The 288,358-nt window shown below is 42.7% G+C and overlaps 4 protein-coding genes across 14 annotated transcripts in view; 2 read left to right on the top strand and 2 right to left on the bottom strand.

Annotated features, from left to right (window-relative positions):
- The first annotated feature begins 15,663 nt into the window (after window positions 1–15,663).
- On the top strand, window positions 15,664–57,780 carry RRAS2 (RAS related 2). The gene is made up of 6 exons (XM_036384848.1): window positions 15,664–15,967; window positions 46,579–46,666; window positions 47,148–47,250; window positions 48,629–48,737; window positions 55,716–55,834; window positions 56,305–57,780. Exons 1-6 carry the CDS (start codon window positions 15,863–15,865, stop codon window positions 56,390–56,392), a joined length of 612 nt encoding a protein of 203 aa, XP_036240741.1. The 5' UTR covers window positions 15,664–15,862; the 3' UTR covers window positions 56,393–57,780.
- A 12,080-nt stretch (window positions 57,781–69,860) lies between these two features.
- On the top strand, window positions 69,861–215,053 carry TUB (TUB bipartite transcription factor). 7 transcript variants are annotated; one of them, XM_036384719.2, is made up of 13 exons: window positions 69,862–70,231; window positions 168,038–168,089; window positions 169,430–169,592; window positions 180,600–180,737; window positions 189,079–189,246; window positions 193,521–193,592; window positions 194,487–194,608; window positions 195,394–195,585; window positions 196,161–196,273; window positions 197,266–197,380; window positions 202,135–202,233; window positions 202,626–202,797; window positions 203,213–215,053. In XM_036384719.2, exons 1-13 carry the CDS (start codon window positions 70,176–70,178, stop codon window positions 203,344–203,346), a joined length of 1,596 nt encoding a protein of 531 aa, XP_036240612.1. In that variant the 5' UTR covers window positions 69,862–70,175; the 3' UTR covers window positions 203,347–215,053. The 7 variants fall into 7 exon arrangements, with proteins under 7 accessions (XP_036240608.1, XP_036240612.1, XP_036240609.1 ...); XM_036384713.2 differs by having other exon boundaries at window positions 69,863–70,231; window positions 180,603–180,737; XM_036384714.2 differs by lacking the exon at window positions 69,862–70,231 and adding an exon at window positions 139,308–139,709.
- Window positions 215,054–218,124: 3,071 nt separating this feature from the next.
- On the bottom strand, window positions 218,125–235,284 carry RIC3 (RIC3 acetylcholine receptor chaperone). Of its 2 annotated transcripts, none has more exons than XM_036384147.2 (6): window positions 235,146–235,284; window positions 229,192–229,415; window positions 228,547–228,625; window positions 226,962–227,055; window positions 222,269–222,417; window positions 218,125–221,151 (listed from the first exon to the last, which is right to left on the bottom strand). In XM_036384147.2, the coding sequence occupies exons 1-6, from the start codon at window positions 235,273–235,275 to the stop codon at window positions 220,664–220,666; spliced, it is 1,164 nt and encodes a 387-aa protein (XP_036240040.1). In that variant the 5' UTR covers window positions 235,276–235,284; the 3' UTR covers window positions 218,125–220,663. The 2 variants fall into 2 exon arrangements, with proteins under 2 accessions (XP_036240040.1, XP_036240041.1); XM_036384148.2 differs by having other exon boundaries at window positions 222,269–222,414.
- A 38,203-nt stretch (window positions 235,285–273,487) lies between these two features.
- The window catches only part of LMO1 (LIM domain only 1), a 63,657-nt gene continuing 48,786 nt past the window's right edge, over window positions 273,488–288,358 (bottom strand). For all 4 annotated transcript variants that reach the window (XM_054515035.1, XM_036383416.2, XM_036383418.2 and 1 more), the window contains 2 exons: window positions 278,302–278,427; window positions 273,488–273,937 (listed from right to left, as the gene is read on the bottom strand). In XM_054515035.1, the coding sequence (XP_054371010.1) occupies window positions 273,832–273,937; window positions 278,302–278,427 (232 nt within the window). In that variant the 3' untranslated portion in view covers window positions 273,488–273,831. The remainder of the gene's footprint in view (window positions 273,938–278,301; window positions 278,428–288,358) is intronic.

The raw sequence follows: 288,358 nt of genomic DNA, 5'->3' as shown, positions 1-288,358 counted from the left end.
GGTGTGCACTTAGAGATTGCTTGCAGATAAACACTAGGACACTTAAATAGCAGATCTATTTCCTGTTTGTTCATGTAGCCTCCAGAGTGGCTGCAGAGCCCTTTTTTTCTGTCATGTTTGACAGCTACAACTCTGCATAACTCTTAAAAACCTCACCAATTTCAGCTGTGTTGCATTAATCCCTTAGAAAGGGATAGATAAGATGGCACTCTTGGGGTGAATTGCTGAGTGCTTTGCTTACCTCACCATGGATACTTCAAGCTCAGGAACCCTGCAGTGAGATCAAATCAAATTCATCTTAATCTCAATCTAGTGGGTCAGGGAATTATACAAATACATCTTTATCATCCAGTGGGGAATAAACAGGGAAACTGTAGCCCCCTTACTCTGTTTCTACAACTGACTTCCTATATCTGTGTATTTTTCTCTCACTATGGTAGTTGCATGGTTAGAGGACCCAAGAGCTTTTTGATAGTCACACCTGTGCCCTCATATATTTCTCTGAAAAGCATTTCAGTATCCTGTGTTTTAATTGTCTAACTAGGCATTCAGTGCCTTAGTTTTTATTTCTGAGAAAGCCAGAGTGACATATAAAAGTACATGCTGAATACATCGAGATTTTACAAATGTTTTATGAACTTATTACAAACCTACTTTAAAATACTTACTAAGTCCCTAATATGTAAGTGCGAAACTAAAACTACTAAAACAAGAAGCCACTTCTGACATTTCTAGGGAAAAAAAAAAAAAAACCAAAACATTAACTGAAGAAATTACTAAATTCACAGAATCACAGAATGGATCTGTGAATGGACCACAGGGGGATCATCTCGTCCAACCTCTCTGCTCCAGCAGGGTCATGCCATGGCACAGGATTGTGTCCAGATGGTTCTGGAATATCTCCATTGAGGGACGCTCCCCACCCTCTCTGTGCAGCCTGGTAAGTGCTCGGTCACTGCTCAGTAAAGAGGTTCTTCCTCTGGGTCAGGTGGAAGTTCCTGAGCATCAGTTTCTGCTCAGGAGTGTGCAGTCTGCTGTACTTCCCACAGGGGTCTTGTTAGTCACTCAGGAAGAGTAAACTGCATTTGATGAAGTTCACCCTGGTGTTCCAAGGATGAGAGCTCCAGTCAAGCTCACTCTTACAGAAAGAATAAATGATCTGTTTAAACAATTAAACTGCAAAATGCCACGCCGTGCTATTTTGGCAGTGATCTGAATCATGACACACCTTCTTCCATTTGCGTGGGAGAGATCTCAAGTGGAATGCAAGATTAATTATTGTGTGATGGCTGGGTTTTCTTCCACCAGAGATTACCTCTTTGCATAGCTATGAGCTGCTGGTGGCAGTTGCTGTCCCTGTCCCCAGCAAAAGCTTGTCCTTGTGTCACAGAATAGACTCAGAGATCACTATACAGCTTCACCTGGGGCAGGAAACAGGGCTTGTTTCCATACATGCTGCACTTCTAAACTGTTCTTGTCTGACAGTCCCCATGTGACCTGCTGTGCTTGCACAGAGACCAATTTGATTTCAGAAAGGCTCTGTGCAGTCACTGCAGCCTGTCTTGATGTTATCAGCTGAGAGATGGGAGTCATAGATCTTAATTCTCACTGTTAAGGAGTGTCAAAAATACACAGCAGGAGTACTTATGTTATGTGTATATTACTTAGACCTGCCTGTTATCCCTAGGGCAGCTTTTTTATATATTGAGGCACAAAAATAATACAATCATGCTGCTTTGGATGTAATGTCTATAACTGTGGGCAATCCATTCCCACATGGCCAGAAAAGGTGGTCCTTGCACTATGCCTCTCATTAGTAAATACAGACTGACATGAAAGCAGGAAGTGGTGAGGATGAATCCATGCTCAGATATAATATCACAGTAAAAGGTCAAAACCAAAACTGAGGTTTTGTCAATATTAGACATTTTTTTTCTGGGGAAAAAAAAGGGCTATCTTACTTCCTACACCAAAAAGCATTTACACTTCATTGCCTGATTACCTATGAAGATTCTCCAATACTAAGGCAAGTGCCAAAAGAAGAATCAAAAAGCCCATAGGGCATGGATGAATGACAGGTTTGCTTTTGTGACTTCCTATAATGAAATGAGAAATTACTTTACTTTTCTGAGAGTGGGAATTGCAAAGAAATTTGGTCAAACATGTAGTGTGAAATCTTGCTTTCAACAAAGCAAGAAGCATTTTCAGCAAATTTGAAGGCATGGCTTAATGAAGTATTTGGAAGCCAAAGCCTTTTAATAATTTTGGCCCTAAGTGAAAAAAATCTTAATGCCAGTACTAATATGAATGTCTATAATTTCACTGGTATCAGGTAAATCCAAACAAAATGAAAATCTGAACAATGAACAGACTGCATCATCAAGCAGCTTCTGGTGATGGCATTCTTATAGCCCTGTTGAGGAGCAAGCTGGGTTTGCTTCCTCCTGCCTTGGGCCCTGTCCTGCCATGTAGGAGGCTCCTTGGCCACAGCCAGACAAGGATCCTCACTGCTGTGGGCTGTGGCTGAAGCCACACACTCATCTGCTCCCAGTGCCTGTGGGGACAGCTAACTTGGCAGTTCTTGGTTTGGCTGTGTTGTGATCTGGTGTGGTGCCAAGCTGTGATCAGGACTCTACTGCTCTCTCTGATCCCAGGGCTGTACCACCACCGTGTCCTTGGTCTGTAATTCCCTCACAGCAGCGCTGTGGAGCAATTGTCATGGGGTACAAATTGCATTTTCTTCCAGGATAGTTCCTTGCTCCACTGGTTGTCTTCCCAAGAAGTGCCAGGTGGGCCTGTTAAGGGAGCAAAAGGAAGGATGATAGATAATGTCTATTGTGTTCTCCTCTCTTCAGAGTCCTCTTTAGGTGTGGGCTGAAGGGCACAAAATGGCAGCAGGCTCTGTACCACATGGTGACCTTTTGGGAGTCTCCTCTCCACACCATGGAGAGGCTTAAAACCACCTGGGCTGCAGGTGGCCCTTTCTGAGGTTCAGCAGGCACAGGCACTCCATGAATAGAGTGGTTGGCCAAAAGCCTTGGTAAAAGGGGAAATGGCCAGTTTCTCTAGAGACAAAAAAGATAGAAAATGGGACAGGATTGAAGGTCTTGTGTCACTGTGGACAGGAGGGAGGAAGGATTTCCTTGGTGATGGGTGCTTTTTTTGTCCTGTGTGATCCAACCAGCTGGTTCCTTTCTTTGCCCTTCTAGCCCTCATCAGCTCTTCCTCCCCCATCCATACGAGCTGCTTGCACAGCCTTATTCCTTCTGCCACCCTCTCCACTGCCTCCCAGGAAGCAGACAGCAAGCAAATCTCTCCTCACCCTCCCCCCTTTCCTGAGCTGCATGGCACAGCCACTTGTCAGCCACGTTTTTCTCCAGCGAAACACGTAGCCCTCAGCCCGTGATGTTTCCTGAGGGTTGTGGAGGCAGCAGTCACAGCTGCATGCCAGAATGCTCAAAAGGTCAAAAAAGACACAGAGGGCCAAGACAGACACAGTCAGAGAAGCCATGCTTTCTCAGAAGCACAGATTGAGTTGGCCTGGGGAGGGAGGGTAAAGCAGGCACACCTAAACCTTTCCTCTGGAAAATGAATGGGATAGAAAAGTCATTGAACTCCACCCTACCCTGCTCAGCTGACCCTGCTAATGAAGGCATGGTCAGACACACAGGGGGTCCTCTGGCTTCTCCACCTACCCACAGACTGCAGAGGATGAGCATAAAGCTGCTGAAGAAACAGTCCTTGCTCGGTCCAGATGGAAAGGCTCATCCAGTTCCTTGCAGAAGCTGTGTAGGACACAACAGCCATCAGGGCTGCACTGTTTGTGCAGCCTGTGAAGTTTGCACATTTGTGTCTGGTCTGTCAATCAGGATCTGCCATATTGTAGTCAACGAAAAAAGCACATTCCATTTATTCACAGTATTTCATAGCATGTGGCTAAACTAGCCCTGTTCCCTCTGTTGTGCTAGTATGACTTCACCACCAACAGCACAGAGGGCTCTCAACCTCTTCCACTCCATGCTGTGAATCATCCTGCCTGGGAAGAAGGTTTGGACATCCCTTTTGAACCTGATGGTCAAGGAGAGGGAAACACAGATGTCACAAAGCCTCCTGGGGCAGCCTGCCAGGATATCTGCAAATGTGTGTTGGTTGGTCCATCAGCAGGCTCACCACTGACTGGCAGTGCTTGAGGGTTACGTGGTTGGAGCTGCCCTGGAGTGGGGTCTGAATGGGAGAATGGCATTGTTATAAAGGGCAATCTGTGGAGAGAAGTGTCTTGGCTGCTTCAGTGAGTCCTCTGACTCCTGTAGTCCAAACTGAGGTTGGGACAACAGCTGCAGGATTTAGAGGGTGACTGACAAGGGCCACAAAGAGCTTGAGAAACTCAATGCCTTTTTCTTCTTCCCCCAAGCAAAGGCTGTTGAGAAAGAGTCAGCTCACTCTGCCTTGGCCACCACATGAGCCTCTCATTCTGCCTCTGCCTGTGGCCCAGCTCAGCACTAGGAGAAGCCTGGACAGCAGGCCCATGGGGTCACTAGAATAGGACAAGGAATGTTAACAGGAACATGGTCAGAAGAAAAGGGTGTGCAAAAATTCTTGTCTCCCAATCCACTCCTGTTTCACCACATTCCTTGTTAGCTGGCAGTGCTCAGGCAAGAACTTCAGTGTTTTCATTTGCCGGGAGCCAAGTAGGCAAATGTTTCCTTGCATCTTCTGTGCTATTCTGAAGTGCAAATCTAACACACTAGACTTGATGCCAGACCCAGGAAAACTGCAGGTCACTTTCTGCACTTCCCCACCCGGCTCCTGCCAATGTGATAATGTGAGAAAAGGTTGCTGGTTTCCCTGTAGCCAGGGAAGACGTGCTGACCTTGGGGTTGGATATCTTGCCAGCTCTCTTGTCACCACTGAACGTGTTATTTAACATTGTCTCTGCTGATTTTCATTTTCACCACTTTCCTTTTTGTCCTTTGTGCTTTTTGGGATGTCGCTCGTTAAAATCAAGCCGCAGCCTTGAGAATGATTTTGGAGAATGTCCATGCAAAGGTTCTGCCTGGGGAGCCAAGAAATTATTTAGTTCGGTAAGAGTTAACTGGAATATTTCTCATTAGCATTCATTTACTACAAAGTAGTAAAGGCAAGTGGTGTTTTGAGAACATGAGTGAGTTTGGTGAGTGGTGAATTCCCACACTTCAGTGAGCTCACGAGTGTAAGCTCCTCAATGTGACTGTTTATTATATGTAATAGAAAGATGTATTTATATTTAATGGCAAATTATTATTATTATTATAGTTTTTTCCATTATGATTTTGTGTGACTACTACTATTTTTAAATATCTTTTAAATATACTTTCCATTAGTAGGAGATTTGACAGTGAGCCAAAGCATCTTAAAGATTTTGCTTTATTGCATTAAGACTTTTAAAGATGGGAGTTGGAGTTGCTAGGAACAGAAAATCCTAGCGATGTGTTTGTTCAATTTTTCTGAAAGAAATTATTTGGCAAGTAGTACATTTGTCTTGCACGATGCTTATCAGAGAAGACAGAATTTAAAAAAATTGTACATTGAAAAAATAGCGTCTGATTACATACAACATGTTCTGCCAGATATTCTGAGACAGCACCAGAAGGCACCACATTTCAAGTGGCAACAACATGTCATGGAAATATCTGAAAAGTCTCCTTCTCAGTGAAATGTCTGTTTACCATGCACTTCTTATCAAGCTGGCTTGTTTACTTTTACCTGAATTTCCCTATTTTTCCATCGTTAGATATATTTTCTGTTTTTCAGATAGATTCTTATTTTCAGTGAATAGGAGTATAAGAAAGCAGAATATCTGTATATTTAAAGGTAATTAATTCCTTTAATTATAAGTCAATAAGAATCAATGAGATATGTTGATCTCTTGAGATATGTTGATTCTTATTGACTTCAGTCTCTTGTTCTCATGTGCATAAATAAAGACAACAAAAATAAAATAGATTTCAACAGCTTCTTCACCTGTGGTGTTCCTGGTGATTAATTAATAGGCTGATTTAGGAGAAGATACAGAGTGTCTGGAGCAACAAAAAGTAAAGGGCTTGTGTTGTTCATACCCCAATATGGCTCACTTGCCTGATGTAGTCTTTCTGGGTGTCCTCAGGCATATTCCCTGGCATGTTTGTGCTTGAATGCCCTGTCTGTGATGGGATAATAATGTTTCTTCTGTCTAGATGGTAATTTCCTTGTGACAGAAACTGGATCTTACAACATGTTGGTGCAGAATCCATTGGTGTGATCCACTAGTACTGCTTCTTTAAATGAATGGTAAGTAACAACTTGGACAAATATGAAAATTAAATGTTAATTCCCCAGCTGATATCTCAGTACAACCTAACTTCACATATTTGAACAAGTGCTTTTTTCTGCTTGGCAACAGGCTCACAGGTCAAAATATGAGGGACTTGGCAAAATCTCCTAGTATCACCTTTGAACCAAAAGCTCAAGTGCCTCTGAAGCTGGACAGAAGATATTGTGAATGTAGGGTGTTTTGCTATGTGTGTAGGGTTTCCTTGAGGTAAGCAGATTGGGGCAGGAGGAAAAGGAGTGGAAGAGGAATTACTCCAACTCTGCAACAGGTTATTTCCTCTCTTCTAGCAATTATTCTTCCATTCCTGTGTCCCCATACCCAAACTGGGGCAAGCCAGAAGACAGCAATCTCACTTGTATAGTGTATGCCTGTTGAGTTTTGGAAAAAACACCCTTCCTGGTCCTTGAGCTGGCATTCAGCAGTGCCTCAAAATACCTTGTACCCTGAGAAAGGGCTCCCTGGCCTGTTGATAACATGAAGGACATGGAAAGGGTGTTGACTTCATTGTTCATCATGTGTTGAGATGTACAGGGGGTTTGATGAGCCCACTACACTCAGTGGCAGGACTCAGTGGCAGAATCTTAGAAAAAGACTGGCAGAGGAAATCAGTGGAGAGAGAGTGTGCCAACAAGGAATAGGAGGAAAATAGAGCAAGAATGGTAGACAGGAGAAAAAGATAGATTTTACTAGATTTTTACATCGCTATTTCAATTCTCATACCCAAATAAAATGAACTGCTGAACCTTTCCCTGTTCACCCACAGTAACCCTTACATGATGAAATGACAGTGCTGAGGGAAATTGTTGTAGGCTGAGAAAACAGTTTCCCTAAGCGATAGCTGTGATTTCAGCTAGCTGTGACATTTGAAAACACAGCCAGACTAACCTGTTCTTTATTCCCTAGCAGCAGAGATGCCCTGTTATGTTCCACAGGCTGCTATGATCACTAGCTCCCAAATAGTTGACCCAAATAATAAGGGCAGCCTCAACTGTTGGGGCATCTTGGAGGTACGAAGAAATGTGGCACTTTGGTGTTATGATGGATGAAAAAGGCAGTGGAGATGGAAAAAGTATTTCTTTTAAAGAAATTCATGTCCCCAAGCAGCTTTTAGTCCTAGAAAGAGTAATGCTTATGTATTTGTGAACCTCTCTCTAGACAGGACCTTGCTGTACAAACCCTCTGCTAACAACAGCGCTGCTTCAAGACATCTCTGGGTGCAGAATCCTTCCTGCCTATTTTTAGCACTGGAAATTTAAAAGATGATGTAATTGTTTTGAAGAGCAGCTCTTCTTGTGGGGCCTAGATGGTGATGCCACATTGCATGGATTTTTGGTAATTTCAGACACCACCAGGGAATCAGAACATGACAGCTTGAAGAGCCAAACATTGGACAACCAGCAGCAGAGGGGTTATCACCATCAGACCAGTGCTGATGGTTCAAGCATACCAATGAAGAGAGAGCCTTTCACTGAGCTCAGGATGTACATCCATTGCACAGGTAAGCGCACACTGGAGAGGCAGGGTTGGCAAACTGATCTGGGCACCACAGTCATGGATCCACACGTTGATGTACTTGTTTAAATATACTTGCAGTAGCTCTATCCTATCCAGTAATCTCAGTTTTTTTAAACCACTCTGAAGTACTGACTCTTTTAAATCTCATCATTTCCTAGCCTCAGACATCTGGTAAACTCCATCTGTGCTGTGGAACCATGCTATTTCAAGGTCATGCATTTCAGTAAATGATTCCTAGTGCATTTTGCTCCTCTGTGGATTTAGAGTTCTCAGAACTAACCAGACAGATCTCTGCATCCAGCTGAGGTACAGAAATACAACGAATTCTAGTAAAAACTGGGACAACGAATTCTAGAAAAACTGCATCCCAGCATTAATCAGTGGGAATGGGTCATGAAGGGTGAAGGGAAATAGAATCAAGGCTGGAAGTGAGTGGCCTTACAAAAAATGGGTTTATAGGAAATAGCAGAGTAGGCAGTTTGCTAAATAAATGCCATGAAGCACAAGCACACATCACCTCAGTGCAAAAGGAGGATGGAAATTTCAGTCAGACCAGTGCCTCAATCATTAGCTCTCCTTTGATCTCAGCATAAGGAGGAAATATGCAGAAAATGAAATGTAGGTCATCATACTAAAGAGTTATACTAAAATGGTAAAATACAAGCCTTTATGGTGGAAATTCCTCTGTAAGATAGCCAGAGAAATAAAATACAGGGAAGGAAATTTCTGAAAGTATATATGTAAAAGGAGGAGCTCAGGCTAAGGTGGTGTAAAATAACAAGACGCAAGGGAAAGCACCAAGAAAAGGGAAAGTATTTTTTCCCGTTTTTTTTCTTTTTCCTAACACATTTAGCTGCAATCAAATAACAAATTCTTGTCTACAGGCAGAACAATATGTGCATTGTTTCTGAATTGCATTCTCTTTTTTTAGAACTTTTCTTTAATTTTTGTGGTTATTCACAAATCTTGTTTTCTTCCCTAGCATGCAGCTTCTGAAAATGTAGGACATGTGCTTTCTTGTTTCATAATCTAGGTTATTACTAAAATATTTAATAATACTAGATTGTGTGACGTCTTCTGCATTGTTGTGTGCTGCTACCCTCAATTTTGTCAATGAACCACTGGAAATCACTGGGTCCAGCTATCCCACCTGTCCTGCTCCAGCTTTACTGCTGCCATCTAACATGACACAGGGGTTATGTAATAACCTAATTGTAAGCACAGAGGATCATAAAACCATAGAATAGCCTGGCTTGGAAGGAACCTTAAAGATCATCTTGTTCCAACCCCCTGCCATGGGCAGGGACAGCTTCTACTAGATCAGACTGCTCAGAGCCCCATCCAAACTGGCTTTGAACACTTCCAGGGATGGGACATCCACCACCTACCCTGGGCAACCTGTGCCAGGGCCCCCACCACCCTCACAGTAAAAAATTTCTTCCAAATATGTAATCCAAACCTGCTCTCATTCAGTTTGAAGCCATTCCCGCTGTCTGTCACTACATGCTTGTGTAAAAAGTCCCTCTCCATCTTTCTTGTCAGCTCCCTTTAGATATTAGAAGGTACAATTAGGTCACCCTGGAGCCTTCTCTTCTCCAGCCTGAACAAAGTGAATCATTAAAGACAGAATCAAGGTATGGGATGCATACTGCTTCCTCCTACTCAAATGCCTCTTAATGGACCACAGGAGAACAATATTTTGATTTGACACCATTTGTTCCTGGAGAAGGACATATTTGTTGTCAGTTGCCTCCTTGTTTTCTTAGAGGTATTTACAAATAGTTTCATTATTTCTTTTAACACTTTTTCTTCCAGAAAATGAGATTAGAGCAGACAATTTTCTACTCTTCATTTTCCACCTTTTTAACATTCTCCTCAACTTCTCACCCACTTTCTGTAAAGTTCTAAGGGTAACCACCAATGCCTGTGAGACTGCTAACCATGTACCTTAGAACAAATGTTGTCAGACTCAGATGATTTAGTCCAACCTATTCAATTTCTCATCCTTTCTTTCTCTAATCAATCTTAACTATCTCCTAAGTGGATCTAGAGCAGTACTGATGTGGGAGCTTTGGTGAGAAGTGGAAATGTGGCTTTCTTGGCTGCACTGTCTTGCCAACTCCAAAAAAGCAATAGAAGCCAACTAAGAGGTGCCCACAAACCTTCAGGTTTTTGCAAGGTGAGCAGCAGAGAAATCTTGGGACAGGTGATAACAGCTGCTTCTCCATTTTGGGGTAGCGGGATCATGAATGATGAAAAGGTCTATGAAAATCTGGCTGTTCCCAAGGTTGAGATTCAGAGGCAGGTTTGGATAGCTCTGTTTTTCCTACACAAGAACCATCTTTTTATTATGCTGCCTCATGTAGCTCTGTGGAATCATCATAAGTGTAAGAAAGCAAACAGGCTCATGAGCATAAGGGGATGAGAAGTTTCTTGTATCCTGCACGAGGGGAACAGAAACCAGCAGTGTTTAGCAGTTTTGGTGGTGAAGGAAAAAGCCCAGTTTCTGAGTCTGGTGGGGGCAGAGGTTCTGATCATACTGTGGTGGGACATGGAGTGGCTGTGTGCATTAATTAAGGTTGCCATGACCACGTGTTTGTGGTGTAAGGGATTGAAGGCACCACCTTCATGGTGCAACATGGACATGGCCACTCTGCTCCAGAGGGAATGCCACCTACTCTGAGCTTCCTTCTGTGTCACAGCTGGTGTTTGTACCCCTACTTAATGCCTTCATTTTGAAAGAGACCAGGAAAGGTACACACACCTTTCCAACAGGGTAAGGATCTTCTTTCAAGTAGTAATTTGCGAGTGATTTGTGGAGAAATTTCCTCTTGGGATCACTTTCTCATTTTTAAGGTCTATGGGGAAGGTCTAGAAGGTACTAATTTAGGTTTTCTCCCGCTTCTTTTTTATCTTAGTAACATAATTAAATAAATAGCTAAACCAATACATGTGTAAAAATAGATAAATACATATTATCTAAATATACCTGGAATCACATATATCAAATCAGTCAAGATTGGATTGCTTGGTTTGCTAGAGGATTGACTGAATGCCCAGGTGTGCAGAACCTGAGCTGCTCACATAAGAGATGATGCTGCTGCATTCTCTTTAAAAAACCCCCATATAATTCCCCTCATGTTAATTGCTCAAGGCAGTTATGTAAATGTTAGGAAAAACATATAGCATCACAAACTTTAAACAATTTGTCGAAAAATCCTATTCCTACACAGTTTATTTTACTCTTTTCTCATGGGATATTATTTCTCTGTAATTATTACTGGGTATAAACACATGTGAATTGCTAAAGTAATCATAATAACTAATAAAAATTGACAAGCCCGTCTTAAACATTACAGCAAAAAAAACCAAAACCAAACAACCAAACAAACAAAAAAAAAAATCAGGACTTTTGTCTGTAGATCAGTTTCCAGCCTCAAAGAAAATGACACATTTTGAAGTGTTTACTACAGACTACTTTACTGGAATAGGTAGATGTAAAAATAGATCAAGATTTATAAAAAGCTGTAGCTACTTGGCTGAAAATAGTTTTTACTTTTTGCTCAGATAGAAACTAATAAGTGTGTCTGAGGAGAAATGGCTTATTTTTCTCCCAGTTTCTGGGCACTCATTGCTCATTAAATGGCTCATGTTTTTTGTATAGACAAGAAAAATTATCACCTGTTTTATTCTGAGTTAGATCTTACTTTCCTATTCCAAGAAAAACCAAATTTTTAATATCTTTTTCCCCAAGCTTTTTGTTTTATGGCTCTGAGAAAGCCAGTTTTCTCAAATATTCTTGTGGCCAGCAGTGGAGTCCTTGGTGGGAATTGCAGCACATGGATGTCCTTTCCTTTGTGGAAACTATCCACACAATAGGAGGGGTGATATTTAAGGCCTGTTTGAGCAAGGTCAATAAACAAGTGATAGGTACATATATAATCCTAAATCAGTGGAATAACTCAGAGTTAAAGTTACCTGCCACTCTGACTCATGTCCCAAAGATTTTTGTAACATTTTTCTGTGCTAAGCCTGAGAAGAAGTTTTCTTCTAATTAAGCTTTTACGTTCTCACAGAGCACTTTTTAGCTTTCAATATGTCACTTACTGCATACACGTCTTCTAACCTTCCAAACCCACCTCTTTGCAAGGCTGCCAATGTAAAATAAAGTTCTGGATCTTTCCCTCAAGCACTTCCTGAAGTCTTTTTTTTTCCCTGTCATTATATAAAGCACTATGGTGATCTTTCTTTTAAGTCTGCCATCTGGATATCATTCCTGATTTTGTCTCTTTTTAAATATGCACATTCAGGCTAGACCTGAAATGACGCAGCTTCTTTCTATGCAACGCTTCTAAAAGCTGTACTTTCTTTCCCAGCTGCTTCATCAAAACTTTGGTCATGGCTCCATCATCTCAACTCTTGGTATTTCGAGTTCTTCCTCTCTGTTATGAAATCCCACATTTACTACCTCCCCAGGGATATGAAAACTGGTGCTGTGAAATTTATTTTCCTGGCTGTGTGGAGCATTCCAAACCCTTTTTGCATCATCTTGCCCTGCTGCCTCCTGTCAGTCCCAGGTTTCTTGTCTTCACCTGCTGGGTAAAGTGCATCACCACCAGCCAAGTCTTTCCCAGGTTAGTTATCTTGAAGTGGATCCTGGAGTGTGTCGTTCCCTCATCTCCCTATTTTTATTCACATGTATATGCCTTGTCTTCTGAAACCAGGGCTCACAGCTCCTGAGGGAAGACAAGGTGTAGAGACTGGCACTTCCAGAGCTGGATCTGCCCTGGCTGCCCTGGTTTTAGACTGTCTCTATACTGGATATTTTCTCCCTCTACCTGTGTTTATACAGCAAAGAGAAAACAATTCTTATTGACATCTTTGGGTGCAGTTACAAAACTACAAAGCCCACTGCTGCTCATCAATTGCAATCCATCTCCTGTTTTTCTGTGATCACTGCTTTGTGATTTGAAAATATAACTCTATTTATAAAACTAGATTTCAAAATTCACAAATACAAAGAGTATTTAACAGTATTGTTTTTGCAATAGAATCTTTTGATCCCAGTAGATGTTGTATTATTTTAACCCATTGTCATATCTGCCAGTTTTATTTAAAGAACAAGATTTCCTTGCAGTATTCACAAGATTGGATAGCTATATCAGTGACAATACTGATATTGTTTTCAGAATACTAAGTTTGTTTTAAATTATGTATAATGAAACTGAAACCTAAAAAATAAGGGATGATAAAAATGTTTGGCTTTCTATGTAACTTTGAACCAAGAACTCAGATATCCTATTCCAATAGTTTGCATAGAGATTAGCATGCTCTTAAAACTCACTAAAAATCTGCTTTTCATGTCATTGCCCTTCCTGGCAGTGGAGTTTAGTGATTACTGTACTAATGGCCAACTGTGAGATTGTAGCTGTATTTTGATTAAAAAACAGCCAATACTTGATAAATTAGCTGCAGCTTCACTTCCTCACAATCTGTACTTGTGATTTTTCTTAGTCTAGAGAATGTAATTAAGAATTAGGAGACTTGTCCTGCTGGATTAATACTCTCATGGGTCTCTGATCCTGGCAGTGGCCAGTAGTTGATTTGTAGGTGAGAGAACACCAGAACCAGCACATGTGAGAAGAAAGTGTGTTCTTTGTTCAGCAAACCTGCCTCCAGGCTGCCAGTGCTTTAGGGGCTTCCCGAATCAAAACTGAGTCCCTGGTCACTGTGCTTAGTGGCTGCTTTCTGCTGCTTTCTGCTCTGTGACTTTGTCTAACCTTTTGTCACTCGCAGGCAGTTTCATTTTCCACAGTCCCTTGTGGCAGAGATTTCCACAGTGCCATTGATTGTGTCTGTGGAAAACAGTGTCCTTTTTTGTCCTTTTTTGTTTGTTTAAACTTGTTTCTTCCTACTATCACTGAGTGTCCCTCAGTTCTCCTATTTTGAGGCTTTCTCTGTTCAACTTCCCTATGCTGCTTAGGAATTTACAGACTTCTGCTTTATCTCCCTCTCACTTATCTTTTTTCCAAACTGGAAAATATTAGGCTACGTATTCTTTCCTGTGTGAGTTGTTCCTTACTTTTGATTGGCATGGGCAATAAGGAAACGGATGTGAAAAAGCAGTTTATCACTACGGGAGAATACCGAGGCAACTGAGCCTGAGCGCTGGCATTCCTCTTCCGAAATACCGTTGTGAGTCCCGGGAACAAAGTATCTCCTTCTCACACAGTTACACCATTAACTCACAAAGTAGCAGTTTGTTTCCTGTGTGTCGGACACTCTTCTCCCCTGAGACAGAACGGATGTTGAAGGAGGCTGTTCTTGGTTTCAAAGTTTTGGGGTTTTAAGCAGAGGAATTCAGTTAAAGAATTGCAAAGCTCAGCATGACAAATTGGGTAATAGTGGAATTAAGATTAGGCTACAGCATGGATTTGCCCCCATGTGTATATATGATATCATGTTAGCTCCTAATTAACTCCACAAGCTGTAATTTCTCTGTGGATCTCTGTCAGGGCTGTCCTGGGTCTGTGGAGGGAAGGAGGCTCTTTCCTGCCTGTGGGATCCTCCCCTCCTTTGGTGCAGAGCTGAAATGTGTGTTGAACGTTGAAAGTCTGGGTTTCTTGGGTGAAAAAGCAGGAGGCTGCATGGATTGCTGTCCCTGCCTCCCCACACAGCTCCAGCGTTGAACAGGGCAGGTCCCTTCAGTGAGGATTCCATGCATGGCCACTACTTCTGGAGTTTTGTTTGTGGAGAGGAGGAGCGTGTTCAACTTGCTGATGTGATTATGCCATTCAGGAACATGATAACAGCTTTGTGTTGGCAAAAGGATGCACGTGTGTACAGGTGTACAAGATTAGATATTCATGGAGTTGTTGCTTTATATCTTCACAAAAAGGGGAGAGAGGAAGTGAAGAAGGAATTCCCTGAAAATTCCCTGAAAAGCAAAACTTCTGCTTTGTTGTATTATGACCATCTGCCGAGTTTTGGGTGTGCAGAAACACCCTGGGCAGTAAGATATTACCCAAAGGGGAGGACAGCACTGGAAGATCACAGCAGCCTGTCCCCAGCAGAGGCGGTGGAGATGCCCAGGGTGAATTCACCACGCACTGACCAAGTACAGAGAGGAATGAATATGGGGCTGTGACATCCAGCGGTGGGTGACACTCGGAGGAGAGGGTGGACTTGATCTGAATGGCTTAAATGAGTGAGAAACCCATTCACATGCATGCTCACAAGGAAACCTGATGAAGAGTGGCAAAGGGATTCAGTCACTATGACTTTTTCCCATTTTTCCCTCTTGGTAGGAAGCGACAGTAGCGACCCTCGGGCTTGAAACCTCCCCGCGCCTTGGCTCTGCATCTGTGCGCACGGTGACCAGCACGTCCCTCCCATCCCGTGGGCATCCAGAGCCTCATTAATGTTGATGAGCCACTCAGACGGGCGCCCCACCAAAGCCCACGGGGACATCGCTAATTACCTCCGCGGCGCGCTGTCTGCCAGGGGGGCGGAGGGGACACCCGGGGGCCGCCACCACCCGCGCCACACAAACACCGCGGCGTGCCGGGCAGCCCTCATGCATATGCAACAGCTCATTAGCATGGCGATGAGCTGGCCCCGCCCCCTGCGGCCGTTTGTACGGCGGCTCCCCGCTGGCCCCGCCCCCCGCGGATATACCACGCTCATTAGCATGCAGATAGGAGAAGCCCCGCCCCCTCATTAGCATGGCGGTGCGCGGGCCCCGCCCCCGGCGGCCATTAGTGCCGCGGCGCCCTGGCTGCGGGGGCGGGCGGTGCTGCGCGCTCCGCTCGGCTCCGTTCGGCGCTGCCGCACCGCACCGCACGGCGGGGCGGGCGCTGCTGCTGCCGGCAATCGGCGGGGCCTGCGGCTGCTCAGCCCCGGCGGCACGAGGAGGAGCGGGAGGAGAGCGCCGGAGAGAGAGAGGCAGGCGTCGGACCCCGCGGCGGCGCTGCCGCGATCGCCCCGCTCGGCTCCCCCATGGCCGCGGGCTGCAGGGACGGCCCGGGGCAGGAGAAGTACCGGCTGGTGGTGGTGGGCGGCGGCGGCGTGGGCAAGTCGGCGCTCACCATCCAGTTCATCCAGGTGAGGGGCCGCGGCGCCGGGGGGAAGCGCTCCTCTCGCCGGGGCCTGGGCGCTGCCCGGCGCGGGGGGGCCGGGGCCGGAGCCGGCGCGGCGGGCGGCAGCTCCCGGCGGCGCCGTGGGATGCTGCCGGCGGGACAGCGGGAAGCCCGGGGCGGGGAGCCGGCGGCGTGACCTTGAGGGGCTCGGGGCTGCTGCGAGCCCCCGGGAAGGTTCTGGAGGGCGGGCGGGAAGGGGCGGCCGCCGCCCCCGGCCCGCCGGGCGCCGCCGCCGGGTGGGGTCGGCTGGCCGGGCGCGCTGGGCTCCGGGGCGCCGCGGCGCTGGGGACCGGCGGCTCCGGTGTCGCGGGCGGGGTCCGGCCCCGCGCTCCGCCCGGGAAGCGGCAGGCGCGGCCGGGGAGCGGTGACACTCGGCGTCCGGCTCCGAAATAGCTGCCCCGGGCTGAGCATCTTGGGCTAGGCCGGCGAGGGGCCGGGAAGCTCCCGCCGCTCCCCCCGAGAGCAGGAGTGTTTGCGGCGGGGCACGCCGTGCGAGCCGGGACCGGCCAGCGCCCACCAAGCCTCGGAGCGCCTGCTGTTCAACTTGTAGACAATTGAACTTTCTCGTCTATTCGTTTTCAGTAAAAACCACGCCAGAATAGCGATACAAAGGGTGCGCGTCAGTGTTACGAGGAAGATCCCTTTTTAGTGTTTCGCCACGAATTCAGCCGTACCTCCTTTACTTATTTTCAGCCCCTGCCCTGTTGCTGTTAGCATTTCTCCCTCTGTTTATGGTGGTAGCAAGAGACAACTACTGGCGTTCTGCTTGCTGCTGTTGCTGACGGCAGAGCAGCAAATCTGGAGAGCATGGCTTCTTGTTTGTTTTCTTTTATTCCACTGTGGAGAGCCGGTCATGCTCTGCCTACCCCTAAGATGGGCTGCTTGACAGCGGGGCAGACCTGTCTTTTAATGCTTGGGGCAGTGATGTTCTCCACTAATATTTTGTTAGAGCAAAATAGGTGTTGGGTGGTCTGATAGGAAATAGACCATTTCTTTATTTCAGTCGGGTTTTTCATTCACGTATGCATCCATGTGTTCATTAGCTCAACTACTCTGTTAGGAATTTAACCACCAGCTCTGCAGCGCAGACTAACTAACTATATAGAAAACATTACTTTGAATTTTTGGGTGAGTACTGGATGCTGGAATGCTTACAAGATGTAGTATTATACGGAACATTAAAGGAGTGGACCCTTTGGGAGAATTAGTTCTTTGGAACTAGTTTAGTTTGACTGGTATTTTTTGAGATGTATTGTACAGGTGTCTTTTGTCAGATGTGTAGATGGCTGGTCAGCTCCTGGTAGAACACTGGCTGGTGGGTCTGTTTGGAGGTGAAGGGGCAGGAATAACTGCAGTGCTCCCAGTGTGTGGATTGAATTCCTCATTGCTTGTGTATGGAGATAATTAAACCCTGGGTTTTCTGCAGCTGGTTTAGGGTGCCGTTCACTGCTGCTCTAGATGGTGTTGCCTGTGTCTCGCTGTGGCAGTCATGTGTGCAGCTGGATATGGCTTCAGTCTTGGGAAATGTTGCTGAAGGGATTTCTGGATTGAGGCAGCTTTGAGGGCTTTGGGATAACTTTACCTTCTCAACAAAAAAGCTGTAATTTCTACTAAAGATGTAAGGAAAAAAAGGGAAGTTCATACTTGATGCCTTTGTATAGCCATCTTTTTAAATAGCAGTAAGGTTCTGCTGAGTACTGGATAGCTTCAATATTTGACTGCTTGTAGAAATTAATTCTTTAACCTAACAGTTTGAGCTTTTATTAAATATAGATATAAATGTTGGGCGAAGTGCTATGACTGACACTTGTCTTTTAGCAAATATCTGCAGAAGAGGTACCTGTGTCTGTTTTGCCACGTATAAGGATCTTTTCAAATTAACAGCAGAAAAATAAATAGTTCACTTTGAAGGAGTGTTGAGGAGCAGCACTGTAGTGTTAAGCTGACACATTGAGGGTGAATTCTTCAAAACAACTTATTGTCAGTTTGCATTAAGCTATCTCCATCTTCTTGCCCTCTCGGCAGCTTTATCCTGAGATAAAATCTTGCCACTGCAAAGTGAAGTTTAGCAGAAAATTCAGCCTTAAAAAAACCCCAAACAACCCAAATCAAAACCAAACAAAAATAGCTGGGAAATAAAGACCTGGACAGTACTTCAGGTACCTTAGAGAAGAGTTTTGTGTTCTTTCTGTGCTTGCTGTGTGGTTTTGGACAATAAAAGATGAGGCTTGCTGTACTATTTATATCCCACAGTGTCTTCCTGAGCTCTTAAAGCTGTGATGTTATCAAGTGTGTGCTTTGCCATGCAGGCACCTGGGTAGTTTCTGTACAGCAGTGTGTTGCCAAATACGTTGTTTGTCTTTTAAGGCTGCACAGAAACTGCTCCAAGTTGTTTTAAAATTGATTACAAGCAAGTCACGTGCTTCATTTTTGGAATTTCTTAGGATTAAGTGACAAACGTGTAGTGGCCTTCACTAAAACATGGATCAGTACTAGCTCTTGCTGCATGACAGATCCTGATGTCAGTGGAGGATTTAAATTCTTTTTTGCTTCTTTATTGCTTGTGTTTAAAACAAGGCTGTCACCAACTGAAGCTTAAAAAGGAAAGCTTTTTGCTTCTTACTACTAGCAAGTATTTCTATACTTGCTATTGCTTTCCTTTTTAATTTTCAGTAAGTCAGTACTCAAGTGCAGCTTTTACTTTGGTGCTGATTGTTTTCCAGTAAATCAGACTTTTGTGGTGATAGGATATCATGAGGAAGCATGTGCTGCAATTTACCTTGTATCTTTGAAAGACAACAGGGGATTCATACTTGAAAATGGGAAAACTCGTCCTTGATTTCAGATAAAACAAAGGGAAACATGAGAAAGTGAGGATATAAGAAGAACCAGTTAATCTTCTTTCTCTTGCCAGCTTTCTGGGATGTCTGTGCAGCTCATCCTTCCCTGCCTTGTTTAGATGATGGAGGGAAAGCAGAGAGCATTCATTCCTGCAGGAGCAGCAGTGGCTGAGGTTAGGGCAGTGCAGAGTGCTCCTGTGCTTGCTGTCCTGTGTGTGAGAGTACAATTCCTGCTGATTGTTGTGCCTCAGTCTGGCCTGAAACAGCAAGGTGTTTGTAAGGAGGCTGAGTGAGCAAACCCATCTCATACAAGGGAAACTCTCTGGTGTCCTGAGTTCAGCCTCACTGTGCTAATGAGGGCAGTGCAGGAGTAAGTGAGGTGTAACTGGTCACTTGTGTATAACTGCCTGGGCTCACCTCTCAGACATTCATCTGACACCTCGGAGTAACTTTAGAGTACAAATTAGCAGATCTAAGCTTTCAGTGATCAATGAGTAGTGTGTTCCTCAAAATTCTTCCTCTAGGGAGGTACACACAGCTCGATATTGCTGTTGGTGGGCCAGGATTTCATCCTGGAAATATCAGATCATTTCCTTTAAATCAGGATATGATAGATGAATTTACTGCTGTCGAGCCTGTGCACTGGTAAGACAGGAAGTGAAGATGTTTTAATTGTGGAGGAGAGTTAATGGGATGTTGCAGCTATAAACTCTAGGAAAGCAGCAGTGAATGATAGTTCAGCATTACACCACAGCATTTTGTAAAAGGCTAAGTGGTAAAACTAAGCATTCCTTCTGTTATTGAAAACATACACAAATAATCCATCATGCTCACATCCCAAGAGGCAGAAAACTTTTAAAATGCATTGCAGCCAGTTAACTGGCCTCTTAGCAGGCTGAGGTATTTGGGAGTATGAGCTGTGCAGAGCACACAGCTGTTGCCACAATAGCTTTTCTCCAGCTGTCATGCAGAGGTCTGTCACAAAATACCCCACATTCCCTTGTAACTCAGCCCTTTGTAATATTCAGATTTCCTTGCTCAAAGGGAATACAGCCTAGTAACTACCTAATCACCCTCTGATTTTTTTTTATCCTGCAGTTGCCATTTACTTTATGCTTTTTTTCTTTTTTTTTTTTTTTTGTGAAACTGAACAAATATAGCTAGTTTTAGCAGTATGCAGCAAGAAAGCCACTAATATTTTATTCTCTCAAGTCTTCTGTGCAAAATACTGTCTATTTTTTATCAGAATTGACAAATTTTTGTCCTGGTGCTTTTTCCTCTTTGTAAAATGATGGCTTTTGTTTTGTGACAATGACATGTATAGTTTTGCATACTGAGTAGGCTTTGGTGATTTGTATGAATGTATCAGCTAATAAATGTCACTTGATCCTTGAGATGATATTGAATGGCTGTAGTTCAGTGTGGCTGAGTTGAGCTTAGTTTGTCAGTCAGCTTAATGTTACCTGTGGAAGGCATGAACATGTTTGAAACTGCTAAAACACTTAACATGATACAAAATCTATGTAGGGCTTCAGTGTTTGGGCTTTTTTTATTTGTTTACTGATTTCATGCTGTATTTACAAGCTCAAATCTTGCTGCCAAGTTTGTAAAAGAAAATACTTTTCCTACTGCCCTTAAATTCTGATTGGAGCTGAGCTTACTGTTCCACTCGCTAGTGAGTAAAGTGAGTTGCATGTAGATTTTTGACTCCTGAATTTTAATACCAGACACTTTTTCTGAAAGTAGGCATATGACTTGCAGATGGATGGGTGAGCAGTTGTTCAGGCTTTTTTTCCCCTTTTTCTTTTCCAAGCTGCTACTTTCACAGGACTGTTCCCATTAACTAGCAATAAACCCAAAGGTGGGTTATCTCAAAGTGTCTTTTATCTCTGGAATAGCTGTTGGGCAACAAAACGGCTTGTTCTGAATTTTATGCTCTACAAATGAATTCCAAGCTCCAAAATAGAGTAGTAAAGTAGATTGAAAAGCAACAACTGAACGTGCAGCTGGTGTTGGAGCCAGTGCGCTGGGTGTTTGACAGACCCTGATGTCTTGGTGCCCCACTTCCCTGGGCTGGACTTGGGATGTGCAAATCCCTCCACAGTTTCTGGGTATTCTGACTAACCCTCGGTGACCGTCAGAAAATGCTCTTGGAGTAAGCACTCAGGCAAATTAAGGGAATAAGATGCCACGGATTCCAGACTGCAGATTCACGCAGGGCTACGCTGGGACTGGTATGCTCACACTGAGATAAAGCCTGGGGCCTCCTTGCACTAACTCAAGGTGACAAAATACGGTTCAGGAGCAACTGATTGTCGACATCTGTTGAGGTTAAAGGTGGGAAATAAAAATCCTAATCAAAACAAAGGATTTGTGATGCAGTCACCTGGAATAATAAGGGCTGCTCGTCACCCCTCTTGTGAAACTTGAACCACTCTGCTCCTTGCTTCCTGCTGCACTGCTACCAAGCCAAAGTCTGGGCTCGCTCTGGTTACAGATCTACAGCCTGGGAATGCAGTAGATGACTTCAGGCTTGCCTTGCAGGCAAGCAGGAAACCTCAGGCTGCATGTGAGTGTTGCAGTATGGCCAGCAGTGGCATAATGAATCCTGTTATCCGGCACTCGTGCCTCGTACTAGTGCACACACAGGGTAGAGCTGAGCTGCGTTCAAAGGCTGCCATAAATTCGGAGCAGTGCTGAAGTTCTGAGATACTCACCGTTCTGGTTTTGAGTGATTTACAGATTTTTTTCCAAAGTGACATTCCTTTGGGATAACCTAACCCATGTGGCAGTCCGAGAGCACCTTTCTGTGCGCTAGCTCCTAGCAGCGGTTGCTTGTATAGCAAGTAAATATTGACGTACCTTTTGGTTATCAGGTCGTCTTCTACTGCCACTTGCACAAGGAGTGCTGGCACAGTTTCCCAGCTCTCTGCCTGGCATGGCCTTTGCACTCCCAGGGATGAATAGGCAGCCGCTGGCCTCTCGCCCTGAGCCTCCTTCCCGTACTAGAGGGAGAGGCTCCTGCCTCTGGTTTTGGCTGGAGCTCTGAATTCCAGTGCTCAGTAGTGGTGGTGGAGGGTGGCTCTTATAAGTAGGGCCCTTATATTCCAAGAGTTTGGAAGGGCCTAAATGGCTGATGTTTGTATACCTTGTGCAACCTGTTCACACTTACCAAAAGCATTCCCGGCACTGCAAATGTTGTGACTGAACTCCTTGAAGTGTCCAAAGATAAATACCAGCTTCGTGAAGTGGAATGTAGCAGACTTCTGGCTGGCTGGTAGGAAGCTGGGTTTGCTGCAGACCTTCCCAAATTAGTCAGTCTGCAGGTCTAGACTGGTGTGACACAAGCAGAGAGCTTCTCCCTTTGTTCCAACAATTCAGGTGGCTTAACTGCACCGGTTTGGTAGTCTTGTCTTCAATTATGGTCAAAAAGCACTGTTAAAGGAAAATGGAACCAGAGAAATGCACCACTTCTTGTTCTAGTTCAAGAAGTATGTAAAACCAACATTAAAACAGAAGTCATGCTTGTAATTGGTACTTTTAATTTTTTTTTAAACTTGTTGCTGTGCATAGGACACGTCCAGAGGTTTCTGGGTGCAGCTTTGAACAACCAAGACAAACTTACTGTGAGGAGTAGGAGGGAACCAGATTGAAAAGTTTAATTGCAAATAATGCAATTAGGGGATGTTGGCCTCCAAGTACAAAGCTGTACAAAGTTGCTGGAGTTCTGTTTTGAAATTCTAAGAGAGCAGTGGTAGCCTGCTATTACAAATTTCTAGTTAGATCCCAACTAAGTTATTTCTGTCTGGACAGTGAGTGAGACCATTTCTGTTCACCTTGAACTGTATCCTTCTTTATGAAGACATGCTCTGACTGAACAATTTTTTTTCTTGTCTCTTTTTTGTCTTTTCTTTGCTATTTTGTGTGCTCTGTCTTATAGCTCAAGTGTGGTTGCAGCTTGGGTTTGGGATAGGGCATGAAATGGGAGCAGGTAACACAAAAGAAAATATTTCTTTCCTCTCTTATAACTTAATTACTTAAAGCAGATGGCAGACAAGGGATGTTTGCTTAATATGCTTGCTTTGTTTTTTCTTACTTTTTTTTTCACCATGCATATACTTAAGCTGGTCGCATCCCAGCGTGTGAAGCTCATGATACACAGGGGTGCTTCTGCATGGAGCTTTGGTGAGGTTGAAATTACTTCTTTGTAGATTGCTTGCTTTCACTGGGTTGTTTTTAAGAGGGTTGGCTGGGCTGCTGTGCCTGGACTGTTCTTGGTTAAGCTAAAGAAGGTCACATATTCACGTTTGAACTGCTTGATCTTGAGACTAATCAAGCATTGTGTGCAAGGGCTGTTGTTGCAGCGAGGTTGGGGATTCTGATCTGCTGCTGGAATGGGAAAGGCTGGAGAACTTGGACTTATGCAGAGCCTCAAACCTGACTGAGTGAGGGCTGCTGAGGAGGACTGTGTGCACTTCTCTAGTTGCATGGGGAAATGCCATAAACTCTGCTTACAGAGGGAGATCCTGTTGGATGATGGAGTTCATAGTGAATCTTTGTAACACACAAATGTGCTCATGCTAAATCTCACAAAGAACTAAAGAGGAGAAGGTGCCTCTGGAAGAGGCTTGTGTGGAGCTCTCCAGGAGTGCAGTTGGCAAGTGAGGGCTGCATATGTGACCATGAGGGCTGTGCTGGTGCAGATGGGATCTGGAGGGCCTTGAGAGCGAGGGCAAGTTGATTGTTTGCTTTTTAGAAGGGACTGGCAGAGGGGAGGCACAAGGCTGGGGAAATGTTTTTGTTCTTCAAGCCTGAAGAAACAGGGCTTTGCTGTAGCTGAAAGTTTAATTTGATAAGCTAGTACTACAAGTAAGGAAAAATGTTCAGAGGGTCCCCTTGCTGCCACAGCAGTTTGCCATTACAGCTATTTACTCCCTCCAGTGCACCGAAACTCTGCAAGCCATCGGAGTTAAAAATAACCAGGGAATGTTTTTACCCAGGATCAGTTACCCTGTCTGGTTCACTGTGCAGCTCTGCAAACAACTTCATCTGGCAGTCGAGCTCATTTAAGCAGGCCTGCACCACCTTCTCAGTTGTGAGCAGAAAGTGAAGTGTAGTTTTCGGTGAATCCAGATAGGAATGAGTTCAGGAGATAGGAATGTATGCAGAAGGGCACTATTAAAGATAGCATAAAGTGCTGGCTGTGGGACCAGCGTGCTTTAATAATTAACTAGATGTTAGCACTGACACGTAAAAATGGTGCAGTTGAAGAAAAAAATTAGTGTAACACTCACAAGCGAAGTGCTCCACAAAGATCTTTATTCAGGGGACCTCTGAGAAGTGTTATTTCTCAGCAGATTAGCTGTGGGTACACACATTAATAACTATCAAATGTGTCACTTTCCTCAAGTCTTCTAAGCCAGAAAATAAACTTGAGCTTCCACACAACTTAACAGCAAATTATTCTTCCAGTCCTGTTCAGAGTATTCTGTAACTGTAGTGATACACTGTTGAGTCACCAGTTATATTTGCTAGGAAAAGAAATTTTTAAATCACTCTTGTTACCATTTTGAGTTTTCCTGACAAAACTAACAACTTAGCTCATATTGCAGGCATCTTCAGTATTCCTCATTTAAGCAGACCTAAATCTATAAACCTGCAAGCAAATCTGAGTGTTTTGCTTCATATGTGGTAAGTAGACCATGAAATGGTAGGATGCCAGTGATAAATCTGTGTGAAAAATCTGGCATCTTTGGGTAGAAAAATGATCTACTAAATTTCTTCTGTTATTAGACTTGTTCTATGCAGGGAAAATAAGTGGGATTACAGTAATATGCACTGCTTGAGGTAGGGAGTTACTTAACTTTGTGTTCATAATATTTCTGTGTTTCTCCCTCCTTTTAAGAAGGTGCTTTATGATCATGTTAAAAGGTACCTGTCTATAATATACTTGTAGAAGTGCTGCCAGCTCTACTAAAGAAGCCTACAGTGCTTTCCTCTACTAGCTCACACTCACAAGCCTTCATTAGCAAAACCCAATAAAGTAATGGGGATGTATTTAACTGCATTCTGGCTTTGCATGATATATAGAATAGCAAAGCCAGAACAGAATGCAATATACGCATTATTGCATGACCCAGTATTACTGAGAATGCAAGAATGTGTGTATTTTAACTTTGCCTTGCAATTTCAGTTGCTGCTTAGGATTTTTTTCCCAGCAGCTTGTGTTTGAAGTCTTCCAGAAACAGAGCATCTTTGCCTTTGCGTCCTATTCTCCTGCCCCTTCTCAGACCCCAAACTATGTTACCTGAATCTTGGCCATGTCCTGAGAGGTTACCAAGGTGCACCCATATGTGCTGTATCACTTTGATTTCCCATACTTTGATTTTCCTTAAACTGATGTTCCCCCTCCTTGTGAAGCAGGTTTGCCTCCTGATGGGACTTCTCAAGGCATCATGGATGGAGGTGATATCCTCCTGTGCTCAGCAGCGCTCCTGCAGTGTTGCAGCAAATTCTGAAGCTTTTTTTTCTGATGGGTGTATGCCATGATAAGCATTTTCCAGACCCTCCAATTTAAAAGTGAACCTGTGAGGACAAGATCCTTCTTAGCACATCAGCAAAGTTAACCAACTGTGCCTTGTCTTACCATCTGAGAATATTTAAAGGAGAACTTTTTAACTGTGGAGATAATCTTCTTTCTGTCTCTTTAGGGGCTTTAAGAGGGATGTTTGTGGTGGGGATTTTCTTGTTTCTGGAAATAAATTGTTCTGTGGCACCCAGTGGACCAACCACTTTGAATGTCCTGCCTTGCTGCTTTTATTGATGGCTCTTAGCATGTTGTCACCAAGCCACAGTGCTGTTATCTACTTAAGCTTTGGTTTGGAGTCTTGTGCTTCCAGCTCTTTTGAGTCAGTTTAACTGCTTCTCTAGCTGTTGGGACAATATTATTTTATGTTGTACAAGTGATACTACCAACTGAAGGAGTGCTAAACCTTAAAGCTCTTGTCTGGTTTGATTGCTACAATAACTGCACGTTTAAGCTGCATGCCACACCTGGATTACAGGAGGTTTAATTCTCTGGGGGCACTCCAGAATCATCAAGAAATTATCAGAAGGGAGTCAGGCTGCTCACTGTAACTTCTTGAGCATGATTTTAGCATTAAATTTTACATGAAAACCAGACCTTCTGCTGTAATGTAATTTAAGATGCTCCTGCTTCTAGCAATTACGTGGTTTGTAATGTGCTCTGTCATACCATGTCAGCCCCGGGGTGATGCTGTAGAAAGGCTCACAAACATCCAGGTAGAACTGGGAGAATTCTCTGTAGCTCATGGGGACCAACAGAGCCATGGTGGGACCCTGGTGCAGGCAGGGTGGGTGGGACAGGCAGCTGCTTCTGCAGCAGATGAACCACAGGAGATGATGTGGCTGCAGCCTTGTGCAATGGGGGGAAGCTGAGCTGTTCTGGGGTGCAGGCTGACACTTATGGGGTGGCTCTTCCTCTTGCAGAGGGCACAAGGAAGGGTGGTGAAATGCCCCCTGTGTGAAATCCTGATGAGCAAGTCCTGCTCTCAGAAAAGAGGGTGTTCAGCTGAAGCCTCTCAGAGGTCAGATTGTGTCAGAGCAGCCAATGCAGCAAGAGGTTTGGCTTCCTTCAGGTTCAGCTTGTAATGTCAGGGCAGCTGTTCAGATTTTGAGGTGTGGTCTTCTGGCTGATGCAGCTGCTGTGGGAGCCTGCACATCTCTGAGACTGCCTGGCAGTGGGTTTGCTCTTTGATCTGTCCTGAGAACACTGCTTAGTGCTAGGAGATGTTTTAAACAGAGCGCTTCACTTTCATCAAGGATATTTAAAACCTGAGGCATTTCTGAATTCCTGTATCTGTGACCTAAATCTACTAACTATAGAAAATGTTTTGTCTCATGTGGAGTTTCTGCTTTGTTTCTATCTTGCTGGAGCAGTACACCCAAATCTATTGCTGCAGACACCTCAACTTCTTTGAATTTAAAAAAGACACTTGAAAGATCAGCTTTTGAAGTAGCTAAAGAACTGTTTTTCTTTAGCTGTCTAGAAGTTTTTGCACCCATTAGAATGGATGTAGTGTCTATCCGGTAACTGGCAGATTTGACAAATTATTTTTGTCAAACTATTTTTAGTCATGTATATCCTACAAAAGTTGACAAAATTCACTAGCATTTGTAAATTTGAAACTGCCCAGTGCCTCTGCTGGTGGGAAAAGAGCCTCAGATCTGAAGAAGTCAACTTCCTTGTCCCATTATCTGCCTTCTGCCCAGTAGGTTACATTCCACACATTTTTAATAGTGGCTTCCCCTCCTCCTTAGCTGCTTTGACTTGTTTTGTGGGAGGGCTTGAATATTTCAACTGACACACCAGAGATTTTCTCCCAAAAAAGGAAACTGATAATAAAATTGTTCACTTAGAGAAGATTTTGAAAATAATCGAGTCTGTCCTGATCTGGATGTCTGTTGAAATTGTGACCTGGGGTTTTGAAATCCAATTGAATTGAGGATTTTGCTCAAGATTTGAGGTTTTTGTTTGTTTGTTGGGGTTTTTTTTTGTTGTTCAAGAGCTAAAATTGCACTTTGAAATTCAATCTTCTGTGCATTTCTTCAGTTTACAAATACTCTGAAAAAAATAAACAAAAGCCCTGCATCTCTTGAGCTAATCTCCTGAAAAAGATACTGGATGCCTGCCTGCATGAGGGAAGGTGGTGATCTGGAAGAATTTGTTCAGGGTGATTTCAGAAGATGAATAATTTAAACTGCAGCCACTTGCTTCAGACTAGATAATTGAGGCTGGGTTTTCTAACAGCTTATGTTCAAACTTTAAAAATTCCCTGCAGCTCATATACTTTAGGTAGCTGTTTTGTACTTGAGTTAATCCCATGCCAGTTGAGTAGCGTGAGAAATTTAAAAGTATCTCAGCTTTTCCCCTGTGCTAGGACTTATGAGCTGTTGCTGTGACTGCCCAGCGTTATTCACCTGGTTATTTATCATCTCTTTGTAACTTCTTCCTTGAATGGATTGTCTCTCCTCAGTCCAGAAAACACATGATAGACACAGGGAAAGGACTCATGCTGCTTGATTCTCCTGGACAAAACCCCATGTTCTGTTCCTGCTGACTAAACATCTCCAAGTTGGAGCACTGACTTTTGTCAGCTTCCAGGCTGTGCTTTGAAGTGTGAGCTGCTGCAGGGGAACAGCTGCCACTGCCATTCTCAGGAAGATTTCCCCAGATTTGTTTTTATGTCTTCAGGATCTGACGGTCATTTCCTAAACCTGAAACATGTAGGCTGTCAGTGCCAAAACTTACTTGAAGAGGTCTTTGTTATAACTCTGCTTTCCTGGTTAAAAAAAAAAAAAAAACAACAAACAAAACCCCAAATATATATATATATATGTATGTATGTATGTATGAAAACCAGCAATGCATTAGTGGGCTTTGATTCTGTCCCACATGTTTGTAACACATACTGTCCCTCCAGACAGCTTTGAGTTTTGGTCATTATGAAAGGTTGAGTTTAACACATGCACAGGAAATGAGTCTTCTAAGACTTATGACTTAAATTAAAATACTTTCTAATGCTGGAAGAAAGCTCAAAAGAGAAACTACTTGCCTTTAATTGGTAGCATCCAGCCTGTCTTTGTAAATAACATCAGCTTTGCAGCCTGTTAAAGGCTGGCAGAGCTGTGTGGTGCTAATGCTGTGATCAGAGGGATGTTCACACTCTGCTACATCCAAGTTAAGCACCAAGTAGATAAGGTCTGCTGAAGGGTTCCTGGACTGCCTGTCCCAAGGCTTCACCTATGATTACTGGAAATCTAAATACTCCATTATTCTGAGTGTGATGAAGTTGAAAAACCTGTTTCTAATCTATAAAAATTGAGAGAAACTAATGTTGTGCTTTCCTGTGGTTTTTGGTGCAGAAGGCTGTCTGCCTGTGCATTCCACACTCTGTTTTCTCTTCACTGAATGCCTTAACCACAAGATCTCTACTTGGTAGAATATGGGAGCGGAAATGGCAGTAAGGTTTTTTTAAAACAAAAAAAAAAAGCCAAGAAAAAAAACCCCTCCGATCAAACCCAGTGCATTCTAAAGCTGCTTTGTGTAAGTAAACAAATTGAAGGTCTTTGCATACTGCTCACACAGTTTGAGATGGCATTTGCTGTACTGCTGCCTCTTTATACCTTTAAATGAAACATTTGCAGGAGTTCTTTGCTCAAGAAAGCAATCAAATAATGATGCTCTCTACTTATTTGACACGATACTTCATTATGTGTGCCTGTCAGGCCAGGAGAGAATGTTGCACGTTGCAATTTGCATTCAGATGTTGCTCTGTAGATCAATTTCCTAATGAAAACAAGTGGCTTTAGATGATGGAGTGTGTTCTTGCCTTCAGGGCAGGATGCTTTAAGCTGTCCTCCCTACTAGATGTATGGTAAAGTCACTTTTGCACGTGCTGTTAAGGTGTTTGTAGCAGGTTAGCAGAGGTTAGAGTTAGTAAAAGTACACATGTAGTGAGTCTGGTTGGTTTGCTATAGTCCCTTCTGTACATGTTCTGAACTGGGCTTGGGTAATTTATTTCTTGTTAGCTACTCTTTTGCTGTCATATGAACTTGCTTGCAGAGAGAACAACTTGAATTTTGTTTGTTTTTGTTTGTGGATTTTATATTTGCTACCATTTCATGTTACAGAAGCTCTTGGGTTGCCTTCTTTCTTTGCATGGGGTAGCAAGGCCTTTTTGTGCTGTCCCTTCTGCACTCTGGAATCAGCCTCTGCAGGCCTATTGGCTCCAGAAATAAAGTGAGGAATGGAGGGATTACTTTGGAGAGGACTAAAAAGCAAGTGAGAGCAGCAAAGAGTTACATTTCAGGAATACTGGCTCCCCTCCTGGAAAGTCTTATAGGTCCTGTCAAGCTGAAGGACTGTAAACTAGCATTGTGTGGCCCATTATGGCATGTAAGTATCATTTGTCATGTTGAGATGATTAACAAGAAGGATCTTCCTTGGAAGGTGGTCCTAGGCTGTGGAGAAATCTAATCCTTTCTGTGCTGTTTGTGGAATCCATAAAAGTGTCCTCTTTTCTGAGCTTGCTATATGCCTAAAGCATATTGGTCTAACATGGGTTTCAAAGGCAAAATATTTTAGTAATAAACAAACTAGAGTTACTTTTTGGCAGTGCCTGTTCACAGTGTCTATCCTGAAGAAGGTAGCTTGCTTCACTGAAGACTTGTTACAAGTTAGTAACATAAAATCAGAGGGGAGATAGCAGCTGCTAGTGGAACCCACTTGTCTGAAGTGGAGAAATACAACTAGCATGATTAAATTATTTTTCATCAGCCCTTGTCCTTCTTCCCTTTGATCATCCTTGTATGTGGCTTAGACAATGTGTTTACTAATTCTTTTTATGAGCTATATTCATCTGATGTGCACCTCTGTTTTCCAGATAATAATGCTTTTCTCCTCAACTGATATCTGTAAAAGAATAATGTATAGAGAAGTCAGCCTGTATCTTCTAATGCAAATGAAGTAAAAATCATGTGGTCTGGCTGCCCTGTGCAGGCTGGCTTGTAAGTTTAGAAAACAAGTTTATTTGAGAATTTATGTAAATTCTTTGTAAGAATGAGTGCACATGGGGCAGAAGGGAAATCACCTTGCTGGAAACCCCCGAAGCAGATCTTGACTATATGCTGTTACTGAACTGAAGTATCTGAATTTGAACCCTTAGTTTCTAAGCTCACACCTTCAACACTTTAAAAAATCCCAAAGTCTGCCAGTCTTCATGAGGTGGTGATGATAAACTGGTCAGTGTGAATATGCTGTAGGAGAAAAATAAATTCTTTGCATTTTTAGTGGTGTGCCTTCCTTATTTTCCCTTAAATCTTGAAAGCCTGCTAAAATACTAGATTGTTTTATTCAGAACAGGAGTAGCAGGAGAGGAAGAGAGGAATTTTTTCTATTCAAGTGCAATTTGTTTGAAGAGTTATTTTTGAAGGTTTATGTGGACGTACCTGGGTGACTCCAAAGATTTAGCTCTTAGGAAATGGTGACAGAAAACTGGGCTCAAATCTGTTTAAATAAGCACATAAAGTTACATTTTTGCAAAAGGATGAGAAAAATGGTTTGTTTACCTGAATGGAGCTGAGATGCGTTGTGTGTAGTCTGATGGTGCCACTAGTTGGAAGGGAGCAAAAGAAGCAAAGCATGTGCATAGAGCTATATCCCTCAGCCAAAGGTCTTTCCTTTCTGTTGATGGTTGGTCTGCTAAGCCTTGGGATTCCATACCATAGAGATACCATCTTGTCAGGATTTGTGTACCTGCAGCATAGATGGTGTCCCAGAGTTTTTTAATATGAGGTGAAGAGCAAGGAAAGGGTGCAGAAAGTTTCTGTATCCAGTGGGGGTTTGCATGTGCTTGATTGTCTCACCTTCTCTAGATGCATTTAGTATTTTTCACAGTTTGCTGCTGTACTGTAGGAAGAGCATTCTGATGTTAAAGCCCTGTTTGCTGTATTAATCTGCTTGCCCAATTACTTAAGGAAAGCTGTGTTTACAAGCTTTAGATGACAGAACCAAGAGTGGAGAATGACTGTCTGAGGGTCAGGTGTGGCTGGGTTGGTGTATGGAGCACTTGTGCTTCAAACAAGGAATTACAATACCATTGTCTCATGAGAAAGGTCTGGGTTCAGCCTGAGCATCCAGCTCTGGAAGGAAATCAGGCACTGTTTCCCTTCAGCAGTTTGTGTGCTTCTGAATGGGAAGTGTTTGCTCTTAATTTGATCTTTAATCTCCTCTTCCCCTTGGAGGAACTTCACTCACAAATGGGTAGAGAACTATTTTGGAACCCACTCTAATGTACTGCTAAGTAGGATGTTGGAGAAGAAAATGCTAAACAGATTTTCAGTCATCCTAAGATCTGTGTGAGTCTAGAAAATGCTTGTAGCTCAAGCTGTGAATTTCTGAAATAACTCTGGATTGCCTGTAGAGGTGGTGTTTGATACAAATCATGTTTTTTTATCTGTTACTTAGAATCAGCTCCACCATGGGGACTGATGGTGCTCAGTGTGAAATTGCTCCAATCTTTCATTTGCCTTCTTTACTGCTACCATAAATGGCCATAGTGTAAAAACATTAGTTGACTGTGTGTGGTGTTAGATTGTGTAGCACCTCAGCTGAATGTTTGCTTGCAGTTTCTTGATGTGGTTCATCATAGATGTGGCTTTTTGACGCGTGAAAGTAGGTGTTTGCAAGTAAAACTAGTTTGTGGCATGAAGTAGATCTTAACATCAGAACAGGTCTCCCAACATGCACCTTGAGTGTGCTGTGTCTCTGGGTTTTAGTGGAATAAGAATGCTCCCTTACAGCAGATGTTTGGCTTTTTTGCTTTAGTTGTGAAAGCATGTGGTTTAGGGTTAATTATATTCTCAATGGGGTGGAACAATCCTTGCTTTTAAGATATACATGCTCTAAAAGTGTGACAGCCAGGATTAGCATCCGGTGGGGTGGGTCCTCCAGCTCAAAAAGTCATGTGAAATATTCATCTAACAATCACAGAATCAGTTAGGCTGGAAAAGACCTCTGAGGTCATCAGGTCCAACCTTTGACTGATCACCACCACATTACCTAGGCCATGGCAGAAGGTGCCTCATCCAGTCTTTTCTTGAACATTCTTAACATCAATGCCACAGATATTAATTAATGTCAGTTATTTCCATCTTTTTCTATTCCATGCAGTATCTGTGATAATTTAAAGTGAAAAATAAACTCCCTCTGAGATTTCTACGTGTTTCCCTGCCCTGTGAGTGGGGTGGTGCTGACTAAGAGTGGTACTACACCTGCAGGTGCACAGGGGAAGGGGAAGAAACACTGTGGTTGGTTTTAGTACAACCACATGTTTTGCTGGTAAATAAGGTTTTTTTTAGATGGAAATCATTGCTTGCTGAAATTTGTAGACTGACTACTAAGGGAAAAAGCATTTTAAATCAAATTTAAGGACATAAATGTGTATCCATTTGACAGTCCTTTGACATCTGAAGTTGCTGAGGCTGAGAATTCTGGCACTGCTTAAGAGCATTTTAATTGTGCTTACTGGGACTTTAGGATCTCTTCCTTTTCCCTGTAGATCCACTAACAAGCTAATTTAGCAAGACAGTGCTTATAACCAGTTCTGTGCTATGAAATTGTACTCATGTCAGGATCAGCAATGGTAAAAGCACTCTGTAGTTTCTGGTTAGGGGAATTTGACGGTGTGCACATTTCCCTGTATGTGAGTTGTGACAGTATTGGTCACATTGTGCTTTTAAAGTCTCGACTAATTGGGAAGATAATGCTACTCAAGCACTTCCCTCTGTCAAGCTCCCTAGTGAATATTCCAGTTGTGAGTGATTTGGCTTCGTGTCTGCTGTGCTGCTGGGGTGGGCCTGTGTGTGGAGCTTGCTTGGTGGAACAAAAGGGTGGCCATCCATGCATCTTCTGCCAGGAAAGCATCCTCTGCCCAGACAGCATCTCCCTCTGGCTTTTCTGTGGTTCTGATGTTGCTGGGACTTCATGCACACTGTAAAATAATAGCTCAGGAAAAAGAGGTACTGCTCTGTTTGATACTCTTCAGCTGAGTATAAGCGAGTGTGGATTCTGAAGGAGGGGCACAGAAAATGTTAGGGCTGCACACAGGCTTCACGTGTCCCTGTGCAAATGTGTTGATTTAAAAGTGATCTCACTGGGTAACCTTGTGCCACCGAGGTGCAGGGTCGGGAGATGCTGCAGGACAGCATGTTTGGGTTGACTTGTGGGACACTGATGCAAAACATGGAGTGGAGCCATAAATTCTGTCTTCCCAACCATGAGTCTGGTGGTTTGGGTTTCCTTGTTGGTTTTATTTATATTTAGGATAAAACTCTCTTTTACCTCTTGTATTTCTTCGAAGAACTTAAGCTGTCTGCCTGTAATGTAGAAGTTCCAGTAGACATGGCTTTGCTTCTGAAGAGTCAGAAATGAAGTGCTACACAGCCTGTTGTAAACAATCCTCATGTGCTGTACTGTGCCTCAGCCACTTGATGAGAAAACCAGGCTGAGCTACGCTGTTGTCAGATGGGAAGGAGTAAAAACCTTTGATCTTGAAATCTGCTGCTGCTGGTAGTGAGAGAGACTATGAAGACATTCTTCAAGGACATTAAGATTAAACTTCTCTGTGAGCACTGATTAGGCTGGAAAGGAAAGCATTGTACTCCCCTGGTATCTGTGATGGAAAATACTCTGCATTGCTGTTTTCCAAAGTGGTTTGTCCAGCTGAAACTTTGTTTCAGTTACGCCGGTCTGCACTGCGGGCTCTTGCACACCTTGTATTTGATTTCTGAGCTTTTGTTCTTCCAGAAACCTGGAATTTTGAGGTTAGTGATATTAATTTGAACAATTATTTCTGAAACAGTAGTGTCCACATCTGTGAGACCAGCCTCTGTTTAATAAACTTGTGCTTTCTGACAGGCATCACACCTCATCCTGATCTCAGGTCAGCCTGCGTCACTGAAATATCTGTGCTGGGGATCTCCCTGCTCTCATGGGGTAGGATTTCTTCATCTTGCCCCAAAGGGGGAGTGACTTACCGCATTGCTTTGCTAAGTTCAGTGTACAATGGCTAAATCTGGGTTCTTTTTCTTCCCATCAGTCAGAATCAGACCTGTTGAGCGCTGAGCCCAAGCAGTGGGACAAAACAAAGGCTTTAGTGCCAGGAAGGTCTGAACACTCTGTCCCTAGTGAGAAAAGGCTTACGCAGCCTGCCCCACCTTGGAAGAGATCCCCTTCCTTCCTTTCCACTCTCACAATCAGGTGCATTAACCTGACATCTTAGGTTAGAGCCACCATAAAAACACCCTTAAGGTTTTTGTTGTTTGGCTCTAAATCCCAAACTGAGGTTGTGAGCGCTTCTCTTTGATGTGTCTGGGTTAAAAATCAGATGGTGAAATTTGAATCTCTTGAAAAACTTCACTTGGCAGAGGGGACATGAAGGTTGTGGAGCTTTTTGCTGGTTTGGGGAGTGAGTGGTGTGAAGTGCTTTGTTCTGCCTCCTGGTCCCCGTGGGAGCCTGTGTGCTGGCCTGGCTCAGAGCAGCCAAATCTGCAAGTACAGATCACATGGAAAAAAACACCTATTGACCAGTGCAAGTTCTCCTTCTTTCTGAGGTTTTGCTGCTTAGTCACAAACTTCTGAGAAATGCTTTCAGGTGGAGGAAAGCACGTTTTCATCTTAAAATACAGTGTGATTGACTGATATGGATGTGCAAAAAACCCCTGGCTACTGAGCTGCTGGGCCTGCAGCATGGGACCAGTGGGCCTTAGGTTCATCAGCCTGGCTTTCATGGCCTGCCACTGTGGTGTGTGGGAAACTTTAGAAATTGATGTGTTAAAATGTGTGTTGAGTATGGTTTTGCTGTTGGAGTTTTTAGCATGAATTTCTTGTTGATGGCTTGCCACCTGCAAGCTGTTCAGACACCCTTTTCTAAAGGAAAGTTACCCAGTGTGTTTTTATTTTAATTAATTTTGCAGCAGATCTTACCATTATAATATATGCACCATGCAGCCTCTGATGCTTGCACTCCTGAATGAGTAACACACTTTGAAGGAGTCCATTATTTCATGGGTAGGACACCAATTATTTAATTATCATTTAAAATTGTCATGCTCCAGAATAACTGCTATGTGTTTCACTGAGTTGGGTGAGGATCTGGGGGGAAGGTTAGTAATTATTAGCCTTGCTAATGAAAATAGATGGCTAAATAACACTTACACAGCTGTAATTTCAGCATTCCTGACACTTCTGGTTATGACACTTTCCAAACTTAAAGATAATAGTAATTGTCTGTAGTCTGCAAAATTAGTCTAGACTGTCTAATCTAAGGCCAAAAGGTTGGAGTTGAATAAATATGTAATTTGGGCAAATAAAGCTGTTAGAGCTGTGCTTATCTTGAAGCAATAGTTCTTATTAGATAGAAGTGCTATTTTATAGTTTTTTCCTAAATAATTAGCTTTTAATGATCAGTCAACAAATCTTTGAAAAATGAAGCACTCCAGATTTTGCTAATGAAATTGAGTGTTATTATGTTGGATATTGTCCAAGCTGGTGTTCAGAAATTCCATGGAATTTACTGGTAATAGAAAAAACCCTACAGGACAGGAACTAGTACATTGCTATCAATGTCTACAATCATCTGGCAGTGTAAATAAAATGTGTAACTGGGTCTGAAAGAGTCTCTTCAAGGTTTTTGTTTCCCAGCAGAACAAGCAGTATCATCAGAACTTCTGGAAGCTTTCATTCTTTGGGTTCAGTCCCTGTTTGGCATTTACATATTTGAGCAATTTGTGTATTAATAAAGTACTTGAATGTATTGAAGTTGGGTCAAAAGGTGTCTCTTGGTGATATTATGTGAACTTTATTAAGGTGCCTGGACATATAAATGTGGTTTGCATGGCTAGTATTTATTTGGATGAGGGATTGTTATAATTTTTATGTGGCAACTTTCTGATCTCTGGATCATCCTGAAGGCAGCAGGGAATTAGAGTGGAGTGTCAGGGCTGGGGATGATAAAACCTCCCTCTTACACTAGGAATTTGCTGTAGTTTATTTGTAGAATGAAATACTATTTTATAAATATTTAATCCTGGTTTGAGTCATTCTAGAAAACTGTAGGCTCTGGGATTAGTGGGTTAGTCAACCTGATTGTATCTCCATGTTAAACAAATGCTTTAAGAGGAAGATTGTGGAGAATTTACCTTCCTCAGGCTTCCTACCTGACTCTTTCTGATGAATGGAGTCAGAATAAGAAAGGTGTTCACTTCAGAAAGTTTTGATCTTAGTTTGCTATGGAGTCCCAGGGATCAAACATTTTCAGGTATTTAAAATTTGAAATAGGGGTTAGAGTTGCTGGAGTGCAGCTTTGTTTCACTGGCTTTTTGGGCTAGAAAAACTTCTTGCTTTAATTAATTTAATTAATGTAATTGTCTGGCTCCAAATGTCCATAACCTAAGCTAGACAATCTGAAAAGTCCAAGCTGATCAGAGTTATGAAGTGGCTTCTTTGTTAATAGACTGGAAATGCCCTAAACATGGGTCTCCTTGGAGCCATTGAACTGAAGTCTGTTTCTGACTGTGGTACTGTTACATCTAAATTACAGAAGTGAAGAGAGATTTTAATTGACTAAGACTTCTCCAGTTACTTAGTTTATAAACCAAAATCTCTTAATTACACCGAGGTTGATTTGATAATGATTTCTTGTGTATGAGGAAAAATTAATCTATGGCTTGCCTCACCTGGGGATTTTTGAAGCAACCTTACTTTATCTCTTACAGCTGTAGTCTGGTTAAACACAGTCCTAAAATCAGATATGTACTTTAAAAAAAAACCATCACTGCTTTCTTGAGAAAAACCTTGAGTTCACAGTGAAGAGCTTGTGTGAGCTGCTAGTTTGAAAGCTATCTAAACACGATAAAACTTTCTAGATGAAAAGATGGTGTGTCTTGAATGTTTTCAACATTCTTTGAATTGTGAGTGGTTAAGATGAGGAAGATGAAGCACCTGGTGGGTTCATAGTTCCTGCACATATTTACTTGAGAAACAAAAATGAAGTGAAATTAAATCAAGACTCAACTAAGCTTGCAGTATAGAATATGCTTTACAGTCAGACGTGTTTCAACTTGAGAAATTGCAGAGCTGCCTTCAAAGAACTCTGTAGGCCTTACTGGCATTAAAGGGCATTAACTGAAGGCATTACAAAGAAGTCTTCTCAGACAGTGAAAGTGCACCTTCTCTGATCTTGAGCAATGAAAACTGCACCACTAGGAAGTACCAGAGAGGCCAAAGTTTAGTGCACATATTGCCTAAACCAGGGTGTCTGAGTGAGTGTGTTTGGTGTGGCTTGGTTTTTATAAGAGAATTATAAATTGGAGGGAAATGCTCACAGGGTGGTGAGCTGTTAATACCAAGTTGCTGTCCCATGGGGAGAGCTGTAAGCTGGGAACTGAAAGGAGACCTAAGCCCAGTGCAGATTCAGTTTGAGTTTAAAAGGTGGAAGCTGTCTTTAAAAAGTATCAACTTGCTGGTTTTTAAGGAAGTTAGTATTTTAAAAGATGTTCACGTGCACTGCAAAACATATATGAAAAGTAAACCCACTCTCATCAGTATTCACGTGATATTCATGTAGCCAGCACCCATAATCTGAATCATAGAATCCTTTAGATTGGAAAAGGCATTTAAGGCCTTTTGAGTTGAGACTGTACTGGCATCTGATGGTGTGTTTAAGCTTGGCAGTGTGCTAGCAAAAGGGCACATAATTTTTCAGAAAAATAGTTTTAATGATTATTCTTGAATTGTTCATTCAAGAATGATTATTCTGGAATATTATTAATATTAATACTTTAATAATATATAATATATAATAATTATATATAACATAATTATAATTATTTATAATATAAAATATTATTATATTATAATAATATTATATTATTATTATTATTATTATTATTATTATTATTATTATTATTATTATTATTATTATTATTATTATTCTTTTTCAAGAAATTTTCTTGAAATTGAAATAATTCAATTCTATGCTTTGAACGTGCACTGAAAGGCTGTTTTGTCAAAGTGGCAAAGACACTTTCTTTTCCCCAAGCAAATCTACTGTAGCTGGGTTTATTTTTTTCCCCCCATTTGATCTTGTAATTATCTCTTTAGCAGTTACAGTCTCGAGATTTCTACCTGTAAAGCCAAGCTATTTTGCCAGCCATGCCTTAACTGCCAGGGAGAAAAGAAGGGTGGGGTTGGAGAAAGTAAAGTTGCTTTATTTTAAGTAGCAGTTAGGGGAAGGGCAAGAATTAGCAGACAGTTTTTTAGGTGTGTTGAAATGTGTAAGAGCTGATAGATGTTCCCTGTCAGTGCACAAAAGTTAGCTTGATTTCAGTCTTTCATATCCCTGAGTGTTGGTCCACTACTTGACTGCAGAATAAGCTGATGCTCAGAACCAATCTGGCTTTTAAATCTGTCACACAAGTCAGTCCTGCTTAACTGGGGATGAAATCTGAAATTTCCTAGCATACAGCTATCTGGAGAAATATCATTGGAAATGAGTGTGTTAATGGATACAAAATCCAAGTGTTCATTTTGGAAATGTAAAAGTTAATGGTGCATAGACAGATTTATGTGTTAACATTCAAACTGAAGATACTTTACCTTCCATACACCTTGCCCCCCATCCTAGCTCATCTTTCCCCACACCTGTGAGGGATGCCAAACCAGTTTTGTTATTAGGTATTCTGGGTAGTGAGCAGAACAAAGCCCATACAGAAGAGAGCCATATTATATTTAGCTATGTGCCTAAAATATGCCCATGCACTGAACAGAGTTTTCTTAGGAGTTTTCTTTTTCTGATGTGCTCACTCAGTGTCCATGGAGGGAGAGGGACAGAAGAGTCTGTGGTGTGTAATAGGACTGACACTTTAAGTGTTTCCAGGATAAGCACAGCTTTTGACAATTCTTGCATTGCACAAAAAATTTAAGGAGAAGACTTACCTCTACTTAACCAAGTCAGGTGTTTATTTCTGTATCCTACTCTCTTCTGTCTTCCAGTTGTATGTTGGGAGGGGAGTAATCTAATGAATGCACTCTGAGGCTGCCATGGCTTGTACAACAACTTTGCATTTTCCATTATTATTTTCTTCTTTAGTAGAACTGTTAATGTTTGATTAAGCATGTGTTGTTTGGTATTATCTATATGTGTGTTGTTATTTTTTCAGGAACAAATAAAAATTTTCAGCCTGTGTATAAATTTCCAAAGGGCTTAGCTTGTACATGTCTCATGTCATCTTTCTTTCACTATAGCTTCCTTCAGCTTAATCCTCTTCTGTCTTTGTGACTTCATGAAGTGTTTCACATCACAGGGTAATGGCAGTAATTGAAGTTACAAATGACATCTGTTTCCCTGGACAGCCATAACAATGCTGGCAGTACACATTAGGGCACTGGGAAGTTGTGCAAATTGAGGGAAGCATCATTGATTACTTGCAAGCACTGACTATCTTTTAATTTATATTTCTTGGAAGAAAGGAATGGGTGCTCTTACTGTTTGTATAATTAAAAGAAAGAACCTCTTAAAGATTTGTAGGAATATGGGATGATTGGATGATGACACACTTAGCCCTCTGTAGCATAAGGCAGTTTTCTAATCATTGTTTCTGTAGTCTGGCCTTTATCAGGATAATTCTAGACCTTTGGTCTCCTATTCTCCCAACATTCAACACCAAAATATTTGCCCTCATTCTGTAAATTATGCCAGCAAAGCCTGCTGAATGCAGTTTGTGTTTGAAGTGCTGCTGGGTTGCTGTGGGTACCTCCTGCAGTCCTTTTCTGGCACTGGTTTGGGCACTGCTCAAAACCTCTGCAGAGGTGGCAAACCTGTCATCAACCCCAACAGCATCCACCTCCTGCTTTTCCAGCACCAACCAATTAACCCTGTCTGGAAATACTGGGTCCTAGTGAAGCACCTGCTCCTGGGGAGGTGTGTGTTTGCTGTTGGAACAAGCTTGTCAGAGACTCTCTGATTAGTGGTGTGCTCTTAGTTTGTTTGGGTTTTTCTGTGACCCAAGTGCTTGGGGCTCTGTGAAATGCTAAATTTGTGTGTTTTGCTCTGTCTGTTCCTTTATTCTGGAATGCAGTCTGGGTTTATGTTTGCTTCTAGAAGTCAGGGTTTTTTTACTGCATGTTTTCCTTGTTTTCTAGCCAGCCAACTCATGTGCTCTGAAGGAATGACCTCTCCTTTGTGCTGTGAAAGGAGGTTCTTTTAATCCCTTGAGGTGCTGGGGCCCTGAGCTGCTGCTCTGCCTGATTGCCCCTGCTGCTGGGCAGGTTAGCTCTGGAGCGGGGCAGCACAGTGCTTGAGCAAGGTGACAGGTTACTGTCACCCATCCTCTAGCAACTTGCCTGTGGTGACATAGAACCTGTCTGCTTCCTCCTCCTCCAGAGACAGGAACATAGATTAGAACTCCTAGAAATGGTGTCTCACTTTCTTTGCAAGCTGGAGAAGGGCACAGTGTGTCACTGGGGTCACTTCAGTACAGACTTGGCTGCTCTGCCACTCTTAGGTAGAAGAGTTGATGGCACAGGCTATAAGATGTCATGGGTGGAAGGACAATGGAAGTTGCAAACTGGCTTATGCAGTCAGTCATTAAGTCTTAATTCATGGTCTGGGAAGGCTTTTATGGTGTAGCCAAGTACCTCAAAGAGAAAGGTGTCCACTTCTGGCCATGGCAGTGGAGCTCTGATCTTAACCTGTGACACTGGCTTTGTCTATGGCTTGGAATGCATGCTGGAAATACTCATTTAAATGAAGAGAGCTTAGGTGTCTGTCTTTCTGGGTTAAGTATTTCTGATGTGATCAGTGGGGTGTGTGGTAGGGCTGTGGCTGGTACTGCTACATACAACTGTATGTTGTATGCCCATAGTGAAGACCTGGCAGTGCAGGGGGTGAACTGGGCTTCACATTGGTTGAGTGGCTCAAGAGCAGGCATATTCTTGGTGAAGTGCAGGGGAAGTGAGGTAAAACCTAGAGAAAAGATGATAGTGTAAAAGGCAGGCAAAGGAGAGACTGCCAGAAGAAATTCTCTGTCAAGGAGCACGGCACAGGAATGTCTTGGGATCTTACATTTCAGGTATTTGGGAATGTATTCAAATCTAGAGTTGAAGCTTTGGTGTTGGTGGATGCTACACGTATTCATTTTAAGTTCTAGCATAAAAATTATAGCTAGGGAGGATTTTTGGGCTGTTTGCAATGCTCAAATTGCAGATGCTTATTTAAATCCAGAGCTGGTCTGTAACTGTAGCTGGAGGGTGGAAACCCTTCTATTTCCTTGCCTTGACTGGGTTTGAACCAAAAACTTAAAACATGTGGAAAGAATTTAAATAAGCAACCAGTGGCTCTTTGAAACATTATGTGTATGTTTAGTAAATACAGATGGAGATTATAGAGACAGCAAGGATGAATATATATTTTGGCATGTACCTCTCCTTTAACTTGCTCATAGTGGTGGTGTGCTCTCACTGAGCTGGGCTGCCTGCATGGCCTTCCAGCCTGGTGTAGAGGGAAAGGGAGGAATGTTCTGCAGGCAGCCTCTGGACTGCAGCTTCGAGAGGCAGCTTCCTGTCAACAGCATCCTACTCCTCTCCCACCCTAAAAGTGCAAAGGAAAGTTATCTCCTGATTTTTCATTTTGTGCACTGTTTATTACTTTATGAGAAGTGGCATAAGAGCCATGAATTGGCACTGAGGTTTTCCATCAAAGGTGTCTTTACTTGAGCCATTTTTATTAATTTATGGAGTGGGACTCAAGCTTGTCAGCTAATGGAGGAATTTCTCTACGTGTATTAAAGGCAACAAATAAATGGAGGAAGAGGAAAAACTTAAGAGCAGGTTTTCATATCTTACCAAAAGACTTGAGTGATTGAAACACTGATTTAGGGATTGCTATTGCCTTAAACAAAGACTGCTGGAGCAGTGTTCTGTATAGTGTCACTGTTTCCATGCACTGTGAGTAGAAACTCCTGTGAAGGTCAGAAGGTCATTTGAAATGCATTTTAAGATGATGAGTGTGTACATAAGAAGGGATTTTAGTGGTGGGTTCCCCAGCTCTAAGTGATGTAGGTAGTGTGGGATTGGAAATTTTTATGCTCTTTTGGTTTTTTTCCCCCTTTACAAAAGTCCTTGGCTGCAGGCTTTCCCATCTCTGGGCTCCATTACCTCAGCAGTCATAGAAAGAGAAAACCTAGAAAACCTGTTGCATAATATTCTGGGTGAATTGAATGGTTGATGAGAGTACTGGGCTCAGCTTCTTGCTTCCCTTCTAGGAGATGGGTGGAAAGAGCTTTGATTTTGCTGGTGATTAAGGGAGTGGTGTAACAGGAGAGCATGTTCAAGTTACTATCCCCTTAGAAGAAATTTAACTGCTTCTAATTATTTCCTGCAGGCAGTGGCCAGCTGCAGTGGAGCCAGCTGAATGAGTCGTGGCTCATTGGATTTGTCAAAGGAGTTCAAGAGCTCCTAGAGGAGCAGATCTGACACTCTGGGCTGTGTGGGGCCACCCTAGAGAGCCATGCCCTGTGTTCCATGCCAGCTCTCATCCCTGCTCCTGCTGTGCTTCCTGGGACTGCTGTAGCCTGGTAGGGTGGCTACAGCAGTCAGAGGTGTCAGGGCTTGCACTGACAGCTTTCCTAAAACACCCAGCACTAGGCAGGCCTGGGTGTTCCAGCACTCTGGGATGTGCTTGCTCCTCTGATTTGTCTGCACTTGGCATCAGTTTGAAAGCAGTAGGTTGTCAGTGGTTTGTGTCTGCTGCAATTGGGCTCCTGTTGGGCTTTTAAGCAGTTCTGCCACAAACTCCTTGGCCTCTACAAAGTTATTTGTGCTGGTGTAGGGTCTTGGGCTCGCTGGGTGAGCAGGCATCTTGCCCGGACAGCATTCAGGAGTGAAGGGATGGCCTCATGGAATGTTTCAGCATATCTGCCACGCTTTAATTCTATAAACACTGCCTGAACAGCAGCAGAAGGTCCATTTCTGCTCAAATTGATAAAGGTAGATGTGTCTGCTACATCTATCTTTTGTAAATCAGCCCAGACTGAATAAAGCCTGCGAGCTGTGGTTGTTGTGTGTCCTGCAGCACATAGTCCCAGTGCAATTTGGGAAGGAAGGCTCCTTCAAAACTAGCAGCTGTTTGAGGCACATAAGCCTTGCCCAGTGCCTGGAGCTAAACCACAGCACTAATTGCTTTGCAAAGCTCTCCTGTAGTGGCTGTGACAGCAGATTTGGCAGTGCCAGCTCCATGGGAGGGAAGAAAATACTTGTAAGAGCAATTGTTACAAGGGGGGATCTGTGGCATCTGCTCGTTCTTAATTTGACATGTGGCTGATGCTGGATCAGGATGACTTAATCTTGTTTCCCTTTTTGAGGGAGGAACGATGTTCCATGTCTCTGTACCTAGTCTTGCAGTCTTGCTTTGTGTATAGTTGGGGTTTTTTTTAATTAAATAAAAAAACAAACTAAAAAGGGTGGAGGGAATCTCAGAAATGCCCTGCAGATTACAGAACATGCTGTAGTTGTTGGCCCTTGGACAGATAATGAGGAAAATAAGAAGAATCCATCTGAGATAATTATGGCTTTCTTTTTCTGAACTCTCTTGGTGAAAAATACTGCCCTTGCTGGATATAAAGTTGCTGCTTTAGGTGTTCTGCTAACACTGATTCATGAGAGCAAAATAAATTGATTCCAAAATCTCCCTTTTATTTAAAAGCTGCTATCCTTTACCATTTTGTAGATGTGAAGGTTCAAACAGTAACTTTGAATTCTGCAGGATGGAGGAATGAAAGCTGAAGCTTTCATTTCAGAGTGCAGGCTTTGTCTTCCATGGTTTAGTCACCTAATGTTTTTTTTATAAATAGCACTTTTTGTTTCCTTAGTGGAGCATAGGACTTAAATTCCCTTCCTTGTGATCATCCCTTTAAAGTCAGATTCTGTAAATTATTTTATTTAAATATTTGTATGTTCACCTAAGTTTCTCATCCTTTAAGGTTTGTTAAAGGCCACTAAATAATTGAGAACTTATTTACAGTTTGTATAAATTCATTCCTCAAAGTCTCTTCTAAGCTCCTGGATAGAGGAGTTTTGAATCATAGATATAGGCAAAAGAAAAGATAGAGGACAGTTTTGAAGGCTAAATTTTTTCCTCTTTAAATCTTAAAGGGAAGCAAGGTAAAGGGATGAGTTGTAGTTGAAAGAACTGCTTGTTCTGAGGTGAGTGTTCTGCTGCCTCTGGCTAGGCACTTTGGCTGTGTCTTGCATTCAGGATCCCAGGCCTGTTGGTTGACTGGAATTTTTTTGTGGTACAGGGTGGGTTTGTTAGGGGTTTTTTTTTGGTTTGATTGGTGTGGGTGGGGTTGAAGCAGGGTGAGTGTTTAGCCTGGGTGCATCAATGCAGACAGGCTGTGACTGCTGTGTAGGTGTATCCTGAGAGGACACTGATGTCTGCTTGAAATGCAAAGGAGCTGCTCAGGGTCCCTGCTCTGGGGGCAGCAATTTTTTAGTGTGGTGCCAGCTCTAAATGAACAGATCAACAGCAACCTGTACAAACTCCTTCCAACTGCATGATGGCTGTGGTGTATGAGCACAGGTTATATACAGCACCCGCAGCTGGGGATGTGCTTCTCCTCCCAGCAAGGGAGCTGCAGCCCAGCCCGTGAGCTCTGCTGGGGAACCCCTGTCCTGAATGCTGCTGAGCCAGGAGCCTGGCATGGCCATGTCCCAGTGCTGGGCTCAGCTGGGTGCAGTCAGGACAGTGTCCTGCAAGCTGTCCTCATGAGCAGCTCCTCACCTGGACTGGACAAGGGCAAATACAGCCACGTAAATTATCTGCAAGGAACAGAGTGAACTGTGTTCTGCACTGACAGTAGGTGTGTCTGGAGAAGGTTAGTGGGCTAGTGCTGTGATTTCAGTTCTTTTTTTCCCCCCCCCCTTTGTTTTGTTTTCCCAACTGTGACATCTGTTAACTTGATTTTGGTAAGTTTACAGGAGCAGAGTGTTGTCTTGTAGGTATCTTTAAGTTTGTGTGATGGGAAAGGTGCTTCAGCAAAGCCCCCTTCTTTTTTTTTTCTTCCTAGGAGCCAATATGTATTTTCAAAACATTCCTAATTCCTTACTGGTTTACAGAACTGAATAATGTACACATGGTACACCTGCAGTTCTGCACAAATTGTGCACTGAGTGCCTGCTGGGAACATAGATGGGAAGGAATTTGATCAAGGTTCAGATTTGTTATGCTAATGTGATTCCTTCAGTGTTAGGTGAAGTTAACTTGACTATGACTGCATGCAAGCTAAAACTTCATCCTTTGAATTCTAAACTTGTCTTCTGATGCTGTTGTTAACCCAGTATTCAGTACCAGATCACCCAGTCTCTAGAGAAATGTACCAGAATGTGCTTTGCTCTACAGTCTGGGTGATAAGCAGTGTCTGGTGGAGCCTTGTGCTTAGACCATGGTGGCACAGGCACCTCATGGCTTATTCTGCTTTCAGGGGTTGTCTGTCTGGGGGCTGTGAGTGCTTAAAGTCATTAAAACCAGGAGAAAAATCCTGGTAACAAGGATGTTCCACCAAACTTCTTTCAGCTAACAAACTAAGTGCTACTTGTGTTGTGTGGAGCTGTTGCTAGACATTGTTCTAGAACTGCTGGGGAATTGTAGGAACAGCTGAGAAAGTCCTGGTACTTCCTGGAAATCTCTGGCTCTGGGATGGGGAGAGGAAGTCCTGTAAACTTGAGAATGTCAAAGAACTTCTAAGCCCTACCGGAAGTTCAGAGAAATTACAAGAGACCTTAGAAGTCCATAGAAACTGAAAATTGCTAAGGATTTCTGAGGAATTGTAGGAGTTACCAGTAATGTCTAAAAAATGTTGGAAAGGCTGTAGGAATCCAGTAAACTCAGTGACTCTGCTAGTAATCTCTACAATTTATGAGCATTTACTAGGAATAGGAAAACCATTACTGGATATCTTTGGATGAAGAACCAAATGGTTGTACATGGATAAACACTCTCTCTTTCCTTATGCTGCCAAGTGTCCAGTTTTAGCATCTCCCTCAGTGAGTGTCCTGTGTGTGCTTGTCTAAGACACAAACCTGTTTTTTTCTCTGCAGTCCTACTTTGTTACGGATTATGACCCAACCATTGAGGACTCCTACACCAAGCAATGCGTGATAGACGACAGAGCCGCGCGCTTGGACAGTAAGTAGCCCGTCCACAGTGCCCACAAAACTAGGATTAGGAATTGGTTTTATTCCCAGGAGTTACCTGGGTGGCATGAAAAACACACCTCTGTGCTGCCTAAGTGCAATAGAAATGCTTTGCTTTAAAAATTTCAGTTCTTGCGTGTTGGTGATTTCTTTATGAATAAACCAACAACCCTCATCCTCGCGTATGTCTGAGCATTATCCATCTCTTTCAGGTGGTCAGGAATTAGCAGAAGTGCTCAAGTGTTTTGTTGTTCCGTTTGTTTGGGAGGTCTTGAATTGTTCAGTCTGTGCAAGAACTTGTTGGGAATATTAGAAAAATATCCAGTAGTATCTGCCAAAAGTGGTTTCTGCTTGGCTATGATGCACAGGACAGACTCTCACAATATATTATCAGGAATATTTTTTTTCAGTCTATCAGAGAAAATGGTTTCAGACTACTAAATGTAGTAATTAATATTTTTGCTTGTGTTCAGTTCTGGATACAGCAGGACAAGAAGAATTCGGAGCTATGCGTGAGCAGTACATGAGGACAGGGGAGGGCTTTCTGCTTGTTTTCTCAGTCACAGATAGAGGAAGGTAAGCCTGAGGTCAAGTTATTAAAACAAACAAGTTTTAATTATTCTTAAATTGCACATGATCCTTAACTGAAATAATCTCAAACAAAACATTATGTGTTCACTCTTAGGTGCAAGGTGTGATGCTCTTTCAGCACTGAAGAACAAATTTGAACCAATCATTTTGTGAAAGTGTCTTATTTGTTTCAATAGATGACTTGAAAGCATACAAAAAAAGGACAGCTCTGTTCAAGAACTTTATTACAGTCCAGAATACCATTTTCCTGGGAGGGTCTAGTATTCAGTCAGTTCTTAGGAATATCCCTTTGCCATGTGCAGCATCAAGTAGCTGGCTCTGGGTTTCTGAGTGAGTTTAGGGTATGTGCCTGTACTCTATTGCAGGCAGAGGTCCCTCTACTTTCCCCTATGCATTGACTGAATGGCTGCAGAATGCAGATGAAACATCATCTTAGACGCTGATGAAGAGCTATGCTTAGTGATATACATCCCTTTGCATGAGGTGTCTGGCTACCTAGTTCTTTTCAATGTGACTTTTTTACTGGTGGTCATCTTGCTTTTAAACTTTAGCTGGCAAATTAGGTGTAAATACCTTCAGGCTATATGTCTGGAAGGCTACAAAGGGTATGTGATTATCTGCAAATGTCTGTGCTGAGGGTCCTTATGTAGTGGTTGGCTTTAACTGTGTTTACTTGAAAGCAGTGATTTATTTATTCATTCTCCAAAAATCCTTGCTTAGGCCAGAATTATCTTGTTTAGCATACCATCCTGGAAAAAGTTTTCTGCTCTGCTCACCTTTCCTTAAACACTGCTGGAATATTCCTTATGCTTGAAAAGCATCAGTACCTGGTTTAACTTAGTTGGTAACTGGAGAGCTTTCTGCTCATTTAGCCCTGCCATTTTTCTGTCCTTGACAAAACAAGGCTTTCCAGCTTTGATAGCTTCCCCCAAAATTCTTAGAAGTAGCTCTGGAGGTTGCCAGCTGAAATATTGATCACCAGGGTCTCTATGCTGTGGTTTGAATATTCTAGATAGAGTAGAACTCCGGGGTCAGTATTTGTAGAATGGGCTGTAGTTGCTTGATTCTCTGCAGCACATTGGCCCTGGGTCCCTGTGGATTGAGACACAGTCAGTGTTTTGCTCACCCTGCAGCCCCACCTCAGCCCAGTGCAGAGGACACTGCTCACTTGGGGATTTTTTTGGTTTGAGTGTTGGATGGTTCTCTAACTGGTCATGCTGTGACTCTGGAGTGCCTGCAGCTGTCTGTGCTTGTGTGTCATGGCAGGGCAAGTCCCAATATGTGACTCATAATTTCTGAACTTTTTCAGAACCTGAGAATCTGTGAATTAGTGCACTGATGCTCTGCTTGTGTTCTTTCACAGCTTTGAAGAAATCTATAAGTTTCAGCGACAGATTCTTAGAGTGAAAGATCGCGATGAGTTTCCAATGATTCTCGTTGGTAATAAAGCAGATCTGGACCACCAAAGACAGGTAATTCATTTGCTCTTAGTTACTGCTCACTTTCTTCCAGAAAATTCAGTTTTCCCCCAAAACGAAACTTCCTTCCAGAATGGCAACAAACAAATGGAAAAAGTCCTATCATGTAAATTAATTCCAATGCAAGAAACTCCACTCAGTTTCTGTACTTGAAGAACCTCAGGAGCATGATGGCATTCCATACCCAGCACATCTTCTGAGTCAGTGGGGTTATGTTGAGACCAAGTCTATTCACAGAGCTGAGAGCTTTCTGTCATGACTTGATTACTCAGGCATGAACGTGTCTAATTCCTCAGTTCTGTTACTCACACTGCACTGTGCCAGCAGAGTGCATTCCAACACTAACCCCAGCCATCCTTAGCCTTCAGTGCTCTTGCTTTTACCTTTCACTGCTGTTATGTATAAATTAGTGGTTAGTCACTGTTTTCTCTTTGTCCACTCATCTTCTGCATAACTGACTTAAAGCTTTAAAAGTTGGAAGTACAGCAACACAGTTATATTTATGTGACTTAAAGTTTTGAAACCAATAGTTCTCAACCTCATCTCTTAGTCACAAGACTACTTAAAATATTTAGTTTAGAATTATTTAAAGGACTTCCAAATATATTTTTCTTAGTTGCTGTTGATTTTTAATGAATCAAACTAATTTGGGCTGAAATGAAAATAACCTTACTATAGCAGCAGGAAAGGAACAGATGTCAAACTTGTATTTTCTTCAGTAACTAATTTGAGAAGCTTAATATTTTCTCTTGAGACAGTAAGAGGACATTGAAAGCTTGGTGGCAGCACATGATTTTCTGAGAATAAAGTAAAAATTGCTGTAATTGTTCTAAGAGTTTCACAAGGAAAAAACCCCATGGCTTAAAGAGGTCAGTGAGTTAGTTTGTGCAAAGCTGTATTACAATTACAGTACCAAAAAAGTTCCTGTTGAATACAGTCCCTTGACTGTCACAGCCTCTTCATCCCAGAAGCTGTGTAGAAAGATCATGACTAAATTAAAAGCTATGCTGAAAGATGCTGCATTGAAAGAAGTTTTCACAGAAGTAGCTCACAAATTCCTCTGAAATAACTTTGAGTACTCACACGTTCACAGAACACTCTGTCCCTGAGACAGGGACATTTCATTCCCTGTCATTCTTCACTTACCATCATGGCCCCATCAAAATCCCTAGATTTAACCTTGCAGGCCTGGAATATCTGTACTTCATCTCCTGCACAAATGTTGGCATTGAAATTATGGAGGTGAAGCTGAACTATTCTGCTAATTGTAATTGCTGAAGGAGAAACCCCCAGATGCTTTGGGAGGGAAATAACATCATGGCTGTCAGCCCCAGCTCTCAGGATACCTGCAATTGTAGCTGGTAACCCTGGACATCCATTTCTAGCAACAGCTGTGAACTTTGTTCTCTCTCCTCCACCCTCCTCATGTGATTACACTGCCTCTGTTTGTCCCTTAAAGGCAGAGAGGTGCCTGTCTCCTGTTCTGCTGGTCCCTCTGCCCTGTTCCAAGCTGCTTTTTCAGGTGGAGATGGGTTGGAACGCATTCAGGCTCAAAGAAGCTTTTTCTGAATTGCCTAACTTTGCAATTTTGCTGCCTATATCAATATATGGTTCCAAAATCTCCTTTTGCTTTTTATGGCTATATTAATCACCTTAATTGATTAGATGCTGATGGGCATTACTTTTTGTTGCTCTCACTCACCATTTATATACCAATTGGTGGACTTGTCACTGCCATCATAAGCAGGGGCTCAGGTAGATATAGCTGAGAAAACTTTTTCTGGGTTTGCTTAAACAGCTACTACATGTTCTTAACTCTTCCCTGCCCCTTCCCCATCACATGGTGAGTTTCACTTGGTCTTCAGTCAGCGTGAAGGAATGATTGTCAGATGCTGAGCTGACATAATTGGACCCCAAAAGGGAGAGGCTCATTCTTTCCCAGATCTCACTTGAAGCACTTTTAGAGTTGAATCATCTCTCTGGATGGGGAGGAGCAGGAATGGCTTCCTGGGACCTGTGTGAGCTAAATCAGCTTGCAGCAAGATTTGAGTGCCAGTGCTGGTAGCATGGGAAGGGGTGGGACTGTGGCTTGGAGCAGAGCAGGGAGGAGCTGGGCTGGGGAGAGCAGTGAGACCTCGCCCTTTGGCAGCAGCCAGCAGGGAGATGTTATCAGCTGGGTGTTACACTCTCTGAGGGGCACCAGCTTGTTCATCTGGCTGAGAACTTGTCAACTAGTCCTGCCACCAGCTAAACCAACTAGTCCAGAAGTGAGGAAAAACTTCAGCCTGACAAGCAAGGTCATCCTGCTCTGGCTGCAGGTTTCTTGGCAGGCAGCTGTGCTGGGAGCTGTGGGGTCAAAGGAGAGAGTGCTCCCTCACCTTGGCTGGGAGTGCTGGCTGGGTGGGGAGTCTGGGACAGCCCCAGGCTGTAACTTGTGGGCAGAAGTGTGATAAAGGCAAATCCTCTGCATTTTTACACTTTGCCTGCTGATGTGTCAGGCTGCACTAGGCATCACCAAAAACCTGCTAGGCCACGCTTATCTTTTACTTATCTGGTTCTTTCTCTCTTAACTTGTTTAATCCCAGCTGTACACTTTTCAGCCTCAGAATTAAGGTAGCATTTTTAGAATGTCAGGAAGAATGTCAGTATCAGTTTCTAGAGCAAAACTGCTTATACTGGGCATCTGCCTGCTTTTTCCTAAAGGCAGGAGGCAGACCAGTGAAACACATGCAATCTCTGAAAGACTGAAACCCTGTTAAAGTAATTTAGTGTGTCTTTGGATCAGCAGATGATGCTCAACAACAAATCTTCCCAGAACTCAAAGGAGTTAAACATGTGGAAGAGTTCTGGTTGTCTCAAGGGTCTGGCCACACCTTTATCCAAGTAAATATGTGTTGAGGTAGAGCAGAGTACAGAGTACTGTTGTAGTGACACCATAAATCTGGAGGCTAATTATGCATAACTAATCATCCTCGTGTGGTGGCAACTGTTTCTCAGGAAATACATGAACTGGGCTGTATAGCAGAAGTGCACAAACAATGGCATGATCTTGATGAATTGTTGGGGCTCACCAAAGGTGTGGTGTAAATTAGTGGGGCTTTATATACCAGAGACCAGCTCACAAGTGGTTTTGGGAGGGATGTGAAAGAGCAAGTTTGAAATAGCAATTTGTCATGGTAAGAACTGTATAGATAAATAGAGTTAAGCAGCTTTCTTGTGATTTTTGTCTCTCAATCTCCACGGGTTACATTGACAAAGAAAAGTGAGTCTCTAGAGGACAAGGAAGCATTAATCTTTAGAATGCATGATAAGCAACAAAGCTGCCAGTGTTTCCAAATTCCCCAGTCACAAATTGCTGACTCTGAAACCAGAATTGAAGCACCATCTCTTCATTGCTCTTTCCTAAAGTAAATGCTGTGCAGCAGTCTTCCTGTTAAATAGGTTAATTCCTTAGAACTCAACACTGGATGTTTCTACTGTAAGATAATTCAGTAGGGCACCAGATGTTTTAATAATAACCACTAGTGGTGGAGGAGTAGACTTGTCAGTGCAGGATATGTCTGACTTTCTGTAGATAACTGCTAGCTTAAACTGGGTCAAGTCTGATCATTCCCCAGATGGCAGGATTTCAAGGAAAATCCAAGTTGCAACAGGAAAGTGCTTAGGTTTCATTAAATGCTAGTTCTTGCTTTTGCATCATGACTGAACTAACACAATGACCTAGTGCTGAGATCACCTCTGTTACCTTTAAAGCAAGAAGAGCAAGAGAAGTCCATCTGACTTAACTCTTAACCATCTCTTTCTTGTATGAAAGTGTGACAATAACTTCTTGCAGTGGTAGATGTTGGGACTATGTCCAGGGGACATCTCTGTGCCCACAGACAGATTGTACCTTTGACTGGAGAGTGTGGACAAACTGGAGTTAGGGGACAGTGAATTATTATCCCTGTAGGACAGTTGGGATGACAGATGCACTCTTCAGGAGTGATGGAACTCTTGGCAGAAATGGACAATGTTTTTTTTACCTGTGTGATGTGTCCCTTAGGCTTGTGTAAGTGTCCAGGCAAAATACAGGTGCAGTGTTAAGTTAGGCAGCCTTGTAGAGTTGCTTTAGGTGGAGGAAAGCGTGGAAACTTGAGAAATTAATGTATTTCTGACAGATACCAGACAGACTAGTGAAGAGAGAAGGACCTGTGTTGGCAGGATTATGGTGCAGATACTCAAATGGAAACTGTTTCAGAAGAAGAATGTTAGCTTAGGGAGGTGGGGAATAAGCTTTTCCATGTTTGACTGGCTCACATCTTCTGTAATGAGTTTTCATTTGAGAAACTTTTACTAACTGTCAGAACAGGGAGAATGAGTGATATCCAGAAACAAACAGTAAAATATCCTATAGCAATAGGGTGAGCATTATGGGTGGTTCTCATTTGTATTCAGCCTTAAGCTCAGTAAAACTGCAGAACCAACACACACAGATGTACACACAATCACTACCATCAAATCTGTGCTTCTCTTTAGTTCTGTCAAAATAACATCCAGTCGTCTTTGAAGAAAAAGGATTTAGTTTTTATTTTGGTGGTGATGTTAAATAAGCTGTCCCATCACACTTCCTGGAAAACTTGACATGTTATAGGGTTGTTGTACTCAAGAAGGGACAACAAAAATATAAAAATTCCTGTTTTTATTTACAAGTATTTCTATGTTTGTACTTACATTTCCCTCAGCTTTGAAGATGGAACTGGTATGTTCTGGCCTCTAATTAACATCTTGGGCACTGCACATGTTTCCATACTGTTTCCAAACTAAATGTTGTTTTAAACTGACTTTTGAGGTCACCAAAATTTACCACAAGTAACTTGACAATATACTCTGTGAGACTGGAAAAAAATTATTTTGGAATTTAACAGTTACAGATATTCTAGTAAATACAACAAGAACTTCAGTGTGTTTATAGTGTTTTAAATGCAGGATATTGTGGAAGTGTAGCTCAACTTCATTACAGTGTTAGTTTGACTTGTACCTGTAAAGTTCCTTAGGTACAATACTGAAGAAATTCTTTGAACCTATGTTTAAGGATTGAGTTCAGCTTCTCCCCAGAATTATACATTCCTTGCCAATTATTTATTTTTGTTGACTTCAGCCTCTCACTTTCTGGGGCTGCAGTAAACTATGCAGGGATGAAGAAAAGTAAAAAAGAGTTAGTTTTGCTAGAACTGTTATAACTTACTAGTCTGAGGTAGAGATGTACAGAAGGTTCTGGAAGCATGAGTGCAAACTTTAGGAGATTCTACAGTCACTGAAGTGCTAGAAAATAGCTACAAATATTTGTCCAAGTGCAGCCTTCATAAGCTTTGCAATTGGAATATTTCAACATCTGAAGTCAGAGTGGAGAGTTGAAGTGGAGTTGTTCTAGCTGGGGGAGCAGGAGTTTTCAATATTTTTCAGTTTTCAAACAGCAGTAGAGGACTGAAGTTCCAGTTCTTCCAGTTCTCCTTGTGTGCCCTGCAGTTAAAAAGGCACCTCCAGTGGTTGATCTTGGGGTTGAGTTGATCCTGAGTGTTTCTTTTTTGGCTTCAGCTGGTGGTGATAACACTGCAATGAATGCAGAGTTGCTGTGAGTGTTTGAGATCAGCAGATGCATCCTGAATTACTCCAGCTAATGGCACAGGATGCTGGGAGCATTTTGTAGAGCTTCACAAGGGTTTAGTGGGAGCAGCCCTGATTTCAGCAGGAGGTGTATGCATATAGTGCCAGTGGGATGCTGAGGACAGAGAAATCAAACATGGAGATGCCATGCATGGAGGCTCTTAAACCACTGTGTAGCTGTTAAGAAACTGTTTTGCAAGCTGAAAAGTACTTCTAGACCGTGCACTGTGGTCATGCTGCCACTACTTTTCTATTCCATCTATTTCCATTTCTGTGTAGCTGCTCAATCTAATGAATAATCTGAGTTCCTTTTCAGAACTGATTTAAAAATAAACTCTCCTTATTTTTGTTCTTCTATCAGTCCTCTACGTGCTGGTTTCATGTTTTTCTCTGGAAGCAGTGTAATCTTTGACATTTCTTCATTAGGCATTGTCTTGGCAAGATCTGTTGTACTTCCTTTTGTCACTGAGAGCTGCCCTTTCCTCCCTGGGCCTGGGGGTGACCTTCCCTTTGGAGCCTTGCACCACTCAGGATGGCCTCTGTTCTCTGACCTCACTGCTTTCCACCTCATCCAAAAATACACTGTGGTCTCCTTTGGTTTTGCCTTGTGCCTGACTTACTCCTCCTTCCTAGAATGGTCCACTGGTTTCCTGTCTTCTGCCTCATCTCTTTAAATTTTGTACCAACTTTTCATGATGCTCATTGTTTCTTGTTCATCTCCTTTTCCACTGCTGTCTCAAGGAGTCAGGGTTTCTTTAATATTTCTGAATTGCCTGAAGGCCTTGTGGCTTTTTAGAACTCTGGTAATCTAAGCTATGTTTAAAACTGGCTGTGTTTTGCTATGCCATTAATAGATGGTTTTTAAATGTCTTTTTAAGACTTAGAAGCTAAGCAGCAGTTGTTTTAAGAGTAGTCTGATTTTTTTGTTTGTTTGTTTCTCTAGATTTAGCTGGGACAATGCAAAGGTGAATTTAGTAATAATATTCAGAATTCTGTTAGTAATCCAGCAGATGCTGACTGAAGCACTTGCTTTGAGGAGAGCAAGGGACTAATGTCTGCCTGGGAAGGAAAACTTGGCCTTATGCAGAACTGAAGGCACCTGGAGGGAGGGGAATTTCTTGGAAAGTCAGTCTTTGTCTATTGAAGAAACTTCCTTTACAAAAAGTCTGTTTCCCAGCTGTATAACATGGGCAAGGTGAAAGCTGTGCTGTGCCCAAATAACCATTATTTTTTGAGGGAGCTGGATCCTTAACATGCAGATGTAGAGTGTACTGGCACAAAGCTGCTTGCAGAACCCTTGAGCTTAATGACTGATGTCTGTTGCAGGTGACACACGAGGAAGGCCAGCAGCTGGCACGGCAACTTAAAGTAATGTACATGGAAGCCTCAGCAAAAATCAGAATGAATGTAGACCAAGCTTTTCATGAACTTGTCAGAGTCATAAGGTATGGTAATTGAGACCAGATAATTCATGTCCATGTATTAATGGATAGCTGCAGCAAAGGTGTTGAAATGCAGTGGGAAATTGCTGGGAAGATTCTGCCTGCTGTTACCTTTAAGCTTTAGCCAATAATCTCCATTATAAAACACTAAGGTCCATTAGGAAAAATGCATACATTAATTTAATATACATTTGAATGATAATTTTGTTGTCTTAATCTTTGGATTTTATTGGTCACCCAGTCATTAAATATGATAAACTGCATCTGAGACTGGCCTTCTGTAAAAAAATTTGGTTTCTTGAAAAAACAACCCCAAAAGGTGAACTCAAAAACTATCACTTACTTTATCAGTAATTTGAATGTAAAAAGGAAGTGCATTCCCTATGAAAGTATAAAAAGTGTGGGATACAGTAGTTGTGTTTATTTACCTGAAAATTATTCTATGAATTTTAATTTGAAATACCTGTTTCCAGGAAATTTCAGGAACAAGAGTGCCCTCCTTCACCAGAGCCAACACGGAAAGAAAAAGACAAGAAAGGCTGCCATTGTGTTATTTTCTGAGAATCCCAAGAACCAAGCTATCAACTGCCAGATCATATTTTTCTTTCCATCATTTTACATCACTTCTGGTATTGGTCTAGCCTTATATGTGCATGTCCTAAAAGTGGTCACCAGAATAGCCTTAGTCCAAGAAGCTGGCAGAATAGTTCTTGAAGAAGACTCGGTCATCCTGGGGCAGACTTCAAACCAAAACACTAAGGCTGCTTCTCTAATACCACAGTTCCTTCCTTCTGTCCCTTCAGAGCTTGCACCTTGTGGAGTTTTATTCGCAAAGGAGATGAAACAAAACCGTGTAGGACGAGGTGTTGAAGTCATGCATAAGTTGTCTCTTGTGAATTAATTTATTTTTACTTCTGACATTTCATTAGCTATTACAGAGACCTATATTGGGGTATAGAGAATACTTTTTAAAAAAGGGGTGGATTGGCTTTTTTTTGTTTGTTTCTGCCCTCAGTTAAATTAGACTTGAGTATTCAGCTAGCCTTAAGAAACCTACACTGAATTTCATTGTCAGCAAAAATTTTCATCTCTCATTTATGCTGCAGTTTTATTTCGGTGGCCAAAAGATTCTACTGTATTTATTTTTTGAATCCAGAACAGCTACAGGATGATTACTACTACTATTAGGATATGGCCAAATACCTGAGCTCCTTCTGGATTGAGGCATTTCAGCTTATTAAGAAATTTCACATTATGTTCGAAAACAAATTGTGTCTTCCTTTGTATTTCTGGGTAAGGGATTAAGGAAAACTAAAATTGTAGCTGTTTTTTGTTTCATGTGATATAAAAATGAATTTGATCTTTCCATTGTCAGAGATGATTAAATGTTTTTGCTATATACTTTTATACATTATTTTCTTATCAAACTAGTTAACAAGTATTTTTATATGTTTGTAAGCAAATATGCTTTCACAGCATAACTTGTGTATATGTAAAGATGAGTATTTAATTCTCACAGTTCACTTTTAACTGACAAAATGTGGGATTTGCCAAACTGTGGTAAATTTCTCCTTACTCTCCCGGTTATACCCAAGAATGGCCAATTATGTGCCTGCCCAGCACACCTATAGAGTAAAATCTAGTGTTGTGTTTTAATGAATTTCAGTATCCCTTACTAAAGACTGACCATTATGTGAATTATTAGACTGTAAGACTTTTACCTGATTGTTTAGTTAAACTGTGGATGGTTGTTTAATTTTGAGTTCTGTGGATTGTGTTTAAACAATTCAAGAGTATGGTCCCTGATATTGAAATACTGAGTGGTATTGCACAGTTGTCACCTTAACTGAATGTTTCCAACAGTTCTTTGAAACTTGATTATTAAGCAAACCCTTGTATAACTTCAGGTGCTAGAATTAAAGATGATCTAACCATTTTTGGGGGGTAAACACACTGCCTCTTTCTGAATCTCTTCCAAAACCTGCATTTTCTGGGGGGTAGGGGGGGAGAAGGGAGTGATGGAACCTGGCTGGGGAATAGCAACACATATCTGCAACAGCATTTTCCTCAAGCTTGGAAGTAATGAAACTTTACTTTCAAGAAACATTTCAGCTTAAGTCATGACAAAAGCTGACGCTTGCTTTGGCTTGAAATGTGTAGTCAGTGGTCCAATCAACAATCCTTGTGTTTTCAGGCTGTGCTCACTGTCAGGTGCTCTGCCATAAATCTGGAAGTGTCTCCTGAGAAAGCAGGGCTGAAACAAATTCCAGGTACCTTTACAGCAGCAAGACATTAAACCTTGGATTCAAGCTCCTGCCAGGCATTGCAGAGGAATTTGAGGTTTTTTTAATGTAATTTAGATTAGCTTGTGTAATGCAGTTTTGAGAGAGTGGGTAGCTTCCCCTCCCTGCTGGATTTATTGGTTGATGAAAGGCTTCTTAGGAGGAGTGTGGGGAAGATTCAAACAAGGAGTTACAGTGGAAACACATTTGGGAGATGCGTTGCATTTTTCAAGTCAAATGTAAGAAATTACAGCCTGTAGCAAACACCACGTGTTTTCTTAGCTATGTAGAGCTCTCTGGAGATAAATCACTGAATATGTGGCTTTAGAATGAGTTAAGACAACAGATTACAGCATGTGTGCTGAGACTGAACTTGTTCAGTGAGCATATCTTTAGATTTTATAAATTTTTTTCTTTATTTTTTAACCTTTCACTCATGGTAGAATGGCTTTAAATAGTGGAGTGTTACAAAAAGAAGTTTTTTTAACATGCAGCTCCTCATAGCTGATAGAGAAGGTGGCAGAGCTCCACCTGGAGAGATGGATAACTTTGAAGAGGTTGATGCTAAAGAACCTACACCTGCTAAGCCACGTTGTAAACATGGTGAACAAAATAAACAACCCTGGCACCACCAGCAGCTGCTGTGCAAAGTTTATTAACTAAGACATGTGCATGTGCTTTTTAAGACTTCTGTTGGAGAGAATGTGCAGAGAAATCTCTGTGGTGTTATCTCTTTTCAAGACTGTGGCACTTGAAGGAGATGTTAAATGTAGGCATTTGGATCCTACTCTTCAGACATGAAGTAAATCTTTAGAAAGGTAATTGAGATTTTTGGTCTGTAATGGTGATCTAGGTGGTTGTGAGTTCAAAACAGCTGAAGGTATTTCAATTATTTGCTTTTCTAATTGTTGTAGCTGAAAGTAATGGTGGAAAATGATGCTTCTGGCCCTGGTGTGGTGCTTGAAACAATAGAATAGGGATCTTGTCTTTTAAAAAGCAGTAGCCCTGATCCATAAGCCTTGCATTGGTTGTGAATTTACAGCATTGCCACCTTGCTGTAGGATAGTTTGGCTGACGGTCCAAGAGAGATTCTTACAACTTTTCCTGGCAGAAGAAATGCTTTAACATTTGTCACTTACTTCAGTTCAAGGCTGCATCCATAAATCTATTAAACTTGCAGTTCAGGAATCTAGAGACTTTGAAATGTACCCGAAGATTATCTCCTGTCCTTCCTAGAGCCCAGGGTAGGGTCTGGATCTGTGTTTCAAAGCACAAAGTAACAGCTCTTTCTGGCCTCTCACACTGCTGAACCTGCTGCTCCACTGGATGAGGAGTGGGGGTGATGTGCTCATAGGCAAAAGCCTTTTTATGCATGGGAGCATGAGATGAGCTGTTGTGAAAGGGTTAATAAAACAAAGTACATTTGGAAGGTGTTAACTCCCACTAATGCCAAGGAAAACTCTGACTTACATGCATGGCCTTGTGGTTAGTCATCATTGATAAAGTTCAAGTCTGGATTATAACAAAAATATTGGCTAAGGTTCCTCTGACATCATTTATGTGCCACGGTTTCACCCGTGGTGTTGTGTAGCTGCTGACTGGCTTTGCCACATCTTGTTACAAGACTGTGATGAACTCACTCCAAACAGGAGGCCTTTGAAGGCAGTTACCACAAACCCAGCATTGCACTTTATTCTTCAGAAGTTCATTGCTGGGAAAGGTCAGGCTGAACAGAATGCATTTGCACTTGATTTAGGTATAGATTTTGACGTTGGTTACCCTCACATACCAGAACCATGATAAAAGAAACACTCAAAGAGAATTAGGAAAACAACCAAGCTGGAAACAGGGGGACATGGGAGTGTTGCCTTCATTACTGCACTGACCACAGCAGGGCAGCAGCCTGCCAAAACATGAAGGCTTAAAATTGTCAAGATGGGCTTTTGCTCAGGGCATCATGAATGGTAAATGTGCAGTTCATCACTTTGTAAGTGTGGCTTTTTCTGCCCTCTTACCTGGGTCTGTTGTAATGTCAGGTTAAAATTTGAAGGCTTGAAGCAAATTCTGGATTTTACATGGTGGTAAGTAGAAATCTTAATTCCAATGTTGTGTACACATGGTCGAAGGCCAGAAAACTTCGGAAAATTCTTGATCCTTAAATATCCTCTTAGAGCTCTGACCATGGGAACACTTGCATGCAACAGGTCAGGTGCAGAAATGAGGATTGGGGTAGTTAGAGTAGCCTTTAGCTGGGAAAATAAAAAGCTTGAAGTGAGAAACCACACATGTGGAAAAGGCAAGGGGTTAAACCACAAGGAAAACTTAATACTCAGGAACAAGATTGTGAATATGTGCTGGGCTTGCTTTCTGTTCTAGACTTTTCTGTTTCTTGCTTGCTATTCTAGAATTTAAGACTTCGTTTCTTAAGGGTTTGAGAGACTCTTACTTATTTATAGTGACCTTAGCACTCTTAAATTACTACATTTAAAAAAAAATGCTTCTGACATTGTAGAGGGAGAAATTAGCAAGCGACGTGCAAACACCAAAAATGCAAGTAGAGGCAGTGATTAAACCCCATAATTCCCTATCTCTTAGTGCAAAACGTGGATTAGGGTGTGTGCTAAAGCCAGTTTTCACATCAGTGAAACCGAACAGAAGAGCAGTGGAGCACAGGGACTGCTCGGAACGCCCCGGGATCTCCTGCAGCCCACCACGAGATGGCAGCAGGGGCAGCCCTGCCTGCGTGCAGCTGGGAAGTGCTGCTCTCCCGGGATCCCGCACAGAGCTCGAGTGCCTGCACTTACAGGCAGGGTAGGAATGCAAAGCTGATGGCCTGTAATTAAAAGGGGCCGTGTGTCAGGGCTGTTTCAGAGTGATTATTTTCCATGGATTCCGTAAAATCCGGATGGTCAGTAGCTGGGGAAAAACAGTGGTTTTATAAATGGTGGTTCTGAAGAAATCAAGTTGAAAAGCAGGAAGGATGCTTGCAAGTCTAAAACATTGGATGTGTGTTAATTAAAACATTGTACAAACTCTTAATTTCTTCAGAGTTCGCCAGCTTTTATAGTTGCCAGCTGTGTGGGGAATATCAGAGACAAGGCAAAAATGAGTGATATTTGTGTATTGTTAGTAACAATAATAACAATGAACATATGATTTGCAGTCAGAAAGTTATCTACAAACACTTCATGTTCAGCTAAATAATGCATCCATGATTACTGAAACCAAATTTTGTTTGTAGGGTATCTGGAAGGCATCTGTCACTGCCTGGCTCTAAGGTTTGGGCTCTTCCATTGCTGCCAGGAGCTGCTTTGTGATGATTTCTTTCCAGCAGTATTACTTGTAAGGAATGGCCTTGAAGGGCTGTGGAGTGGAAATAGAAAATACACAACTGTTTCTCACTTTTAGCACCAGAGAAATCCCTTAGAACTCCTTTTTGACATCTTCATATTGCTAGGACCGAATGCGACATATTCCCCTCTGTTTGTCTTTCAGGAGTTAGGTGCTGGACAAGGAGATGGGGAGCTGTTGCTGGGTGATTTAGTGACAGTAGACACAGTACCCACAGTCTCCACTGCCTTGACCAAGCTGATTTCCAAGGTCTATGTGAGGAGGTAGAATGAGGAGAGAAGAGGCAGGAGCAGTGGGTAAGGATCAAGGCAGGGGTTGTTTTGGAGGACTTGATGCATACAAATGCACAGGTACCTGATGGAGCCCATCCAAGATGGAGAGAGAACTTGCTGATGCCCTCACAAGGCTGCTGGGACATCTTTCATGAGCATGTTTAATGGAAATTCCATTGGGAACTAATGGAAATTCCAGGGATATTCCTGGTGGCTGGAGGAAAGCAAGCCTTGCCCCCTTTCTCAAGCAAGGCCTGGGAAACAATGAAGGGCACTGCAGGGAGCCATCCTTGCTTCTGTGCATGGAAAGTCGTGCAATGAATCCTCCTGGAACACGTTTCTGAGCACATAAAAGAGAAGTGGTTGGGAATGGTCTGTATAAATGTATGGATTTCCTGGAGTCAGCCCCACCTGCCCACCAGGATTGCCCTCTGTGATGAAGTGACTGAACCTGTGGATGAGGAGAGAGCAGTGTATGCTTTTACCTCAGCTCAGCAATCCTTTCAGCACTGTTAGCCACCCTGTTTTGATATCAAGGTTCAGGGTGTTGTGGGCTGGGCTCAGCACTGACTGATGGCCTGGGCTCAGAGGGAGTGGTGGTCCTCAGTGGGTACCAGGCTGACTTCCAGGCAGAGTCTGGTGACAAGGGAAAGGCTGCAGGGTCTCACCTGGCATCCTGAATATTTTGCCAGTGACCTGAAGGAGCCAACTCAGTGTACCCTTAACATGTTTGCAAGTGCCATCATGCTGGGGAGAGCCAGCTGGTGAACTTGGGCATGGGGCTGCTGGAGGAACAGGTCAGTAGGGGCCCATGGAATTTTACAAGGACAAAGGCAAGGACCTTTTTGAAATCAGAAGTTTTCTTTAAAGCAGCTTAGAACTCCAGCAGAGCTCTGTGGCTTAACTGGGGGTCAGGTTTGCACTCATGCATGCCAGAAGGTTGCACTGGACCATGGTGGCTGCCCAGAGCATGCCAGGATTGCATTGCTGGCTCCAGCTCATCAGAGATCCAGAAACAGGAGCAATGGCTTGTGCAGCTGATGTGTTTTAGGGGGTTAATCAGACACCTCTTTTATATTTTAGAATGTGTGAAATGCTGCTTCCCATTTCAGAGGAGTTGATTGTTGAGTGGGATGTCAAGGAGACAAATGGTGAAGTCTTGCAGCTCAGGCTCAGATGTTTTAAGTGAACCATGAAATAGGTATTGTACCTTGTGTGCAGAAGGACAAGGGGCTTTGATCTTTAATTATGAGCTGCTGCCCATGAATGAGGAATAAATACATTACAAGGCTTTTGCAGTTTGGTTTCCAACTGATCACCTGCCAGAAGATTCTGCTACTTTAATATCCATACATGGATCCTGTGAAATAATGCCCTGCAGAAGAACAGACCTCTACCTTGGTTTTATGGTCTAGTGAAGGATTTTGTAATTCAAAACTCCTCTCAGCCTGAGCAGCATCAAGTGACTTTTTTTCCTTATCTGGCAATTACATTATTAATTTCAGAACAACATTAAAAGCCTGGCAAGCGTAAGTGTTGTGTTCCAGGGTGAAATCTGTCACTGTTTTTCACAAACCTGAGATGTGAAAGGGTTGACAGCTGCAGGAAGATTTGTTGATGCTTTTTTGCCTGCTCTACTGAAAATGACAGCGTTTTTTGCCCTTTCAAATGTGGTCACCACCTCATTTTTGGCTTGTGTCACTACACTGAGGTGACAAAGTTCCCACTTTCCAGTAGAGGGGACAGCCTGATGCATGTGGGCACGTGTCTGGATTTCAAATTCACTTTTTGATATTTTCATGTTCTGTTTACCCAAAGTAATCCAAACTTCTCTTGACATTTAAACAACAATCATGTATTTTGTAAGCTTTAAAAATTAATTTTTGAAAGAGTAAATGATTGGATTTTTAATTTGTTTCGCTATTTCTGCCCCCCACCCCTTCTTCCTGATTCTGATTTATAAAGCCTGAGAGCCTTTTTTAATGCTCCTGGTAGTGAATTCCTTCTCTAGCAAAATGCCTTATGGAAGAAGGTATAATTCTTTACTGTGAGGCTGTTGAGGCTCTAGAACAGGTTGCCCAGGTAAGTTGTGGATGCCTCTTCCCTGGAAGCGTTCAAAGCCAGGCTGGCCTTGAGCAGCCTGGTCTAGTGAGAGGTGTCACTGCCTATGGCAGGGGGTTGGAATGAGATGCTCTTTGATTTCCCTTCCAACCCAAACCATCCTATGGTTTAAAATCTCTGTATTAGAAGCCAGTCAGTGTCAGTCCTTGTTCAGGACAGGGCTGCCTGGCTGGATACCTAGCCACTGTCTGTGGTAGCTGCAGAAATCTAGGAATGTCAGTATGTGTTGGAGGACACAACCAAGCAAGGCATCAACAGTTTCCTTCAGAATGCTGGATCCAGCAGGAACCAGGGAGGAACAGGAATGGGAACAACACATGCAGTGCAGGGCAGGGATTTAAAACACCTTTGCTAACACCTGGGGCTGATGCCATTGCTCCTGGAGCATAAGTTGGAAAAAACCCAACTACTGTAGTTTTGTTGGACCTGAATTTTGGTTTGTGAAGCTCAGGACTTCTTTCATGGATAGGAGGATGCTAGGGACTGGAATTTCCCAAAGAGTGGCACTGCCAGCTGGCTCCTGAGGGGCTTCAGGGCTGACACAAGCTGCTGCAGCCTTGAGGGAAACACTGGGAGGCTGCTAGTGTCCCAGAGAAGGGGAACGTGGTGGGTTGGAGCATCCTTGTCCAGAGCTGCTTTGTGCCTTCTTTAACACAAGGCAAACTCCAAATTGTCAGTGCAATTTTTATATTTCAGCTTTTTAATTTTATTGATTAACAAAGCAATACCTGACAGAAGGCCACTATACTCCTCCATTGGCACAGTCTTATGTTTTATGTCCCACCATTTCTGTACATGTGAGAAATCAGGATATATTTCAGAGAGGAGTAGAGGATGAAAAGAGCTAATGAATTACCAAGAGATTGCCTTAGCAGTTCACACTGTACAGATGGATGAAACCACCACACTGTCCTTTCAGCAATATGGTCCATGAGGGAGACTGAGCCTGCTAAAAAAATACAGATCAGCACCCATGCTGCTGTGGACTTCCTCTGCTTTAGTAATTATAGTATTTTCTATAGAGCAAGTATAGCATACACACATCATATATATATATATATACATATATATATATATACATATATATATACATATATATATACATATATATATATATATATATATATATATATATATATATATATACATATAGTAAATATGGTAATTTCTTGCTCTTAAAAATAAGGAAGAAGTTGAGCTCTCATGAATACAGAGCCAGTTTCTTACACTTGTGAATACTGGGACTTTCAAACCGCCATGGGTGGCACGGCCAGGTTTCTAAACTCTTCCAGGCAGAAGATTACCAGAGGGTTGGGTCACCCTGTGGCTGTGTAGGAATAGGGGCATTGCAGTGTGGAGGCTGCAGGGCCAGTGTGGGTGTCTCCCAGGCTGTCTTGGTTGCTGCTAGGAAAGCTGTGCTGCTTCAGGTTCCTTTCTGCAAGATGTAAATTGTCATGCTGGCTTCTTTGCAAAATGCCTGGAGCCTGACGAATGAAGTTGTTTATTGTATCAGGAGCAGCATAAAATCATAATGGCTCTTGGAGGGAATTTTTAGAAGCTGCATTATCCTTTGAAAGGAAGATGAAATACAGAATTATGCCAGATGCTCTTAAGGATGTAAATACCCTCTTTTCAGGCAAAATCGTTAAGCCCAACTTTCATAAGCTTTACTTTGGCAGGGTAATGTGAGGGAAAGTGGAAAAGCAGACAGGCACGTTCCTCCTTCCTGAGTTCCCTGCATAAAGCATTATGTCATCAAAGGCACTGGTTTATGGAGTCCCCAGCAGGGATGCTGGGTGTCCTGGAGTCACCACTGCCTGTCCCATTGCTGCGTGTTTCTCCTCCTTTTAAGAAGCTGCTCCACAAGCCTTTTGTGCTGTTGTCTAATTTTTTTTAATTTTAAAATTGTGTAGTGCTTTTTTCACAGGCATCTCATGCTTCTTGTAAGGCAGCAGAGCTCCTGTGGGGATGCAGGCTCTGCAGTGCTGTTCCTGTGTCCATGGGCCCAAATCTCCTCCTAAGCAAGGTCCAGGTGTTTGTTCTGCAGGAGAGTGCACTGTCCAGGTGTGAGAAGGTTTGTAACTGGTTTTCCTGGAGGTTTTCCTGGAGCTGTCTCAGAATCCAGTCTGGTTACCAAATGAGAACTGGCCTGTTTTGTTCAAGCCAGCCTGACTCCTCTGGAGCTGCCATGCAGGCTGGGCTGCAGTTGTCTACTGGTGCCCCAGATGTCACCCTGGCACTGTCCCCAGCTGGAGGCAGGGGGTGTCTCACATCATGGGACAGTGGCATTCTGAAAAACCCTGTTACAATGGTGCTTAGGAGACCGAATCTCCCCTATCCATGCTCTCCTCCCACCTCCTCACCTGCAGAACGCCGTTTGAACCCGGGCAGCCCCTCGGGAGGACAGAGGGAGGAACTTTTTTGTCGAAGCAGCAGGGCAGGGATATTATCGGGCTACTCTATGGCAGGGCAGCGCCTGCAGACCCGGGAGCATCCTCACCTCCAGGCAGCAGCCCCGAGGGCTCGGAGAAATCCCTGCTTGCGTCAGCACTAATTAGCGCCGCTGAAGGACTCCTAATCTCATTGTGAGCAACTGTTTGGGGTGGTGGGGGCAGCGTCGGTCCTGTTGATACAATATATATATACATAATCGCAGAGTGGGCATGCCCAAAAAGCACGCTTAAAACCCAGAGTGTTTCTAGAATATCTAATCTGGAGTTTAGGTTGTGTTCTTACTTTGCACTGTTAAACCTGTTAGGCTTCATGCAGTGACTCAGCAGGTACTTTGCCATTTGTCTGCAGGGAAATGCAGCAACAGCCTGTTTGCTGCAGCCCTGCTGCTGGTTTAATTTCTGTGGTATTTCAACAGCTCAGGCCAGTATTCCAGATGACATTTATTTGGGTGATAAAGTCATTTGTCATTTGTTCATTATTCTGAACACCTGAAGCAAGGAAGATTTTGTATATTTTCAGTGCTCTGTTCCAGTCTTTCTCCCAGCTGGCACTGGGATGGAGTCTGTGGGGCAGCTCCTCAATGCTTTAAAGAAGAACTGAAATGTTATTACTGCTCCAGCATTCATATGCTGTAACCTAGAAGCTCAGCCCTTGCTCCCCCGGATTAAACATGCTTGCTTTGAGATGTCCCTGCATCTGCAGTGGTCAGAGGGAATCTCTGGAAGCAGGGAGCAGACGTGACTCATTTTGGATGTGTGTGGATGCAGCCGTGCTCAAACACATGGTGACACATGCCCTGAAGCACTGGGAGCAGAGCAAATGACAAGAAAACCATTTCTCTCTGACTGAATTCCAGCATGGATCTGAATGACAAGAAAACCATTTCTCTCTGACTGAATTCCAGGATGGATCTCATTTGTGTCGCTGCCCCTTGCACGGGCTCATGAGTGCCCCAGCTTCGCCATCCAAACCTTTCTGAAAAGTTCATCTTTGAAGTGCTATGGCCAGCAATGCAGGCTGTGGGGTCAGGGGCAGGAGCAGAGCTGGGACACTCACAGAGCAAAGTCACTGCCCAGCAGCAGGACCTGGAGCTGCTCACAATCCATCACAGGCAAAGGCTTCACTGTCAGTCACTAGCGTTTGTTTTGAGTAAGTGAAACAAGAAATTAACATACTCCTGAGCAGATGGGTTGGGAGACAGCATTCAGGGAGCTGTCACCCAGGAGCAGGAAGCAGGGAGACACCTGTGTCCCAGGAGGCTAAAGCTGCTGCCCAGAGTATTTTTCTGAGGACTCTCAAGCTGTTGTTTACCTGCAGCAGAGCAGTGGTGACCACACTGGGCTCTACTCTGGAGCATCTCTTCTGCAAGGATGTGTGTGAAGGGGTCCCCTGAGGCAGGCACAGGCAAGTTCTCCAAGCACTACTCTGCCAAAATTTGATTGGGGGGGGAGGGGGGTTGGTTTTGATGTGTTACCTGTCTATAGAGGCTGTGCTTGCCCTGAGGTTCAGCAGGGTCAGCCCCGAATCTTTGCATCCCACCTGCCTCAGCCTGCTGGGACAAGACAGCTCTGGCTGTATGGCTGTGTTTGCACTGTCAGGATGAACCACCGTGGCTGACATTCTCCTGCTCAGTGCTTTGGTCCAGGATGACTGAGAAGGAGCCTGAGGTGCCAGTGAGCTACACTTTAAATGAGACATGTGAAGAGGAGAGCAGACAACCTGTGCTCCTTGCTTTTATTGATGTGCCTTGAGAGGTTTGTTTCTGACAGAGGCTTCTCTGGGCTGCAGGGACTCATCAGGATGATTTTCAGCTGCTCCCATGTGGAAAATGTTGGCCCAAGTAATCCCACAGACAAGCAAATGGTTTCAGTTTGCCCATTTCCAAATGCCTCAGTTTGAGCAGAGCAGGTAGGTGAAGGAGATGGGCTGTGACTAACTCTGCTTTCCAGATGGTCCAATTCATCCAGGTCACTCCATGTGGATAATAAAAGAGATAAATGGGAATGCACTGTCTATACATCACATCAACAACAGGGTATATGCAGTTACAAGGAGCAGGGTTCAGGTCTGGGCACTTTAATTGCCATTCCAAGGAACCCTGTTTGATGTTTTCCCTGTTTGAAAGAAGTATGGCCAAATACCACCCATATTCAGGAAGGGTTTGATTTGGGTTAAAAATGGTACATGGAAAAAGCTCTTGGAGTTGTTCTGCCTGTCCTGATGCAAAGGGATTGAGGATTTGGTCTATTTACCCTTTGAAAATAAAGACTGGGAATTTAAAGAGTAATGGCAGATATTAATTTATTTGAACTAAAGGAACTGAACGGTGCAAGAACAATTGGCTGACTGATGTCCATGAATACCTTTGAGCTACGAATGGGAAGTCTCTGTCAGCAGGGAGGAACTCCAGGACTTTCAGCTGCTTTCTGGAGCTCTATGAGCTCTTCGCTAGCAGCCTCCGGACCTTCAGCATGAAACCCTCATCAGATACCAGTAGTGTGTGAGATGAGTGACTGGGCCTGATTCACTCAAGTCCCTTCCAGTCCTTATTTATGCATCCTTGGGATTCTTATACATTTCTTATGAGAGACCTTTCACATAAGAGCAGGGCTGGGCACCTGACTGCCAAGCAGTGATAGAAGGAGCCAGAAGATACTAGCACAGGCCAAAGAGCTGGGACTGTCTGGGAAAGGTTTGAGAGCAGTCCCCCAGCTGTCTGTGTGTCTGTAGCTATCCTGCATTGCCCTGGGTCTGACTATGGCACTGATTCTGGAAGCATCTCCCTTGGCCTAGGGGTGGTCATGCCCTCTGGGCAGCCCCATGTGCTGTGGTGTTGCAGGAGATGGGATCATGATCCTGCTGTCTCTGCCTGACACTGCAGCCAGGCCTCACAATTGTGGGACATTGGGCGGCAGTCCCGGTTCCCAACACTGGGCAGCTGTGGGCACCTGGGAGCACCACAGGCCCTGTGCTGCCATCAGCTGAGGGATGTGACCATCAGAGTGCTCGGCACAGGCCCTGCCACTGGACACTGCCGTCTCCACCAGGGATGTGTGTGCAGGAGCTGTGAAGGATGGTTCGGCTTTCGGTCCCAGCTCTGGTAGAGCCACGTCGAGGCTGGAGGGCTCTCACACCCCTGCCCTGGGTGAACTGGGACCATGCACTGTGGCAAGCCAGTGACTGAACATGGGAGTGCAAGGCGTTTTTCTGCACTCCGAGTGCCCCCTGCCCACCCCCTGCCAGCCGCAGGGGCCGCAGCGGGCGGCGAGGCCGCGGCCCTGAGGGGACGGGCGCTGCCGGCCCCATGGCGGGCAGCCATGGCAGCCGTGCGCCGCCCGGCACAGCACGCCGGCCAGACCCGGGCCCGGCGCTGGGTGGGAGGCGGCTGATGTCAGCGCAATGGATCCGTATCTGTGGCAACCGCGATAAATAAATAAATAAGGCGCGTGTGCCGGAGCAGGAGGCGCACAAGCCGCCGCGCTCCTCAGCACAGCCCCGCCGAATATCCCTTAAGCGGCTTTAGCAGCCGCGCTCCCGTTTGTTACCTGCGCGTCTGCCGCTGCCTCTGAGCGTCCGGCCCCTCGGCGGGAACCCCGGGAGCCTCCCCTTCTCTTCATCCCTCCCTCCTCCTCCTCGTCCTCCTCCCTCCCCGGCACCGGCAGTGGTTCGCTCCGAGCAGCAGAGCTCGATGCGAAGCCGCTGCGGGGCGGTGAATCCCGGCCGTGCCGCGCAGGGCCGGAGGCGGCTGCCCCCGGCGGCGGGGCGGGTCCGGCCGCAGGCAGGTGTGTGAGCGCCCGGCCCTGCCCTGCCCTGCCCTGCCCGCGGCAGCCGAGCCATGCCGGCAGCGCTGTAGCCGAGCCGGAGATGGATGGTGTCAGCAGCAACAGGAACATGTCTTACAGTAGATGGAGTTACAACAGGTATCGTCTGTCTTGTTCTGGTTTGTTGTTTTCTTTTTTTTTATTATTATTATTTTCTTTTCTTTTTTCCTTCCTCATATTGTAAAACCATCACGCTGTTTATATAAACCGAGATGGGGAGCCTTCTTCAGGGAAGCAAAACCCTTTACTGATGCTGCTTTTCCATTCTTGGGACACCCTGTGTTGCCAGTAACTCCAGCAGCGGTGTTTGATGATATTTAGCAGGTGTTTTTCTGGAAACCGGGGCGGGAGTTTCACCCTGGGGTGGGTGGCCAGGCTGGGGGTGCTCCCAGCCCTGAATGCAAATGTTCCCCAGGCTCTCTCCTCTGAGCAGGGTCTGAGGTGCACTGATCACCTCAGCAGTTGCCCAGACTTCTTAAAGGTGGTCTGTAGGAACTGCTGCTCAAAGATTTCAACAAATATAAACTAAAGCTTGGGAAATGGAGGTGGCAAGGAGCCAGGATGTGGCTAAAGAGTGATGTTTTCGAGTAAGCACTGTGTGCAGCCTGGGTACCACAGAGCTGAGCGGGCTGAATTTGGGAATATTTCAAATTCGAATTTGAAATATTCCCACTGTGTTTCAAACCAGCATGCATGCTTTTCCTCTTCCTGGAAACAGAAATTTATTGCAGCATTAGTTTTGTTTTATGTGAATCATGGTTGTGACTGACAGGTTCTTCAAGCCTGCATCAAGAAAAAAGAAAAAGGTACAAACTTCATACTATTTTCATGGTGTTTGTTTGTGTGTGTGGGGGGGGGGGGGTTCGTTGTTTTTTCTGTGTAAATGTTACACCTGAAATACTAAGTATAAGCAGTGTTAGCATCTCACTGAATCACCACCACAATATTCTGGAGAAATAGCCCTTGGAAGTGGTTTTCAGGGGTTAACCAGGTATTCAGCACTGCCCACGCTCCCTGGATGCGTGGGTATGTATGTTTTATATGTGCATCTAGAGAGTTTCACTCATTTTTGGTGCATTCCCACTGCCTTAGCAGTAAAAAATACAGATACGGTGGTGCCAATGGAACAATATTTTCTTTAAAAAGGAGGTGTATGTGTTTATGTGTATGTAAAACTGAGTTATACAACAAGCTGTGATTTTATGGTGCATTGTCCCATGCAAAGGATTCTTTCCATCTGATGGCACATGCTCAAAGAGCAGCAGTGAGACCCTGAAGAGCTCAGTCTGTCCCATGCAGCCCAAGTTTACAGCAGCTTCAATATTCTTACCCTACAGTAAACAACCCAAACATTTCACAGAAACTCCTCTTGGAGGTTTTCTCCTGGTGCTATCACATTGTGATCTAACCTTATGTATTACTTGCAATCTATCTCTCCAGTTTTCAGTCTTCCTGACCCTGACAGAGAAGTCACTGATGAGTGCTCATCAGCCTTCACCTGGGAACATTCTGCACTTGTGTGTTCACCCTGCTTGGCTCTCCTACATCATCTTGGGGCACAAATACAATATTGCAGTGCCCAGGCTGGTTTTTTGGTGGCCAGTTCTTGGATTTGGGGGTTTTTCCTTATAAATCTAACTATGTACTGTACATATATATACACACATATATTTCAGTGCTGTGAGGATGAGGAGTCCTTTGAGGAGTCACGGCTTTTACTCAGTCTTCTTCTGAAAATCAATGCAGAGTTGCTCTCTTAGGCTGAACCTGCGCTTCCACACCCATCTTGTGCCCTGGTTCCTGGCAGGAGAGGAGCTAACTCCCTTTTATCCCAAACCCTGGTGGCTTTTGGATCATGTCCCAGCTTTGGTCTCGCTCACCAGTGGCCACAGGAGTCCCAGTGGCTCTAGGGGTGGCAGCTCTGTGGCAGAGACATGTGGGACAGCCCTGTGAGCAGCCAAGCACTGTGTGAAGGCCAATGTCTTTTTCTTGTGAAAAAGAACACCCAGGTACTCCTCTTGTGTTGGCATCCATGAATCAGCATTGCAGGAATAGAGGGACGGGGCCAAAGGAGCAGGTGCTGCCTCCCATAAACACAATTACATCCATAATTAAAAAAGAAGCTAGGTATCATCTATTAAATTAAACTGATTAAACAAAGGGTTTGGCCTTTGGACTCCATAAGATGCAGGCAGGGATTTTTCCCCATGGAAATGAGGGGAGTTGCTGTGTCCCTTGTGTGTGCAGCTGGCAGGTATTTTTCTAATGGGATTTATTTGACATTTGTTGTGTATCTCAGCATTTGGCCTGTGATTGTGGTATTCCCTTAGGCTTGCTGCCCAGGATAGCCACAGGTTGTTCCTGCAGATAATTTGTGCAACCCAGAGCAAATCCAATCACTTGGAAACTCGGAGTGAGGGAGCCCTGTTGAGCACAGCTCCCCTCAGCTGCTCTCCTAACCAAGGGAGAGCTTTTCCCCACTCCCCACCCCAGCCTAGACCAGTGTGTGTGTGAGAAAGAAGCAGGTACAATTGGAAAAAGCTCTTAATGATCACATTGGCATTTCCACAGCTGGCTCCAAAAAGTTGGCCTTATCTTGTGCATATCTTTGCTGTCCTCCCATTTTAGTGCTGTTGTAATTCCCTGGTCATTCTGAACACTGCCAGCTGAAAGCACAGGACCAGCAGCAATTTAAACAACAACTGGGGATATTTTGATTGTCCTAGGAACACTCAGGAGCTCTGGGTTCAGATAGTTAACTTCTAGAGTAAAAAAATCTTCTCTTTCACCTTCTGCCCTTGGTGACAAGCTGTTTATTGGACAGTTTATATTCAGTTTCTGTTTGGCTTCTTTTCCTCTTGAGCATCACACTACGTGCTCATTGTGCCTGTGGTCCCTGGGTGTGCAGAAACACTCATCTTCCAGAGCAGAGTGGAACTTGTTCTCCTCCAGGCTTCCAGTGTTCAGTGCTGGTGCACGTTTTGGCAGCTGGGCTGGTGCCCATCAGCACTCTTGCTGCCTCCCCACAGCTTTCTTTGGGAACCATGCAGGCCTTTGCTCTTGGAGATGCTTGAAACCTCCTTGTGTTGGTGCTATCTGCTAGTGGAGGTTTTACCCAGTGCTTCTCAGGTGGAAATGAAAGCTCAGAGAGAAGAGTCATTAATATGATAGGAAGGTGAAAATGGGGAACAGTCTTTGGCTGGTATGAAGATCCATTCTCATGAGCTGGAACACCTGAGTCCTTCCTAGCACTCGCAGCAGCTGGTGACCAGATTGTCAAATGCTTAAACCTCAACAGCACAACCCAAATTTGACCACTGGAGGTCAAAATGGTGCTCATGAAGGCTTGAGGGAGCTCTGATAACATTCGTGTAGTTGAATTCAGTTGAAGGCACAGTTTAGGACAGTGTGCAGAATTCAGTCAATCCATGGGCACAGAAGACCTGTTTGAAATCAAATATATGGGCAAGTACTGCAGAATGGGAATCTGCAGTCCATATTTGGAAAAACTTCAAGGAATCAGTGGTTCTCCATGATTTTGCAAGGTTTTTTCATGAATCACTGGACTGTGCTTAGCTCTCATGGCTAGTCTAGAAGGATTTCTTCAGGAGCAGCAGAAGTTTTGCAGAAGGAACATGTAACCTTTGCATCATACCCATGCCTGAACAAAGATTTTTTTTTTTACCAAAAAAGCCAACAAGCCACAGCAAAATGCCAAATATGAAGTCATCCCTCCTTTCTCACATCTCTTCCTGACACCAACAAATCCATAGTTTTTCCACCCTTTTCTCTCTCTGTTTTGTCTCCAGACTTACTCTCTATTTCTTTCCTGGAGGGCTTCCGTGCAGCCATCCCAACCTCACTAATTACCACACTATGAGTGATGGAGGTTTTATCCACCAGCATTTGGAAGTATATTTTGGGAAACCTACTTTCAGGATGTTTCAACTGTTGGAGACAGCTTGAAACTTTTTTCCACTGATCTGTATCTTTGTTCTATTCTGGATATCAGTGTTGTTTTTTACTTCCTTTTGAAGCTGCTATTTCTGGTTTTGCCTTTTTTCAGCCTATGTTAAAAAGCTGTGACAGTGCATCTGGGTCATGGAGTTGGAGGGTTTCGATCTTAGATCTTTGTTTTTGAAGGTTTTTAAGACTCCTCTGTCTTGATTTTTCTGGGACGTGCTTTCATCAATGAGTAAATAGGGCTGTCCTCCAAACTTCATCCAAAAAAGTTCTTAGAGAAACTTAACTTTCTTTTTCCTTCTCTCCTTTGAAGTAGCATCTGTGAAATCCTGAAGCATGTACAGGTTTGCTGCAGTGAGTGCACTTTAACTACACCAAAGAGCAGCTCCTCTCTATTTGCAGCCAAGCCACCCTTCTCTCCTCTGCCTTCTTGTGTCTTCAGGTGTTTCCTCCTGGATGAGGTTCCTTTAAAGCTGTAATCACTGGACAAAGAATCTGGGAGGACAAGAAGAGAAAGTTGTTCTGCGGGTCAAAAGGAGAGATAGAATCAGCCAACCCTCAAGTGAAGCCAGAATAAAACATTCCTGTAACAGATACAGAAATCTTTATAAGTTTATCAGTGTTGTGCATTTAGTTTGCTGGAATTAAGTTCTTTATTTTTCTTTCATGATAAAGCATTTTAATTTCAATGACGTAGGAGAAGCTAGAGTTTGGGAGTGATGTTTCTTTCCTTAAACCAAGGCACTAGGAATGATCTGAGGTGAGTTCATGTGCATCCTCCTATGCTCAAGGGTGAATGTTTTGTGTTGGTTGGCAGCACATCCTTGGAGTGTGTGAATCCTCCAGAGACTTGTGACAGCCTTGCAGAGAGGTGTGAGAGAGAAAACTTCAGCTCCTGCTTCCCTGAAGAAGAAATTTTAAAGCTTCTTAAGCAAAAGTAGCCTGAGAATATAATTTAAACCTACTGGGCTCAAGTGTAGCATGACAATCCTAACAAATGTAAGAATTTCTTCACTGAAAGAGTTGCAAGCACTGGAACAGGCTGCCCAGGGAGCTGGCTGAGTCTCCATCCCTGGAGATATTTAAAAGCCATGTTGATGTGACACTTGGGGACATGGTTTAGTGGTGTACTTGCCAGTGCTGGTTTAATGTTTGGCTTTATCTCCATGGTTATTTCCAACATACATGATTCTGTGGTTGGTGCTTGGAGCAGTAAAGATCACAGCCAGCAGCTCAGTAGTGAGAGTGAAGGGTAAATTTTTAAAGGAAAGTCAGTGATACATCTGGTCTTTGGTTTATCTGTAGTGATGCTATATATCCAGGTAACATAAGCTGGGAATTTTCAGTAAGAAGGAGAAAATCACTTGAGTCTTAGCTTGCAATAGAAATTGACACAGAATATATACATCTTTTGTCAGTATGGTTGTAGACCTCTGTTAAAGTTCCAAGGTCTCTGCAAAGCTTTGTGCTTAAATCCTGCCTTCAGGTTGTCTCTTGAACCATAAAGATAACTCAAGCATTTCTTCAGGATAGAAGGAGGAATAGGAAAGCAACAAAACTGTCTGTGAAGAGTGATGTACCTCAAGAAATGGCATGTGATGTACCACAAGAAGTGCTGCTCTGGGTCTCTTATTAGCACTTTTCTCTTTCCGTGCTCTGTGGTCTCATCGCACGCTCCGTGCGAACGCCTTTTGTTACCAGTCTAAAAGACACGTTAAGTGCCTCATCCCTGGTGCTGGAGCATGGAATTGTCACTCTCTGCTGTGCCTGCATCCATGCACAGTGCAGGGAAGATAGAGCACTGCAGCTCTGAGCTATCAGATACTCTTTGTGCTCTCGTTGCAGCTCTCAGCGTTAGATTATATCTGAGAGAAAAACCAACCACATCGCTCATGATCTGCATTTTCATGAAAAGAAAACCTTTTCTCTCTCCAATATGTAATTTGTATGAATGCCACTACTAATGGAAATATGAGGAATAATGTTCATGGCTGAGCACCAACAGAGATGGTTTTTCCCTTCAGAAATGAGTCAGGACAGAAGAGCCATCCCAGCTGTTGACACAGTGGGATGTCCATTGAGATGACCAGGCTGAGTTCAGCCAGCAGCCACCTGTGTTTGTAGAAGAGGGATGTTAGCCAGTGCTTGGATATATCTGAAATGCTTGAATGCTGAGGTCAAGAGCAGGGGAAGATTCCAGGAGCTTGTATGAAAACAAAGATGCTCCCAGAGGAGTACAGGTCTTTGAAGAGCTAATTGTCAACAAATCAGCTCAAAATCAATTTCAAAAGTAATTCTTAAGTTGTAATTTGTCTCTAGAAGTATACTACATAGGTGATTAGGCAGGTAAGTCACCTTGCTTGAAAAAAACCAGCATTATTTCTTTATGAGCTTGCTGTGTTGTGTGTTTGATTCCTTTTATCCTGCTGGTGCTGTGGTGTGTTAGGGTCTCCTATTACTGTGACAAACTGCCACACTGTGTCAAACATCCAATTACTTACTTACCTGTCTAGTAAATGTGCCAGCTCAAATTCCTCCACCAATTTGTGGGTCCTTAGGGAGACAAGATCATGCCTAGATGTAATTCCAGAAGCAGTACTCTTCTGTTTTGGAAGCAGTCCAGTTTGTTTTGAAGTTTCACTGTTTCACACACCCCCAGCACCCTCCTCCTCCACGCTGTGCATTTCTGCTGCCTGGGAACACAAAGGGCTGTTTGGAGGGTGGAACAGTTCCTCATGGCTCCTCCAGGCACAGATGTCATTGATATTAATGTTGAACTATTGATCTGTTCTTGGGGAATAGTGTGCAAGCTCACCTAGATTCACTCTTGTTTTCACAGTTTGCTGGCAATCCTTTAAAACATATTTCTCAAAGTGAAACTTTTCCAACTTGAAAATCCTGCTTGAAAATCCTGCTCAAACATCTTCTGCTGGGACTTCTGGAATATCAAAGCCAGTTCCTTACTGTGGCTTTTCTAGATATACTCTCCCAGGTTGTTTTGCAGAGCTGTAACCTAAAATCCTGCTGGAAGCCAGGGAATTTGCTGATTGGTGAAAGATGCTCCCAGAGAGCTTTCTGAGGAAGGCTGTGTAAGGGAGAGGTCTGGAGGGATTTGGCAGGAGCTGTCAGTCAGAGAGTCAGTCCAGGAGAGGCTGGCCCCTCACAGACTGTTTTGCCTGTTTGCAGGATGCTGTGGTTTCTAAGAATATAGCTCCTTTTTTGCTTCATTCCTCGCTTGAATTTTGTTCTTTTTTAACACAGTACTATTGAAGTACAGCTGAATGGGCTTTCCCAAACTGAAGCTTCTGCTTAAAGTTAGTTTATCCCTCCATGATATTTATTTTCATCTTAGGTAGGAATAAATAAAAGTGCTCTGCTTTTTAGTATAATTTGGCTGGATTTAGGAAGAATAATGAAACTTGGGCTTCATAACAAGGTCTAGTGGAATGGAGTTAACATCTGGATTGTGAAACAGTGCACTCAGACTAGAAAAGATTTTTTTGGTAGGAAGGTGCAGATGAATCAGAAGCAAGAAATAAAGAGAGGGGCCAGTAGGGAAACTGGGAGCTGTTCATTATTAAACATTGTAGAGCAGGTGAGCTGATTTTTATGTACATGTGAGGCAGTGCTGTGACCAAGAATGACATTTGTGGTCAGTGGATTTGGTTGGGTTTATTTAGGTGGGTCGGAGTAAATCTCAGAGGAGCTCAGTTGCACAGAGCAGATTTCTGGAGGGGAGGAAAAAGAAGCTTTCTAAATAATGAATGGTTTATAGCCTTGTCTTACTAGCAACAAGTGAGTAAAGGGTAAATGCTGAGAGGGAGCTGGGAATCAGTGGGATTGGAGCTGGACTCCAGTGTGTTGTGTGAACAGAAGATTTGAAGGTCTTGGCAGTAACTTTCTTTCCATGGCATTCTGTGCTTCAGCAGGCCTAAAATCCAGACACTGATGGGTAAGTGTCCCCTTCTCTTGGAAGCTTGCTGTGGTTTTCTCCCCAGCTGTGTTCTATGTGCACACATACCCTGCCACATTTTCCCAGTAACTGCATCACCCACATCACCACCACTTCAAATTTCACTCTCTTTTCACCTTCACAATATGCTATGTACACTTTTGTTTCTCTCTGGCACACTTCATTTTTCTTCTCACCTTCCTAGAAATCCCTTGCATGTATTTACTTAGCAAGGATTTTGAAATTCAGCGTGGGTCACTCATGCAAGAAGCAGAGGAGCCAACCTGGGCTATGAACCCTGTCTGAGGCCAAAGCCCACTAAGTCCCTCCTTACAACCCTTCTGTTCTTCTGCTAATCACAGTAAGAGGATTACCTCCAGGAGTATGGGATGCTGGATACTACAGCCAAAGGTGTTCATATCAGAGTCTGGGCTATTTTCATTCATCCTTTTGCAAATGCAAAATTATTCCTGAAGCAATGCGTGCACTGAGATCCAAGGGAATTGTGCTTGGAATGCAGGTGTATGAATACAAGGGAAAGGAGCTTTGAACTAAAACATAAGAACTAGTTTAAAATCAGAGCTGAGAATGAATGTTCCAGACTTGTTGAAAACCAGAGATTTTGATTCCACTCTCCACTTGTAGTTGTATTACACAGATGTTGTTTGCTCTCTCTTAAGAAAAATAATGAGCAACCACAGAATAATGTACTGGGGTTTTTTTGATGTCTGAATTATAGTTCAGGTGAAGGTGCACTCCTCCCATCAGCTCTGGGTGCAGGTGAGCTGCTCTTTGCAAGAGAGCTGAGGCTAAGCCACAGCTATTTATGTTCATAATTTTCGGAGCTCCTGGGGCTGAGCTTCAGACTGACTACAGGGATTATTAAATATATCATCTCAAATATGGCATCATTAAGTGCAAATATATTGCTTTTTGCCTCTGAGACTGGGAAGGAAGGTGGTAATATTTTCCTGATATTTACTGTCTCCCCTGGGCATCAGGTCTTGGCTGCCAATAAGGCAAAAGGCCCTGCAGCCCCACTCTTTGCTCCTGGGCAAGTGAGGCCAGGATTTGTCCACCAGGCATCCTCCTGGCCAGGCTGGGACTGCAGGCATCTCAAATGTGCCTGGGAGGGAAACTGAAGCTCAGATGTGGTGATCTAACTCTGTTTTGTTCACTGTCATGTCTTTATGATACATTATATGCATTTGATTCATTCACTGGCAAATCTGCATGGACTAATAGGTTGTTTTAAAATGTAATTCAAGTGAAATACCTGCAAAAGTAGAAGCATTTGTTTTGCTTATCCCTTGCAGTGAGGTTTTCCTGTTGTCTTGGATGAGCTGTAGGTTTGTTAGCATAAAGCAAAGTGATGCTGAGCTAAGAGTCCAAAGAAACCTTGCTCTAAGTGTGGGAGACAAGGATCTGTTCCCATCTTGGTACACAAAAATGCACTTTTCTAGGTGCAAGTTTCATTGTTAATTAACAAGTGTGAGTGCTCTGCAGTGCTTCTCTGCCATCCTGTGTGGAGCATTCCCACCCAGCCTGGGGAATCTGTGCTGTGGAACAGCCCTGGATTGTGGGTGCAGGGTGAGGCTGAGTGCAGTTCCTGCTATGCTAAATTCTCTTGATAGAGGAAGGTATGCATATATCTTTGACTCAAATTGATTTTTTTGGCATTGATGATTATCTTCCTGCTAAAAATCTCTTTTTGCTTTCACCTTGCCCCTGTTGACCTGTGGGATCATATCCATGCTATGAAGTATGTCCCTAAATCCCTTTCCTGTGATTCTTATGAAAACAACAACATTGCAAAGAATATTGTTTTGCATCTTATCCTTTACCTTCCTGGCTGGTTATTTGGTCCAGACTTAGGCACAAAGAGAAGCTGCTGATATTTTTATGCATATATTCTTCTGATGTACTGTGCAGCATAAAAGTGCTTGTGCCTCCAGTAGCAGTGTGATGCTCCAGCATGGTGTGAGCCTCTGAGTGTATTTGAAATTCTGGCTTCTTTACCAACAACTGCTTTTTTCCTACAGTTGCAATGTCCAAGTTTACCTTTTTGGTGGTATCTCAGTCACAGTGCAGCTGTACAAAAATTCTGAATTCTATGTACAGTAAATGAAGTATGAATGTTTCAACGTCAATGCTGGAAATATAGAATCTTTTTTTTTTTAAATTAAGTTTCTCTTCACCACTCTTGTGTAGGTAGTTGGCAAGTCAGGGTAGATGACTTGGATAAGAATAGGTACGGAGAGAGGGAGTAATAAAACAGATTATTTAGCTGAGAACAATACTAGAGACCTTTAATGAGCCTCTTCTGAAATATCTCAGATTGAGTCTTTTAATATGGTGCAGAAATTATGCAAAAAGTTTTATAATGATACCTGAATTATGTCCACAAGTACTGTCAACTTTTTTTCATGCAAAAGTTACAGAGGTCTTTAAGAGGTCTTTAAGTTATAACTTGTGTACTTGTATTATGACTTAGGCACTGTCAAGTTTTTCTTGCATAAAATACAGCAGATTTATAACTTTTTTTTTTTTTGAGGGGGGACAGCTGAAAACCCCATCCTTGTGTAATGAACTATTCAAATATATGCTCGGATCCTGATGTCTGTGATATGGGGAGACTCTTCTTAAATGTTTGTTAGTCTGACTTAAAATTCACCTTTGCCTGGATGCTGTGCATGAGGCTTTGCTAAATGAAAGAAAAAGAGCACAGGTGTCAGGGAAAGGTCTCACTGTAGAGGTGCTGATTGTTTAAATTTGAGTTCAGCTTTGCTCTGGTTACAGCCTTGTGGGCTGACATTTAACTATAGCCTTGTGCTCTCTGCCCTGGCCCCAGATGGGCTTATGAGTACTCCAGTCTATGGATGTAAAAAAGAAAACTAACCTCTAATAGAAGACACAGAACATGGCTGAGGAAACAAAAAGTGTTACCCAGCATGTCTTAGGGAATTGGATTGCTGACATCAACCTGGCACCCTCCATCTTTTGCTCACCCATGTGTAGGAAGGATGTTCCTTTTTGGGTGTGGAAGGGGGAAAGTCTCTAGAATTAAATGTGAACTTCACTCCATGACACTCCCCGAGAGCTGCCAGGGTTCTCCTTGCTCTGCCATCTTGTTTGTTCTGTGACTGGGAACTTCACCTTTCTTTACTGCTTTTCAGACACCCTCTGGATATTCTAGGAGATTTTTAGGGCCACTAGATGAGGTTTTTATTAACCAAATCCATATTCTTGTCCCTCGGTCTGGAAAGCTGTTGGTGCAGGAAATACAGGAAGTTTAGAAAGGTGTTTTGTTTGCTTCCATCTCTTTCAAGTCCTCTCCTTTATATTCTTTTTTTCTGCTACTTTACTGTCTTGTCTCCTCTTTCCAGTTTTACTGCAGTTACATCCCTGGTGATGGACCATAACTAAAAAACCCAAATGGGTATTTTTTTGATTCACCTTAGCAGTGGACAAGGCTAGAGAAAATGAGGGAGGATCTTCACAGCTTTTCACTTCCCTTAGCTGTTTCATGAAGGATGCAACTGCCTGCTGTATTAAATCTGTGCTGTCCCGATAGTGCATTATCTGAGCATTGGCCAGAGAAATAGGAGCTGCTATTTTGAGGTATTTAATCACATTCTGAAATGTTATTACTGTGTGGTGGTTGTGCAGTGAGAGCACAGCTTTGCAGAGCTGGAAGCCTTGCATGTGCAGTGGTAGGTGAGCAGCCAGGCACCCCTGCAGCACAGGAAAGCCCAGCTGAGCAGATGGAGAGGAGCCCTGCCAAGAAGGACGTGGGAATAAGGGTAGATGAGAGGCTGGACATGACCCTGCAATGTGTACATGTGCACTTGCACCCCAGAAATTCCCCACATCCTGGGCTGCATCCAGAGCCCCGTGGGCAGCAGAGTGAGGGAGGGGGTTCTGTCCCTCTGGGGTCTCAACACAGGAAGGACGTGAAACTGTTGGGGTGGGTCCAGAGGAGGCCACCAAGATGATCAGAGGCATGGAGCACCTCTTCTGTCAGAAAAGGCTGAGAAAATTTGGATTGTTCAGTCTAGAAAAGAGAAGGCTTTGGGTGACCTCACTGTAGCCCTCCAGTGCCTGAAGGGAGCCTGTAATGGAGAGGGACATTCTCACAAGGCCATGTAGTGACAGGACACTGGGGATGGCTTCAGAATGAAAGAGTTGTCATAGATTGGATATTTGGAAAAACATTTTTACTGTGAGGGTGCTGAGGCACTGGCAAAGGTTGCTCAAAGAAGCTGTGGATGCCCCATCCCTGGAAGAGCTCAAGGTCAGGTTGATGGTCTAGAGTAAAGTGTTCCTGCCCATGGCAGGGGGGTCACAACAAGATGATCTTTAAGGTCCCTTCCAACCCAACCCATTCCATTTCTTCTGTGATTCCCCATATAGGAAATGATGTGGGTAGAGGTGCTGATGTCCTGCCTTTCCTCTCCCCACTCTCAAAATACCCCTACCCAAGAGGGGCAGAGGGAATGGGGAATCTTCCTCCCAAACGTGCATCCAATTCCTACTCGTGACTTCAGCTGTGCTAAGCTCACGTAGCTCCCCTGCCTGAAATCCTGCACTTGCATTCCTTTTTTCACTCTACCTGCCTAAATACATCATATTCACCTGCCTTGCTCAGTGTTGCAAGACATAATTCCTTCCTATCTTTAATTAAATCAATCCCAAAGCTCTAATTAATGGAATAAGCACACCTTTCTATTTGCTGACTTAAGACACTCATCAGAAACAATATTTTCATCTCAATGTGAGGTCTCTTCCCAGGAGTTTGCATCCTGAAACCCCCAAATTTCAGGTCTAGGATGCCCCAAATTCCCAAATTTGAGCTCTGGAACCCTGAATTTCAGGTTCTGACCCTTCAGATTTTGGGATTCTGACCCCTCCAGTCTCCTGAAATTTCTGCTCCCTCAGTTTGGTGTCCACACCCTCCCATGTCCTCAAATTTAGTGTCCTCAAATTTAAGGTCCAAAACTGGGTGATTTTATAGGGCCCTGGACCTCCCAAACCCCCCAAAATTTGAAGTCTTGACCCCAGATTTTGGGGTTCTGATCCCTCCAATTTTCTGCTATCCCCAGAGCCCCCCAGTTTGGTATCCTAGCTCCCCCCAACCCCCAATTTTGGGTTCAAACCCCTTCAAACCCCAAATTTGAGCTGTTGAACCATGAATTTTTGGATCCTGACATCCCAAATTTTGGGGTTCTGACAGTAGTGTTGGTGGGGAGGGCAGGCAGCTCCTGGGACATGTCACAGCCATCGCTGGGGCTGCTCAGCACTCTTTGAGGCAGAGCTGCCTGGAGATTTAGGAAACATCTCTACAAAAAAGGACTATCCTTCACCCTCCAGCTGCTGTGAAGCTGTGAGGAACCCAGTCTTGGGCAGTTTTCCTGCAGATTCCCCCCATTTTGGGTTTTTATGAGCAAGCCCCCGAGTGGCTGTTTGGTTACCAAGAATAAGTGTTACCAAGAAGTGTTACTCCAGAGTGCTCAGTCACTCAGCACTGAGCCCCTGTGGCAAAAAATAGCTTTATGTAGATTGCAGGAGGTACTGAGAGGAAGCTGAATCCCCTGGGGCTCTTGTAGGAGGGGGAATGAAAAGGCTTTTTTGTCCAACTATGTCATACTCATGCAGTCACGCCGAAGCGCAGAGGTGCACTGCTCCTTCTTCTCAGAGGCCTCCAGATGCATTGTTTGTCTCCAAAAAACAAGATAGCTGGAAATCATGGTGATAAATGACAGAGCAGTCTTTCCTCCCTCCCTGCAGGTCAAGCCTTTCCAAAGAAGAATAAGGAGGCTGCTAACATGGGGCTGGAATTTCTTCCTGAAACCTGCCAGATCCAGAAACTTTTTTTTTTTTTCCTCACTCAGTGCATTTTTTCCCAATAATAGAAACTGTCACCTGTAATTGAGACTATCACATTGAAAAGTGAGAATGGTGCAGAAGTGCACGTAATTTAACTTATTCTGAGCCTGCTCATCCCCCTTGCTAGAACAGACAACATTTTTAGTAACCCTATCCAGTCCTTTCCAGCCAGCTGTAGGTTTTCCTATAAAATAAAGGCAAATCTCCACCACTTAAACTGCAAGGCAAAGGGAGGGATGGTGGAGTCTGGGTTGCCTCCTTCAGTATGAGCTATGCCTGTTAGCCTTAATGGTCATGGAGATTTGCCTTTTTTTTTTTTTTTTTCTTTTTTCTTTTTTAAGCATGAGACAGCAAGAGTGCAGGTGGATGATGCTACATCTTAATGTGCCATAGTGGCCCCAGCACAAACCTCGATTTTTTAAACATGTTTTTGAAAATGTTGTTACATACCTTGGGGTTTGTGTCCAATGGATTGCAGGTGGGATTTGGATAAGCAATTTAATACACCTGTTACTGTGTGTAACTGCATCAGATTTGGCTGACTGATGTTGGTAAATTGCCATTCCTTTCCTACACCATGTACTAAAGAGCTGAACAGATAAAATAGCTAAAACAACAAATTTTCATGGGTTTATTACCACTCTGGTATCGATGACCCAATAGAGGTTTTTTACTATTCCTCCACAGTGTGCAGATTTAATAGAGTACCATTTTCTTTGTTGAGGTTTCAGTGTATTTCAGATTTCCAAGAAATGGCCCTTGAACTCCAGTTCAGCACTGGCTGCATTAAAGTTGTTTGTTAGTAAGTCATAGTTGTTTTTTACTAAGTCAAAGGGTGGAGGATAACACACATTCATCTTGTAAACCCTTTTGATTTTGCAAATGCAAAGGCAGAAAACTTGAAGCAGACAGAAGGAACATGGCATTTTATTCAAGGCTTGGTGGCATTAACAAAAATGCCACTTTTATCATCACAAAATCATTGAGATGCTTCTGAAATACTTTTTCAGCTCCTAGTTTCTCCTGTGTGGAATGTGAAATGGCTTCTGTTATTTTTATAATCTTTTATCATAAATATGTCTGTCAAGTCACCTGGAGCTGTTTGCCAGATATACACATTAATGCTTTCTTTGGTGTTTAACAGCAAACTGATGAGATGCTCATTGCTTTACTATCACTAATTAGGTAATTGCTTCATCTGGGAGATGTGTTGCTTATTTTTCAGATGCTTGATTTTTCAGGTGAGTTGACTTTAAATCCGGGTCACTTGAGTTGACTTTTTAAAACCATAGTTGAGTTAACAAGTTTGCCAGTATTGGTCCTATTTTTTATGACAAATTTCCCATCCTGTTATGATTGACCTGTGATTTAGGCAAAGCATCAGTCTGTTAAACAAATCCAGGTATGTTTTTAAAATTCTAACTGTGGCATATTTTGAGTCAGCTTAGTTGATCAATCTTCATAAATCTTGATATAAAAAGCATATTTAGGATTAAAAAAAAAACAAACCTCCAAAACCTAAGTTAACAAGAGCTCTAGCATTTTAAAGGTATAGGAAATTGATAACACTTGGCTGAAGGCTGAAAAAATCCCAATCTCTTTAGAGGAGCACTGAAATCCCTCGGTCTCCTGAAAATACTGCATGCAGCTCTCCATGTGTCATTCCTGATGTCATTCTCCTGTGTCATTCCTGATCCTCTGATAAAGAAAAGGTAAGCCTGATACTTGCACACACAGGTTGGAAAGGAGAAATATGAAAATAGGCACAAGTCCTAATTGAAAACATCCCAGTCCCTCTGTCTGTGACAAGCAGGGCAAGTGATGTGGCTGATGCAGTGCTCGGTGGCCTGTGGAGCTTGAGGTTGGTTGGTGAGATATCTTGCTGTGTTCAGCTGGCTCACAAAATGGACAGGAAAATTATTCATTTAGGATCCCCCAATTCCTTGTAAGGGAATGGCTGAGCCCTGACAGCCCTGCTGGTCAATTTGTAGTGGACTTCGGGGCAATTAAAAGTGACTTAAACTGAGCCCTTACATCCAAATAATGATGAGCAATAATAAAAATTGTGGCAAGTGAAGCTAAGCTAGAAGGTGACAGCATTCCTAAGTTCATAAGAAAATGTTTCACCAAGCAGCCTCTTGCTCACATTAAACACACAGAGGCTTTAACATCAGAAGCTTCAGTGAGTTTGTGGAGTCCCTCAAGAAATAAGGAAATTTTAATCCAAAATCTCCATTGCAGCAGGACAGATCTATATGAAAGCAGGACCATGCTGGAATTTAGCAAAATTTGTCAGAGTTTGTAAGAGAGCAGAATAAACCAAAAGCCTTCACCCCAGCTCCAACCCAAATCATCCGCATCCTTAAAACAGTTAAAATGCACTTTAAAATGCAGAGAGATGGTCAAGCAAAATAAATGGGTATTTTATTTAATTATGATTGCACTGCTTGAAATACATTGGGGAAATGAATAATTAATATCGTGTAAGACTGGCTAAATTTGGAGGGAAAAAAGTTCAAATATTTTCAAGGGCCTATAAATTAGTTTAAATAAAGCATGACTACATACTACTGTGATATTCCTTCCTCTCCCCACTCATCCTTCAATACATTTTAGGCATGTATTTTCTTAAAGTGCAAATATTCTAAAAGAAAACACAGTGGAAGAAGTGTTTAAAATTGGAAAGAAACACAAGTGCCTTGCTCCATCAGGAAATGGAGAGCAAATTCTGCATGAGCAGCACAGTGAACTTCCTCCCACGTTGCACCAGTGATATCCCCCAAAAGATGGTGACAGTGTAAACAGAGGATGTTGTGTACAAACCATGGAAGGGCTGCGCATAGTCATGTTTTATGGATTCCTATCAGGCTGAGACAGGATTATTTCTTTTGCCAAGTTATTAAAAATCTTTTTCTTTCTCTGTGTGGAGTAACTGTACTCAGCTTTTTGAGGTGGGCAAGTGCAAAGTTACTTTGGCTTTCCACATATCCCAGATTTTAAGCTTTTAATAGGCAAATTTTTTTTGGGTGTGGCCTTCCATGTCTGCTGGCTGGTTGTGCTGTTCAGCACGTCCCAGGTATGGCCAGAGATTGTTGCCCTGACAATTCACTGCTGCTGAATCAGACCTGTTGTCTTGGCAACTGCCTTCAGCTGGAAAACCATGAGTTAAAAACCAGAATCTTAACAGCGTGAGCTCTCCAAGGGTGGCCTCATCAACACTCAGGGCTCTCCTAGACCTTGATTTTTACAGGTGTGCTCTGTAAGGATGCAGTAAGAGAGCATGAGGGGGAATATGGCATCAAGAAGGGCTGAGAGATGATTTCCTGCAGTGGAGAGCTGCTGCCTCCTCCACAGCCAGGGAGGAGGGGGTGGATCTGATTCCTGGGCAGGGACTCCAGATCCCCTCAGGAGGATGCAGAAGGTGGAGTGGGAACACCAGGTGCCCTCTTGTGCCCTGCAGATGTCTGGCATTTCACTCAATGATATAAAATGTCAAACCCTTTCCCACCTGTTAAAATTGCAGCCTTTTATAAGGTCCAGCACAGACAAGGGAGATGGTGTGCCAGCAGCTGGGCCTGACCCCTGACTGCGCTGTCATACTCTTGAGGATTATAAAAAAGAGGGAGAGCGACTTTTGACATGGGCTGGTAGTGATAGGAGAAGAGGGAAGGGTTTTAAACTAAAAGAGGAGAGACTTAGATTAGATATCAGTAGGAAATTCTTAGCTGTGAGGGTGGCTGAAGCTCTGGCAAAGGTTGCCCAGAGAAATTTAGGCTGCCCCAGCCCTGGAAGTGTTCAAGAACAGGTTGAATGGGGCTCTGAGTAAACTTGTCTGCCCATGCCAGGGATTTGGAAGTAGATGATTTGAAGATCCCTTCCAACCCAGGCTTTTCTAGGATTGCCAGCAGAGTTCTCAAATAAGAAGAGAGAGAAAAATGCAGTTTCTGGCTTTTTAGTGTGGATGAAGACAGTGCCCTGCCCCTGTACAGAGCTGATGTCATATTCCACTACCGGTCCTGGGGCCACCCTGGTACAAGGGAAGAGGACCGAGGACACAAAGAGATTTCCTTGTTCTTCTTTGATACACACATATTCAAAAAAGGTTTCAAATAGCTGCTTCTAGCACAGTTGCTCATTCAGAATCACATGAAATTAGCTCTGACATGAGGGTTTCATTGCAGGTGCTTTTGAGTGCACAGCTGGGCAGCTGCAAAATAGCATCAGCCAGGAGTACTGGAAAACTCTCAGTGAATGTGGGTGTGTTCATACTGACCCTTGGCAATTCTGGCTTTACACTATGTACCAATGTGCTGAACTGATGAATAATAATTTCAGGAATTCCTGTAAGTGATAGAAAAGTATTACTTCCCTCTCCTGAGTCTGTGGCTGTTCTGAGGTGTCTTTTTCTAGACTTGAGCTCTACCTGTGAGGGTGCAGCTGTGGGAACTGCAGAGGGTCTGTATGAGGGAATTCATGGGATGATGATGGTATAAAACAGAGGTGCTGGGGCAGAGAATGCAGGTGAATCCAGCAGGGTAAGGAGTGAAATACAGGAAAATGGATGAGCAAGAGCTAAGAAAACATCCAGCATCCTCTTGTAGAGGTTTAAACAGAGCTTCCTCCTGGGCTGGGGCTGCTCCATCTCCAGGGCCTCAGCTCTTTACTTCTGCCACTTGTCAGCATCAGTGGAAATAAAGAAAATGTCTTTTTTTAAGAACCTGCACTGCCTACTGAGTGAAACTTCTAAGCTTCCATGATGCTTTGTCCCAGTAAATATGAAGTGATCTCTCCAAATTTATGCCAGATGTCTGTCTTCTGCATTTGTGTTGAAAATCTGTGTGGCCAGACAGACACTGTAGTATGAGCCTGAAAAGACAGTCATAAAAAATGGGGAAAAAGATAGTCTTTGGGAATAGAATAATTAAATTATAGAACAGTTTGGGTTGGAAGGGACCTTTAAAGTCTAGTTCATCTTGTTCAAGCCTCCTGCAATGAGCCGGGACATCTTGAACTAGATCAGGTTGCTCAGAGTCCTGTCCAACCTGGCCTTGAATGTTTCCAGGGATGTGGCAAATAAAATGTGACCACAACTAACCCCTGTAACAAATATTTTGATGTAGACAGATGAGGTATATTCTGTCTAAACCTGTAGAAACTGTTACCTGAGACCTCTGAGGCAGAACAAGTTTTGCTGCTGTGCTTCTACCACAGCCATCAACAATCTTGGCAGTTTGGGTTTCCTGCTGAAATTGAAATGTTTTGTGGGAATTGATTAATTACTGCTAATAATCTTGACAGAATGCTGTCAAAACATGTTGTTTTGATTTCTATGGAATATAGGAAGCAAGTCAAAGTGAATCACTGCTGCTTGAAACAGGACATTTTGGCATTTTAAATTTAGTGTTCTTAATTCTTCATTAGAATGAGTTCTTAGCAAAACAAACTTGAAAATTCTGCAATAACGAATTTTTGCCATTTGATTCCATCTCATACTTGTCTTTCCTTCTCAGCTTGTATTTTCAGCAAATATATCCAAGGCATATAAAAGAAAATTTAAAATGGAGATTATTAATGTGAGTAAAACGTTTATATGAATGTACTATTATCTCCAGACTGAAAGCCTTAAAATATATTGGATATTTTAATTGATGCTGAAGTTCAAAATAGTATGTTTATCACATTTAGTGGGGGGGGAAATAATCATCCTTTTCTGGTCACATCTACTGAAATTTTGGAGGGCATTCCTAGGGATGTGCTATGCCTGAGATGCTGAGAAAGATTTTTATTCTGCTTTTCAGAGGCACCAAATTAATTTTTCTCTAGGAAAAGATGTACAACATACCTTCTCAAATGTGTTGCTGAATTCTTTATCAGGAAAATGTAGCCTGTTGTGGCACAGGACCCCGTACCAGCTGTAGTTCCCTGATGTACAAGAGAATTCATGGGATCTGAACAGAAAACAAAGGGGGATCTCCTTTTTTCTACAGAGCAATGTTAATTTTGTAATGAAATAGGTGTAGAGGAGTGATGTAATTAATATTGGAAGAGATGAGGGAGAATGGTAAAATCTAATTGTGGCTGGGAATGTGTGAGTAAAGTGCAGGAACAGCTCAGGACCTGCACCCACAGGGGTCTGCCACTTTTCAGACAAACCCAGGCAGCACCAGCTTGCAAGTTTTAAAAGTTTGGTTCCTTTGTTGAACTCAGAATGTTCAGGCTCCCCTTGCTATTTTAGAAATTTCTTCCCCTGTTGCACTCCCATGATAAATACTCTCCTGGCTGGAGTACCTGTGCTCAGTGCCAGATTTCAGCAAAGACCTGGAAGGGTAACACAGGGGTCTGTCTGTCAGAATCTCCCATGTTCCACAATAAAAGATATTTCACATTTTGGAACAGTGTATGCACTATACATCAACAAATACTGGATTTGTCAAAACAGAAAGTGCAAAAGGAAATGGTTTGGCTCATTCCATGGAGCTGAAGTCTGTGGAAGGAGATTGTTTATTCCTCTGGGCATGAGGAAGCATCTTGTGCTGATTTGCTTTAGACTTCTGAACAAAAATGACAGAACCACCTGGGTATCACTTTTTCTAAAAAAAAATCTTCATGAGAAATGAGAATAATTTATGGCAGCATTTAATTGTAACTATAAACAAGATTTATTCAGCAGCTTTACGGCCATTTGCCTTTTTAAGACATTTTTGTATCTGTAAACATCTCAATCTGTTTCTGTGACCTGTAAAGCTCACACAGCATTTCCAGACTTCCCATGAAGGGCAGCTGAAGAGGCCAAGCACAAAGATATTTAAAATATCACTGTGGCTCATGCAGGAAATCTGCAAGTGTGGCAGGGCAGGTATGTTATCAACATGCTGCCTGATGCTTAGCATGCAGACAAATGAATCCAAACTAATTTTCTGCTGCCATTAAATGGGTAAGGGATCTATTTTGGCCCACTTTAACAAATACTCTGGCATTCTGCATGCTGTACTAAGGATTAGGATAATGTTTGTCATTGCAGTCATGGCAGCCATTATTATTTACATTCTGGAATTGATTTTCCCAGTTTCACTTCATTGCTTGACAGCTTTATTTATCTTCTACTTCTCTGTGTTGTTTTCTAGAGACATAACGAGAATTGTGATTTTCTGGGTTAGTGTCAGTGTGAATTATTCTACAGGAAATTTAGGTGTGGAAGCATAACTTGTTGGATATTGTAGTCTATCAACTAAGTCAAGTTGCAAGGTGGGATGCAGGAAATTTGCTGTATGTAGAGTGGGAGAAGGAAATATTCTAAAATCCAGTTTAGGACAAGCCTAATTTGTGTTTTCTGCACATATCTAATGCAAGACTGTTTTAGAAACTAATGTAATGACATGGAATGTAATCTGCATTCCCTTCAAAATTAAGATGTTAGCATTTCCATTAATAGGGGAGAAAATGAGATGCCATATTGAAATACATCAAACATTTAATATCCATATTTCGAATCTCCTTGTGCCTTCAAACTCTCCTGCAGTGCTCCAGCTGCAGAAAAACTCACTTATTGTTCCAATTGAAGTAAACAGCACTTGTCATTATAGGCAGATTGTGCTGCCAGAGAGCTTTTAGCTGGAGCATTTGCCACTTTTCCTAGCAAGGTTTGGTTTCATGGCAGAGTCAAGAGGTGGTTGAGGCAAGCACTCAGGCAGCTTGGTGCCTACCAGTTTATTGCAGACACCTATCTGTAAAGCCCCCTGAAACCCACAATTCTGGTGGGGAGGGAGGAGGAGGGAAAGGAAGGAAGGAAGTGGCGGAAGGAAGGAAGGGGCGGAAGGAAGTGGCGGAAGGAAGGAAGGAAGTGGCGAAAGGAAGGAAGGAAGTGGCGGAAGGAAGGAAGTGGCGGAAGGAAGGAAGGAAGTGGCGGAAGGAAGGAAGGAAGTGGCGGAAGTGGCGGAAGTGGCGGAAGTGGCGGAAGTGGCGGAAGGAAGGAAGGAAGGAAGGAAGGAAGGAAGGAAGGAAGGAAGGAAGGAAGGAAGGAAGGAAGGAAGGAAGGAAGGAAGGCTGGCTGTGGGGTCAAAAATTGTCACTCTTGTCAGCTGCAGTGAGTCCAGACCCTGGCATCTGGAAGGGGGTGTAAGGGGCTACTTGTTTTATAAGGGATTCTGGCAGTTATTCTGAATATTAACAAAAACCCTCATCTTTGTGTCTAAGGCTGTTAAAACAGCATTTTGTGCAAACCTCAGCTCAAGTAATTGAAAGGGGATTGTCCGCCTCCTTGTTTTCTCTTGGTATTTTCAGAAAGCATAATATTTGTGCATAAATACCTTCTCTCAAAGGATTTGTGGGATTTGTCAAGGTCTGTTTGCTTCTCTTATTTGGGGAAGGGAGAGAAAAAGAGAGAGAGAGCCCTACATATGATGAGCTTTTCCTCTCCTCCCAGTTTAGTGCGTCCTTAAGCCTCAAACTGTTTGATAGTACAAAAACTAAGAGTCAGAGCAAACCAAGCTAGTGGAAGACATGATCAAAACAAGGAAAAGGAAGCGGGTTTTCACACAGCAGGCAGCAGACGGGGAGCTGCCTGCCAGAGAAAGCTGTGGATGTGAAAGTTTGTCATATGGATCCAGGAAATGCCCTGAACTGAAAATAGTTAAAGACTGAAAAGAGAAGTGTCACTTTTTTTTTTTTTTCCCAAGACATATATTTGCCTTATTAATTTTTTTTCTCTGTGTGTCCACGTTTGCTTGTGCTGCAGAGAGGATGCTGAGCATTTCACACTCTGCACTGTTAATGTTTCCATGGCTTTTATGGAAACAGAATAACACCCCAGAGGTAGCAGCATGCCAGCATGTGCTGATGTAATCCCTCTGAGATGAAAGGAGCTCCTTAAGTAAACACGAAGTCATGCTCTAAGCTAGCACTTGTGATGAGACAGTGAAATGATTTACAGGCCAATAAATGTGAATAACTCCCAGCTAGCAGTTCTCCTGCAGATATCCACACTTCAAGCATACTAGCATTGTTCTCTGTAGCTCATAAATTCTCACTGAAATAATAATTGAAAGTGGTAAGGCTCTTACCTGGAAATCTCTGTGTGGACAACAAAAGCTGCTTACTTTCCAGACATAAAGAAAGAATAGCTACTTAATCTGTCAAGTTGGGGAATAAACACAAAGAGAATGGACAGAGAGGGATTCTGTAGTGCTGGATAACCCATCTCCTTTCTAGATCCTTGTGGGCTTTTTCCATGCCTCTATGTGCTCCTTCACTTCCACCTGACTATTCCAGTGTCACCAAGAAATGGTCATGAGCTGGAGATAGCACTTATCCCAGAGACAACTTTTCCCTCTCTGCCCCCTTGGTTTGCAGTCTGGCCTCAGACCAGAAGGATGCTCACTCACTTTGCTGTTCAGGGCAATTCCAGTGGAATTTGATAGCCCTGTATTTGGAGAGAAAGCTCCAAAAGCACTGCTCAGAGTCCAGCAGGGTGAAATCTGCAAGGCTCTGCTCCCATTCATGGTTATTTCCCACTCATCCAAATACTTGTCATCTTAAACCTCTGTGATTAACTACACGTGCCATATATAGACAAAATGAGTTTATGATTACATGGAGCCTGGCTTTGCTTTCCTTCCTCTTCCATAAAAATAGAGATGAGTGCAAGCAGGCCATAAACAGGAGTTGTTCCCTCATCTGGAACTTACATTGTGGCTGAAAATACCCAGGCACCTCTTAGATCTGCTTTTGGTTTGAGTTATTAGTGATATTTAATCAACAGGTGTGTTTGTCTGACAAAGTATGAGCAAATGATGCATAAATTACTTTTCAAAAAAAAAAATAGGGAATACATCACAGCCTGACTGGATAGGCAGGAGGGCTGCTGGTTTATGTCAGGTGTTTCTCTTGCAGGACTGATTGTGGAGGAGGACCAAATTCTGCTGTCTTCACAGGGGTAGGTGGGATTTGTGGCATGTTATTCCTGCTTCTCTGGAGTAGAAGGATGCATCCTGAGGAGATTTTGGGCTGTCCTGTATTAATTGCTAGTTAAGGTATTGAATATTTAAATATAATGCAGAATAGATGAATACAGTGCACAGAAGGAGCATGAGAGGTGAAAGAGAAGCAGCTCAAAAAGGTAAGAATATTTGGCAACTCTTCTGGAGGCTGATACATGGGGAACATCTCACTTTATCCATCACAGGGAGAGGGGTGGCAACTGAGCCCTGAAAATGCAAAAAGGTGAATTGCCTTCTCTGTGCTCAAAAGCCAAGAGGAAATTAGTATCATATTTCCCCTTCTGTTGCACTGTGATTGGAGTTCTTCAAAATGCTTCTCTTGCTTGGTGGGCAGGAAAATACCAGGAAATGTCTAATAATAAGACTTCTATACCAAGCTGTTCTTAGCCTGGATAGAGATGCATTAGTTTTATCTATGCTTTTGTTATTTGATATGATAACTTTTGTAGGGACAAGAAATCTCAGCTGTGGAGTCAGGTTCTGTTGCCCTCCATGCTTTAAGAACAGCCACACACAAAGGTTTCTGTAACAGATGGGTGCTCTAGGAAGAGAGAACAAAAAACAGAAATTGCAAAGTCATGTGAACATAGTCTGCATATTTGCACGTCCTTCTGCCTCTGTGAGAACACCAAAAAAATATCTGCATTTACGTCTTTTGTCAGGGTCATGGCACAGCCCTTGGATCAGAGGCCAGCAAATTAATGAACTTCTGAATCACGGCCTGTGGGTCTTTCCCTTCTTGTCCCTGCTACAGGAGGGCAGAAAGCTGAACCCAATAACCTAAATGTGCTCTTTGGTGCTCACTGCAGCTGTCACAGGACAGGCCATGTCCCACAGGTGGACAGTGATGTGATGTGTTGCTGCAGAATCTCTGCCAGTATTTAGCTCATGTGCCTCTCTCAGGAATAATAAGGAATTAAAAGCTGTGACACCACTAGGGTTGTGGGTCAAAAAATCTGGTCTTTAGCATGTGGGGGCATTTTCCTTGTGCTGCTAAAGGCAAAAGGCTAGTTTTTGGAAGGCCACTCAGTCTTGAAATATTGCCTGCTTTTGCTTTTATATTTCAACACAAATTTTTCTTCAGTAAGTGTTTATTTGCTGTTTTCAAACACTGCCTATCCCTCAAATGCACCAAAGATTTGAGTAAATGACTGGAAAAATACCATGACATTGATCAAATTAATGATATATTAGTGCTGCAATTGGGTGCATTCAGGTATAGCTGGAAAGAAATTGAATACCTCCTATGCTATTAGTTTAAGAGCCTACTCTCTTGGAATTAAAAACAAATCTAATTCCCAAACTGTCTTTACCACCCTTTAATGCTGTTATTGATTTAGTTCCTAGAGCCTGTCTTGAGAGTGGGGAAGGGGGATTTGTTTCTTAAAATTTCACTGCTTTTGAAATTAAAATATTGGTCAGATCTCATTATGTCAGCAGAGATAGCTGAGAGTTATTTTGAAGAATACACAAAAAAATAGGCCTTTTTAATGGAAGGATGTAGGTATGTATGTACGTTCTCACAGAAGTAATCTGCTGCTGTCTTGATGCCATCCAATGAATCTCAATGTAAAATTTAAGCTCAGTTCTCAGTCACCTGAGAGCAAAGCTCTGAGTCTCATGTGTCTAAAGTCTCTCAGGCCTGGCTGAGAGAACTCTGAGCAGGTGGGGGAGTCTGTGGAGGCTCTTCTCTGATGGGGAACCACTGAAGAATGTGAGTTCAGGCAAAAAGATGTAATAAAATGCAATGTTTTCATAATGGCAAAGTGGGGGCGCACCCAGTGTCCCAGAAGAGCTGTTGGCATGGCCACAGCTGTGAGCTGGTCCTGACCAGCCATCCCTGCCTTCTGCCTCTCAGGTTCAGCTCAAATAGCTAACTGCCCACACAGGTGGGAGCATTCAGATGCTTGAGCTCTGCTCTCAGCTCTGCAAGCTTAAATAAACACATAAATGTGTACAGGGGCAGAGCAACACTCTGCTGTGCTCTGTTAGGGACAGGGTGGTGCTTGTGTTTACAGGTGGATTGGTGGTTACTGTTTGTCATTGGGGAAATTTAACTCATTTTGGCCACACAGAAATTAGTGTGTGTGCCACTTCATTTGCATTAAGCATTGCACACAACCATGGAAATGACCTTTTTTCATTTGCTAGTCAGCTTCAGTAAACCTAAGCTGGCAAAACACCTGCTCTAGCTTGATAGCAATGAGGATTTTACAAACTCAACACTAAAGTTCTCCCAGTGCTTTTCCCTTGGTAACAAAACACATGCATTTGGGCATTTGCTAGTAGAGAGAAGCAGGAGGAGCTGAAGCATAGCTGTTCATGTTCAGGGCAGCAAATCAGGAACTAAAACTTCTGAAATACAGCTGGTGTCACCAGGCATTTGATGGAAAGAGGCTGCAATGCAAAGATGTAGGACCAGCTCACCACAGCAAACAAATGGGTTTCTGCCCTGGTAGACCTTAAAGTACAGGATTTAGGATATTCCTAAAGCAGGGTCAAAGGACATAAAATGCCCAAATGTTACTGATATTGATGAAGCAAACAACAGTTAGGTTTCTGGTGTATTTCTTCCCTGATGCCAATGTTTTCTAGATGAAAGGCAATGTGTAGCAGCTGAATACCTGTCTCTTCATGTCCTTCTGAAGTAACACAGATGTTTATTGTAGGGCTGCTCTGCAGCCAAATGCTCTTAGGGCTGACCATGCTTTGTCATGCTCCTTAAATTAATCCCAGCTGAACTGGTCAAGGCCAATACTATTTCTTGGAAGCAGCTGAGTGGGTGGGTCTTACTTTAGCTGAAGAGGAATAAAAAAAACATGCATCTGCTCTGCAAGTAAACATTTATTTCAGCTTGAACCTTGGGATATTAATGTTTTGTTGGAGTTGTGGCCTGACCTCAGTCACTTTGTGTCACTGATCAGATGGGCATCAGTACTTAACAAGTATAACTTACATAGCTGAGAAATGTTTATGGAGAAACATGGAAAGGAGACTTTTATAAGAGAATGTGTCCAGGTAGCTCTTTTACCTGTTTACCTGTATCTCCGAGGGTGCTGTGATGTCAAGGAATATATTTAATGCTCAGGTTGGTGTGGAAGCTGCAGTGCAAGTTGTAAATTGACCTGCCCTAAATGTATCCCTCAAAAATGAGAGGAGGATTGGCTGGGGAGATGAACCATTTTATAGAACAACTCATATTTTCAGAATGGCAGTGATGTTGGGCTGTATCCTCTTTCAGAAATTGTGTGCAATCTCTTAGGAAACACAGACTTAAGAAATATTGTCTTATACCATACTATTGATTGGAAAAATACTTAAGCAGCAAAAGATGTTGAAGAAAACATATGATTTTGCCAGACAAGATATTGCTGTACTTACATGTTCCAGGTTTTCATGAACTTATTGCTTTCATCTTTTAGAAACTGATTTATCTAAAGAAGATCTCTCCCCTCTCTCTTGTCTTGATTTCTCTTTGCTCAGTGAAGCTATTTTTATTTCACTGTGAAATAAACTTGTTCAGATGTGTATTTTTATCAAAGATTGATGTTGGTAAATAAGCACAGGCAGCTTCAAGCAATTTCTACTTCTGGTTATCTAACAGGTATTACTTAACTGAGGTAGAAAAGCACTGCTAAGAGGGAAGTACTTCAGATGTAAAGAGTGTTTGCTGCTTATATCAGAGATTTGGTAATTTCTGCTCTCTGTATTTCAGTGCTTTCTATCTCTTGAGCTGTATGAAGCACAGAAAATTCCTCTAACTGTTAAATGTTGAAATGCTGGTGCTTATGAATCAGCAGTGGGTTTTTGTGCTGTGCACTCATGTGGCAAAAAGCCTGTAGTGAGGTCTACAAGAGCTGAACTTGTGATTAATGACTCTTGCAGCTTGAGCAGGGTTGTGGATGACTTTACAAGAGCATGGGAATGCTGCATGCAGGTCCTGTAGTGTGCTGGAAACCAGCAGAACAAACAGCATTTTCTCATCCAGTGTTGGAAGCACTGGAAAAGCAGCCCTTAGCAGGAGGGTGGAAAGCTGGGAATACATGCTATGGTGTGGTGCTTTGCATCCCTGAGGCAGGAAAGGAGTTTCATGAAAAGCTGGCATGTCTTGATTTTTTTTTAATGTACTTTCTTGACTTTTGTGACTTTGAAGCTCCAATTATAAATATATGCAACATTTCAGAGTGTTTTTATAGCTGCTCATCTGAGAAACATCTGTCCTTTAAGGCATTCTTATGTTCTAGCCTGTGGTCATGATCAAGTGGCACTTTGCAGAGCATGATGGTGACTCAGAAAATTTCCTTTTGGAGGTTTCAACCTTCTGTTACCTGCCCAGCAGTGAGGCTGTGGGAGGATCAAGAAGAATTTATCCTCCTGTACCTGGTGGTGCACAAAGGGGAACTGGAGGTGGCTCCTGCCTTGTGCAGGTTGCTAGTTGGATGGAGAGGAAAGATGCAGGAGAAGGTGTCACCAGCTGATGGGGAAATGAGAATGGGTGTTTTGTATCTGAGTTTTTCTGGCAATAGAATTACAGTGGATTGCACAGAAAGGCAAGGCAGGAGTGGGAGTGAAGGCAACAGGGAGAGGATGATAAACAGCTGAAGACAGGAAAGAAAAACAGAGATGTTGAGACAAACAGGGAGAGATAAAATTAAAACTGTTTATTTGCATCTATCCCCTGGTATCCTCCTGGTTGTGTGATGGGCTTTTTGCTTTGCTTTGTTTCTCCCCTGCAGAAGCTGAGTTGGCTTTGCTCCCTGCCTGATCAGAGGTGTTTCATGTTCCCACACATCCCCAGGCACAGACCCTCTCCTGCCCCTTGCCCAGTGCAGCAGCCCTCGTTTCACTCCTGTTGGAGTGGCACCCCTGGTTGCCAAAATAACTGGGAATTAGTCTCACATTCAAAAAAGAGAAAAGCTCTGTGGGAGTTTGTCACTTTAAAACATTGAAATGTTACTTAAAATCCTCATAACAGAGGAATCCATTGCAGGAAATGGTCAAATCAGTCTTCAGCTCTGTATATCATCTGCAGTTTGGCTATAATTTTTTTAATAGTCAGTCTAAAGTGAAAATCTTTCCAATCCTGGTATCCATTCTTTGTTTGTATTCTTAGAACCAGACCCTGTAAACATGATACTTTTGCTGATGTTTGCTGATCTCTTCTCTTATAAAATCAAATTCTCTAATTATTTCTTCAGCTATCAGAGTCAATTTTTAGCATCTGAAATAATATTGTATCTTTCAATATTACTAGGTCAAGAAAGAAGTTATTCCTTTTATCTTGTCTCTTTGATTTGGGATATAAATGTAAAATAGGTTGTCAGGATTTTTTTCCAGATTATAAAATCTTTAGCTCTGATGAATCAAAAATACAGTTGTAATGTTGTGTCTGTCCCAAAGGATTTAAAATTATACATTGAAGTCAGATTTCAGTACTTAGTGAAACTATTTTTATTTGCTGTAAACACCAGTGGTGTTTTTCTTTGAACAGAGCTGCAGCTTCGATGTACTTGCAGCAATTTGCCTCCTAGTCCATGTGTGCTAATAGGGTAACCTAAAGTTGGGGTTTTTTCTCACAAATTGAGATATAGATAGAGTGTGTATGTGAGCCTAGAGCTGTGTGGGACACTCCAGATTGCTTTCATACAAGGCATCCTTGAGCCTGACTCCATGCTCTTCTCTTTTTGGTCTAGTTGCCTTACACTTGTGGTAGCTAAATTTAAATTGTGCCCTGTTTCTCAGGGTCTTCACAAGGATCTAAGCCATTGCAGAGGGTAAAAAAACCCCTACAAATGACACCTTAGCGTTCACAGTAATTTTCTGAGTGAACTGAGTCAAGATGAAGGAGAATGCTTTCCCAAATACATGGGGAGGCCACTTCATCCAAACTGCATGTGAACACACACAAAGGAAGCCAAAGCACACATATGGGAGGGAAATAAACTTCATTCCTGGTGGAAACAACATGGTTTTGTAGGTGAATGGGACTTAGTGTGGCCAGGCACTTTCTACTACCTCTGAAGGACTTTGGCAGCTTTAATGTTGGAAAGACTGAAAGGTTTAATACATAAAATGTTAATGATAGAAGGGGAGCAGGTGTTTTTTTTCTCTCTTGGTAATTCATAATTAATGTTTACAAGGCTGGAGAATGTAGGGGGTTTTGTTTGGGGTTTTTTCCTCTCTTTTAAACTTGGGGAATTTCAGGGCACAGTAAACAATGGGTTTTCCATTCCAGTGAACAAGCTGTTCTGGGCTCTCAAGCTGCAGCTTTTAGCCCATGAGGTTGAATTCTGCTGGAGTGATGGATGCTGCAACCAGCATTCAGCTGACAGTCTGGTGTGTCTCCATGCTTAATTAGTCAGGGAAATCAGCTCCAAAGGCAGCAGTTGCCTTGACAGAAGCACTGAGAGAGGGTGGTTGTCAAGTGTTGGGGTTTTCATGCAGTAAACGTTTGGCTCCCAGGGGGTGACAGTTGGCTGGAGCCTGGAGCAGAGGAGGTAGAAGGGAGTGTAAGCACTTAGCCAAGAGGTGTGGGAAATCCTCAGAGTAAGGAGCAAACAGGATTTGGCTCTGGTTGGCTGGCACAAGCCTACCAACCTCAGAGCAGGATTTCAAGAGAATATTGGAGATGGGCATGTTGCACTCTGGCCTGGTGTTCTGAGCAGCTGAGTGCCTTCCTTACTCCAGCACACAAACTAGCTGTGAGATAACACTGGAATTGCATCAGATGATGATTTTTAATATTCTCAGTACACTCTTGGGCCAGACACCAGCTGGTTCTGGTAGTTTGGCTTCATAGGGATCGGGTCCAGATGGTGAATCATTTAGAGATGGCCATATCCTGTGCCCACCTACTCCTTGGCTGCTCTTCAGGAAAGACTGGTCTGTCCCAGCCTCAGCCAGCTGAATACTGGCTCTGAGCACAAGAAACTGTGCTGACAGTGTGCTCTCCTTGCAGATAAGACAAACCGTGTTCTGGGCTGCACTGGAAGGAATGTCCCCAAGCCGACCAGGGGAGGTGTTGATCTCCACCTGTGTGGCCCTGGCCAGGCAGGACCCAGGGTGCTGAATCCAGCTCTAAGGAGGTGATCCCTCAGTAGCTGCCTCTGGCAGCAGGCTCTCTGCTTTTATGTGCCTTGCAGTGGTCAGTGCTGCTCACACTGGGCTGGAGAAGCATGAGATTGCTTTGCAGGCTCTGTTTTCTGGCTAGCTCTTGTCTTTTGATCTTTGTTCCTTACCTGTCTCCATTTCAGGTCTCCCATAGAGACTTTGAGCAAGCCCCAGAGGGCTCAAGCTCATCTGGGGTAAATTGTTGTACCAGCGTTTTGGTTTAAAAAAATCAAACCCCATTTAAAAAAACCACCTTTCCCATTGCAGTCCCTGTGTGGAGTCCCTGCTGCTAGATATGAGGTGGCAGGAGGCACATCTGCAGCATAAGCAAGGCAACAGATTTAACAACCACACTAATTAAAGCAACTCTTCCAGTGATGTCTGTCTAAATTGCACTCTCGGGTAATTAACTCTTTATTGTTATTATACTTTTTCCAAAGCATGTCCTCAAATAGAGGACTTCCTTCCGCCCGTGTTTTTCAAGACTAATATTCTGTGGATCAGCAGAAACAGTTTTTGTCCGTGTTCTAACAGAAAATCTCCTGTAATTAATCACGTTTGGGATTTTTTTTGGGGGGATCCTGTTATTGCCAGCTTTTGGACTGGTCTCCAGCAGTATCTTCACACACCAGAGCATGGCTATTTGCAAGATCATCTTGCCTGTGCACTGTTGTGAGTGGTTATGAAGAGACAAGTGGGTTATGCCTGAACTAAAAAAGCTTCTGTCTTTTGGGTTCTTTGCCTTGAACCTTGATTTTTATCAGTTGTTAGTCCCAGGTGTCCCTTTCCATCAGGGTTTTGCACTGCAAGCACACTCCCACTGCATGCTTTCTTCCAGCAGCTCACAGCCGCACTCTTTAGAGCAATTAAGAAGCTGAAGCCTTGAGCAAAGGCCTTTTTAGCTAAGGCAAGCTTCTAAATTCTTCAGGACCTCAGACAATTTTGCTAATTGGTACTAGAAACACTCCAGTGAAGGCAGAGAGCCTGACACCTTCTGCCAGAAAATATCTGAATAGCACCACACATGAAAAGACCCAAAGGGCTGTGTAGCCCAGCACACTGTTTTGAAACAAGGAAAATGGCTTGTGGCAATGCTAGACTGTAGCTAAGAAAATCTGTGAAACTGTCACAGGCAACAAAAGATGGTCAGGCAATGGACTTCCCTGAGTGGTGCCTTGTAAGGGCTGCTGGAAGTGACAGCTATAAAGCCACACTGTTTGGTGGCAGCTTGAGTAAATTTTGTTTGCTGCTCAGGCAAAAGGTGGCCTTGTCACAGTTATAAAAGTTGACACAAGCAGTTCACAGGGAGTCAGCAAGACAAGTGCAAACAGAGCAGCAGCAGAACATACCCAGAGTAGCAGGGGACGCAGTTCCTTTAGACAATATTTGATAGGGTCACCCCTCGTGCAGGGAGCAGGAACTGCCTGCAGACAGACACCAGGTTTGCAAACAGACTTTGGTAACTCCAAAATCATAAATTTTCAACACTTTGGTTCTGCTTAATCAGCTCCTGGAGAAAACCATTCTGTGTCTCTTGTTCCCAAACTAACTGTTTCAATGTTCATTGCTCACAGTAGGAGCTGCCTGAAAGTAAGGCTTTGAAATGAAATGAATTCTTTCTTATCTCTTTGGTATAAATTTGACTTATACTATGGCTTGTACATGGATGTTGTACACCACAGCCTGTCAATGTTGTCACCCTTTGTAGGGCAAGCCTTTTAAGCGCAAATAAAAACCCTCACTGCAAAGAACTCAATTTCCCCATAGAACTCCTCAACTTTAGCTTCACTGTGGCTTAGAGGGGTTCACAGGAACAGTCTAATAATAATCTTTCCCCCCACCAGTATCCAATAATTTTTGCAACATTCTGTGTTGTAGAAATGCAGAACTCCCATAAAAACTGCTTCCCTACAGAACCAGGGGAAAAAAGCTTTCTTAATACAATGTACTGTGTTACATTTTAGAGCATTCATGAATTTTATTTCCTTTCCTGCCATTTAATGAAAATTCAGGAATGGGACAGTATTAATTTGACAGGTATATTTCTCTGTATGCTGTCCTCCTAAGGCATGTAAAAGGCAAAGACTTTTCCAGAATGCTGGAGTAAAGTAATTACTTCTCGTTGAAAAATCACTTTTATTTCTAATTATTGAGACCCTTCTGGTGTTTGTTTTCAGCTCATAATCTGAAATCCAGAAGCCAGTCTATTTTTTTTGCAGTTCCATCCCTAGGCCTTTGTTTATCACCAAGATGCAAGACCAGATAATGGCAGTTAAGAACCTTTATCAGAGGGGAGTGTACAGAAATTTCTGGGAGGCAGCTACACCCTAATGTAGCTCAAAGACAAATTTCCGTTTGCTGTAAGAATGAAGGAAGATGCTTCAGTAATCCCTGCTGTCAGCCCAGCCTCTAAAAGGGGACAAATATCGCCATCTTGAGGTTACTGCTCTGTATGGAATGGTATGGAAAGGAGCGAAATACTCAGCTACAGCTGATTTAAAATAAAACACCTTCTATTCTGCTTAAAAGGCTCTGATGGAACACAAAAATAAAGTTGCTGCAATAGAGAAAACCTGATTTCTCTGTTGCTGTTCCCTCTTTATATAAAGAAAAAAAATTGGTGAATAGCATTTGTCAGGCTGTCAGAATCCTATTGAAATAGTAAGTGTTCTTTTGTTAAATAAAAGGAAAAAAGCCCAGGTGATATATTAGACATATTTCTTAATTTTAAGACAGCCTAACTACCACTTGTACCTTCATCTAAAAATGCTGCATTCATTTTTACAGGCAAAGCACCACAATAGGTTTAGGTTCTTAGCAATTACTATCATGTAATTTTGTGTGTTTTGACTGTACAAGATGATTCTCTTTTGAGAGTCGTAATTGTGTGTAAATTTACTATTCCTGGACCCAAACACACATAAAAAAAAATATGATTCTACTTTTTATCACCCTGACACTGATCTTTTACACACACATTGGGGTGGTTTGCTGAAGGCCTGAGCTGCCAGGAAAGAGCAATGTAGTCTGAAATATATTCCCAATTCTTTAACTTACTGATTTAAATGATCCAAGATCTAGGTGAGCAAATGGAAAACAAATGTTACACTCCAGCTCTTAAATTGCTTGTAATTTCAGCACAATGTTTGTGGGGTTGAAGTCCAACAGGATTTCACAATACTTGAAATGCAAGCTTGCAGTGCTTGCTTCCAGATAAAACTAAAAGATCACCTGGGAGTGATTTTACAGCTCTTTCTTACATTCTTGACCTGGTTGCTGGCTTTCTGATTAACTCTGAACCTGTTGCTGAATGCCTGTGTTCGACCTTCTTTGCCCATAAAAAAGATGATTTGCTGCCTGAAATGTATAAATGAGAGGAGATAGGCAGTATGTGCTGAATGCAGAAACTGGTCAATTTTACAGTGGAATAGCTTCTCTCCTTCCCTGTGCTCTGCATTCCGCACAACTGATAACTACTGTGATTTTTAATTTTTTTTTTTTTTAATATGGGGAATGGATTTCTTCAATATCCTATTTTGTGCCATCATTTCTGCTTGAAAAAGAAAGGAGGGGGTGGAGGAGGGAAGATACTACTCCAAATAGAAGCCTTAGAAGTCCTGATTTCGGAAGGTTTAGGGCTGTTTCAGGTCACAGTAGAGGTCTGACTAGTCCACTAATTTTTTCTGACAGCCTCTAGGAGAAGATGCAAAGAGAACAGTGTGAGAAGCAGCCAAGAATATTTCACCACCCATTTTTTCCACTCAGGCTATCAAGTCTGCTGATGAAAGAGCAAAGCAGACGTATTCATGTATTTATATTCTCACACACAAGACTCTGGTTATAGAAATAGCTCAGCCATGCCAAGAATCAATGTCATGGCATGGAATTTAAAGAAAAACACTGGTGCTCTATGGCAGGTGACTGTAAGTGTGAATATCATCTTCAAACAAGCAGTGCTGGCTGGGCTGTGGCACCAGCTGGTTCTGGGGTGCACTGGGAGCTCCCTGTGTGTTCTGGATTAACCCAGCAGGCAGCTAAATGAAACTGCCACTCACAGTGGGTGGGGGAGACAATTTGGGGAAAACAGGTAGAACTTATGAGTTGAGATAGAGTTTGATAGGATAGAAAAGGGAAAGTAATAATAACAAGTAATGAATGCACAAAGAAGTGATGCATGATGCCGTTGCACATTGCCCACTGACCAATGCCCAGTCAGACCCTGAGCATCATGCTGACACCCCCTGCTCAACTCCCTTCAGATTTATTGTTCAGTCACATGCTGTGGAATATCCCTTTGGCCAGTTTGGGCCAGCTGTGCCCCTTCCCATCTCCTTGTGCCCCCAGCTTCCTTGCTGGCAGAAGCTGAGAAGTCCTTGGCTTGGTGTAAGCTCTGTTTGGCAACGACTGAAACATCAGTAGTTATCAACATTATTCTCATCCTATACCCAAAAGGCAGCCTGTACCAGCTACTGGGAAGAAAATTAGCCCACACAAAATCAGGACAGCATGGTCCATACTGGAACTACCTAGATCTCAAATTGTGTGAAGGGGAGCCCTGGAAGAGTTCAAAAGCTGCATGGATGTGACACTTGGGGATATGGTTCAGTGATGAGCACAGTGGTGTTGGGTTAATGGCTAGACTCAGTTTATCTTGGAGGCCTTTTACATCCTCAGTGACTCTTTGATTTTTTGTGAGTGCCTGGAAAGAGAATGGAGCGGCTTTTGAGTGAAAGCTCTGCCTTTTGAGCTTGCCATCCCAGATATGACCGAGTTTCTGTGGCTATTTGTCTCAGGAGATGCACAGCTAAGATTAGAGCCATGCCTGTGAAGATGTGACTCAGTTCTCCTCTATAGCCCCTCCTTTTTTGCTCCTAGAAATCAGAGTGAAGCAGAACTGGCTCATGGTAATGAAATAACACAAATCTGTTGTAATCTGTAAGAAACTAAACTAAAAGGATCAGGCCCTTTGATTTCTGTGTTCTTGCTTTCTGTCCTGTCAGAGCAAACTCTGATTCCTCTACTATTCTTGGGTGTTGCCCTCTAGATGGCAAATATTGTGATTTAATGCTAAGCTGCTGGGTCTGAGAATTTATATATCAGCAGGTAACAATGTTTAAAAAACCCCCTGAGTTTAAAAATGAATTTTGATGCTTTATTTTGTTCCTAGATTTTTTTAACACTTTAGAGGTCTTGGTTTTCAAGCTTTCCTCTCTAAGTCTGGTAGCAGAGTGCTTTATAGGAAAGTGGATCTTCTTAACCAGAAGCCCTTCTTTAAGGAAAAAGGTTAAACATCCTAAGAATCTGGATGAATATGTTGTTGTCCAAGCTTGTAATTTTTAAGGGCTTCCTCTTTTCCCTTTAAAGGAAATGGCACATACTCCTCAGAACAACTCTGCTCTACTTAGAGCTGACTCCGCTCTTAGATGTGTTTGTCCGTGTTCTTGGCTCTCCTGCTTGAAGACTGCAGGAGCTTAAGGGGCTGTACTGAGGGTCAGAGGGATTGGCCTAAGGCTGTGCTCTGTTCCAGCCATCCCTGCTGCCTGGATCATGTCCTGTGGATGCTTGCTCCAGGCTCAGGGAGGAGCAGTGAGGATGCACTAATGGTGCCCTGAGCAAAGCTGCGTTCTTCCTTGTTCTGAGACTCCTGCTCCAGCTTCCTGGCAAACCAGGTGATGCAGAGCTCTGCCTTTGTGGTGAGATTTCCAGCCCAGAGGTGTTTTCCTACTGAAGAAAGGTAGCTGGAATTCCAGCTCCTCCTGGCCCCCTGAGAGCATCAGCTGTGCGCAGAGGCAGGAGGGGAGGGAGGGAGGGAGCTGAGTGTGCAGGGCTATTGGAACTAATTTCAAGCCACTCACTTTGTATTTTCTCCTTTTCTTGCCAAATTATAGATCAAAGTACAGGCCTGAATATGCCTGTTAGGAGAGAGCACTCAGATAACTTCTCCTTAATTATGTTACAGCCCGTTACTGCATTAAGACATAATTGTCAATTTCATTAGTGTTAATTGTTGCAATTTTAATGTCACTATCCAAGTGAAGTATCCTGGCTGTAAGAAGCAGCACATCATCTTCTTTTGTGTAATGGCCCACGTGTTACTACAAGCCTGAGATCAAGACTTGGCTGTATTTCTGAAAGACAGATTTGAATTTAACAACAAACCATCAGGGGATGCTCTGAATCTCTCCAGGCAGGAGGTCAGAACAGCTCTCCAGGGCCAACCTGTCTGATTGTGGTGAAGCTGAGATACCTGTGGTTCTTTTTGTACTGCCGTTCCTTTTTTGTTTTTTGTTTTTTCCTTTAAAGGGCAGCTGCTCAGCTGTGCTAATGTGTTATTAAGCAGTTAGGCAGGCAGCTCCCAAATCTTTCCATGGATATTGAATTGCCAATTGGATATTGATATTGGGTTTTGTGTTCCCAGAAGATGCCTTGGGGCTGCTTTGTTTTTGGATAGTACCTCATCTGAGCAGGAGATGCACTCCCTGAAGTGGCTTCCACCAAAAGCTGCCTCTGGCTCATTGAATGAAATATACAATAATTTGATGCTTTTGATCAGTGCAAGATCAAAACCAAGCCATGGTAGAAATGAAAGCACATGTTATTTAGACAGGTCAGCTTATTATATTATATAACCTTATAATTATTTGTAGCATTGTTGACTCTCTACAAAAGACAGAATAATTAGATGATATCTTTGTTAAGGAATAGTGTACTACTACTTCAGCTCCTGAACAGCAGGCAAAAGATGTTAAATATGATTTAGGAGGTACTTAAAATTGTATAGCAAAGCTGCTCCAAGGGTACCTGTGATAAAATGGTCACTTAAGGCTAAAATTAACTGTTTTATTTCAATAAAGACCAGGACTTGCTCTTCTAATGGCTTTTAGTGCCCATTTCCTTCTCAACTAGGCAGAGAGGCAGTATAGTGGGACTGGCAAATCCATCCAACTGAAAGAATGAGCCAGATGTTCCTGGGAAGATGTAGGGAAGCTTGTGACTTATTTTCCTTTATTTTTTTTCCTCGTTGACCACTTTGGGCATGTACCACTGAGGTGTTCCCCCTCTGGTGAGGTCCTGGGAAGGATGCCTGTGTGAGAAGGAAGGAGCATGTGGCCCATCTGCATCCACAGAGGAACATCTCCTGGGCTTTAGCAGGCACAGATCTGGCAAGATTTCCTGCAGCAATGTTTGCATTTCTATCAATTTTGGTTTTATTCAGGCACAGATTTTCCTTGAAATAACTAGTCTAAAGACAACAGCTAAACATAGAGAAAAACATAGAATATTGCCAAGGAAATGCAGCTCCTGTGGGTGGGATACCACTGGCTACCTGGCAAGCCTTCCTTCCTGCAGGCCTGGGTGCTTGCTGCACTGCTTGCTTCAAATCAAACCAAGTGCTAAACCAAGGTTGGGGATTTTTATTGTTGCTTCTTTCTCAAAAGGCTGAATTCAGATAGCACAGTTTGGCAGAGGGAGGAGGTGGCCTTTCAGAGGGAGCCCTGGCTTGTAGCTAGCCAAACTCCTGATGTCTGGGCAGCCCCAGCAGTCAGTGAAGTGGAGCAGAGCAAGGCAGTGTCTTGAGCCCTGGCAGGCTGTCTCAAAAGCTCAGTGCCCGTTACAGGAGGCCAAGTTGCCTCCTCTTGGGAAGTGGGGAAGTCTGTGGGTGCCTTCCAGGTTAGGAATCAGCACTGCAATAACAAATCACCTCTGTAATTGGCAGCAATCACCCTGCCCTAAGCAGCCCCTGTAGCACCTATTTGCATTCTGCAGTTCCCTCCCATCAGGGTGTCACTCAGCCCCAAGACTGCTCTGCCAGCAGCTACACCGTGCCTGGGGATGCCAGCACAAGAAGCAAAGTGACATTTTGAGAGAGATGTCATTTATTTTTCAACACTGCAAAACATCCACACATCTGTCACAAACATGTCTTCATTCCCAGCACTCCGGCATCTCTGCATCAGTCACACACAGAGTACAGCTCAGCACACAGCAATTTATCAAGTTAATTTTATTGTTCATATGCCAGTTTTACTTGGGAGCTCCAGAACCACCTTCCTTTCACCCCTTACCATCAGGCTGGGGCTTTTATTTTAAGCTTATCCTAGAGAAAAGAGCTGGAGAAAACACAAGTGGGGAAATAGTGCTGAAGCATCTCTGAAAGATCAAGCTGGCTTGCAGACAAACTGAATGTCCATGTCCTGAAGGAAATCTCCTGTCAGATCACAGAGTTGGAGGTAGAACTCTTAAAGCCCTGTGTAGCTGGTTAGCTGGTTGCTCTCCACATCCTTCCCCAGGTATTTTTTTTTTTTTTTTGGAAACTCAGCCTGGTGAGTTTGGTTTGTATTAGGAGATGCTGATCCCTCACAGGAGAAAAGTGACTTGCCTGGTGAGCTGGCACACCAATAGCAAACCAAGCAATCTTCATCCTGTTCATTCTGGAGATTTTGTTGACCGTAGTTAAACACTAGTTACCCAGAGCAATTCCATTGTTATGGTACTTATGAATAACTTCACTTAAAAAGGGATAAAGAATACATGGTGCACACAGTCACTCTCAAGATCATGAACTTACTGATTTGCCCAGATGTTTCTGCCAATGTTTTCCATCCAACCCTTATGGCACCTTTAGAAATACTGAGAAAAATTTTATTTCCTTTGTTGGATGTTTTTATGTGTGCTTTGGCTACCTGTGTATGACTGCTGAGATAGAAATCAGCCATATCAATTCTGGAGAAAATTCATTCTCCTTGTGTCTCAGTCACCTAGAATGGTGGTTTCTAGAAGTTGGATTGCACTTGTCATTCTGAGAGTGCTGCTGTTTTGTCAACAAGATAAAGTGAAAACAGGGATTAGTGAAGCTCACACATAGCTTATCAGATAACTCAGTATATTCATGTTAGCTTCAGAGAACTATGAAGGATGAGGCCAAACCAGGGACTTTTATGCCTTAAGCCTTTGCAAACTTGAGTTTCTTTGGAGCACTCATCCTGATTGGAGAGCTCATCTATGTACTGGTGGCTGTCTGTCATGGGCAATGTGTGCTTATTAAGCTTGTTAAGCAGACCAATAAGGCAGCTCCAAAGGCCTCAGGAAGTTATTTCTCCCCTCCATCAGCTTTTGGACTCCATCTCATATGGAAAGACCCAATTCCTGCTCTTACAACCCCTGAGACTGAAGTGTCAAACCTGATGGCAAACAGTGAGGTGGTTCTGTCACTCCTAAATCATGAAAACTTCTGGCTCTTGATGTTGGAAGAGGGATAACAAAGAGATTAGGCCCTATTTCTCTGATAAGAAGCGGGCATTTTCCATGCCCCAGAGATGCACTAACAGAAGGCAGATTTTTCTTGCTTATTGTAGAGTCTGTTGCCTGAAAAAAAAAATAAATTGTTTGTATCTCTGAAAATCTTTTCCTGCCAGAGCAGCAGAGGACATGGAAACTGGGCAGAGAGTTCCGACCAGATTGCACTGAGGTTTATTACTGGGACAATGGTCCAGCTGGACTAAAGAGATGGGCAGGCTGTCTTCTTAGAGAAAAAAACCCCAAAGGACCATTCCAAAACCCCTCGATCATTTTATCGCCACTATTTTAATTGGCATATCTGAGTGATGGCCAGAATGTGAAAATAGCATACTCAGAATTTGCTACTTTTGTACTAATAGATCTGTTGCCAAACTGCCAGTCAAATCCTGTTTGCTCCAAAGAAAAGTGTGGAGACAGCTTTTCTGCAATTGGGAAAAGCTGGGTAGCATTATCCATCACCTGAATATGCTACCCAAACAATGCAACATCCTTCAGATGTTCTGAATCCTTTTATAGGTATATTTTACTTTTGACTAAAGCGTTATAAAAATTTGCTAGTCGTCACTGCTAGGAAAACGTAATTCTTTTTAACTTAGAGAAGAGGATGCAGCACTCTCACCATCTCAGAATATCTGTAAAGATATAGAAAATGCTTTATGCCATGGTGCAGTAAATAACTGCACCATTTAATGAGCTGTCTGAGGGAGAAATAGAAATATTGATTGTGGGGCTTGATGTTATATAAGGGAGTACAGGTGGAAAGCTGATGGTTTGGGAGGGGGTGGTTATTTGTCAGGGGTCTGGAGTGCAAAAATGTAGAAATTTCTGAATTAGGGCTCGCATCTCATTGCCCTCATTGTACAGTGGCCAAGAGGACTGAGCCATTCTGGTGTTCTGAAATGTGATATAGGAGGAAATGACCTTCTACTCAGGACCCAGACACAGTTAATGCATGGCTATGGCTAAATTCTTGTTGCAAATAAACCTGATGCTTGATCCCATTTGATTAAATACCGTTCCCAGATTTAAATTCTTCTGAAGGATGATCACTCACACTTCCTTCAATTTCCCTTTTTAGTTGGTCTGGAAGCAAAATGCTGCTTTTGAAAAATCTGTGTGATGTAGTTCCCTCATGTTAATTTAAAAACACTTAAAGAATGTTTTTTAATTTCGATTTCGGAGGGTGGACAGACTTAATTTGAGAAGTTTAATTTACTCCTGCCTAAGCAGCTTGCTGGCTAATTCAAATACTGAATGCACAACTTAATTCAATAATGACTTCTCTCAGATGAGTGCTGAAGGCATGTTATGTTTTAAAAGTCTTAATCTGCTTTTCTAATTTGACAATGAACAATCTATGTTTGAGGGTTACAATAACTTCATCTGGACTTCAGGTGGGGATATGTGAGACAGGAAGGTTTGTCACAAAGATATCTCTATCAACAGAAGAGAAGTGGGATTCCACCAAGCTAGGAGAAAGGAAGGTGTATTGTGGGAATAAAGAACTTTAAATATTAGTTCAGAGAGCAGCATATGGGAAGGAAGACAGAATCTCCTCAGACAGTCTGGAACTGGAAGCACTGTGCTAGAAAGACAAATTCAAGGATCAAGTGTAGCTGTTAAAAAGTATCAGTAAAGAAGATGATTTTGCTAATGTCAGTTCAAATTTGGTGACCAAAGCTAATGAGAATTCTAAAATTACTAGAAAAAAAGAAAGAGGGAAAATGAGATAAAGTTTATAGTGCCCTGTTTCTGCTCTGTTACCCATTTTGCATAAAATGGAAAACAGCAGAAGTTTATTATTCTCTTGCATATTTTATTTATAAAGTCAGAAAATGAGGATAAAAGTCTTGGCTGAATTCAAAAGATCTATTTTCATTCAATTTCTGTGCATCTGTTCAAAGTTGTCTCTATCTTTTCAAGTGCACTAAAAATTGTTTTCTATAAATATTTTTCATTGTTTCTGGTGGCAGCTGTTAGCATTTTCTCACACACAACCTTAACAAAGGAATCCCAAAGCAATCCTAAATAAGACAAGTTATTGCATGTGTGAGTAGAAAACAGCTGTTCACACTGGTCTGGGTGAAGATGCTGTGGTGATGGAGAGGTGATTAAAATGTAAACATCTTGTTTGGCTTGTGTCAAAAATTGTGTGGCCAGCAGGAGCAGGGCAGGGATTGTCCCCTGTGCTGGGCATGGTGAGGCCACACCTCCAGTGCTGTGTCCAGTTCTGGGCCCCTCAGTTCAGAAGGGACATTGAGGTGTTGGAGCAAGTCCAGAGAAGAGAAAATGGGAGCTGGTGGAGAGTCTGGAGCACAAGTCCTGTGAGGAGCAGCTGAGGGAGCTGTGGGTGTTCAGCCTGGAGAAAAGGAGGCTCAGGGGTGACCTCCTCGCTCTCCACAACTCCCTGAAAAGGGTGTTGTAGCCAGGTAGGGGGTGCTCAAGAGTGAAGGGCCTCAAGATGCACCAGGGGAGATTCTGGTTGGACACCAGGAGGAATTTCTTCATGGAAAGAGTTGTTAAGCACTGGAATGGGCTGCTCAGAGAGGTGGTGGAGTCCCCTCCCTGGAGATGTTTAAGAAACTACTTGAACTGGCACTTGGTGCTGTGGTTTTGTTGACAGCTGGTGATTGTTCAGAGGTTGGACTTTATCACCTTGGAGGTGTTTTCCAACCCAAATGTTTCTGTGATTCTGTTTTTGAAAACTGTGACTTGGCTTTCAACACTGTGGTCAGTTTGAGTAGGGCCATGTTAAGAATTCCTTCAGTTTATTTTAACAATTAAGAAAGCTTGGAGAGGTCTGGTTGGGCTGATTTAGATGTGCAATGTAGTTAAAGCAGTCAGTGAAATAGCTGAATTCTTGTATACCAGACCACAAACTCTGTAGACTGCCAGCACTGAAACACTGGGATAGGAAATCCTTTTCTGGGACATTCTGATACAGTCCACTTTGAGAAAACCAAGCTGTGTAGTTACCATCATTTTCTTCATCTAAGACTATAAGATAAAATGGTGCTGCATGGCAGGTCAGAAAAAACCCTAACCCCATCTTTTTTTACTTCATTTATAAAGCTTGAAGCAACATCTGAAAATGTAGACTGTAGATGTTTGGAGAGTAGGACAAAAATAGGAATTTAGATTGCAAGTTATTATTTCTGATTCAACTTCTTTTTCTATAGATTATAGAAAAGGAAATGTGAAATGCATACTAATTTGTTATTCTTAGATTTTATTTTTGAGTTTCTTCTTGCATGTAATTGTTTGAACAGACAAAGTATAATCCTCCTCTTGAAAATTGTAACTGTGCAGAGAATTATATCATTTAGTTTTATCTCAAAGAATATCCAAAATTACAGATCAGTATCAGCTGAATTATAAGCAAAGGTTGTAGACACTTATTTTCAGTATTGTAAATTGACAAAATTAGCATCCTAAAAAAAAGTTTAATTACTTTATCTATTGAGAAACATTTAAAGAAAGTATGTGAGGAAAATCCCAGAAGGTTTCACTGAGACATAAATCAGAACTAGTTATCATTAGAAACCAGTAATAGGCAGTAGCACTGTGTAGGAATAAAAGCAAAATTCACTTACAAAAGCCTGAGTCTGTTTTTTCAAGATGCCTGATGTTGTTTTCTTTCCTTTAGTATGCTATTTCCAAAATCTTCTAAGCCTTTGGAATTAAAAGCCATACTTTGGCTGATAGCCAGGTTTTCCAAAATACTGCATGTTTCTGAAAGTATCGAGATTATGTGGCCAGTGGCACTTTACCATAAGATTATCTAGATGAGGCTCTTGGCACTTTAAGCTGAAAAAACATGAGAACAGCTTGGCAAAGTGATTCCTGATTTATGTATGCATGTCAGCACTTCACAAGTACTAAAATATAGCATTTGCTGATTTGCATGCTGATGCCCGAGCTGGAGATATCAATTTAACTGCCGCTGCTTTATTGGCTGCTGGGTCAAGCTTCTCAATACATTTTATAAAAGTGAAACTGTTTTATCAGCCTGCTCCTTTTTTTTATTCACCATATGGAAACTAATATGATTGTTCTCTTCAGCACAGTATCACTGGGAGCATGAGCATTGCCTGAAACACCACGCACCTGAATTTTGCAGCTGTCCTTGCCTCATCTTTGTGTCTAAATCAGTGCTCTTAACCAGCAGTCCTGCTGCTCACAGTCATGACTGGGAAGGTCACTAGTCCAGCTGTGTGGGTACCTTGTCATGGGTTACTCAGAAACACAGAGTGAGGTTTTCTTGCTCTGTTGCTGCCTTTAGAACTCCGAATCCTCCACAAGGAGGTGCTTTGCAGCAGTTGTGCAGCACAAGGTTGGGTGTGTAATGCAAGGGAGCTCCTGTTTGCTGCTTTTCCAGAAGAAGCCTCCAGATTTAAGTACTCTGATTTCATTCAAGCACTAGAAATGCTTTCATCTCTTTGGCATCCAGCCTGTTTTTTCTCTGCTGTGCCACCTGATGGTGCTTCATCAGGCGAAGGGCTGAGCTGAAAGGATGTGAAGGAGGTGCAATTAAACTGTGCCACAAAAGAATATGTTCATTGGGCTGAAACCAAGACAGAGATTTCAAAATAAAATATCACCTGGGAGCTGGGGTGTTGCAAGAGCTGGTATACCTTTATATCTGAGGGAATGCACAGCATCGTGGTTGCCAAAATAGTTTGAATTTCAAACTCCAGAGTTCAGCTGAGCAAATCACGTGGTTAGAGGCTTTAAAAATGTATGATAGAACAAACTCTACTGGGTGTTCCTTATTTAGAGCTAATTAGGCTACCTTGACCTGCAAAGAAATTAGACTAAGAGTTGCTGGGAACAGAGAAAGTATTTTTGTTTCAGTTTTTGTCCTGGAGGGACAGATTTTGCATGGCACCCTTCCATAACATTGATCTTGTGGAATGTATATTATTTTTATCATGCATTTTTATCATTTTGATTTACTAATTAGATTACTCTAGCTCTAGAAGGTAATCAGGCTGCTTGATTATTCACTTTTTATAGCCACAGTAGAGTTTGAGAGGAAGAAACAAAACCCTCAAGCAATCTGTAAAATCTTCTGTGCAGTCCACTTTTTCTCATGCTCCTATTCCTCTGTGCAGTGCTGGCAGTGATAAATGGGGAGAGAGAAATTAATGAAACTGGGTATTTTTGAAAGCTTGGTACTCTCTATACCACCCATCTGGATTGCTTGGTGTGGCAAAAATAAAAAATACTGGGGTTAAATTAGACAGGTTTTAAAAGTGGAATCTTTTTACAGGTCAATGAAAAAAATCAGAGTGCAATGCAAAGGAGAAATATTTGCTGACACATTTATAAAATGCAAAAAACCAACCCACTAGTAACAATGTTGGAGACTGTATACATACATTTGTCGTGATTTAGTCTCATGGCTAGTTGACCCATCTTTAAAATATGAAATGAATAACTTTTTTGGCTTGGCAGAAGATGTGAAAATATTTGGATTTGTGTTTTGGGTGCATTGTTTCGGGTTTTGATTTGTTTGAGGTTTTTTCCCATTGTCCTTGCTTGGTTTTGTTTTCCAAATTACAGTGAGATAGGTTAAATGCTTCACTATGTATTTTCTAAGAAACTAAGGGCATGAATTTGCCACAAATTTATATATTTTAGCTGTCTTTCACTAACAATATCATAATGATAAATATTAAATTATTTTTTTTCTTAATCAAATTTTTAGAGACAGAGATCAGAAACAGATTCTAGTGTTTTTCAAATCAAACATTTTTATTTCGCCATGAGGGCTTCCCTTCCAATATGTTTTCCAGTTTGCTATGTGCTTTTGGAAATGCGAGGGCTAAGACTGAGCATGGTATTTGAAATACAGTTGCAACGTATATGGGGTTATTGAGATAAGTGTTTGTACTTTCTATTCTATTTATTTTCTTTTAAATTCAAACCATCTACTGACTCCCTCTTCACAAAGTTTCTTTGAGACTTCACTAATTTATAATCATACAAGACTACTTGTTGGTGTAAGCCATGGATTATTTTTCCAAGCTGAATTCCTATTCTAGGACTCTCATTCCTGGCTTAGTGGGCTGTTCTGAAACCCAAGAGACTGTTACATCTTATCTTGTGCTCACCTGAGATTTTTATTCTGTGTCAAATTGATTTAAAGCATGTCTATGAACTTATTTATTCCTGAAAGTGTTAGTTAATCCATAAAAGTAGCATTACTTTACTTGAGTTACATAAAGTGACTGTTTTTAAGCAAAAACAATTAAGTATTTTTGTAATGCTAATGCAAGCAGCAGAAACTCCTAATGAGTTTTTCACAGGAAGGTAACTGACCACGAGTGACATTCTTGGCTTGGTGAAGGAAACAGTGATGTTTCCATTGGTCTCAGGGCTGTGTTCCCTGTAAGCTTCTGAGTAATTTCAAAATACTGAATGGGTTTATGAACATTGTGGTTGTCAAATGAACCTTTTGAACAAACAAAAGACAAAATGCCTAAATTTGTCTGTCTCCCCCGTGGGCCCATGATGAGGGCACTGACAAAGCCCGAGCAAAGTGGTCACACTGCTCCCCCCTTTCTATAAACTCAGTTTCCAAAAACCCAATAGCTGAGCATTGTCAGACTGAGTCAAACTGCAAGTGATGGGGTAATATTTATTTAGGGCAGCTCTTGGCACCCTATCAATTTATATGTTCTCCTACTTAAGGATTTGTTCTTCAGTAGAAAGCAGATCATTAGAACACTGTGGGGAGGATTTTGTGTTCTTCTTTGAAACATGTTGAACATTTTGAATAAAAGAGTAATTATAGTTGTTAGAGTCAGCAGAACAATGTGAAGTCATTTTACTCAGAATGGTATGCAAGCACTTGTCAGCTTGCCATTCAGAGGAACCTCTTAAAATGCTACAGTAGTTACTTTCTAATTGCATAAATATTAAGTCACTGGAACACAATTAAAACAATCATATTCAGGGAAGAATTCTTGTATTTGGGTTTTGACCACAAAATCCATGGCAGAAAATCTATGTGTTTCTAGAAAAGCACTAAAATAACATTCCATTTAAGACAGATTTCTTTCTTAAATGGCTGTTAAAAAAATCCCATGCCAATCACCCCCTCCAGTTCTGCTATAATATTGTACTGTCCATACTAGTGCTTGACAGTAGCCTATTTTAAAAAGTGGGTAAAATAGAAAAGAAAATCCTTATGTCAATGCATCCATTGTAGGGATGTCCACAATGTGCAGGAAAAGCTGTATATTGTTCCAGTGGTTTGGGGGTTCTCTGTTTGCCACTTCTGATGGATCCCTGCACCACACTGAGCCAACACTGGGAAGCCCCAGGATACTGAGCCATGTTGAATGCATTGTGCTATTAGATTCTAAAATGCTTAAATACCAAAATCACATAGCTGGCACTGCTGGCCCTCATTTTCACAAGTCAGGTGTTTCTGTGTGATGTTATCCCACTGACTGTTGCTGAGGGCACATAGTACAGGAGGACAGATTTTTAATCCCCATTATGTCTGTGCAAATCCAGCCAAAGTTTATTGAATTCAGTGGACTTCCTGGTGAGATTTTCTCTTGTGCAACAGGGCAGAATTTGGGTTATGTTCTCATTTCCTGCAGGCTTCTGTGCTGCTCCATGCTGGCTGTAAAAAAGGCGCTGCACAGCTCAGATAGTGCATCCCAAAGGCAGAAGTGCTCCTTGACATTTGAGCTCCAGCTCATGGGGGTTTTGCTGCCTTTCTGCTCTCCAGTTTCTGCAGGCTGACTGCATTCATCAGGATGCTGTATTATAAAAATAGACTGGTTACTAACACATCTATAAGTCACTTCATTTAGAAACAATACATGTACTTTTTTTGGTGGGGATTTTGGGTGAGTGGATAGAATTGCATGAGAAAACCCCAGGGCTGTTTTGGTAGAGTATCAGCTTGGCTTTCAGCCAGACCCTCGTGAGACTGGAGATGTAAGTAAAGCTGCTGTGCTCTTTTTTCTGTGAAATATACTTGAGGTTGTTGGCTCTTAGAGGATGTTTGCCAAAGCCCACTACCTTTGGATGAACCCTTGCCAAACCCACCCTGTTCTCAGCTACTCGACATCACGTGTAGTCTTTTCCCCAGTGAAAAAGGAAAATGTGCAGTTCAGACATCCAGAAACCTTTCAGCAGGCTGTCAAGGCATTGCTGTCATCAAAAGTTAAACCAGCTCCATATCCAGAGGGAATGTACCCTGAGAATGGGGTAGTTATTATATTTTGTACAGTATTGTCTTTATCTTGAATGGTAGCACGATTCCTGGTCTGTATTTGTGCCCAGATGTGAGAGTACTTTTTGGGGGACAGAGTAATCTGTGGGTAGCACAGATAGGTTTGCATGCAGGTGTTAAATATTATTTCTTACAGCACACACACACCCCAATAAACGTTGACTGCAGGAATGAGGAGGTTCTTTGTGAAAACACGTGGAAAAATTGAAGACTGTCTTCACACTAGAGAGCCTACAGCAAATTACCTGACACTCAGGCTGTTAATTAAGAGTCTGAAGCAAGGCACTATGTTTAAAATACTAGTCATGATATTACTAACCTATTTTTTTTCACACAAAAAGCTCAAGGATCTTTCCTATTCACTGAATAGATGAATGAAAAATCATGCAGTTTGAGGTTTACACTCATGCTTTTTCTCTGTAATTAGAAAGCCACATCACACTTCATAATAATTTTCATAACATTCCCTGAAATTCAGCTTTAATGATTTAAAGTTAAACTAGGGCTTAGTTTAAGTTTGTGCTTTTTGGGTCTCTGCAGGAATGTTGGGACTGATGGGAAGGGGTATGAGAGCTCAATGACCAAAAGAAATAGAAAAAGTGGCTGTGGAAGCAAGAAAATTATTCATTAAAGAACAAAGCAGGGTCAGCTTATCAGGAAGGTCAGAAAAGTGCCCTTTGAGGGATTTGTTTGACAATGGCATGAAGACAAGTCCTTGTGAGGAACACTGAAAACTAAGTGTAGAATGTTTGTGCAACATAGCAATTTCTTGCATCAAAAGTGAAAATGGTGCTTTTATCTTGGGTGAATGTGTTTTGATTAATCAAATTTTTTTCTTTACTTCACTGGGACAGTATCTTTCCACATGGTAAAACTTGACTGTGTTACACAAAACAGCAGGTGTGGCAGGGCATTGGGAATATTCAACTCTATAAAAGCAAGGAAGATCTATAGTTTTAAGCTTTATAAGAGTTCTATGGGGAAAACAGTGTGGCAAGTGTTTCTGGTTCTGGAAAGTATGTGAGACTCCACCATTTTATTTATTTTTTCAGTGGAGAATGAAATGGGCAATCTCACAGGTGTAGTCTGCGATTGTATGTAGGGACAAAAAGTGTATCCTCCCACCAACTGTTCACTCAGTGGTAGATTTATGTATTTAATGCATTGCTTTATCTGTCTCAGGGGAAAGAATATAATAAACCTCAAGAATATAATAAACCTCATGTCTTTAAAAAGAACATGCCTTTGTATTTAGCCCACAGACAATCCCCTGAGGTCTAACTTCATCAGAGGCTTTCAGCAGCTGGAACATTAATCAGGGCAGGAATAAGCAAATGGGGAGAGTCTGAAATATTCAGGGTGTAGTTGGGAAAACAAGATCAATGCTGATGTCTGTGGCACTGTTAGCTTCCCTCAGTCTGTCTCTCTCTTTTTCATGTTTTTTGTTCTTATGGCTTCACTTTAGGTCAAGGAATTTTTTAAAAAAGAATCAAAAGCTGGACCAAGTTTATAAAGGCCTTATTTGAATTTTTCCTTTAAACAAAATATTGTGCTTTAAATTATTAAGGTTCATGGTCATTCTTTCTTCTCTAGCCTGTGGAAAATTGTGCTACCTACACTTACAGACCTGTCTGAAAGTGGCATCAGCTTTTTTGGGATCATGACAAGTAAATTCCAAAAGCCCTGAATAAAGATGAAATAGTCTGGTATTGAACATGATATTCCACATTGTATCTTTGCCACCAAGCTCCTTTTCCACTTGGTCTGAAGTGATAAACTGTAATTTGGACAGAACACAGCTGGTGAATTGATTCCCAGTCCTAGCTGTGGATCCAAGGCACAGCATCACAGTCAGTCCTTGAGTCCCTGAACTGCAGCAGCAGCAGCAGCTGCTAAAGGAGGCACAAATTCTTCCCTCTGAGCTTGTATGGACATTTCTTTCTGTAATGCATTCAGTATTGTTGTTCCTCCTGCATATTTACAGCTTCCCTTAAATCTGGGTTACGTAAAGCACTGGGCACCTCATTAAATGCAGCAGGAACCAACCTGGTCCTGAGTGTACAAAATGGACACACAAGGAGTAAAAATTTGCTCAAGGTCAGTGTCAGCCTGTGGCTGAGCCAAGTGGAGAATTCAGGTGTCCTGATGCACAGTACAGTGCTTTTCCACTAGGATACAACATCATTGTTGTGCAGATAATGCAGTATGAAAATTAAAGAGAAAAGGTGAATTGCCTCTTTTTCAGCATTAGATGAATAGCAAGGTAGTGCAACAAGGCAGTGAGGCAGTTACCCATGCTTTAGGTGTTTGTGTTACTGCTGTATTTTAAAATACACAAGAGAAAGGGCCATGCAGACTTTTATTGAAGCTTACATTGATGTTATTTTATTTTAATGTCAAGTGCATGTTTTGATCTGTTACAAGTCGGCATCCATTCATTGATCTTGTCCTACATACCTTCTCAAAGACTGATGAGAATACCTTTTACCAGAGTGTTGCAGTGGGATCACACTACCACAGTATTCCTGGATGATATTATGGGATCTCAATAAGAACATGGTCTTCCTTTCACTTTTTTTAAAGAGAAGAAAATTCAACAAGAGCAACTTTATGGCAATGATGACATTTAGCCAGCACTTTCTAGGCCTGTGTCCTCATCAACTTGGCATGCCTCAATTTGAGCAGAAATTCCTCTTCATTAAGGGCGTTGTTTGGGGTTAACTAAGACAGACCAAGGTATTTGAAAATGACAGTGTGGCAGCTGGGTCATCTGAGGATGTCTCTGACCATGTGTTTGTCACAAAGAGACACGTGAGGCCACGTTGTAGGTGCCCCTTACAGTTTTGAGTTTCAAAAGCTTGTGTCCTGAAATGGTCTATGACTCACCTGTATCTGCAATGCTTGCCCTTGTGACCAGAGAATTTTATTATTTTAATGTCCTTCTAACAGAGCTGCCAGCAGTTCTTCTTTGGAGTTTCTCATTTGTCTGAAATTCAGCTGTCTGATTCCTTGCTGAAATCAGCAACTGTGCCTGTTCTGCTGTTACACGGACAGATTGCCTCAAAGCTGCCCCTTTGTTTTTTGAAGACCTTAATGGATATGCCACTTGGCTTTGTTTGTTTTTCTTTGAGCCTCGTGCTTTGAGATTTGCCTTCTAGCAATCTCAGAACAGTTAAGAACCTAAAGCTGTATTTTGTCTTCTGTAGCTTCTAGGAAATTATTTTCCCTTCAACACAAATGTTGCTGTATTCTCTCTGCTCTCTGCCTTACACTCTTATACATCTTTCCCCACTGATGATTGCTGAATGTTCATCAAGTTTAAATATAAAACTTGTGCTTTATTCACACTTCTCTTCGACAGAGAGGTGTTTTAAAAACAGTCATTACATTTTGTAATGGTAGAGTAGGCTGGAATAGTCCTTCAGGCTAAGAGCATGGCATAACCAGAACTGTTAGTTTAGAAAATGGGCCGTGAGAGTCAACTTTGACTCAAGTTTACAAGAGGCAGAGTGCAAATGTGTTACTAGATGTGGGTGTTAGCCTCAGAACTTGGAACTTCTGAGAGCATTCTAATCTGAAAACAATTTACCATAATTTTAGAACGTATAGCTCTTTAGGAAAAACAAAATTCTTCTGTGGTATTTTGGTTGGCTGATTTGGTAACAGTCTCAGGGCTTGGTTTAAACGGTATGCTGAAATTTCTTAGGGCAGGCAAGAATTTTGATTCAATTATTCTTGATTGTTTAGTAGCTGAGCAGATGACAGGCAGTCATTACCACCTTTCAAGTTTTCTCACCAGAAGTGCCCACTACCTTTCAGGCTTCCTTCGTCTCCTGCAGTTCAGCTCAGCTCCTGTGGGCTTCTCCTGAAGCTTGGAAGCCTCAGGCTTCCAGTACTGAGACTGTGCTATCGAGATAAGGAGTGATAGTAGAACAGCATTTGAGCAGCCATGGCTTCCAAGTTTAAAACAGGAGTGTTGAATGCCAAGATTGGCAACTCTTGGGAGTTTGGAGGTGAACCTCTGACCTGCCTTGCCTTTGGGGAGGCTGGCACCATTGCATTGGTTTAGCTAAACCCTACCAGTCCAACGCCTGCTAGTGCCGGTGTTCTACAGAGCAGGAGCCCAGCTCACTTCTAATTAAAAATCAGGATTTTATCAGAGTGCAGATGAGCCAGAACAGTCTTCTTACTTCCTTTCCACCCTTTCTTTACTGCATTTCTCTTTCATTTACTTTCGTGGGGTCTGTTCAGAGGTGAAGCAGGTGGGTGGCAACTGTGGGATCCCAGATGTGCATTTTATTTGTAAATATTTCCAAGTCACCAGGGTTTTGTTTATTGCTTCATAGTTCTATTGCAGGAGTGCCTCCACTCAGTTTTCCCTTTAGGAAGGGGAGAATCAAACTGCTTGGTGAACAGCTGAAGGATGATTTCTTTATACCAACTGTACCCACTGTGAGGAGAGCAGGTTGAGAAGCTGACCATATTTTGAACATGTTACCTATTTCTTTGAGCTGTGAGTAACCTCCTGAGGGGTGACACACTTACAAAAGTAGCTCTCCATCTTTTTTGCCACAAGCACTGTCTTGCTGAAAATAGAATCCTCAGGAAAAGCAGAAGACAGTGACTGCAACTGCTCAGAGTCGCCTCACACCATGCACAGAAAATACAAAACCCACAACATATGCTCAGCTGCTGGTACCAGCTGGCACATTCATTATAGTAATTGCTGCCATTAGTGTGCTATTAATATTTCTCTTACAAAATCGTACAAGAAATCGAGTGAAAATGCAAAGTCTGCTCCGTCTGCAACCATTTGTGTTCTTTGTGGGTCAAATCTCACCAGCCACAACTCCTAGCAGTGCTGTCCTCCAAGGAAAACAGTTCTTAGGAGCAACTTCATTTCCCTGAGTTGCTTGGGCAGCTTTCATTTTGTGCAACAGGAGAGAGGCAGCACAAAATGTACATTTGGGAGGGCACAGGGATAGCTGCTGCAGGATCTGCTTGTCTGCTGCAGTAAGTCTGTCACCTTGCAACAAGCAGCAGGGAGATTTCTGGACCTGTTCTGCCTTTGGTGTAGCTTTGTACAACTTGAAGACCCTGGAGCTGGCAGCAAATGCAGCCTTTTGCCAAAAGGGCCATGGCTAGGTCTGAATAAGTGGCTTAGCCTCCAGGCTGGAGGCAGCATGTCAAACCACCCTCAGATGCAGATCTGAGGTAATGTCATTCTGATCATTGCGATGTTCTCCTATATCAGCTTCTCATCATCAACATATTCCTAGAATGGCTTTGTTGTGGACCAGAATTTGGCCATTTTTTGGTGGGATTTTATCTTCCCTATCTCTGATCATTCTCCATTTCTTTGGCGAAATTCTCATCCATGAAAGTGCCACTGAGTCAGCACCTTTCAGCTCATGAGTGCTAGCACTTGACAATAAGTAGCTGAAAAAATGTGTTAATTTCAATTTTCTTTTTTGATATGAAATATTACAATGGAGAAAATTGCTGAGCTAAATGACATGTTCATCTGAACGATGAATGTAGCTGAGAAAAGACTAGTTAATTTTTCTAGTTCACATCACAAGAAAATGCAAAGTACTGGAGAAAGTTGCTATATTCCTGGTTTGTGGTCTGCTCCACTTTCCACTGCTGTGGAAAAAAAGATTTGATCAGAAGTATATTGGAGGTGAATATTAATTACTTTGAGATCAGTTAATGACTCAAGACTGTATCAGTACTGTTGTCTGCTGTGCATGCATGTGCTAATGCTGCATCCATGTGGCTATAACATGGATACTTCAGGGTGACTCTGCATTTGGGTGCACTTGTGCTCTCTTAAGCCTGTCCATATACAAGGAAAATACTTCCAGCACTCCACATTGTACATAAAATGTGAAAAGTGAATCCTAAAGATAAAATCCAAGAGCCAGATCAAAACAGCCTCAGTTTATTGGGGAATAATAAAGTTTCCAAAGCCAGTGCCGCAGCGTTGGAGAAGCATGGCACAGCTTAGGGATGCACGGGCTGCTCGGTGCAGCTGCCATTTTCACAGTGCTAATTCAGAGCACTGAGAAGCAATAAGTGTGATTTTATTTCTTTTAACTTCCAAAGATGATTGGTGCCTGCTTAAACAGTGGTTCCTCCTGCACAGATAGGTGTCCATCCTTTATTTGGCAGGGATACTGTCTCTCCAAGGCGTGTGAAAGTGCCATTCCCACGCTCTTTTCATACCTTTCTTCCCTCTGCCTGGAGGGCAGAGGAAAGGAAAGGAAAGCTGCTTCTGGGAGTTACCTTCTTCATTATTCTGGATTTCCCCTCCATCCTTGCCCAGAGTGGGCTTGTTCACCCTCAGGCTCAGTGAGAGGGAACTTGTTTGCCCATCAGATAACCCAACTCTCACAGGAATTTCATGCACCCTCAGAAGTGGAGGAAGGCTGTACTCAAAGAGAACTCTAATCTAGGACTAGACCTCAGTACATAATTTGTCCCAGCCAAAAAGCAATCACCTCAAGGAGAAGCAAAATATAAAATTTGATGGATTCAAAATGAAAGCAGTTTATTCCAGAAGTGTCATATGTAGACCTGATTGAAGCAACAAGGTTTGAGGGAGACCCTGGTTGAGTTTTAGCAGCTCATCATTAGTACTGCATCTGTCATGTTTTATGATGACTTAGTATTACAGAAATGAGGGACCAAGCTCTCAGCTGATGTAAATCTTCACTGCTTACTCCAACTCAGTGAAGTTCTGCTGGTCCCTTTGGAAATCTGGAGTTTTATTTGCAGTTTTATTGTTAGACACAGTATTTTCCCTGCTTGCAGAGGCTTTGCAGTATGTATTTCAGCTAATATAGACAATGTTGATCAATTCATCTGAATGCAGAATCTTCTCTGCACTTTAATAACATGAATTTAGTCTCACCAAAGGAGAAGTACCTGACCTTGCATTGCTAATGCAATTAACGATACTGAAGAGATCTTAGTACAGTATTAGCTGTTAGCACTGCAGTTCTTCTATCAAAAGCATAACATGATGTTTATGCTGCTACAGAAAATTCAGTTCTATTAATTCCCAAGTTGCATCCTTTCCATGTGAGAATGCCCATCAATTTGTCTTTGATGATCAATTTGATGATTTCTGCTTCCTACTAATATCTATGTGTAGTGTCTTGGATCCGAGAAGTTGAACTGATCTATTCATTTGCAAAATAACATTTGATGTGACCTCTGCTTCACTTCTGTCATTATATTTTCATCCCACTTCTTCCTACAGCTTGTTGAGCCAAGAATGTAGAGCTTGATTTTCAGGGCACTCTGCTTCTGAGATGAGAGGGGACAGAGGCATTGTCAGTCACCTCTAGCTGGGAGTAAAAGGAGGAAAAACTCAGCAACATTCACAAATTTGGCCTAAAGGAGAGACCTGAACGTGTAATGGTGTGCCCTGGCAGCCTGTCTTCAAATAGATCACGCCGGTCTTAAATCCAAATCCTGTGTGCCAGCAATCTTAGACAAAGAAATTGAAAAGCTTTAGGCTTTAAATCTGATTTAAATTTAAACCATAATTGATTTTTTTTTCTCATTTTGATTTTTATGAACAGATGGACTATAGCTAGCAGTTGCCCTTGAGGAGTCTTTAAAAATGTAGTTCTGTGAACTGTTTCCCTGAAGATTGATACAGCTGCTATTTCTTCAGCTATCTCTGAATCATCCTCAATTACTATATGTCTTTATAAAATAATTATAGGTTTTATCCAGGAACTGAGCTTGGCTCTGTACTTTTCATAAAACACTTATGCAGAGTTCGTTAGCAAAAGAGATGATTTAACCCAAGTTTTCAATTGCTTAGCTTTGAATTTTATTCTCTTATTCAATGTTTTGCTATTATGTAGAAGCTATATTTTCTTGAAACTGAAATGAAAAGGGTTTTGGCTCCTCTATCCATCTCTTTACACTTACTAATTTGTCTGCCAGAGTAAATCGCACACAGAATGAACTTTGGAGAGTTATTAGTTCAGATGAAGCTATTCAGACTCAAATGAATAAATAAATTATGATCTTACCCTGCAATGTCTCTGCTTGTGCAAATGTCAGTCCACTCTTCCCCTTTCCCTCTTCATGTATAATAGGGAAATGCTTTGTAGAAAAAAAATCAGCTGTAGAAAAATGCAAGCTGAGAATGAACAGAATGAGAGTACTTGGCATGAGCTGTGGATGACAAGGTGATGGAAGCTGGGGGATAGCCATGTGAAAATGTCGTACAAAGGTACAAACTCAGTTCACAATTTCATCTGGTCCTTGCCCCTCTGTACCTGCAGATACATCTTTGATAGTGTTTTGGGCAGTGACAGAGGGGAGGGCAGCAGGTGAAACCTCTGACACAGTCAGATGTCCAGGCAAGACAGCTGCTCACACAATAAGGCTGGCAGGTCTCTCTCTCCCTGCAGGCGCCCTAGGACATTTGGGATAGAAAGCATTTTGCTAAGAAAATGTTTTGTTCCCTCAGCACCTTCCTTTTTTTTGCTGCCCTTAAGGACATCTTTTACTCATGGCAGAGATTGGGCTAAAGCACCAATCTTTCTTCTGGAGAAATGTGAGGAATTTGGGAGCCATATAGCTTCCACGAGCCTTTATAGAATGGCACAGTGGGGATTGTTCTTATTTCAAGGTGAGTTACAGATTATCAGAAGTGTTGTCAGTAAAAGAGATTTTCAGCTTAATAGAAGTTGTATCTCCATCTTTGTTTTCTGTATTATTTTGATGCACATAACCTGTAATTTACAGGCACTGTTAAGGAGGATTGCATGTGCTAATCTTTTGCCTGGAGGAATTTTCAGTGTGTATCTCACTGAAATGAAGAATGGAAGGAGTCTAATCCCTAGCTTGCTTTCAGTCCATTGTGCCCAGTGGCTGCTGCTGGAATTTTGCATGGCTTCTTAATGGAAGTTGCCACTTCCATCTGGATGTGTTCAGAATACCCTCTGGATTTCTGGTGTTTCCAGTGTCTTCAGTCCCTCGAGTGAGTGCTCAATAGGCACATCAGTGATTTGGATCTTTCTAAAAACCTCACAGATTTTACTTAAATTACAATGGCTTACAAGTTCATCTTAGCATAAGTGATCCAGTTTATTTTCCATGTTTGCTTTTTGTTTGTTTATTTGTTTTGCTCAGCTCCTCCTCCAGATAATGGCACTGCAACAGTAGACAAACACATTTGGGGGCTGTCCTGCATCACACTTTGGCTGCCTTGTGTGTTTATGCTGTAAACATTGCACAAGGGAAGAGAGACTTAAGGGTGAGGTGCCTTGTTCAAAATCACATAATCAGGTCCTGGACTCATTCAGCTGAAATTCAATCTCATATGCTCCTGCAATTAAATTGCAGTTTGCTGCCTCCTTTGATGCTGTGCTTTGATGCCTGGATTTCTCTTACTCTTCAGGGACTATAAGTGTTCATAACACTACCTTTGTTCATTAATATTTTCTTTTAAATAAAGGGGAGATAGATTGCTTCAGAGATCACAAGATATGAAATGTAACTCGAGCACCTTTAGAAATAAATATGTGATGTTGATAACTTGGCATTTTTCAAGATAAATTTATTGAATCAATTCTGTTCTTGAGATTGCAATTGAGACAGAGGCACATCTCCCTCTGTACCTGCTTAGAATTCACTTCATGTCAGTGGGGAATGAAAATAAGTTATATTCAGGGACTCAAACCATTGATTGGTAGGTGTTAAAAGAGCCCAGGCTTTCCATTTTAAGTTTGGTCAGAATGTGCCTGTGTCATGTAAGCAGGCAGGAGTACTCATACCACTCAATATTTTTTACAGCTGCTATTCTGCAGGAGTAAAGTACACTGATCTCAGGGTAGGGGATCTATGCACAGAGGCACCCTCTGTTTTACTGGCACCCTAAAATCTCACTGGTGGACAGCAAAGTTTTGTTAAGCAGGATGCCAATATGAAAACCTAAAACTTTTCCAGTATTCTTTTTCTTATTTTCACAAGCCAAAGGTTTCATTTAGAGGAAAATCACATTTGCTGAATCTTCCAAATATTTGAATTCATTAACAATTTTCTCTAAATGTCCAGAGTTAATTGCAAAAAATTAAAAATTGTATAAGGGAAAGATGGCACTTACTGATATTAGGAGAACATGGTATAATACATCTTGAGGCTGAGGTTTTCCTCCTCTCAGAACTCGTACCCTGGTCACATCAGGCTGACCACAGGCTATATTTGCAAAAATAATTCCACCAATTCCAGTGGAAATTCTGGAAATGTCTATTTATTGGCAATTATTTCCTTACCAAACATAATTTTCATCTGAGTCTGCCCTACAATATCTTATTTCAATGTAGTAATGCATTTAGGTCAGTTGAAATGCCTGCACACAATTTGAGTAGCAAAAAGAAAGGCAGGAACTCTTCAAGTGTTTTTTGACAGCTGGGGCAAACAGCAGGGAAACACGTGGCACTCTGTGGGGCTGGGAACTTTCAGCAGAAGTTAGCACCAAAATATATGTTTTTTACAAACTGATTTGTTTTTAGACAACAATCTGAAGTCAAATCTGCTCTTCAGAAAAATATGCAGTATGCTTCCTTTCAAGGGCTGCTCATTTACTGTATGACTGGCACGTGCTGTGCAACAGAATTCATTGCCATGAAGCAATAAGAAATTAGAAAATGAGAAAAGAAAGTATCAATACCCACTAGCTGCTTCTGTCTAATTCAGGTGCCACATACCTTTGCAAAAATAATCTGAGGTGCTTTTCTAATTGAATGACTTACTCCAAGATCCTGTATGTGGTATTTTTGGAGACTTTTCATTGTTGTAGGGTTGTTGGGGGTTTTCCCCCCCAGCCTGCTGATATATGGACTTTTTGTGTGTAGTTTCTGATTGTATTTAGTCCCTTAATTCCCACTCTGTCTTTTAGACCTGAGTCTCCTATTCTCCATGTTTATTTTTATACAATTCCCCTCTCTGTCTTGTTCTCTCTTTTTCCACAACAATTTGCCTATTACATCTTCATGAACTTTTTCAATGTTTTCTGGATTGGCTGAGTTTTTTCTGTTTCTCCTTGATTTAACTTCCTCCACTGAGTCTTGCTTTTGCTTTGACATTTCTGTATACAGGAAGGCTCTTCTTGTTGAGCTGGGTCTGGTAGAGAGTTAAATAGGAAAACAAGCCAAGAGGCACAGAAGGGAATTTCTCCAGGTCTGTGTGTCTCAATACATCTCTCTCATAGTCGAGTACAATGCAGCAGTGGCTGCAAACAGGCTGTTGCATTACCACTTTCCTCATGTAAAGGAAGACAGTGTGGATAAGGATCAATAAATAGCAAATGTCAGAATGAGGAAACTGCTCAGCATTTCCTGAGGAAGAGGCTGCACTTTGGGCACAGTGGGTTCTCAAGGACACTGTTAAATTGGGACTCCATGAGAGGGAGCAGAATCACACAGCAGGTATAATAGCAGGAGATGTACATACATACATATATACATATATATATGTATATATCAGGTGTAGCCTGTCCCATCCACTACGTACAGCTGCTTCATTATGGCTGCTAGAGGTACAACATGTATATACATTGTATGCATATAGAATACAGCTAAATATGCTACTGTTTTCTGGGAAAGGGGCCATCAGTGGTTTTTGAACAGTTTCCTAGTAAATGCAGAAATTCTGGTGGCTTCTGTAATGCCTTCTTCCCCCCAGCTCTTTGCTATTCCTTCCTGTTCCTCTTCCAAAGTGTGCTGACCTTCAGAGGTTAACTGTGCTGTGCAGAGACCAAGAAATCCCTTCCTAAATACCTGAACCTCTGTCTTTCCTGAAGATTCTTAATTCTTTAGATCCAAGAAAATGGGACAGAGCTGTGAAAGGAAGAAATGTAAACTGAGACACTCCTACACCAGTCATAGAGGAATGGCAATGATGGGTGGTACCAGCAGGAGGGCAGTCACAGGTTCTGAAGTCCTGAGCTCTCATGCCCTTTATATTTTTCCTCTCCTCAGCTCTCTCACTAAATCCAGCCTTGTGGCTAAGCTTACATAATTATTATGATTTTTTAAAGTGAATACATAATATCTTTTCCTAATTCAGATCATCTCCCTGGTTTCTTATTCTCCATAGCATGTATCTGTGCATTCTGAAGGAGAGTTGCATTGTTCTCAGAGTCTCCTTTTGATTTAGTCATAAATAATACATTTTGTGTGAAGCTAGAATCATCCTTGCTTTCAGGCAGGGATAATTTGTAACTTGCTGCACCTGAAGGGGGCTTGAAGGGCATGGCTGCCATCATGTTACCAATGTTATGACCCAGTCTGGAATAGCAGTGTTTGGTGCATGAATGAAACAGGCACACGAACACAGTGGGAAGGATGGAAGGAAAAATGCGGTATCCATGCAAGGAAAATGTACCACGATTTGGCTTGGAAGAAGAGCAGGGAACTGTTAAAGGAAGTGCAAAGAAATCCCAAAGAGTCAAAGTAGCAATTCCTGAGTTGGATATTAAATAGACTATCTGTAAATATCTACAATAATTTCAGATAAAGTGGATGAAAAGGTCAAAAAAAAGATTGGTTTATGAAATCAAAATGAAGAAATATATGTCACACAGTCACCTCCTTGTATAATAATCTGCACAGGCTCAGATAATTTTGTATCCATGTAATTTTTTTAGAGTTTACTAGAAAGGTGTAAACTATTTTATTGACCTTTGGTTTTAATTCTTATCCCAAAATTACATAAGAAATGTTGCTTTAGGCTACCTTCTGCCATGGAGGAGAAGTGTCTTTGAAGAACTTAATTTTTTTAAAGTGGAAGTCTTATTTTAATGCATCTCTGGCCAAGAAAAAATCCTGCCCTGGCATTCTCCAGTGGGGGCTGCCCAGCAAAGAGCAGTTAAACTTTGATAGCCACACAGTTAATTTCAGTAAAAACTGAAATAAAGCATTTTATAAGAACATGCTGAAACACAGAAAGAAAAGTTCTTTTTAGGCTGGACCACATTATTGAACACAGTGTCTCACATTCAGCTTCTGCTGAGCTATTTGGCCACGGTTTCAGTCATTTATCGAGGTAAAGTGAAAAACTGTGCTGAAATCAATAACATTAATAGCGTTTGCAAACAGAAATTCTCAGCCAGCAGTTTAAGTTAATTTAGTGTATCTGTGCATTTGAAATTATTACCAGTTCCATTAGATTTGTGATTTAGGGAAACACTGAGTAAGCAACGAGCTCTCATCTCGTCCTTGTTCTGGTGACCACGGAGGGCTCGGGAAGCGCCTGGCACGCGCTCCCCAGAAACTGATTTGTATGCGCTGGGGATGGGCATTCTGGGGAAGATCACCCCCCAGCCCATCCACAGGCTTTCTGTACAGCTGCAGCCAAACCAAATCATCCAGCTCTTGCCTCGGTGTGTCACCTCTAGCGTGAATGTGGCATTTTATGGCAGTGCAAAGATGATGTAAAGCAGTCATGTTACGAATAGTGTCACAGATTGGCCAGAAGTGCAGATGATTGCAGTAAGCCAACTTAATAAGTTGCATAAATTCTGAAGGAAAATCAGGTGTTTCCATGGCAAGATCAAATATATTTAGCCCATTCTACTAGAAAGACTGCAGAAGGACAACAATTTAAATACTTATTTCTGCTCCTTTTGAAAAGTTTTACCAGCTAGATCATTTTAAAGACAGAAAATAAAAATAATAACTTGATAGGTATTTAATCTTAAATATAATCTGAAGACTTTGAAGACTGCAGAATGTTTTCTCGCTATAAAAATGCTCAGCTATACTAAAGCTGGTTTCCAATTTTCCAGCTGCTTTGATTCCAAACAAAACCATTCAAATCTTTTTTCTTTGTACAGTGAATTCAACCTCATTTTAATTTGATTGCAGCTCTGTGCTAAAGTGTAACGGAACGTTAATTCTCTTAAAATCTGAGGCTTTTTTTTTTTTTTAAAGAAACTGACTTCTTTGAGTAATCATGTTTGATGGAAGAAATCTAGAGGGTATAAAATGAGAAGGTCATTATCATGATGTTCCATCTGAACACCTATGGCAAAGCACCTCTGGTTCTACTTACAAGTTTTGCTGGGAGCATTTCAATTTTCTGGCTCATTGTCAGGTGAAGTTAACAGCTTTTAAGGGCAGATAAGTCATATCTGAGTTGGAGCTATCTGTGAAATGGAAACATCCCAGAAATTAGGCAGGATTTTGTTTGCTTTTTTGTTTCACTCCCCCACAGCTAAATATGAACACTTAAAACTAAACTCTCAGCTGGGTAGACAGTTTTAGATGTATAATTTCAATGTTTGGGTGTTTTGTGGTTTTGTTTTTTGTTTTTTTTTTTTTTTAATAATAACTGGAAGTAATTCCTTTGTATACTTTCCCAGACTAGTTATGAAGGATGTGCTTAGCTTTAGGTTAATCTTGGGGTTTTGCAGTATAAGAGCAGATGCTTCCTCACCATGCTGCAAAGGGAGGAGTATTTAATATGAAGAAACAGTCTGAGATTTATCCCTTTAGCAGGATAAGACATGCTAACAGCATTTGCTAACAGCTTGCAAGAATTTCAGCCTGGCTCTGCCAGTCTGAGTTGGAAGATCCTGCTTTTGTCTTGGACAAGGACAAAAGGACACCTCAGGGCCCTCTACACTTGGGACAAAGGGAGATGCAATATTTTCCCTCTTGCTGGCTGAGTGTAGAATGATCTCCAGAAATGAGATTCTTCCATTGCCACCTATCCTGTGATTCCATGAAAATAAAACAAAACTGAAAATGATTCTTGACTTTTAGAAGGCAAAAAACCCACCCCAAATGACATCATTTTCATGGACAGTAAAACTGCATTTGGTTTCCTATGAATTTAGACCTGTCTTATAGGGAAGAGACATGTACTTTGGGCAGGGGGATTTTTTAAAAAATATGTATCTTTTTATCTGGTATTATAAGTGCCTTGATTGATATGTAAATAATCCAAATGGTTCAGAAAAGTCCAAAGAGCATAAGTGCTAGAAATGAGAGCAAAATTACAGTGCAAAATTTGGTGTAATCATAAATAAAGGAAAAATAAACCTTTTAAAGCAAAACTTACATGAAATAGTATGCTGAAATGGGATAGAATTATCCAATTTTGTATTTAAGGACTGTCATAGGAAAATTCATCCTTCATGAACAATCACTTTAGGTATCAGGATGCAACAATTGTGTTAGAGGGCAGTCAAACAGGGAGTCTGAAGGGAATATGGAACAGAATTCACTTCTAGTGGCCCCACTGGATTTAGGCAATTGTTCAATGGGACAACAATTCCAAAGATGACAGGATGATGATTCAATTATGATGATGATACTAGATTCTCACTCAAGTTTCAGTGACTGCATGTACACCACTGACATAGTTTGGTTTCCTCTGAGTAACAGGATTTTTTACTTACACTGGAAAATAAGAACACTGGATGTACCCAGTGGGAGACTTTGAGAGAGATGTTGAGTGTGTTACAGGATGTGGTATCAGACTGAGTTAAAACTTCTTTAGAAGGTGTTGAAAACAGGCCACCATTGTTGAAATCAGACCACCCACACAAGGACAGTGACATTTGAGGTTTGATTTCTAGTGCTGGCAAAGGGAGCTTAACAGCTTTCCCTCCTCAAAAGTTAGCATTTTCTCATACTTTCCTATTCTATAGGAATGTGTAGATGTAGGTGTCAGCTTGATGTTAACTGTTAAAGAAAGTGGTATTAGACAGGATCTCCTGGAGCTAGGCAAGTTCAAACTGAAGTGACTAAAGTGAAGAATTACCCTAGGTGGCAAGGGAACTCTATTCTGTTATTGCAGAATAGATTTTATTTCAGGGTGTAACTGATAAGTATTTATACTTCACAGCCTCACAATAAAGAAGCAGGAATGAACTTATTGGAATGAGAATAGATGAAATGCAATAAGAAAAGGCGAGTTTTATGGAGAAATGGAGAGGATCAACCATGTAAACGCTGCAATTACTCTTTTATGTACCAATCTGCTTCCTACCCAGAGTTTCATCTCCAAATTGTTCACCTCTACCATAAAATTTTCTTCTTATTATTTTTATTATTATTATATTTGAAATTGGGGTATCAAAAATAATGCCTTTTTATTTTTTCTTACTAGGGGAACAAGATCTAACCTGGGCTTCTTTTTGTTTAAGGCACAATGACAGTGAACTTGGCATAAGCCTCATCCAAAGGCCACAACAGGCAGAATTACCTCAGTCATGTCTTTAGTGTTACTGAAGTGTTTAAGGCCAAAATTACTACTCAGGGCTATGCTTATTTTTCATTTTTTTGAGAGGATTTTCTTATTTTTTGATTGGGAAAATGTTAACGCCCTTACTATTATCCCAAGAGTTCATTCTGAATTTGATTCAATGCATTTCAAAACTCATTGGTTGGGAAGAATTATACTGACCCTGATGAATACCAACTTCACAAAACCTTCAGCTTTTGCATCTGGTCCTGGTTAGTTCCACAGTTTGATTTTCAAACAAGCAAACAAAATATCCTAGATATTCTCACAACTGATCTGAGCTTTATACAGAAAAATCCATGAATATTTTTAGGAACTCCCAGTTTGTAAGGAGTACAGATAAATTTTATCTGGTGTGGTTTAACTTCAAATATGATCACTTGATACATTGGAATGGAAAAATCTAAACACAACCACTTCTGTAGGCATGCCAGCACAAACACATCTTTCATTATTCCTTGTCAGTTGGAGCTTAAAATTAGAAAATTTCAGGCCAATAAATGAAAGCTCAGAATCTTTACACATTCATGCCAAATCTGTTCTGTTTGTGCAACTACAAGATTTAAAAGGCTAGATAGAAGTGTTTCTGCAGTGTGCTTGAGCTGACCCAGAGGCAGCAAACTGGCAGCTCATGCCCTTTTAAGAGACCTCAGAAGCAAAGATTGTTTTAGTCTCTTAGGTGTCTCTTGAAAGGGTTGGGAACTGTGAGTGAGGATGTGTGTCACACCCTGGCACAAACCGAGGACAGGTTTCTGAGTTCATGACTACACTTTCCCTTTGCTAAAATCAGCCTTTGTCCAGGTCAGCTAAAAAGGCAAACAAGGCAGGAATTTAATTCAATACATAACCAGAGTCTATTGTAGCAGCTCTGAGGGGTAGCAAACCTAAGGCACAGGACGTGCAGACCTTTCTCTCTGTAGCACACAAGCTCTGAACAGTGCCGTGCTCAGCAGTGCAGATGTACAGTGGGCCTAGAAAGAATACAAAGACTATAGATAGATAAAAACCACTCTATAAAAGATACTCTGTGCTCTTTTTTCAAATCAGTATATACATTTGCTACTTTTTTTTTTAATGGTCTAAACAATAAAAAAAAGAATTTTCCCATCATGGGAAAATTAGACTTAAAAGAAATGAATCTTTGCATTTAGGAAAGAGCTTACATCAGTTTCTTATTTTACTGCTTTTTTAGGTTCTCCAGGCTTCCTTTCAACAGTGTTTCTGCTTTGATGTCTTGCTCTCTACCCAGATTGCCAGAAGGCTTTCTGTTGCAAATGCAGGTGTTTTCAACTGTTAGATACAGTTGTGTTTTATTATTCATCACCTCGATATAAAAATGTATTAGTGGGACACTTATTTTACACAGAGGACAAAACAGAGATAATTGGAAAGATGGCAGACTGTATATAGAGGAAGATGTTGCTCAGTGAGACATGTTTGGCAGTGGAGGAGACGGGTTTGCATCTGCCTTGCTGCTGTTTCATGTATCAGTCCTTGAACCTTTAAAGCACAGTTTTTCTAACAGACTGTCTTGCCCATCAGGCTGGCATCTGAAACTAATTAAACGTGGCTTTTGAGAAGTACAGCTCTATTCACAGAGAGCACCTAGAAATCATCATGCTATGTCAGGGTTATTTGTTACATGCGGGTGCTTTTTCCTGGTTTTTGTTGTTTTAGTGCTTGGTAAAGACTGTGTGTGTGAGGCCAGGTCTTCCCTGAGCTGCTGGGAATTACCAGAGATGCCACTGAATGGATCTGCACGTCAAGGGCAATCTCGAGGCTTGTTACACAGTAAAATGAACACCTCAGTCCTGCTCCTGACAAGGATTTCTCTGTAACACTTGCCCTGTCATTCAGAGATAGCTCTGTGTGCCACACAGACAAAGCAGGGGGACATCCAGAGAAGGCTGGTGAGTCGTGACCCTGCTCAGAGTTAGAGAAGTGCAATAACCCTGCTCTTAAAGCTGCCAGCTGGAGAGGACTGGTATTCACCTTTCACTCCACTCAGCTGCTTCAGAAATGGAGGCAGAGCATTGCTGGTGAGAAAGAACCTAAGCTGGACAGTGTAACCATATAAAACATATTTACCAGAGATGGTAAAGGGAGGAAGGAGAATGAGGTGGGGAAGGATGAGGAAAAGGGCTGGGGGCACAAGTAAGCCATTCAAAAGCAGATAAAATGCTAGAAAATTGTTTTCCCTTTCTTACCATAAAATATTCCTTATCTTTCTTCTCTTCTGTCAGCTTTCCCTGGATGGGCATTATGCTCAGTGCATGTCCATCTTCCAGAGCACCCTGGCAGTCTCCCATTTTGGGCACCTGGTAACCCTGTATGCTTTGTATCTGTGAATCCAAACATGATCTTGGGCTGCTAAATGGGCAGTAAAGCACTTTCATGTTTTGTATCACTCCAAAGTTCAGAGGCATCTTTTTGATGTGCGTGCATTTGCTCATCTACCAACCTTTACACTTACAGCTTTTTGAAAATAGATATTCTAATCATCAGTCCTGAGAACTTTTGTCTCTGAACACAGGAGGCTCTTCTTTTGTCTTTCATCTAGCCTCAGTGCTTAAAAAGCAGGCAGCTTAGCACCAGGAGATGGGAATCTCTGCTCAGCCGCCTCCTCATGCTAATAGCACTGCCAGGTGGTGGTGAAGCCGGTGGTTTCACGGCTCCAGGTTGTGCCTGACTGCAATGGAGGGAGGGAGCTCTGTCGAATCCAGTGCCTGACGCTGGTCAAGAAAGCAGCACAACATTTTATTTGTATGGATAGGAGAGAATTCTTCCTTAAAAGTAGATCTTGTTTGGACTTCTGGAACGGGTTTAAATTCTGGTTTCTGGATTTAAAATAGCCTCTGACAGCTCATGAGAGTGAGGAACATGATAGCGTTTGTGTTGCCTGCTAAGCATGCCATCTTCTGTTGACTCTGCTGGCTTCCTGGCCCTGGCCATGATCTTTGGTAGTGAATCCAACCCTAGAGTTAAGTTGAGTGAAAAAGTATCTCCTTCAATCTGTTTCTAATTTTCTGAGTTATAATAGTCTCCTTGCTTTTTATGCTATAAACCCAAAATGAGGGTTCTTTTTCTGGTCTACTCTACCATTTCATGTAAACTCCCCATCTCTCTTTTCTTAGGTGAAGCTTTGCTTTTTTTTTACTCTCTGCTCAGATGAGCATCTTTCCAGAGGCTTAATCATTCATCTTTCCTTTTAATTCTACGGTCCTTGTGATGGGATAACCTGTGCTGTAACCTTCTTCCAGATGAGTTCACACATCAGGCAGAAAAGTAGTGTAGCAATTTGGGTATGGCTTAGCAGGTCAGAGCTTCACATCTCTGTCACTAAGGTGCCCCTCACTATCTAAACCTTTCCAAGGTACACTGAGTGCCACATTTAACTCTTGGGTTGTTTATTTCCCAGCACCTGTTTTGGGAGAAAAGGTGACTTCAGTTAACTCGTGAGTTGTCTTTAAATATCTCCCCCATATGCAGTACAAATGTTACCTACAACAAAACTTAGGAGATAAGTAGGGGCCAGACTAGGTATTATTCAAAGCAAATAGAGATAGTATTTTTCATTAATCCTTATCTTTCACTAATTTTTTTGCTCAGGTCATGTTTCTTCCATGAAGTCAGTAACTGTTTCTATAAGCTTATAATCTGACACGGGATTTACATGGTTTAAAAGGGCTTTACTTCTGCTGTGGCTGTAGAGCTGGAGCAGAGCTGGTCTTGTCGTGCAGAAAGGATGGGTGGCCTGTACTACACCCATCCGTGTAGCAAAAGGTGGGTTCCTCAGGGCGCTGGGACTGTGCTCTGCTCCCAGCCAGCCTCAGCTTCCCACCATGGTTTTCCCAGGAGAGCTGCCGGCGCTCGCGGCCGTGCCAGGGACAGCAGGGGCGGCTCTGACCACCAGATCCCAAAAGCTCTCATCAGCGCAAGGCATCAGCCCGCTGTTGGCAAACCGAAGCCACGAATTCTGCCTTAAGGGCCGCGGTAAGCTCTTACTAACAGCCCCCAGGCCGTGCTTCCTCGACCATTTTGGGCTGAGTTGCTGCAATTCATACATTTTGGCGGTGGGCTGGGCTGAGAGGAGCCTGCGCGCCGGCTGCGCTCTCCTCGCACCTCTCCACGCCCGGGTCAGTCGAGAGCCGCCCGGCCAGTGCCCGACTCATGCTCGGTCTCCGCCGATGCCAGGGCTCGCCGTGCCGAGCCGAGCCGAGCGCAGCCCGTGCTCGTTCCCCGCGGCCGCGCCGCCCGCATATGCCCGGCGGCGGCGCGACTGACGGGGCAGGGGCGGGCCCGGCGCGGAGGGCGGCTCGGCTCGGCTCGGCTCGGCTCGGCTCGGCTCGGCTCGGCTCGGCTCGGCTCGGCTCGGGGCGGCGGGACCCGCCTCGCCCGGGCGATGCCTGAGCGCGGCGGCGGCGGCGGCAGCGGGGGGGCGGGCGGGTAGCGGCAGCGGGGACGCGACGCTGCTGCCCTGCCTTTCCCTGCCCGCCGCTGGCCCTTCCCCCGCCCCTCCCCGCTCCGGTGCGCGACTCAGCCGCCGCTCCGGGCAGGGAGGAAGGGCTGGGAGCCGCCTCCCGCTGCCCCCGGCCGCCCCCTCCCCATGCAGCCCGGCCCGCCGCTGGGAGCCCTCCCCGGGGGGATGTTTCTGCGGCCGCTGCCGGGATAACCGGCGCGCCGCCCGCCCCCGCCCCGGACGGAGGATGCTGCCCGCGCCGTGGCGGGTTCCGACTCGGGCAGCAGCGGCCGCGTCCGCCTCCTCGGCTCCGGGCAGCGTCGCCGGGGAGAGATGAGTTCGCGGCACCAGGCGGACTGGATCCCTTACAGGTAGGGGAGACCCCGCGGGAGGCGGCGGGTGGGGCGGAGGCACCGGGGCTGCCCCTGGCCGGGAGCCGCTGCCTCTCGGGGGGTCCCCGCCGGAGCCCGCGGCTCGGTCGCGGGGCCGGGGCGGCCGGACCCTCCCGGGGCGCGGCGGGGCGGCGGTGGGTCCCGCCGGGGGGAGCGGTTCGCGGGCCGGCCCGGGCGGGCGCTCCCCGGAGGGGCACCCGGTCCCACCTCCCAACTTCGGGCCGGTGCCGCTGCGCGAAGTTCGGGGGCTGCTCTCGGGGCGAGCTGTCAGCCCCGCGGGGAGCGGGCAGAGCGCGGAGCTGTCCCGCCCTGCGGCCCCGGCGGGCGGAGCGCTGCGCCGTCGGTGGCGGCTGCCGCCCTCGGGCTCGGGCCGCGCTGCCCCCGCCGGCGGCGGCTCCGGGAGCGCGGCTGCGGGCGGGCGATGCGCGGGGCGGCCGCGGCCGGCGGTGCCGCCATGGCGGGGAGCGGGATCGCCATGGCAGCGCCCGGCCCGCCGCTGCCATTGGCTCCGCCGTTGCCATAAGCTACGGGAGCCGCGGCGCGGCGGCGGCCCGGGAGCCCCGTGCGTCAGCGGAGCCGGCCCCGGTGCGCGGAGCCCCGCGGTGCGCGGAGCCCCCTGAGCCCCCAGCCCCGCAGCCGTGCCCTGCCCGGTGCGCCCGGGCGTGGAGCGGGAGCATCCGCGGCTGGAACGACGGAATAGTTGGTGTCAGACTTGCCGGACCGAGGGGAAACCGAGCCAAATATTTCGCTGCGAGCGGGATGGGCTCTTCTAGTAATAGACCCCTTTCCGAATCTGCTCTTCAGAGTACATTAACAATATGGGTTTGTTTGTTTGCTTTTATTTTTAGTTTTCGTTAAAGTGTTTTTTTCAAGCTGAATTTTTACAGACGGAAATCACGAGGGGCTTTACAAGGCGCTCTGGAAACGACAGAAAGCATGTTTGTTTCATTTGTTTGGTTGTAAGTGAAAAAAGGTAGATACAGTAACGTAGGAAACGAGGATACAGTCTTACCGTACGCCAGGGGAGGTTTAGGTTGGACACGAGGAAAAAGTTCTTCGCTAAAAGGATGATTGGGAATTGGAATGAGCTGCCCGGGGCGGGGGTGGTGGAATCACCGTCCCTGGAGGTCTTTAAGGAACGACTGGATGTGGCACACAGTGCCATGATCTGGTTAACACGATAGCACTCAGTCATAGGTTGGACTCGATGATTTCAGCGGTCTTTTCCAACCTAGTTGATTCTGTGATAAACCTTTTATTTTTGTTGTCGGTAGAGAATAATGGAATTAAAAATATGTATTGTAAAAGAAAGCTGCTTAAGCAGGTTAGTTGTAGTTTGCCACATTCTCAATGACACTGTTGGTAGCAGATGTATGCCTGCCACAACAAATGCAATGTGAGCACAAATGCATCACTCCTTAATACAGAGGGAAAAAAAAAACCCAAGATAACTGCACAAGTGGAAATCTGCTATTTTGATATGTGCACATCATAGTTCAAATCAGTAGATGAATTAGAAAGAAAGAAACATGATTACAATGAATCTGAGAATATTGCCACTCTCTCAGCAATAGCACTTTCAGCCCATGCATTTTGAAAAGATGTAAGGAATTGGCAATAAGGCTTCAAAAATGACTAGTGGATGCATTCTGATGCAATTTGAAGCCTTGTAATGAGGACAGAAATATCAGAGGAACAGCTGTTCGTGGCTCATCCCAGCAGCAGTGGAAGAGTTTTTCTGTTCTCTCACTGTACACAGGCTCTGCAGAGGCCAATGCCAAAACTTTGCTGAGGGGTTTTATAGCAGTGGCCCCAAAGAAGGGAAATAAAACATCTCTATTTCTGCTCAGTGCAGCACAAACAAGGGGAGGCAAAGCAGCAAATCTCAGAGAAACACAGATTTAATGATACTCATATATTTTCTAATATAATGTTATTCTTGAATGTTAATGATGTGTTTATGGTCAGAAACTGCTGAAGACTGCTTAAAACCAAATGGCAACCAAACCACGGTTCTGCTCTGAAGTGTATTTATTTAGGCTTCTAACAGTGTTCTCTCGAGAAGCTGACTTATTTTCTTCAGAGTCTTCAGAGGTAATTCTTGAGCTAGAGGTATATTGTTGCAAATCTTATTGGACTTGTGTGTGTAAAGCATCCTCCAGGATCCCCTAAACATACTTGCCTAGGAAGCAGGGGTTTGTGAATGCATATGTGACTGAGTTTACACATGAAAGCACTGTATGAGTAAATTGGGTCAAAGTACCATTTCGAGGGAGTGAAATATGCAGAGGAGGAGAGACCTGATGTGCACCCCTTGGAACAGATCATCTTCTCTCTGAGAGCACAATGCCCCATGCTTATCTGCCCTCTTGCTTCACATTCTTATTTACTGCGGTGAGTCCAGGGGTTGCTGACTCTCAGAGCCCCGAGGAAGGTTCAGCACCTTCTTTATGGTCTGGGTGACATGTGACAGCCAGGAGTGTCACTGCTGCTCGTGTGTGCAGTGGGGGCAGAGCATCGGGGCATGCTGACGTCTGGAAAGATGTATCCTCCTAGCAGTGGAACATATGTGCAGCTATATACCTGAATTAACTCAAGCAGAGAAGGATTGTGTTTCTGCTAGTAAAATGTCATATTGTTCCTTTGAAGTGAAATGAGCCAGAGGGAGTCAGTTCCACATGTGTCATGCACAATTCATTAAGCAGTCCACCTGCACGTCCACAACTCACAAACTTACACTTCCCCTTTTAAGATGCTGAGAACATTTTGAGTGAGTTAACAAAAAATAGTAGGCAATCTTTTCAGTGTCAGTGCTAGCTTGTGCTGAGGTCAATAAAAGGTTCATGTTATTTGTGAGTTTGTGATTTCGGTGTTTTGCCCTTGTCTCTTTTCATCCTCTCTAAAGTATTCTGCTTTTGAAATACTGATAGTCATAGGATGAGATTTCAGTTCACTAACATTATGAAAAATAGTAGGGAAGCTGTTTTTTAAAAGTAAATATATTGCATTTATTTTTATGGAACACATATCATAGATAGGAATTTAGGCATATGATTAAGCACTTACATGAAGCTGCACATCAGGTACAATGAGCTAGGAATTCTTTAAATTGTACCCATTTTTAACAATGTCTCTGCGCTTTATTATAAAGAGTCAAAATAGTTTAGATGAAATTAAAAAAATAATCATTTGCAGTCCATGTAGCTGCCCCCAGCCCAAAAGTGGTTTGCAATGGCAGTTAAGAGTAAGATGTAGCTTCTTGAAGAATTATATTCTCAAGCACAGTAGTGTTTTCCTTTGGTATCCTTCAGCAGTTTCTAGTAGAAAATACAATGCAGAAGTGTCTGGGAATCATTACAAATTCACAGGAGTTCCAGTTTTTTATTCAAAAGTATGGTTTTTTTTCATATCTTTTTCTTGAACTCATTTTTAATTTATAGCATTTCTTAAATATAACATACTCATTTTTATTTTATGCTGATGTGTCTTGAATAAGTGAAGACATTTCTCATACTATAAAACTGGAGTCAAATAAAACTGCTGCTAGGTAGGATGAAAGCATCAGTAAACTCAGTTACAGTAAGGCCCTTGTCTCTATTATTATTATTTGTTCTTATGTTTTCAGCTGCTTCTTTAACAATAAATCTTGATCCTGTAACTTTAGAAGCAGCATTTACACAACCAGCTAACCTGTTCCATGAGAAATATCTAAACACTACCAGCTGAAAAGCCCAATCCACACAGGAATCAATTTAATACAAGTTCCCAGGGCTCTCTGTAAAGTGTCTGTGTGATGCTGCTGAGCCTTGGTTTGTGTGGATAAGCCTGCCGTGGCCAGAGGGGACCCCATGAACTGTGCCCTGCAGGGGCCTGGCACTTGGCACTGAGGGCACTGAAGGCACTGAAGAGAGCAGATCACACAGCCTGCATTTGCAGTGGCATAATATGTCTTGATATGTACATGATGGTGGTAATAATGCACATTATTTTTGTTTGTGACAGGTTTTATTATGCTCAATTTTTGTAGCTTTCATGAATTTGCTCTGAAGTTTTAAGGCTGTGCTTAGATATTGCAGCTATAAACAGTCACAAGTTATTTACTTGCAAAGGGGAGGATTACAGTTGGAAGAAAATTGTGGAGCACAGCTGGGTTGTAAATTCATGAATCATCACAATTAGGGCAGATAAGAAGATTTCTGAAAGTGTGATGTGTAAACAAGTCCTGGAACAAGAAGGGCCTTGAAGGTATCCCACACTTGTTTCTGAGCATGTTGTTGAGGCAGTGGGATGTTATAAACCCTGAAGTTTTGGCATTGTGAAGGCAGCAGTGCAGGGGAGGGCTCACCTTGCTGCAAGGTGCAGTCTGTGACCGAGAGCATCCCACTGCAGGCAGGCTCGCTCCCAGCCTCCTGCCATGGGGAATGGCATGGATAATTTACAAGAGCTGCTTTTTTAAGGAAAAGAGTTCAAAGACTGTGTCTGTCCTCTTCTCTGAAACAGGCTGTCTTGTCTCAGGCTATTCAGTGTATAAAATTAGCCTGGTCATGTGCTTTTAAAACATTTAAGTTGGAGCTCTCCCTTAATGGAACTCTGTGTTCTTGCATGGAGTGCTCCTGCTGTGGTGCAGAGATCAAAGGTGGTTTGCCCAGCATCAGGGTGAGGGAGATGCCACAGGCAATTGCTACCAAGAAACTGGTAGCCTAAATCAACCAGGCAGAAAAGAGAGGTGAGGAAAATAAGTATCCCAAACCGTGGAAGTTGGGGGGTGTTGGCTTAAATGGAAATGGGACAAGGCTCAAGGGAGATGAGCTGCAGAGCCGGTGTGAAACCTCGTTGTCTTGTGCTTTGCAGTGTGCCAGAGGTGGGTTTAAAAAAGGGGCTGAAGGGGCTTTACCACCCCTTGTAGGGGCCTTATGACAGTGATGCACCAGTTGTCCCTGAGCTCTGCCATCCCCCACCACCTTCGTGGTATCAGCAGCCAGATTGAGATGAAAACTGATTTTTTCACAGGCCAGTGGGTTTCTGGTAGCAACAATCATTTGCAGGTTCCTGGCAGTGACAATCATTTACAAGCCATCTGTGCCAGATTTGGATCACAGCCGGGAAGTGGATATGAAATGTAGTGTCTCTCCTCTTGCACTTCCCTGAGTTGGACAGTTTTGATTCTCGTGCCTGAGGGTGTTTGGACATTCCCTGGAGTGGCATCTATTTAGACATGCAAGCAGCAGTTTTTCTGGAAGGTGGTATTTTTTATTTAGTAACCAAAAATTGCCATTCTAGAGAGCTGGATTCTTTTCACACTTCCTCCTCATTTTTCTTCCTCTCACACTAATGACTTATTTTCTAATTCATGCTTTTCTGTTCTTTCAACTGATGAACAGATTTCTTTTTGCCGTTTTTCCCTACATCTTGCTCTTCTTGCCTCTTTTTCTGTTCTTTTCCCTTTCCTACTTCAAGATTATTCACAAAAATAGAATTCTGTCTTGCCAGCTGTATAGTGCCTGCAGAAGATACCCTTCTCTGTAAACATTTGCTATTTAATTTTTATTTTATTGTTTATAGCTTTTATAGAAATCCATCCCAACTTCTCATTGTGTTACTTAAGTACTTAGTACATCTGTGATTTTTAAAAGCTGAAATTATTTATTTTGCAGATTATTGAGAATTAACTTCAGTGTTTGCAGTGGTGTATTCAAAGATTAATGCCTTAAGCATAGATATTAAAATTGGTGTTTATTTTGTATCTCACTTACTGCTGAACATTTTGTTCCTGTAGTATGTGAAGGCCAGTCACTGGGACTAGGAGATGCCCTTCTTGGTGACAGGTCTGTGTCATGCACAGGGGGTGGCAGGGATGGAAGAACTGTTTTCCCACAGTTTTGCAATCTCTTTTATCTTGATGTAATGTCAGGGTGATGATCATACCAGCAAGTTCTGAACATTCTCAGCTGAGAATGTAACACCTCTTTGGGCCCTGCTGTCATTTACATAATGCTAATAATATGCAGGTATACAGCAAGGCAGCCTTCAGGCTGGAAAATTTTCAGTTTAGAAGGCAGGCACAAGAGAGGGGCACAAAATGCAAATGGAAAGCTCAGGGTGATTGCTGGTGTGGGGTTTTTGTTGCTTTCATTTTTGTAGCAAGCATATGATCATTAGCTTCTTTGGACTGTCTGTTCTTAAGAAAATGGAAAGTTAAAGGATATTGACTTAGAGAAGGAAATGTGCTCTCAGGGAAGGGTGTATAGAGTGTACAAAGGCAACAGTGGGAGAAGGTGGAAAGACTGGAATAATTATTTTGGATGAGTTCACGTCATAAAAGATGAAACCTTTTTTCCTGACATAGTTATTTTATGCCAAGTTGTTTCATCTACCACTTGATGGCAATGTAATTTTTGTAGTTTATGTAGCTTTTGTAGCTTTGTGACACTTTAAAAGCTCAGTCTGCTCCATAATTAAATTACTTTTTAGATAGTTTTGTGTTTTATTCTTTTATGTTAATAAGAAATGAAAAGATATCTTTCCCTTCCCTTTCAGTGCTTACAGCAGAAATAGGTTTCATACTTTTGTATTGCTAATAACTTGAGGGATTACATATTTATCTATTTTTTTATCCTTAAAGAGAAATGGTGACCCAATTGAAAACACATCCTCCTTCAGGGAAATGCAGTAGGCCTTAGAGAGCAGAGGAGAGTAACTGCTTCTGCCAGGACAAGAACTTTGCAGCTTTGGGTGCTGATTTTGGGCACTGAGACCAGCATCCTTCCCCCTGAAAGCAGGGATGCTGTAGAGACTGAGGCTGCCCTCTGCCATCCATGCAGTTGTGTGGTTGCTTGCAGGGAGCTGTCACAAAGAGGTGGCACCAGAGCCTTTCTACTGACTTTAAAGGAGGTTGGATTGGTGCCATCCCCTTCTCTGAGCTCAAGTTTTAGCTGAACAAATAAGGGCAAGCAGTGTGTAATGCATGAATATGCCGATGTGCTTGTGAGTGACACACTTATCTTTGTCTCTGACAAAGCAAGTGCCCCAGTCATTCTTTCATGAAGTTGAGTTCTAGCTTGGATTCTCAGATGTTTATGAAAATTAGGTCTTGAATTGCAAATTTCAGTGGAAACCTCGTGATCCCTGTTGTGATGCATGTTAACACAAGCCTGTGAATATCATAATTCATGATTATTGTAACTCATTTGACACAGGTAATGAAACCACAGCATGAAGTTTTTAATGGTAATTTCAATTCCAATCACAGTTCTAACTACTGGCAGATGAGATATTACAAGATGAAGAAATTCCTTGATTAGCTGCAAATGATGACTAAGATGGAAATTGTATTTGCAAGTGAAATACAAGTACATTGGTATTTGATCTACAGTTAGGAAAGGGATCTGAACAATTCTGTCTTTCAAATTTGGTATCAGTTGAAAAGCAAAAAGAAGTTAAAGGCTAGGTATTTGCATTAGTTATTCCTGTGCCACAGCAAGAAGCATAAGGAAAACAGGTCTGGTTTTTTTCAGAGCAGGTTGTTGCTAGCCCATATTGCTACAGCAGCATTTTCACTTGGCTGCAGTGACAGCAGCAAAAACAAATTACATTGCATCATGTAGCAATTCTCACTTCTGAAAATTTGAGGAAATCATTGAATGTACTGTGGAAATTAAAGAGTAGATAACTTGTCCAGACAATGACTGCTCGGATCAGGTTGAGTGGAAACCGAAAGACTAAGACACATACTGTACTCTGGAGTTCATCCCACTATTTTTGGCAGATATAAATCCCAATACTGAAGCCAGGAGTGTGAATTTCCATTAAACAGTGTTTTGCAAACCTAGGGATTGCTTCAAGTTTTCTGTGCTGAAACTTAAGCTCAGTTGTACAGGTGAATAATGCCTCTTTTGGGACACTGCATCTGTAGAGCAATGTTAAATAACTTTAAAGGTGTCTCTACACACCATTGAGTCAGACCTTGATAATTGATTCTTCCAGGTTACTGAATCTTAAATCACTCCACTGGCTATTGCTGCAGATTTAAAAAGTAAATGTAGGGTTTTAGAGAACTTGCAGTGCTTGCCCTAGAATAACATTGACATTGTTTTATTGTCTGTCCTTAAGGCAGAGCTCCTGTGCCTCTGCGTGTGGCATACTGTTACATCTCTGCAATCATAGAAGCATTTGGTCAGAAAAGATCTCCAAGACAATCAAGTCAAACCATTTACCCCACATTGCCAAGTCCACCACTAACCCATGTCCCCAAGGGCCACATCCACACAGCTTTTAAATACCCCCAGGGATGGTGACACCACCACTTCCCTGCACAGTCTGTTCCAATCAATGCTTGACAACTGTTTCAGTGAAGAAATTTTTCCTCATATCCCATCTAAACCTAACCTGGCACAACTTTGAGGCTGTTTTCTTTCATCCTATTGCTAATTACTTGGGAGAAGGTGCCAATCCCCACCTGGCTACAGCCTTCTTTCAGGTAATTGTGGGGAGCACTAAGGTCCCCCTGAGCCTCTTCCAGGCTGAGCACCCCCAGCTCCCTCAGCTGCTCCCCACAGGACTTGTGCTCCAGACCCCTCCCCGGCTCTGTTGCCCTTCTCTGGACTCTCTCCAGCCCCTCAATGTCTGTCTTGCAGTGAGGGGCCCAGAACTGGACACAGCACTCGAGGTGTGGCCTCACCAGTGCCCAGCACAGGGGACAATCCCTGCCCTGGTCCTGCCAGGCACACCTATTGCTGATCCAGGCCAGGATGCCATTGGCCACCTTGGCCACCTGGCCACACTCTGTTCTAGTGTTCATCTGCTGTTAAAGAGCACCCCCAGGTCCTTTTCCACGGGGCAGTTTTCCAGCCACTCCTCCCCCATCTGTAGCCCTGCCTGGGTTTGTTGTGACCCCAGGACAGGACCCAGCACTTGGCCTTGCTGAACCTCCTGCAGCTGGTCTTGTCCCATCAATCCAGCCTGTCCAGATCCCTCTGCAGAGCCTTCTGCTCTCCAAGAGATCAACCCTCCCACCCAGCCTGGTGTCACCTGTGAAGTGACTGAGGGAACCCTCAATCCCCTTTTCCAGATCACTGGTAATGGGCCACATCAGACATGCACAAGTGATTCACTCCTTCCAGCAATGGTGCAGTTCACTCTGGGAGGAGCTGGGGACTGCCACATTTAAATTGCTTCCAGTACATGTGTTAGATTCTTCACAGCTAGGAATTGTTTACAGCTGGGAATCTGCCACAGCACAGTTCACAATGGGCATATAACTTTTAATGTAGAATTCATTATCTGATCTGAAATAAGAATATTCATTTTTGGCTATTAAAAGAGCACCAGCCGCCTATGAACCACCTAATCTAGGCTCTGGCTTTTCAGAACACTAGGATAATTCTTGGATCTACCAGATATATTAATTAAGAAATGCTTTATTAATACCCAGAGAAACTGGGCCATACTATCAGAACAAAAAGATCATGACATTGCTAGAAGTTTGAGGCATCCTGGAAGATGCCTTTTAAATGTTGCCTATTTCAAATAATGATATACTGTAGTATTCTGGCAGTATTGATGCAGCTTGAAAAATTCTTAATTGCCTCCTTGGGGCTTGAATATCATTCTCAGATTTTGAAGATCAAGAAAAACCAGCACAGGAGAAATTTAATTGAAATTTAAAGTCCTTCCTAACTTCCTTCCTTCCTTTTCTCTGTCCTTCCTTTCCCCCTTTTTCCTTCCTGTTATTGTTCCTGGGCACCCTCTGGTTTTTATTAATTTAATGCTATTTGCCTTAGGATTTGCAAGATGTAGGTTGTTCTGAGTAGTGTTGGAAGGAAAAAAGTTCTCCTATCCTGTGCACCTTGAGTCAGAGTGATTTCCAGATTATTCTGTTGGAAAAAATGTGAAGGTATCTTTGCATAACATGGAAAGTGGGATAAGCAAGTTCAGGTGTTCAAGTCTCTGCTCCTTTGTTTCATTCTTTAGAAAGGTATTTCTAATACCTCAGTTGAGTGCTTAGATTTTTGTTGGTGTGTGCTGGGCCTGTCTCCCCAAAATTTTGTTCTGAAACTGTGGAGGTCATTAAGTTTATAAACTTTGGGTTTGATAAATTAGCATTCTTTTACAAAGACTTCTGGTAAAAGAATCCAGTGAACTCTAGACTTAGAAGAAAACATTTTAAAGCTTAGGAAATTAATTTTCCTTGCAATAGCTGTAGTTTCTGAAAGCTGTCCTTTCATTGATATGGTATCAAATAGTGTAAGCTATAACCAAATTGAAGGAGATAGTAAGGCAACTGGGAGCTCACTAGGAATGACTATCATGTTTATTGCTTCTTGTATTCTGTTAAAATAGAAAGGTTATGAAACAGGAGGTTTAAAACCATGCAGAATAACTGTATTTTATCTTTAGGCTGGTATAGACCTTTCAAAGGATGGAATAATGTGAACCTGTCTATGGCTGGATTTTCAGGAATGCTCAGATTCTGTTGAAAATACTTAATGTGGTGGAATGAGAAGGGAGGAGGAGGAGGAGGACTATTGTGCTGCCTATTCAATATGACAAACAGCATGTAACAGTGTAGTTTTTATGTGTTCTTTGGCAAAAACAACTAATTTTCTTCTGAAAAAGCTTATTCTGGAAAAAAAAAAAGATACATTAGAGGCACAGAGATTTTCACTGCATTGTGTGATGGACTGTAAATATGCCCAGTTGACATTGTGAAGCATCCTCAAAGTAGGTCTCTGTGTGTTGGGGTGAAAATTCAGCCCAAAGGGTTTTAGTTTACAGGCAGCTCTGCAATACTGCATTTGCTGTAGTCTTGGATGAACAATGCCAAACATGAGCACATATTGCAATAAAGAGTGAACAGAAGGTTATTGTTCTGTATGGTTTTCTTTTCACTTTGCACTTGATGACATCTGTCTTGTTGCTAATTTTTCATGACATGGCTATGATACTGTTTCTATTTTTTGTTTTCATGCCATTAGAATATGTCTATAACTAACAATGATCAAGTCATTATTAATAAATCTCTGAGTTGTTTACTTTGGGAAGTGAAGGCATCTGTTTTCTTTTTACATCATTGAATGCCTGCCTCTGTTTCCTAATAATACTCAATGCTTAAGGACACTTGTTTTCCTTGTTTCTGTGGTTCTTTCCTTTTTTGTGTGTGTCCTCTGTACCTGGCTGATGTTGGTTTTGGGAGAGCAGTTGATGTGCTGCTGGGAGACTGCCTGGACATAGTGTGGCTTGTGCTAAATTTGTCAGTCAGTGGCAGTATTTTGTATAATCTTCCAGCTCTTTTTAAATCTTTTAATAATCATAAAGCAGATAAATATTTGAGCAGGATTCCAAGTGTCTGCTGCCATCCAAGAACTGTCAGCAGCAGTCTTTCTAAAGTAGATTCCAAACTCAGGAGGAGGTCCTTCTGTCACCAGGTGGGAGAGGGGAGAGCAGAAGAGTTTCCTGGACAGCAGCCTGGTTTGCCAGCACACAGAGCTTCAGAAGGGTGGGTGAGCTGTCTCTGGTCACTGCTCTGGGCTGGCAGTCTGGACAGACACCCTGTGCACTCCTCAGTTTGACACTAGTGAAGATAAGAGTGTGTGCACTGGTTGTGTGCAATACCATCCCACAATGGTAAACACATTTGGAGGCTCTCATACAGGAAGCTGTTCCTGTCTTATAAATTTCTAGCTTGCTTGTGCCAGCCAGCTTTCTTTCCATATTTCTGCTGAACCTCTTCACCCTGTTCCAGGTTTGGTAGGTCCTGGGTGAGCAAGAAAATGGAGCCCTCTGAGTGTGACAGACTGAAGCTGAGTGACATTCCGTGGATGCTCCTTGAGGCTGAAATGGCTCACCTTGTATCCTGCAATAAACACAAACTCATGGGTTGTGCACCAAAGTATTAGAGCTATGAAAAATGTGCAAATAACAGTGATCACATGCTGCATCAATTAGACCTTCTGTGCAGTGGGCAATTAGTGTTTCATAAAGAAACCAGAAGATACACAGTCATATGTATTTATCAGAGAGGAGAAGAAAACATCTGCTGGTGTATGTTTTGATTAGACCCAAAGGGGAATCTCAGCTTCACTCCTTTTTAATGGTCCAATAGCTAAAATCTTTCTTTCTGCCTTACTTAAATGCATTTGGAAATAGCTTCCCAGAGTGCCTGAAGTGGTTTAATTACATCTGATATGGTTAGAAGAGGTCTCCATCTTGGTATGACAGAGCTTCCTCTAGCTGAGAGGACGCGTACTCGCTGATTACACCTTTGGTTGTCTCCTTCGCCTGGCATGCTCCTGGTGATTTACAGCGTAGCTGTGGCTCAAGAGCTCAGTGGGACGGGTCCCTTGGTGTGCTGGATGCACCTTGGCATTGTGCTGGAGTGCACTGCCAGGCTTGTGTCTCACTGCCTCGTGTCCTGCTTGGTGTGGAACTCCAGGAGAGGTTGCAAAGATGTACAGAAATGTATTACCCCTGTGTTACTGATAGGGACCCTGCACGTACAGAAATGTGGCTTTTCCAGGATGAAAACTCAGTAGCAAGATTGGGGAAGCAATTATATTTGCTTTTTCTTCCACCCTTCCTTCTTCCCCCAGATATGATTCTCTTTTTTATTTCAGTTCTGTTGCTCTTTGTCAAATCCAAAGTGGGATAGTGAGAACTGAGCCCAGTCAATTTTCTTCACAATATGTTGGTGTTGGAAGGAATCTTCTTGTATATATCTGTAAGAAATGGTCCTAGGGTCCATATGAAGGCTAGGATCCCTGCATTTTAGACAGCAGAATTCCTATACCTGTCCTTCATACTGTTCCCTATGTGGATTCTCATTCTCTAGTCATATTATGGAGCTGAGCCCCAAAACATTCTCTTACAGAGAGACTGTTTAAAGCCTTTGCCTCTATCTACCCCCCAGCTTCATTATGAAATCTGTTGCATTTAGAAATATTAACCCTCTTTCATTTTAGTTGAAATTAATCAACTGAAGAAATTATTATAGGCCTTATGAATGCATAAATCTTTCTTTGTTACAAAACGAGGCAGAACCCCCTCATTATATGAATTGTCAGTGAAAGAATTTGAAGTTTGAGTACTCTAGTCTAATTTTATTATACAGGTCCCACAGAAATGAGAATTCTTCCTGAAACTTCTGGAGGCTCCCTGCCTTCTACAAAATGTGACATTAACATAGGTGTTTCATGAGAGATAGATAACTTTAATCCTTCTCTGACAAAGACCCAAATATTTTGAATTTAATGTAATTGTATGGTATGAACTGCTTCCTGTTCTAGGAAATCAGCAACCAAGCTGATAATCACATCTTTCTGCTCACATTTTACCCTTTTTAACTGAAAATATTTCCTAGGAGGGAAGTACCAGGCTTACAGGTGTGTCCAGAGACAAGGCTGTGCATGGCACATCAGTCTGCAGTGGAGATTCCTTTTGCTGTAGCTGTTGCTAACAGGCATTCTACCAGGTGAAGTGGAATAATTAAAATGGCAACTTCAGCCAGGTATTAAAAAGATATGAAAAGGGTGGTGGAAGCCCTTTCCTGTAATGGTTTGCTATGGATGTCACAGCACCTGAACAGCTCTTTGTTCAATGAAAATGTGTTGCATCTCATTCTGCCAGCTTTTGCTTTGCAAGTTAAATACAAGACAGCCTCCTGGCAAGTAGGTTTGTATGTTTTTGCTGTGCCTTTCATATCCACAAAAGGTGTTGGTAAACTTTTCAGTGCAGTTTGTCAACACAACCTTTCTTTAGCAGTTAATCTGATCCACTTCAGCTGTGATCTGCTTAGTTACGTTTTTAAATGGCACACGGGAGCAAATTAGATTAGGCTTGTTTTCTTTGTTGAAAAATGGAAAGCACAAAATCCAAGACCTGTAATATCTTGAATTACCTCAGGACCTGTTTCTGTCACGCTTAAACAAATCTGCTACAAGGGCATGGCTGCATCAGTGGTAGCTCTCTAAAGCTGTGCTGGTTTAGAAATCAGAAATTGAAGTGCATTTAAACAGATTTGTTTTTTATTTTATGATCAAAACATTTGGGCTGGGAAACAATTTGTACTTTTTCTGAATACATGAAGAGTGACATTTGCTAAATTCTACATTCTGGTTATTCTTTCTATCTTGAAGCTTTTTTATTAAGTTGTAACCACATAGGAGGCAATACTTGTCACAATATAATTGCATACTGGAGATTTGTGTAAGTTCCGTACCTTTAATCCACAAGTTGGAGTTCAAAGTGATACTATAGTTCATCTTCCTTTAAAAAACAAAGGGAATAACACCCTCAAAAGTATCTAAACCCAGTGATACCCCATTATGCTCAAACATTTGAATTATGTTTTAAAGAGGAGAATTTGTCTGTTCTATGCAGTGTGAGAGTCAGTTGGTTTTTTCTATGTTATTTCTTATCCCTGTCTTTGTGTGGGTTGATAACATGCCTGAATCTTAGAGGAAGAAGAAGAAAAAGACAAGGAAAACAGATTTTGTGTTAATTGGTAAGTGAACTGCAGTATCTGTATCTAGCACGAAAGCAGCCATTGGAATTGCAGATTTGGCTATCCATTTTGTTTCTAGGAGCTGACAAATGTACAATTTGCAATCCTATGTAATTATGATCTGATTCTAGAGTCCTGTAATTTCTACCAGTATCTAGAAGTATATAATTTGAGCATAAATTTTCGGTAGAGAATGTGCAGGGATTAGTGGCACAACCTTAATGAGAATTACACAGCTTAATTCCTTGGATATGATGCTGGTATTGTGTCCTTTATCTATTTTGAGAGGTCGTATTATACTGAAAAACTGTAGCAGTACATGAACAGCAAAGGATACTGGTGGCTTTGTGTGAGAGCCGTCCATCAGTTTATAGACAATGGTACCCCTTTTGCTTAGCCACTGGCACATGGTGAAGGAAAAAATGGATGCTTAACTTAAGTACAAACAGTTTAAAAAACAGTATAAAATGGATGCTTAACTTAAGTACAAACAGTTTAAAAAACAGATTGAATAAATGCTGAAATATTTGTGATCGAGTTCTTTTGGATATTTTGTTACAGTCATGAATGACAGCTGCTTGCCAGTTTAAGAAAAACAAATACTTAGAACTGACACAGCTTTTTAAATCTAATTATTTTATGTGTGCTTTGTTTCAAAGACAAGGTTATTCTTTTTCCATGTAATACATTTGTGCAAATCTTAGGAGTTTTCAAAACAACAATAAAAAGCATCTTAGTGTCTTCTTTGTTTTTTTTTTATTCCTCCTTGGTTACTGTTTGATGGCACTGTGCATATTTGACAAGCAGTTTAGAAAGCAAAGATAAAAATGAATGATTGTTTTATCAGCCATTTATTCTGGTGTTTAACATTCTGTGTGCTATAAGCTTTTATTGTGCAAATACTTAGCCATTTGAGCAGGTCTAGATGGCAATATTTATGTCCGGCATTAATAAGTTATGTTAGTTCAGGAACAGAGCCCTAAAAATTAGGTGGTGTGCATATATCAGACCCTATTTTCAGTCTGATTCAAATGAAGTGAAAATGATTTTCCAGAGTCTGAAATGCTTTGCCTGGGGGACTGACTTTGCTCTCAAGCTGTACCACACAGACTATTCTTGTGACAGCCTTTTAAAGCCCAGAACAATAATTTGAATAAGGAAGTTGTAGTTAGAAATATGAATTAGTTGGGTCATGATCATTAGTTCATAATTTTTCAGTAATTTAGTAACTGTGCCAGCTATAAGCTGCATACTGCAGAGGAGATTTTCAGCTGGAGATCCAAGATTTTTGGGGACACGGATTCCACGTTCTCTGAAGCTGTGAGTCTGGGTGCTAGCTTGACTCTTCTGCCACAGCCTTTCTCATAATTCTCAATTCTTGCTGGCAGCACACATTTTTGCATGTTGTATACATCTGATAGAGCAAAAATTGTGCATCCTGAAAGAAATTGCTATATCAATTAACTGGCCAACACTGAAAGAATCCAGCATTTGAGTCATACCAGTTAATGATCATAAATTTCCAGACTGTATTAAAAAAAAAAGGTAGTATTTTTCCAGTTTTTCTTATATATATATATATATATATATATATATATGTAAATGTATATAAAAATGTATACATATACACACACACATATATATATCTATGCATATATACTTAAACACGAGGAAATAATGTCTCGTCTGATTCATGTTGAGACATCAAGCTGGATAGAGCAGATAATGTATCACTTTTCTCAAGTTATCTCACTTCTTAATAATGAAATGCTTTTAAAATATTTTTCCATTTATACATCACTGTGGCAAGGCATTTCACTTAGCTTTTTGTAGCACCACACAATGTACTGTGAAGTGTTTTCACTTAGCTTTTTGTAGCACCACACAATGTACTATGAAGTGTTGAGAGAATAATCCTGAGTAATTATTAGACTAAGTGATAATTTCATTGGAGGCAGTTAAAGAGAACCAGATGAAGATGATTGTCAGATGTAACAAAAATTGTCACAGAGTAGTCAAAAAGAAGTATAGTTGGGATTTGGATAATTCATAATGAAAATGGAACTAAAAATACTGCAACAACATATACCTGACCTGTTTTAAATTTGACTAATTTATTTGAAATACTTAAAGCTGATGTGCTAAGCTAGGTGTATAAATTAAAATCAGTGAGCATAGTTAATGTTTATGAAAAACAAAGATGATTGAATCTTGTGCAATGTACATATCTTAGTATGCTACAAAAAGAGGTGTGTTGCATAAGAATACTGAGACTGTTACTTGATGTGACACTTCCAAGTACTTGTAAATGCAGTGAGATCATTTTGCTGTTAAAAGGGCTATTTTCTTCAATTTGAAACAGAAAAAGCATGCCAGCATATTTGGGGTTAAATAAAGTATAGCCAGAGTATGTAAATATGGGTTGAATGGGATAAGTTAGGTTTTTTCCCCAAATGCATCAAAAAGTAAGAAGTTTCTTTTCCTATTACAACCATGTGATTCTGTATAGTATCATCCCACATTATGTTTTTCCCCTCCTGTTTATTTTCTCTCTCTAGTTATTTTTACTAGAGAAAGCAAGCTCCCTTGGCTGGGAGTTACACACAGATGTGGAGAAAAAACATTTAATGTAACAAAAGGAAAGAAAAGCTGAAATGTGTTCAGTAATGTTGGAAGGGGCCTTTAAAGGACACATTGGAAAACAGAGCTAGAAAATTGGCTTTCACTGTACACAAACAAGGTGGGTTCACAGATGCAGCAAACTCTGACTGTGTTGTAAAGTTTTTCTGCTGCTTCTTAGGTCTTGAGAATAGATTCCATTTACCACACTCGGTTGCACACAGAAGCAAAGGAAAGGGATTAGCTTAGTTTTGAAATAGAGAACAATGCTCTTCAGGTTGTTTACTCACAGGATCATCTTCACACAAGGAAACTGATAAATTGGAAGATTAAATATGTAACTTGTTTTGAAATTATCTTTGAATGCCATAGACATCACCAGGATTGAATACTTATGTCTCACTAAAAGGGAGGAAAATCACCGTTCCAGCCTTATTATTACTATGGTTTTTTAAGATTTATTGAAATCTGAGAAAGAGTCTCTTTCTGTGCAGGCGCTGTGTATGCACACTGTGAAAATAATCCTCTGTCTTCAGGAGTTTATAATTAAAAATCCCAGCCTGGAGGGATTTATACATATGCATCTTTTTATGCAATGTGAAGTTAGTGTCAACATTCTCATGAGATTGAATTCATCATTTTGGGGATTCAGGGCCCAGGAATGAGGATCAGGCTGTATGGAATACCTCATCTGCATAGAGTGCTGTTAGAAGCAATGATTTAGTTTTCATTGTAGGGAACAAAATAGAGGCCAAATGGTGTTTGCTACTTTTGACAGCCATCAACATCTTGCCAGTCTTGAAATGCGTATCCATGTACTTAGGCACCAGGATCTGACAAACTCATTTTCCTCTGAAAAAATCCTCAGGATTGTCAGTATTTGCTGCTAGTGTAGATGGTAATACAGAGAAAGAACTCAAACCAAAATGAAAAATTTGCTTTCCTCAGTTCCAGCAAAAGAGTACTAGGTTGGATTATAAAGATAGTATGTGTGGGGGGGAAAAGTGACAAAATATTTTGTTTCACGGTTAGTATTTATCATGAAATGACATGTCTTTCCTTAGAAACTGTATTCCATAGAAACTGTAAAACCACCTGTAAAAAGGAAAAGGGAGCTTAGCTGTTTCAATTCACTAGCATCTATCAGGGTTACAATTCTTAATGTATTTTTGTTCAGTTTTGATTGTTAGAGCAGCAAAGGTAAACTAGGTAATCTCTTTCACCTTCATGTTTTCAATAAATGGGCAGCTCACTTTTACTGTTGCTTTAAAAACCCAGTAAATACAACTCCATCTTTTTCCTAAACACATGCACAGGCAGTGGGATCCGTTAATACTTTGCTGCATTAGTGAATTACCTCAAGTATAATCCATTTCAGCAGCAGCATGTTTGATCTACATATTCATGCCTGTGTTTGCACGCCTGCTGCAGGGAGAAGCCTCACTGAACACCTGCAGCAGTGACCCTATCGTTGGCATCAGTGTTCTGTTTGTTAAACGCTTCACCATTAGGCTATTATTTTAAAGGCCAGCATTGTTTCTAGGTTAATTACTGTACCTGTGAGGCTTCATTCTTGCTTCACAAAGGTGTTTCCAAGAGGAGTTAAGACTTGTTTGTTACTCTTGTTTTACAGGTGTCTTGGAAGGTTGGACTGTTTGATGTACAATAGGCTCAGTAGCTGCCAACTGGACAAACCCATGTTTCATAGAACGGGTATAGGACAGGGAGGGAGGGGAGCCAGAAGTTATCTTGTGCAGGTTTTCTGTTCATCACAGTGGCTCACAGTGTTTTCCACATCAAAAAAGCAGAGGTCTGTTCTGGGTGACACCTTTTACCTGGTCAGCAGTAATGGAATGGGAGAATCATTGTGGTCCAGGCAGGGAACTCTTGTTCCCTGTATGAAAGTGTATGTATGTGTAAGTGCTGTCTCCTTATCCAGACAATCCTTTTCCCTAGTTTCTGCTCATTTAATTTACTGTTTGTTGTGGTTGGGTGCTTTGTACATTAAGGGGTTTGGTTTGTTTGTGCATTTATTTTACTGTTTTAACAGCTGAGATTGGCTGGGTTTGGGTACTGAGAGAGAAACCTGGCTGCTCGGGCTGGATCTTTCCAGTGCTGGCAGCGATGTGTTTTCGATAAAGGCACTTCCTGAAAGTCATGTCATTTGTCATCTGGATCCATCTGCATTGCAGGTACTGTATCTCCAGGTCACAGCGGGTGGCTTTTTTCCCTTCACAATTTGCTCCTGTTCCGGTACTTCTCGTCAAACTACTTTAAATACAATTTTAGCATAGATCACCCAAAGGCTATTGTGTTTTACTGCTCCATCATTCATGTTTATTAAACTCAGCTGTCTCTTTTGGGACATAGATTCCTTCTCTTATGTTTTGTTTAGAGTTTGTGTGTGTTGAGGGAGGGCGAGAAATAACCCAGCTCTTCCAGTAGGTAATATTTTCATTACCTGCATTTTACTGCCATATGCTATCTTGTTCAGTTCTGTGTAATTGCAGAGAATGAATCTGTACAAATATTAGTTCAACTGATCTTTCCAGGGCAGTAGTGGCAGCCCTGTAGTTCAGTTATTTAAAACATGCAATGTGCTGTAGGGAATAGTTTTGCTTTTCATCTCATTAGATCTTTTCCTGGCTGCTTATCATCCTCACTGAAAGCTGTCAGCCTAGGCATTTCAGGTCCTAAACTGTAGTTTCTTTTTTTTCTGTGACTACAGTTTTGTTCTGATTTTACTCAAAGCTGGATCTCATTACTTCAAAGCATATCTGAAATATCTGCAGAGCTCCTGTTTTTCCCTTCAGCACTGAGAGTTTCTTGGGCTATTTGCTCAGTGAATGGTCAGTGTTTGTTTTTTTATATCCTGTAACACATCTGCATCTAACAATATGTTTTACCTGACTCTGATGGGTTTTTCAAGAACTCAGTCTAAGTAGAACATTTAGAAAATTTGATTTCTACAATTGCTATTGGTTTCATATACCCCTAAGGTTGTAACAACTGGAGATCTATTTTGATGAACTGTTCTAATTAAAAGAGACCAAAATGCTGTTATGTAATAGTAAAATGGTTTGGGTCAGAAGGGACCTTAAAGATCATCTCATTCCAGCTTCCCTGCCATGGATAGGGACACTTCCCACTAGACCAGGTTGCTCAAAACTCCATCCAGCCTGGCCTTGAGCACTGCCAGGGATGGGGCATGTACAGCTTCTCTGGGCAATGTCTGCCAGTGCCCCACCACCCAAACAGTAAAAATGTTTTTCCTAATATCCAATCTAAACTGACTCTCTCTCAGTTTGAAGCCATTCCTCCTTGTCCTGTACTACATGCCCTTGTAAAACTTCCCTCTCCATTGTTCTTGTAGCTCCCTTCAGGCACTGGAATGCCACAACAAGGTCTCCCCTGAACCTTCTCTTCTCCAGGCTGAACAACTCCAACTCTCTCAGCCTTTCCTCATAGGAGGGTGCTTTATTTCTCTGATCCTCTTTTTGGCCATCATCTGGACTTGCTCCCACAGCTCCATATGCTTCTTATGTTTTGGGTCCCAGACCTGGAGACAGGTCGGGTCTCAGGAGTGCTGAATAGAGTGGGAGAATCCCTTCCCTCACCCTGCTGCCCACACTGCTTTTGATGCAGCCCAGGACACATTTGGCTTTCTGGGATGAGCACTCACATGGCTGGGTCCTGTTGAGCTTCCCATCAACCATCACCCGCAAGTCCTTCCCTCAGGGCTGCTCAATCCCTTCTCCTCCCAGCCTGTGCTTCTGCCCTGACCCAGCTGCAGGACCTTGCACTTGGCCTTGTTTAACTTCATGAGGCTCTCCAGCCTGCCAGAGTCCCTCAGGATGGCATCCCTTCCAGTGTGTCATCACACACACACAGCTTGGTGGTGTTGGCAGATTTACTAGGGTGTCCTTGATCCCACTGTCCCTGTCAGGAACAGCTGCACTAGTCCCAGTACTGATCCTGGGAATGCCACTCCAGACTGGTCTCCACTTGGACACCAAACCATTGACCATGATTCTTTGAGTGTGATCATCAAGCCAGTTCCTCATCCACTGAGGGCTCCATCTGTTAAATCCATGCCACCGCAGTTTAGAGACAAGGATGTCATGCAAGACTGTGTCAAATGCTTTGCAAAAGTTCAGGAAGATGATGTCTGTGTCTCTTCCCTCATCCACCAGTGCTGTAGCCCTGTCACAGCAGGCCACCAGATATTTCAGGCATGATCTGCCCTTACTGTCACTGTTTTTGCTGTCACCAACCCTCTCCTCATTTTCCATGTGCCTGAGTTCAATAGGAACTTCCCTGGACTACCACATTTCCTCAAGTACGATGGGTGGTGGCTTAGCTGCTCCTTCTGGCAGCTCCCTCAGGACCCACGGATGCATCTCATCAGGTGCCATGGACTCCTGCACCTCCAGCTGCCTGAGGTGGTCTCAAACCTGGCTTTCTCCTATAGAGAGCAGTTCGTCATTCTCCTGGTCCCTGCATTTCCCTTCTGCACTCAGGCTGTGTGGCTGGAGCACTTGCTAGTGAAGTCTGAGTCAAAGAAGTCACTGGGTACCTCAGCCCTCTCCATGTCCCAGGTAACCAGGTGTCCTGTTTCCTTCTGGAGAGGGCACATGTTTTCCCTCATCTTCCTTTACTCAGCAGTGTACTTACAGAAGCTTGTGTTGCTGTCCTTGACATCTCTGGCCAGATTTAATTCTATCAGGGCTTTAGCTTCCCCAACCTGATCTCTGGCAATTGTGTGGCCATGATGAGGATTTGGCTGGAGTTAATCTTAACAATTATCTACATGGAATTAAGAAAAAAAAATATGAATGTGTTCCTGTTGTTACATTTGCTCTCAGTTAATCTGCAGAACTGTTGCCAGACATAATGAGTGTCATAAATCTTAATGTACAAAGGACATTTAGATAAACCTTACTGGAGCAAATAGTACCAACAACCTTTCAGGAAGGTCTCATTAATTTGCTGATTTTTAAACTAGTTTGCCATCCAGGATTTGAGAAGAAAATAATGCGTTTGGTTCTGTAATTATTTGTGTAACTGCAAATGCAGTCTGCTATCAACCATCTGCCCTGCAGGCATTACTTTCAGTGCCATTTGGATCATCAGCACAGTGTATGATCCTCTGCATCTTCTGTTGTGTGGCTGGCTTGGTGCTGATACTTCTCTTACAAATCTGTTTCATGTTTCTGCCTTTTTTTCCTTAACCTTTTCCTTACTATTTTCAGTCTTTTTAGGGGTCTTCTGCACTGACAGAAGAGGTGATGCTGTCCTGGACTGGCATGCTTTTATTTATTATGTGAGAGTCACAATGAAATACTTTATTCCTCTGAAGCTTCGCCTAAAGAAATGCAATTTCCATTTCTGCAGGATTTCCTGGTGTCTGTACTTTCCTGGTCAGTTCAGTGGTGACTAGGTGGCCTCTAAGGGTAGGTGGTTGCCCTCTCTGCCCTCTGAACATGGGAGAAATCCAAGCACTGCTGTTGCTGATCTTTGCAGTAGAAGGGCAAAATGATACTCAATGTCCTTGGGTTGCTCCTCAATATCCAGACTTCTGCTGGTTTATTTGGCCCAGGAAAGCAGTCACTCATTTTACTGTAAAGAGAGGACTGCAGGTTTTATTGTAAATCAGATGACTGAGCAGCTGCTTTAGGGTCAGAAAGGCTTGATGATTTCTAGCATGAGGAGAGCCCTTTCAGAGTGCTTTATCTCATTTATAAGTCTTTGATTAGCCTGTGTGCCTGATACAATAATGTTCTCCCAAGTGGCTTCTGGTGTGCTCAGTTTGTGGGGCAGCAGACCTTGTTTTACGTGGGGACATGCAGGTGTTGGCATTTCTGCCGACTTCACTGCTTAGGAGCTGGTTGAATTTCCCTTGTATGAAGAACCTAAATGTGTGCCGTTCCCCCCAGAGCATGACTTCAGCCTGCAGGTCCCTAACCCCATTAATGGGCTTTTACAGCAGCATTTCATCAGTGCTGCAGGAAAGCTCATTCTTAAGGACTTAACAGTAACATTATTGAGAGCAGTTGGGCTTTATGGAACTGCAGAGACTTTACAGAGATTAAGAGAAGTGTAATTGGGTGAATATGACAGATGGTATCCAGTCAGCCAAGTGCTATCTCTTTACAGGAATTTTATTTCCTGTGTTTTTGGAGACTGTAATGTTCAAATGGCACATTACACCCATTCTTGTTCTTTTGAGTCTGTTGTGCTCTTAAGGATCCCATAACCTGTTTGTCTTGACACAGCAACATAACAGCTTTCTTCATAGCAGGAGTGCATGGAAAAGATCTGAGTGATCTTGAAGATTAGTCTGGTATGGTGTATTTTTTTTTTTCTATCTGGTTTGATCATCCATTGTTTTTTGAATTGAAGTTCACAATATGGCAGAAAAAACTCAAGATGAAAATACCCCCTCTAATTTTCCATTTGCTTCTGGTTCAGTGTTCTAAATGGGAGGAACAATTTCTTGTCCAATTCTTCATCTTTTATAATGTGAACTGTTTGTTTCAGGAATTTTCTCTGCCTATGTATATTCATTTTGCTTGTGCAAAGGTCCCTGATTTCACACAGAGTTTTTGGGTGCTGCTGTTAGTAAGAGATTATAAAGCAACAAAAAGAGAAAATACAAGGGTGACACTTCTCAAACTGTGTGTTAAAGTTTAGTGGTAGTATGAGTCTGCTTTGTTGGACTGTAGAGATGTGCTAGGTGAGATGTTGGACCTTTGTCCTGGTAAAAAAGTTATTTTCATGGCAAATGTTCCTTAATGAAGCAGTGTCAGGAAGGAACAAAAGCATTGCCTTATTCATCAGTCAGAAGCAATAGAACTGCTTTACTGTGGCAGACTTTTTCTTTAAAAAAAAACCCTTAAATAAAATTAGTGACTACATGCATCTTGGACATTCTAATTAGAAACATTTCTTCTTAATTGTTTTTTCTTGCAATGGCTTCTTGAAATACAAGCAGTTTGCATTTTCAAAGAGCAAAGGCGAAGTACTTGCTGTGAAAATAGTTATTTGAATTAAGTCTTCTCACATTTTACTTTAACTGAAATCACCCCATGTGGAATTACAGTAAAAATTTAGCAAGATATTGACTTACAGAATCTCCTGTCTTTATCTCATCTCAGTAAAGGGTGGAGCTTTCTGTAATCATGAAGTTCCATCCTTGGGTTTCTCACTAAATGTTTTTTAAGGAACAGAGATTATTAAAACCTGAGAATACTAAAATTTTTTCTCATGTTTTCATCATTGTTATGACATGCAGTACTTTAGTAAGCCTGGCTTACTATAAATTGAATTTAGTGTTGAAACTGTTTCTGCAAAATAGATTTTGTGTCTTAAAAGGGTCGTATGAAAAAATAGTACTTTGACTAAAATGTGATTTTACTTTTAATGTTTTTCCTTTAAAAAACGAGAGTTGAGATGTTTGACTTGAATGCCATTATTGAAATTTGAAAATAATGCTATCTAAAGATAATACTTAAATCTCTCTGGGCCTTGGTCCAGGCAACTGATAGGAAGCAACTGATAGGAATCTTTACAATATTTAGCTATAGGCTTGACTTCTTAAACTCAGCACCAGTAACTTCTAATGGGTGGACTATTCAGGTTCTGTATTGAAGGAAGTTTTTTTCCTGAATCTGCTAGGAAATATATCCAAGCTCTGACCTGTCAGCTGAATTTGGACTAGACTATTACTGCAGAGCTGAAAGGCTGTTTACAATGTTATGTATAGTGTAAAATCGCTTTTTGTTTTAAGTGGGTCAGAGCCATAGCCAAGATGCCAGGCAGATGCATGATCCTTGATCTAATAGGAGTGAAAATTAATCTTACTGGATCTTCAGGATACTTCAGTGTGCTGAGCAGATTGCTAATATGTATGCATGCTCTTCAATAATTCAATTTTCATGAATTATAAAGTTATATTTCTCTATTAAATCTGACTGAGTTTCATGGTGCTCCTGGGATTTTCTAGCATCACATCAAACATGTAGGCAGAATTGTTCTAACAGCCTCTCTCTCTCTCTCTCTCTCTTTGAGACTATTTCCTGCCATCTTTCAGTCACAGTTTTTCTGCTGTACTGGGCCTTTAGTTTCTGACCATCCCAGTTATTTGGACCAGAGTGCAATAAAAGGACTGGGCAGGACAGGCTGGGTCCTCACCATGTGTACAACCTTTCCAGAGGGATGAGCAATTGATTCCTGCTCTTTTGAGGAAGGGCAAGGGCTGTGCTTCTGCTCAAACACTTTTGTGTTTTCCAAGGAAATAAAAGGCAGAAATCCAGAGGTAGATTTCAGCTCTTGGACCCTGGAGCATCCAAGAGAATGCCAGGTGCTGTGGTGAGATGATCTGCTAAATCTTTCTGCAAGGACTCACTGAAGTGTGAGAAAAAGGGTCGGTGGCACTTACACACTTCATCTCAGAGTGCTCTGCAGATGTTTTTCAAGGGAGCAAGAGTGAGGGCCTGATGGAATTGCTATGGAAACAGAGCTTATATTATTTATTTATTTACTTACTTATTTATGCATGCATATATTTAAACCCTGACTTCCCTTAATGGCATATCTTGGAAGTCACCCAGTTTCAGGAGACTTTGTTCATTGGAAATTGGGGAATGTGAAATGTTGGCTGCTGGTCAGCAACTCCAAGGTCCAGCAGTTCTGCAGAAAACACTCACCAAGTGCAGTCTGAAAGTGGAGGACTCTGTTGTTGTAATGTATAGAATATATAGGCTAAACTGAACCCCTTTTCTATTTGGAGTTGCATAAGTGTAATTAGACATGAAGAAAGGACAGAACTGCAGCTTTCCAGTGATACTGGAACCAAGTAACTGTTAAAAAAGATAGAGTTGGTGGTAATAATGCCTTTTTTAACATTATCCTGTGAAGGATTCAGAAGAGTGGTGGGGGCAAGGCATTCTCATACCAGTCCAGCATCCTGGAGGGAGAGGGGGTTGTTGAAGCAACCATATTCTACTGAATCTTGGTGTCAGTGAAGAAAGCTGGAATTGAGTTTTGTTTGTTGAATGTTAAATGCAAGGCTTGTCATTTATGCATGCCTAAAAAGGTTGTGGAAAACTACTCAGAACTTTATTAAATATGAAGTGGATAAGGACGGAGCTGGGAGCTCCAGATGACATTGTCATCTGGTTTTCAAGGTGTGCTGCTCTCAGTCTCAGCTTTGATTGCATATATTCAGAAGCTTTAAAAAAAAAAGTCTTGCAGTAAGAAGGACAATGTGGAGAGGTGTTTTAGCATTGCAACATCCATAGTTTTTGGATGGAGTTTTATATTTTTTTGGCAGTCCTCTGGTGTATCTGATAGCTGCTTTGCATTCCTGGAATGCTGAATGCAAATCTGTTTGGTGTTATTTAAACTGCCATGTTTACCATGCCATAGCTGGGCATTAAGAGACATACAGGAGCTGTGCCTGAACCTGAATTTGCCTTGTTGTAGCTTCCCATGCAGGCACAGGACATTTTCCTGCCCCCATATTCCCTGCAGTGTATCATGCCAGGACATGGATGCTGAGATGGTGTATGCATTGCTGTCTCTGCAGTTCTTGGGGACTCTGTTAGCATCATTGCATGGTTTTGGCTTTTTTTCAGGCATTGTCTGAAATGAGGAGGATTTGTTCAGGCCATTGAGCCTGAAACTTTACACTTAGGCATCTTTTACTCAATTGTTTGGCCAAAAATCTCCATTAGGGTAGTTCTGCTTTCTGGCAGTGCAGCTAATACTGCTGCAGCCATAGTGAAACACTCTTCTGCAAACCTGAGATTGTATACCATGGAGGAATGTGTGTCTTCCTTTTACAACTTTTGTAATTTATAAAATGAAGTATGCTTGGTGTAAAGCAGAACATTTTTATGACTGTGAGGGGCTTTTTCTTTAATCTTTTTTGTGGAGTATGGGCAATGCATTACTTCTACAAGAGATGGTAATTTCATACCTGAGGTGCTTGAACAGCGCAGTTTCAATCTGTGGAACATCAGCCTTTTGTAGCCTATAACCTAATAAAAATTGTAAGAGGCTGATTCCACCAGAAATGCTTAATTATAGGTCTTTGATAATGCTGGCATAGGAAAGGGGGCATTCTGCATGCCTTTATTAGCTGTTCTAACTCTACTACAGTGTTACTGTCTCCTAAAGACTCTGAATTAATACATGAGATTCACGTTTTTTATGCAATTTCCATTGCAGTACTGTTGGTTTGTATGTAGGTCAGAATCCAGGTTTGTTTGTCCTGGATCTTTTTTTTTTCTCTTTTTGATTGTTAAGAGTGATATAAGAGAAGGGGCTAACATTTTATAAAAGTGTATTGTCGGAGAAAATTAATTTTCCTTGTAAGAGGCTATTGTTTTTGTTCTATAACACTATTTTCCCTGTAGATGACCTATTACTGTTTAAAAGATTCAATTATCTATGTTCAATGTTTAACTATAGTGTTCTTACAATAGAGACCTTTGTTCTCCAGAAAAATAAAGCCTAGTCAGTAGTTTGCTAAAGTACTTTGCAAAAATAGCTTTTTGATTTCAGTGCCAGTCTTTAATATCTAATTAATGAAAATGATTGAATGCACAGGAGCATTCAATGCTCCCAACAAGGAACAATTAGCAGAGAGAAATATGGCACTGAGCAATGCTGTTCATCTTGCCTACCTCTAAAGGTTGAAATGTGTGGCACTAAGTGTGACTTCTCAGGAATAAATATCCAGGAATATTCAGGAATACATTATGGTTTTCAGTGTGCAAAAGACTAGGTGGTTAATTTTTCTACCATAATTTTAAATATTGCTGAGTTGCTAAGCAGTTCACTTACACTCCTCCCTTTTTCTAGGCTTTATATGCAATTTTTCAATTTCTGTGCTCTATGCATTGATGTTTTGCATTAGAAGAGAGTGGAAAAGAAACCAAGCTGTAGACAGTGGATTTTGCATTTCTTTGTGAGCTGCCTGATTATATATTTTTGTTGAAGTTGGTATGAGCCAGAGTTTTGCAATTTTTTGTGGACTGCATTTAAATCCTCTGAAGCCAAATTTTTTGTGCAGGCACACTTTTTTTGTATGGATAACTCCTGTGAGAGTTTCCTCCACTGGGTGCTGTTAGGTGTTGTTTTGAGTGATAAATTTGTTCCAATTATGTACTCTTTGTCTTTGCAGTGTTCTGGATGATGAGGGGAGCAGCCTGCGTCAGCAGAAGCTTGACAGACAGGTAAGATTTTGGAGGAGAACCTTCTTGCTCCCTAAAGTCTGAATCCTGGAGTAATGAAAACACTGATAATTGATAGAAAATTGCATCCTCTGATTGGGAGATGCAGAAGAGAGATCTGTGGAGGCTGAAGTTAACTCACAAGTCTAACTTCCATTAAATTTTGTCTTCTGACTGTGGTTTGAGTGATTCCCACTGCCTTGGACTTGTTTTAAGCTGTTGTACAATGTATTTGTTACCCCACTGATGAAGCAGTCACACCAGCCAACAGAGGTTAACCACAAAGTTTTTATTCAGTGGATTTAGCTCTTGTGGCTATAACCTAGTGCCCCTGTGTGCTATGTTGCCTATTTTCTGACTGCATTCCTACATGACTTGTACAGGGGAGTCAGAACATGAAATCTGAGGGAATTGTGTCATCAAGCTTTAATGGGAGTTGAGGTTTCTGCTTTTACTTTTTTTGTGGTCCCCTTCTCAAAAAACGTTGTCATTTTTATAGTTAAACCTTGTGAGTTTAATTTTATCCTTTTCTATTGCCACTATTTCATCAGCTTGTGTGTCTAACAGCATCTCATTTTCAAATTCAAGTACTATTTATGCCATAATCCTGTGCTTAATTCTGATTATGGTGGAGTCATGTTGAGGTGTTAGCACAACTTAGGGAGCTGAAAGAGTTCACTCTCCATTTTTATTCCTCAGTTTTATTGCATCTCCTTCCTAGAAGCTAAAATATCACTGTACAGAAGCAAGGAAAAGGTAAGGTAATAGATAAGTAAAATTAACAGTTCAGTTCTCTGAGGTTGTGGAAGAGGGCTCAAATAAGGTCCCAGTGGTGCCACTGGATGCCAAAGGTTTTGGTTTTCTCCAGGTCTAGCTGAGAAATTTAAGTGTTTAATTAAAGTTCATCTATTATAGCTGTTAAATTGGGCTGGAGTCCAGTATTATCACTCGATTCTAGTTTGCAATTACCTGCTTTTAATTTACAGAAACTGAAATTGGCATCTCTGCCTCGTGCTCTTGCTTACCCTCCCATTGCTTCACAGCCAGTATTCTCGCACTGTTGTTTTCCCAAGGGTTATTTCCAAGCAAGCTCTGACAGCTGGTGGGCTGCTCAGAAAGATGTATTTTAATTATTTGCTGTTTTCAGCAGAAGGTGTTTCAACAGTGGGCTGCTTGTGGTGGTTTTTTGGACAGGTTTCCTGTAACCCGACGTCCCAATCTCCCGCCTGCCAACCGCCACGGCTGTAGAGCCGGGGAAGGGGTAAAGCTGGCCATTGTTTTCCAGGGAAGGTTGCTGCTGTTTGGAGGGCAGTAACAGATGCTTTTCTCTGTCTTTTCTCCAGAGAGCACTGCTGGAACAGAAACAGAAAAAGAAGCGCCAGGAGCCACTGATGGTTCAGTCCAACGTGGACAGCCGGGCAAGGACGCGCAGGACGAAACATTCGGAGGAGCAGGCCCCGCTGGTTGAATCCTATCTCAACAGCAACAGCAGCACCATATACCATGGTACAGAATGCCACCTCCTGCAGCTGTATTTGCTGAGAGTCCTAGTGTGGTGCTCATTTTATGCTCAGGAGAACAAAAGCTCTTGTTTTGCGTGTTTTAGTATAACTTTGATATCCTTCACTTGGGATAAAACCATCAGAATTTGCAATTGTAGCCTAATGGGAGAGAGCAAGGTACCTAGCTGCCATTTCAGTGCTGAACTGGGAAAGGGACAGCTTGTCCCTTCTGCCATGGCTATTTAAGTGTCTTCAGCCTTGCTTCCTACTAAGTAGAGCTGATGAGCTCCTCTCTGAATGTTCCTCTGCATGTAATTTTACTTAAGCCTTACAGAGGTAATGATAAATTTGAAACCTATTAACTAAGTTCAGCTCTGACTGAAGATAGTAATTTCAAAGATTCTGTGTTTCTGCAAAGTCCATTAAAACAGGTAGAGAAGAACATTTCAAACTTGTACAATGTCTCCTTTTCTCATTAAAGATTACAGGATCCAGTAGGGATAGAGTCACTTAAGGCATCACACCCACAGGGGAGAAAAATTATAATGCCATTTCTTTTCAAAGACCTTAATAATCAGAAATAAATCCTAAGGAAACCAGGCATTATTTAGTTCTGTTCTCATATTGTCCATGCTTTTGTCCCTCTAAAGTGATATGTGTGTACTTTTCCTCAGGATTTCCTAAGGGGCAGCTTGTGTAATCCTTGTCCAAAATTTGACTCTTGTAGCTATCATTCCAGGTTGGTAACACCTCCAAGATCTATAGAGAGCAGTAATTTTCCAGTTTTCTTGTTTTGCAGATCATTAAGTTACATACAATTCATAAGGGATTCATAAGCTTCAATAGCAAAAGGCTTCCTTCCCTGACTATTATGAGTTTGTGGGACAGGAGCTGAATCAATATCTACTGATATTGATTGGGAATGCAGTTGGCAGTTTTCTCGCTGGGAATGATGTTAGGTGGCAGAGTACTTGGGTTTTGGGGTTTACGCATTAAATCTTAAGATGCCTTTATGAATCTAACTCTGTTTAAAAAAAAACCAGAAACAACCAGTATCCTACTCTTATGCAAACAAAACCTTAGCCCAGCATTCAGTTCACATTTCTGCCAGTTTTACTCCACATGCTGGACTTTTTGTCTCTCTGTTGTTTTGTTTTCACTTGGTGGTCTTATTTTTCCATAAGAACAAGGTGGGTATTTAGTATACAATAACAAATTCTGCTCTGAGAAGTGCAGGTTTCAGAGTCTTTCCTCCTGGTTAGCAATTGGTGGAAACTTTTAGCTGATTACAGCTACAGAATTTACTGTTAGAATCTGGAAATTGCATTGCTTAAATGTTGAGGTTTTGGTAATAATGGGCCTTTTTAATTTTGTTTCTGCAAGCAAATAGGATACCTTAAGTGGTTTCAGATGGAGAATTATTTTTTCAACTTAGTATTATTTTAATTTTTTTCTATTAAATATTAAAAAAAATAGTAATATTTCTCTTTACTGCCTGTTTCTCTGGGTCTGGGATGTAATTTTTAAAGATTAAACTGAATTGCTTTCCAGTCTAAACCAAAATATTTGATTTAGCACAAACATTTAGTGTGTTTATTTTTTAATCAGACAAAATAGAAATTTTTCTTTTTCCTCTTACACTCAAGAGTTTATCAAAGGTACAGAGCTATTCTGAGAAATAATATCTTATGGCAGAGAGATACTGCTGTTTACTAAACCCCTTATATTGCCAGTTGATCAAAGTTTTAATTTTCACAAATCTGAGAAAAAGAAATTCTCATCACATAATTGGTAACAAATTTCATATATGTACTAACTGAGCTAAATTGTACACCAATTTGCACCAGGGAGGATTTTCTCAGTGAGATTAACTGTGCTCTTAAGGTAAAAGTGACCCTTCCTGTCATATTATAACACACCGTTCATTGGAATACTTAGGATTTATTCTCCCTAAATCAGTTTGTTCTAAATTTGTCTCTCAAACCTTTTCAATGTTTCACAAGGTTTCAGAGAAGCAAAGAAATATAATGTTTCTTATATTCAACATGACATTTGTTAATCCCTTGGGACAGCTCTCTTTGCAATAAACCATGCAGTTTGCAAGAGCCATCTTAGAAGAATTTAATTACCTAGCAGGGTGTTTTATTGCCTTGTAAAATCCTTTGTTAGGCACGTTGGTTTTGAAAATATCACAAGAACTCTCAAAGTGTCCTTTTTTGGTGTGGTCTTCTCTGGGAATGTGCTTAATGTCTTCAGTTCCCCAGTTTGCAGGAAACATTTTGGGGTTTGATGACCATTTTTAACTGTGGCATTGAGCTTCAGGGCTGGCAGGTTTTTTTTTCCCCCTTCAATGAAAACATTTGTATGTGGCAGTGTCGGATGCATGAGACAGCTGGGCTGTTTCTAAAGAACTATTCTGCTCTTTTCCGTTCATTTGTGGCTGTTATGGGCATGCTGATTCCAAATTGAGAATGGCTCTTTGATGGGACTTGATGCTCTACTGAATGAACTACACTCCTTGGATGAGCATGTCTGTGAAATCAATTCCTGTGCTAGCAAATGCTACAGAAAGAACACTTCTTTCCACCTATCATCCTGCTCTGCTCTCTCTTTTAGCTTGCACTGGTTCTGTGTAGCACAAAAGTACTTGTTGATTTCAACAAATAATTGGATGCCTGTGTGGAGATATCTCTATGGTACTTTGAGCAAAGTAGGTCAGAGATAGCATCTCAGCAATTCTCAGATGCTGGGCTTTCTGTGCTGGGAAATTCTCCTTCATACACTGCCACTGCTTATTCTGGTGCCATTATCTGTGCTGGGAAATTCTCCTTCATGCACTGCCATTGCTTATTCTGATGCCATTATCTGTGCTGGGAAATTCTCCTTCATACACTGCCATTGCTTATTCTGATGCCATTATCTGTGCTGCAATGGTTCCCTCATGGGCAACTCTACTTTGCAGTAAAAACTCATTTAATTCCAGAATCATTATCAGAGATTGGAGTAGAAAGTCAGTCATTCTTGTTTTGGAATAGAGCATCAGCCTGGTGAGCTACTTGTAGGTAGATAGAGTAGAACACCGTATTTTGCTAGTTAAGCTAATTGTGGATTGCCAGAAATGCCATTTTTTTTTTTTCTTAGATGACTTCAAGGCAGAGAAATGACACATTGGGAGGACAAAGTGGTATTTATGTTCCCTGCCAAGGGTTGCTAGCAATTCCTCTGCGTACCATCAGTCTTTTAAGGAGATGGCTGCTCTTCCAGTGAGGAAGTGGCTCCGCAGAATCCACCATGCACGAGTCTCCACGCAGAACATTTCTTCTCATTTGTCCCGTATTTCACCTACAGCTGGAAGTCTTCAGCTACTGTACCTTATAAATGAGTTGAATATAGTGTATCTTTTTTAAACCCTTTTGTTGTTGGTATAATGACTAATTAACTAATAACAACAGAAGTTACCTGCAGGAACTGAGATGAATTAGGCTGAAAAAACCAACATGAGATAAAATCTCCTTGGCACTCAGGTCTATAAGGGGTTAGTTTGAGCTGGAGTCTCAGCCAGTGGTAACACAGCACCTGCAGATCAGGTAGGTAGAGTTAGGCCCCACATTTATCTGCCTGCCATTTCAAGGAATAGGGTATCCTTCCACTGACTTCCATGATGTTGTTCTATGGCTCTGTTTACAATAAAGCCTCTCTCTTTCTCAGTACCAAATGCAGCTCAGTTCCTATTTCATCATTATAAACAGCCACGTAAGAACCAATAACAACTTTTTGTATTGCTATTAAATTTAAATTCTAAATAAAAGACAACAAAGGCATTCATTTACCACAAGAAATTTAATCCTTCTTTGTAGGAGAGATCACTTACATTGTCTTCTCACATGTTCTGGTTTATTTTCAATTCAGTGTCCTTCATAAGGACATATTGCTACATGTTTGTTTAAAGTTTTTTTAAAATGTTTCTTGCTGTTCTGTAATATGTCACAGTTACATCTGCTTGCTTGTTTTCATGTATTTCTACTCAACTTATTTTGTGAAGTTTGTTGAAAATCTGAACAAACATTTTAGCCTGATTTGACATTGCAAAATTCTGCTACAAATACAGTTCTTTTCAATCTGGATTGCAAATACTGAGCATTCCTGGAGCCAAATAGCATGCAGAGATACACTAATTACTGCAACAATTTAATTACATTATTTAATTACATTTAATGCAAATGCTGAAAGCCCATTTTTACAGAGATTTTAGTTCTGTGAAAATGGTGAATTTCCACTGGGGAGTGATTTTTCTTTTCACAGCATTGAGGAAGGCAGAGATTTGAATGAGTGCCAGATATGCTTTCATTAATATTGCCATACTTTGTTGCAGCTGCGGTGTTTTTATATAAGACTTGAAATTAAAAATGTTTTCAATTAGATACTCTCAGAGTAATTTCCATTGCAACTTCCAATTTAGATTAACCATGTGTTAAAAGGCAGAATGACTTTTTTACTTTTCTCCTCTGGCGTTTGGCAGCACATCTAGGTATAATGGCTGTTTGGTGTGTTAAACAGACCTCTGATGACAATTCATAGCTTTGGATTTTTAAATTTGACATGTCATTCTGCTATTTACCATGAATGATGAGAGTTTTCTGATGAGTATCCTTAGCTGTCAGCTTTAAAAGATGACATCAGTTAAGTATTAATTTAAAAAATCATATATTTGCCTCCTTGTCAGAAGAGTGTCTCTCCATCCCTGTTTTCCACTGACCTTGGAATGAGTAGGTATTAGTTTATTTTTTTGAAGATAGCAAGGAATGTTCTTTGCAAAGGGCTGTTAATATTGAGAGATCAGGCAGCATTCCAAACATCATGTGGGCAAAATACTTAACTTCCAATAAGCAGATATTCTGAAATCTTTATTTCAGCTGCAGTCTCTTCACCTTAATCTTTAAAGCATCTGTTTGATTTGTCAGCAGTTCTTACTGCACCAGTGCACTTCCAAAATAAACAAACTAACCCAGCAGCAAGGAGCAGAGGGCAGTGGGTAGCAAGTGTTCCACAGGTCTTTTTGTGGTTTTTGGTATTGAACTATTTGAGAGGAAAGTTTAGAGGAAATGGCCTGAGAAACTCCCTTCTCTTTCCTTTAATGTCCCACTTGTAGTGTATTTACTTTCAGCTACTCCTGGATATTTAGCTGCTTTCTGTCCTGGGCAGTATCTCAGGAGCCAGGAGGGAGGGTGCTCCCAGCACAGGAAATGCCCTGGCAGGCAGAGTCCCATCCCAAAGGCTGCAGACAGGGCAGGCAGAGCTGCCAGCAGCATTCCCTGCAGCCCCAGGCATGGCAAGGGAGGAACGAGGGCCAGGGCCCTGCAGGGCACCAGTCAGGGTGGAAAAGAGATGCTGCAGGGCACACATCTCCGGGGGGCAGATGAGCTGCCTGCAGTGCCAGGATGCTCCCGGCAGACAGGCTGGGAAGCAGCACCTCCAGCACAGCCCTGGGCTCAGCTGGAGCAAAGCCCATGGGCAGGGTGTGGGTGGAACCTCCCAGGGAGGCTGGTCAGGGCAATTAAAGCCTAGTCGTGCCCTCAAGGCTCCAGTATCACAAAGTAATTATGTAATTTATCACTGTCTTTCATCTTCCTGGCATGAGTTTTTCATAGATCATTTTAGCTTCCCTTATTAGGTGTCTGCTTTCCCAAAGTGGAGTTCATTGCTATCAACTCTCCACTTCCCATGCTGCCTTTGCCTTCCCCCTCCTCAGGATTAGGCAGCAGGTATGTGGGGGTTTAGAAGAATCTTTTATTTAATTCCTTCCCTTGTTCTCTCTGAGGAACTCTTAGATCAATGAGCTTTTAATAATGTCCTTAAGCAGCACCAAGTTCCCAAGTACATTGGTTCCTTTTATTGGAGCACTAAAAAACCCATCCCGTTTCACTTCTGAGCATTTTGAGGTTTGCAGCATCAGCCTGGTCATCACATCACTGTTAGAGGCATAAACTGCAAGGAGCCTTAGGGAATTTACTGTCAGTAAGGTTTTGGGAGTCTGGAATCTGACTGTAAGTTACTAGCTGAAGGAGTAATGTCTTTGATTGTAAGCATTTTGAGGCAGGAATTAAATCTTTGCATGTGATTAACCAGTAACTAACACACCAAAGTCCTTGTCCTTATTCACATCCTTGTATTTAACTATTTATGTGGTCTAGGTAAAACTAATAGAAATATTTGATTGCACTGTAAAATATTGTGGGTTTGCCCATCTTCAGAATATTTCTGATAGACTCCAATGTCTTTTAAATGATTGTAGAAATAGTAGACCAGTTCAGAATCAAAGTTGATTAAATAAACTAAGAATGAGCAACAGCCCAAATAAGCAGCTAGACTGACTAAGGCTAGAACTTCACAAAGAAATGCAACAAGCCATTCTTACAGTGAAACACAAGAGCTTCTCAGGCAACAGTAAGAAAAAGACATCCAATTCCCATTGAGTTGTTAAGGTACACACTGACTGAACTGTAGTTGATCTTTCTTTGCATGGTACTTGTTCTGGGTTTCATTTTTATTGTTGAGAGGATGTTGGTAAATAGAATGAATATTTGCCTTATACTTGCCTCACATACCTCAATGTCTGGTTCAGCCTCTTTCTACTTAAAGTGTTTTCCAGACAGACTGCACAATTTTAGAATGGTTTTTTCTTTTTGTGATTTTTCATTTACTTCATTCTTTGCATAATGTACTGATCATAAGCACCCTTTTTTTTAGCACATGGCATTTTTATGTGATAGAGATTGGTAAGTTATGATTCAAAGATTTTTTTTTCCTTCTCTAAGATCATAAGAGTGTACAAGCACTCCTATCAAGAAATATGGTCATACAAATGGCAAAAAGAAATCTGCATTTTCATTCATGCTGCTTCGAAACTTATTTCCTGTGTGAACTTCTCATCATGAAGGCCAGATGGAAAGGCATGTTTTACATTTTCATCCACTCATATAAATATATGTGGGTAATTTACAGAGTTGAAAAAGACCTTGGGTTGTCTGCATCATAGTTTACTCACATGCTTACAAACTGCATCCTTTTATCTGGCTGTGCATTGTGGCTTTATCCCTGTAACCTGGAGTGTTGTCCATCACAGAACTGGTTCATGGGAAGGTTTCTTTTTTGAATTAGGACATTGGTGGTGCATGGCAAAGCTGGGACACTGCCCTTGTCTGCCTTCACAAAGCCCTTCCATACTCACCTGTATTATGTTAACAGACAGTTTGCTGTTTGTTCCTCTTTTCATCTTAGATCCTGAATTAATATTGCAATCTGTGCTCCCTTCTGTCTCCCAAAAACTTTTTTAATACTCTATTGAGGTTAGTAGTCAGTACTTGATATAATGAACATGGATGAATAGTACTGAAATTAAAGTCACATAGTTGTTTTATTTGTAAGCATGGCATTTATCTCAAAACCATTTTTTTTACAGTTTATTAAGTTCAAACTAGAGTGAAATACCAGGTCTGAGAGTCCAGTGGATTTTTCTGTTTGGAATGCTGACTCACTACAGTACTTGCTCCTCCATTTTTTTTCTTGTCTGAATGCAAATTCTGTTACAAACAAATAATTCTTATGGTGTTTTTTAAGTGAAGATGTTAATAATCTGGGGTGGGCATATGAAGTATCAGGATAGATTTTCAAATCTAGTCTCCTGCTGTTTAAGATAACGTCAGTAGGGATTTTTAAAGCTGCCTAAATGGGTAGCTGTACTGAAATTAAAGCATTTTTGAGTGACAGTCTCTGAAATTTCATCCCCATATAGCTGCTTTTAAGGTTCTTAATTTATTTATCCTCTGGTGCTGCCTATCACTGTTTTTAACTTTTTGATGTCCAGCAAAGGATGTGATCATATGGTTGTATCAGTGAATATTACTTAGGGAGCCAGTTTATCTCATTTTCCTTATTCAGGCTTTCTTGCAGGGAGCTGCAAATTGTTTTATGGGCTATCTAGAGCCTGTGGAGAACATAGGCTGTAGTTAACCTCAAGGTTTCCATCCTGCTGAGAAGGGAAATTCTTGTCAGTCTGTTAGATAATGATCCAAAGATGCAGCAGAGGGCAGAGGGGAAGACATTTGATCCCCTGACAACGTGGCTGGGGATAAACACGGCCTCTCTGCCTTGCTTCATCTCCACAAAGGCAGCCTGGAAGGAATGCTGGTTGGAGAAGTTCAAAGCTGCCCATGCTAATGACCAGCTGCAGAGTGAGTACACAGGCCTTAGAAATGGTCCTGCTTCCAACTCTCCAGGGCAGGAGAGAGCACTGGAAACAGAAAACAGGATTTTTCACTTTGCTCCACATCCAAGCCTGCTGGACCAACTGAGCAGGGGAGGCTCACAGAACTGTCCCTTTGGGTCTGCAGGCTGCAAGATTCCAAATCCTGGCTGGCCTGTTGACAGGAGCTTGCCTAAATGCAAGGATATGCCCTGAACTGAATTTGTACAGAAAGCAAACTTTCTTTGGTATCTGCAGGCAACACCAGAGAAAACATGAGTGAGTGGGTGAGCCTTAGCTGAGGTCTGCTATTTGCCAAATAGCTAAAAGCTAAGAATGAGGTGGTTTTGTGGTGGAGATGGCATGTTGGGATTAAATTTGGATTTATTATAGAGGTAGTACTTTAAATGTAATGGTAATGCTCAGAAATGTATCCTTTGGAAACAGGACATTCTGTGCCAATTCCTTTCATGAATCCAGGCAGAGTATCATTACCTTTATGATTTGAATCTTATTTTGCAGCCTCCATCACTTTTGTCTGAAAGGCACATTTACCACAGACAGCAGCCAAGGTCTCAGAATGGCTACTGGGTTGAAATCCTGTTCTCTGCCTTACAGAGTAAAGCAATGGAAATATTCTCTTCTCTGTCCTATGGACCTCCCTCACTGAATTTATAACCAGATGCCTCTTGCTCGAAGTTTTGAGGCAAAAGTAACTCAAAAAACATCAGGGCTTTACTGGTAAAATGAAAGAATGGCTGGCAAGATAGAGAAGATTAATAATGTCAGAAAGTTTCATCCTTTGCTGATTGATAATTGCTTTGGAGCAAGTAAATGGTGCTTCTTTTGAGTGAATGAATACAGCCAGATTTAAAATTATTTAGAGAACTGCCTAGCCACTTAATATAGGTCATTTGTAAAGTACTGAATTTAATTGTAACATGGATTACCATCTTCAAAACAATTAAAAGAACACAGCCTAGTTTTTAGAGAGAGACTGAGGTACAAATATAGCATAAATGCTGGGTTGGCAAATAACCTCTATTTAAAGACTGTGGGGAGCTGACTCTGGTTCCCTGCATAGTCTGAGGCTGCCATGCCCGTGGAGGTAGGACCCAGTGTACTGTGTCTTTTATGTGCCATTTTCCCTGGGCACTCACTCCTTTGATTTTGCCCTACTCATTTCCACTGCTCCTTTCCACTCAGCAAAGGGATTGCAGTCCTGTGATTAGTGTTTGACAAAGGCAGACATGAAAAATTGGGCGGTGACAGTCTGTTTCTTTGGACTTCAAGTCTCTCCTGTAAAAATTTAATGTATATTCTCTGTGGAAGGGAGCCCTTCCTCTGCACAATGAGAAAAGGAGCGTGTGTTTGAGTGCCTCAGGTGCCTGCTGTGTTGTGAATGCAATGCTACTCATAACAGATTGCTGTGCTGGGGAGGGTAGCAGTGGGTTTGGGAGCTGCAGTCTACACAGACATGACTAAATCTGTTTCATCTTTCTCCTCTGAGAATCTCCCTGGTGTTTCTATTTCTATTCGTGTGCTTGAAGGATTTGTTGAAGAGGAAAGTTGCTTCACAGACCAGAAGCTTAGGGAGAATTTCCCCCTTCAGAGAGAGAAAAGTGTCAGTCCACACGTCATTGAGAATCATTTGGTCTTTCGGGAGTTTAAGAAGTTTGTCTGGATATTTTAAAAGTAATTTTAAGAGAACCAGTTCTTTCCCATGATGGTCCTTAGTGGACTTTTTTTATCCTTTTAAAGAAAGTAGTTTAGTTTGGGGAAAAAAAAAAAGGGTGGGAAGCCTATGTGCCAGGGAGAGAAACACGGCCAGCACATAAAGCCAATAGGCTTGGCACTTACCAGTGACCAGCAGCCAACCCCAAAAACTCTTGGTGCCCACCTAAAGTTTGGGGCGTGAGGTTTGTGAAGTTTCTTTATGCATTTCAGGAAGGCAATTGTGATATTTATCTAACTTTGAGGTTTGGTCTAGCCAGAGAAAAGAGTTATGGTGTGTGTGGCTTTCAGAGACTCAAATATTACCTTCAAAGTGTGTCATGCTTTTAGGAAAATGATAAAGCCTCTTTTTACATTGAAAACTAGGAGCATTGCATGAGTTATGGTGACACAATTTATGCCATTCATGTTTTGTAGAGAGGCCTTCCAAGGAATTAATTAATTTGTGTATGCTACAAAGTAGGAAGAGTTTTTAAATTCAGCTTGGGTATAGTTTCACCATCAAATGCATGGCCAGTCTACTCATCATGCTGTGTTACAGGACTGTGCAAGATGTGCTTTGAAAGTAACCTTCAGATGATTCCCTGTTTAGAGAGTTAGGATGTAGCTTTAAGCATGGGTGCTACAAAGTCAAAATAAATTTTTTCTGCCTTCATGCTGCCTCTGTAGATGATCATTCTGGCAGAGCTTTACTGTGAGGAAAAATGCTTCCTACAATAGCCCAGTAACACAATAATATTCTGATGTCACTTTTGGACTGGAAGTTAGGAGTTGATATATTATTGTGAGGAAGAAAAATGTAAGGACATATATCTCAGCTAACCTAACACTTCCAGATTTTTACTGTGGCTTTGCAAATTCTGGTTTACTTGGCTCTCTTCACTGCATGAATTGTCTGAAATACCAAACTCTGCTATGTTTGCTTTCTCTTTTATGCCTTTGCAAAGTTCTCAATTCATTCTCTCGTCTCTCTCTGTTTCTCTCTTCTCTCTCTGTTTATTTTCTTTTTTGCTGGGGTACCCTGAATCTCTGAAGCAGTGCAGGAGGCTGAACAGGAAGATGTAAAGGTGGTAGTGGACGCCCAAGCTCCGAAACCAACTAAAAAAACCAAGGCAGCAGCTGCGAGCTGTCAGAGTAGCAGCACCAGAAAGGAGAAAAAAGGGAAGCACAAAGGTTAGCTGCATGCAGCTGCATGTCAGATGTTAAATTCATTATTTTGCTGTCAATTCTTTCTCTTGTTTTTTGTATAATTTATTTGAAAATCTGAAAATTGTCTAAAAGTAATTTCCTGAAATTTTTCTGAGGTTGGAAAGTGTATGTGACTTGGTCGTGTTTGGGCACATACAGCCTTGGAGTCAAAAAATTTGTAAATGGAGTCTTTTCCAGAGGAGAGTGTTCAAATTGCAGAGGAGGAAGAAAGTTCTGAAGGAAAGATGATGGTGTTTTCTTGCAGTGGTAAAAAGAAGAGAATCATCTTATAAGAGTGTGCTTTTTTAGATTATCTGAAAGTAATCTTGTTTGGAGAAGCAGCCTTAAATTGCAGCTGCTTCTGTCGAGACTCTGAGTGAGGTTTAAACTATACAAATTAGAGGTTAAGGGGACATTTTGAAAATCAGTTCAACTAAACTGAGATAACATCCTCAAAGGGATTTTTCAAGTTATTACTTCAGTGTTGCTTTGTCCCACCTGGCTGACAAATGGGAGGTGTTTGTGTGAAAAATTATCTGCAATGACTTTGTGTATGACGAGGTAGATGAAAAAAATACACTATTGGTAATGGCAAAAGGGTAGGTAGAAATGACATTGCCACTCTTAGATTTACAATTTGAGCTAGGTGCAAGAAGTAATGAGCTACTTTATTGGTTATTAAATATATATATGTATATGTGTTTACACACACAGAAAAAGAGAGGCTATTGTACCGCATACAGTTACTTTTTATGTGGTGCTGAATGACTAATGAAATGAAATAATTTTCCAATAAATTGCAGTTCTTGAATAAGGCCACTGTAACGCTGTCCTGCCTGGGCTGTGCTGTATTCCTGTCTTGTGCATGTCCAACAGTTTCTCCACTGTTGCTTCAGTGAGAAAGTAGTGTATATCCTTGACAAGTCTCTTTAAAGATAGCAATGACTAATAAGGTTAATTATTGAGGTCAATGTATTGGGGCTTATCTGTAGGGATTTTGCAGGACTTGAGCCTACCTTAGTCAAATCCCTTGGGTATTGCAGCTTAATTCTTGAGATCTGAATCTACAACATCTCTCTGTAGTTCTGGCTGCAAGGGAAGCTCTAGGTTATACAGGCTTTAGAGCCTGGCCCTGAGCTAAAGGCTGTTCATATATTTGAGAAAAGATGCTGTGTGTCGAAGGTAAAATTAACTCTGTGTAAAAATTATTGGCAAAACAAATGAACAGAAAGCGAACGTTTCCCAGTTTAATGTAAAAAGTAATGGCATTCCAGCGTGGTAATACAAATGCCAAGTTTTATTTTGAGGTACATCTTGCTGAAGAGTAAAAATTCTTTTGCTGGTTTAAAAGAAAGTCTGAAAGGGAGCATTATGTGAGCCAATACTTAAATCATGGCTATGGCATAGCCTTGAGGCTCTGTTTTATCTCATATAATGCCTCTTTTGACATGCCTGTGTCTGTACTGTGTTCAGAACTGAAGATATTGTGCTGCACAGTTCTTTTATTATCCCACAGCAGGTAACACCCAGTATTTTTCTCACATGCCAGTTATAGTTTTATTCATCTTCTGAAAAGTCCCCCAAGCAGGCAAACGTTAGCCTATGTCAATAAAAGCAAGTTGTGTCAGTGAAAGTGAAGTCACTTTGTGTAGACTGAGAACTTTGGCATGCTGACACTGCTCCATGTGTTGGGAACTAATATTTTTAGCCCAAGAAACCTCAACCTCTGATGCAATTCTTAATGCTTAACCTGCTCTGCTATGGGAGCTTTTCCCTGGCCTTCAGCATTTGCCCATCAGTTCCAAGTTTTCAGGGAGTGGAGGTGTTATTCATCAATTATATGTCAATTATAGCAAAGAAAATGCTGAATATTTTCTCTCCTGAAGTTCATGTTGATGATTAGAAGCAAATAAAAGCCAGTCAAAGTACATTCAGAGCTACACATAGCCCCTCATCCAGCTCATCTACTTTTTCTGTACACTGGGATTTTGCTGTTCATTCATGTATGATTTCACCCTTGGAGTAATATCTGGTGTACCTTTGACAGTGTTGTAAACTTGGGAGGATTATGACTGGATTTCCAGTCTTCCATCCTTATCAAAGCTGCAAAATATTTTTTTTCATTGGATGTAAAAATAAAACCAAATGCATCCTTAAAATTCCAGAGGGATTTTGCTGATAAATCCACTACAGACATAGCTAATTTTGAATTCAGGAATGAAGAAAATGCAAGTGGCAACAGAACCCTGTAGTGGAACTTGTATTAATTTTCAGTTACTTTTAAAAATAGATGTGAGTATTAAGATTTTTTTATAACAGTATTGAATAGTTTTGCTAATAACTTCAGATCTAACTATAAAAATGGATGCAGTGGTTTTATGCCATGTTTTAACACAAGGGATTTTGTTGGGGGGAGTTCATTGGTAATTAGAGCAAATCTTGGGAAATTTTAGGTTCTGCTTTTAGCTTTGCAATCACTGCAGGTTTGTCTCCACTCTGAGTGTAACCTTTGTATGTCCTGTAAATGAGCAGGATGAATGCTGAGGGGTAAGTGCACTTAACATGCTAAAATAGCATTTTAAAGGTTTTTGTTAGTATTTAGCTATAGTGGACCTTCCCTTTCTAAGCATAGCCCAGCTCTTTGTGTTTTAAGAAAAAAGAGCACTTAGACCAGATCCTATGAATAAGAAGCTAATTCAGAGCAAAAATTGTTGAATTATACATGAGTAGCTGTTGAAGCTGTAGTGTAATGAGTGCACTCTGGTTTTAGATGTGTAATGCTTTTTTAAGTGGCTTGAAGAGTGATGAAGCTGTGATCAGAACAATGTGCTGAAGACAAACGTGAGAGAAATATCAGGTTTAATGAGGTTACACTGGCAGAGGAAAAGGAATGTAGCTAACTGCTCATGTCAGTGCACTTTGTAATTCTCTGATGGGTAACATGGTATTCAGCAATTTTTTCTAAATCTGTGATTATTACTGGTATTTCTTAATGGCAGTATGCACTGTGCACTGTGCCTATTTTTAAAAAGAACCATAATTTTTGTGGGACAGAGCCTGGAACTGCAGTAAATTGATGACATTTTGTAGTAGCTTAGCTCATTAAACTGATATTTATGAAAGCTTCAGTCTCACAGTTTATTGCTTAGCAAAATATTCAGTATTGGAAAAAAAAACCCCAGATGTAACAAATGCATATGTAAAATGGTTGTCTTTCAAATGGAGATGGTGGATCAAATTTTGGTTTGATTTGTGGCAGATTGGGGTGATTCAGGATAACAGTGAACCCCATGTACAGCATCACTGGGTGGTTCAACAGAAAATTCATGCAAATTAGTAAAAATATTTGCAGCAGGAACCTATGAAAAGTATGCACCCTACATAATATTACAAAACCAGAGCATGTTTAGCTATCAGAGGTCTTGATGAATCTTTAAAAAAGGAGATTCATGAAAGTATTACAGGTACATAGTGGTGTCATTACTTTGTTTGGAAAGGTTTACGAAGAAGTTGATAAATATACAGGATAAAGTGAATTTTTTGGCTGAGTGCAGTGAATGGGGCAAATCAGGAAGAAAAAAATGGAACTTTAAAAAAACCCCAGAAAAGCATGAGAAACAGGAGTTAATACAAAGTGAAGTCTGATATAAAAACTCAGGAATCATTCTGTGAAAATCATTGGTGGTTGCTTGGGTTTGGTTTTTCTTCCCAAAGCTCTTGCACTTAGACTATGTAAGTACATTCTAAGAAAATTCTAGGAGATTCTGCTCTGAGCTGCCATGGACAACATAAATGAAGATTTCTTTCTCATCAGTGAAATCAGAACCTGGATGTGTTTAAAATATCAAAATAAACAATAATTTCACAGCAATTTTATTTTAAATGCAAGTGGTACATTGTGCATTTCCTGCTGACTTTCTGGGAGCCAGGAAGCCGAGGAGCAGCTCTGACACACAGAGCTTTTCCTGCCAGGGTGGCTATTCCATGTTTTGATTTGGTTGGCTTCTCCCATGTTTCCTCTCTCTCTTTCACGCCTGTCTGAGTGTTTTGATTTGTGCATCCTGTCCCCTTTTCCTATGTAACAAGCAGCTACATTAACACTGGCTGGCTCAGAAAGCAGCAGCAGTTGTAGGGAAGGAGCATCATTTCTCACTGTAGCACTTCCTTTCTGATGGGGGGAGGGAAGTCCATGTAAAGTAGATTTATCTCAGCTTCCCTGGGCACTAAATAAAAAGGGCAGGAGGAACAACAAGTGAATTCCTGTAATTTCTAGATCTGACAAACCTTTCAGGCTGTGCTTTGGCAACACATGAATTTGATTGTGAAGAAGTAATTTTGACCTCCTAAGGGTAAAGATTTATGAATGTGTAGTTCCTATTTACTGTTTTAGATTGCATCAAAGTAAGTATAGAGCTTAGTGCTCAAGTATTTGCTTTTATTGTCCTGATTTGGTGCTAGCAATAGTCCAGTGGAGGTTTGGACTAAATCACTTCTAGACATCCTTTCAAAAAAGAATTTCTATTTGCTCCCTTTCCCTCTGAACAAATCCCTTTGTAATTTTGCAGTTGCTTGAACCCCTGTCAGTGGATGCACAGCCCCTAGGAATATAATGGGAAGTGGCTTAGAAAATATTGACAGCAGGGTTTGCTTTAAGCCAGGTTCTCTAAAGGATGGAAGCTCTTTGTTCTGGTGTCAGATCTCCCTGGGATTCCCTGTCCTTGACCTCAGAGCAGGCCATCCTTTGAAGGGCTGTGCTGCCACTCCCCAGTTGGAGGGAGAGCTGCTCTGCAGAGGTCTTGAATAGCATTTGCACCCACACCATTGGGTGTTATCCATGTGGATGTGGATAACTCCTTTGTCAGAGCAGTAACTGAGCTCAGGAAATGTGTGTTCTCTTCCAGAGGGCTCCTGCCTGACCTTGGTCAATTCTTCAGGTCTGTCCTGCAAAGGGCAGATCATTTTATTAATCATATTCTTAGTCTGTGAGCAGTGTGCCCAGCTTCATCCATCAAACTTGTGCCTTAAACGCTCTATGAAATTAGAACAAGAACTTCCCTGTCCTGCAGCTCTGCATTTGTAAAGCAGAATTACTTGTTTTCTATGCTATGTTCCTTCCCTGATATGTAATCTTTTTTGCCATCCAGGAGTTTAGATTACCAGCTTTTAACAGATTGGTGCTGCCTATTTATAAATATTGTCTAGAAGATTTAGGTCTAAGAGAATACAGACATTGATGAATAGTAGTTTGCAGGCTATAAATGCCAGCAGTGCTCTTTTACTGATGCTTTTCTTTTTTCCCTGGTATTGCTTTGTTTTCCTTTCTGGTACCTCTGGTTTTCATCTGAGACATGATCATGCTAAAGTGTACCAAAAGGCCTTTTCTGAAGGCACTGCTATTCTGAGGGTTGTTCCAATCTTCTTTCCTCTCTGCCCTCCTTCACATTTGCCCCTAAAAAATTCCCCTTTTTTCTTAGCAGGTATTCAAGGCTGTCTCTGTCAGACATTCTCTCTATCTGATTTTTGGGAAGCACTGTGAAAAAATGCTGATCATAGCAATAAAAACTCTTTTGGCACAACCCACTCAGCTTCTTTGCCTCTTTTGGCCATGTCCTTAAGCACAGAAACTAGAGATGAGTGGTTGGTTTTATTACACTGAGAACCAATCTTCTAGGGAGTGGATGAAAAGGAGTCAGTGAGGCAAACAGGGGGAGAGATGCCCCTTGAATATCATGGTTGCACAAGCTTGGAGGTGTTTTCAGACATTTGGTAAGTGGTGGCAAAGCTGCCTTTTGAGCTATGGCTTACAAAGATGCACTTATATCTCATGATATAGAAAAGTGTGTATGTGTGCCTGCATTTAATCCCATTTTACACATGCATGTGTAGCTACAAAGATTATGCACACACACAAGTATTAACTAGCTAAAGCTGCATTTGCACCTAGAGTGTTCTAATGCAGCAGAGGCTTTTTTTTTCCTTTTTTTTTTATAATCCTCTCTGTCTTGCTACATATTTCATTCCCTTAAATGTGCTCACCAGTGGAACCATTCCTAATGCTTAATAACACACACTACCAGTGATGCACTCTTCAGAACACTGAAATTGATTTTTCTTCTCTAAAACTGTAACCTGCCAGTGCAGCCTTTGTCCTGACTCCTAATAATACACGATGTTCCTGACAGCATGGGATGTGAGTGCAGATGTTCTGCAGGCACTGGGGAAAAATCAGCCTCAGTGCAATCTCCAGTGCTGCTGAAGGCATTTCATTTGCTGCAGATCAATGTCTGCTTTGAAGAGGAATAATTAAGGTGTTTTGTTCCTTCTGAAAAGTGCTTTCAAAATTAGGTTTGTATCATCCAGTGCTTAACAAGGGGCTAGGTATGATATGCATGAGGCATCCTGTTAAACTCATGCATGCTTAACACTTTTGAAATTCAGAGTATTGAGGTAAGAACCTATCTTTAGGCAGCAACTGTAATGATAATGGTTAATATTGTAAAGCTGTTAAAAATACCACAGAGGATCTGAGCAGCTACTTGTCTGTTCTAGAGCACCTTTGCAGTGGTGCTTCTCCTAGGATAAATTTTAAGAAAATGCAGTTCTTTCACTGCTATATTATACCTGCAGCACAGAAGATGATACTGTTCATTCTGTATCATGCAGAGCTGCTTCTGAAATTGTCATCCTAGCAAGGTCACAGAGACATTTCCATGGACTTTATCTAGCCCTTCAAGGTTGGATGGACAGATTATTTATTTGCTGTTAGTCATTGTTGTTAGTTTTGCTGCAAGTGAATCAGAATTTGCAGGCTTGGTGCAGGAATTGCCAGGGTCTGTGTAATGCAGATGAAGCAGTAACTCCTTGTGGTCTTGAACTCTGTGGGTTTAACACCTCTGCAGTGTCAGACTGCATCTCTGTCAGACTGTTGGGTGGCTGCACAGCCAGTGCTGTTCCTGGGGATATGAACCACTCTTCTTCCCACTTATGCTTCATATTGCAGTGGCAGTGACAGCAGATATTGCAAAGTACAGTTAAGCATGCTAAATGTATAATCCAGCTGTCTTTTAATGCAAGTTGACAGCTGCTGGCAAAGCAGGATGAAATGGTATTCTTGGAGACTTCTGCTACAGATCACAGTCCAAAAAAAATCCCAGTCCCTGCAGTTCCTTCTCACAGGGTTTATTCAGCTCTGTTTGGTGTGAGTAGCACCATATTCCTTTACTGAATTAGCTTTTTGTAGTGCTTGCTGACTCTCCACAATGTTGCTTGCTTATTAACAAAAATTTCACAACAGCAGCAGTATACAGCTCATGCTATTTATTATATCTATTAAGTGAAAATATCTATATCATGAAAATATTACCATTTTTATAGATACAGAAATGCATTTTTATATAGCTGATTTAGTAACATATTCCAGCTCTGTGTCTTCACTGAGAGCTGAAGTACATTTGCAGCCTGATGTTTTACCTCGTTGCCCTGAAGAAACAAAATGAAGTTGGCTTGTGGTAAGAACACCCCCCCCGCCCTTTATTTTCTTTTTCTCTCTTTGGAGGTGATTTACAGCCATAAGGAGGTAAATAATTTCTTTCTGGCTGTGGTCAGGAGTCACAGGATCACAGCATGGGAGGCTGGAGGTGCCTCTGGGCACTGTCTGGTCCCTCATCCCTGCTCACAGCAGGTTGCTCAGGACCTGGTGCCTGGTTGGGATTTAAGCATCTCAAGAGGATGAAGGCTCCAGGGAATATGTAATATCTTCCTTATACTTTTGCTCTGATGTATTAACTGTATGGCAATTTTGCTAACTCAAAGGGTGTATTTAGGCTTGTTAACATGCTGCCCCTCTGTTGGATACACTGCCAGATCTACTTGTGATTTTCTGGGTTTTTGAAGCTTTAAAGTATTTCATGACAGCAGCGGTGTTTATATGGGGATGTGGCATAACCCAGGACTCAGGTTCATCTGTTTCTGGATCATTTGTGTGCCCTTATTAAAATTTTATCTGTTTTCTTTATCAGTTCTCTCCAGTGTGTTTCTTTTCTGCTTAGTTTTCAGTGTTTCTGGTGCATGGGGCAGGTGTGCTTTGGGGTGAGGAGGGCACCAGTGAAATCCTGATCCTCTCCTGAAGATTCTCCACTGCAGTATGTGGGAAGTAAAGTGTTTGCCTTGGAGGCTAGCTTGGTCTTGTTTAAGTCTAGAAATATTATTGAGTGTGAACATCCAATCTGTGACTCCTAGAAAAGCTGCTGGTTTTGTGAGTGAACAATTCTCTTTGCATTAACTTCTTGACACAAAGACAACCAAGGCTTTTGCTGCTGTCTCACAGGGATTGATGGCCCAGCTGCTTTTCAAGATGATGTTCAGAAGATAGGAAGTCAAGTGCAGATTCTCACTGTTGGACAGTCTAGCCATGATGAAGATGATGGTGACAAAGTGGCTACTGGCCAACAACAGCAAAGCAAGCAAGATCTTAGAACAGCAATGCAGAAGAAAGGTAAGTAGCTAAAGCTTCCTTCATGTTCTCACTGCTTGCTTGATGGACATTGACTCAATTTCCTATTCTCACTGTCAGCCCAAGCCTGAGCACAGTTTGTTACTTCTGGGTGTGTTCTCCTCAGAGCCTGTTAGGCTCTGTTCTGTTTCCTAAAAAAATCCAAAACCCCAAACCTAAAAAAATATAAAACAATGAAGTTCTTTCTTGTCCCAAGGAACAAGAGCTCTGCAGGCTCTCAGGGATAACTTCCCCATCTGCAGTGCAGTGCCATTATTAAGGTACAGGCAGATGCCAATGCTCACATCCATCTGTTCACATTTTTATAATGTACAACTCTGGAAATCACTCACTTGATGGTTAAAAACCAGCAGGAAATAGCAACATTCAAACTAGAATATTCATTTTAGTGGTGCAGTCAGTTACACACTGTTCATGTTTTTGTAGTGTCAGTTCAGGGTTGCAGAGGTGAAAAGTACACCACATTCTGCAGCATTTCCCACGCAGAGTCCTCAAATGTTCTGGAATTTCTTTTTCTTTTTCCAGAGGCATGCATGCTTTGGGAGATAGACTGTGTATGTACACATTCATGCATCTGCCTCTTCCTTCCTGCACTGTTATCTCCACTTAGACACGAACTGTAGGAAGGAAAAAATAAAAATCCCCAAACCCTCACAAAGCCTTTTCTGAAGACATTTGCTTTGGAGTTGTTCTTCTTCAGTGTACAGCTTTTGAAGCAAAGATGGCTCAAGCCAAGAGTGCTCTGATGCTTTAAGAATAACCTCTTTGTGTATAAAGAGCAAAATGTAAGTGCAAACTTGACTCGTGTAGAATGGACTATTCATACCTAAATGCTGCCTCTTGTCTGCAGAGCAGTTCTCACTAGGATTCATTTTTTCTGGGACATTACCCTGCAGATGTGAGCAGCTCCAACTGAAATGGGCAGATTTTCTCCAAGTGTGCTATTTCCTGGGCATTTGAGTTGCAGGGGTGTTGGGCATGACTAACAAGTTCTGATCTGTGTGGTGATTGTGTTGCCTTAGACCATGGCTCAGAATATTTAATCATCAGGCACATTACTAAACTAAAGCTGATTGACTTAAAAAGTACCCACAGAATTTGCAAATTAGGTCACAGCACTCAGATTTTTACTCTGGGGGACACTTCTCCTTTTGATGGCTTTTTGCCAGGTTATCATATATTTTTATTCTCTCCAAATTTGTATTTATTTTTAATAGAAACAGAGAGTGGAAATTTTTTGGTTTGCTTCTGTATATTCTCAAATATATGATACAATCTTTTTTACCAGGTCTGAGTATACTCCTGCTCAGAACAGACACTGCCAAGAGTGAACCACTAGTGTGTTTCAAGTTGAGGCAAGGGGGACACTTTTATTTAAATGTGAATACTGAGGTTTATACATTTATATTAACAGCAGAGCTATGCTGGGTGAGACACAAAGACATTAAAATAATGCCAGCAGCACCTCTGTAAATTATTTTTATTATGTGTTTATTGTTTGCTGCTTGATACCAGCAGAGGATGCTTGTTTTGAGAAAGTTTTGAGTATCCCACCATTCATGTGGTACTTTATGCAGAGATAAAGCTCTTCATGTGGCTTCCCACTGCCACTTCACTGTTTGTGGCATGTCCTTACTGGTATGTCACCTGAACAGTTTTAGAGCTGCTGTCTCCCATCGGGGCTTCTCTTGCATGGAATAGGAGCAGAAGGAGAAGTGCACAAAGATAAGGCACTGCAGAAAGGCACCTGGGGGCCCTTGTCCATGACAAGTTGAACAGGAGCCAGCAGTGCCCTGGCTGCCAGGAGGGACAGCTGTGTCCTGGGGGCTTCAGGCACAGCATCACAGCCAGGCAAGGGAGGGGATTGTCCTGCTCTGCTCTGCACTGGGGCAGCCTCACCTCCAGTGCTGGGGGCAGTTCTGCGTGCCACAGCATAGCAAAAACATTAAACTGTTAGAGAGTGTCCAAAGGAGGCCATGAGGATAGTGAATGTCAGGGGGGGAAACCGTAGGAGGAGTGGCTGAGGGCATGTGGTCTGTTCAGCCTGGAGAAGAGGACACTGAGGAGAGACCTCATTGTGGGCTTCAACATCCTCATGAGGGGAAGAGGAGGGGCAGGCACTGATCTCTTCTCTGTGGTGACTGTGACAGGATGCAAGGAAATGGCCTGGAGTTGTGTCAGAGGAGATTTGGGTTGGATATCAGAAAAAGGTTCTTCACAGAGAGGGTGCTTGAGCACTGGAACAGCTCCCCAGGGCAGTGGTCACAGCACCAGCCTGACAGAGTTCCAGAAGCATTTGGACAGTTCTCTGGGCCACACTCTTGGGGTGTCCTGTGCAGGGCCAGGAACTGGACTCCATGACCCTGAAGGTTCTCTTCCAACTCAGCTTATTCTGTGATTCTGTGAAATGCTAACTGGTCTCATGGCAAAAGCTGAATCCCATTGCATTTGCATAGCCCTAGTTCATGCCTGTTCTGCTCTTTGGCACTAACCTGGTGGAGAGAAACTTCTCTTAGCACGTGTCTCTCCTTCCCCAGTGAGTCAAGCTCTGTAACAAGACAAGAGGTTATAGGCTACCGAGTGTGAAAAGAATATGCCACTTGCAAGAAAATGCCAAATGTTTTATTTGATTTCTCCATCTGTTGGAAATTGCCATCCTAGAATAATTTTCCTCCTGTAGGAAATATTCATCCTTTTAATTTCCAAAGTGTTAATCTGTAGTGTTCCTCCCTGGCAAATGAGTCACTAGGACAGAGTCAGACTTCCATAAGTTTTAACACTGAATAACTAACTTGTAGTCCTCACACTTATCAGTTTCCAATATGTCTCTGTAAAGGGCATGGAATGAGCAATTGGGTCTTAGTTCTTTGCCACCTGAAGTTTTGAGATTTAGGGAGGGGATCTGTTTAATTTCTGGATTCCATAACAGGAGCTCCCTGAAGCATTTTTCCCTGCAGGTTGTGAGCACAGATGTTTCTAAGGCTGGCACAGAATTTTCCTCACTAAAGTATTGGTGGTGAAATAGTGAGCACAGGTGTGGAAATAAACCAGTTCTGCCTGTGGATATGAATTATGGCTTTATTGTGCAGCTGCCAGCTGAGGAGATGGACTGTGTCCATTACCCATGCATAGAGCCTAGAACATGATTGTCCTTATTAAGAAATAATGCTTGTGATTAATGAGTGTGGGATTAATAATGAATGAATTCTACAGGCTTTGAAAAGATCTGTTGACCTATGAACTCAGGCCTCCTTGCAGAACCAGCTGCTATTGAAAGGTTTTGCTGTTGTGCTCTGTGGTGTATGTCAGCACTGGGGGAGCTGAAGAAGTGGATAATGAGACCTTCACAGGGCAGCTGAATGCAATGCAAGCATTGCTGATGCTCCTGGTTTGCTTTTATACCCTCACTCTTACTACTCTGGTGGTGTTTCACTCTCCAGTGTGCCTCTGGATATTCTAAAGGGGCATACACTGAAGTTACTGGAAGCAGCAATAAAAACAAAAAGTATTTTACTGCCTTTTTTGCTGTCTTTTTCTTCATCTTCATCATTTTGGAACCTACAGTTCCAAAATTTGAACTGAAGAAAACCATTACTGAGTCTATGTCTGCTGTTTATATTTCTGCACATCAGTTTGGTTTCCTGTCTGCTTGTGACAGACCAAGTTAATATTTTAGAAGACTAAACTACAATAAAATAAAATCTTTATGCATATCCCTGGAGCTCCCAGAAAAAGAGTTTAGAGAGCCAGATTTCATCCTTTGATGATGAGGATGCAGTAGGCACAGGGACTGAAGTAGAATTTAGGCCATCTGAATATGAATCTGAATACTTCTTTCAATGTTACTGACTCAATATTGTGTAGAATCTGTGTGTATCACTTATGTCAGTCAGGTTTGAGGGTTTTTATTTTGTTAGAGTTGCAAAGTAGGCCCAAGCCCCACCATGCAGTGCACATCATGCACACAAGCGTTGGTGGCACAATGGCTCAGTGTGAATGATGTTTGCTGAAGCCTCACCTCTGTGACCCAGGGCTTTTTCACTTTATTCAAGGTACTGAAAGTGAAGATCACAGCAGGTATAAGCAGGTAGAAGGTGAATTTGATGGTGCAGTGCAGAAATTGTGAATCCAAGCAGCAGCTTTGTGGCCCTATCCCAGAAGTCTTTAGCCCTGTCTGGAGTCCTCTTGCCAAGTTACGCTTGTTCACTCAATGAAGGGTTTGCAGAATCAAACCCTTGGATTTTTTCCTTTCCCAGATCCCCATGCAAATACATCCTGGTCCTCTTCCACCTCCCAATCCAGTCTTGTCGCCCTGGATCATGTTCCTGGTGAGTACAGAAGGAAAAAGTTATGTCCATGCTGCTTGGCTCTGGAAATCTGCATTTCATTTATCCTTCTACATTGGATTTACCCATAATGGGAATTCTGGACCAAGGGATGTTTTGGTTTTTTTTTTTAAGGATAGAATATAGCCTGTAATATATGGAATTTAGAGAGCTTGAACTTGGATATGGGGTGGCTTCATCTGCATGATACTAGGCCTGGCAAATGTCCCACCATTGATGCTTTTTGCTGCTAAGACCTATTTGATGTTTCAAAGTTGTGTTTCCCTTTGAAATGTCTGAGGTTTTGAATTCCTGTAAAGTCAAATTTTCAAGGGCTGTAAGGCAGTTCCTTTGGCCTGGGCTGATAGTATTCTTTACATGAAATAAGATGCAGGAGAACATTTCCTTGATGTGAATGTTTCTTCTCGGTCTAGGATGTGTTCTTCAGCAGATCACACAGCTAAAAGTGTGCTGTGCAAGGGCTTGTATTTTAATTGTGAGGGTTTCCAAGTGGCTGTGCCAGGTTGTCCTCTCAGCTCCAACTTCAGCTTGATGATTTTGTGTTGTGTTTGAAGTACTTGATTGGATGAAGATGATCTGAATTTAGTTCTTGACCAGATATTTGCTGCTGTATCACTGGGTAACTTGATCCTTGATCTGTGGAATGGAAACCATGATGTTTCCTGTCTCTTTCACTTGAATGTTTAGGCTTCTCAGGAGAGCTGCTGTCTGACCCATGTGTTCATGCTCTGCCTCACACAGTGAACCACTCTCACACACCCCCTCACTCACCTGTGAGCCTCAGGGTGCAGCAGTCTGATAAGTGGTGTTTTACAGCAGGTATGGGCAGCTTTAATCTATCACTGTTTGGTATAAGTGTGCTGTTTTTCTCCTCAGGCATTTCAAGTAGCATGAATTTTGATGAGGAAGAAGATGAGGAGGATGAAGACAGCTCCAGTTCTTCACAGTTAAACAGTAACACCCGGCCTGGTTCTGCCACAAGCAAGAAATCCAATAAGGTAAGGGGAGAGTGCTGAAGAAGGGGTGTGCAAGCTGCCATGAACTGCACAATTTCAGGGTGCACTCAGGACAGGCCTGGCTTTCTTGTTCTGTGTTTAATATGCACTAGAGTCTCTCCAAGGTGATTTACTGTGATACCTCTCAGGCTTTGCAAGAGCAAGCAATGAAAATAATGACTTGGAGAAAAGAATGGCAAATATTGCCTGAACTTGAATGAAGAGAGAGGGAAGCAGTAAATATTTACCTTTCTCCCTCCTGCAGGTGCTCAGAAGGATCTTTTGTTCCATTGACTTTTTCTGGCCATTTTCCCACCCTGTTCTCTCTGCTACAATCTGAACATAAAATAAGACTTCAGCTGGTTCAAATACTCTAAATCACAAGCTCTTGCTAAACCAGTTAATGATGCCCTGCTCTTTTATATACTGCACTGACTTCCCATCTTTGTTAGATCTCTCTGGAGCTTAAACTCTTGCTCCCTATCCCATTCCTTCCTTCCATCAAAGGTCACCCCTATCCTTGAGCAGGGCCTTTCTGACAGGAGGAGTGTGGTGGGATGGGAAGGTGTGAGCCAGGGTTTGCTCTGTAAGCCCTGTACAGCATTCTGTCTGTGCAGCCACCCTGTTCTGCTCCACCAGGTGGGTCTGTACACAGAGCACCAGCAAGACAATATGACCCTTGGTTTGACTTTTTAAAAGTGCAACTTCTATCGAATGCTGTTCCTTTGTGCTTATAACCTTGTTGTAAATGGAAAATAAAAAGCCCTGAATCTTGCTTGTTGTTTTAGGAAGTGGCCTCAGCTCCCAGTCCTTCCACAAATGAGCCTCTCATAGATGTGGATGACCTGGAGGAGTTTGCTGTCAGACCTGCCCCACAGGGGGTCACTGTCAAGTGCAGGATCACAAGAGACAAGAAGGGAATGGACCGAGGGATGTACCCTACTTATTACCTCCACTTGGAAAGGGAGCATGGTAAAAAGGTCATAACATAACTTGAATGGCATACCAGTTGCATCTGAATATTAAAAAACAAAATAAATAAAAATCTGAAGGAGTCTTACAAAGAAAATGTAATCTTATATTTTGAATACATTTTTGCTTTTGCTAGATTGACCCTACATTCTTCCCAAAGCCAAACAACAGTATCCCTTTCTTCCACTGCCTTTCTTCATATGTCTGATCTTTGGCCTTAAATAATCCATGCATGGCACCTTTATGTGACTGCCAGGAATTGAGGCTCTCTGCATTCTGTGGCCTGAAAAGCATCTACTTTCAATTCAGCTGGAAGAGCCAGAGCAAGCTGGAATGAAACATTTAATAAAATAGATCAGATTTAATTATTTAAACCATAAATAATGGAATGAGTGGTTGAGAAGTCATTTTCCCTTACCAGATTTTTTTTTCCTGGTTTTGCTAAATCCCAGGAGATCTTCTGCTACTTTGCTAGTGGTGCTTGAAGACAGAAAAATTGCTTATGGTTTGCTTATATCAAAGTAGGAAGTGGTGTGTGCTAACCCCCTTAGCATTCTAGAATGTGTTTTTTTGCATTGCTTAGGTGTTTCTGTTGGCTGGAAGGAAACGAAAGAAGAGTAAAACCTCTAATTACCTCATCTCTATAGACCCAACTGACCTGTCCCGGGGTGGAGAGAGTTTTATTGGAAAACTGAGGTAAACACTGATTAGTCTAGGATATAAAAATAAAGATAATTTCTTTATATAATGCAAAGTTCATTTGATATTAAGAAGCCTGTAATTCACTGTCCTCTTAGTTAGAGGCTTGACTACATCATGTGATCATGGTCTTAAAGATCACCAGTATCCAAGGCATGTTTTCAAAAATGTCTCAAGTACTTACAGGATCACAATTTATTAAAAGTCAGCAGGACTGAAGCTCTTAAGTGCTCAAAGACCAAATTCTCAAGGGTGTACCAGCACAACTTATCTTAATGGGATTTTCAGAAGTGCATGAGTACATTGTGTCTAGCCTCTATTGATATAAATACTTTGGAATGCACTGTTACACAGTCTGAAAATCCCTTTGGTTTTGCCTGCTCCTCAAGATCCAAATTAGTTATTTACAGGTAGTGGAACTATTTCAGAACCACATGTTCCTTTTCTGTCTGTCCCCACGTTGTACAGCCAGTCTGCTGTTGATCCCTCCGTGGAGCCCCTGGGTGTGTGTTCAGATCATCTGTGCCTGCGCTGTATTTTGCTCTCCTTTCCATTGCAATAGGAAAGATTTGATCTCACTAATGGCTTTATAAAAGTCACTCCCTATATTCTAACAGAGTTTAGTAGTCAGGTAAGAAAGCAGATGGTTTTGGAGCGAGTAAGTGTATCTTGGAACCAAGCAGACCCACAAAATAACCCCACCCAAGTGTTTCCTTACAGCTTTCTTGTGTTTCCTAATTTGCAAGATGTTATCAGAAATCTCCAGCATGGTGATAAGGGACCTTTAGTATACACTTCTGTACTGTACCTTTACATTTTTGTCATTTTGGCCTTTAATCCAGGAATGGCCATGTAGCTGGGATTAGAAATAATAACTCTCTGTACCCAATATTTGCCTTTCCTCTGGGGCCACAGTGCAGTAAAGGATAGATGTCTTCGGCAGCATTGCTGACAAATGGTGATTGGATTTTCCATTTTTTTTTTGATAGATCAAATCTTATGGGAACTAAGTTTACAGTTTATGACAATGGAGTAAATCCAATGAAAACAACATCCAGCCTGGAGGCGAGTACCCTGCGTCAGGAGCTAGCTGCTATTTGTTATGTAAGTACTGCTCACAGGCACAGCGTGCAGGAGGGGCAGCTCTCTTTCTGAAGCAGCACACTGAATTTCCTTCTCACTTAGCATTATGTAAATCAGCATTCAGAGTTTGATGTAACCAGGCAGCTGATCTCCACCAGAGAAACCAGGAGGCTCAGTGCAAAGTAGAGGTGAAAAGTGTTGAGCACTGAACAGGGTTGCCCAGTTCTCACCTTTGGTGAGAAGGGGGTGTTGGAGCTCTTACATCACCCGCAGGAAAGGGTAGGATCACAGCCTGCAGGCACCACCTGAGGGAACCTCCTGAACTGAGAAGAGTTGTGCACATGGCATTACTGCTTTAAAGTATGATTGTTTGTTATGGTGTTTTGGAGGCCTCTCTGATCCAAACCATTGGTAGCTGACAGCTAGGTCTGCAGCGGCTGAGATTGGGATAAGAACTCTAAAACTCCTATTTACCAGGAAAAAACCCAAGTAAAATCCAAAATTTGATTGAATGAAAGAAACCAGGCTCTTACAGTAGAGTAAGTAGCATTTGTCAGGAGCAATGCAGACAATCAAGACTTGAAACACAGTTGCTCTTGTTTCTCGATTGCTGGATGAATAACCTTTGTGGTGAGAGTGTTCTTTCTGTTTAGAAATGTTTGGGCCCAAGAAACCTTTCCAGTGAAAACTGGTATGTACACTGCTACGGAAAGTTGTCTGGTTTCACAAATCAACAGCTTTGATAAAAATATCCAAGAATGACTTTTCTAAAGAGTTCCTGCCCAGATCTAATAGGGATGCCTGGAAATCTGCAAGGCTGAGGTCCACCACATACCCCATGTATGCACAGAATGTGTTCCCAGAAGGGTGAGCTTTGGGCTGTGGGAGCAGTGCATCTGGAAGGTTTCCATGAGCGAGGCAGCTGAGAGCCATCCCTTCCTTGCAAAGTGCTGGGAGTTCTGAAGGAGGACAGTATTAGCTACCAGCACATTCTCTTCCTGCTGCTTAGGATGCAGTTTTAATCTGGCAGATGAGCAGATACATATCCATCCCTTCCTGTTGGATTTGAAATTCTGAGAATTAAAAAAAAAAAAATTCAGCTTGCGCGATTTAAAATGAGACTCCAGGGTCTGAGGTCACTTTGACTGAAGTCTCAGTAGAAGCCTAGCAGAACATACATGTTTAATAAAGGTAGTTATACTGGTTTATATATGATGGCATTCCCTGGAGCCAGGCAACTAATCTGGTGCAAACTGGAAATGCAAAGAGAAAACCAAAGCCAATTTAAAAAAGTTACATATTGAGAAATGGAGGCATTGCTTAAGTCAACAACAAACGATACTTGAATGATGAACAATACCAAATAAAAGCTGTTGTGGTCAGCAGAGGTAATTAGAAGTGTGGGTGTTGAAAAGAACCAACCCAGAGCCACTGTTTGGAGAATGGGGCTGAGATAAGCTGCTTTTGTATGTCTGTAATCAGCAGTTTGAAATGGGTACATTTGTATAAGAAAATTACTTGTTCCATTGATGTTTTGGTACTAATGGAGAAAGGCAGCAGGCTTGCAGGTGTGCTGTGGCCAGAGGACAAAAGGAAATTGGAATTGTATTTAATTTCAAACTAGCCAGGTTTGCTGAAGTGAGATTATTGTTCCTGGCTGCAGCAGAACCAGAGCAGAGAGTGCCGGGAAGAGCAGAGCTGAAACACCCTTGTCCTAAGGCAGTCTTTAATTCCTGCCCTGAGATTTCCCCTGCAGCAAAAGCTATAAAAACAGTACTTTGAAAGCACCACTATGCCTCTCACTGTCCCTCAGCTCATCTGAGCAAGTACCCATGTGGAGATCAAGCTGTACCCAACTTACTGAGCGTGACCTGCTTAATCATCTCAGCAGGTGTAATTTATATAGGCAGAAAGTGATGCTGCATCTGTGCCTGCCTGTGGGATAAGTGTGGTGAGGGCTCTCTTTGGGAGCTCACCTTAAGATATGTTTGAAGCCACAGGAACAGAGCTGGGCAGGGTTAGAGTTTCTTTGAGTGCTGTTGACCACTTTTATTCCCCTTGTGTTGGCAGCCCAGCCTATTAATAAACCTGCAGCAGCACCTAATGGCTGATTGCAGAATCGTTGGCAAAATTTATCCAGGAGCAGCGAGGAGCAACTGTGCTACTGGTAGCAAGGTTTTCTGTGAGGGTTTTCAGGATTTTCTGATCCATAGGATCTCTCAGTTCAGTTTGTGTCAGATTCCAGGCAGTGAGCTCAGCTGATAGATGCTCTGAGGTGTTGTTCAGGTTTCAGTACAGTAGCAAGACTCTATGTTCTTACTCAGGCCTCAATCACTTGCATTGTGCTCTTCCTGTGTTGTGGGTTCTGTGAGTTGAGCCTTCCTTGGAATGGTAATTTCTACAGAAAATATTAAGGACAGGGCCCAGCTGTGTGAAACAAGCCCAAGGAAGGGAAGTGGCTGCAAGAAAATGGGGGTGATAAAATTGTGAATCTCCTGGGAGCTGCTGGGATATTCACCTTGCTGCTTTTATCACGGCAGCTATTGCCACTAAAGCAACATGCTCACATAATTACTTGAAAGTATGCAATATTCTAAAGGCAGCCCTGGGGAGAGGCTCTTGCAGCCCAGTTTATTGTGAGGCTGACTGGATGGGCTAAGGCAGAGAGTGCAGCAATCCTGGGCTAAGTCCTGAGCTGATAAAAATCATTGGTGTCCTGGTTGAGTCAATAGGGCTCTGCCCGTGAACAATATTTGTGTTCCTGTGTAAGCCAAGACTGTCAGTGGCATTAGAATGATGTGAAATCAGAATTTGGTTTGTGTTCCCCTAATAATACCCTTTGTAGTCTGAAATTTCCACACACAAAAGAGCGGAGGAGGGAAATAAAAGAGAAGCAGGGAGTGAAGCAGGAGGTGAGGTAATTTTAATCATTTTCCTCACATATTCCATGTTTATATCATTTCAGTTTGGCACTGTGAGTCTAGCAAAAGGGTAGCATTTGCCAGCACAGTGTGTGATAATTGGTGATGGTGGTAATGTGCAACTAGTAACCATTCTCTTATCATGTGCCAGAGGTACCAATTTCAGTGTTTCTGAGTAAACCCAAAGAATATAGTGCTGTTTTTTTCCTCTGCTGGCTGGGAGGGAAGTGATTCAGCACTATTATTTAATTTTACCTTCAACAATGTCTTCAACCAGTCAGCATCTAAATTAATTATGTATAGCAGGACTGCAGCTTGAGGAGAAGAAAAGCTTGTAAGGCATAGCAGAGAAGCCCAAAATTGTCAGTACTTAGTGGAAAATAAGCATAAGCATGAATCTTTTCTTAGAACTTGTCCTCTGCTGAGCTGAGTCTCTCCTACTTATAAAATCTGCTGGCAGTCATATCAGTTTTCATCTTGCCATGATGCAGAACCAACTGAACTGATAACACGTTTTACTCTGCCAAAGGAGGGGACATAAATGATTCAGAAAAGAAGCAGAATCTTCCCATTAATGTGTAGAGTTAGGAAGATATATGAATATGCCTGGATTGCTTCAGGAGCATGCAGTAAAATAATCCAGTAGAGTTTCTCTTGCATGCATGCAAATCTTTAATGAGTTGTGGAAAATCTCCAGATGACTTGCTGGAACAGGCAAAGTTATTTCAAAGGTCTGATGATGGCAAAGCTGCAGGTATTTTAGGTGGGTATTTTCAGATGTTTCCAGTGGGTAGAGATGCATGGATTTTTGCTTGCAAAACTGGAGGTGTTTTAATAAGTTTAGTGTTCCATGAAATCAGGACATTTTAATTAAAAATGTAAAAGCAGAGACAGCTGAATTTGTCACTTTTAAATGTCCCAGGGGTAAAGCCACAGCAGCTGCAGCCTTGGGGTGTCTGGTTCTTGGCATCCTGTGGTATGTTGCTGGGAACAATGGGAATGTTCTTCTTGAGATTCCTTAGTGCACCTCCAAGGCTCTTCATTTCAGTTTGGCAGATGGGGAAGAAAATCCATGTGACTGAAAAAAAGCTATCACAAGACATGAGGAGATGGACTTCAAGGGGTCACTGCCTCATTCACTGGGTTAATGCTAAAATCAGGTTTTACTGGAAAATATTGCTCTTTACTTTTTCTGGTTCTCTTGAGAAAAGCTGGTCAGGAAAGCATCAGATCACTCTTAATGGAAGAATTTGTATTTTCTGTGGATTTATTTTTGCTGCCAATGTGGTTTCTTTACTTTCCTTGTCTTCATAGCTAGAAAATTTGCCTTCATGTTAATGTGTTCGGTTTTTTACCATGGTCATCTCTAAGCAAACTTTGAAAACCACAGCACTGCTATCAGATGTTCTGACTAGCATTTTGTTTGCTTTTGTGCTGGCTCTAGAATAAATGGAGCTGATCCCATATATTTAATTTTGTCTCACATCAAAATGTGTGACTGCATTTTGTGATTTTTAAATTGAAACTACTTTATTTTGGGATCTAGCAGTAGCCAAACAATCTGGTTAATTCATATCCTTTCTTAACAAAGGGATTTAAAAAAATTTATATTAAGGGTTGCTGGCAGCCAATGTTAGGAGTGTTTTTGGAAACCTCTCTATTTCCATTTTTCCTGTTGTCAGAGCTTCTAAGACAAAGCTAGAATGTTTGGCAGTACCAGTGAAGGTGGGAGTTTCAAGATGTTTTTTGAGTTGACTAACAAACAAGTTCCCTGGGCTGACACAGTATCTCTCTGCTGAAAAAAATAACTTTAAAAATAAAGAGCATGATGAAATCTTTTCTAAACATTTTTAGGAAACAAATGTCCTGGGGTTTAAAGGACCTCGTAAAATGAGCGTGATCATACCAGGAATGAATATGGATCATGAAAGAGTTTCCATCAGGCCACGAAATGTAAGTCTTACCAGAAGCCAGCACTAAAGATGACTTGAATTCTTTTTCAGGTAGAGTTGGGTTTTTTATTTGCATTTCTGAAGGTCTAGAAGTTAATCAAATGGTATTCAAACAATTGCAGAACAATGGGATGTGAGACTGCTTCTGTGACTCACAAAAGCTCTACAAATAAAGTATTTTGATAACAAAAGGTACAACTAACATTTATCAAACTGTGGAAAGAACTCAAATGCACATTTGCATTTAGATCCTCACAGTTCTCAGTTTCATTCATTGCAGTTGTTTTGAGGTTTAGTCTTTGGGCCAGGATTGATGAATTTTTTCTTCCCTGTTAATGTATTTTTTGTCACGAGAGCGTGTTAAACTGAAGTGTGTATGTGTGGTGTGTGCAGGAACATGAGACGCTTCTTGCAAGGTGGCAGAACAAAAACACAGAGAGTGTCATTGAGCTGCACAACAAAACCCCAGTCTGGAATGATGACACCCAGTCCTATGTTCTGAATTTCCACGGTCGAGTCACCCAGGCCTCGGTGAAGAACTTCCAAATTATCCACGATAATGATCGTAAGTAGAGCTCTCTGCCTGCCAGTGTAGGAACAGCACCGTGGGCACAGTCTGGGAGGCATTCTGCCCTCACAGTTGTCATCTGAGCAGGTTTAATTGAGATCTGTATGAGAGGCTTCAACAGTCTATACAGAAGCCATCGTCTCCCCGTTCTTGCAAAAAGCACTTTTTATATGTGTCTTTTTTTTTTGATGCTAACAAGTCTTGCAACCCTTTATCACTCAAGCTGTCCCTGCTTCTCGCTCTGCTATCAGCACACCCACTTGCATGAATAAGTGCTGTGAAGTTTGATGAGTGAGCATGTTTGGGTGGTATTTCGTTGCTCTGGGACAGAGGGTAGGGTTGGATGCCTGCTTATTTAGCGAGGGCTGCAAACAACAGTAATGCAATTTGCCTTTCCTGACCTTTCTGGCAGCTGACTACATCGTGATGCAGTTTGGCCGCGTGGCTGAGGACGTGTTCACCATGGACTACAACTACCCAATGTGTGCACTACAAGCCTTTTCCATTGCCCTTTCCAGTTTTGACAGCAAGCTGGCTTGTGAGTAAAGGGGCGTGGGTGAGCATCCTCTCGAAGGAAGCAGTTTGCCATATGATTCCCAATTCCTGCTGGTGTCGCTTATGGTCCGTACTAAAAAGGTCAGGGAAAAATACAGTTATGGAGGACCACTCTGTTGCTGAAGAGAAAGTAAAAGGAATCTTCTAAAAATTCAGGACATTCAGGAAATACTATTTTCCTTTTTTTTTTTTTTTCCTGTCATATTTTTCTGGAAGTGACATCAAGTTTTTGTAAATAGGAGTTGTCTCTCACGTCCCTGGTTGTGTTATGGATGTGTGCCATGATGTACTGTACCGTGGCTCCAGTAGCACCATGATAGTGGTGTCTTTTTAAAAAATCCAGAAAGGGAGTGAGCACTCCAAAAGTTTCTTTTTACATTTAAGAATCATTCCAAGGCTGCAATCGTACCTCAAGGTTGCATTCCTGCATCAACTAATCAGAGCTTCACATCATCCCGCATAAGAGAAAGATGAGGAAAAAAAGATGCACTTTTTTTTTTTTTTTTTTTTTTTTTTTTGATTGTGCAAGGATCTCATGTAGTATAAAGCCGAGTCTGAAGGTTGAAAACCTCTACTGGACTGAACTTGATGCATTGCTATTGTACATGTAGTAGGGCATGATGAATTTTAATTGCAGTAGGAGGAAATGGAGAAGTGGAAAGCACAAAATAATGTTGCACAAGTCACTTGAATTCTAAGCTGTCATTATGTTTTAACATCTACATGCTTTTTAATTTGTTTCAAATGGAAATGTATTTGCAGTACAGAAAGGGAAAAGGAAACATCTCGATGCCAAGAAAGCATAACTTATGTTGAATTTGGCATTTCATGGGCTGGGAATTTATATCCTTGTATTGCTGTGGTAATTCAAACACATATTTTGTATGAAGTGATATAAACAATTGGATAAAGGCACTCTGCAGAGAGTCTTATTATTTTGAACAGGCTGTGTAAAGCTGAGGAAGGTAAATGGAAATATTTTATTAAATTTGTCTGGCCTTTTGAGCTTTTACAATTTGTTGATCGCATTTTTTGAACTTTGAGCAACAAACACTTTTCATATTTATTTCCCCTTGTAAGAATGCTTGAAATCGATTGAAACTGTGTATGTTGTTCTCTGATGTAAACGTGCCAGCTACTGAGCTAAATCCTTCTAGGCAAATCTAGTGTATGCTGCATACAAATGAGACACTGGCAGGACACAGAATAGCTTAAAATAGTGCAGATATTTTGCATCTCCATTTTTCTGATCTATCTGGAATATACAAACAAATACCATTTCAAAACAAAACACAAGCAAAGAACAAACCATGGTTATCTTCTCTCCTGAACATTTCAAAAGCCAGGAGCTGCAACTCGAAAGCACATTGTAAAAATAAGGGTCACACATCTTTAAAAATAATGGTCTTGCTGCCATTTTCTGTGCAATGTTGTCCAGAGTGGCACACAGAGTACTAGAATTTATATGTTCACCAGAAGGGTGTGGAAATGTGAGTGAAGTAGTAGCTTTGTTTTATACTGCATGTATTCAGGGTCTCCTTTTTATTCCTTATAAACTCTAGCACTGCACAACCAGAGATTATGTAATGTAAAAATGAGATCAAATCTGATTGTCTCATAGTTGACAGACCCTTTTTGACTGCAGGGGACAGGCCATAAAGCTCTCCTTAAGGTCGTGCCATTTGGACAGTATCATTGCAACTAACAAAAGAAATATGCTCTCTTCACCTTTGCCTTCAGCTCTCCATCCCAGTATACAGACAAAGGAATTTCAGATAAGAGATGAAAACAAATAATTACCAGCATTTTTTCTAATCTTAAACAATCTATGGGAAGAAAGTCTGATGGCTTTAAACAGTGTTTTGTTGACAGACTCAGCATGTCAAATATTCTCTTTAATTAAGGAAGCTCTGTCTTTTTTTTTCCCCTCATCTTTTTGCAAGGAGCCTTTCCATGCAATGGTGTAAAATGGAAAGACACCTTTTGTCTGACAGAAAGGAGCATCAGTTCCCTCCATGAATGATCCAAGTGCTGAGTCATGAGCTGCAGGGTGATACTTTGGCTTTGCACATGGGTGCTTTGTTTTGCTCTGAGCTGGTGGTTTCCCACAATTTCACATCCCCATCTGTCAACTCACTGTGGATTTAACAGAGAAGGCCCTTAGGCCTTTGCTTACCTCATCTCAGCCTTTAAAAATTAGCTCCAGTGACCACCAGAATTTTATGTTTGGACTACTGCAAAACCAGTCAGGGATTCCCAGTGCTGTTATTTAGGTGTGATGTGGATTTGAAGAACTCTGCAGCATGGGAATGGCTGAATCTGCATGGCTTGAATTCTGTGCCTTGCCAGTCACACTTTAGAGCCCGAGAAAGTGGCACCTTGACACAGTTTTCTGCCTCTGTCCCTGCACAAGACTGTGTCAAAGGAGCTGAGTGTCTCGTGGTGCAAGCACACAATCTGCTGGCTTTAGTGGTGGAGCTGCTTTGGGAAGGGTTATTTTTAACCCAGATCATAACAATGGTCTGACTCACATCATGACCCCCCAGGGAATTGGCACGAAAGGAAACTCATGTGCAGTGAACTCCTGCACAAGGGTGAGAATGAGGGGCTGGGGAAAGGCTGCAAGTTCAGCTTCTTGGGACAATTCTGCTGCCAGCACATTGTGTAACTTCACTCTCACTGCATGTTCTTCCCAGCCAGGGATTTTTTTTTAACCTGTAATCATGCCAGGAGGAAAGTGGTGACTCAAATTCCCATCATCTTAACAGAGTCTGACAGGGCCATCAGCCAACGAGCTGCTGAGGGAAAAACTCCCCACAATAAATGGAGGTCACTAGAGGGGGATGTTAACCTGGGACTAGGAATGAGGAACTCTCATTAAATCTGGTTCAGTTGGAATAGGATTTACTCCTAATGCCCTTTGCCCAAACCCTAATTCCTCACTATTGTTGAGCATGGTGCTGGGTTCGATTCACTTGGCCTTCACCATCTGCTCTGGAAGCAGTTTCAACCATTAATTTTGAATTAATTTGGATTATTTCTGATGGATAATTTTTGCTGGATATTTACTGGTAAAGGTCACATGCAAGGTGATACCACAAGCTTTCCAGCACATCTCTAAATTTTGTCCTCTTAACTTGGAAAAGTCAAACCAAGTTCTGTCATACCTGAAATTACATTTTCCTTACGAAGTTACATTTTCTTCCCCATCAGTAATAAAATCTTGGCACTAGTGAGTATTTTCAGAGACAGATGCCCACTGAAGTAACCAAGGAGTAATTAGTGGTACACTCCTGTTAGTAACTTCTGCTGGGCCTGCATTCAGTGTGCAGCAGGGCATAACCTTGTTTATTCAGTGTGACAAAGAATAGAATGGCCCCGAGCTGTGTATTTCCTTCACACAGTCTTAGTGAATGTTTGGATACGGTAGATTTAATGTTATTTAAAATCCCAATATTGATGATTTTTTGCATCTGCTGTTGATTTTGGCAGAGTTGTAAACAAATTCCTTGCCTGAATTGCCTATGGGCAAATGCTGCATGCTTTAATGAGAGTTCTTAATCTAACTTGTCACTCTGTTTACATCAAACAGTTTCTTCCTGGCCCTTTATCTAATTTTCTTCATCTCTGATGTTCTGTTCCTTCTCTTTCTCTTTACAATTCCTTTATCTGCTCTTCAAGGATGTGCAGCTCAAAAGTGTTTGACAATACTGCTCAGTGATCTCTCCAGAGATGAATAATGCCTTTGGTGCACATTCAGTGATGCTCCTACAATAGAAGCCTTATCAGAGGGGTGAATTTGGCCCTTTGGCTTTTCAGTAGAGTAAATTAACACATTAAAAGGTAGCAGATAAAAAAGCTTGCCTAAAATATAATCAGAATTTTTCTCAGTAAACATTCAGTTTCCAAAGTATTGGTTGCAAATCAACGAGCAGAGCTGTCCACAAGCCTGGAGGCAGTCTGTTAGATTCCCTTTGTAGTGCTGCCTTATTTTTCCTTTTTTTTTTTTTCCAAAAGGTTGGAAGTGATTTTGTGAGCTGAATTGTGTTGGTGGCCTAAAATAGTTTATTTTTTAGAAGCTGGGCATCGCTCTGTTCCTTTTGTAGGATAATATATGGCACATAAATCAGTAAGGTCATAGGCTCTTGTTATAAATTCTGCAGTTAAGAAACCAGTGAGAATGGTTTTGTAATAATTACTGGACAAATCTGTTGCTATTCAAGTTGCCTTACAATAGTGCTGGAATTCCCAGCTGGCTGTCCTCATGAGGTCCTAGCACTGAAGGAGCTGGAGTGAAAAGGGCTCTGTAATAAAATCTGGTGGCTGCACAACTGAAAGATGTCATTGTGGAGTCAAATGACACCACAGAATTTTATCAGTCATGGGGAACCAAGGCCATCAATTCAAACTTTCTGAGGTTTTGCTTCGCTTGTGAACAAAGGAGGAGCTTTAAACAAGAAGTGACAGCAGTGAGTTCTCTAAAAGTATTGGGCATTAGGCCTACTTTTCTGCTGTTAAAATCTTACCCCTACCTGAGGGATGCCCTTTAAAAAAATCAATCAGTCCAGTCCTTACTATGGAAAATCATTCTCAGTTCTTGTGTCATAGCTTTTTACAAATTTTATTATTAATTAATTTGTGATTTCACATAAGGATAAAACAAGGATGGGGAAGGAAGAGTTTTTGCCCTGAAGGGATGATGAGTCTAGAACAAAATCAGATTATTTTGTCTTTGTTTATTGTAGTAGGACAAGACATGGGGTTGCCTGGTATTCTGGGCAGAGAAGGTTTCTCCTAATGTATTGCAGGTGTCAGAGGGAAGATTTTGGGTTTCATCCTGTGACATTCTAACTAAATGCCCCATACTATCCCATTGCTCTCCTGAAACATCATTTGTGAGATTTTTTTCCTGCTTTTACAGAAGCCTGTGCTCACCAATCAGATATCTTTGCTTGGCAATTAAGGACAGCACAGCAGTCACCTTTATTAGAATTATGGGCTGATGACTCAGATTTCTCAAAAGGCCTCCTTTTGATTACTAGAATAAAGTAGTTTTATACATATAAATCTTGCAGTAGAGTTAATCTAACTGTAGGTGCAGGCTTCTCTTGTATGTGCTACTTAATGCAATCAGGTTCCTGTTGTTCCTCATGTACAAAAAGTACCTTCCAGGGTTCTGCTCTGTAAGTGTTTGAAATTAATTATGTAGTTATTCTTTGGTTCTTTTTGTTGTTCGCCAAGGAACTAAGAAAAGAATTTGCACAACTATCTCAATGCTTTGGTGTTTTGCTATGAACTATAGCTCAGTAGCTGATACTCACAAATGCCTGTATATTGGATGAAAATGCATTAAAACTTATTTTGTATGTTGTATTTTATTTAACTGCCTATACATTTTCGATTCCCCTTTTTCAGTAGGGGTATGTTTATCTGTACCTTTACTGAGAAGATTTGAATTGAGTGGCTTTCCTGAAACTCTTTAATGGAACCACTACTCTGGTTTGCTGAAAAGCTCTAGGAAGAGGACACTGTTCAGAAAAATTATGTGTACATTTTTGAGAAGAAACCTTCCCTATTCACATCATAATTGGATTATACAAAAACACTGGAAGCTTATCATGGTTTTATTTAAGTCTGCAGTGGCAGTTTGAAAATTACTCTGACAAAAGCTTGGTAAGCACATGGACTGTAACAAAGTCCTGCTTGAGAGTCAGAATATCACAAGTACCTGGAATACTCATGATCTATTCTGCGCTTGGGTACAGGCAAAAAAAAAGTCCTCAAGAGTCAAAATCTGTGTTAAAGTCAACCCAGTCTTCTAGGCTGACTCACCACAGGCCTGGGGATTGGGTCACCTGGGCTTTAACCCCTCTGACTTTGTGCAAATCTTGGAACCTCTTTGTGCCTCAGTTCCACTGAGTTGAATGGAACTCCTGGGTTTTGGCCTGGCCGTGTCCATCTCTGTTCTGCTGAGAGGATTTCCAGGAGTGCTTTGAGGCTGGTGGGTGACAGGTGGTGTTGCCATGCTCAGGACTCAATTTAATGCTCCCTGAACAACCAAAATATGAAGTTTTCTGCTGCCTGTGTAGAAACCACGTAACTAACCAATCTCTTAGGATCTGATCTTGATGCTGTTGAATTCTTGTCAATGATTTAAGTGAGGCTTCAATTTTTTAACCTTGTGTTATTTTTGGTCACTAAAAGTGCAGAAAAAACCAGTGAGGACAAACCATCTGATACGCTGTTCCTTCTGACAGTGTGTGTTGTTCCTTGTGTCCTACTTCCCAGCATCTGTTGTTTTAAAACTATTATTCCTGAGCACATTACAGAGGTTTACTTAATGCAATCACCTATTTATGCTTTTATGTAGCAAACTGAGACACTTGGCAGTTGTGCTGCAAATTGCCTTTTCGTATTTTTGTTTGCTTTTTTCCTTTCCCTTGGATGTGACTCAGTTGTTCAGAACTATTGTTAGTGCCCACCTTGACTCTGTCATGCACATTTGATTTAAAAACAATGAGCCTCATGATTTCTGACTACCTTTATACCCAGCTGGGATGTTTACAGTGTTTCTCACATTTCACCCTGCATCCGTGGCTTCTTCCTGAGTCTGTCCCAGTTGGCACAATGCCATTAGAAGTGTCAGTAATTTATGAAGTGTAAGAGTAATTCTCAAAGTAACAGAATGTAATTTATAAACATTTTTATAAATTTTAACATTAAAGTCTAGCTAGGTTTAATGCCTACAGTTTGGATGAAATTGCAAGGAGATTATTTGTTTAAAATTTTCTTTCCTTAAGCTTGGTTTGCAGCTTCAGCTTGCATTTAGGAGATATAGGAAACTTTAGGAAGCCTCTGATCCTGCAGCTCCATGCAGATTGCCAGACTGTGAGTGCAGCAAGCTGTCAGTGTGATGAGGACACACTAAGTGATGAGAATTCCAAAGTCCTGGCAAGAGTGCACTCCTTAATTCTCTTAGACACTCTTGGACATCACATAGGAAATCATGAACCTTTCCTATATTGACTTACTTACCAAATAACAGCAGGAATATTTTCACTCCCTTTGAATTTCTTTTTTTTTAAGGCCTACTATCTAGGTAAGTGTAATCTTAACATTTAGTCTTGATGTGCTAGAAAATTACATCATGAGATCACTTATTTTGCCAGTGCAGAAAATCTCACTGGTACAAAACCAGAATGTGTTGGGTGGGCTTTGGACACTGCTCATGGAATCAGAAAGGTTGGAAAAGATCTCCAAGATCATCAAGTCCAGCCTTTGATGTTCAGTGTTCAGACAAGTTTCTGAGCCCTGGCAGCTCGTAGCAGGAGGTCCCCATTCCAGTCTGGGTCAGCAGAAGATCACCCAGTTATTACCATCCTGTTCTCTTCCCTAGGGAGAATCTCCCAGCTTTCTAGAAGTAGAACTTTGTTGATCCTGATGTGTCTTTAAATATTACAGCATTTTTAGCTATTTTAAAAACGTTTTCAAATATGTGGTTTAAGCTCAAATAAAATAGTCTTTCAAGTAGTTAGAGGTGTACCAAGTGGGCTTGGTTGAGAGGCAGCTGCTTTTTCCAGCAATTTCCTCAGCTGTTGTGTGAGCAGAGCTTGATAGTCCTGCTGGAAAAAACATAACATAGCTATTATATTATATATCTATCTGTCTGTCTCAGCATATTATATAATAATATGCTTTCCTTGGGTTTTGCCTAATGATGCTGCTGGTTTGTGCACCAAGACATTTCTTTCTGAAGGGCAGAATTTCCAGTACTAAACACAAATAGAGCCCTGTTTTCTAGTAAAGGCTCTGCCTCATTTCCTGCTGCCTTACATGTGGTTTGGTATTTGTTACTAAAAATATAAACTTTTCTTCCAAGAAAAAAACAGGATTTCTAGACAAAATCACTGACACTTAGTGCTGTATGCCTGGATTGGCAGAAGGCTTTTTTTGCCAACCAGAAATGTTATTATTCCTTACTCTTCCAGCTGTTGCAATGGGTGGGCACTAGGAGACAGAGGGTCTCCATTTTGAACTTCATCCTGAAGACTAAACTGTTTCACTCTAGAATGCTGGAAAACCAAACCATGTAACTACAGAGTTTTCATCAGGCAATTAAGTTGCACTGAAATCGAGTTTTATGCTGATTAATTTATGAGAATGACCTCAAACAAACATGGGAACACTGAGCAAATGTCAGGAACTGACAAGTTGCTCAGCAAAATATTTAAATCAAGCCCACTGAGTTTTCCTAAGTAAAAAAAAAACAAAAACAACAAAACAAAACCAATGAGGCTCTATTTCATTCCTAATTGTATTTAGTTGGGGATTCAGTGTTTTATAATGTAGGCTGAAAAGAAATTCTGTGTACTGTTAATTCTAACTTCTGCTTTAAAGTAGGGCTGCAGCAGTGATGTGTACTCTTACAAGATTTCTAACAGTGTCACCTCAAAAAGCTGATTGTGGAATATAGCTCTAACTGAGGAATTTTCAAGAGTTACTGAGTCCAGTGATAATATGAGAAGGTTTTTGTTGGTTTTCTTTCCAAAAAAAACCCTAACCTGTTTTCAAAAGCACCATTTATTCTCTCTTTTGGACTACATTGCACAAGTCCATGAGGTTGAATTCCTATTTGGTATCACTTCAAACACTTTCTTGCAGGTGGTAGATGCTTTTCAGCTTCTTGGTAATCTGTGTTACTGGAATTCCTTCTTTTGCTTTAGGTTCCCTGATTATTTTTTTTTCCCACCCTATCTATAGCCTTCTCTTCTTTCAAACATGTGCAGGTTTTTCCATATGGGGACACTCCAGAGCACTAAGTCAGTGCAAGCTCTATAAAGTCAATATCTGTGAATTAAAGTGTGTTAAATCCCTGTGTATATGTTCTCATTTTGAAGTAGGGTGGCCTTCAATTCTGGTTGCATAATCTTCCACCTGGGTATTCATCAAGTTGGGCAGTTCAAGGTTGTTGGGGAATTTTAAAGTGCTGAACAGGTTTCAGACCAAGCCCTGGTGAACATGTAAAGGGATTCACCCCTCTGCACTCTCAGGATGGCACTTAGGACTTACTCTACCACATCTTTTGGCTTCTTGAACTGTACCTCAAAGCTCAGCACCTGCACAGCAGAGGCCACATTTCCCAAGTCCTGTTTTCCTAGTGCTGTAGTTTTTAGCACTCACTGATTTATTGCCACCTGTATGATGAATTTAAGCTTCCTGACAACAGTGTGCTTTCTACTTGGGATTTTGTGGCTGCCAGGATGCTTTACTAGTGTAGCAGAGCTTGACTCTGGGAGTATGATGTAAATGATGCCTGTAGAACTAGGTTTATTTACAGTGCCCATCAGAGGGAATGCTTGTTTCTCAGAAAATAATCTTCCTTTCTCTTTTTCCTTCTTCATTTCTGTCTGCCTGGATCTGGAGGATGAGAGCCCCTCTTAGCATTCATGCAAGCCCTGTCAGAAAAGCACACAGAGCGGGTCTCTCACGGAGCCATGCAGCTCTCACAGCTCACTGTCACCCTGCCCTGTCACAGTGCATGCCTGTCCCCGTGTGCTGTCCCCTGCCTTGTGTGTCTGTCACCAGCCAGAGGACACGGCTGCAGAGACCTGCATGGAAGCTTAGCAGAGAAAATGCTGAACCGAAGCCATTAAATCACAGCTCTCCCAATCCTGAAGAAAGAGCTCCTCCTGAAGGCAAAAACCGGGACCTGAGGCTCTTTCAGTCACTTGAACTTTCCTTGTGCTCACACTGCATTTCAGAAGAGAACACCTTTCTGTTGTACTTGCACTATTTTGAGCCCTAAGCCCAGAAAAAGGCAGCACAGAATCCAAGCAGTGCAGTTGCAGAGAAGCAAAGCAAAGTGCAAACGAGCTCCGTGTGCAGATGTGGAGGGAGCCCAGCGTGCAGGCTGGGCAGGGGGATGTGCTGGGAATGGCAGGAGGGTGGTTCACTGCCAGGGAGTGAATGGGCACACTGCTTGGCACTGCTTGGAGGGAGTCCTGGGTTTCAGTGTTCAGTGATAGACTGATGGTCACTGCTTCTGTTGTGTTGTATTGGTAAGAACTCTGTCCATACTGTTTGTTTCTCATCTAAACTGCTCGATTTCTGTACAGATTTCTTCATGATGTCATTTTCACCCATTTATTTCCATGTCCTAATCCCAAGCTTGCTGGTGTAACCAATGTTGCTTTCTAACTTCTGTTGTGTCTCCATAACGCCACACTTGTGTGTCCCTGCCAGAGTCCTCATGTCTTCTTGTCTTTGTTTAAATGTGGGCTTAACTGGATCACAAAAATTGGGCATTACTGGCATGAACATTTCAGGAAATTGGGTTTGGAAAGGAGGCCAGAGTTTGCTCTCACATGCATCCCATGAAGACTTGTTGACACTCAAGGAGGGGATCTAGAATATCTGTTGGTGAAAAATGTTCACCTTTTTCATTAAATGTGCTGCCAAATTCAGTGATGTCAAATGCTTCACAGTGCATTTAGAAAAACAAAACCTTGCCCATGATTTAACGGTGGAACTGAACCTGCACAAGAACTGGCAAATCACAGGGAGTTTCCCTAAGAAACAAGGTCTGAAAGGAACAAACCTCTTTCAGTGGCTTACTGAAAAACATCTATGAAAAAGACAAATATGGGAGCTTTAATAATTTTTACTATCTTAAGAATGTAAACATCTTTTCTGCTAAGTTTATTTCAAGTTAAAATCCTGTGCTCAGTGACAGTAAAATCAGATCCTCTAGCAGTCGTATGCAAAGTATAAAGGGGATGTACATATGTGCCCAGCAGGATTGTCAGTTTCAAGTGTGGGATGGGTTTAGTTTATGACTTTCCCAACATTTTCTAGGTTTAGATGTGCAAACATTTGTGCACACACACATAAATATGGGTACAGTCTTAAGAAAAGTCCTTTGGTTGTATCTCCTTTCCCCTGTGTTCACAGTGACAGCATAAACCATGTTATTAATTTGCCTTGGGGTTAATCATTGCAAAATATCTCTAAAGGAGTCACTTATTTGAAACCTCTTCTAAAATAATTTTGAGCAAGTGATTTTTTTCTGCTGAAAAGATTACAAAAAGTTGTTGTCTCTCATGCTTTCCATGTGAGTATCTATTACAGAGAACCCTCTGCTTTTCCTTTGAGCTGACTTTTCAGCAGGATTCATCCACACAGTGGACCAATCTCTACTCCATGATCACAAGACTGGGGCTTTTGTTTCTCCTTTTTCAACAAATTCTTACACTCAAGAGCAGGGAAACAAAATAAAAAGTCTGTGGAGGATGTTTGTAATTTGTTGCACCACTGGAAGTATCTCAGACAGTACATACTCTAGAGATGGTTCATTTCTGAGAGTTCCTAGTAGCCCCTGAGCTGATTTGGTACTTTCCAACACTGTCTTCATCCAACTAATGACAGCCTGAAAGATCCAGTGTTTGGGAGCAGCTGTAGAAATACTCATTTTAGAATATGTTGAGATTATATCTGCCTGTAAAGAAAAATAACCTTTGTTTCTGACTTGTTTACTTAAACTTCAAGAAGTGGAAAATGTGCTACATGAATGTTTCTGTCCCTAGAAAATGAAGAAGCAGATTAATTATTTTTATTTTAATTTTCTTTTTAATTCCCACAGTAAACATTTTCTGATTCATCTCTTTGCCTTTCTTAAATAAACCAATATTATACAGTAGAATTTGCATATGTCATGGTCTATATTTTCTTTACATTCTATGGGGTTTTAAAGAATGGAATATATCAAATTTGACAAAAAATTACCTAATCATGACAACTAACATTTAACCAGACATGTTTTTTCACCATAGCTGTAACATGTCAGGCTTGTTTGCACACAAGACTGTCTTGGCCTATTTTGAGTAGCCAGGCATCTCCCTTTTTGTTCAGACTTTAGAGAGTTTGAGATAAACCTGCAAGAATGTGCTTTTGCAAATTAAATTTTTTTTAAAGAAACTCTTTGGTATTCTGGAGTAAATGTATTTATTTACCACTATGTAAATGACTGATTTTAGTGTTTGTGAATACAGAACACTGTGCAGGAATATTAAACTTACTTTGTTTGAAACAATGTCTTTCTCTACCCAAGGTCAGAAACACCTCAATAAATTACTTCCACTGGATATGGAGTTATTTAACATAAGGAGTTTCCAGTGCCATTTAAACTGTATTTTTACAATTTCCTCTGTCAAGAACAATATAATTTGGGTAATCTTGCACTTGGGCAGGTGTTTGATCCCAGCAGAGAGGAGGAGTGGTCTGTGAGCACTATCCAAGCCATCCCAGGAAGATCACTGAGAAAAAGGAGAGGTGGTCATTTGCTCTTTAGGATCTGTGCCCCCCCAAAAAACTGATGAAGTTCCAAAGCTCAGAAAAATCACTTGAGCAGACCAACCTTTCCAGCTGTGTTTGGGATGCTCAGTCTGTCTGATCTTGCATTCATTTGCTTTGAAATACATGGTCACTATAAAACCATTGATATATAGATGATTTTCTAACTCTTACCTGATTTTTCTTCCTCAGTGTTTGCGATAGATGAGGTTAGAAACAGAGGATTTTGTTATTTTTTATTAGAATGTGCAAGTAAATAGTATTTAGATAGAAGATTATTGCACTAGATTGTTCTGTGTTCTCAAAGGTAAGCATAGTTTTCTTATTCTTAGCTGAAAATTTAAAATCCAAGATATGGACACTAATTGCTAATGAAAAGAGTTAGGTCATAAACTTCTAAGACATTTATCTGTTTTCCAAATACTATTTGATAACTAATCCTCTTTAGAGTATTTTTGGGGCCAGCAGGGATCTTACTTTTTGTTTTATTCTGATCCCATGGAATGCCTGAAACAATCTGTAACCATTCTCAAATATCAGGGAGAACTAAGCCCATTTGTGGGTTTTAAAATTTAGTTTTATCATAATATTTTGTTTTAACAACACATGTACTATTTCTTTTAGCTTTAACAAAAAGTACAGCCATTTCATTTGCCAGGTGGGAAACATCACATGTGCTTTTAAAGAGCCTGACTGCTTCCAGTGGGCATTCACCTGGGCTTCTGTGACTTTTTCTCAAATTCCCAGCTTTGCTGATGTTCTGACCTATGATTTTGATTTAATTACTTCATCAAAGTTCTGAGAATCCTGATTTTGTTCAGCTAAGCTCTCCTGCAAATTATGAGTATTCCCTGGTGAGCAGTTAATAGTTGAGAAGATCACAGACACATTTGATGGTCCTTTTCTAAAATGCTCCTCTAAATAGACATTTCTGTTTCAGAGGGGGGAAAGCTGAGGCAAAGGGTGAAAATGAAATATTATTCAAACAGGAGGAATCCCAGTTTGAAGGCTGCTGGTGAGCTGCTACAGGGGGCAAGGCTGGCTATGTTCAGAGAGCACTTACTGGTCCCTGGGGAGGGGCTGCCAAGGCCACTGACACCTCAGGGATGAGCTCTTGAGGCTCTCTGCCACCTTGCTGCAAAGAAACAGGAAGCCTTTAGCTCTGTCACAGGTGTTAGAAGCAGCCCTAACAGCTCCTAATGTGTAAGGGATTAGAGCCCTTGCAAGGTACATGTGAAAGGGGAGTTCAGCTCCTTTTTTTTTCCATGTAAAAGGAGGGTTCACATCCTTTTTAGTGCTTGAAATGATGGGGAATTAGACCTGGCATTGTAAAGGGGACCCCCTTCACTGAGGTTTTGCATACCTGGGAGAAAATGTCTGGTACAGCACAATTATTCTAGGAGCACACAATAACACTGTGCCAAGGAGTGGGCAACTCTCCTCTGGAGAATGATGGCCATCATGAGGAGCTCCTGATCAACACAAATCCACTTTCCTGTGGTGATGTGTACCTGGTGCATTCCCAGCTGATGTGGATTACAGGTACGTTTGGAACAATTGCACCTGGCAGCTGTGGTGGTGAGGGCAGCTGGTGGGCCAGACCCATAATTCAGGGGTACAGGCACTCTGGGGGCTGGGCTGGCAGGGGTGGCATGAAACAGGGCTGGGTGGTGACTCTGTGGGGCACAGGCCCTTCCCATGGGTTGCCCCAGCTGTGGTGGGTGGCGTGGCATGGGCACTCTCCCCACACCCCATCCCAGCACTGATGTGAGCAGTTCTGTGGGAGCAGCCCCAGGCTGGCACCCCACCTTGATGGGCACCCAGCATCTGGCTTGGAGCTGGTGCAGAGCAGGGGAATCCAATTTAGTTTATTAAGCAGAGTGTCCCAGAGGCCCATGGTGGGTGTGTAGATGCAGTGGGATGCCTGCCCTGTGCTTCTGTCTGCCTCAGAATGTCACAGTTCTGGGGACACCCAGGGAGCACTTGCCAGCCTGTGACAATCCAGGGAAAGGCTGTCAGCCTCACACTGGGCTGTGCCTTTATCCACAGCAGAGCTCCAGCACATCTCCTACTGTTTCCTTGGAAGTACTGGGGAATGATGTAAGGGCTTGGCTGAACACTGGGGTGAGGCTGACACTAGACCAGATGGGTGAAAGCCCCAGCCAACCCGACCTAGAATGTTGACAAGGATGGGGCATCCACACTTTCACTGGGCACCTGCTCCTCCACCACTCCACCCTCGTGACTAGAGGCAGCTCCCTCAGCCTGCCCTTGTGTGCTGTGGGACTCCTCACCATCTCCATGGCCTGGGCTGGGCCTATACCCCACACATCAGTACCTTTCCAGGGCTGTGGAGACCAAGAGGCGACAGAGGAATCCATAGGCACTCACCAAATCCCAAAAAAGAGAGGAAGAAAGAAATTTTGCTGTTATTTTTTTGGTTTATTGGTTTGGTTTTTAAATTTTTTTTATTTCCCAACATTGAAAAGAACTTCCCATGAAGCAGCTAGAAGGGACCTCCATGTGAAGGCCAGTACTTCTTCCTGCCATCTGTTGCTTCTCCAAAGAAACAGCTGTCTACGTTCTTGGCTTGGTCTGCTCATATTCTTCATGCAAGGCTGACTTCACTCATCCATCAGGGATTGTTGTTGACCTCAGACTGAAGCAACCCCACCTCCAGACCCCAGGAACCTCAGTGGCCCTCTTGGGGATAACTCCTGTCACCTCAGCACAGTAGCTGGTGAAAGCCAAGTCAATTCATATCTTTCCCTGAGGAGCTCCAGGAAGGGTTGGGTAGGGGGTGAGAAGGAAGGGGGTGAGAAGGAAGGGCTCATATAATGCATGGCAATCCACAAATGATTGTTGATGCCAGGACATGGAATAGGTGAGTTAGTAGGACAGGCCCTGTGTGGAGGCTGGGACTCTGTAATATTCCCTAGCATGTTTGCAAAGAAGAAATTCCTGGGGCTCCATGCTTTCATTATGATAACTTCACTCTGTTTAAAAAAATTGTCTCAAACTGTTGATGTCACAGGCTAAAAACCCCCAGGATTTAAGGTGGCACCAGCAAAGCAGGACGTGGGCATGGAACTGGAAAGTTTCTAAAAAACACCTCCTACGTAAGGACTCGTGGGAGCACAGGTGCTGTCACCAAAGTACCAAACAAGGAGGAAGGACAGGATTTTCATCCTTGTCTTGTTGCTTATTTTTCAGTCAGACAGGTGCGGATTTTGAGCCGCCAGAATTCCTGGAGGCAGGCGCTGCGTGTCGTTCTTCGCACGTTGGCAATGGCTCTCATGGTGCAAGGGCTGATGCTCCTCCTTCTCCTCCTTCCCCTCCTCCTCCTGCACCGTCGATTGTTGCCACTTTTCAGGCCCAGGGAAAGCGAGTCCCCCTTTGGGTGCTGCCAGGCGTGTCTCTGTGCTGTCCCTCGCGGAGGTGCGCGGCCGCCCGGCTCACTGCTCCAGCGGTTCCCCGGCAGGCCGGTGTCCCTGGGCTGCACCCCGTCCCCTCCTGAGCACAGAGCCAAGCTCTGCATGGCCATCACCAGGGAACTGAGGGCGCTGGCACTCATGGCAGAGGGGCGATTTTGTTCCTCCTCTTCCTCCTCTTCTACAGCCTCCTCCTGGCACATGTCTTCCTCTTCAGTCATCATTGGAAGGGGCCCTGGTGCCGTCCCTTACAAAGCTGGTCTGCCACCCACCTCGCTGCTCTGGCTTTTCATTCTTCCATTCATTCATCGAGGGCCACTCAGAGCTGGGTGGATGGAGGGCAGCTGCAGAGGGCCCTGCTTCTGTAGTGCCAGAGCACTCGGGGGACTGGTGACATCACAAACAGCCACTGTGACTGGGCCATGAGTGTGGTGTGGCTTGGGTTATGGTGGGCCTGAAAAGTGCCCAGGTATGGGAGAAGCAGGAGGGTCATGAGAGCTGAGGGAACCTTTCCTGGAGCCCATCCCACCTGCCAGGCTACTTGTACAAGAAAGGCTGTCCCTTGGGCACAGGGACTGCCTGCCACCTCTCCTCAGGAGCCCTTGGCTCCAGCACCCTCCTCACCCCATACTTGGAGCAGCCTCAACATGACCCTGGCAACAGCATTTCAAGAGCATAAAAAACCCACAGATTTCTAGGAAGAAGGAAAAGCCTACCTGCTACCTTCAGTCTGAGGGTCCCCCTCATGCTGTTCTCTCCTTTACAGACAAACCTTAACACTGCTTTTTTGGTTTTAATCCCTAGGGATGTTTTTAGTGCTCTCACACATTTTGGTCCACTTCCTGCAATCATCTGGGAATTTCATCAGGGCTAAGGCAAAGTTAAAGCACAACTCACAGAGCTTCAGTCTTACTCACACAAGTAACACAACATGGATTAGGCTACTGTTCCAAAAACATGGAATAAATGGGAAAGGTGCTGTGGAGTAGCCGAGGAGCTTGGTGGACAGCAGCTTCTCAAGAGTAGAGAGCAATGACAGAGTTGAGAGAGTCATGTGTGCGACTATGATCTGCTCTGCTGACCAGTTAACACTGAGCTAAGAGAAAGAAGGCATGTTTTGTCCTTCAGCATCCCAGTAAACTCATGTATACATAAGGATTTGATTAACTCTCCTAACTGGTAGCACACAGATGGTTTTGAAAAAGTCAGAAGAGACATTTGGTTAACTCTGGGATGACAAAGGGCAAAACCAAGGACAACTCCTTCAGAACTGAAAAGGAACGAGTCACAAATATCTACTCCAAAATACAAGGCTTCAAAATTCAAGGGCAAAGCACTGTTGGCAGCATCATGGTAACCCATGATGAGTGCATGAAAGAGGGCATTGGCTTCAGGCAGATGATGTGACTGGTACCATGAGAACTCAATAGGTACAAGGAGATGAGCACAGAGAAGTCCTCAGTGGGAACAAAACCCACGTGGATGACGGTTCATGACCTCTTCCTTTACCATCCAGATGGTTGTCCCTGTCAATTAAGTACTTTGGTGTAGCGCTTTCTCAGTGTGCCTGTCTGCTCTGAATCACTGATCTTTTGCTTTTCCAGTACAGCATTATCATTTTCTGACTCCACAGACAGGTCCTCTTGGCTTGTCTCTTCTACTTCACTGCAGCTCTCAGAGTGGAATCCAGCATTCTCTGCTATGACAGCAGGATCATCATCACAGCAGCAGCAGCACTCCCCAGTGCTCTGGCTGGGAGGAAGGTCACTCTTCTCCTCCTCAACGAGAGTTACATCATCCTTTTTCTGCATTAAATGCTGACCACCCATTCCTGTGGTGAGATCACTTAGCAGGGTTTCATCATAAGGATACTCCTCATCTTCCATGCCCTCCATTCTTTCTGCCAGCTCTTCTGGAGAGGGCTGGCTCAGGTCAGGGTAATCTACAAGGATTGTGTCCTGCTTGCGCTTGAAGCAATCGGAATTATCGTAGACGGGATAGGTCTCTTCTGGATAACCTTAGGAATAAAGTGATATGCAGCTTGGAGTATTGCAGCATTTAAAAGGAGTCCTGACCTCAGTGGTGGATGCAAAGTTGGCCAGGACAGTTGTTTTTCCTACTGCCAGTGCAATTGTCAGCTCTTTAATGCCATGTACACGTCACAGTGTGAAATCCATGGCAAGAGTGTGCAAAGCGTGTCTTCTTGGGAGACAATGAAAAATAATTCACTTAATTTTAGGGAGCCAGGATATCAGCCCTGACTTTCAGGAGTGAAACCTGAGCTTTGCTGGAAGCTGTGGGGGCTAGCAGGTAAAAATGGTGTGTCTTAGATCTTTGAATGGATCCTTCTTTTTTTTTTTTCTGCCTACAGATTGACTGATGCCTGGTTTGAACACTTGCTATAAACAGCATTAATGAGAAAGTTGAAAAAACAGATATATCAATGACTTTGTACATTTCATTTTAGAAATAACATTGTAAACTTGACTTTATGAGCAGAGCTCAAGGTCACTGTTTATGCTTTATGTTTTGGATCATTTTTGAAGCTTTTTAAAAAGCAAGAAATTAGGTCTGCATTTAAAATTATGATATAGAGCAGCTCAACTAAGATTTCTTGAAAACACATTTATGTAGCAGGTAAACACCAAGGAATAGAAAGGACATTAAAATAAATAGTTTTTAAAAGACTTCCTGGAGTTGACTTATACAACATTGGAGCTAACAAAGAGCAACTAATCAAAAGTAAAAACTGTAAGTTATCTAAAACATACAGATCTGATTTCCAAGGGCTTTATGATTGTCCTGAAATCCAGCTCAGCACAGAAAAGGAAAGATATAAACCTAGAGCAGTCAAGCCCCAGCAGCAGATGGAACATATGTGAATATTCATATGCCACTTTGGGCAGCAGATAGTGCAGTGTTTACACTAAAAGAAATGTTGGATACCTCAAAATCTATTTTTTTCTGTTATGGTTGGGGACAAAAAAGCCAAGCAACCTCTTGCAAAGCTTTAAATACTGGCTTCTGGAAAAGGAAGGATAAAGTTAACCAAAACTTTGAAAGGACCTGGAACTGTGAGTAATCTTTATCCAACTTTTTTTTTAAAGGTAATGGTAAGAAAGGCTCTCGCTTACCTTCCCAATCCGCCATGTAAGGAGCTTCCTCAGCTTCCTTCTCAGGAGAGATGTCATCTATGAATTTTCCTTCTTTCATAACTCTAGTAATTTCTCTAAGTTGTTGAAGTAACATTTTTTCCTGGTCTGTTGTTACATTTTGAGTCCTGCTAGAAAATATTAGACACCAGAATTTAGTCCACTGTTATTGCAAGCTATGAGAAGAGGTTGAACCCAGCTCTTTGGTCCATGCCAGCAGCACAGTCTGGAGAAACCTATTGAGGAGTGTGATCCTTCCTCAACATCTGCATGTGCTCTGCACTTCAGCTGGGTATAGTTTATCTCTTTATCCAAAAAGACTGCAATTTAAACAGGTAAAGGAAGGCAGGTAAAGCCAATGTGAGAGCAAGATGAAAATGACACACAAAAAAGAGTTATGGTTTTTATAAAAAAAAGTTATGGTTTTTTAAGAGTTATACAAAAGACATTACAGAAATTTCTTGCCTTTAAAAGTGTGTTAGGTAAGAATTAGGGTGCAGTGCCTCATATGAAGTATTATAAGGAAACAAAATTCTGAATCTGTGCTACATGTGTAGTTGGTGAGGCTGATCAAAATTCCTCACAGTCGTTAAGTGTCAAGACTCTAAAATCTCTCATTATGACCATTAAATGTGCAAGTTGGACAAATCACCATGTCATTATAGATAGTCAACAGTGCAGCCTGGTGGGGAGGTGGGGGGCAGAAACAGGAAGGAAGATTTAAGAATGGAAGAAGGTGTTACATTTAACTGTCCCTTGCCCTTTAGAATTACAGGGACTGAGATTTGTATCAGATGGAAAGCAAACTTTTGACTGGTTCTACACTGTTGGATTTAGTAATTATTACTGCTTAGGTAATACAACTACTATAACAAAAATGCTTCCAACAGATAAGATCATGTAGTCATTACATGTTATTTTCTCTGCAAAGAAACAAGGCTTCTAAAAATCTTATGGACAAAAGGGTAGTGTTTGGAAGGGGTGTGCTCTGCAGTCTGCTAACTCAGTAGGCCAGAATGAGAAAGGCACTGACTGCCACCAGGGGTGAAAATGGTTCTGACCATTGGTGCTTGTTTCATCTTGAGTTTAAAATTATGATATCTTGAGGTTTAAGTTGTTCTTGAGCAGTAATGCCAGTTCAAGCCACTCCTCTGGAGCTCTTTTGGATCTGTACATGAGTCAGAAGCTGCTGCCCCCAGTTACTTGAAAGGGTGGCCCTTGGCATGCACAGAATGCTAAACTGTAGGTGGGATGTGAGGTCAGACAGATGATCTCTGGTGATCTCTGGTCTGGAGAGCAGACAGACAGACAGATAATCTCCAAGAGCATATTCACTGAGTAGGCTGCTCAGTGAAGCATAGGGAAGAGATGGGAAGAGAGGAGCTGGAGGCAGATTTTGGCTTTAGGTCATGTAAGCCCTCATTTTAGTTATCAAAATTCTAATAAACTTGCAATGTCCTTCTTCAGGTTTTCCTCTTACCAGCTGCTGGGAGTGGAGCAGCACTCCAAGAGGTACTTTGTGGCACTCTGCCTAAATGGGAATGATGGTGACACTAAGGGCAGCAAAGTCACACTGGTTTAAAGTAAGATTGGTTGGTGTGATGGTGGTGGAAGTGCTGATCCGGGCTGGATTTTGTGCACACCTGCAGGCACAGGTGTGTGTAACTGAACTTAGCTCAGGAGCTGGTTTGATTAGCACCACCTAGATTAAACTGCTTCCCTGAGATCATTTTTCTGCATTTCCACCAAGGAGCATTTTGCCCCACAGTTTGAAAAGCTGATATCCCAACACTACATGTAGGTTACACTGATTTCCCCCAGGCTGTGGTGGCAATCTGTTCCACAAACAACTGAATGTGTGAGACAGCACCTTCCCAAAAGCCTGGCTTATGCAGATGTAGAATCTGAGATGTGAATTAAGAGGCCCTCAAAAAGAAATGGTTTCACCAGCCTTTGACCAAAGCTGTGACAGAATTGCTGAACTAATCCTCCTTTAACAGACAAAACTGCACTCAATTTGAATATATATCACTTGGCTGAAGACAGAGAGGCCTATCTCTTTAGCACATTGGGCAGATAAGCTGGCTCAGATAACAGGATCAGTCAATGCAGCTGCATCACTGTGGCATTTCATACAGGAAAATTCCTAATATGTGGGATACCCTCATTAGAAAACACTCCTGTCTTATTGCAACACAAGGGCTCTGTATTTCAGAGTATTCCTCCTCCAAATACCTTGCTTAAAAGCAGATTTCCCTGCAGAGAGGGAGAAACTAAAGCCCATGTGTTATTTTGACTTCATTTAAGGCCTCTGGGAAGACTTACTGTAGGTTGCTGGCAGTGTGTAAGACATCTGGCTGCCTGCACGTGGGAGATTTACCAGGCTATAATGCACTTAGGAATACTCAGAGGATAACAGATGCAGAAGGTTTACACTGCAAGAAAAGGTCATTATTTTTGCTGTCTGTATTTGTAGCTCCAACACAAGTATTATTTTTCACAATGGCAATACTTTGTAGAGTCCCAAAGAGCTCACTAACAGCTATCACTCAATTTATCATAACAAAGGAAGTTTTTCCAGTAGACAGTCTGGTAAACAAGACTTTAAAAACAGGTAGGTTATCTGCATTATTTCTCTTACCTAACTATCAGAAATGGAAATTTTTGGTTACATTGTTGAGGACCTGGACAGGCAGTTCTTTCCTCTTGCTTTCTTTACCTTGGTTCCTTTACCTTTCTTTACCTTCCTCATTTTTCTTGCAACATGCTAGGCCTCATTAAAAGTACCTGTACTTGTACTTTTTGATAGTTTTGCATTTCTGGAAGGTTGTTTCTCTACTTAACAGTGTAGTAATTACAACTGGTATGCTGGTTTGGAAGAAAGTCCCCTCAGCTCATTTGGAGGTTGGCCTTCAACTCATTAAAAAAAAAAAAAAAAAAAAGGCAAATCCAAGTTTCTAGTTGCTTCTTTCTACAACACAGGCTGGCTGTTGCTTTGCCATACCTGGTGAAAAGGGCCATGGTCCCACCTGGGGTCTTCTTTAATGTCTTTCAGCATTAGTTGAAACTTGATACCAGTTTATTTCTATCTCTGACTTTTCTGTGTAAGGGTTTCTGTTTAACTGCAGATCAATAGATAAAGCTCAAGCCATTTTTACTCTCTTATTCTTTCCTTTTTATTTAAATCCATCAATATCCAGATTGAAAAGCCTAGCTCAGTACTCTAACTACACTTTCTAACCATAGTTTTTTTTTTTAATAGATTTATCCAGTATTAGTGAAATTAATGAGTAGATTAAGAGAGCTTCAAAGTGTTTGAAAACAGCTATTTGCTCCATCAAGAGGTGCCTTTCCCCTTCTCTTCAAAGAGGCAACATACAAAATTCTTCATTAGATTCAGATTCTCATTTCCCCTGAGACCTTTAGACCCATCTATATAAATAGTCTGGTTGAACAAAGAAGGGAAGTTCTGCTAAATAGAGGCTTTGGGCCAATAACACAGAGTAGAACAAATACTGGATCAGACCCTAAACCGATTTTCTCACTAAAAAAAATACTCCATCCTGAGAATCAGCACAATATCTGGGCAGTTCCTAAGCCTATTTCTGTCAGCTTAGAGGAATGTGTAGAGCATTGTGTCAGCCCTCCAGCACAGGCATGAGTGGCAGTCAAAGCAGGATGCTTCTGTTCCACTGACAAAAGCAGGGCAGTTTAGGGGCTCTCCCACTGGGACCTGGCTGAACATGGGCAGGTTGGGCACCTTGTCTGCCCGAGACTGTACAAGGCACAGCCCAAAGTGGGCAAAACTGCACTCAAAGAGAAGTGGTTTGAGCCACAAAGGAACAAAATGTGCATGTTCAGCACAGAATTCCTACAGGATGGGTTAAAACGGGCCTTGGCTGATCCAGATGAAGTTAATATGATTAACAACCAGAACAGCTTTCATTTTTTGCAAACCTCACCTTCATAGTTATGATATTTCAGTTTTCACACTGCAGTTATGCAGTGTCCTATTGATCTGTTCTTTTTACTCATTATGAAAAATATAGACTTGTTTCCAGTGTTTCTTTGTAACATAGACTGGTGATATCAGATTTGTAGGAAACGTTAATAAACATAATAAAATTTTGAATGCTGATTTTACAACCCTTTGTCTTTTATATTTAGAAGCAAATGCATGCATTTAGAGTGGAACTAAGTTATGTAATCAGATTATTATACAATTCTGCCTGAAAGAAAAATGTTATGGTTATTCTAACAGGAATTTACATAGATTATAACAGCATTTCAATTTAGGAAAATAATCCATAGAACTGGAAAAGAATAATTCAGGATATTATTTTGGTCACATAAAACAGGCTGTTTTATGTACTTTAAATGTAGATGGTTTATCTTCTTTTTACGTATACCTGTAATTTTCTCCCAAATAACACATTGTACAAAGGGGGGAGATAGGGATAATTGCTTTTCTAGTTAAGGAAATGAAAAAATTATTTATTTTATATATAGATACTGAAAAGAGAAAAACTGCAGAACAAGAATTGGGATTTGTCAAATCAAACTTCTATAACTTGAAGTAGCAATAAAAATGCTATTTTAATATAGATAATGAAAGAAAGTTGAATTTCCAATCAGAGTGGAACCTCTCCTTAAAATACTCTAATTTGAAACACACCTGTCATACGTAGGTCCTACTCTGTTGATTAATTTTTCCATTGCTTCTTCTGTCTCTCTCAGTCTTTCCTGAAGTTGAGTGAGCTCATAGTCAGCTGTAAAACAAAACAAAAAAAATCCCAAGATCTGTCAGTAGGAGCCTTGAAAATGTACCCCTGTCCCCTTATCACAGGTAGTAAATGCTGTACCAAACCAAACTGCCTTTTAGGAAACTAAAACAGCTTGGAGAGTTGTACCTACTCTTCCTGGCCTAAGAAGGTGAAGAATATTACCAGTATTACACCCATTTAAGCAGCACAAAGGCACAATGGAACTTCAACAGAGTAGGAATGGAGAAATACATCAACAAACATCCTGCTTTACAAAGACCTCTATCCTTCACAGACTGCCATGATTTAATGCAACACTGATGTAATTATTTTGCATGTCTGAGACTTTAAAAGAAGAGGAAGGGGAATTGGCAAAGAGCAAGGAAGTTACTTCTTCCAAGTCACTATGTAAGTGGTGACTCAGTCTTCAGGTTCCTAATCCAGTGACCTGTCCCCTGCTCTGCTACAGCTTGCCATGAATGTTTTAGGAATATAAATGAAGAGCTCTAGAAAAAAGGCAGAATAATTTTCACTGTTAGTTCTTTGGATATAATGATATATATATATAATGATATAATATGGGATATAATGATGGCAAAGTTAACTTACTGCAAAGTTACTTTCTCTCACCAAGCATCAGAGAAAAAAATATAATTACCACTGCTAATATATTGCCCAAAATTGCCAGGCACAATCCACAGCACTGAGCACATTGGTAATCCTAATATGTGCATTAATGTCAAGAAAATTACAGCTATGTTAAGAGAATTACCTTCCTGCTACCACTTTCTATAAAGCCCTAAGTACTTTCCTTTCCTATTACAGTTTAGCCAGCTAAACACAACACATTTAAATGCTGCAATGATAACTACTCTTCCAATCCTCAGTAGTAAACTTATTAATTTATCTAATAAGTGCCTACAAATACTTGAATCTATCTCACCAATGTTTAGGAAAAATCAAATTAACATTTCAGAATACTATTTTCTCTCTTTATTGCATGCATGAAAACTCTGCATTGCAAAAAAGGGACAAATTAGGGAAGTGCCTGATGATGGCTAAGAATTCACCAATTCAAAAAAAATTAAACTAGCTTTCATGGTATCTTTCTGTGCTCTTACTAGACTGTTAGGGATTATACAATAATTATAGCTGGACATCCTATTATCCATTTTTAATCATTAGTGACACAGCTTTTCAGCAAATCTGTGCAGTTAATTCAGCAAACCTCATGAAAAGCCATTTCTTCCAGAGGGGCTTGGGATCAGGCTGCTATCACAGCCTCATGGGCTGAATGGAATTAGAAAGTGACAGTGCAGTAATTCTTTTGAACTCTTGCTCATTCCAACACAGAAGATTCTGGCTTGGTTTTTGGGTTTTGTTTTTTTTTTGGGTGGCAGGGAACATCAGCTTTACAGTGCACCCAGAACTCGAAGAAACCTGCTGGACCATTACAGAGTCAACAGCTACACAGCTCTAACTCAGAGCCATACTCACTGATTTTCCTCTTCATGTTCCCAGGTGTAGCAGCGGGGCATTTCCGCTCTGCAGGAGTAGTTCTTCCCTTGGAAGCCAGCTGATGAGGACAAGAACATGGCCCTTCTATGAGTCACAACAGTAACAGATAAGCCCCAGAGGCAATGGGAAAAAAAATGCAGAAAACTGAAATAGGCCAGAAGGCAGCCACAGAAAAGCACACCCACCAGCAAAACCATGAAATATGCCTGGAAGATTTTGCCAGCTGAAAATTCCTATCAGACTCTTGGAACAAATAACAACATGTGACATATAAAGTACATATAACATGTAGCCACATATAACAGGGAAAATAATACTACATGTATATTCAAAATTTATCTAACATTACTCTAGACCTGCACATTTTCCAGGAAAAAAAACCAAACCCTTAAAAAAACTTAAGAGGCCAGAAGCCAATGAAGAATCAGAGAAATCCTTCCCTGCATTCTTAGCTAGTCTTTGCAATAGCAAAACCCACAGGATACTCCAATCATTTGACCACCAGGCAAATGTCCAGCATAAGCTTTTTTTTTGAGCACAGCTGAAATGGAACAAAGCACTGAAATGAGAATGTAATTTTTTTTTCCCAAGTTTTTTTTTTTCCTGACTTTTTTCAATAATTACCTTAAATAAAATGTACAGAATATATAAGAAGATGCCAAATCCATATATAGGGATAATCTGTCCCACAAGACCTCTTCCACTTCCTCCAGTGCTTCCGCCGCCACCTCCACCTGCCTTGGCTTTGGCAACGGCTTCAGTAAGGTGAGACCTTGGAAAATGAGGGACAGCTCGGCCGTCGGGAGCGGCGTGGGAATGCATCCTCGGTGGAAAGCGGCTGAGCTTCCCTGCAAAAAAACCACACAATGATCATTTCCCTCCTCTTGCTTTCCACCCTTTTACACGTAGCATAAACCTGCAGCAGGTACAAGCGACCTATTTTCTCTGCTTGTTAATTCACCAGCACAGAAGAATAAGGAACTTGTTGGACTGGGTCTGTAAACTCAGCCCTCAGTCTCTTGTGATTGTGATGTGCAGTGCTGGGAGTTAGGTCTTACTTAAAGCCATTTACTCCTAGCAATTTTTCATCAACACAATTAGGAGTAGAATCACACAATTAAAATCTCCTGATTTTAAGCAGAGAAAGAGCTGGCAGGGCAATTAACAAAGCAGGAATTTTAATAGGTATATTCTTGTCCGAATACCCAACAGATCAGCATCTCCAGCAGGATAAAATGACAGATTCCTACTTCTTTCTCTCCTCAAGATCCCCCAACGACATATCAGTTTTCCACTGTGAGCCTGATCTTTCACTACTGCCTAAAGGCATTTAATGTATAAATGTATTAATGTCCAAACCATTACCACCTAACACCCTGACACACAACTGCAGTGTTTGCCCAGCATAGACTTTTCCTTATTGCCATAAGAAATAGTATTTTACCTGATTTTACCAAGCGAGTAATGAAAGATTAAGAAAAGTGTTTTTACCTCAAGCTGTTCTCCTTAAAAAGGTCTAAGGTAAAACAGTGTGAGACAGGAGATTGAATATAGCCTGGGACATATTATCTTTGGCATTTGAGAGGGAAAAGAATTTAGAGGTTTCTAACCTTTCTAGGCAGAGCTAATTTAACACAAGACAGGAGAGCAAGCATAAATGGATGTACAGATGCCAGAGTAAGACTGCAGAGAGCCTGAAATGGTGCTGCAAATGATTTCACGCAATTGAAGGGCACAAGAACCTCGATAAATTTTAGCTCATGCATTATTCTATTTTCTTGCTGCCATCAATTCAACAGTTTTGCTGTGAAATTCACTATTTTACTCCTCTGTGTAGTTGATATCCTGCTTTCCATCTCCATACCCAGCTTGGATGCGCACCTGCACTTCCTTCCACCGACTGGTGTTGAGCTGAGTTACTCAGCTCCTCTGCCGTGGAATTTGGTGGTGGGAGGGGCTGGATGGAAGCATGGATGGGGATTGCCAGGCTGGGCTGAGCTCGCTCCCTGATCCCAGCTGGAAAACTCCCCCTCCCTGGCACATATGGCCTGGACATTGCTGCCTGGTGCTGGGACAGGCTGCCTGTGCTTGCAGAAAGAAAATGAAAAGCAGGTTTGAAGTGGTGCTGCTAATAACTGACTTTACTTCTGCGAGTATGCAGCTGCAAGTGCTTTTATGAGACACAAGAGGAAAATTTAATTAACATTTGGTCTTGCTAGGAAACACCATCACAGGCAGCTAAATTCCTGAGCAGAGAAAATTGCAATAAACACTTACTAGGAAGTGATATCAATAATTCATGAAGTTCCACTATTAAAAACACATTTTTCTTGTAGATGATAGCACACATTCCATGAGTTCTTTAGTGTAACTGCCAGGGTACACTACCACTGACCAAAGCCACCCTCAGATTAGCTTAATTTCGAGGAAGCTGTTATCAGGCACTTAAATTTTAGTGAATTATTCAAAGTCTGTGATGGAAAGCATAGCATCTTATTTACAAGAAAGTCCCCCTGTTCCAGCAACAATGCCCTGCAGCAGTAGGTCACTGTGGAAATGAGTGTGATGTCCTGCAGAGAGCTGCTTCACTAAGGTGGGGATGAAGCAGCAGGATAGGTAAACACTTATAAAACATCTTACACTTATGCAAATATTATTTATTTTTTAAAAAGAGAGATATTAATATAGCAGAAAATAACTGACAAAGGTGGAACTGTATTTAAAGTGAGTAAGTTTTCTAAATTATCCACAAGGCCTCATCTGTGCTTTAAAAGATTCAACTAAATTAAATATAATCAGGCCAAGAGGACAGACACATCTTGACATTTCATTATCAAGATAATTTTAAAAGGGAATTTCATGACTCATGTTTCTAAACCTATCCTATTGACTTCTATAATTATTTCCTTAATAAACAAATACTATCTTCCATAGTTTTTTACTGAAGAACCCATGAAAATTACACAGGAAATTGGGGGCACAAGCAATGTGAAAGCAGCATATGCACAAGGCTCTTGAATGCACAGTATATAAATGGAAAATGTATCAATTTGGGTGCCACTGTGACCTGAACAAGATTCCACACTTTCAGGGATGAAACAAACCACTTTCAAACGGAGACAACAGCATACAGGAACAATAACATAACATCAAGAAAACCAAGTGACACCTGATGAGCACAGAAGGGCATGTCTTGGGTCCTTGTTTGCTGGCCTACACAGCTGCCAGTGGGGATGGTGTGTAGTTCAACAGGACATTTTCCTGTTCTGGGAGTGCTGAGGGAAGAGCACTAACCCTGGTTAGCTTTGAAGGGTGCCAAAGTGCTGCTCTGCTTTTGAAATATTTCCCAACTGCCCTGTGACAGCCCGAGCAGACTGATTGCTGTGTATGGTAACTCCCATCAAGCACACCCCCCCTGGCTTTGCAATCTTTTAACCTAGGATTTATCCTACACATTTAATAATGTTGTCAGCTTTAATGCTTCAAACCAACTTTGCAAACCAGCTACAGGGCAAGCAGAGCATGTTTTGTTTTGTTTAACTCAGTCCCTTCAGGAGCTTGAAGTCCAAAAATGAAATTATAGCCCAGAAACATTTGTGGTGTTTAAAAGGCTGTCGTTTCTGAATGTAGATGAAGTTCTTAATGGCATTTTCACATGAGAATGACTGTGGGGTTTTTAATCTTAACAACATTAACACTCAAATGCAAACAAGCAAATCTTAAAATCTGTATTTACAACACAATGAATACAGCAACCAACCAGATGATGATACTCAGATCATTCAAGCATCTTTTTTCCACGAAAGCTATTATGTGTTCTACTTAATGGGTTTTAGGAATTGCTACAGGGCCCAACTCAACTATTTATAAAGTTATTTAGACTTATGTTACTGTACTATTCAGCAACTCTTAGTCTAGGTAATATTTCTCTCTGCCACATCATTTTCTTCAGGCAGGCAACTGATGTGTGCATTGCACAAATGCAATTTGAGCAGGGGGGTTACCTGAACTGTCCTATGTTGTTTTTGTAAAGCTGATGCCACTTGATTGTTTGTAGGAAAGCAGAGTCTGCTGCTGTCAGGGAGTTGTAAGGTTTATCTGAAACTACCAGCTTAGAGAGTGGCTTTACAAAATGTGTGGCATTTATTTATGAACACTAGACTTAAAATGTGCTTTTAAAACTGCTAGTAGGTCTCCCTTTTGCTCCTCTTTAACAAAAGGTAAACGTTCTAATGCCTGCCTATGAAGTCAACTAGGAAGGTAATACAAACACAGTACGTTGTTTAAGTGAGCTTTGTCATATATGTGAAATTATTATTGTGAAAAAGAACATCCATCAAGATAATATTAACTTCTATAGTTCAATGCTTACCATTTTCCTAAAAGAGACCTCTGAAAATGACTTTATTAGAGAAAGTTCCATTCCCATGCCTAAAGCCTGTTTTGATAAAAAGCCTTCTGGTAACATTGAGTTCTAACAAACGATACTAAATTTTAAGCATGTTTTATTCAGAGACATTTTGCCCCCAAGACTACCATAAGCACTTTATTAACTTCAAGAATGACATGATTACCTCAAGCCCCTGAAACTCCTGCCAGGTAACTGCAGTTATCAGTGCACTGAGGAGGACAACTAATGACAGAGATATGAATTAAGTGGTTCAATCAAGATTTATTCTTCCAATAAAAAAATAACTTCAGGTGAAATACAATTTGCTCTACAGAGCAGGTGTAATGAAATCCTTGCCATCAAGTTGAAAACACAGGCTATGAACTCTCATCTGAAACCGACCAGCTGAGGTGAGTTATTACACCCTCAGCCAAAGGCAGGTGCTGGGCTGCAACGGGGGAGCAAGGCTGGGTGCCTGTGCTGCATCAGGCACACACAAACCTGTGCTGTCCTGTGATCTCTGCAGCAGTGATGGGGAGTATTTACAATACTGAGGATGCAGAGAGTATTCATGTTACCTAATTTAAGCATTTAACTGCAGCTGCAGGTGATTAAGCCACCCCAGCACAGCACTGCTCAGAAACAGCTGTGCTAGACTGGGTACAAACATCATTTATTCAGCAGATGGCACTGAAAATAATGGGGTGCACTGAAAATCAGTGGGGGGCACTGAAAATCATTGAGGGCAAGTTTGTTGTTGGGATTTTTAAAGCAATTTTCTGTCAGATCAACCTGCAGCCAAAGGAAGGAGCACCACAGCATTAACTGATAACTAACTGCTTGACTGCATTGCTGTGGGAAAATGGAGTGTCAAATTCCATCATCTGGTACCACTGTGGGATCAGTGGGGAGCTGTGCAGGGGAAGAAGTCAATGGGGAGCCAGGTACCACCTCCCAGAGCATCTGCTCCCACCCTGCTTCAGGCAGGTGGCTGCACAATCCTCACCTGGGCTGGCTGCTGGCCTCTATGGGTTTTTCCATCCTGCAATGGAACTACACACCTGCAGATCTACAGTGCTGACCAACCTACTTTCAAGTTCTCAAAAATAAAAAATACACGTGGTAACCACGTGGTAACCATGAAAGGGCTGTTGTGGCATGGAAATCCTGTATTTGGCTTCAAGGTAACACTGTTTTAGGGGTAACTTCAGCCTGAAGGTCCTCAGAAAACCCTGAAATGTAATACTAAATGAAATCCATGTCACTGAAGAGTGCAGACATGGAAGAACCAGGCTGTTGGAAGGATGCAGAAGACAGTGAGTGAGCATGAGTCCCTGTGGGACAGCACCCTGAAGAACTGTAAGTTCTCTGTGCTCCTACCAGCCTCACCTCTGGCTTGTGGGCAGCCCTGGGCAAAACTCCTTCTCTGCCAAGACCAGGGGTTATGGTACCAGCTTCTCTTGTATAGTGCCTGGGGCAAAAATAACCTCTACAGTACAAGGCAATGGGCATGAAAAGGATGGGAGATGCTTGTATGAACCCATTCCTTGAGAACTTAAAAGGGAGGACATGCAGAGTGGGAGGGCAGGCACGGAGGACACAGCTTGGGGGGCCACATGGACAGGACATGAGCCTAAAATAATGCATCACATGGCCACAGCAATATGAGGAGCTGGTGCATGAAAACAAAAGTTTAAAATGCTGGCGTAGGAAACTGAACAATGAAGACGATTCAAATGAATTTTTATTTCATGTGCAACAACAAAAGTATTCCATAAACAAAATAACAAAATAAAGAAGGGATGTATTGCAATGAAAAAAACGAAACAAACGAAAAAAGTGGAATGAATATGTCACTTTTCGGGAAGCTTTAATACCCAGCACATAAATAAAACGGTATTTTGAAATTTCTAAGCTACTTAAAAAAAGAAGAAAGTGGATCACAGCGGTAACCACGAATGAATCCTCCGGCACTCCACACGTCTCTAAGGGATGAGCAGGGGGGAGAGACGCGCCACGAGGGAACCCCGCTATGTTTCCACATCGGGCGGCGGAGCTCCCTGCGAGCTGCCCCGGCCCCTCACGGAGCCCCCCCAGCCCGCCCGCCCCGGGCTCACCCCGAGCGGGACCGCGGCGTCCCGGCCGGGGGGGGGACAAGGAGGGGCGGCGGCGAGGAGCGGCCTCTTACCCTCGGGCGGCGCGGCGCCGGGCTCCTGCCTGCCGCCGGCCCGGGGCAGGAAGGTGCGCGGCAGGAGCAGGGAGACGCAGAGCACCAGGCAGGACACGGCGGCCACCCGGCAGCACGTCCAGGCCGCCATGGCGGAGCGCGGCGCAGGCGCGCGCAGGCGCCGCGCGGGAGCGTGAGGGGAGCGCGGGGGGAGCGCGGGAGGAGGCGCTGGAAACGTGTGGGGAATGGGCAGGGAATGGGCTGGGCTGCTGCCGTGGAAACGTGTGGGGATGGCAGAGAATGGGCTGGGCTGCGGCCCTGGAAACGTGTGGGGATGGCAGAGAATGGGCTGGGCTGGGCTGCGGCCCTGCGAACGTGTGGGGATGGCAGAGAATGGGCTGGGCTGCGGCCTTGGCAACGTGTGGGGATGGCAGAGAATGGGCTGGGCTGGGCTGCGGCCCTGGAAACGTGTGGGGATGGCAGAGAATGGGCTGGGCTGGGCTGCGGCCTTGGCAACGTGTTGGATGGGATGGGCTGCGGCCTCGAGGGACAGCCCTGGAGCCAGGGCTCCCTTCTTCCAGTGCTTGAAGGGAACCTGCAGGAAGGATGGAGAGGGGTCTCTTCTACTTGTAGTGACAGGACCCAGGGGGTCTTCAAATTGAAAGAGAGTAGGCTTAGATTAGATATGAAAGATGTGTGCTGATGTCTTTAAAAACAATTTGATGGGTGTTAATGTCTTTAAGACTCGTTTCAATGTCTCTCCTGACTTTGGGCAGTGGTTTGTTGCAGAGTGCAGACCCGACATACGCAAGGGAAGGCACAAGCCTCAACTTCAAAACTTTGGGGTAAAACAGTACTGCCAAGGTGGGATATGTGGTAGGCAGTTCGGGAAGGCTGTGCCTTCCTAGTAGCTCAGCCAGTGGGAAAAGGAAGAGGGGAACATGCAGTCAGGAATTAGGATAAAAGGAGGCTGACCCTACCAAAATGGTGAGGAAGAAAACCCTGCCGGTGTGCGCCAGTGGATTGTCTCCCTTTATTCGAATAAAGCTGAAGGACTCCTCAGTCTCCTATTTGAGGACAAAAACCTCTGGTGTTTGTGCGTTTTTCTCGAAACAAATGCTCTCCAGTAACCCCAGCAGGGACCCAAATGCCCTCAAGAAACCCCAACTGACCTCAAGAAACCCCGGATTCCGGCTAGGGTCTGGACTGGAGTTGGCAAAAAGGAAAACTGACTCTGGATTCTGGATGGAGTCCGGAATGGAGTCGGCAAAGTGGAAAACCCGGCCCGGAGTACAGCCGGAGTCCAGAGTCAGGCCAGAATCCGGAATGGAGTCAGCAAAATGGAAAACCCAGGCCGGATTCTGACCGGATTCCAGAATGGAGGTGGCAAATTGAAAAACGTGGACTGGATTATGGCTGCAGGTCCAGAACGTAGTATACAAAAGGGAAAACCAGGACCAGGTTCCAGCCAGAGTCTGGAATGGAGTCGACAAAAGGGAAAACCTGGACCAGATTTTTGCCAGGATCCAGAATGAAGTGGGCAAAAAGGAAAACCCGGACCAGATTGTGGCCAGAGTCTGGGATGGAGTCGGCAAATTGGAAAATCTGGATGGGATTATTGCCAGGGTCCAGAATGGAGTCAGCAAATTGGAAAACCTGGACCAGATTTCAGCCAGGGTCTGGAATGGAGTCAGCCAAAAGGAAAACCCATTCCGGACTCTGGCCAGGATCTGGAGTCAGCAACAGTTTTGTTGTGTTGGTTTTTTTTCCCTAGGGTGTTTATAGCATCATGGTCTTCAAGATCTCTTCCAACCGAGACCACTCTGGGATTGTTCCTTACCCCCCATCACCGTTTCCCAGGCTCTGGTCCTTGCTTGCTTGTAGCACTTGGAACTTTCTGGGGGGAAAACAAAGATCTCCCCTGTGCCCAGTTTTTCCCTGGTCTGCAGTGTCTCAGCTGGAGGCAGTGATGGCACTGATGGGGTAGGTGGGCACAGGACACGCAAGGCTTGGAGCATCCATGGGAGCCTTGTTCCCATTCTCCCTGGTCTGAGAAGGAGCCAGGACCTTTCCTGTGGCAGGACCGCTGGAATTAGGGCAGCCAGGCTGCAAGGGCAAGAAGGCAGTTTGGGTAAAACCACTGCTTGAGGCCATGGCTAACCTGGATTCTCCTTGTGCATTTGTTTCCTTCCTTTGTGCATATTGGACAAATGTAGAAAAGTTCAGACCATATTTAAGCTTAAATCAATTTACTTCAACTATCTTAAACAACAAAAGTTAGAAATGTGCATATATGTTCAAAAGAGGGTGTGAAATATACCTCTTGTCAGTGCATTTGTTTAGGGTGCTGCCGTGCAAAGTCATCCTGAAACCAGCTCCCTATTGCACTAAAATAAAAAGATCAAAGAGGGAAGTTCAGTGTTTGTACTTGTTCATTTTCACCGACTTAAGCAAAAAACTGTCAGTCATGTCAAATTAAATTATATGGTTTTGTATTTCCATTATATTTATATTACACTGTATTACTGCAGTTGAATTAGACTATTTTCCATGGGGTCTGGGCTGTGACTACTGAATTTAACTCACTTTACGCAAGAGCTACCCTTAATTAGACTTGAGCTGAGAGCAGAATTGCTTTGACTAACGCTGCAGACCACTATGGCAGCAGAATACCACAGGCTCTTAAATTACTTCAAAAGAGATATGAACAGCTGGAACTGGATGGACAATTCCAGAAATCCTTCTTAGTGAGCATCTTCACCCTGGGAGGACAGCAGTCCTTGGTCAGACTCTGCCAGCCATTACAAACCAGCCTGGCTGGACTGTGTCCTCCCACAGCTCCTTCACCCATCCCTCATTCACCAGGTTTCAGGCTTCCCACAGTAGGATTGCTGGGAGTCCCTGTTCCTGGAAATGGGAATTGTGGGAGCCGTTGTTTTGGTGTCTCTGCCTCTTTCCTAAACTTGTCAGCAACTCTTGATGCCTCCAGAGGCCAAGTTAACAAGCGAGGGCATCAAAAGGAGCATTGCCTTGATCAGAAACGTGTCATCAGTTCACTAACAACAATCAATTCCCTCATTCCATCATGAAAAATGCATTGTTGTTCTCTAGCAGTTTATAATATTCAGAAACAACACTTATGTAGCAAAATACCTTTCAGCCAGTAAAATGGATATTCAGCAGGTACCAACAGAAATTAAAAAAATATTTTGAACTTATGGACAGGAATGTTAGAAAGTAATTAATTTTTATTCCTATTTATTTGACCCTCCTGTTTTCCCACCTACCTGTCTCTCTGCTATGACATGCTTACTGACTTTTCCAGTTTCTCCTTATTACGGGACAAAGCTTGAGAGGCAATTTAGCCAATATGAATCAGAGGTGGGGTTTTTTTCCTTGTTTTTATGCTTTTTCCTTAAGGATCCTTAAAACATCCTTAAGGATGTTCTTGGGCTATTTTATTTTGCAAGACAGCTGAAAACCCAGCAAATGAGAGTGGGAGTTGTGGAAATGGTAAACGTTCGTGCTGCTATCCGTGCTGGCAATATCAGCGATAAAGACACCATCCCTTTGCACAAGTATTTCTAACTTATTTTAAATTTTACCTTTTGTGTAGGAAGGGTCATCTTCAGAAGGCAGAACATTTTCCACATATGTAGGTAAGGATCTACATGAGCCACAGGAATACCAAACTTCAGATTATGTAAAGCAATATTCAACTGTTCTGAAAAACAGAAAAGGCATGAATGGTTGAGAATGATGGCTGATAATTCAATGAAGAGAAAATTAATGTGAAAGAACTTGAATGAATCATTTAAAACCTGTCTTTTTATCTTTTTTTTTTTTTGGTCTGCTCATTCTTGACTGGCCACGTATAAATTGCTATAAAAATGAACGATCTCTGATATAAATGTAAATCAGGAAGAAATTTCTTAACTTAATCAAACTAAAAAGTGACACAAAGAGCTTCCTCATTTGTCTAGGTTTTGTCAAAAGCTGTGCTACCACAGCTCCTCACCTAAATTAGGGAGGTGCCCATGTGCATGCTGCAAGCATTCTCACTGCAGAGTATCTTAGTAGTCGAGAGCCAAACGCTGCAGTAGTAGGCAAATGCTAACACCAGCCAGAAGCTCAAGAGCTTGTTTTGTGAGGAAGAATGTAATTCCTCGGCAATTCCCAAAGCTGTTGATTAGCTGCAGAGCAGGCAGAAATCGCTGGCTGGGCTGTGGAGGCAGAGCTCTCTGGGAAGGTCTCAGTGGTCTGCAGCAGGAACTTTGTGCACAGCACAGGAGCTGGCACAGCAGCAAAAATGGGTCACATCCTCCGTGCCTTCTGGGGCCAGCCTGCAACAAGGAGGTGGTTTCTTGTCTTCTGTGCGCGAGCAAACCTATCTGGCGTCTCTTCAGGTCTTCCTCTTGCTCAGGGCTGGAGGATTTGCCCCTAAATGAGCAGTGTTCACTGGCAGCTCTGTGGTGAGTTGTTCAGGTAGTATCGGCAGCAGATGGGATTGCTTGCACAGCGTGGTCAGGAACACATCCTGGCACCTTTCTTGGTGTTATTGATCAGCAGAAAGAAAGCTCTGATGAATTCTGTGGCCGTTCTGTCACCAAAAACATTAAAAAAAAAAAAAAGGGGGAGTAGTATTCTGCTCCAATTAATTAAACAAACTGATATGAATTCCGTGTTTAAATCGCACTTTGCATATCCATAATCTCTGCACTACATTTTATGTATACTTTACCCTTGGGTAAAAATTTGTGAGCATATAAATGCTTTCTCATATAATCTTGCTAAAGCACGCTCTTCCCTATAAATATTCATACCACTGCCAAAACATTTGCAAGCTTTCCCCAAAGGTGAAATATGTGTAATGTACTTTGCCTTCTGGGTATAAATATTATCCAATACATTTTGGTTAATATGAATACACTAATTATTCTTGTAACCCTTTTTAAAAGGGTCATCCTCATGATGTGAATTTTTTAAAAATGTAATTACAGTAATTGGATACTTAATCTAATTAAAATTGGCTTTATCTTTAATGGGAATTTTTCTAAAGAGGCAGAATGACAATTGACTTTCTGATAATCACTGTTTTCTTTCAGCTAGAGGATGCATTTAGTACAGTAGGAACCAGAGAACATGGCCTTTTTACCACATGCCCGCCACCTTTAGGGCCAGTTAAACTACAATTTTATCCATTACCAGGCAAAACTTCCACTTTACTTAGAAATAAAAGTTCTCCATGCTGAATTGATTTCATTGTGGCTCAGGTAGAGATAATTTAGGGAGTGTTTAGGGTGCTGATTATGATGCAAGGCGTGCCTTAGAGAAGATGCTGCACAGGGGAAGGTGCCAGCTTCCCAAAGCCTGGCTCTGTTCAAGTATGTAGGCACAGTCATGTACAGTGAGCTCCTCTGTCTTTGGGAGGTGCACCTGGATGGACCCCAGCACGCTTGGGGTGCATGTAAATTCTCACTGACATCAGCAGAACTCCAGACAATTTGGATTATCTCCTGGTTTATAACTCAGATCAACATTTCTAATGTGCTCTCTCTTACAGGCACTTTCCATGCAGAGTGACAGGCAGGACTGCCACTGTTCAAAGGGGGAAAATTATTTTGAGTCCACACTGCATCTTTTACTGTGGGAAGCCAAGGAGAACAAGTTAGGAGTTGTATAGGAAAGAGTGGAGAAGTGGGTTCATGTCACTGCCTTCAGATACCTGTGACATAAACATTTATGTCTGCTATAAAGCTGCTGCACCTTTTGGGGCCTTTGCTTTACTGGAAGCCAGGCAAGAGAAAATGGCCTTCAAGGAAAATCAATCAACTGTTTTGTAGGCTCAGCTTGCCAGTGGTGTGTTCATATAACTAAAGACAGACATACATTTCATAGAGGAATAAATAATTGTTTTCTAAGAAGGATAATCATCTACATCTACAAAGTATTTTCTAAAGAAAGATTAGGAAAAGATAGATTACATAGAATGGGCCAAATAATGACCTAGTGCAAGGAGACACCGGTGATTCTGATATACCTGTATTTGACTGTCCTTAGTGTCAGCTGGGGGATGCTGATTGCCAGAAGAGCCTTTTGGGTTTTGTCCCTGCAGCCTGGTCTGTACCAAAGTGAGACCAGACCCCCTGCAGGATGGCTGTGGCAGTTCTGATGGGAAATCTGTGCCTGTGTCTGTAAATGCTCTCTGTGCCTCTGCCATGGGCCCAGGCTGCTGGGCATGGGGAGTCACCTGGAGCTGACAGACCAGAAGCACCAGCACCACATTTCCTTAGGGAGCTGTTCTGTGTGCCCAGACATTTTCCTTACGGGAGCTGTTCTGTGTGCCCAGACATTTTCCTTAGGGAGCTGTTCTGTGTGCCCAGACATTTTCCTTAGGAAGCTGTTCTGTGTGCCCAGAGAGCTCCTGCTGAGCTCAGCCCTCTTGCAGCCCCCTCAGGCAGGCAATCAGCTAATGAGCAAAGAGAGCAGGTTGTAATACTGTGCTACTTTTTGGGTCAGGGGGAATAAATATGTGTCTACTTCTGCTGAGCATGTGAGGTACCAGTGACTGCAGAGCTGCTGAAGGAAAAGAGTGTGCAGGTGATGCTGTGATTGAAACACTGTGTTTCAGCAACAAACTGTACATGAAACACATGATAGCAAGGAGGCTTCTAAGAGAACCACCTATGTACTGTGAAAGAATCATAAATTTTTGAGTGAAATTAGTGCTGATTAAAAGAAGCATTTCAATTAAAAAACAGGTACCAGGAAAAGTTGTTCATCAAATGAGTGCATAAGTTCAAAGCAGCATCAGAAGTACCAAGAAGCCTCAAGTTTTATCTAAGAACTGCAAGTGGGCTCAAACTTTAGCTTTCAGCTTATGAAAAACATTTGCCATATGAAAAAATGTTGATGCTGAAAATACTGAAAAGCGTGTCATTTCCCATCAGTTTGTTTTATCAGTGATTTGTGCAAGCTGGACATTGGGTAAAGAAATAAGGATATTATCTGCTAGCCTTCACTAAGCTTGACGATTCTAGGTTGAAATTGAACATGGAGGCAATATTGAACTTTCCAGTGCACCTTTAGTGGAAAAATCCCAGTGCCCTGGCAGGTATGTGGTCCTGTACCTGAGACACAGACATGGCAGTGTGGGGAGGTTCTGCTGCTGTTACAGAAAGTGCATTTTTAGGCCTGGCAGTACTGCAGAAATGCTGTGGGAGGGGAGGAAAGGGAGCACTGTGGTGGCCAGCAGTGTGAACTGCCACTTTTCCAGACTTGAAGAACCTTCTGGTTAGTGTTTTTGTTTTAAGACCACTATTAGCTACTCAGTACAAAAGAGCTGAAAGCACAACAACTCACTAGAAAAAATTGAGTTCTTCAGAAATAATTTTTTGGAGTGCCATAGGAATTCCTGTCCCTACTTACAAGGCCAGTTCAAGCTACACTTGCAGTGGCTTGTGGCTGAGGAATCTTGACAGATGCCCATCTGAATACTTAGAAAAACAGAAGCAGTGTAGATTCACAATCTGTCTTGGGTAAAATCTCTGCACTGCTGATGTGGTCTCCAGATAGGCTTATTGTGAAACTAATATCAAACACTGCTCTAAGCATGAGAGAAAATTATTGCTGGCTGAAGGGAATAGATGTGTCCAGGGAGGGAAAAGAGTCTGTTGTCTCTCTTCTCTTTGCAGACATGCCAATGTTCCTCATCTATCAGTGGTGCAGTTGCAGGAAGAGACTGCCAAGTAACCAGCTTGACATCCATTTGTCCTACAAAACCACAGGAAAAGTTTTCTTGCCTAAAAGAAAACTGCTCTTGTCTAAGCGAAAGGTCTATGACAAAGTGTGATGTAAAAATCTTACGGAGGAGATCAGGTGTTTCTAATAAAAGGAAGGCCAGACATGACTTTTGCTTTGACCATAGTCAAAAAGTGGTTGCCACTTTCCAAAATCCTGCTATCCACAGGATTATTTCAGAGAGCAATTCAACACTATGCACAGTGAGAAATGAGCAGGCTGGGCAATTGAGTGCTGGGAACTTCCTTTGCAGCAGCTTTGATATCCTACATGCATCACAGGCAGAAAAAAACATATCAGAACCCACAGGATTAGTGAAAGGCTGTGCAATTTTTGGATGTCTCTGAGGTCAGCATCCCTGCAGCACACAGAGTGTGGTGGGAGCAGGAGTTGTGCAGCTGGAGCTGTGTGTGGCTGGCTGACAGAGCAGCCTATGTACCTATGTTCCAGCACTGTGGAGATGGGAATGGGCCCAGCTGGATATGGGTAATAAAACATGAATAGTTCACACATAGCTTCTGCCCAGCAGAGAGACAGCAATTTGAAGTGAAATTTGAGTAAAAAAATCCACTTGGTTTTGATTGAAAATATGAAAATATCCTGAAAACAAGGCATGGAAAACCATAACATTTGAATAAGAAAACTAACCCAGCACCTAGAAATATGGGAAGTGTGCTTGGAGGTAGGGGAAATCTTTCAGCACAGCCAGAACCAGTGCTTGGTAAGTTGGTTCAATGCTTATTATCACAGGGTGGCTCAGAAAAGGCCAAGAAAGCAGACAAAAATCTATAATGCCATCTCCTTTCAGATGGAAGCTGCAATAGAAACCTTTTTACTGCTAAAATCCTGTGGTCAGAAAGCAGCTGTTCCTGGGTAACTGAATGCTGGGGCATTAGGTAAAGGATCCTGCAAAATTCCTTGGTGGGCAACCCATTTTGTGTTTAGGGTTATGCTTTGTAAAGAAACACCAAAGTGCTGGAGCACTTGGTCATTCCCACCATCTCCTTTTGCTAGGAGTAGCCCACGACACTCCACATACCACATCCATTCTTGTTCCTCAGCAAAATCCTCTGATAACAAAGAGCCATGCAACAAAACCAGGCATCCCAGCAACACCTACAGCCTCAAATTTAAGAGCTGGTTGGCTTTTGTACTTAACCTCTCTCTTGCTCCTGAAAAGTTTCTTTCAAGGTGAAAAATTTGCGAGAACCATTTCAATTTTTCCAGGAGATGGCAGTGCCACTACAGAAAATAGCTGAGTGGTTGGGCTGCTAAGGTGACTGTTCTGTAATTTGCCAGTTTAAAACTCATATATAACAAGTTTTGATTTTTTTTTTTAAATAGATGATCAGATAATTATACTTCAATGACTGTCAAAAGCAATAATGATAGCACTCATTACAAGTTTAAAGTGTGTCTGAATTCCCAAGGGCTCACAACAAGCATTAATTCATCTGAATGGAAACAGGGGACATAATTGGGCCGTAACTCATTTCTATCACATATAGTATATGCTAAAATTAATTTTCACCTCACGTTTTCACAGTGGATGTTGAACTGGCCTCCTTACACCCATCTCCTCTGGCTGGGGCAAGTGCAGGTGTTGCAGGAGTTGCAGCATCAGGCACATAGGCAGCAAACTCTGGATTCAATCTGAGGAAATGTGATAGCACATCTGGCAGCACCCAGCTAATCTGAAGTATAAAGCAGGTGAATAAATGTATTGAAAATTAATAAGGAGCAGAGCACTGCACCAGATGCAGTGGTATGCTAAGTACATTGCTAAATAGATTGCAATATGCTAACTAAACTGTCTAAAATATATTCTTGCTTTCATGAACTCTGTGAGCTGATGCCTTTAATTTTCAGGTTGAGCTTGATTTCTGATTATTTTTGTCACATCATATTTCAAGGATTTTGTATTATGATTACCTGTGATTTACTAAAAATAACATGCAGAACTTACTGTGCTTCTCTTTCCATTCACTTATTATATTTTTCATAAGTCTTTCATTACAAAAAAAAAGGCCTCTATTCACACTAGAAAGGCTACCTACCAGTTCAGTGAGAAGAAGGCAAGCAAAGAGTTATTCTACACCCTGCTAACATATTCATATGAAACTCATCCAATTTTGTTAAGACCTTTTGTGGAGAATCAAAAGTTAGCTAAGATTGTATTGTAATTCCTCTTTCCTGACCTGAAAGTCACACAGCTGGATTCAAGTAGGCCAGAAATATGTGCTTTATAGAAGCACCTTGTGGCTGGGGCCTTTTTTGAAGCTCTGAAAGTTTGTGCTGCTGACCCTGCCCCCCGTACCAACGACCGAGTCTCCAGTAGGACCTCACGGCAGAAGACAATTTGTCACAACTGTCAGATAGCTGGCAGAAGGAAAGATCTTCCTTGTTTCATCTGTGTCAGCCCCTACGTTTCCCTTGTAGCAGGGCAAGCGTTGCACACTGCTCATTAGACCCCAGAGGTTCCGGTTCTGTGGGACACATCAAAATTTAAATACCCTGGAGAAAAATAATTTGCTGCTTGATCCAACAGCACCTTTTGAAGTCGGTGTAAAAATGTTCATTAGCATCAATGAGATTCAGATTAGATCCCTGTTTCATAGTCAGCAGTACTATAACATATTTGGCTGCTCAACATCATATTTTGCAAATCATAGGAATTTGTGGAAAGCCATGTCAACAGTGGTCTCATTTGTTAGACCAGCAGCACATCCAAGCTTTTTAGAGCCTGACAGGCACAAATGTTCTATCATTTGCATCCCTCCTAGGTGGTGCTGAACTAGGTCCCAACTTGTGTGGGAACACCACTTCACTGGTGGGTGCTGGTAGGAAGGACTGATAATTTGTGATAATGGACATAATTAAGATACAAGAAGAAAATTAAGGCATGGCATAGTAACACTTTATATGGGTAAATTTTAGATCTCATTGTTAATGATGATGGTGGAGTAATGATGGTAGTGGTACTTTGCATTACATACGTGACAAAAACATCAGGAAATTAATGTACATGGCATCTAATCTCTCCATTATTTATCCCTTTTAATTTACTCCTTAGCCTTTACAAAAAAAAAAAAAACCAAAACCAACCACATAAATAAGGTATTTAAATGATGATTTTTCAAATATAACATTCCACTTATTAAACTCTACATAATATGAGTAGGACAGGGTGACACTAAGAGCTAATTGAACAGGAGCTCAAGTCCTACAGCTGATAACTCTCATGTTAGGGAAAAGGAAATTATCACTCATCCTGATTTCTGACTAACCAGCTTCATGAAGATCATGGCGTGACTCTGCACTGATGGGCAAAAGGATGGCTGGGCAGGGCTTGAAAACTGCATTTCAGTAGAGCCACCCTGATTTATATCCACTCAGGATTTAATTCAGCTCTTTCAATTCAGCATTTAGCACAAGCAATGCCAACACAGGTGTCACAGACCGTGTTATTCAGAGGTGTTACTCTGTACATGTGAACAACAAGGAGCACCAAACAGGCCAGGTCATTGTGGAGTGTGGGGCACCAAAGCCAGCAGAAGGAGCACAGCAGGTTCCTGTCATGTATGAGAAACAGCTAAATGTGTCTGTGGTAGGACATACCTCATGGACACACCTGTAAAGCTCCAACCAGACCCTGGAAGAACACACCCACCCAAAAAGCCTGATGGAGCTGGAAGCAAACTAGATGAATAAGACTAAGAGCATGTTCATAGTCATCTGTTGTCACCAAGGTAATTTTCAGGAGTAAAACCCTATGCCTTTGAAGGCACATGCACCTCGCACACAAGCTTAAATGCAACCTGTTCTGGGGTGTGATTCAATGCCATTCTTCTCATGCCAGAAATACAGGTGCAGCCCAACTCCATGCAGCACATCCATCCCTCTGCAGCCCCAGGTAGGGTTAGTCACCAAAGGACAGGCAGATCAAAAAGTAGAACATTTACCAGGCTCTCAGGGGACTTGTTATTTCTGGGACTCTCCATGCATCTTTACTGAAGTCATTCAACCTCTCTTGTCTTTAATTTCTGCTTGGTTGGAATCTTCCAGTTGATACCAGGACTTCAGCTGTAGTCCCCATTTTGTGTTTAAAGTTCAGTTGAAGCCTCTGGGCACACCACTATTGCTACTACTGACAGATGTTTCCCACAAGTGAGGAAAAGAAGAATGCCACAAGTATGGCTTGGTTTAGAAAGTCCCATTCTCAGAAACTGAAGAAACACCCTCAGAGAGAGGCACTGGAGCTACAAATATGCTGGGATGAAGGAAGGTTAAAGGGCTTGGCAAAGAGGGTAGAAGTGATAGGTTGTGATTTTTCAGTGATTGGCTGAGAAAACATTCAAGTTTAAATAATCTCTGGATGTGCAGCTGTGGGGACAGCTAATACAGAGTTCCCATTAAAAATCTCTCAAGAGATCTTGAAAGATTAAATAAAATTAGCCCAAAGGCCCAAATTCTGCCTGCAAATAAGGCATCATCCACTGAAATGAAAGAGCCCCTGAAGTAGACAAGGCCAGCCCAGCCATGTGGGCTGGCACTCACCCCACATGTGTATCCCTGTTCCCTCCAGCCCTGCTCCCAGCCACTCTCCCAACCCACTCTGAAGCTCATGGCTCTGCTGACACATTGAAAAGTGCCTGGAGAAAGGGCAGTTGGTTGATCCCACAAGGACCAAGGCTGGATGTGACTGATACAACTGCCACTAAAAAACCTGGAGGGCTGGGCACCTGCCTTTGGGGTAGGGGGGGCTGTGAGGGGCTGTTGGGCTAGTACTGCTGGCTCACACAGCAGTGACAAATGATGACAGCATGAAAAATATAGGGAAAATAAATCAAAGAAAGTGAAAAAATCCCAGAGTTATTAATGGGTATGAGCTGATGGTGCAGGCTTGCCCTACTTTCCCCCATTCCATCCTTAGGCTGTGTAGCAGACTATCACATTGTGCCACAGCCTGTGCCACAACTCTGGCAGCAAGGCTCTTCTCCTGATGGCAGACAGATCTCTGGTGGAACCGCTGCTGAGCTGGGGGCAGCAGATCTGAGAGCCACAGCTTTGCAGTGTGCCCAGCTCATCTAACACACTGGCTAAAATTTTTGTGCCAGTCATTACTGCTTGCGTTTGGCAAACCCCGGCATTGCCAAGTACCTGCACCTGCAAATAATTCCCTGGGAGTCGCTGGCTGCTGGTACAGCTTGGAGCTCAGCAGCCTCTCTGCTGGTCCATTAACTCCAGGAGATGTTTATTATGAAGCAAGAACTTATTCAACCAAATCTCACAACAAATAGAAAGCATAAGAGGAATATTAGGTCAGCACTTGGTAAAACAGTAAAGAATATGCTGTTTACCAGGGTAGGTCTCAGTGCTATTTAAGTGGTTGCACAGCCACAAGGCACTGCTTTAAGCAGACTTTTCCTCTCTGATCCACAAGAATATTTCTGTGGGAGTTGCTCACCTGTGCTTCAGTCACTGGAAATGCAAAGCTAGGTCTCTTAAACCTTACCAAAACCCAGTGGGATTCAGGCTAAGGAGTCCTGTGTGTTCGAGGACATTCAGGCGCCTCAGTCTGTCTGTCTGTCTGTCTGGGGTGTGGGATGCAGTGCCAGGCACAGATCCATCGTGCTGCACTGGCACACAGTCCAAGATGTGGTGCAGCTTCTCCAGGAGTGCATCCATACACATCCATCTTCAGTAAGGGACAGTTTATAGATCGAATGGAGGATAATGGGAGGACGGTAATTTAAGTCAGAGTAGTTAATTGCACGTAAGGATTCCTACCATCCTCTTAGTTTCCTAATTGCTAATATACTTAACACCGATTTTATCAATAGTCCATGATATATAAAATTACTTCATATCAGCTCATTAGTTAATTAATTATAGGAAGGACACACACATCAAAGCCAAATGTAGACTGAGGACCCAAACTTCTCCTTGAGCACAAGGAGCAGCTCAGGTGCAGTGGTGCCAATTCCCTCTGGTCTGTGTGATTTTTCCAGATACTTATTCACAGCAATGCAATTTTGCAAAGGACAGGTAAGGAGGAGATGTGGCCACCACGCCAGGCCCAGCCTGTCATCTCAGCTTTTTGAGACTTTACCTTTAGGGACAAAGAAGCTCCTGGGTAAACCAGAGCTCAGAGCTGCAGCCAGAAGATCAATGGCTACGAGAAAGTACAGAATTAAAATTTTATATATATTAAATTTTATATATATATGTACCATTTTTTGAACCTCCTCCAAATAGCTGAATGAGTATGCTAAGAAACAGGATATAAATTTAATTTTTCTATTAGAGTATCTCACTGAACTAACAGAGAAAATATTAGTTATAATGAGACAAGCACTCTAAACTGTGTCCAATGACTGCCTTCTCTATGGTGGGTTTTGGTGAGACTGAAATACTGTACATATTTCCTACATTACACAAGAATTGAGTGAACTTAATGTTTCTGATTATCCAACAAAGCCATTTCAAGCTACCACATTCTACTTCTAAAATAAGTCTAGAAAGGGACAGACAGCCATTGAACTGATGTGCAACAGCCCTCTAAGTGATGGTCTGTCCACAACCTGAAGGTCATCCCACTCCTTTGTGAGTAAGGATAGATAGGATTGTTCAGTAATTTGTGGGGTTTTGCCTTTTTCTTTCCTGGTCAAAGTGGAGCGGGAAACGGAGGAAGGCTCCTGCTCCAATAAAGAGTTTTTATCACACAGCAATTTTCTCTTTTATTGTCCAGCAAGTCAAAATTTGACTAATTCTCTATTTTAAACATCATTGACAGAGCAAAATGATCACACTTTCTTCCCAACACTGGCAATTGAATGGTTTCATTTTCCTCATCTAAGATCTCTCACTTTTATGGGGCTGGAGACCTCTCTGTCCAACCTACTCTCACTCTTCTTCCCTTCAGCTTCTGCATGCAATATATATGTATATAAAGAAAGTGTGAGCAGCCAACTGAAGTGAACAATATGAATTTTAGATTTGCAGCCTTTCAATTTATTATGTACAGAGAAACCCAGACTCCAGTGTTTGCTTCATGTTGATTATCCTTCTGGGGATTAAAAAAAAAAAAAGTTGATTTTTCTTTTACCCAATTTCCACATTGCTTCTGTGCACACAGTCTGTATACCCCCTTACATGATTTTTTTCCTCCTGTTGAAGACCAAATTGAGGACTTTTTGCTTTTTGCAGCCACAGACTCTTTATGAGTGCCTCGTTTGTCCCATTTCTCACCCCAGCCTGCAGTTACCCCTCTGGTTTCATGTGCTGATTTATTGCTAAAGACTGTATTTTCCATTAGGGGAGAAGAAGGGAGGGAGTACCAAACAAACTCCAGTGGCTGCATTCAAAGTGTAATGCTTCTTATCACAAATAATTTAAAAAATGCAAGAACCCCAATTTGCAGCTAGGAGGCCCACTTGAGGGATCAGTTAAAATTTACTCCTTTATACGCATGCCAACTTTGACTTCAAAAAGACTTTATTCCCAAGGATAAACAACCCAATATTTGTGTAATATAATTAAGTGAAGGCATCTTTAAATGTCATACCAGCTTGTGCCATGCTTTAAATTGTTATGCATCAACAGAATTTAACGAGATGGCCAAGGATCCTGCTTCCTGCGTGAATGCGATAAGCCACAAATACTGTATAGCTCTTTAATAGATTGCCAAAATAAAGCATTTTGTATGCAAATTATTCATGGAGTGGCAAAGCTAATATAGTGCCAAAATTACGCCCACTGGTCCCCTGCAATTAGTAGTTAAGTTGAAGTATCTTCAAACTGCAGAATTTCTTTCAGTGTCTCCCAATACTTGAAACATCTTTTCATTTATGAAAATAGGAAATAACAGCTTTTATTTTCTCTTTAAGGTTTAGGATATGTGTGCTATAGCAGAGAAGTGGCAAGAGGGATCTAATCAGAATAATTGCACATAGGCTACCCAGGAAATAAATATGAAAGTCCAGTGACTTGCAAGAAAGTTGAAGGAGAAAGGAAAAATTTGATTTCCCCCTCCCCAGCTCATACCCCTGAAATAAAGTCTGTGAGCACTGTGAAGTGGGTCTCAAAAAGCTAAGGGGAAAAACCAGAGCAGGACAGAAGAGAAATTACAAGCATTTACCAATAGCTGGGAGTGGATTTTGGTGTCTCCCCAGGTACAGCACCTTCCCATCTCCTCATGGAATATCCCTGCTCAAAAAACACCTGCTTTTTCCTGGAAGAGAAAACTTCCTTGGGGCGCACCAGGCATAAGAGCTGCCACCATGAGGCTCAAACCTGTAAGCCATTTAAGCTATAGCTTCACTGGCAAGAAATCACCTGAAATGTTCTTTTCCAGTAGGTTCAGGGCTAAGCCATCCATAACCAGGAGTTTCTATTTTCAGGTTAAGTACACAAATAACCAACAGCCACATCACCTGGGAAATACTTGCAAAACTCTCAATTTTTCTGTGAAGTAATAATATTCTGCCTTGAATATTGGTTACAGGAATCCTTTGTCAGAAACAGAAAGAAAGGAAGAAACAAGATTTCCCAGTCTCCACATTTCCAGTGAAAAAATCTTTCCCTCTTTTTCTGCTCTCTAAGACAGACATAGGGCTGGTGAGGGACCCATGCCAAGGGGGGAAAGCAGCATTGCTCCTTGATGGACAAGTTTTTTGAGAAACCTTAAACTGCAAAGTATCCAGGCTACATTTACCCTCTTTGGCCACTTGCAGCAGCGTGTGGAGGTGCAGCTTGGTGGAGAAGTGAAGGGGCAGGTAGGTCCTGTAGATCAAGTCCCCGTTCTGCAGAGGGAACTCCAGCTGTATTTTCCATTTACAACCTAATCATCAGAGTAGTGTGGTACATGCCAGGGGCCTGGGATGCTGATTTAAGGAGCCTGTGTCAAACTGCTTGGACCTAGATGGCCTTTCCATGCTAACCTGGAGGATTTACTGCCAGCTAAACAACAAATGTAATTTCACTCGCAAACTGTTCCATGAAATGTTGTGGAATACCATAAACAACCGTATTCAGTCCAGTGAACTCTAAAAGCTGTAATCTACAGCACTCTCATCACCTGGGGGGCAGTGGGGACACCCAAAGCCACCAGACCCACTTCCATATTTTGATATTAAGAGAGGGAATGGACAGCAGGCCTTACAGCAGAAAACTGCAGGCCCTTGGAAAAATAAATAAAAGCAGCCACCACCACCGCTCCTAACATAGATCTTGCATTTTGTCATTTTTTATAGCGAGGCAGGTTTAAATGTGTCCTTTTTTACGGCCGTGTGGGTTTCAATGTCCGCCCCACCGAGGGGAGCGTTCCCACGGCGTCTCTGCTGGACGGGATTTGGCAGAAGGCACAGGCAGCACACTGCCCCACACTTCCCCGTGTGCCTGGCCAGCAGCACCCCAGTGCCATGGGGAGCACTTGCCAGATGCTATTGGTCAGGGTCCCACACTGACAACTTGTCATCGATTCCGCCGGAAAAAAAATAAAAAAATTAAAAAATGGCAACCAATGAAAATCAATCTTCTGATGCTCCGCTGCCTTAAATACCACTAGAGCAAACAAACAGCCCTAAACAATACAGCAGAACCCATATATCAATTACCCTAAATGCTCAAGCATTTTTACTTCACAGCCTGCAACATCCGACGGTGGTACCCGCGCCCGCTGCGCCGGGATGATAATGGTGCCGCATTGTTCCCGGGCGTCTGGCGGCCTGATAAGGGCTGCCTGTGCTCAGATGATAATGAAAGTGGGCAGGCTTAACATTGTGATTGGAAAATTTCTTGGGTCTCAGAAAAAGGTTCTATTAAGCCCACTGACCCCAATTGAATATTAATTAGCTAATTAACAGATTTATTGTTCCACGCAATTTCTGGAGAGGCGATTTTTTTTCAAGTGCCATTATTTTTTTAAATTATTTTTTGCATTGTGTATAATTGAATCTTTGCAGCTGCCAGCATCTTCTGCATGATTTGGCAAAAAAAAGAAAGAAAAAGCACTTATAGCTTTCCCTTTTTTTTTTTAGACCCAAATGTTTCCAATCGCTTTAGCGAGTGTTTGGGGGTGGGGGAGGGAGGGAGGGGGAAAAGACACAGCTGATTTATGTTACATTCTACAGATTTATTTATTCTTAAAAGCTTAACTTTAAAATGTCCACACTTTTTTTTTTTTCTATTATGATTCACTGGTCTGTCTTTTAGCCTGAGGTTACCACACAGTGCACTGTTATTCCCAAGGAAGACACTGAGGTCTATACCCTGCCTTTCATACACATCCTTTTAGGCATTAAACATCTTTCCTCTGCTCTTACCTGTTTGCTCCTGCTCTTTTCTGCCATGCAGATACTTTCTGCCCAGCTGGGGAGGGCAGGGGTCTTGGGCCAGCCTGGCTCTGCCCTTCCTACAGGAGGGCCCCTTCCATGGACCACATGGTTCCACATTTTTTGCAAAGTATTTTCCTAAATAGTGAACTATTGGTGAAGAGAGGAGAGGTGATGTTTTACCATATGGATGATTTCTGACCATTTCAAATTTGTTTATTTATTTGGCGCAGACTGCTCCAAGAGCTTCATGTGGAAGTGAGCAGGGGCCCACAATGATCTGTCACATGAAGCTGTTTGTTGGGGTGGGAGGAGGGGTGTGTTGCAAATTTCTTACAAATAATTTGCTGCATCATATCTTTTTCTAAAGGAGAAAGATGTCTTTTAAATAAACCCATGGTGTTTTTGTCGTTCAAAGACACTAACACAAGCACTTTTTAAAGTTTCAGCATTAAAACTCCAGATATTCTTATAATGTTACAAGCTGTAGTAGAAAATGTCAACAGAGAACAGCATTATCCTGTTAAAAGTAAAAAAGACAGGAATAATCTTGCATTAGAGAATAGAGAACTCAATGTCTATGGTGCAAGAGGGTATACAGATCTCTGCAGTCCACAGACCTGGACTTTGGGCTACTTCTGATGCCTAAACACAGGATTTGCATAATCTGCTGTAGTAAATGTGGTTCAAAACCTGGACCTGGATCTTCTAAAAGGTCCTTAGGGCCTTCTATGACCATTGTGTAAGACCACCAAGACAACTACATGTTATGGTTAAAAACTGTGACAAGTGACACCCTGATGGGACATGTGAAAGACTCTCAGGCACTCACAGAAATTAAACTACATTTGCCTCATGCCCCGCAGACAAAAGACAATACAAGAGAGACAAGTTTATACCTGCCACAGCTACAGGGGGATGCAAGGATGGTGAAAGCTCACAGATAGCTCCTCCTTGGTTTCTTTCTCAGACTGATGATTTTTCTTTCTTTTAAATAAAGCTGCCAGTGTTCAATGAAATAATTGATTTGTAGCTTTTAAGCAGTTCATGTTCCTACAGCTCACAGTCATGTTTGGAAACCTGTGGAACAAGTCCTGGATAACTCAAGACACTTTTTGTATCCACAGAAATGCTGCCAGATTAAATGAGTTAAAATACACCCAGTATCTTGGCTGCTGCAGGTGACACCAGTGCAGATTATGGACTGTACTTGCACAGCAGCATAACCCAGCTTGTTGTTTCTGAGGGGGGACTGACACTTTCACTCAATGTCCAGAACTAAGTTGTATGACCCAGAAGACACCAAGCCAGCAGAGGCAGCTCTGGGCCCTGCCTAAATTTGGATCCAGCCAACAGTTTGCCCAGTCACAGGGAGAAGTGCAGATGTTGGGATGCTCTTGTCCATTGCTGAGATAACTGAACTGAAATATCAAATCACAGAATCATGGAATTATTAGGGTTGGGAGAGACCCCTGGAGATCATCCAGTCCAACCCCCCTGCCACGGCAGGGTCACCTCCAGCAGGTGACACAGGAACATATTTAGGTGGATTGAATGTCTCCAGGGAAGGAGACTCCATGACCTCCCTGGGCAGCTGTCCCAGTGCTCTGCCACCCTCAGGGTAAAGAAGTTGTTCCTCATGTTGAGATGGAACTTCCTGTGTTTCAGTTTTTGGCCATTGCTCCTCATCCTGTCCCTGGGCACTGAAAAGTGTCTGGCACCATGCTCTTAGCCCACCTTTGAGATATTTCCTGCACTTAGGAGAATCCCTCTCAGCCTTCTCTCCTCCAAACTACAGTCCCACAGACTCCTCACTCAAAAGATGCTCCAGACCCCTCATCATCTTTGAGGCCTCTGCTGGACCCTCTCCAGTGGCTCCTTGTCTCTATTGTGCAGAAGAGCCCACAACAGGACACAGCACTCCAGTGGCCTCAGTGGAGCTGACTGGAAGGGCAGGATCAGCTCTCTCAACCTGCTGGCCAACTCTTCCCCGGGTCCCACTGGCCCTCCTGACAACAAGGACACACTGCTGGCTCATGGACAGCTCATCACCACCAAGACTCCCAGGCTGCTCTCCACAGAGCTGCCCTCCAGCAGGTCACCCCCAACCCATGGGTCATTCCTCCCCAGGTCATCAGGCTTTCCTCTGGCCAAGGTGAATCACGACATTTTCATGAAATGCAGCTGACATAAACTTCTTTCTATTCAGATTTCTCTGCCTTTTTCACAGCTATACCCAATCCTGAAGTATGTTAGTGAGGGGGGTGGTGTTTAAACCACATGATCATTTACTTAAAAATGTTAGATGAAATACTACGGGGGCTGCAAATGAAAACACCACAAAATGGGATTTCTAGTTAAGCATAAAAACACAAGGAATAGGGAAAGAGAAACATAAAGCTTGCACTGGGCTTATGGAAATGTATGAACTGTGCCAGCAAAGAGCCTGGACAAGACTCATCAAAAGGTTGGTTGATACTATTTCATATTGACTTTGACCTTCTACTCTAATGTAATTACTAGGAACAATTTAAATAACTTTCCTTTTTTTTTTTTTTGTTCCCAGAGGGAAAAAAAAAAACATTTTCCATTGCTTAAAACTGGAAAACAAAATGTTTGATTGAGGTCATCTTGACATCCATTAGTGTGATAAATGAAGTGGAATTCAAGGCTGCTCCATTATCAAGGTTCATTTTCGTTGTTCAGATCTGGTTTCCCCCTCCCCTCTCCCTTCTTTTTTTTTTTTTTTTTAAAACAACATGGCCTCAGACTCAAGGCTGATTACAATAATTACATTTTCTCCCCATAATAGTACAAATGATTCAAGGAGTTATTCAGAATGTTTCAATGTCAGCACTTAGATAAATGCTCCTTCTTTCCCAGGGATTGCATTTTTTATGCAGAATGTTAGTTAGCAGCAGCAGTAACGGTGTAGTTGTCAGAAAACTGTGAATTTACATGCCCAGTAACTATATTCACAATTGTTTGGTACTCGGCCTGGCAACGAGGCTGAATGGGACACCAGATAATTTATAACTGCTCCCCAACACAAGAAGAACAATTATATTGTGTGCAGTATAAAATGGCCATTATTTAGCTCAATTTTTAAAATTATTTGAACAAAATGCCTATCCTTTGCAGGGCTATTTTCTTCTTGGATCTAATTAGATACCCGAGGAATACAGGATATATAAATTTTAGCCAGCAAATATATTTATGGAATTTTAATTTGCTTCTTGTATACCTCTGCCATAAACTTTGTAAGCCTTCCTTGGGAGGTTTTTAATCTTAAAAAAAAAGGAAAAAAAACCCAAGAGCTGTACAAAAGGTAGCTGCTGTTTTTCTGATGAGCAGCAAGATGCTGGCTGTACATTTCTCCTCTTGCACCATAAAATTACTGCTGTTTTATGAGAACAAGTTTGTTTCTGCAGGCTTGACAGATTGCCACTCCTGGTAGGGAGGAGCTGGGCAGAGATTTGGAGGAGCCTCAAGCAGGTTGGGACCCATGGGATTTCCTAGCACTTGAGCTGAAGTTTCCATCCCCAGCCTTCACCCCCTGCCCCGAGCCTCCCCTTGGCTTTCGCAATGAGCAGGTCAGACAGCTGTGGAAGGAACCTCTCAGGCAAAATTCTCCATGTAGCTGTTCTGACGTCTCACAGAAGAGGAAACAACCCCCAGAACAGTTCATAAGCTCCTGACTGCAAAGATCAAAACTCCCTTTTTCACATGGAAAAGACATGGTAATGGCTATGAGTTACTCCTGGGGATGTTCTGGATAGACACAAGAGCAAATTTTTTCCCAATGAGCACAATCAACCTTTGGAATAATCTCCACAGGGAAATAGTAGACTCTCAGACACTTCTAAGATTTAGCTGGGCCTTTTTTTCCAGATCATGCTTTTACCAAGAAAGATTGGACCAGATGATCCTTGAGGTCCTCTATTCTATGATGCCATGAGTGGTTTGACTGCCCACCTTCCTCTGAAGGTGGCAGGGGCAGGGGGGCTCCCCAGCACTCAAAACACCTGGCTCTGGTACCCACTGTGCTTTTCCTTTGCAAAACATGGAAATTTTGGTCTAGATGGTAAAATTGATTTCCATTCACAAGGATGGCACTTTTCTTACTTTGCTCCAAAGTGTTTCAGGGATGAACAAAATGCATGATGAGTAGGGATTGGAGGAAAGTCAGGTTTAGCCAGTCTCTGTATAATTTGCCCCTAAACAGGAATTCAGGTAGAGAAGGGACAGATAGATGTCAGAAAGCTCAGGTTTGTTAATAACTGGGCCCAGTTTAAGACATCATCGAATTTTTACCAGTTTTGAAAGGAAATTATCCATGCTATTACCATGACGGTCATTCAATCAAAGTCTAAAATTAGGCTTTCTCCTGAATGAAACCTTAAAATATCTGACATATATTAATCTAATCCAGCTGTCTGGGAGTTGATGTCACCCTTCACTGTAGAGCCAGGTCACAAAACATTGCATTAACCCCTGCCTTGGGAAGGAGATCTTTCATGGAATTGCATCTGCATCCATCTAACCAAAGCAAATCTAGTCATATGTCTTGCAATGGAAAAAAAATAGTCGAGGGAGACCAGGAAGGCAGCAGGCAGGGGAAGGGCTGCAGTGGTGTCCTGCCAGTATTCCAGCTGCCACAGCTCCCACCTGCCCTTCCCTTCACAGAGTCCAAGGGTACGGATGCAGGAGAGAGCTGGGATGAGAGGCTGTGCTGAGTGCAATTAATTTATATCTCCATTTAAATAAAACCCTCTCATAGACGCAGCTTGGGAGGAGGCAGCACCACTTGGCAAACAAAATTGTATTAAGTGCACTCCACTAGAAATGTTTATACTTTGTCCCTGAGAAATGTTTATGCTGGAGTACAGTATTTAACTTATCAATTTGAAAGTGAATGACGAGGAGAGGAGTACAGAGGTTTTCTTCTTTCAGAAGTATTAGTTAAGTGCCTTTCATTCGTGGCAGCTCCAAAGTCAGGGTAAATTGTCTTTGCCTGGAGGAGTCTGCAATGACCAGAGCCATGCTGAGTGTGCCTGTGGGGACACCTCAGCAAATGCACACACAAAAAATGAATGAAGCTTTGGGGAAGTGTCTTCCTTTCTGATTAAATTCCTTTCTTCTCACCCTCTCTTGGTGCTGACTTGTCTCAAGAGCCCAAAATTATGTTAGAGCAGCTGAACCAGTGCTTAAAAGAGAAGACTGTACCCATAAGCATGAATTGAGCAAACCAGTGTCTCCAAGTTTTGATCAGGGGCCAGCAGGCAGCTGGTTCCATCACCAGTGAGGCTGCAGTACTCTGCTTTTTCTAGGGAACCTGCCTGCAATACTCTGCCTTTTCTAGGGAACCTGCCTCTTAACACCTGGGTGCATGAGGAGCGTGCACACAAGGAAGTGCTTGAGTGCACTCTCCTGTTTGCTGCTAACTCAGATTCCTCTCTGGAGAGCCTGTAGGCTTCCTGACATGAATGTTTTTTCGGAGTCCTAAATGCATTCTGGAAAGGCAATGCAGTGGTGCAGAAGACACAATTTTCTGTAGAAAAAATTCCCAATTAAATGTTGTGTTCTGCAGAAGGACAATGGAGAAGTTTTGCATGTTGGGCATCTTCAGGAGTCTCAAAACCAGGATTACCTTGTCTTTCCCCAGCAGCTGGCAGCTGCTTCTCCCACCACACCCCAAAAATACTAAAAAAGACTGTGCTGCCAGCCCCAATTGCTTTTGCTTGGTGCAATGTGGGAAAGATCAGCTAGAGTGAGGGGAAAAAAATGTAAAAAAGAAGGAGCAGGAGGAGAAGGAAGATTGCTCACTCTAACCACCATCCATAACATCACATTTGATCTTAACATGAGGCTCCCAGGGAGGCAAAGAGGCAGTGTAGGTCTGAATCCAGGAATTACAATGTGCACTTAATAGTTCTCACTGCATGATGGAGTGTACGACACTGACATTGTACCAATGCATCTTCAGGGGTTAATGAGGGAAAACCTGCCTGGAGCCGACAGCCCAGGACCTGCCAAATGGGAACAGGTTCTTTCTGTGAGGAGAAGAGACCCAAAAGAGGGAAGTCAGGCACAGAACAAACCACCTTGTACAACTACATGATATTTCAGTGGCCAACAATAAAGAGCAAAGGGAGGGGAACCTGGTGCTAGAGGGGAGGCAATGAGGGGAGTTCAGCAGCTCATGGACAAGGAGTAGGAAGAGAAGAAGAAGAGCCACAAGGCCTCATGGCAGTCTCAGCATTGAACATAACATCAAACAGGCTCTTCATTGTGTCCCTAATGTATCTGTCCCTGATATTTTTTCCCTGCTCCAAAGATTTGCTCTAGAGTAGACATGACCTGAGTGCCTGAATCATCTCAGAATCAGCAGCATTGTGATTCTAATAACAATAATTTTAAAAAAGCCTTCATGCAGAGTGGGAGAAGTAACTACGACCTCTGAGAAACCCAGAAAACCCTGCACCTCTTGGGTACGAGCATTAAATGAGGTTTAAAAGCTTGCTGCCCTCTCCAGCCCATGTGTCAAGACCAGAGGTGGTGGTGGAATATTGAAGGAGAATAATTTTCAAGGGAGGGGTGTAATTTATCAAATACTGGGAAACTCATGACTTTGTTTTGGATGGGAACTAGTGGAAAAAATAGCTGGTAGTGGTGAATAGGTTTTAAGAGGCACCTGCTCCGAAAGTGCTTTGTGTTATGCAGAAACAGAAAAGAATTATAATTTTCAACTTATTTTGCCTTCCCCATGGTTCATTTGGTTTCCTCTCACCAAATGAATGAGATAAACAAAAAAGAAAAGCTCTCTGAGAAAAGCAACGTGTGTCCCTGCTGAGGGGGACAGAGCTGCTGCCTTTGGGACATCTTGGTCCAAAGGTTGCCCTTTTTTCCCCCCAGCTTATTTTGGGAAGGCTACACTTCATTGCTAAGAATAGCATTCTTCACCAACCGTTAGAAGCACACATGGTTAGCCTTGAACTTCAGGAAAAGTTGTCTCCTGCTAATGGCACATGTTCTCAGGGATGAGAAATCCTGATCAAAAGATCATGTGACAGATCCCGCAATTATTTCTGACTGCGACACGCAGTGAGCTGCGGATGCAGCATCAAATCTCATGTCAGTGCATTGGAGGGGCTTCACCGGCAGCCCTCAGGGCTTTCCAGAGCAGTGAATCCCCACACACCTCAAGATCCATCCTGCTCCTAGCCATGGCTGCTTGTGACATGATCTGACCCAGCCTGGTCCAGCCTCATTGTTTGTTTGGGGCGTTGTCTAACACAAGACCAAGACACCAAGTGCCAAGAGCAGGCGGCGTGTGGCCAAGGTCAAGTTGCCTGGGGCTCTCCCCAATGGTTCCCAGACATTTGTGGTTTTTCTCCAATGGTTCCAACGTGGCAACTGGCTTCCTATCAGCCACCCTGTGGCTGAACAAAGCCAGCACCCAATCCACAAAAAGCCCCAGACCCCAAAGACAGGCCTCTCTCTGAGGGAGCACATCTCCTAAATGTGGGGTGGGATGTGTGGCTGGGCAGCAGGCACTGCTTGTGTCCTCAGCATTCCTGGCAAGCACCAGTGCCACTGCCCCCCCAGAGCAGCAGAGAAGTCAGGAGAACATGGAGCACTGCCCAGCCTGCCCCCAGCAGGGAAGCTGCTCCTTTACAAACCCTGCCTTCTCTGGAGCTGGGTCCCTCCTGTTACCCAGAGCCGAGATTTATATGGCAGGAGACAGGGGAGCGCAAGCACATGGGCTGGAGCAACTGGATACCCTCAGATTTATACTCCATTTGGGATGATAATGAGGTGGTTAATACAGAAATACAAGACAGCAATAAACCAGTGACTTTTATAGATCTCAGTGTGAATCTGAATCATCATTTGGTGAGGAGGAGATGGGTGATATACAGCAGCCTGTCCCGCCTCGCTCCGTGCAGCTCCCTGGGAGAGCAGCAGCACCAGGGAGCACCGGGGCTGATAAATCCTGCTTGCCTCTGCAGGAACAGTGTCCATGGGATGGCATTTGCTAATGGAATATGGACCAACTAATCTCAATTAAAAGCATGTTCTTGTTGCATCGAGATCCCTTTTCCTCCACTCAAGTTGTGCTCGTTTTTAAACCCTTACATTTCATTGGAAATGCACTCTGGCAGCTGAAGGCAGATTGTGTTGCTTCCTTTAATACAGGGACTAAATATTACTTGGTTTCTGATGGGCAAGGAACATGAACTACCACTAAAAGATCTACTTTCACGTCACATAAAGTCATCTAAACTTCCATCAACCTGCTTATAACTTTGAGAAAAAAATCAAGAAACTACGGCACATGTGTTGTAAATGCCTCAAAGTTCACAGGAGCTAAAACACCCCATAATATAAACAGCAACTTGACAAATTAATGGCTTGAAAGGCCCCTTTACCTTACAATATGACACCTCCTTGCAGCTGCCCCCAAAGCACAGACACTGGAGGCTGGACAAGTGCTGTGGGCAGATGCACGGCCCTGGGTGTTCAGTGGTGCTGCTGCAGGGCTCCTCTTGCAACTGTGCCCTTGCCTGCTCCTGCTGACCCTGCTTTTTTTTCTGTCATGGGCCAGGAAAGCCAAAAAACCTTGCAGAAATAGCTTCCAATGTAAAACAGGGACTTGAGGGTATCTGGCATTAACAGTCTGACTGCTGAGAGCAGACACTGTCAGCAGCTCCCAGCAGCAGGGCCATAAAAAACACGAGCAGCTTCCCAAAGTATTTCTCTTGGTGCATGCATGCACTTTCCTGTGAGAGAGACTTAGAAGCTGAAGTGATATTTCATGAAGGGAGCTGGAGCTAATCTTTCCCATCCCTATTCTTCTCAGAGCACAGGCAGGCAGGGCTGGGCAGCAAGGTTTCTGCTACCTCCACACCCCAAATCCAGCAGGAATGGAATATAGGAAGATTTTATTTATATATTATGGAAGGAAAAAAAAGAGGAGGATGGTTAGAGGAGATGGTCCAGAAATGCTGAAATATAAATGAAGGACTGAAGTAATCTACCCCTACTTTATATAGTGGCATAGATATAAAGAAAACCCTGGGCTTTATTATTATTATCATTATTTTTATTGAGAATCCTTTTTCTTCCCAAGAAAATTGTTTATGTGAAATGTCCCAAGAAGCTTCAATTTTTGTTTATATATCCATATATATGAGTGGTGGTAATTTGAAGCCCTCCAAACAATCACTTGTAAATTACAGCCTTTCTAAGCAGCAATATATCCACAAATCAGTCCCAGGACACTGAAGCTATATATGAAAAGGTCAATTTATGGTACTCCAGGCAGAGAAAAAAAAAATTGCTCAGTTTTATATAAAAAGAAAATTTCTTATTAACATGTACAGTTAATTGGATAATAAAAAAAAAAAAAAAAAGAAGACCTGGGCTGACTAGAAAGTTGATCTAGTGAACTCCTGAGCAGTGTAATTTACCAGGGCAGTGATCCCACTGCAGGTACAGCTTTACCTGCTGCACAGCCCAGGTGTGGCTCCTGTGCCCCACACACACACACACTGGGAATGCTCCTGGGGCACTGGAGGTGATCTGCACCACAGCAGTGGTGTGCTCTGCAAGAAATCCCTGAAAAACTCAGGGCAGAGCCAACAGTGTGAGAGGAGGCAGGCTTGGAGCAGAATGCTGTAGGACCAGACCCCTAATCCCAAATTCCTCCTCTCACATCTGCAGCAGGCAGGCAGGCAGGCAGGCAGCCCTGGAGCCTCCTCCTGTGTCAGACCATCTCCAGCCACGGGGAAGGGGCACTGGTTTGAGCTTTTGCTAATGGGGATGAAACCTGAGCTTGTTTTATTTTTGTGGGGCAGCCAGCCATAACCACATACTCAATCATGTGCTGCCCATCATACCTTGCTGCTGAGAAAGCCCCTGCCAATTTATCCCCTTGGGACCCTGGTTTGGGACATGGATGGCAGGGTTAACTTTGGCCAGATGAGCCCTACCAGGTCTGTGTGCAAGGAAAGACCACAAAGGTTCAAAGCATGGTGTGTTTGTACCTGCAACTTTCTCACAGCCTTTATCTCCTGCTGTAAATGCAATGTTTGGGGGCAGCTGAAGGAGGAGGGTTACCCCAATGCTGCTTGATCCTGTTATCAGCCATAAGTTGAGTTTGCAGGACCCTGAGCCTCATCACTTGTAACAACAGAGTCCAGATCATACACACACTGTTTAAAATGGCTTTTCCTCAAAGCAAGACTTTAGGAGAAGCCACTCACAAAGCCAGCAAATGACATCAACCAAAGGTTCCATTCATCAAGTGGCTTCTTAAGTGGCAGGAGTACTTTATAGAGGCCAAAGCATCTATTTGCTGCACCTTTTCCTTCCATAAATTTTACTCTTGGCTTCCTCAGCAGAGCACCACTGGAAACGTGAAAGAAAACTAACAGTTGTATTGAGTCAAACATAAGAAAATAAAAATTACTGGAAAAAATATTCATCCAGGGCACTTTCTCAAACACTCAGGTGAGTTTAAACATGAACAGCCCTGCTTAGAGGGCTTTTGTCTTCACCTTCCAGCAGTGCACAATCTTTTCCTACAGAGCCTTTTTTGTTAGGTGAATATTAATCCTGTCCACACCAGCCTTGGCTTTTGCCATATTTTCAGGGAATTAGGACATTTCCAGGAAATTTGTCCTGGCTGTGCAGAGGAAGAGTGCTGGGCTACTCTGGCGGTACCAGAGAGGCAGTTGGTGTGCAGCTGGCCACACAGCCTGAGCACACTCACACATCCCAAACCAAAAGGGAAAAAAACCCCAAACTCCATTAATTCTGAGTACAAACAGCTTCAGGAAGAGCACAGCCCCTTTGCAGATATTAAAAAATAGGAGTTGTGCTTGTTGAAGGAATTATTCACTGTGAGTTATTTGCTCTATTAATAAGTTCCTTTCCCTCCACGTGCTTGCAGGAAGGAGTGAGAGCCTCCTTGTTCTGCAAAGTCACCAGAATCACCCCAAATTGCCAACAGCACTGGGATGGGAAGGCATCATGCACACAGAGGGAAAAAGCAACTGGATCTTCGTGGGAGAGAGCCCCTCTACCAGAGCCAGGGCTTGGCACCAGGGGCTGTCACAGCACAGGGACACTGTCCAGAGCCACCCGGTGCCGCAGTCTGTCTGCAGCGGAGCTGGGACAGACGGACACGGGGGCACGGGAGAGGGGCAGCAGTGCTCGGAGCAGGTGGTGATGCACAGAAATAACCACAAATGCACTGCCTGCAGGACCCCCAGGCCAGGATGGGGCTGCAGGGCACCTGTCCCTGCAAGGGACGCTGTCCCAGGAGCGCTGTGACGCAGCAGCGAGGCAGCACAGGCCGTGCACTCTGTGAGCTACTCTCCCCAAAACTGCCCAGGGACAACCTGCACAGGCTCCAGGCTTGAGCCTGCAACCCCTCTCCCACACTGGTGGATGTGCTGGCCAAAATCAGAGCAGAGCTGACATGTTCTGATCTTGGGGAAATTACACCCCCCCACCCAAAAAAGAGCTCTCCCTGCTGTAGCACGGGGACATCAAATGCCATCAGGGTTGAAAGGCTTCAGTAATTCAAAGGTTTTTGATCTTGGAATAAGCCCTCTGCCTAGTGCCACTTGGAGCAGGCTTGATTAAAGGGTATTTTGTTAATTGATGTTTAAAAGAAGGGAGGGTTTTTTTGGGTAGTTTTTTGCCTTTTTAAGAGGGGTTTAGTGCTTGTGCTACCCTCAAGCTGCCAGAGCAGTGTGACACTGCTGGGCATCATGGCAGCCTGGCAAGAGCTGAGCTCCTGGCCATTAATTGCCGGATGGCTCAATGTCCTCCAGCTCCTTCCCCCCTTCCAGCTCCAGACAGTGATGAATTTTAAGCTAAAAGACCAACTGAATTTATTATCTTCCATTAGTCTAATACAATACAATTTATTTTTAAACAGCTTCGCTCATGCAAAAGCATCCCAAAATGATTCACAGCAGATGACAGGCTGTGCATGCAAATCCAGGCAGTTTATACCCTCCTGCATGAGTTGTCCCACTGGCTGGACCACAACCAGGAGGATTTAATTATCCACAAAATGGCAGCATTGTGCTTTGTCCAGCAGAATGTGCAATCAAACCAAGGTAAATATGGGAAAACACACATAGGCAGGGCCAGGGGAGAGACAAAAGTAGACTAAAATATGAAAGAAAGGCTGAGAAAATCACACTGTGAAAAAGATGCTGGAGAAGTTGGGAGGAGATGGAGAAGCAGAGGGAGCAAGCAAGGGAACTGTTTGGAAACCAGGGGCACAGAAAGTGGAAGCTACTATGGAAGAGCAGGACTCAGAGGATGAGGGAAATACAGTAGCTTGACAGGCAACAAGTTTATTTGCTTTAGTTCAGGATCTAGCCCGGTGCCATTTCTGCAAACAACTGACCAGCATTTTCCAAAAAACACAGATTTTTTTTTTTTTTTTTGACCAAGCCTCTCCCCTAAGTTGTGGTCAGGACAGATTTACTTAAATGACAGAGGGGAACAACTCTCACCACAATGGCCTGACTCAGTTTCTCTCCCAAAACCCAGCAGGAGGGGGTAGGAACTTTGTGACCAAGCAGGGGCATCATTCCCTCCCACAGCAGACCTGTCCTCCAGCCAAGGGGACGTGACTAAACCAGTGATTTCACATTCCTTTCCTTACATACTATTGCAGCTCTTAGCAAGAAGCCAGAACAACAACACAGCACCAGCACGTACCCTGTGTCCACCACAAGGCTCACTCCCTTGCCCAGGATGTGCAGACACATCCTGCACTTTCTCCAGCCAAACAAAAGCTCAAAAAAAGCCCACTGACCTGTTCCAAGCAGAGACTCACAACATCTCACCCCAAACCAGCTTCCACCACCACCTGCAGAAGGTGTAGCCCTGATCATGCTGCAAACCACCTGCAGCTGCTCCAGCACGACCCCCTGGGACAATTAAAGAGACAGAGGAAGGACACAGCAGTGTGTCAGAAAGCTGCAGGATGTGCCTCAGCATTCCTGGCTGAACCTGGACAAGCAGGGCCTGCAGGATGCATGGGAGGAGCAGCATCATTGCCCGTGTGCAATGCAGCCACAGAGGAGCAGGAATCATTGTCTGTGCACAGTGTGTAACAATGCAGTAGCAGCACAGCCCTTGGGGAGCCTGGGCAGCCCTGCAGGTCAGGGTGAAGTGACACACATGCTGAAGTTACACAGCCACAGCCAAAACAATGCTCTGCCCACAGCAGGTCCCCTTCCCCGAGCCACCAGCCCCACTCTGCAGCCCATCACCAAACTGGGACCAGCTCTGGGCACGCTCACAGATTCTATGTTTGCTCTGGAAAACAACTCTCTGGGGATGATTTCAAGTCAGACACCCCAAAAATCACAACAGATTAATCCCACATGATTAATTGCATCCCATGTGATTAATAGCATAAAAGCTGTCTCAAATGCCTTGATTCTTCATTTTTTTTCTCCCCATAAAGAAACAGACACTTATGCCATGTGAGAAATAAATTTTTCCTTCTGATTTTCTCCTTGTCTGTAGAACATTTATAAAGTGGAAAAGCCAGCGGCAAAGCATGTCAGAATTGTCTTTTAAGGGGTTAACATTTGTAAGATGAATGCTGCGAGAACTCTTTTTTTTTCTTTTAATTAAAAAATATATTTCTGGAGCAAAAACACAAGCAATAAAGAGTGTTTGCCTGTTGGGAGACTTGTTTTGTAATGCGGTATGAATAACCAGCTGACAATCCATTTTTTTGTTTTCTGTTCGTATGGCCAATGGCCACGAGCCAGCCAACTTTATTGTCCTTGAAATGTCACGATTTTGAGTATGCACAGAATTCTTAACTGCCCAATTTACTGCATAACATCCCTTTTTATTATATGGCAACAATGTGATCCTGGGCTCAAAGACTTACTAGTTAAGAAGATTATGTGTTTTCCTTTTTCTGTTTTGTTAAAGTGCCAAGTCTTGCATTTTTGGCATCTTCTAAAGAATAAAATGTCTTCTGAAATATTCTTTCCAAGCACAGAAGTTACCTCAGAGGAGCTCGGCATGGCAGGGCTTTTCAGTACTTTCTTGCTCTCTCAGAAGTTCAGACACATTTCTTTTCCTCAAAAGCTTCCAATTTTTGTCTCTTTGTGTGTATTGACAGCAGAAAAAAATTGTCCTTCATAAGTTTGTGTTTCTTTACTGATAATTCATTTCTCTCTCTCTTTTTTTATTTTTTTCTCCCCTTCCCAAGTGTGGAATGCTGGTGCTAGTGAGGGGAGCGGGCAGGAGACAGGCAGGAGGAGGGGGGACTGCCTGCCTGCACCTTTGGCCACATCCCTGCATCCACAGCATCCTTGTCCTGCAAAATTTTTGCCACCCCGTCGCCCTTGCTGGGAGAGCACACCCCAAACTGACAGAGTTTCAGCCAAATTCAGCTCTGGCACAGACGTGAAACCCTCCCTTTGTGGGAGATGGACGTGCTAAGAGTGTGGCAGCACTGGCTCCCCCAGGTCTGGCACCACGGAGCAGGAATATGTTGCAGCTGGAGAGTGCAGGGGTCCATCACTGCTGCCCTGGGTATCAGTGTGGCAAAAACCAGAGTGACTTTGCATCCCATCTCCTCCAGCTGCCTGTGCTTCCCGGGAATGGAGCCTTTTAGATGTGTTTTCATCAGCTGACATTTAAGTATGAATAAACAACTATTATGCATGCACTAAATATTCATGTTTTACAACATTGCCATTGCACTGAGGAATTATTTATGAGGCTGCTGCTCCCCAGTGGGGTGAGGGGACCTGGTTCAGGGCAGCCAGGAGCAGCTCCTGGGCTGTCACTGTGGCCACAACCGAGCTGCAGAGTTTGTGCCAAAGGATGGCATTTCCTAGAGCTTCCTCTGAGGTGCAAAGGCAAGGCATCCTGCTCTGGAAGATGTTGTGTCCTGAACCCTTGCATTCCAGCTGAGACTTTGGGGCACCTTTCCTCCTATCCTCCTCCTCCTCCTCCTCCTCCTCCTCTGGCAGAGGTCATTGCCTCAGCCCCCAAGGCTGCTGTGACTACACTGTGTGTGCTGCCAAGGCAAGATGCTTCACTGCATCTCTGGGCTCTGTTCAGCAAGAATTTTAAGAAATAATAATTAAAAAACCCTAAATGATGACAAAGATATGCTCTTCCAGAAAACCAAACTGCAAACCCAAGTTCCTCCTTCTGAACCCAAGCACTGACCATTAAAGGGGCTACTTAGGTTAAGAAACAGGCTTTCTGAAAAGCCATTCTTGAGGGCTGGGGCCCTTCCTATAGCTGCTGCTGGAGGATGGGGACAGGGACACCTTGGGCAGTGTTTTGAACATCCAGTGCCCTTGAGGCACCATCTGGAGGGCATGGCTTGAGGAGTCACCACTGTGACAGGACCTAAAGCCAAGGGGAGGAGAACAATCCAGCAGCTTCCAGGGTGGCTGTCACCAGGCTTTGTCCTTGCAGGGTGGCAGCATTTCTTAGCAGCACTGATGGCCACTCTATTATCACTAAAAGGCTTATATGTAACCCCACTGGGATAGACATGGATGGCAAAGTGCATAGGGAAGCATTTGGGGGTGAAAAATCCCCATGTGAGCTGCAGAGGGAGAGGCAGACCAGAGGAAATCGATGCTTTTCCACTGCTGGGAGGCACGTGGGGCTGTGGGTAAGCCCCAGAGTGAAACGGGTTTTAAACAACAATATTTTCATTAAATGAAATCACAATTTTCTAGTTTCTGCAGGGATGTCAAGACCTTTAAGAAAATGCCTGATTCTGTTCAATAACAATAAAGCTATTCTCAAGGTAATTTTCTAAGTAAAATCACCTATAAAAGCCCAGGTTGCATTAGCAACATTTCTTTCCAGCAGTGTTATTATCAAGGACTAAAAAAGGCAGCTGGGCCCTCTGCTCCCCTTCCAGCAGACAGCAGGCAGCACCTTGTTCCTCTCCTCAAATAATTTAAGTTAGCCGTGAAACATTCCTTCCAGGAAGCTCCTGCAGCTTCAGGTTCATGAGGCCAGCCAGCAGTTGAGGCTGGATGTGCATTTGTATTTACACTTCCACTGTTTACATCACTTTTGAGGGGCTTCATAGTGCTTCTGTGGCAAAACTGCTCTCTGTTTTGGGCACTTGCCCTCCAATCACTCACAAAAATCACCCAATATTTGGTGCTTTCATCTACAGCCGATCCCCTACTGAATTCCACCTTTCTGTTTCCTGCTGTTTCTCTGGGTTTGGTCCTTCCAGCCCTGCTTTCTCTCAGACCTTCACAAAAAACTTTCACCACCACAAAACTGCCCTGCCAGATGTCTCAGCCTGGCCAGAGTTGCCCTTGGCATCCTTCAGCATTTTGCTGTTAAAACCAGAGCAAGACACCCAGACGGGGCCATTCCCTTCCTTTAAGCAGCAGCTGCTGGAAGAGGTGGGAGGCCAGGGCTCCATAAACACGGACAGGGTTTAGCAATGGGACACAGAGTGAGCTAATGAACAATTAAGTCAGAGGCTTTCACTGGAAATCCATTTCCACCTCCAACAACTCCACATTCCCTGACCTAGCTGGGACAGCCCCAGCTACCGGATCATTGCCATCACCCCGTGGAGCATCCCCAGCTCCATCCCCCTGCCCACCAAGCACATCAGCTGGCACTGCTCCATGGGGCTGTGGATCATTTGGGGAAAGTGGCTTTTGGGTGATTGCTTGCAGGACTTTGCTCACGGCTCCCTCACCCCAGCCATTTGGAAGTGAGGCGCAGGGCCCTCCTGTGCTGGCAGACAGACAGACAGACCTGGGTGAGCCCCTGGGGTGTGGAGGGGCTGGTGAGGGAGCGCTCCCTGAAAGCCTGAGGGAGCTGTTGGTGTTGCAGAGGTCTGCCCCCGTGCCCATAGGCCTGCTGATTTCCATACTAAAGACATTTCCTGTATGTGTTTGCTGCCAGGGAAAGCCGCTGTCTACAACTCAGCTCTATTACTGGAAGAGCAGCAGCAGCATTTGTGCTACTCCCAATTCTGCATTTCCAGGACCTGCTCTGTGGCTCTGGAAATCCTCCTCCCAGCTCCCCACATCCCCCCTGGCCAATTAGGGAAGAAGCCTGGTGGGGGTGATGGCCCCCTCCCCCGTGTGGCAGGGCTGTGCCGAGGGACTGAGCCATCCCTTCTTGGCCTTGGGAAGCGCGGTTCACAAGCCAGTGACAGAGGGATGAAATGCAAATATAGCATTTCTTGTAAAGTAAATTAAGCTAACAACGAGGTAACAAACCGCTGTTAATATTAGATTAACTTGTTTGGCAAGATATGAAATGGGGTGAGCCGGATTGCCGGTGGCGGAGTGCTCAATAGCGCTAATGCTGCTCAGGGAAGTATAACATCCCTCTGACAGACAGGGGCAAGCTCCAAAAATAAAATAAATTAAGTCTGCAGGAAGAGCCAGAATCTGTGCAGCAATTACACCAGCATTAAAGATGAATGGAGACGAAGCCTAAGATTTTGATTGCCTTTAAACACTGGCTTGTTTTTTAATCTCAAAATTAGACTGTGCTGTGATCAGCCATTAGCCCCGACCTCAAAAAGAGAAAGACACAGAAGATCCTAGATTTTAACATCCATAGTATGAACTTAAAATTCCTCTTTGATCTAAGATAAGGAGGCAAATGGCAGATAATGCAGAAGTTAAAGCCAGTTGAGTGCAGTTGGCAGCTGGGGCTGACATTGGGAACGATGGAGGCTTGGGCGGAGGGGTCACCGGCAGCCGTGTCCTCAACACGGGGACTGAGGCACAGGCTTAAATGTCATACTATATGCCAGTGGTCACTAAACTGATTAAGCAGTGGTTATCTTTAGCAGTAAAAAGGCTATCTGCTAATACTAAATTATTAGCAGCTAAAATGCCATTTACTCTGCTCTGATTCCTTGAATGAATATTTATGCCAAGTGATGACTATAACACCATCAAAAGGTTTCTGTGCTCTGCTCCGTAGAGTGGAAGCGATTATTCAAGAGCAGGCCTGCACTCCAGCCCTTGTTTCTATTAAGCAAATTTGTGGCATTCAGACAAGAATTCATGATTGCATTGTCCTCTCGGGATTTTTATTTTTAAAGGTGTCCCACCTCCTACACTCTTTGGGGCACGGGCTGTGCCAGGTAGGCCTTGTCTGCTGTGCAGACACAGAAAAGAGGGACACAGATGCTGCACAGTTTCTCCCTTGTATTTTTTATTTTTTAAATATAAGACAATTGAATATTTGCCCCACCCTATTCAGCACTGAGGAGTTGTGTCCTGCCCCAGGCTTTCCTCCCATCCACCCAGTCTCCAGCTGGGGCTTTTGCATGAGCCAACATCATGAAATTCCTCCTTAGGTATCAGGAATCAGATCTACAGCAATGGTGACAAATTAAGAGGGTTGCCCATTAGAAATGAAGCCCCTGCACCCTATCAGGGGAGCAGTGCCTGCATTTCACAGCAAGGGCAAGTGCAGGGAAGCAATGGGAAGCCACTGCTCCCATGTCATGGCCCATGGTGTAACTAAGCTACCTTTCTCTGAAGGTAGATTTTCAATTTTAATTTTAAAATTTTAAACTGGTACCAAAACCCTCCCTAAGAATCTGAACTGAAACTGAGCAGCCCCTCCAGCTTGTTTGGTGAGTGGTTTTGCTTTGGTTTTACTGCTCCCCTCCTCACCACAGGACAGCAGCCTTGCCCAGCCATTGTGTGCTGAATTGCAGCAAATCCCACGGGCAGGCAGGCATGCAGGGATCCATCAGTCCAGAGCACAGGCAGGGGCAGGGGCTGTCTGGCAGCCCATTTCAGCAAGGAATGGAAATACTTGGGCAACAAGTTGCCCCTTCCGTAGCCCCAGGGCGGCTGCCTCCAATAGCCTCTACAAAAAGAGCATCGACTCTACAGTTTCTCAAAAGGCAACCTCCCCCCACCCCAAAAAGCACTAAAACAGAACAGCAGTTTAAACACCCCATACCCATAGGCAGCTCTAAGTGGCTCTTTAATTGCTATTCCATGTTTATGGGAATAAAAAGGGATGAGGCCACACATTTTATACTGGGTCTCCCAACCCAAAACATCTGTTTGTGAAGCAAAATCACTGAATCAATCCACATGTCTGAGGTAGCTCTAGATGACAGGCAATATTTTGAAGCATGCTAAGTGTCTGGTGGTGTTTTGCTTCTGCTTAGCCATTGTTCAGCACAGGTGTACATAAAAGCATTTCATGCAACAGGCAGAGCAGCACCAAGCTGCACTGCATCTGGTATTTGCAATTCAGAGAACACACACAAGTGACCCAGGACCAGCAACCAATTAAGTCACATCAGAAAAAAAGTACTCGGTGTCTATTTATTAAAGGAAAGGGGGGTAAATCTAAGAAAAAGCAAGAAGACAAAATAAATAGAATTGCAGCCATCATTTACAGCTACTGGTGCACTATATTAAAGTGACACTCACTGTACAAAGAAATGTGTTTGATACAGTCCAGTGGGTTGCACATGAATTGCATAACCTTGAAAATCATTGCACAAAGCATCGCAGCAGGAACACAGTTCAGAATTTTTTCTCTGGGAGATGCTTCAAATCTGATCGCTTTTATTTCGTGGGAGGTCAAAGCACCTGGCACAGAGTAAGCAAAACGGGCTGGGAGCAGGGATCTGCTGCATCAGCGCCCGGTCACGTCCCAGCCCTGACATCAGCTCTCGCAGCAGCTCTGACCTGGACAAGTGATGTCCCATGGGAAAATCCCACTGCCTAGCAAAGCCTTGAAATTAATATTCTGATCAATGCCCAGGCACCTGTTGGCAGGGCTGCAGGGAGCCTGTTCCTCGCAGCCCAGACTGGAGACACTGGATCAGGCAGCCAGCAGGAATTCCATGGCAATGCCCTGTCTGAACCCACAAGGAGCCTCTCAGCCAGCAGCCCAGCACGGCACAGCAGCCCCGCCAGCCATGCCCATGGTTCCCAGCCACCACCTGCCCCCAGCTCATTCCCCCCCATTATCCAGGGAAGCAGGTGGTTGGATGGAAGGCTCCACAACCCTGCAGCAGCATTTCCCCCAGTTACTATGAGAGAACCTGCCTCTGCTGTGATCCATGCAGTTTCCAGGGAGCTATGTACACGTTTCCAACAGTCTGCTCAGCCAAAGCACAGGAAATACAGGAATGGCTTTTGCCACATGAGGAAGAAACCACGGCAAAGATGACCAGGAAACATTCATAATTTTTAATTCACACCAGTAATAAAATTGCATTACATTTTTCATAAAATAAATGTTCCAGTTTATATACAGAAAACAGACTGTACAGAGCCCTCCCCCAGACCCCAAAAACTCACAAACATACAGGCAATGCAGTGCTCAGCTAAGCAGGCACAACTGTACATCTAAAATTGTAACTGCTTTGTGTTGGGGGGGAAAAGTACTACAATGTATATAGTCCTCTCTGGACCAAGAATTAAAAAAATATTGCAGGCAAGCTGACAGACGCCCTCGCTGCTCGTGCGGCCAAGCGCCCATCCCACAGTGCTCCAGCCAAGCAGGGGCTGTTATTGAACCTGGGACTCGAAGCTCCCGTTCAGCTGCCCTTCCTCATAGTCCATCTGACACAAGATCATGTTGTTCTTCAGGAAAAATTTGTCTCCCACGCAGAATCTGGAAGATAAAAAAAAAGGATTGGAGGGTGTGAGTACGAACAGACGTGAGAACGGGGAGAGTTTGAGGCAGTTTGGGTACGAAGGTGATTCTGTTGAGCAGAGTTTGATTTCCAGCTCTGCCAGTGCTTCCCTCCTTGCCATCCCAGGGTTTTGCTGTCCTTTCCCTGGCACATCCGTGCTTGGCTCCAGGAGGAGGTTGGGAGCAGTTCAGGGATTTGTCCCTGCAGACAGGAGATGCTGGCTCTCCAACCAGGAAGTCAGGCGGGTGATATTACACGGAGCCTATTTGAAGTTTTTGCTGGTATCCACATTTCCACAGCTCCCTCGGGTGAAGCAGTATTTACACTAATTTCCAGGCAAGGACTGGCTATTAAGTCCTCCCTCACCCCCTTGTGTACAGTGCTGAACAATAAATAGAAATTTCTCGGTGGCTGGACTCCTAACCTTTATCTTCATTGAGCGAAGGGCACTGCTCTCTATATACCATGTAAATTGTTCTGTTTGTCTTGAAGTTGACAGAGAAGCTTGTGATATTTAACAATTTTATTTGACCATTAAGGTCAAAAAAGTTCCACATATAAGATCGGAGAGGTGTGAATTGACAGCCAATAGCTTTTTCCGCCCTGCCTGCTTGCCCAGGAATCAGAAGCTAATCTTTACTTCTTAAGATAACAAATAATGTTCTCTGCACCCAATTCAGGGGCTGGTTTTTGTCCATAACACTGGCAGGGCAATGACAGACCAGAGCACAGGCTGCCCCAAGGGCTGAGTCTGAAATCAGCCTCAGGACCCTAAAGCAGAGAGACACCCTGGGTCAGGCACTGTGCCTCAAGGCAGCTCTGCACTGAGAGGAAAGGGTAGGTAGCAGCCTCTGGCAAGGCCAAATAGCTACAGGAAGATCACTGGAGGTGACCCCATCCCCAGGAGACTTAGCAGACCTCAAATGCCCTCTCCCAGGCAGAGCTTTGGCACTGCCTACTCCTTGTCTAAAGTGCTTTCATCATCTGTAACTCAGGCACCTTCAGGCAGAGCATCTCCATAAAAGTGAGTATTTTCTGCTAAAAGAACAGGACTGATAACTTTAGAGCTTCTTTACAGGCCCAGCACAGGCACAAGTTTTCTCCAACTGGACACTGGCATATAAGCTGATTAATTTGCCAAGTTGGTACAGAGAGAACTGGGCATTAGTTCACACTTTACAGTATTTCACTGAAGACCTTCCATCTTCTTCCCTCTGTGGCACATGCTCTAGTAGTTCTGAAATTCAACCTTTTCTGCATATTTAAAAGATAGAGATTATTCCTAATTTCAACTAACAGCTTTTATGGTAAAAACTGTACTGCACACACTCTCCTTAACACCACCTGCCCCAGGAGCAGTTTACTCACAATAAATAACAGACACAGCTGCTTGCTTTTCACTACTTATTCCCACCTTAAGTGCCATATAAATCTCCAGGAGGAGAAATGCAAAAATTACTCTTGCCACCAGCACCATCAACAGCTGTCTCTTGCCAAACCTGGTTTTGGGTGTAGAGGCACCAAAGGAGGAGCTGGAGAATTTGGGAGTTGGAAGGTGTGGGGGTGTGTACAAGCACATGGGAACTGAAATGCTCTACAGGGGTACCTTAATGTGATGTGAAGTTTGGGAGAAGGTTTTGATTCACTGGAAAGGCAACTGTTTCTACCTGCCAGTCCTGCAAACCCACCAGTAAACTGGGATCTCTTCAGCTGATGCATCACAACTGGAAACCTCAGGCCCAGTTTCTCACTTCCAGCCCCCATGCTCAGAGCAGGGATGTTGCAGAGCCTGTCTGGGCAATCAAATTCCAGCCAGCAGCAGTGAGAAATAGGTGCTGAACCTGCTCTGTCATTCCTTAAGAGTGATTTTCTTCCCAGCAAACCCACACTTCAGATAATGGCAAGAGAAGGAGCTGGATTTCCTGCAACCCTGTAACACTGACCTATCAGCCAGTCACAGCAGTGACCAGGTTTTATCCAGCACTACAACGACCATGACAACTTTAGAACAGTTTAAAGCATGGCAGCATGAGTAGTAATGCAGGACTTGATGTAAAACTGATGTTTTAGGGAATGAAAGTGATGAAAACATTGCACACTTGGAAAAATATTAGAGATTTTGCTGTGATGGATTTAGCACTCTATTCAGAGCCCAGCTGTAGAAGGGAAAGCAAGCTGGAAGAGAACTGAGGAAAGGTCTTCATCATCAAATCTTTTCAGAGCTGAAGAACAAGACGGGGTTTCCAGTGAGGTTTCCAATTCAGAACCAGAACTGGCATCCACCTCTGCAATTCTGACTTTAGGGTTACTTAATCTCATGTTCTCAGTTCAGCATCCAGTGCTGTCTGTTAGAGGATCACTTCCATTCTGCCCTTTCAAGCCCAAATCTCTACAGATTAAGTCATAAAAATTGGCAGCCCTCTGACCTCAGCCAAAAGCAAGGATCTACACATAGCCCATCTTCCAGAACAACTCAGCCCCTCACAAACTGAGCAAATCCCTTGTGCATCACAGCACAACTCTGCCAGAATGGGGGGATTACCTGCACTCTCCTGCTGGGCAGTGACAGCCCTGGAGGTTGTCTGAAGGACAGAGTGGGACCATGCTGGCAATTGAGAGGGAAGGGAGGTGCTTTGGAGCCTTTGAAATAAAGGGTGAAATTGAAAAGAAATTACAGAAAATGAAAACCAGGCAGCACTAGGATTTTCTGGGAGAGAAGAAGGGTGAAATAGGGGTTTGATGAGAGACACTCAGGCTGCAGACTCCAAGGCCAAGCAGCACTCCTGACTGTGCAGCCCTGAGCCTCTGCCTGAAAGGACATTTACAGCCCCAGGTTCGGTGTGGAGTTTGGGAGCAAGCCTCTCCTGCCCAGGAATCATCAGGAGGCTGAAAAGAGCTGATCCCGAGGGCTGAGCCTGGCAGCACCCGCCACACTCCCGAGTCTGGAGACGAATCCCAGAACTGAGGTGGGATGAGCATCTCGGGGGATGAGGTGGGATCAGCTCTGCGCTCAAGAGCCGCAGAACAAGACTGGGCAGCCGGCAGATCCCGCAGCGAGCCCCGGCCGGGAGCCACTAGATGTCACTGCCGGCCCGGCCCTGCCACCGCGCCCGTGCGTGCGGGGACAGCACTGACGGGACTGCTGCACCTGGAACGAGCACTGCCAGCGAGGACAGCACCTCACCCGCCTCCGCCGCGCCCTGGCACCGCCCCGCTGACACCAAATTCACCGCCGGGCTGAGCCACGGGCGCGGCTGCGGGAGCAGAGCCGGACAGCATCTCCCAAGCTCAGGGGGAGCTGGCAGGGGCTTGCATTCACTTATGGATGGCTGCTTCGTGAGAGATCCCACTGTGACTCTTTTCTAGATTGTTTAAGTCAGGATTTTAGCCTGACTTTTACAGAATTGGGTTCTCCATCTTCCCACAAGTCTTGTCATCTCTCTCACGCTTTCCCCATGGGATGAGGCATTGCATCCTAGTTTCATCTTTGGGAAACAGCCACAGATCCAGAACAGGAACACCAGCACAGCCCTTGACCCTGGGCACACACTGCAGCCTGACTAAGCAAGCAATAAGACCTGCAAGAAGTTCCAGGTCTATCTTGGACAAGGATGGACAGCTGGATGCATCAGAAGGTGACAAAGTATTACATCTGGTTCTGTGGGCTTCCATTCTGCCTACGATGATCAACAAACGTGGTGCTGGGACGAGTTTTCACAGCCCTCCCAAACTAAACTGGCTACAGATAGTTCAAGTGAAAACACTGTGCATGGCCCTTTATTATACTCCCTGATGTCCATCTTCCACCTAGCAGAAGTAAATAAGCCCCACTCAAAATTATACCACCAAGATCCCCTACTAATTGCACAGCAACTAAATTGATTTGTTCCCAGTGCTGAAAAGGGCTTAGCCAGAGTACTTTTCTCCTTCCTGTCCCTTCTCTTTATACTTCTTCTTTTCCACCCCCAGTTTTGAGCACGTCAGAAACATGATTTAAGTGAGATAATGTCACTTTGCTAGAGGAGGTCCATTCCCCATCATCTGCCTTCTGCAAAGAAGGCAGCTCCTGAAAGGACGCTGGAGCAGTTTGTTTATTCAGCAGCAGCTGGACAGTCTGTGTCTGTGTCCTCCCCCTTGCCCCTCCAATTCCCACCAGCTCCAAGGGGATTTGCAGTAAAAGGGCTACAGGTACTCACATGGATCCCCCAGGTCAGTCTGGCAGCCCAGCCCCAGCCCTGCCCCCAGGCTGTGAGCCCAAGCTGGGCAGCGTGCATCAAACATTTCCCCTGTTTCACAGGCAAAGGTATAAATTAGTTTGTGTGTACAATAACTGTGTCCTCACCGCTGGTTGCAGAGCTGACAGGCAAAGCAGTCCAAATGGTAAACATTATCTCTGGCCCTCATCACCATCTCAAAGGCAGGGATCAGTTTACTGCAGGCAGCACAATTCCCGGTGGTACCAAAGAGCCTGCCAAAGAAGCACAATCATTAGAAGCCATTTTAATTAAATGGTGGAAGGACTAATTAAGTGTAATTAGCAGTATCAAATACTGTATTGCACCAATAAATAGAAGTTGCAGTCTCCATTTCACTGACCAACCAGCATGCAGGAACTTGGGATAAAAATGCCTGGTGAGCAGGCTCCGATCATCGAGATGAAACTTCATTTGGTTTGTGAGCCTAGGGCTAATTTGCTGTCTAATGGAGAAAAGCATTAAACACTTAGAGCACTATTTTGGGGCTCACAAAATTTCAGTCAAAAACTATCTGCCTCTCTGCAGCAGTGGGGTAGGTGCTGGGTGCTGCCCATCCTGCTCCCCAAGGGCTTGCTGCGCTTGGCCTGCAGCCTGGCGGAGGGACAGGCTGGCAGCAGGACACACAAGTCCTGCAAACTTTGCCAATCCTGGCAGGCAGCGCTGTAACAGAGCTCAGGAAGAACCTCACTTACCTGCTGCTTAAAAAGAAAAAGCACAGCTTCTCTTGCCATGAGTGCACAGCATTTCGCCAGGCATCTCAGAGAGAGAGCAAGCCCTCCTCCCCGGCTGTGCCTCCCCAGCCCTCCCGGGAGCCAGCTAAGCCCTTCCATGGCGGCCTGAGCAGCATGCTGAGCCGTTCCACTTCAGCTCCCCGCCCTCCAGGACAGCCCTTCAGCACTGGAAGCTTGGCCATTTTCATCTTGGCTTTCACTATCTGTCTCCCCAGATGTCTGCTGCTGTTGCAGCTCCTGCCGGGGGACTCGAGCACGACTGTGGCATCCTCCCCGCAGCCCCTTGCCCGAGGTGTCCCTGCAGACCCCGTGTGTGCCAGGGGCACGGTGCCACGGGCTGACAGAACCGAGGTTCACCCCAGCCTCTGGTCACATGTGGTTAGTCACTTGGCCTAGGGGATGACAGAAGTGGTGTGTTGGGGGTGATGAGCCTCAAGAGGTGCAATCCCTGCTGGCCATTAGCTCTGTGCACGCAACGCGCCGCTGCCCGCCGACAGAGCTGGGCTCGCGGTTTGTTTCAAGCCATCGGTTCTGCCTGATTCCACAACACACAGATGAGAAACATCAGGAAAATCTATAACCAATTTCTAAACCTGCAATTTGCCAGGCAAATCAATACTAATTATTACTGGCCAGTAATTGTGAATTAAAACACCCAGCAGTGTTATAGAAACCTACACACAACTCTCCCACCCTCCTACAGTGCTCCCGAAGTCAGCTTGCTCTCCAGTTGTAAGAAAGCCCACCTTTATTTTTCTTTAGGAGTGGTATCAGGGGGTCTTTTATTAGTTTGGCTGGAAAATCCCATGCCTTCCTATGAAGAAAAAGCACTACATTTTTTCCCTCAGAACTAAATCACACAAACCAAAACAGAAAGACTCATGCAGGACGGAAAATCCGCAAAGGGAGTACCAAAATTTCTTCCCCCATGATTCCATCATCTGAAGGCTGAAAGGCAGAGTGAAATCCCAGCTGTATAATTTGCGCCAGCAAAAGGCAGCCCCTTTCTCCCTGCAAGCTGACCCCTCTTGCTCCTGCCCCCACAGGCAGGGGAGGCAGCTGGGCATGAGCCTTGGCTGCTTAACACCAGCAGACTGGACTGGAAAAATGCAGCTCTGAAAAGCGTCCAGGTCTCCACCCTGGAACACCCTGGCTCTCATTCAGCACCCACTCACAAATCAAGCCATTACTGCAGACATCCCTCCCCTCCTCAGCCTAGCTGCCCTTTTCCACTTGGGCACAGCAAAGCCTGACAGCTTTTGCCAGGATTTTCCCATTTCCCATAAAACCAGACATCCATTTTTAGAGTACCCAAGTCACAGCAAACTCAAAAAAATGAGTCAAATGCATTAGGCAGGGAAACTGGGAGGTTAATCCTAGATTTGCTCTGTGCCCAGCACTGCTACATGCACAAGTATAAAATATCCATTATTCATTAGCATCACAGTTGTGTGGAGCTCAATCTAGATTAAACAAAATAAAGGGGCCCCAGACAGCACCATTTGCATTGTTAAGCAGGTGCTTTTCTTCAGCCTTCAAATAGGAGACTTTTCTAAATGGAAATGATGGGGAAATTTGGACAGATGTTCACTTAACTATTTAAACAGTTAGCTTAAGAAACATGAAAAATGTATTTGGCATCGTATTCACCTGTCTCCTTTCAGGGGTTTTGGGGGTAAACCAATTGTTAAACAGCTTTGACTGTTTGCATAAGATCTGAAGCTTATGTTCTGTCCAGATGAAATCGTGTTGCCTTCTAATGTCTACATAACGTGGCTTCCAGCGAGTCAGAGTGCTAATCTTTGTCTCTTCTATCAAGTTTCACAGTCCTCCATACCCTTCCTTTCCCAGCAGATGAACATTTCACACTTATTCTAGCACCTCCTAATTTTAATCTGCTTTTCAGGGAGTGATTTAGAGCCCCATGCATTCACCATGCTTCTAAAAATACGCCGTAACTTGTAGCTCAGTGAACATGACATTTTTTTAATCTGTTGAAAGAAAATGCAAAATGGACAGAATCTTTTGCCCTTTTTTTTTGTTTGCTTGTCGAAAACCTGCCACCTCTGATATCTCCTGATCCAGAAGCTACTTGAGCTGAAACTTCCTGAAGTGGGGAGCTTAACATTATTGGAAGGAGGGAGAGAAGATAAGGAGCAGGAGGAAAAGCCTTCCGCCCCAAGCCCCATCTGTGGTTAAATTTAAAATAACCCCACACGAACAAACTGATCTGCATTCTGTCCCCCAGACACCCTCATAACAGATGCAACACTCTGTCACACATTCACACACACGAAGTTGAAGCACATTAGAAAAATCTATCAGAAGATGTTTAGCCTCTACTTACCAGCTCGGAGCCATTGGCATAAAAGAAGCTGGAAATACAGAAAGTTTTCAGTTTGGGGTTGTTTTGCTTCTTCTAAAAAAAACCCCTATTTATTCACTTCCCTTTGAAGTTAAAAGGCAACAATTTTTAAGTACAGATTTATTCCCCTTTATGTAACAGGAAGATCCAGCCAGCTTGTAAATAAGCATAGACTATGCAGATTTAAAATTTAGCACAATTAAACTTTTACCCTGTGGTAGTAATTATGTTTAATGGCTCTTAGCCTGAACTTAACCATGTCTATTGTTGTCAGCCAGTCTAAAAGCAGGAGTTTGTCCAAGGACAATTTTCTGTAGTTTATGGGCACACTAAAAACCCTGCTATGCCCTGTTCTCATTGGGCATTGATGTCAGTGTGTATAGTAAAAATTAAAGCTAATTGGCATACAGGAGCAGCCCTGAATGCAAATGAATTTATGGGAAAAGAAGGGAGCGCTCCTGGAAGCAGTAGGCAACTGTCAGAGGATGGGTTTTGTGTAGTCTTGTCTGGGCTAAAGATCAGTCTTGTGCTTGGTGATCCAGACCTCAGCAGCTCTGTGAGTACACCTCAAATTAATTCAAACCATAGTAATGCCACAGCACCCTGCAGGGTTTTTCATTTTGGGTTTTTTTTTTTGAGGGGGAAAAAGAATGTTAAAGGGTTCTTACGGTAGGGAAAACGGTAAGAAACTTCTCATACAAAAATGTTAAGTTTAGCACCTTTTAACAGATTTTTTTGTTCAACCAAGATGTTCAGGGGGCCTAAACTGAAAACCTGTTTGCCTATTTCTGTCTCCACTAGGAACAACAATCTGGTTTAGTCATTGCCTACAAGGAGAAAGTCCCCATTTCTTCTCGCCCCCTCTAGCCTGGTGTCTGACTAGATAGCAGCTTGCAATCAAAAAAGAAGGAGAAAATCTCCCCTCTGCAGAAAGAGAAAAAATTTTGGAGCTGTTGACTTCATAGGAGACATAAAAAGAGGAAGCAGGACAAGCACATAAAAATAAGTAATGGTACAGAAAGGAAAGGTTGGCAGCGTCAACTGGATTATTTTAAACACAAGAACAAAACAAGTTCAAAATTCAAACAGCTGAGTGGAGACTGATAATTTGCCCCCCAAAAAGGTTATTGTCAACACTGAAAGATAAGAATTATGAATGTAAGGAGGACTAAACACCAACCTACAGATAAATATCTGCATTTGTAGATATTATGTACAACTGCATCTTTTTCTACATATTTATATATCCAGATTATCTGGATATACAAGTTTTAGAAGAACTATGGAACTCCATGCTCATATCCTCCCCAGCCATAAGGTGAAATAGGTTTTCCCATACACCTATCCTATTTGCTTGCTGCTGTTTATTTCTTAGTTTCATCAGGGCCTGCTGTCGAACTAAACTTGCTTAATGTAACTGAAATCCATCCTCATGAAAAGAAACAGTTCTGCCCCTACCTTTTGAAACAAAGAAACAACTGATTTTTCAGGGAGGGTGGCTCTTAAATACTGCTATCAGTATCTTTCCCATCTGTGGATATTAGAAATATGCTGAGCTACAAGTGTGATTTGACTGGAGTATTGAATATACCAATAAATGCAGGGAAAGCCTGAACATCACTTAAAAAGATAAAAAGGATAATCTTAAAAGCAACTTCAGATAACTTTGTTGTAATCAGCCTTTGTGTAATATTAGAGAAAGCCTCAGTGATAGGAGATCCTTCAGCATGGCAAATACATTATTAGCTGGTGCACCCTCCTATCCAGGACCCCGTTGTCAGTGCTGCAGTGGGAAGTCATGTCAGCTGAAGGAAAGGAAATGCATGTTGATACTAATGAAGTTGGTCAAGCTGTCCTCTCATGAAGCCTTCAAGTTCAATCCCAAAGAGTTTACATCTCACATGCCAAAGGGTTTGGCATTCAAGGACAGCATAGCAGGGTGAGTTGAACCAGTACAAAACAGCCCCTGGCCAAGTGACCGCGCTGGTTCAGAGACTGCTGGGCCTGAACTTCAAGGTTGCTCAAGGGAGTCTGTTTTCACTTGGAAGGACACATCTGAGTGTTCACTTATTTTCACTCCTTTGGCCTCTCTCTCTATATTTTCAGTGGGCATTTACAGAGATGCTGGGACCATGAGCAGGGAGGAGAAGTCCAAGACCTCCTGCCCTGCCCCGGCCTTTCCCAGGGTGTAACTGGAACTGCTGACCTTAAACCCATCCTTGCTCTGGCACTGCTGAGCACAAGTGCAACAACCTCCTCTTAGGAGAGCTTAAACACAGCGCCCAGAAAACTGCAAAGCTGAAAGTGCCAGAGGCATGCTAGTGTATCACAGCCAGGCAGAATTACTCCCCATTAGCTTTCCTCCTCAGTGAGAAGTTGTGGAGGTGAAAAAAAAAAGGGCAAAAAGCAAACAAATAAACCAAGTATGGGCACAGGCTGTGAGAAAGTCCTGGACCAGCTACTGCAGGGGGAAAAAAAAAAAATCTGTATTTTAACATCACAAAGCACAGCAATGTTGCCAAGACACATTGTATTTTGAGCCTAATTAATCCTCCTTAATCTGTACAGACACCAAGTGTAGAAGTGAGGGTGTCCTATGCAGCATGCAAGATGCTCCCTATTGCAAGGCAAAAGCAGCACTTCAGCTTAGTGACATTTTTAGGCTCTGAGCAGACACCATTTGTTCAGCCACACTGCATTTATACCTCTCCTTCCCACACTAAACATGTCCCTTGAAAATCCAGCAGGACATGCTCTCGGGTGCATACACACACGGTGCTTCTCCATAAGGGAAAAAATATCCCAAATTCTCCTTCCTGCTTCAAAGGTGCTGCAGCTTCTAGCCACATTCTGAGCATTAATGATGTCTTGGGGAGATTAACTTAAAATCTGCCTGTTGGGGCACACACATCTCAGTTCCCAAAGGCTTGCTCTCACACAGCCAGCTGTGGTTTAGTGGCTTGGCTCAGGGCTCTTGTCCCTGACTTGGGAAAGGCCACCAGAAGGAGGGAATTTGTCCACATCCTCCTGTGCCAACAGAGCAGGGCACCCACGTTTGTGCTCTTATCACACAAGAAAATTGAACCCTGCATGTTTGCCAGATACAGAACACTTCTAAAGGGCTCCTAAAGCGATTCACTGACAGAATTAATGTCCTGGGACATTTGGAGCAGAGTAAAAAAACCCCAGGACTTGGCATCTGAGTCATTGGAAGTAGGAGCTGCCGAGGGTGGAGTTCAGGCCTCTGTGATACAGACAGTGCTGAGGGGTGACAGGGGATGGCAGTCCTGCCAGGAGGTCCCTGTCCCTCAGGTGGGATGCAGAGGGCTGCTCCGCTCCCTGGAGGCACCCACACCATTTGCAGAGTGATGCCATGATGAGTTTGCAGCCCTGATCCAAACATGTGGGAAAGTGGGTGAAAAGAACTGCCATGAAAGCCCCTGAGAACAGCATCAGGATTTCCCGGAAAGCCCTTCTCTTTTACTGATTCACCATCATTTTTAAATGCAGGTTTTGAGCTTTCTTTGGAGTCTAATTAAGGCCCCAATCAGTTAACATGATGAAAAACTTTCCCAACAGCAGCATATCAAACACGCAGAAGCAACAGTTCTGCTCCTCTCAAAGCGAGCCCGACTCGCCTTTGCTCATGTGAGGGCACCATGCTGAGTAAAAAGGAAAAACCACGTTCTTCATCAGCACTTCACAGTGAAATTTAAGTTGTCAGCTCCTCACGGGAAATCCTGATGCAACACCCAGCCCGTCCCTGTGAAGCGGAGCTTGGTGAATGTTTAATTATGCCTCGGAACAAACACACATCGCTGCGTGGGGGCTGCGAGGAGCCATCTGAGCCTGCATGCTAAGCTGCTCTGTCCCACAAGCAGCTCCTTCAATAGCATTTGCTTATCAAAAATAATTAGAGGTAGGAATGCTGGAACTGCGATTATGAAACAAATGGTAAATCTATTTGCTGAGATGAAATGTATTGAAAGATACATCGAGACACAGCTGGAGACTGAGGTGATACCACAAGGATAACAACTCGAGATCCAATTTCATCTTTCATGATTAAAAAATGAGCAAGAAAGTGTTTTATGAAAAGTGAAGGTTAACAAATGTTCCTTCACGAGCAATGACGACAGTTTATCTTTTGAAACAAATGATCAGGCTGTGGTGTGCTCGCAGCTCCTGGAACACGCTGGAAGGATTTCTGCTGAAAACCCACCGGGGATCAGCACACAGGGCTGGCAGCCCACCGTGCTCCCAGGGCCTGGGACAAAGCCAGCTCCACAGGGACGCTGCCACAGCAGGGAAGGAGCTGGCACTGTCACTGTCCTGACCCTCTGCCACAAGCCCATCCCTAGCCCCAGTGCCTGCCCTGGCTGTGGCTCACTGACACCTGCCCTCAGGAGGGTCCCAGAGCTGCAAACTGACAACAAAACATTCCAGGAGCCCTCTGACTGAATTCCTCTCACTGTTCTCCAGGTAAAGTGCTCCCTTTGTGGTGCAACCACAGTGTGAAAGATGAAAAGTTATTTTTAGGGATGAATTCTGCTAAAATTTGACTAGGAGACCAAACACCGTGAGCTGTTTAACAAGAAGGAAAAAAATGTGGGTAGAGACTCTAAAAACTACTGATGTGAAGGAACTATATAATGATGGGAATGGTTAATTCTCAAAGAAGAAAAATTCAAATTACCAGGAGGGAACAGACAGTAGAGAAGATCGTGACGGCAACTTTAACTCCTTCTATTAATAGAACTAATAGTTCAAATGGAGAAAGAAAGAAATATTATGTGTAGAAGGCCAATACAAGATGTTTTAAATTTAAAAAACTTGCTTTATACTTCTATAAATACGGGACTGTGCAATGCCCTTATTCCTATCCTCAGAGCCTGAAAGGGTTCCTTAGCATCTGGGGAACAGACCCCAGGAGTTCAGCAGAACTCCTCAAAAAACCCCAGTATAATCTAAATTTACTTATTTGTAAGAATAGAAGCCATGATAGCTGTAAAGCTGCCTAAACAGCTGAAAGCTAATTAACAATGCTGTTACAGGATTCATGTTATTCCTTCCTAGCTGAGTCTTCGACAAATTTCCCAGGATATGACAAATCTACTGTTCTTCCCAACAAAAAACAGTCAAAACTCCAACACCCTAAACTCAGATAAAGGTAAAATTCTTAATGTACAGGCCACATAAGTCTTCACAGTTTAACCATGAGGAACAAATAGCAACAGACTTCCCCCCTGTCAGGACAGGAACTATTCCAACCTTAAAAACGGAGACAGAGGTGTTACAAGGAACCTTCCAGGCACAGAAATTTGATCCAGAGACCACATTTAACTGGTGCTGGGACAGAGGCTGCATGGCCATGGTCAAACACGAGTCCCAGCTGTTGCCTTCCATGGTTCATGTCATGGATTGCCCTCTCTTCACAGAACTGGGACATGGGCCACTTCTTGGAGTCTGCAACGCCTGGCTTCTTTTCCATCCCCAGCACAGGCTTCTGGTGTGCCCCAGAAAATTCACATCATCTAGGGGGCAGTGGGAAAATCACAGGTTAAGCTTTTTCCACCTCAAAGCAGCATTCTTGGGATAAACCAAGGAAAGAAAGAAAGTGCTCTGCAACTCCAGTGGTAAAAAGGTCCTTCTAAACCTAACAGCATCAATACTGCTGTCCTTTGGCACTTTAGTATGTCTGATTTGATGCCACACATTATTTTTGTTATGAAACTAGACTAAACCAAAATCAATACGGTGCTTATTAAATGGACAAAACATGGGGTAGCTCATAGGTCTCAAAAAGCAAATGTAAATTGGAAACACTGTGCAGCTCAGTATTTCTAGCAGGGTTCTGCAACATAGAGAATAAAGCTAAATATCTGTCTTCAGGGTCAAATTAAAAAAAAAAATCACAAACACAACACTTTTTCAAGACCAGAAATTACAAAGTCAAGTGATAAATAATGAAGTGGAGGATGACAGATGGAGAGACCTAGACCACTTGGCAAGCTGGGTGCAAACAAGATAAAGAAAAGATAATGTATAGAAGACAAAGTACAAACAAATACTTCTGAAAATAATGCAGCTATTCTTCCTGGAAAGAAAACTATTCCTGGAAGTAGCTCTCCTGAGAGATTTTAGGGGTCCCTGTGATAGTATCTAGCATGACCCAATTGTGATACTGTGATGAAAGGCTTCCTCAAAAAGGGAAGATCAAGAACTGAAATCATCCTTACTGACACATCAGAATTATGTCCACAACACAGAAAGAGTATAGCTGAGCTGAGGAAGAACAACCAAAATGCTAATTTGGAGGTGGAAACTCTGTGTTGAATTTGAACTTTCTGGAGCTCATTTTTTTTAGCTCAGCATAGACAGGGTTAAGGATGCTTCCAGAGTAAGTGACTTGTGACATTAGTAAATACTAAGTTTTGAGGAAGGTACAAAAATTATTTCATTATAGTGAAGACAGTTAACTCTTTCCTTTTCACACCCTTTCCATTTTTCCAAAGGCTGCTTATCTTGTCTTTTCCATCTCATGTTCACCATTACCGAACTCCTCCTTCCTCACTTACATTTGGGGACACACTCCACCTAACCAGATGTGAAGCTGCAAGTGCTGCCTGTGTGGCAGAATTTCAGCTGAGATATTTCATGTGTGCCCTGAAGAGTTTCAGCTCCAAAACCCTCCTGTGGGCAGGATGCTCTTGTGCACTGCTGGGCTGAAGGACAAGGTGACAGCTCCCACGTGGCAGCTGATAGACTCAGTCCTTCTGTTTGGCTCAGCACTTAATCTCTCATCTTTAGAAGGAGAAACTTGTTTGTTCAAGTTTACAAGGGAAATATTTACTGAAGATTTTCAGAAATACGTTTTACATTGAAACACACGAAGCATCTGAGCACTGACACTAATCTGGGCAGCCCCTGAACACTGCAAGGTTAGAAGGCATTTTACCTCCCCATCTTACAACAGTGCGTTGGGCTTGTTTGGCTTTGTTTTACTGGTTGAGCTTGCCTGGGAAATGCTATCAGTGCTTGAGGAAA

This window comes from Molothrus ater, chromosome 6 (genome assembly GCF_012460135.2).
Source record: "Molothrus ater isolate BHLD 08-10-18 breed brown headed cowbird chromosome 6, BPBGC_Mater_1.1, whole genome shotgun sequence".
Taxonomy (NCBI): domain Eukaryota; kingdom Metazoa; phylum Chordata; class Aves; order Passeriformes; family Icteridae; genus Molothrus; species Molothrus ater.
The sequence above is the reverse complement of the archived record's forward strand: the minus strand, read 5'-3'. Positions and strand labels throughout refer to the sequence as shown.

Bases quoted from the DNA above. Each gene is read 5' to 3' on its own strand.
- TUB (XM_036384719.2), top strand. From the start codon at position 70,176: ATGGATGGTGTCAGCAGCAACAGGAACATGTCTTACAGTAGATGGAGT. The intron at 180,738-189,078 runs GTTAGCTGCATG...GCTGTCTCACAG, and splicing joins GAAAAAAGGGAAGCACAAAG to GGATTGATGGCCCAGCTGCT. The intron at 193,593-194,486 runs GTGAGTACAGAA...TTTTCTCCTCAG, and splicing joins CGCCCTGGATCATGTTCCTG to GCATTTCAAGTAGCATGAAT.
- RIC3 (XM_036384147.2), bottom strand. From the start codon at position 235,275: ATGGCGGCCTGGACGTGCTGCCGGGTGGCCGCCGTGTCCTGCCTGGTG. The intron at 229,416-235,145 runs GTAAGAGGCCGC...GTTTTTTTGCAG, and splicing joins CGGCGCCGCGCCGCCCGAGG to GGAAGCTCAGCCGCTTTCCA. The intron at 227,056-228,546 runs GTGAGTATGGCT...TTTGTTTTACAG, and splicing joins GAACATGAAGAGGAAAATCA to CTGACTATGAGCTCACTCAA.
- RRAS2 (XM_036384848.1), top strand. From the start codon at position 15,863: ATGGCCGCGGGCTGCAGGGACGGCCCGGGGCAGGAGAAGTACCGGCTG. The intron at 47,251-48,628 runs GTAAGCCTGAGG...GTTCTTTCACAG, and splicing joins TCAGTCACAGATAGAGGAAG to CTTTGAAGAAATCTATAAGT. The intron at 55,835-56,304 runs GTATGGTAATTG...ACCTGTTTCCAG, and splicing joins GAACTTGTCAGAGTCATAAG to GAAATTTCAGGAACAAGAGT.